The sequence below is a fragment of the Mus caroli genome, unplaced genomic scaffold (assembly GCF_978045245.1).
Source record: "Mus caroli unplaced genomic scaffold, Mus_caroli_1 scaffold_19, whole genome shotgun sequence".
Taxonomy (NCBI): domain Eukaryota; kingdom Metazoa; phylum Chordata; class Mammalia; order Rodentia; family Muridae; genus Mus; species Mus caroli.
In genome coordinates, this window is record NW_028227274.1 from 32458913 (window position 1) to 32747270 (window position 288358).

Here is a 288358-nt window from a genome sequence, read left to right on the forward strand (position 1 = left end):
CAGGCTGGCCTCGAACTCAAAAATCCGCCTGCTCTGCCTTCCAAGTGCTGGGATTAAAGGCGTGCGCCACCACGCCCAGCTCTATTGCGTCTTTTTGATGGTAGGTTTGAAGCATAAGTCAAACAGAAGGCCCACAGAAGTCTATCTTTGGGAGAGACCAAGGATAAGCCAGGCTACATTGACTCCAAAGCCAGTCAGTCAGTCAGTCAGTCAGTCAGTCAGTCAGTGAGAAGTGTGAGGTGAGTCATGACATGCCCAGCACTCAGGAGGCATAACAAAGGGGATCAGAAGTTTGGAACTGTCCTCAGTCACATAGTGAGTTCTTGCTTGAGCTGTATGAGACTATTCAATAAATGAAAGACAAAAGTGATCATTCCTAAGTGTGACTGAGCATGGAGAAGTATTGATATTTCGGGGAGACATACACTGCAGTTTGGGGAGCAGGCTGCCTTGCTCATTAATGTCTAAGCAGGACCTAGAAAACCCAGGGAGACCAAGGACAACCTGTGCTACAGAATGAGACCATATAGCTTACACAATGCTGGTACTTGAAGAGGCTGAGGCAGGAGTTTGAGGTTAGCCTGGACTACAGAATGAGAACCTGTCTCAAAAACAAACAAACAAACAAACAAACAAACAAACAAAAAACCAAAAAGCCATAAGAGGCACTCAATGGATTTGTCCATTCCCTGCAGCTCTTTTCCTAGTCTGACCCTTTTTATATAGAGACAAAACTTTTTCCATCTTTTTTTTTTTTTGGTTTTTCGAGACAGGGTTTCTCTGTATAGCCGTGGCTGTCCTGGAACTCACTTTGTAGACCAGGCTGGCCTCGAACTCAGAAATCCGCCTGCCTCTGCCTCCCGAGTGCTGGGATTAAAGGCGTGCGCCACCACGCCCGGCGTAACTTTTTCCATCTTAAATGGCCATTTAAACCCCTTTCCTACTGGATTCTAAGCACTAGATAGCCATCTGCCTGTTGGGAAGCCTCAGGCTTAGAGAAGAGGTGGCAGAGTATAGAAACAAAGGCTCATATTTGGTCTAGAAGTAGGTTGAAACTCACAGGTAGTTCCTTGATAAATACTGCCCCCCAAGACCTGAGTGCCCCCAGGGACGAGAGAATCCACACGTAGACCCAAGTGATGCTATGTAACCTTGTCCCCCAACTCATCCCTGATTGGTGAATAAAGATGTCTACAGCCTATAGCTAGGCAGAAGAGATAAGGGTGGGGGTCCCAGGCTTGGTTGGTGGTCCAGGCAGGAGATCAGGAGGAAGGAGAGAGGGGGAGAGAGAGAGAGAGAGAGAGAGAGAGAGAGAGAGAGAGAGAGAGAAAGACGAAACATGGGGCAGGACTCATGAAAACATGGCTATGAGAGCTGGCCAATTGGAGTAAGAGCTGCCCAGATGGCAGGTTATAACTTGGGGTTATGGATGGGAAGCAAAATCTAATAGCTTAGAGGGTAAATATCTGCCTAACTCTAGTGCTATAAAAGCTTATTATAGGGGCTGGAGAGATGGCTCAGTGGTTAAGAGCACTGACTGCTCTTCCAAAGGTTCTGAGTTCAAATCCCAGCAACCACATGGTGACTCACAACCATCTGTAATGAGATCTAACACCCTCTTCTGGTGTGTCTGAAGACACCTACAGTGAACTTACATATAAAATAAATAAATCTTTTTTAAAAAAGCTTACTATAAATATAAAGGTTGTGTGTCTTTTATCTGGGAACTGAATGATCAAAGACGGGGTAGAAACCCTGATCTGAGATTTAAAAATTTAGTACAACACTACCATCCCACTTTAGCTCCAGAAGTTAGCTGGTCTCTGTCTGTCTCTCCTCCCCTCCCCATTCACCCACCCCTGCCACTGTGGGGGAGAGGTTGAGGGGGTGCAGAATCCAACTCAGTGCCTCATATACTCTACCACTATGCTGTACCCAGCCCCTAAAGCCTCCCTTACTGCCTAAGTACTAGGACTTTGGTGATGGCCATCTAGCATATAATTAGATCTGTTCTGTTTTATTAAAGTAGGGTCTCAGGTAGCCCAGACTGACCTGAAACTTACTTTGTCACTGCAGATGACTTAGAACTCCTAGTCCTTCTGCCTTGTTATTGACTGCTGGAATTATATGAGCCGTTGTGTCCAGCTTGTTTGTTTGTTTGAGACAGTGCGTTGGTTTGAATGAGTATGGTTCCCATAGGCTTATATATTTAAATTCTTGGCCCTCCGTTGGTATAACTGTTTGGGGAGGCTCAGTGTGTTATAGTTCAGGTGGAAAGGTACCCTGGCAGGCAGGAACCAAGGAACACCACAAAGTCACACCTCACAGCAAACCTCACACTAGAGGTTTATCGGGAGGGAAGAACCCAGGAGGTTGGCTGCCTCTGCTCAAGTGAGAAGCTGCAGGAAATTGAGCAGAAGACAGGTTTTGTATATGGTTTCTTGGGGAGGGGGCGGGGCTTTCCAGGATTGGGATTGGTAGGATTTCAAATCCAGAGCTTGGGCTTTTACTCTGTAGAGCGGGTGCTGGGTCTGTCTCTTAGGGTAGTTAGAGTGTTCTGTGGGGAGAACCTTGCAGTTGAATGTCCTTGGGAGAGGAACCTGGCCACCCTGGTGCCTTGAGGGGCTTATAGTAGGAGGTCTGGCTTTGTTGAAGGAGGTGTGTCACTGGGGGACGGGGGGTGGGGGGTGGGGGGGTGAGCTTTGAGGTTTCAAAAGTCCAAGCCATTCCCAGTTAGCTCTCTCTGCCTTGTGTGTCTGGGTCAAATCTCAGCTACTGCCCCAGTGCCATGCCTTCCTGCTGCCATAATTCCCACCAGGATAGGCACAACCTCTGACCGCCTGAAACTGTAAGCCCTAAATAAACTTTCTTCTCTGAGATGCCTTGGTCATGGTGTCTCTTCATGGCAATAGAATACCAAGGATCTTACCAAGTAACTGACACTAGCCTCAGGCTCACAGTGGTCCTTTCTCCCCCATCACCAACAAACCCAGCAGGGACTGAAGGGATGCAGGGCTGGCTCCTCCTCACCGAGGCTAAGGTTAGAAACATGATTTCTCATGGAATCTACAAGCCACAACTGAATCAGTTCTAACCATGATTCTAATTTTACAGATGAGCGTACGATGCTAATTAATAATCAAAATGGGAGCCCACTGGTGGCTCGGGGTAAAGAAACTTGCCATCACACCTGAAAACCCGAGTTTAATCCTTGGGATCCACAATGACAGAGAAAACCAACTCCTGACCGACATATTAGCTGTGGGGTACACACACACATTTTATTTTTTTAATTTATTTTTTCATTTTACGTGCATTGGTGTTTTGCCTGCATGTATGTCTGTTTAAGGATGGCAGATCTGGAAGTTACAGTCAGTTGTGAGCTGCCATGTAGGTGCTGGGGTTTGAACCTGGATCCTCTGGAAGAGCAGTCAGTGCTCTTAACCATTGAGCCATCTCTCCAGTCCCACACACAAAATTTTTAAACATGGAAATAAAGATAAAAATTTTGCAGGTTAAAGAAAAACTTACCCATTGATGGGCCTTCTTGCAAACATTTATATGAGATTAGTAAACCCTGGGCTTCATCTTATTGTCCCTATTTCTATCTAAGAAAACAGAGTCTGAGAAAATAACTGAGCCAAGAGACAAACTGCATCCACCACATAGACAAGCCATGATCCCTTAGCAGTATGGACTCCCACGGGGGAGCTGTGGGGAGCAGGTGGTGATGAGAGTCCCTCTGGACTTTGAAAGCAGAAGTACTCTTGGCCCATGGCAGGCCAGGAACTGAGTGTCGGCTGTGGGGGAGCCCTTCCTCCCTTTTCTCCAAACCACCCCCAGGGACGAAAGCTTTGCCGTTGTCTTCTCACCCCCATGGGACGGGCCTGTGAAGGAGGCGTGCATCCTGAGCACAGAGCCTGAGACAACTGGAGCAGGGAGAGGGGGCTGCTGCTCAATCCGCCTGAAGCCTGTCTCCTTATTTACCCCCAGACACACACCCCAACCCTGGCATCCTGTCTGGGGCTGCTGTCATTCTCTGCTCTCTCCCAGAATCACTGTGAATCTTGCAGGGCTGCGGTTGCCTTGGTAACTTGATGGGAGGCTCTTGAGGTTTTGTGGAACCAGAGAGGGATGTGCGGGGTAGGGGAGGGGGAGGAGGAACCAGGCTCTGCTAGGCTGCTGGTCATAAAAGGGAAGGAACAGCTCTAGCTAGCTCTCACTGCCCCTGTCAGCCAGCCAGTCTTTCCCTGGGTTTGGCCTTGGTGCCCCTTGTTGCATCTGCAGTAGTTGGGGGGTGAGGGTGGGGGCTCTTTGTAGTCAAACCTGTGAGGAAAGAACCATGAGGCAACTGCCATGTCCTTGGAGGTGACTCCCATTGTCACCCAGAGCTGACAGACTCCTGCCTGCTCTTGTGCCCTGGCCCTGAAGTCTTAATTGGTTTTATGAAGTTCAATGCCTGTATTTTATAAGATAGATAATGATGGTGAGGGGAGGTCAGGCCCTCCTCTGCTAGACTTGGCAGGGCCTCCAGAATTGCTGACTTTCCAATCAGCACCAAACAGACTGATGGGGCCAGGGTGGGCAGGGGCAGCCAGGCCTGTGATTCTCACTGTGGGCCCAGGACCTGTCTCTATGTTCTAGTCCTTGTGATACAGTCAGGAGGGAGGTCGTCCTGCATTCCTCTTTGGTTTCTATTTTGTGCTCTCTCAAACCATCACACTGTGACCAGGCACCTGTGAGAATGTAAGGAAAGCAGGCGACAGGGGCAGGGAGTAATTATGTGGATGTCTTTTCAGGGCCTGGGCCGCTTTCTTGGCCTTCTGGGGGAATCCTGTAAGATGCACCCCCCCCCCTTCCCCAGGATGGAGCTGGCTAGCTGCCGGCTGGAGTGCCCAGCCGAGGGCCGCTCAGAAGCAAGGTTTGAGGCAGGTGGAGATAGATGGTGAAAGGAGAAAGGGCATTTGCTGGCTCAGGGATGTTCCCCCACCAAAACTCACAGGCAGGAAGAGAAAGAGGTGAGGACAGAGGGTTCCATGTTCTTTACGTCATCAGCTGCAATACAGGATTATGATTCACAGAGACAATGAAGGGTTAGCCCTGGTCCCTGGGAAGGAATTTTGATAATTCCACTGACTGTAGTTATTGTCATCCTGTCCACCTGGCTGTCCATGCAGCTGTCTGTCCCCACCTTCACCCTCCACCCCTAGTCCCTAGTCTTTTCCACAAAAGAGGATAGAAGTGTTTTCAGACTGGGCCCAGTTGCTGAGTATAGCTGGCTACAGGACAGGTGACCCTAGAAAGCCTTTTCCTCTTTAGCATATTGCCAAGCTCCTCCCTCCCCCTGCTTTCTGACCAAGAGTCTCTTACTCTTTAGAGAAAGTCCAATCTTCAAGAAAAGGAGGAAGGAGAGAGAGCTACCTAGATCAAAAATGTGGAATTTCCTAGTGCACCCACCGATCTTTCCCCTCTCTCCTGCTTCCTCTCTTCCTCCTCCTTTTAATTAGCCAATGTCTATAAGGGGCCAGGTGGTGTAAAAGCCCTCTACAAACGTTGAACACGATTTCATTTCCAAGACTAGCAAAGAGTGTGTTTGCAGACTTGACTGAAAGGTCACGGCCTGCCTGGGACAGAGGAAGACCCCCTCTCTGCAAGGTTCAGAAGAAAAGCATTTCTGGGGTTTGAGGTAGGGAAAGGAGGAGAAACCCTGGGGGCACGGTGCCAGTCACATCATGATGCCTGCCTCCTGGCCCTCGAGCTGGACACCAGGCTGGCTTCCTACCTCTGTTACTTTTCTAATCGCTGTGTGATGAAAGCAACTTGAGAAGAAAGGGATTTATGCTGGTTCATAATTTGAGAGACATACATGGTCCATTAGGAGAGGGCAGGCATGACAGCTGTCACATGGACAGCTCTGGGCACACGACATCCACAATCAGGACGCAGAGGAAGATGAGCGCTGGTTCTTGACTCACTTTCTCCTTTTCCTCGGTCCAGGACCCCAGCATGTGGAAATAATGATGCGCATGCTCGGTGTGGATCTTCCCTTAGGTGAATGCTTTGGGAAATCACTCGTAGACATGCCTGGAGTTGTGTTTCCTAGCTGATTCCAAGTCCAGTCACATTGACAATGCGACCCACATTCACATCCCGACCCTAACACACACCTGCCTCCCAGAGCTTCAGAAGATGAGGCCTCTCTGTAGGCCGTCCTCAGAGGTTCTTCACCAGGGAATAGGCTGATATTCCCAACTAATGCTAAACACTCACTGGCTATCAGCCTGTGCTAAGGGCTAGAGCTCTCCAGCTTAGGGACTGGAGGCTGTCTCTGCGGTGGGGAGTAGAAGGTGCACAAAGGACCTTGAAACCCTGGGCTGAGGTTATCACTAATCATCTCTGACCAGTGACAAGAGTCCTGTTTTATGCCGTCCTGAAAACTTCCAGTATGGATGTTGCTTAAGCTTCCCTTTTCCTGAGATGACTGGCCTAACTCCATTAGGAAAGAACACTGCTGTCCAATTCGGGGTGAGTTCCTCAGCAGAACAGCTGTCCAGCAGATGAGAGGTGCCAGGGCTGAGGAGATGCCCAGTTACTACAGTGAGTGCTGTGTGACCATGAAAACCTGAATCCAGACCCCAGCACCCACATAAAAGTACAGCCATGCACTGGGGGTACAAGCAGAGATACCTAGAGTTAGCTGGCCAGCTAGTCTGGTCAAACAGGTAGCTCCAAGTTCAGTGTGAAACCTTGTCTCTAAAACAAACACGACAGATAGACACAGAGACAGACAGATAATAAGGTATGATGGAGGATGCCTTTAGTCCAGGCACATTGTGAGTTCCAGATCAGCCAGGGCTACATAGTAAGATTTCTTTTTCAGCTGGGCAGTGGTGGCGCATGCCTTTAATCTGAGTTCGAGGCCATCCAGGTCTACAGAGTGAGTTCCAGGACAGCCAGGGCTATACAGAGAAATCTTGTCTCAAAAAAACCAAAAAAAAAAAAAAAATTAAAAAAAGATTTCTTTTTCAAACAAAACAAAGCTAAAATGGCAGAGAATGGAGAAGCAATAGAGAAATACTAATATCCCCTCTGGCCTGAACACATGGATACATGAGTGAATACATCTATACATATAGTGCATTTGCATAAACTCCCCAAGGGGAGAGAGAGAGAGAGATTGAGAGAGAGCGAGCCCTGGCTTTTATCTCCTTCACTAAGGAAGGAAGAAAGGAGGTAGGGAGAGAGAAAGGAAAAAAAAACATATTGAGATCAATTAGCCTTGGCAAGTTCCATGTCCAAGGGGCAGCTTTCCAGTTTCTGGTGCCCTGAGGCCTGCACCAGTCACCTGTGTGTCTCTGCCTCCTGAGAATTCTATTAGCCGATACTTAGGAATGCCTTCCTTTCATCTCTGGGCAGGAGCCAGCTTGGGTTCAGCTCCAAGGTAAAGGAGACAGGGAGAGCCGGGCAGTGGTGGCACACGCCTTTAATTCCAGCACTTGGGAGGCAGAAGCAGGCAGTTTATGAGTTCGAGGCCAGCCTGGTCTACAGAGTGAGTTTCAGGACACCCGGGGCTACACAGAGAAACCCTGTCTTGAAAAACCAAAAATAAATAAATAAATATTAAAAAAAAAAGGGAGACAGGGAGAGTACAATAGGAGTAGGAGTCAACCTTTACAGCTCTTAATACTGAGAGTGGGGTGGGGTATGTGTGTAGTGTGGTGTGTGTGTGTGTGTGTGTGTATGTGTCCAAAGAGCAACAAAGAATACAAACAGGAAATAAATGTAGGTTCAGGAAGAAGCAGGAAGATGGATAATGTGTTTGCACATCCCCTGGGCCTTCTTCATCTCCATCTCCTTAGCCCTCTAAAGCTGAACAGAGTTGGAAAGATTTCTGGGAGCTCCAAGCCCCTCCAACACCTACTCTGTTTCTAATCCCTTTTCTGTAGCTCATCTCCAGGATCCAGGTAGCTCACTCTGTCATTGGTTCATTATCATTCTGAGCTATCTGTCCTTGAAAAACCTAAGGTCACCACCACCACCATCACCACCACTTGAGAGGAGTAGAGATAGACAGAGATATGGGATGGTTACAGGATACCCAAATAGTACAATGATACTTGTTCCAGGGTGTGTCTAGATGAACAAAACCCACTAGCACACAGACACACACCTTTACACTGGATCACTGGGACACTTTCATGTCACACACAAAGAGCTGTGCCTTTGCAGGCATACAGCTGCCACAGTCCGCATAGACCTAATTCCTAGACAATGTTGTCCTCAAGATACCTGCTAGGTATGAATCAAATCCTTGACTTGAGGCTGGAGAGATGGCTCAGTGGTTAAGAGCACCTAAGACCACAGCTTCAATAGCCTCAGCCTCCCTCACAGGCAGAGGCCAGGCTGCCTGGGCTGCTCAGGCTCTGAGGGTGGCAGGTGAGGGGTGGGGGTACGGGACAGGAGTGGAATATGGAGGCTAAGGTTAGTGATCTCCCAGTTCCACTAACCAGATGGAGTGTGTCCTGAATCAAAAGCATGGGGGCACTGCTGAGTTGGTTGCTGACAAATGTGTCCTCACTTCCCACCCCCTCTCCCCCACCAGGAAGCTTCTAGCTGTCAGCAAAGCCACTTAGGGATTAGAGCAGCTCCTCCATTCGAGCTGCTTATTCACAAAGTGCTTTCCGTTCAGGTGTCTTTTCTTCATGGATAGTGTGATGCATGGAGGAGTTTCCTCCTTAACACCCAACTAGAATGCCTGGTCCACACAGAAGAGCAATTTGGGCTGGCCTTGGCTTTCTGGCAACTCAGGGTGGTCAACACTAGCCAGTGACTGTCATTCTCCAAGAGGGCAGCTCCAGGCACAGCCAAGAAAGGCCATACATGAAGTTTTCCCAAAGGACAGGAAACGGTTCCAAATTTGTGGAGGCCCTCAGTTTCCACCAGGAGGGCACAGGCTTGATGTCTGGAGGAAGGATACATCTGTAAGGAGAGATGTCAGAGGGTGTTGGGGAGCGGTTTCAGCTTCTGAGACTCTTGGCAGGTACCCACATGCATTGAGTTGAATCATGGTATTTAATAAAACACCCAGCATGCATGGGGCTAAGCATTAAGAATACAATATTGAGTAAGATAACATTCTAATCCCTGCAGTATGGAGAGGCCAGTCTAGGGATGAAACCTAAAGAAAACAAAAGAGGAAATCAGATAATAACTCAAAATTAGAACAAGAACAATAAAGAGAACAGACAGGATACTAAGATAGAAAGCAAGAAATAGGTCAGGGTTGAGGGCTCTTCTTCAGATGGGTAATCAGGGGCATTTAATGTTGTATATGTAGGCCTCAGAGCACAGGAGCCAGGGTGAGATCATTTCAGGCAAAAGCTCCATGGCAGGGTTTGTGGAAACAGACATCAAGGTGGCCAGTAAGACAGGAGCTCAGCAAGGCAAAGCTGGGCAGGGCATCCTAACCTAGGAGAGGAAGAAAGCTTACAACGCTTAGTGGGGAGAGAGAAAGGCTTGGCTGGACTCCCCCTCAGCAGAAGGACTTTGTAGAGGCTCCAGGGGTACAAGGAGATCCTTGAGGAGGCTGATGCAGTCATCCTCTCGAGCAGGAGACAGGGAAGAGGAGAAGGAAACATCTAATTCCTAGACAACATTGTCCTCAAGATACCTGCTAGGTATGAATCAAATCCTTGTCTTGAGGCTGGAGAGATGGCTCAGTGGTTAAGAGCACTGGCTGCTCTTTCAGAGAACCCTGGTTCAATTACCAGCACCCACATAATGGCTCATAATGTGTGTAAGTCCAGTCCCAGGGGATCCGGGCTCACACGTGGTGCACAGAAATACATGTGGATAAAACACTCAAACACATAAAATAAATATAATAGATAAAAATGATAAAAATAAAAGAATCCTTGCTTTGCCAGGTGTGGTGGTGCATGCCTTTAATTCTAGCACTCAGGAGGCAGAGGCAGATGGATTCCTTTGAGTTCAAAGCCAGTCAAGTCTACATAGAATCCTTGTCTTAGGGTGGGGAATATAGCTCAGTGGGTAGAGCGCTTGCCTAGCTTGACAAAGCTCTAGATTTAATCCCCAGAACCAAATATATTGGGCAGTTACAAATGTCTGTATTCCTAGTAGTCAGGAAGTAGAGTCTGAGGCCAGCCTGGGCTACATGAGACCATATTTAAAAATAAATAAATAAAATAAAAACAACAGAGGGTTGGAGAGATAGCTTAGTGATTAAGAACTCTGGTTTCTCTTCCAGAGGACACAGGTTTGACTCCCAGCACCCACACGGTGACTCACAATCGTCTATAACTATAGTTCTAGGGGATATGATGCTGCTTCTGATTTTTTTTTTTTTTTTGGTTTTCTTTTTTCGAGACAGGGTTTCTCTGTATAGTCCTGGCTGTCCTGGAACTCACTTTGTAGACCAGGCTGGCCTCGAACTCAGAAATCCGCCTGCCTCTGCCTCCCAAGTGCTGGGATTAAAGGCGTGCGCCACCACCGCCCGGCTCTGCTTCTGATTTTTGAGGACACCAGGAACACATGTAATGCAAATACACACACGCGCGCGCACACACACACACACATACACACGCACACACACATGGGTGAAACATTCATATACATAAAATAAAATAAATAAACCCAATTAAAAAGCAAAACAAAACACAAAGAATGTCTGTCTTAATTTGCGTTGTCGACTCCAAGGTCCACAATGTACTTTTCCATTCCAGAGCAAGGGCGGTCCATGGCCGCTCCTTCTTCATTCCCAGATAAACACACAGAAAGGACACTGACTTTTGGAGATTGTCCAGGAAGTTGTCACCCTTCTGGCAGGGCTGAGAAGAGGTTACCATTTTTGGGCAGGGTCATTTTCAGTGCCCTTCTGCCCTACTGATCTGGAGTATGGCCGCAGTGCCACAGATTGGGTAGATTGTGGCTGGCAGAGCCAAGCAGACCCAGAGGCACCCACACCCTCTGCCCAAAGTATGGTCGCAGAGGCTCTCTGGAGCCAAGTCCAGCTTCCCCATGCCTGTCCCGCGCTGCACCAGAGGATGAGAACAAGTCAGGGTAAGGATTAGGAAGGGCTTCTCTGAGCCTGAACTACCCTCCTGGGACACAGAAGCAGGAGCTGGGGAACTTGAGCTTGAACATTTACAGGTAGAGCTCGGGATTGAAAACTGATTTATATAGCGTGCGAGCAGGTGGGAAGGAGGGGGAAGGTGGGGTCTATGTACAGTGCAGCCCTGTGGGGCGGTGGTAATTATACATCACATTGAACTGTCCTTGCAGCACACTGAAGGGCAGCGGGAATGAAACACTAAATCACACTTCCCCATGCTCACCATCGCTCATTCCTGTGATGTGGCCCCAGAGCCCAGAGCTGACACTTCTAGGCCCGCGAGCGCTCGGACACACACACACACACACACACACACACACACACACACACACACACGCACAGCCCATTGGGAGCTAGCTTCACTGAAGACCTAAAGAGGCTGAGAGGAAGTGGGGATGTTATTAATTCTGGCAGCTTCCAAGAGCTACATATCCAACAAGCCTCACTGTTTATCCCCCCCCCCCATCTCAGCCTCACTGTTTATCCTGCCCCCAGTCTCAGCATTTGTCTCTCACTACTTCCCTTCCCTTCTTCCGCTGAGCTCCGAATGACTTGAGCATCTTTTGCTGGAGACATCTCTGTCTCCATTGCTTGCCCTTGCAGCGTCTCTTTGCTTTAAAGCCAGTTGCAGTGATAATATCTCTAAACTCACCTTTAAGGGTTTTGTTGTTGTTGTTTTTGTTTGTTTGTTTGTTTGGGTTTTTTTTTTTTTTGAGACCTTTCTATAGCATTAGCTGGCCTGGACCCTCTATGTAGACCAGGCTAGCCTCAAAGTAACCAAGATATACTTGCTTTTGCTGGGATTAAAGGCCTACTGCCATCACACTTCACAATCTGACTCCAATTCTAATTTAAATTGCCTGGAAAATCCCAAGGACTGAATGTAGCCCAGGCTGGCCTCAAATACACAATGTAGCTGAGGACAATTTTGAACTTCTTCTCTTGTCCCTTCTTTCCAGATGCAAAGATTACAGACATGTGCCATCTCCTTTAGTATCAAATTGGTTCAAGAGGGCATGGAAGGCAAAGGAAATCCCATTTTCGCTCACTGTCTTCCCAAGCTCTTTGCAGGTTGGTGATAGCTTACTTCCTGCCCTCAAACAGCAGCCCAAGAAGCACATTTTCCCTTAAAGGGTCCTTTCTGTGACAAGACCATGGTTCTTAGAACTGGTCATACATACTTTCCACAGTCTCCCTGACCCTCCCTCCTGGCCCCTGCATTTCCTGGTTCAGAGATGAGGCAGGATATAGAGGCCATACAGATCTGGATTTGAATTCTGGCCCATGACCACTCAAGTTATTAGTAGCATATAGATTGACAGTCAGCAGCTGGATTTTGGACTCTGCTTTGCTGCTCTCTGGTATCACTGGGACAAATAGCTGACCCTGTTTGGTTTCCCCATTTCTAAAATGTGGGCAATCCTAGAGCCTCCTAGACTGCTCACAGAGTGAATGTAGACTCTAGTAATACAACAGTCTGTGTCGTCTTAAGCTGTTATCACTGTAATTTCATCTCCCTGAGGCTCTATTTCCTTGTCTGGAACGAATCCCTGTACTTGGTTTCCTAATATTGTCCTTGGGTTGTTGTAAATATTAAATGTTGTGAATATTTCCAACGTCACTGTTGGAAACTTTCAAAGAGGCTGCTTTGATTTTACTTTTATAGGGCTGTGCTGAACCCAGGGCTTTGTGCCTTCTAGTCCAGCACTGCAGTGTCTGTCCCAAGGCTTTGTAGTAGGGATCCACACATCAGCCTATTATTTCTTTTAAAATATTTTAATTATATTAGTTGATTGATTGAGCCTGTGTGCAGGTATATGTGTGTGGGTACACTTGGGAGTCAGCTCCCTCCTTCCACTCTGTGGATCCTCGTGATTGAACTTAGGTCATCAGGCTCAGCCTGAGCGATCTGGCTGACTCCCCTTATTATTCATCTGTTGCCGCAGACCCTCTGGGCCCCTTTGTATGCGTGGAACAGGTCTCTAGTCACGGGTGGACAAAGCATAGGATGAAATTGACAAACAGTGAGTAAATGTTCTGATTATTATGTGTCGGGAGGAATTTATTTTCTGGTCCAGTCTATTTGGAGTTCTGTAGGCTTCTTGTATGATCATGGGCATGTCTTTCTTTAGGTTTGAGAAGTTTTCTTCTATTATTTCGTTGAAAGAGAGGCCCAATTGGACAAGCAAACTTTATATGCCCCAGTACAGGGGAATGCCAGGGCCAAAAAATGGGAATGGGTGGGTAGGGAAGTGGGGGGGAGGGTATGGGGGACTTTTGGGATAGCATTGGAAATGTAATTGAGGAAAATACGTAATAAAAAAAAAGAAAGAAAGAAAGAAAAGAAATTGACAGACAGACGCACACAGGAGAGGTCGCGTGGAATCTGAATGTATTTTTACAACTCGAGCATCAGACTTTTTATACAGAAGACAATAAGGAAGTTGGGTGACATATTCGCAAGGTACAAATGAGGTAACCGGAATCTTATATAAAACAGAGGAATGCAAACACAAAGACTGGCAGGAACTGGGCAATAAAATAACTGAGACAAAGTCAGCCCTATATAAGGTCAGCTATAGTCTTAGAAGCCAGGTGTGAGAACTTTTCACTCCTAGGCAAGGGCTTTCACACCCAAGTCATGGTTCTAACTAGGGAGTTCCGTTCTAGCTAACCATCTCATGAATAATGCAATACTCTAAAACCACAGCCTGCTCTACTTCCTAAACCATTGTAAATTCCTGTATATGGGTTCGACTTGGCTTTTATTCTAAGTGATAGTGTAATACCAGAGGCTATTCTGAAAGTCAACATTCTTACTGAATTTCAAGCCCATGGTCTTGCTCAAGGATGTTCTACGACTGTTGGAACACTGGCAGAAGGCTTTAGCTATGTCAGAATTCAATCTTAAAAGGCACTTATAATAGGATGATACTGAAAGAGAGCATGTGGATCCATACACTAGACTAACTCGGGAATGGAGAATTAAAAGAGTGCCAGACTCCAGGAGGAAAGCTTCCTTGAAACTCTTTTTTTGCCTCATGAACAGCTTTTAGGCATCCCTGCCTGACAAACTGACTCAACCGGAGTGCAGTGGCAATCTCTGTTTATTTCCCTGGTGTGCTCAGAGTTTGGGCGAGAGGGTCATTTCCTTGGCTAATGTAACAGCTTCCTTCTTCCTCTTACATCATCCTGAAGGCAGATAAATTTGAGTCCTGGAGGTCTGGGGGTTCTCGACCATTCTAGAGCAAAGAGCATGTGGGCAAACACATCTCTACTAGATGATTTCAAAGGAGGAACACACATTTGAAAGTGGATGCTGCACACCCACAATGTTGTCAATACAAGCAAGGGGATTACTGTGTGAGTTAAAGGCCAGTCCGGGTTAAAAAACAGGGCTTTAAAACAACAAAACAGGACTGGAGAGGTGGCTCAGCAGTTAAGAGCAATGACTGCTCTTCCAGAGGTCCTGAGTTCAATTCCCAGCAACCACATGATGGCTTACAACCATCTGTAATGGAATCAGACGCCCTCTTATGATGTGTCTGAAGACACTGAAAGTGTGCTCATATACATAAAATAAATAAATAAATCTAAAAAAAAAAAGGGGGATCACAGTAGTATGCTAGGTTGTGTGGCTGAAGGCTCACATAACTTAAGAAACACCTTTTTAAAAAAACACAACGGGCTGGTGAGATAGCTCGGCTGTTGCACTTGGTGTAGGCTATGGGGGTGGCAGTGGCAGCATCAGTAGAGGTAGCAGCGGTGGTGGTGGTGGTGGCGGTGGCAGCTGCTGCAGCGGCAGTGGCTGCAGCACACACCCTTAATCCCAGCACTCTGGATGCAGACCCTGGTGGATCTCTGGGTTTGAGGCCAGCCTGGTCTACACAGTGAGTTCCTGGACAGCCAGAAATATACAGAGAAACCTTGTCTCAAGAAACAAAACCAAACAAAAGTGTACTTGCTACTGTTTCAGAGTGTAAGGGAGGGCAGGGTGAAACCAAACTAGACCATTCTGTAGGTAGAAGGAATGTTTATTGGAAATATGAGGCTGCCATAGCTATCTCCGGGGGAGGGGGGGTGGGGGGTGGGAGTGGGTTCCGGGAGCAGGAGAAAGAATAGAAAGACAGGAAAAGTCTTGCCCAATTTTCTTTTCTTTTCTTTTCTTTTCTTTTCTTTTCTTTTCTTTTCTTTTCTTTTCTTTTCTTTTCTTTTCTTTTCTTTTCTCTTCTCTTCTCTTCTCTTCTCTCCTCTCCTCTCCTCTCCTCTCCTCTCCTCTCCTCTCCTCTCCTCTCCTCCCCTCTCCTCCCCTCCCCTCCCCTCCCCTCCCCTCCCCTCCCCTCCCCTCCCCTCCCCTCCCCTCCCCTCCCCTCCCCTCCCCTCCCCTCCCCTCCCCTCTTCTTTTCTTTTTTTTTTTTTTTTTTGGTTTTTCGAGACAGGGTTTCTCTGTATAGCTCTGGCTGTCCTGGAACTCACTTTGTAGACCAGGCTGGCCTCGAACTCAGAAATCCGCCTGCCTCTGCCTCCCGAGTGCTGGGATTAAAGGCGTGCGCCACCACGCCCGGCTCCCACTTCTTTTCTTTTCTTCCTTTTTTTATGACAGGGTTTCTCTGTGTAGCCCTGAACTTACTTTGTAGACCAGGCTTGGCCTTGAACTCAGAAATCCACCTGCCTCTACCTCCCGAGTGCTAGGATTAAAGGCATGAGCTACAACACCTGGCCCATGTATAGGTGTTCGTCAGCATGTGCATCTGCACATTGGATCAGCCCAGAGGTCAGAAGACATGGAAGACACTTTGACATGTGTTAAAGGTATGTATGTACTAATAGGGGACTAAAAGACCCATTTCTCCCAGATAGGGGGAAATAAGGGACAGACTGAAACCAACTTTACTGGTTTCTCAGGCATTTTGAGAGTTACTCACCAGCAATCCAGTCAAGAGTCTAGCCTGGCCGGGCGTGGTGGCGCACGCCTTTAATCCCAGCACTCGGGAGGCAGAGGCAGGCGGATTTCTGAGTTCGAGGCCAGCCTGGTCTACAGAGTGAGTGCCAGGACAGCCAGGGCTACACAGAGAAACCCTGTCTCGAAAAACCAAAAAAAAAAAAAGAGTCTAGCCTGAGCTGAAGCCAGACTCATTGTGGGGACTGATTCCCACTATCCACACAGTGGCTCACAGCCACCTACAGATCCAGTTCCAGTAGTTCACCCTTTATTATGGCCTCTGCACATGGTGTACAGATATGTGTGCAGCCAAGACAGTCATACAAATGAAATCATCTCAATATCAATAAATAAATGATAACAATAACGCCACAGAAGTCAGTGCAGGCTTCAGAAAGAGTCTGCACGAATGAGTAGTGCCATGAAGCTGCGCCTCATCGGCTTCCCACAACCCCCGGGTGGACATCGGATGGGTTTTTCAGCTAGTTGCTCTTTTCCACCAGCCTGAGTAGGCCAGGGTTTCCAGAGGGAGCTGTATCTGAGGCCCAGCCTCCAGAAGTCACCCCGATACCATGCTTGGATCCTCCAATGGCTTCATCTTATGCTAATTGTTCATATTTAAGACTCATCAGCTATTTATTTTTGTGTTTGATAAATTTGCATGTGATTTGCATAACATTAATATTCACACGCATGTTTGGGAACCCTTGTTTTGTTCCAACTTAAGCTGGATTCCTGGAATTTAGTTAAGGAATGAGGGAGGAGAAAAAAACAGAACAAAACAGAACAAGACCTTTCCCTCTTCTCTAAATGTAGAGCGAAAGGAAAGACACATTCCAGAGGATGATTGACATCTGTCTTAAAACAAGTTCTTAAAGTCTCCGGCTCTGCTCAGATATCCTTCTCCTTATATTCCTGCATCTTCACCATGATATCCCAGCTTCCCTCTAATTATGAAAATGAAAACACATACTTAAGGATATACATGCCCACCCTGACATTGGGCTCTCTTGTGTTCAAAGGAGTGGCTGTTAAGTCGGGAGGCACATGTCACCAAGATGCCAGCAGACAGGAACATATGGGGTCCTTACCCAGATTGCCCCTCACCTCCAGCACAGCCCCCTTGGTTTAGAAGCCTCATTTATATGTTTTCCCCAACTCTCAGAAGCAGATGGCAGGTGGGAGTATGTGTGACTTCGTGTGTGTGTGTGCTGGCTTATACATGAGCTGCGCACACATATAAGAAGTGTGCACACATGTGAGACTGTGAATGCCCACGTGCATATTAATGCACCACCAGAGGAGGTAGGAAAGGAGACCTCCCTTTAAGAAAACTGTAGGGATAATGCCACCAAAGGTGAGCCTTGCCTCCCTAATCCTACCCTGTAATGAGAGATACAGCAGAGTTAGAATGGCAAGAAGAAGTCTCAGGGAAGCGGGGTGCCAGTGTCAGCCTCATCAGTGCCATCACTCCCAGACCCCTCCCCGGGGCAGGGAGTCACAACCCAATCAATAATGTATTCCACCTGTCTGTGTCTGCCTTATGCTGCTCTCCCTGACCAGGCCTCTGCCCCCATGTGCTTCTGAGGTTCCTGGGATACCCCAACCCTGTAGGCCTCCATTAGGGAAGGCAGGGCCCCTGCAGGAAGTAGGTGAAGCAGAGACACAGTGAGAAAGTAAACAAACAACTTTCTTGAGTATGAAAGGAACATGAGAAGAGAAGCTGAAGATGTAACCGGCCAGATCTGGGAGGAGACCGAAAAGGGGGAATGGAGAGAGAGTGTGAGAAAAGAACAGAGACGCAGAGCTGGCCTGGAAGTATACATGACTCAGTAGCTAAGTGCTTGCTAGGCTAGAATGAGGACCTGAACTCAGATACCCAGAACCACGGAAAAACCACCAGTAGAAGCACAGGTCTGCAATCCCTGTGCTCTGGTGATGAAATGGGAGGCAGAGACCGGAGAATCCTTGGGGGTATAGGTGGCTAGGCTGACTTACTCAGCAGCAAGCAACAGAGATCTGTCTCCAGGTGGAAGACAGGGAGTGACAGGATTTGCCCTCTGACCTCCACACTGTGCACCTACACATGTGCACCCATGTGCTCACGCGCGCGCGCGCGCGCGCACACACACACACACACACACACACACACACACACACACTACAAGAAAAACAACAGCAAACCAGAATGGTGGCAGGGAGTAGGAGGCAGCTCAGACGACAGTCATGGACCCTTCTCAGGGTCTCAGCCTCGCTCTCCTGTTTTCCTGCCCCCCATCTTATTTAGGGGCTCCAGAGCTAGTGCCATAGAGGGAGGCCCAACTCCACAAACCAGTTGCCTCACGGGGATGCTCTGTCTATGCGATCACCTCATGTCTTACTTGGGCCCAGCTTCTTCAGAAGCAAGGTCTAGAGGGAGATGAGAAGTAAGAGAGAGTGAGGTGAGAGAGGTGAGTACCCACCAGGCAACTGTGCTCTCTTTGTGGGGACCTAGTCCCCCACCCCACCCCCAAGACCTTGGCACTTTCCCAGTCAGTGTGCCTTCTGGCCAGGCCCTTGTGCTCAGTGGCAGCCTGAACTTCATTTCTGGGAATCTGAACAGGGGCCCCTTTATGTGACATTGAGGACTCTGCCCTTTCTCTGAGACCCTTAACTTCCCACAATGCCATTTTCTCCCAGCATAAAGTAGAAGGCACAAAGGAAATCAGAGCCTTTAGTTCTCTGTCTGAGTGAACAAATTGCACCAGAGTAGAAATCCTGGGCTGGGCTCCTATGAGACAGCACTGATGGCTAGTGGAGAGCTTCTACCTCCTTGAACTGAATGTTCCTAGAAACAGGAAAGTCCGGTCTTCAGTCCTCATTCATGCCTCTTCATAGTCAGCATCATCAACAACAGTGACTCTGCTAATAACAGCCAACGTTTACCAAATGCCTAATATATGCTAGGGACCACCATGTCATTGTGTGCATTATTTTACTTAATTCTGCAGCGTCCTTATGGTACAGTCACCACTGTGGAGATTGGAGGAGGAGACCAAGGATTCCCGAGGTTGCCCAGGACTTCACAGCTCGAAACACGGCTGAGGTGTGAACCTTGATCTGTTTCTTGCTTTGCTGGTTTTCTTTTCCTCTGTCTTACCAATAATTCATCTTCCTAATCTTTGACTTTCAGTCCAAAGCCTTCACCTCTAGGAAATATGTATTCACCTCTCCCATCTCTTCTCTCTCTCTGGCCTGTGCAGCCTCTAGAAAGCCCCAGGTTTTGTGGACTGTCCATCCGATAGCTCGGGTTAGATTCGAAGTTACACTGTACCTCTTGGGGTTGAGGTGATGACCAAAAGAACAGCCCAGATCTTAGCTCCCATTCTCCGGGAGGAGGAGGAGGAGGAGGAGGAAGTGCTGGTCAGTCGCTTCGGGGCAGGAGCAGCAGGAGTTTGTTGGGATGGTTTAGGGTCACATGGTGCCTTAGGCTTTGGTTTCCATAGGCAGACACTGGCAAGACACTGGAGACACAAGAATGTGGGAAGCTACAGGTCATCAAGGGAGCTGGGGACAGGAACAAAAGTGGAGCAAGGAGTCCCTTTCCACAGATGCTGTCCTTAGTGTTTGGTGTTGTTTGTCCTCCAGGCCATCACAGCTTCTCATTTGTGTGGTGGGTGCATCCTTCATTTCTGACTCTTGGAAGTCCTATAGGCACCTTTTGGCAGGCATGCTAGCTGGGCGTGGTGGTGCACTTAAGGAGCAGAGGCAGGAGGATTGTGAATTCAAGATCAGCTAGGGGTACACAGTGAAAGTGAAAGCCTGTATTAAAGACAGACGGATGGGGTCGAGGAGGAGAGAAAAATTGTTGAAAGGCATATTGCTATGTATTTTATTTTGTTTTTATTTTTATTTTTTTGGTTTTTTTCGAGACAGGGTTTTTCTATGTAGCCCTGGCTGTCCTGGAACTCACTCTGTAGACCAGGCTGGCCTCGAACTCAGAAATCCACCTGCCTCTGCCTCCCAAGTGCTGGGATTAAAGGCATGTGCCACCACCGCCCGGCTGCTATGTATTTTTAACTGTGTGTGGGGGTGGGGTGGGGTGGGGTGTGTGTGGGTGTATGTGTGCTGTCTTTCATGGATGTACCTCTGTTTGTCTTTGTGTCTGCATCTGCATGAGCACAGACCACAGTGCTTATGTGGAGGTCAGAGGACAATTTTGGCTGTTGGTCCTCGTATTCTACCTTGTTTGGGACAGGGCCTCTGGTTCACTACTGTATATGCCAGGCTCGCTGGCCTCTGAGCCCCTGGGGCTTCTCTGGTCTCTACCTCATCTCTCAGTAGGGCATTGGGATTAGATGCACTACTTCATCCAGCATTTCTGCTGTGGTCCTAAGGTCCTCCCAAAGCCACCTCCCAGCAGACTGCTACCTCAGTCCCCTCTGAGAGGATGTCCTGGAGCCCGGCTGGGACCAGATGTTCCTCTGAGAGCTATGAGCAAATCAGGGAGAGATGTGCATAGAGGAGAGAAGGGCAGGGCGAGGACAGCTGCATGGGCACACACAGGAAGAACAGTGGCCATCTGAGGGCAGAGAGCCGGAGACCTGGAGATGAACCAGGCAACAGAGCCCGCTCTCTGCTGGAGACTGCGTATAGTTTGGGAAGGCTCTCCTTTTAAATGAGGGATCTGAGGGTCCCAGAGGTGTGCTATTTGAGATCATTCTGATGAGAGTGGGTCTCTGCTCAGGGCCCAGGAACAATGCAGTGAGGTCCTGCCTGGGCTACCTTGCTTGAAGCAAGAGATGCTGAAGGGACTCATGGCTTTGACCACCCATACACTCTTCCCTCCCCTCAGCACCTTCTAGCTCTCGTCAGTGAAATGCACTGAGCCCCAAGCGGGTGGACGTCGGCTTTGCTTCTGCGCAGGGCTATTGGGAGGATCGGTATTGCGTGGGGAAGAGTTTACAAGCAGAGTGTTGTTAAGTCTGTGATTAGGCCAGGTCAATGAGAGCTACTGCAGTAACAGGAGGATTAATGCCCACGACACGGGAAAGAGGGACGCTAATGTCTGCCATGTCCTCTTCTCTCGGTCACCTGCCCTGAAAGAAAGCACTCAGTATTTCCAAATTGACTTAAATAAGAAATGTGTAGTGGCGACGCTATCCCTCAGTTAGCCGTCACTTGCCCAAGGCAGAGAGAGTTTAATTTTCAAGGCGTAATGAGAAAGAGAAACTCAGAATTAAATAATATTCCAGTGGAGCAGTCAAAATAGCTGCCCAGCCTGTGAGTCAAGGGGAGAAACATAAATTGAAACCCACCCCCGCCCCACTGCCAAGCCATCTCAAAGAAGCAGGGCTGTGCAGCTGCAGAAGGACCCTGGAACAGTGGCCCTGAGGTCAGGTGGCTCAAAGGACCCCACTCCCACCTCAGGCTGCTCGCAGAAGAATTAGAACAGAGATTCATTCAATGTCCTTGCAGGAGAGGGTTACCTCCTCCAGCCCAGCCTGGCTTCCTCCCCACCCGACAACCCTCTTGAGTGAGGTCAGGTAGGCCATATAAAGGTTGATTTGAGGTCAAAGGCAGGTGGGGGAGGGGTGGGCCCTGTCCTCTCCAAAGTCTCCCTAGGCACAGAGAAACTACTGCCTTTTGTTTAAGCCTGTCTGTTCAGGAAGGAGCTCCTTTTCAACTGTGCTTGCCCTTCGGGGTGATGGGAATGGCCTGGAACCTTTTAGAAAGTCACAGGGACGGCTGACCATATTCATCTCTACCTGCTTCTGATATCACATCCCAGGATCCCAAAGAAATCTGTTGCCCTAGCCTAGCCCCTAGTATTTGCTACTGACTGTCTCCTTTCTTTATCTGCCTACCTACATTGACCAGAGCCTCTGTGCTAGAATCAGTGTGTAGGTTAGGGCCTACCGAAATAACCAAGCCGAGCTCCTGTTGCCAGGGATAAGAGAGAGACAGGTGGTCGGAAGATTACCATACAGCGCAGACCATGCTCGGCAGTCAAGTATGGCTTAAAACCCCAGAGTCAGGATGATCTATTTGGGTGAAACCCTGCCTCCATCCCCATTTCTTCCTTTGTGTCAGGGCAAGTTGCCTAACCTGATCAGGCATCAGTTTATTCATCTATGTAATGGGGATGATAACATTTACTTTGCTGGGTTTATGCAAAGATTAAGTGAAATTAGACTCACCCAAGGTATCCTAAGGTTAACTCATTAGCCTGGATTGGGTGCTTACTCTGAGCCAACCAGGGTTTGCCAGAATTCAACTGTAGCCCTTGTCCTGAGGAATCCACAGTCTGTTAGAGGTGACAGTCAGCAAACTGTCCCCTGAAAAAATGAGTGATCACCACCTTCTCTTCCAAGAAGGAGCTGTCCTTATTGGAACACTGACCACGTGCTGGATGCATGAGATGGGTTTTGTGTTGTTTGAAAACAGGGTCTCACTGTACGTCCTTGGCTGGCCTGGAACTCACTATGGAGACCACACTGACCTCCAACTCACAGAGATCTGCCTGCTTTTATCTCTCTAGTGCTGAGATTAGAGGTGCGTGCCGCTACGCCAGCTACATGAGATTTTAGAGGCTGGCTGTCTAATTCCTCAACAACCTTTCAGGGACTATATCACCTTCCTTTTAGAGAGGTAACTTTTGAGGTGATGGTGTTTACAGAGTGAAGTGCTGAGTCACTACTGAAAGACTGATCAACCAGCCTGAAAAGGAACCAGGGACAGTTTCAGTGTTGGGGTCATCTATGCTCAGGAGCAGAGCCTGAAGAGGAAGGACGTTGTGTGGTACCCCTGCGGGTCTGCAGGAGACCTAAAACTGCTGGCATCTCCCACAGAGATCCTCCGAGTCTGGAGACCCTTAAGTACCCATGGTTCCCTGTGCCCACTCAATAGTTAGTCCCGCATGCATGTCTCTCAGCATGATGCCAGAGCTTACATGGAGGGCGATCCTTTGAGAGAGATTAGAACCTAGATGACGGATAATTATTTTGGGGAGAATTAGTTAGCAGTCTGTAATTCCAGAGGCTTTCAGCTGAATCACAGATCCCCTAGTGTCTGCTGCCTAGGCTAGGGCACAAATTGCAAGAAGTCAGGAATGGAGGCAGAGATCCCGGGACTCTAGGAGGCACTGGTTAGTCTGGGGACAGAAACTCTCACAATTGGGAAATTCCAACCAGATCTGGATTAGATGAAAAATGAAAAATGCATTATGGCTGAAAGGTAGTGGTGCACGCCTTTAGTCCCAGCACTGGGCAGGCAGAGGCAAGGTGGATCTTGGAGTTCAAGGCCACCCTGGTCTATGTAGTGAGTTCTAGGACAGTCAGGTCTACACAGAGAAACCCTGTTTCAAACAAATGAACAAATGAGTGAATAAATTTAAAAAAGAAAGAAAAGAAACCTCTCTGTTGGTTCCCATTCTTCCTTCCTTTAAGCCACCCAGAGGCAGCCATCTTGGTGCAACCATAGGTCTGGTGGGCAGAACCAGGATGTGGATTAGGATCCATCTGACTGGTTCCAAGGCTGGGAAAATGTGGACTCATCGTCATTAGCATTCCTCTGCTTCTCTACCAGGAACAAGGAGGGGCAAGCACACTGCACTGTGGGCAGTAGCAAGCCGGAGGCTCCTAGGATGAAGTAGCCCAGAGCTCAGGACCGACTGTCCTCTGCCAGGGCAGGGAAACACTGCCAAGCACACTGTGTGGTTTGAGGAGGCTTTGGGGAAAACTTTATGACCACAAGGTGGAGACGCTTTGGCGCTTGTGACAAACAGATTGCAGCGGCTCTCCATATACCTGCCTGAGTAATGTGATTTCAGAGGAAAAGCGAATGAATGATGGACAGGTACCTGAGGTCTGCCTGCCGCTCTGTCCTTGAAGCAGCCCCACCAGCCTCCCAAGTCTAATTCACTCCTCACATGAAGCAAGCAAGCTCTGGGAGGGACCAGCCCCCACAGAAGCAGGAAGCACGTGCACATTCCAATAAAGCACTCAAAGAGGCAATTATTTCTGGGCTGCCTATCCCAGAGCAGAGCACAGGCAGCCAGATTTCCAGCACGGCTGTCATTGCCTCTGGCTGTTGGCAAAATTAAACTTCTCTGAGAAATCAGAACGAGCTGGTGCCAAGGGGGTTGGGTGGGATTACTTATCTGTCCAGGGCATTTGATATGGACTGGGTGAGGGAACAGAGCATGGTTGGGGACCGCGGACATCTTATAGTCTATAACACGGCCTTATAGGACACAAGGTAACTAACACACGCCTGTTATGTGTACATGGTGAAACACATGTGGAGTATAAATACCAAGTCTTCCTGTCACCCACTGGGTTGTGGGCTTGTCCCAGGCAAAATCACATTCCTTCTTACTGCTATGCTGTGGGACAGTGCCTGGCTCCAATGTAATAATGCTCATCATAGACATGGATTGCTAAGTCCGTGTGCACACTGTGGCCTTGCAGCCTCCTGGCAGATGCTGAGCATCTCTGGGGCAATTCCTCCTCCCACAGGTCATATAGATCCCGTGTGAAATGCCGGAGCTCTGCACCTCCGTCTCCTGAATGATGGATGCTGTAGGATATTAGGTAAATCTCCCCAAATGTGAGAAAAAGTCTCCCTGAGACACGATAGGGTAGGCAGCGTTCTAGTTGACCACCCACAAATAAAGGAGGCGCCTTCTCAGACCTCACATTCTCTCCTGCACCAATTTGGAAACATTCTCCCGCCCTCCTTCCCACCTTCCTATCTCCAGCCTCTTGCTGCGTCCCGCTCACATTTTTAGATATCTCTTCTGCAGTACTTCACATCCTGCCCACCAGCTGTGATAGTCAGCTCAGCGCTGGCTTCCCTGTGGCCTGACAGCAGCGAGTCCTCTCAGGATCAGGCCCTTCTTGAGCTCCATTGCCGAGGAACTACTTGCAACTACTAGGACCAGGTTGTTAATACCTTGGGGCAATTCTTGACAGTGAGGGTAGGTACCTCTTTAGACAAATAATTCCCTTTTGAGTCCCTAATGAGCGGCTCATAACGATTTTCTGGGTGCTTGAACCTGCCACATTCTCCTGCGCTAGTCCTCCGCCCCTCATTGAGGATACGGGGGTGTCTCTGTGACCTCCACAGCCAGCAGAGTAACAATTCTCGGGAGGCAGTTTGTTTCAACACAATTAAGTAGCTGGTGTTGGTTCAAACTTCAGGAGTCTGACCCTCAGTGGTTTATTTTAGGCACATTTAAGCACAGCACAATTTGGCGAAAAACTCTCCTGGTAATAATTAACTCAATCCCGTGTGCATAATAAAGCTCCCCAAAATCTCCTGGAGGGATGAAGTAAGCTAAATAAAGATTGGACACAACTATATTACAACTCTGTGTAAAGTTCATGTGATACTCTTTAGAAAGATGCGCTCTATATTGACTGAGAGAAACAAGCTTATGATAAGGGTCTGGGAGCACCTGGAGTGAGGACACACAGAGCATAGCTATCAGTCTCCTGCTGGAGAACAGGCTAGCTCTTTCTTTTTTGAGGGAACAACCTGTGTGTTCAGCATTCCCTGTTTCCCTCCTGCTTATCTGTGCGCACAAAGACCTCTCTCCATGTCTCCTACTTTACCCCCCTGCTCTCTGATCCCAGCCTTTTTCTAAGGCCCAGGTATCAGGGCAACTCAGGCTCTCTGGAGCCATTAGCTTTCCCGTCAGAGAAAATCCTGCACATTTCCTTACCTCAGAAGGTTTCCAGAAGACTTTTCTACTGCCTGGAACACTTTTGTCTCCGCTAAGGAAGTTCTGCCAAGACTTGAAAGAGCAGAAACAGCAGCCAAGGGGTCTGGGAGGAGAGTGCTCCAGGTCTGGGAGGAGAGTGCTCCAGGTCTGGGAGGAGAGTGCTCCAGGTCTAGGAGGAGAGTACTCCAGGTCTGGGAGGAGAGTGCTCCAGGTCTAGGAGGAGAGTGCTCCAGGTCTGGGAGGAGAGTGCTCCAGGTCTGGGAGGAGAGTGCTCCAGGTCTGGGAGGAGAGTGCTCCAGGTCTGGGTAGAGAGTGCTCCAGGCCCGAGCCCCAAGGCAGAAATGACCTAATCAGAGTCTGGGTAGACCAAAAATGCAAAGAGAGAAGAGCTTAAGGTCCAAGGGGACAGGGACCAAGACCACCCTTGGCTCTGCAGGCACAACGCATCAGGAAGTAAGCCACACAAGAGCAAGACCCCTGTTCTTCTTTTTTGCTCACCCTCTGTAAGGAGTGAATAAGTAGCACCTTTGAGTGTGTCCTTGTCTCAGCCACCCCTCCCCCACACAAAGGAACAAAACAGTTCCTCCTTCTAAGATTATAGCCTTGAAGGTGTCTAGTCTGGAGCTCAGTATGTAACCAGACTGCACTTACATTTGTGGCCATCTTCCTGCCTCTGCCTTCTGAGTGTTGGTATTTACAGGGGTGTGCCACCGTGCCTGGCTTTGTTTTGTTTCTTTGAGGTAGGGTCCAGGCTGGCTTCAACTTTCTATCCTCCTGTCTCAGCCTTCCGAATGCTGAGGCAGAGTCATAGGCCACCATACTTTGGTTTGTTTTTTTTTTTTTTTTTTTTTTTGCTACGAGACTCCAGAGAGCACTGGCAAGCTCTGCACACCGACTCCTCTTCATCCACAGTCAGTTTTGATCTGACTTACTCATCTGCTCTGCTGGACGCTGTTCCCAATACATTAGTCATCCCACTTGGTTCTCAGCTTCCTTAATGAGCCACTGTGTTTTCAGACCGATAGGTCTGCCCTGGTCTGTTGCTTCCAGGGGAAACCAAGGTCGAGCTGGAGTACAGAGCACAGAGAAGATTCCAGGCTTCTCCCAGCGCCCTTCATGCTCTGAGAGTGGTGGGGACGGAGGGGGACAAGTCTCTCTGAACAAAGGAAGAAGTGGAAGACAGCTAAAATTTAGGGTAGTTATAAAGAGTCCACGGAGAACAGAACTGACTGTTTTTCACTGAGTGACAGAGAACAGGCTGAGAAGGCAGCAATAGGAACAGAGGCTGGGTTGAGGGGAGCGAATTCATCATGGTAGGCAACCGAGGACACAGGCTGAAGACCTTTCCCAGGCTGCCCAGGCCTGCTTGTCATTGTCCCCCATGTGTGGTCAGGATAGAATGACCTCTAAGGACCACAGGGAACACAGCGCACTGAACCGAGATTCCTTGATTGCTGTTGGTTGCTCTGAGGCAGCCCTGGGCAAGGATGTCCAATTAGGGGCCTGAGGTGACAGGGGGTTTCTGGGTTGCTGTGCAACAGTAAGAGGCTACAGGGGCCTGCAGAGAGGAAATGACACTCAGGGTGAGCCGAAAAGGCTGCTGATGAGCTGCTCACATAGGCAGGTTATAGGAAAACAGGAAGGTGCACGGAAGAAACCAGAGCCTAGTGCAGTAGACAGCCCATGTATGTACATATATGTACACACACTCTATACAGTACATATACTATATTATATGTATGCATGCATGCCTGAGTGTATGTATGTGTATCATATGCATGCAAGAGCCTGTGGTTGTCAGAAGCGGCCTTGACTCTCTGTAACTGGAGCCCTTAGATGACTGCTAGCTGTCTTATGGTGAGTACTGAAAGTGGAACCCCCCTTGAAGAGCTAAGTGCTAACCCCTAAGCCATCTCTTCAACCCTCCCTCATCTTTTAAAAAAGACTCTTGGGTCTGTAAAGGTGACTCAGCAGTTAAGAGAGCTTGCTGTCCTTGTGAAGGACCTGAGTTGAGTTCCCAGCACCCACATCAGGTGACTAGCCATTGCCTGTAAGCCCAGTTCCAGGGTTACTGAAGCCTGCTTTGACCTCGCTGGCACCCACTTGCCGTCCCCCCCCCCAACAAATAAAAATATGTGTGCAGGGGTGTGTGTGTGTGTTGTGTAGTGTGCACCAATTTGGAGGTCAAAAGACAACCTTGGCTGTGGCTCCTCATGTTTTTCGCCTTACTATTTGAGTTTTTGTTTTCTTATAATTAAAAAAATTATTTTAGCTGGGCGGTAGTGGCACATGCCTTTAATCCCAGCACTTGGGAGGCAGAGGCAGGTAGATTTCTGAGTTCGAGGCCAGCCTTGTCTACAGAGTGAGTTCCAGGACAGCCAGGGCTACACAGAAAAACCAAAAATAAATAAGTAAGTAAGTAAATAAATAAATATTTTATCTATGTTTTAAGGGGTTGTTTTGTTTTGTTTTGTTTTTTTCGAAACAGGGTTTTTCTGTGTAGCCCTGGCTGTCCTGGAACTCACTCTGTAGACCAAGCTGGCCTCAAACTCAAAGATCGGCCTGCCTCTGCCTCCCAAGTACTGGTATTAAAGGCATGCACCATCACTGCCCGGCCTATCTATGTTTTCAAGGCAGAGTTTCTCTAGCCTTGGCTATCCTGGAAATCTGTAGACCAAGCTGTCCTGGAACTTACACAGATTCCCCTGCCTCTGCCTCCCTAGAGCTGGGACTAAAGGTGTTTGCCACGACTGCCCGACTATCTTATTGTGTATGTATGGGTGTATCCATGCATGCCACAACCCATGGAGGCCAGAGGACAACTTGCAGAAATTGCTTCTCTCCTTTTACCCTGTAGGTCCTAGGGATCACATTCAGGTTGACAGCTGACACGTGCCCTTACTTGCTGTGGTAGAATGAGAATGCCCCCCGCCCCCCATAGGCTAATGTATTTACTCATATATGCTGGCTTGCCCCAGTTGAACTGTTTGGAAAGACTGGAAAGTGTGGCCTTGGAGAAGGTGTGTCCCTGGGAGCGGGACCTGAGGTTTCAAAAGCCTATGTCAGGCCTGATGTCTTTCTCTCTGTGTCTGTTGCCTGTGCTACTTTCCTAGCACCATGCCTGCCTACCTGCTGCCCTGTCCCTGCCATGGTGATACTGGGCTAACCCTCTGGACTTTATTAAGTCCCCAATTAAATACTTTCTTTTATAAGTGTTACCTTAGTTATAGTGTCTCTTCTAGGCAATAGAACAGAGACTAAGATACCTACTGAGCCATCTTGGCAGCCTAATATCTTGGTTTTTGATGGGATCTGTCACTGAGACCAGGAGCTTGCTGCTTAGATAGGCTGGTTGGCCAGCAAACCTCAAGGTCCTTCTGTCTTCACATTCCAGAACATTCCAGTACTAGGATCACAAATGTTTGCCACTAATCTCAGCCTGTGTGTGTGTGTGTGTGTGTGTGTGTGTGTGTGTGTGTGACAGGGATTCTTTATTCTGGCTGTCCTAGAACCAGCTCTATAGATCAGACTGGCCTTGAACACACAAAGATCTGCCTGCCTCTACCTTACTAGTGTTGGGTCTGTGTCACCACCAAGTTACTGTTTTTGCTTTTTTGAGACAGAGTATCACTGGGCTGTCCTAGAATTCACTATGTAGACCAGGCTAGCCTCAGACTTGAAGCCATCTGACTGCCTCTATCTCCTGAATGCTAAGATTAAAGATATGCAGCTACCAGCTCATTTTTTACATTAGACTTCCAGACTTCCTGACCTGAGCTACCCTGATCCTAAAGAAATCACCTCTGAGCTCTAAGTTCCAGGGGATCCAGTCATAAAAGCCTGCTGGTTTACTCGGGTGGCTGCTCCATCCTTCTCCCCCGACTCCCACCTCCAAGGCTGGGCATTAGGTTTTCCCAGAGAACACATGCTCCAATAAAGAACTGCTATTTTAACTTGCTTAGTATCCCCACTTTTTGGCACAACCTTTGTAGGTTTTGGTTGAGGACATTGTTTTAGCATACCCTACCCCCACCCTCCCATACACACACTTTCTCTTACCAGGCATTGACCATGCAGTCTTACATGCTAAGTATGGGCTGAACCATTAAGTTATAATCCCTGCCCACATGTGACTTTATATCTGAGGTTCATATCTGATCCCCTGGCTTGGAGCTTGGATTCCAAACTCATGTGGAGGGTTGTGGGGATGGGGACAGGTCAGTGGCAGAGCATTTGCCTAGCACATAGAAGCCCTGTTTTTTTTTTCTCCCTGGCACAATAAACAATACCTTATCAGGTCTTGGAGTGAGAGGAGAGAAGAGTGCCTGTTGCTGGTGGGTTCATGCCACACTTCACTTCCTGTGTTCGTTGGACTTCCAGGCTACTTGAGTCATAGCTTAAAATAGTGAAACTTACCTCCCATGACTCCTATCCCAAGGTCCCCAGCAAACCAGGTACAAATAGCAAACTCAACAGCCTCAGACACCTGATAAGCTTGTGCTGGCCACCACCCAGAGCCTCTGAGCCTCAGACCTGCAGACCCGAGGTTACCCCTGCTTCCCTCCTTAGGGCCTCCTGTTCCTCAATCAAGCCCGCCGCAGTGTGTGAGCCAACAGTTTACTGGGCACCAGTGATGTGGGCCAGAGGCAGTGACAGGGGTTGGGGTTTGAGATGAGGCCTGAAGTGTGAGTTTACAAGCTCTCTCTAAAGCAGACCACAGCAGAAGACGAGAAGGTAGCATAGCATGTGCCTATGTTTATATCTCCATTTCTCATACAGGCGTCATTCACTTACTCATCACTCATCAAGCACCTATGAGGTGGTGGTGTGTCCTGTGGTCTGGGGGAACACAACAAATCACCAGTCTAGTAGTGAAGGCTTACTTAGAATTAAATGTAGGCTGGGCATAGTGTGCCTGCTTTAATCTTAACACTTGGGAGGCAGAGGCAGAGGCAGGTGGATCTCTGAGTTTAAGGCCAGCCTGTTCTACAGAACAAGTTCCAGGACAGCCAGGCCTACATAGTAAGACCTAATCTCAAAAATTGAGAAAAACCAAACAAACAAAGCTTTTAGTAGAATGGCGTTTGAGAAACAGCAGTGTCTGTGTTTTCTGAGCTGCAGGCTCGCTTCAGAGAGACATTCCCATCCTTCCTGGGGAGAGGTGGGGGGAGCCAGACTTTGTGCTCTTGGGCTTTGGACTTTCTTTTTTTTTTTTTTTTTTTAAAGATTTATTTATTTATTATATGTAAGTACACTGTAGCTGTCTTCAGACACACCAGAAGAAGGAGTCAGATCTTGTTACAGATGGTTGTGAGCCACCATGTGGTTGCTGGGATTTGAACTAAGGACCTTTGGAAGAGCAGTCGGGTGCTCTTACCCACTGAGCCATCTCACCAGCCCGCTTTGGACTTTCTTGACCCCATAAGGCTCTGTATCTTTCAGCTTAGAAAGAAGAAACCATAAACAGCGGGCTGAGTGCAAGAAAACTTCCAAATCGGTTTTAAAACAAAGCTTAGGGTTGGAGGCCAAGTGACTCCAGGCTGAAGAGGGATGACCTCTAACTCAAAGTTCGCTAAAACTCAAGACTATAAAGGGAATGGAAACCCTGACTCCATCAGTGGCAGAGGTCTGTGCTCTAGAAGGAAGGAAGCAATGTGAGAAACAGATACATAGTACACCATCCCTGTGCACTAGGCAGCTTGCTAAGCACTTTTTCTGTGTCTAAGTATTTCTCATAAGAACTCTAGGAAGGGGCTGGAGAGATGGCTCAGGGGTTAAGAACACTAAACAGTTAGTTAAGAACACTAACTGTTCTTCCAGAGGTCCTGAGTTCGATTCCAAGCAACCCCATGGTAGCTCACAACCATCTGTAATGGGATTTGATAACCTCTTCTGGTGTGTCTGAAGACAGCTACAATGTGCATATATACATTTAAAAAATCTTTAAAAAAGGTTATCTGAGCCGGGCGTGGTGGCGCACGCCTTTAATCCCAGCACTCGGGAGGCAGAGGCAGGCGGATTTCTGAGTTCGAGGCCAGCCTGGTCTACAAAGTGAGTTCCAGGACAGCCAGGGCTACACAGAGAAACCCTGTCTCGAAAAACCAAAAAAAAAAAAAAAAAAAAAAAGGTTATCTGATAAAAAATATTAAAAAAAAAAAAGAACTCTAGAAAGTTGATACTGTTGTGGTTTTTTTTCATTTCATTTTCATTTTTCATCAAAGCAAGATGATGTGACTTGCTCAAAGATTATGGTTCTGAGACTCAAACTGGGAGCCAGTTATGGTAGAAGGACCAGAAATCAATCTAGTGTCCCACAGAACTTAGACTGGATTTAGTTGTGATTTAGAGAGAGAATAAAATGCCTGTTATAGAGAGAGATGTTATCTTCAGGGACCACAAAGTTTAATATGAGATTATTTACATTTTCAGATTTTATTTGAGTAAAATTCTTAAAGTGCTTTTAAACAAGAACATGCTTTGGGCGTTCTGGAATACTATGATTGCACCCTTATAGTTTTAGAGCCCCAGTAATAGCTGGAGGCCAGCATTTATCTTTCTGATGCAGTTTTCTCAATTTGGAGTCTGTTGTCTCTGGGGGTCTATGCATTTTCTGCAAAAGTAATGATGACAGTGATTTGCTGCAGACAAGATATAGAAGAGGCCCAGAGGTGTGCTTTGATGGCATTTGGAAGATGGTGGGACAGTCCCAGGGATGATCTCCCAGTTCCCCTCGGAGTGGACTCAATCAAACTCCTCTTGTCTAGGGCTTCTGGCCAATGCCCTTTCCTTTGCCTTCACCTGTCTGATGCTATGCTATGCATAGCACTGGAAGGAGGCTGGGGAGTGTAATGGCTAAGCTGTGGGCTTTGGTGCCTGGACAATTAGGACTCAAATCTTGGCTTTGACAGTTATTAGACTAAGCCCCCTGGCAGCCTGAACTCTCATAGTGTATGGTTCTCACCAGGAAGGGAATCCCAGTGCCATCATGGACATGGGAGGGAGCGTGTTTGTTTGCCCGGTTGATTTTGTTTGGGGTTCTAGAGTGCTGGCCATGAGCTTACTATGTAGCTGATGGTGTTAACCTTCTGGTACATTGGCTTGCACCTCTGGAATGCTGGGGTTACAGGTGTGCACCACCATGCCTGTTTCATGGGGTGCTGGGGATAAATCCCAGGGCTGTGTGCATAATACACAAGCACTATATTGAGTTTAATTCCCAGCCCTTACATTCCCCTTTACATTTACTCATGCAGCATGTGAGGACACTCATACTATGGTGCACACGTGGCAGTCAGAGGACAGGCTGTCAGTTCCCTCTTCCCACCTTATGGAAGTTCAGATTGTCAGGCTGAGTGCAAGGCAAGCATCCTCACCCACTGAGCGGTCCTGCTAGACCTTGCCAATGACAACAACAGGCAAGGTCTTGCCATGCAGCTAGCTCTGGCTATCTTTTTTTTTTTCTTCCTGAGACAGAATTTCTCTGTGTATCCCTGGCTGTCCTGGAACTCACTCTGTAGACCAGGCTGGGGCTGGCCTCAAACTCAGAAATCTGCCTGCCTCTGCCTCCCCAGTGCTGGGATTAAAGGCGTGTGCCACCATGGCCCAGCTCAGGCTATCTTGAAACTCTGGCACTCAAGAAATTTTCTTGCTCAGTCCCTTTGTGGCTGGCACTGCAGGCCTATGTCCAGCTTAGCTAAGGATTTTGGAAACCAGACTCAGGTTCTCCATAAAAAGTGTATTTATTCTCTAACCACACCTGGAGTTACCGGAAAGTTTTGATTTCTGATTCAAGTTCTTTAGTGCTTATAAGATTATCCACATCTGCCTTAGTTGGGGTCTCCATTGCTGTGAAGAGACACCATGACCAAGGCAATTCTTATAAGAGACATTTCAGTCCATCATCATCAAGGTGGGAAGCATGGAGCTATCCAGGCAGGCATGGTGCAGGAGGAGCTGAGAGTTCTACATCTTGTTCCAAAGGCAAACAGGAGAAGACTGTCTCTCACATGGGTAGGAGGAGGGTCTCAAAGCCCACCCCCACAGTGACAAACATCCTCCAACAAGGCCATACCTTATACCACTCCCTAGGCCAAGCATATTCAAACCATCACAATATCCAACCTGAATCATTTTTCTGTCAGTGACATATTTTAAGCAATTTTCTGTTTCACAACTATCTTCTGTTTTATTGTCATAAAATATTCATAATATCCTTTTATTATTGAGCCACAAACATCTGTATATACCAATAGTCTTTTTTTCCCTTTTCTTTTAAAGACTTATTTATTTTGTGTATATGAGGACACTGTAGCTGTCTTCAGATGTACCAGAAGAGGGCATCAGATCCCATTACAGATGGTTGTAAGCCACCATGTGGTTGCTGGGAATTGAACTCAGGACCTCTGGAGGAGCAGTCAGTGCTCTTAACCTCTGAACCATCTCTCCAGCCCCTTCTTTTCATTTCTAATTTAAAGTACTTTTACTTTTTTTAGGGGGGGGGGCGACAGGCATGGTGTCCTGCTCCCCCCACCCCATGTGTGCGTGTGTGTGTGTGTGTGTGTGTGTGTGTGTGTGTGTGTTTATCTGTCCTGTTTTTCTCACTTTATAGGCCCAGATTTCTATTTAGCCCATGTGGGCCTTGAGCTTGCTGTGATCCTCCTGTCTCAGTGTTCCAGGCATGTGCTACCACACACCCAGTTTATTTGTTCAATTCCTGTTCTTTACTTTACTTTCTGTTTACCCTGAGTTTATCTTGCTGTGAGTTCCCCATCCGAATTTATTAAGATAGATTTTTGGCTTATTAATTTTTAATCTGTTTGTGTTTCTAAAATGAGCATATAAGCTTATACATCTCCTCTTGGAACCTGAAGAGATTTTAAAAAACAAAAAAACAAAACAAAACCAAACAGTGCCTGGTTCAGGAGAGGCACTCAGTAATAACATCACAGTCTTTGTTGTCTGTATGCAGTGTCGGGTGTGAGGGGACTCCCCAGCAGTTCCCAGCAATCGTGGCCTCAGCTGTGACATCTGAGGACTTATTTATGGGTCTCAGTTCTCTTCCTCTTGGAGGCTCTTGAGGAACCTCTGTCTAGGTTAAGAAAAGGCATAAAGAAGGCTGTGCTTGCTCCCATAATCTACTTAAACCTTTTGGGATGGCTGACAAAGCCATAGGCCATTTGGGAAGTGTGCATTCTAACCTGCGGGCCACTATTTGTCATATTTTCCAAAGATGGCCACAATAATATCTCTCATCTTACTTGCTCTGGGACTTTGTTCTTCAGCCATTAAGGAACAGGCCATAATTCCATCTTCCCAAGATCTGCCAGGTTTATGACTCATACCACATTACACAGAGGTGAAGCTGAGGTCTTCTTCCCATGAAAGCCATGCAGTTGGGGCTGGAGAGAAGGCTGCAGGTGGGCTGGGCTGCTCTTCCAGAGAACCTGGGTTCTATTTCCAGCACCACAAGGCAGCTCACAACTGTCTGTAACTCCAGTTCCAGGGACTCTGACACCCTCATACCAATGCACATAAAATAAGGTTAAAATAAATTATTTTAAAAAGAAAGAAAGATTGGGAGGCAGAGGCAAGCGGATTTCTGAGTTCGAGGCCAGCCTGGTCTACAAAGTGAGTTCCAGGACAGCCAGGGCTATACAGCGAAACCCTGTCTTGAAAACCCAAAAAAAAAAAAAAAAAAAAAGAAAGAAAGAAAGAAAGAAACAAACAAAGAAACAAAGAAACAAAGAAAGGCCATGTAACTGTCAACCGGGTGGCTAAAAACTCACATTTAGAGCTACTTGGGAGTCTTGGGCACCTGGTGGCTGCCATGTTGCAAGGAAGACAAGCCATCCTGAGAAGCTGCACAGGGGTGTCTTTCTAAAGTCCCAATCTTTCAGCCCAGCCCAGGCAGCCAGCACGCTAATGATAGGGCTTTCAGTCATTCAGCTCCCTGTTGCTCTGATCTTCCAGATCCTTCTAATCTTATTAATGGAGACCAAAAACGTGGGAAATCTTAGAGTCTTATTGCTGTGAAGAGACACCATGAGCAAGGTAACTCTTACTAAGGCAGTCATCTCACCGGGGCTGGCTTACAGCCTCACAGGTTAGTCCATGGCAGCCTGTAGGCAGACAGTGCTGGAGAGGGAGCTGAGAGTTCTACATATTTTCTTTTTAAGATTTATTTATTTTATGTATATGAGTGTCTATCTGAGTGTACCCCTGTGTGCCAGAAGCAGGCATCAGATTCCCTTGTGAGCCACCAAGTGTTTGCTGAGAATTGAACTCAGGACCTCTGGAAGAGCAGCTAGTGCTCTTGACTGCTGAGCCATCTCTCCAGCCCTGAGAGTTCGACGTCTTGATCTGCAAGTAGCCATGAGGTGACTGTGTGCCACACTGAGCATAGCTTGAGTATATAAGACCTCAAAGCCAGCCCCCAGTGACACACTTCATCCAACAAGGCCACATCTCCTAAGAGTGCCACTCTCTATAGCCATGCGTTCAAGCACATGAGTCTATAGAGTCCATTCCCATTCAGAAAAATCCAACTCCCAAGTTTTTAATTCAATTATTACTATTGTTATTCATATTGGTGGTACTGGGGGTTGGGCCTGAGGCATCAAACATACTAGCCAGGTACTCTGCCACTGAGCTATGTCCCTTGCTCACCAGATGTTTCCCCCCAGTGCTGGAGTATTGAATCCAAGATCTCATTCATATGGAACATGCACTCTACCTCTGAGTTGCACCCCAAGTCTGCAAGTCTTTCTTTCCTTTTTTCTTTTTAAATATTTATTTATTATATGTAAGCACACTGTAGGTGTCTTCAGATACCCCAGAAGAGGGCATCAGATCTCATTATGGATGGTTGTGAGCCACCATGTGGTTGCTGGGATTTGAACTCAGGATCTTTGAAAGAGCAGTCAGTGCTCTTAACCGCTAAGCCATCTTTCCAGCCTTCTTTCATTCTCTCTCTCTCATTCTCTTTCTCTCTCTATTTTTCTTTTTTTCTTTTTAGATAGACAAGGCTAGCCTCAAACTATAGCTCCTCCTGCCCCATCTTCCCATGATTCATCTTGACTCCCTGTAGGTTCTGTTTAGGATAATGTGTCCTCTATCTGGTATTTTTTAGACAGAATCTTGTATAGCCTATGCTGGCTGTGAATTAGGTATGTGTGACCTTGAACTTCTGTTCTTCTTGCCCTGACCTCTGAGGTGCTGGGGTCACATATCACCCAGCACTACGCCCGGCTATCCCTGTCTAAATTCTTAGCCCAGACAGTTGTTGGTGTAAATAATACTCTCTTAAACTCTGAGTCTGAGCCGGGCGTGGTGGCACATGCCTTCAATCCCAGCACTCAGGAGACAGAGGCAGGCAGATTTCTGAGTTCGAGGCCAGTCTGGTCTACAGAGTGAGTTCCAGGACAGCCAGGGCTATACAGAGAAACCCTGTCTCAAAACAATCAAACAAACAAACAAACAAAACAAAACAAAAAAACAAAAAAACCCAACAACAACAAAAAAAACTCTGAGTCTGAACTGTGTTGCTGCCTAGCAACAGATAACTGAAAGAGTGCTACCATCTTGTTTGCGATCCTTTCTCCCAACAGACTCCTTAAATTCCCAGCTCATTACACACACTCTGTATTTCCCACATCATCCCAAACAGAACCCGCAAAACCTAAGCATGGCAAAGCCTTTTCAAGTAGTCTCTGTGGCAGTCAAACTGCACATGGATAATCTCTCATGAGTTTTATCTGCTCAGCTGGGTTCCCTAGGGTACCTGTTTATCAAGCTCTGTGAGCATTAAAGCATCCTTTGTCAATGGGTGTGGTGATACACACTTTAATCCCAGCACTTGGGAGGCAGAGGCAGATGGATCTCTGAATTCAAAGCCAGCCTGATCTACAGACCAAGTTCCAGGACAGCCAAGATGGGTTACACAGAGTAACCCTGTCTCGAAAAAACCAAAAAATGAAAAAAGCCTTCCTTTGTTTCATCAAAAAGGCTCTGTGTATACCCACCTGGTGTCAAACTTTTGAGTATAGCTTCATTGAGAGCCAACATACACTAAGAACTCTTCCTTCCTTCCTTCCTTCCTTCCTTCCTTCCTTCCTTCCTTCCTTCCTTCCTTCCTTCCTTCCCCCTCTCTCTGTCTCTGTCTCTGTCTCTGTCTCTCTCTCTCTCTCTCTCTCTCTCATTCGTTCTTTTGTTTTTGTTTTGTTTTGGTTTGGTTTTTTCGAGACAGGGTTTCTCTGTATAGCCCTGGCTGTCCTGGAACTCACTCTGTAGACCAGGCTGGCCTCAAACTCAGAAATCTGCCTGCCTCTGCCTCCTAAGTGCAGGGATTAAAGGCATGCGCCACCACCTCCCGGTCTTTCTGATTTTTTTTTTTTCAAGACAGGATTATTTCTCTGTCTAACCCCTGCTGTCCTAGACTCACGCTGCAGACCAGGCTGGCTTCAAACTCAGATCCACCTGCCTTTACCAAGAGGGAGGGATTAAAAGTGTGGGATTAAATGTGTGAGTCATTGTGCCTGGTTTATGAAGAACTTTAACAAGGGCTGGGTTGTTCTTTCTAGGAAAGCCTGTACCATGTCTTGATTGTGTACTATCTCTCCCCTAAGCCTCCCCACACCTAACTCCCTTCTAACATCCATGCCTAAATGGATCATGCCTTTTTCAAATAAATTCCAACTCTCTGAGCTGCAGAAATAACTCCGTTAGCAAAATGCTTGTTATACAAACAGGAGGACTTGAATTCAGTCCCCACAGGACACTAAAAAGGCTGGTCTCGGTGGTATGCATGCCTGTAATCCCAGCACTTGGGAGGTAGAGACTGGAGGATCCCTGGGAGTTCGCTGGCCAGAGCCTAGTCACAAGCCATGACCTCAGGCCAGTGAAAGACTCTGTCTCAAAAAACAAGGTAGATCTCTAGATAGCTCCTGAAGAATGACACCCAAGGCTGACCTCTATGATCCACATATACAAAAATGTAACTGATCTCTGTCTCTGTCTACATACATGCTTGTGCTTGTGACCTGCTGTGGTGGTGCACACCTTTAATCCCAGCACTCTGGAGGCAGAAGCAGGCACATCTCTGTGAGTTCAAAGCCAGCCTGAACAGAGTGAGTTTCAGGCCATCCAAGACTACACAGAGAAACCCTGAAAAGAAAAAATCATTAAAAATTTAAAAAGAAAACCCCCAATGTGTTTTTTGTCATAGTATTTATCACAGGAAGAAAGCTAGTGTAAGGGCCTCTAGCATGCAGGCAGGCTGCTTTGTGGCCGGCCGCTCAAGAGTTGTTCTCCTCCACTTTCACCTCTAGTCCTGACATCCTGCAGGCCACAGAGTCCACGGCCCCTTAATGTCATGTGCTTCCTCTTCTGCTTTGTGTTGTAGACCCACTGGCTATTCTGAAAGGCAGGCACAAAGCAAACCCATTCTCTTCTCTGCATTTTGATGACATCTCTAGCAATGACCACGCCATCATCATCGTGGCTGTTGTCATCATCGGCCATTTCCTGCAGTATTGGGGACGACCTGGGGCTTCCTGCTGATCTTTACCCTCCATCCCTATTATGAAATGATCTCACTAAATTGCCTAGGTTAGCCGTGGACTCACTTCTTTCTGGCCTTTCTTTTTTCTTTTCTTTATTATTGATTTATCGGTATTGGGTTTTTATTTTTATTTTTGTTTTTGTTTTTGTTTTTTCAAGACAGGGATTCGTTGCGTAGCCCTGTCTATCCTGGAACTCACTCTGTAGACAAGGCTGGCCTCCTGCATGTTGGGATTCAAGACAGTAGCCTTGATCTCCAGATCTTCCTTCCTCCACCTCCAGGTAGGTAAAGGATTGCAGGCATTAGAAGCATGCATTACCTACCACACCTGGTAGCCAGGTAGGTCTTGAACTTTTGATCCTCCTGCCTCAACCTCCTGGGTAACTGGACTTTCAGGGTCTTGCCTCAGGCCTGGCTTGCATTACTTATTTTTATGTTATCTCCCATGCAGTTCAGTTCCTACACAGCAACTGTTACTACAATTTCCCATTTGCTTTTCTGGTACTGGGCCAATATTGACTTTCTGGATTGCTAATTTTGTGGTAACTTCATCTCCTTTTCTTCCTCCAGTCCTTCCAACATGTCTGTTCCCAATCTCTCGAATTACATCTGCTATACTATAGTGATACCCAGGGCAACTTCTGAGTTTTCTTGGTTCTAGCTTACTGGGCTGTAGCGGACTTCTCATGGTCTGACCTTTATTGACCTCCAACCTCCATCTCCCATCCTTCTCCGTCTTGCTCACGTTACTGCATCCACACTTGTCTCCTTTCTATTCCACAGATGACAATACACACCTTTCCTGCCCTGGAGGTCTGCGCACCTGCCGCTCCCAGTGCTTAGGATGCTTCTCTGTGATGCTTGGTAAAGTCTGCTCCTTCCCATGTCTTAGGTCTCAGCACAAATGTGAGCTGTGCTAAGCATCTTTCCCTTATGTCCAGCAGAGGCTTTCCACACTCAGGTTCTCGGCTCACCCTATGTCATTGTCCTCTGCTTCTTGTCCCCTCAGATGCAGCGCCTGGTGCAGAGCTAGTAGGTACTATATATGTTTGAGAGAATAAATGATAGAAAGAACGGCATGCAGGTGTCCCTCAGTCCTCAGATGGACCTGACATCTACTGAGATGTTTGATATTGAAGACCACCAAGGGAGTGACGTTTCTGCCTCTCTGAAGGCAGGACTGCCAATACTGGGTTCTGAGCTCCACGTGTGCCTTCAGACAGGCCCCTCCTGGGCAGTGGGTGACCTCCCTGTGGCTCTGCTCTGTCTCCTGGCACTTCCTAGTTAGCCTCATCCTGGCTATGGTTGCAGCAGGCTGCAGGCCATTAGTGATTAAAAGTGCAACCCTGCCCAGGGCCAGTATCAATTAGGCTACACGCCCACCATGTGGGCAGCTCATTAATTCTAACGAGCCCACACTTAGCTCACAAAAGCCAGGCTTTCTCCACATGCGTGCTGGATCTGATAACTACAAAGAAAACCAATGAGACTATTATAAAGTTAATTTTTACTGATCATCACATCCTTATCACATAAAAACAGAAAATTCCTGTTATATAAATACTGAGCTCAAATTATTGCTGTAATAATAAGCTTAACCCAAAAAGACAGTGAAATGTATAGTGTAATGGATATGACTGTAAAGAGATATATTCCTCTTTCATGACATTGTGAACATAATAAAGGATGGGGCCTCATTTGAAACAAAGCAAAACAACAATGTGTTTTATTTCTGCAGAATTGATAGGCAGGCAGGGTGAAGACGGAGGGGCGAAAGATATAGCATCAGGAGACACTGGGTTCAGTCTCCTACAGACACACAGACACACACACACACAGACACACAGATACAAACAGACACATACACACACAGAGAGAGAAAGACATACAGAGAGAGAGAGAGAGAGAGAGAGAGAGAGAGGAATAGAATTCCCAGCAACACTTTTGAGAGCTGGCCAACCTCAGCTCACAGGAGAAAGAAATGCAGCCCAAAGCAGCCCACTGTGGATCGGTTGCTGACTCACTGTGGCCATTATGTAGGATCTGAGCCTCTTGTAAATAATGTGAATCAGGCCTAGTAATACACAGGCCTGACATTCCAGCCTCTCAGCAGACTGAGGTGGGAGGGTTAGCAGGTAGAGCTGGACTCTGCCTCTCCTCAGACACCTCAGACAGGAGTCATGTTTCCATTGCTGTCTCCCAGGTCCTCTACTTTGGGCTGGCTAAGCCTCAGCCACTTCTGCCTAAGCATCACGCTAGCCCTCTGCTAAGTGCCTTGCCTTTCCTATACCTGTCAGAACCCTCTACCATGGTTAAAGCCGGCTGTGGGAGTGCACTTGGGAGATGAAGCAGGGAGATATGAGTTCAAGGTCAGTCTTGGCTTCCTTGTAAGTCTGAGGCCAGTCAGAGGCCCTGTCTTAAAAGCATTACTAACTTGGTCCAAAATCAATTCCAAAAGACCTCTCCAGGGTCTTTTCTAGATGTCCCAAACTGGAAAATACTGCATTTCTTGCTATTCTGATACCTGGATCATATCTGTCTGTCCGTTTCTCTCTCTCTCTCTCTCTCTCTCTCTCTCTCTCTCTCTCTCTCTGTTTCTGGTTTTTTTGAGATCAGGTTTCAATGTGTAGCCCTGGCTGTCCTGGACTATCCTGAACTTACCTTGTAGAACTGGCTGGCCTTGACTCAGAGATCTATCTGCCTCTGTGTCCTAAATGAATTAAATTCATGAGCCTTTACACCTGACTTTGAATCATGATTTTCTAACATATAATATAATATAATATAATATAATATAATATAATATAATCTTGTGTGTATTTTGTGAAGATATCTTCCTAATTATTCACTTTATTCTAAGAGTGTTAGTAATTAAAATGAAAATATATTGCCACATGACTTTCAGGAACGCTCTGTAGAAGAGGCTTTACCACCCCTTGGAGACAGTTTGGTTATCTGACCTGTTTGGTCAGTGATGAGAGCAGATGCTATAGGCACCGTTGTCATGAGGAGCCCACCAGAGTTGACTACTCAGACAGTTTATAACCAACTGAAAGTTTGTATTCCAGACAGCTGGGACTACACTCAGGTAACTGGTTTTGGGTTTTTGGGGTTTTGGTTTTTTTTTTTTTTTTTTTTTGGTTTTTCAAGACAGGGTTTCTCTGTGTAGCCCTTGCTGTCCTGGAACTCACTTTGTAGACCAGGCTGGCCTCGAACTCAGAAATCCGCCTGCCTCTGCCTCCCAAGTGCTGGGGTTAAAGGCATGCGCCACCACACCCGGCTAGGTATTTGGAACCTAAGTGTTTAGGGTAAGGTTTTTTTGTTCATATTATTTGGTTTGGTTTTTTTGTTTTTCAAGATAGGGGTTCTTTGTGTAGCTCTGGTTGTCCTAGAACTCACTCTGTAAACAAGGCTGGCCTACAAATCAGAGATCTGCCTGCCTCTGCCTCCTGAGTACTGGGATTGAAGGTGTGCACTACCATTACCTGGCAAGGTTAATGAGTTTTTAAAGGCAAAACCCACGACCCTACTTGGGAAGGGGCAGGAGGAGATTTTATGCAAGCAAGCAGTTGAACAGAAGCTAAGGCCAACAGTCATCTAGTTGGTCTGTACAAGCAGGAAGTTTAACAGAAGCTCAGACAAGTTAGCTGGGTCATCTTGAACTCAGGCACCATGTACATTCCTGGCACCCAGAGAGGTTTGAAGAAGGGGATAGATCCCTTGGAAAAAGAATTACAAATGGTTTTGAGCCACCATGTGTGTTCTGGGAACCAAACCCAGGCCCTCTGCAAGAGCAGCAAATGCTCTTAAATGCTGAGTCATCTCTCCAGCCCCTCATTTAACATGTTGATTTTCCCACTCTTCAAAACTAATATTTTAACCAGTCTGGCCTAGGGGTACAGTAATGCAATCCTAGCTATACAGGAAGCTGAGACAGAAGGGTCATAAGTTGATCTGGGAAAAAGAGTGAGTTCACTGTAAGCCTTGGTAACTCATTGAAACTGTCTCAAAATAAAAAGTGCACCTAGCCTGTGTGAGACTCTGGTTCAACCCTTACCAATACACATATACAAACACATAACAACGAACTCCCATCCTAATCCCATCATATCTTCAGTCCCTTTAAACACCTGTCTTTCTCAGTACCCCTACCCTCTCAGCTGACAGCTTTTTCTCATGCTTCATACTGAAAGCAGAATCTGTCCTTCTCACAGATGTGTGGTCATCTTTCTTGTGTCTCTTCTACTCACCTGTCTATATGTGTGTTCACATGACCTCTTCCTGTCTCTGCTCTTATCCATATACATCTGCTACATGAAACATGCTCAAGGGGCTGGTGAGATGGCTCAGCGGGTAAGAGCACCGACTGCTCTTCTGATGGTCCTGAGTTCAAATCTCAGAAACCACATGGTGGCTCACAACCACCCATAATGAGTTCTGACGCCCTCTTCTGGTGTGTCTGAAGTCAGCTACAGTGTACTTATGTATAATAATAAATGAAGCTTTGGGCTGGAGCGAGCGGGGACTGAGCAAGCGGGGACTGAGCAAGCGGGGTCTACTGGAGCAAGCAGGGTTGACTTGAGAGAGCAGAGGTTCTAAAAAAAAAATCAATTCCCAACAACCAGATGAAGGCTCACAACTATCTATACAGCTGCAGTATGTACTCATATATGTAAAATAAATAAATAAATCTTAAAAAAGAAAGAAACATGAGAGTAGCCAGGCATGTTGGTGTACACCTGTGTCCCAGCATTCAGGAGGCAGAGCAGGAGGATCTGGAGTTCCAAGCCACCCTTGGCAAAACAGTGACTTCCAGGCCAGCCTGAGCTACATTAGACCTCATCTCAAAAAAACAAAAAACAAAACAAAACCCAAAACAGAGCATACACGTTGTCTTTAAAACACAAATGCCTTCAATCCTACCACCGGGGAGGCAAAGGCAGATGGATCTCCATGAGTTCAAGGCCAGCCTGGTCTGCATAGTAAGCTCTAAGATAGCCAGAGCTACCTAGTAAGAGCTTGTCTCAACAGAAAAAAACTCACAAGTTACCCTCCCATCATCCAATGCCCCCTGCTATGGCCAACTCTTATTTTCTGTTGCCTTTCATGTCAAACTTCTTGAGAGAGCTTTACAGTTGTTCCCTTCATTCCTCCCTCATGTCCTTTCTATAGCCTCTTCATTTGGGCTCCCATTCCTTCCACCCCACTTAATGGATCATGGAAACATCACCATTGGCCACTGTGCTGCCAGGTTCAGAAGCCACATCCCAGCCCGCTTGACTGTTGCTTCCTCTTTGATATGAATTGCTGTGGCTTCTAGACACCGTAGTCTGCTGGTTTTCTGCCTTGTATATCAGTCACTTCCCTATGCTGGTTCCTCTCCCGATAAACCACATTGGAAGGCAGCTGTGCTGACCACTCTACCATCACTGCTACACCTCAGACCACAAAGGCCCTGCTTAGTCCCTTCCCCTCTTCTACCGATTCCCAGTTCCACATTATTCTTTGTTTTCATTACAGTACTGAAGAGCTAGCTACATATGTGGTAGGCAAGTGCTCTGAGACTCCTTACATCTTCAGTCTTTTCTTTTTTTAAAAAAAAATTCTATAGCTCTTTGTATAGCTCATGCTGGCAGGAGGATTTTGTTCAAGACCAGCTTTGTTTATATAATAAATTTAAGATCTGCCTAGCTTGCATAAGATCGAGTCTCTTTAAAAGGACAGAGTGGTATAAAACTTGATATAGAATTTTGTAAGTTTCATCCTGGTCTGAGCTACATAGTGAGCTAGTTCCCCTACCCACATCTCAAAGAGAAAAAGGATAATACGGCCGTCAAGATTGCTCAGTGGATAGAGGTACTTGCAGCCAAGCCTTATAACCAGGCTTCAATCCCTGAGGGCTACACGGTGAAGGGAGCGTACGCCCAACAGCTGTCCTCCTTTGCTGCTTCAGCAAAGCACTTGAGGCCTGGTAAGATGGCCCAGTGTGTACAGATGCATGCTGCCAAGCCTGACAGCCTGTGTCCAATCCCTGGAAGCTACACAGAGAAAGGAACAAGCTGACTCCCATAAATTGTCCTCTGATCTCAACTGGTACACACGTCCACACAAATACATATCAACACGCAGTAAACATAAACACACGCTGGGTGTGGTGGTGCACGCCTTTAATCCCAGCACTCGGGAGGCAGAGACAGGCGGATTTCTGAGTTTGATGCCAGCCTGGTCTACAAAGTGAGTTCCAGGACAGCCAGGGTTGTACAGAGAAACCCTGTCTCAAAAAAAAAAAAAAAAAAAAAAAAAACCCAAAAAAACAAAAAAAAAAAAACAAAAAAAAAACCCCCATAAACACACAAATAAAGAAACACCTTCGGGTTTTATTGCTGTGAAGAGACATCATGACCAAGGCAACTCTTGCAAAGGAAAACATTTGATTGGGGCTGGCTCACAGGTTCAGAAGTTCAGTTCATTATCATCATGGCAAGAAGCATAGCTGCCTGCAGGCAGATATGGTGCTGGAGAAAGAGCTGAGAGTTCTACATCTTGATCTCCTAGCAGCTGAAGGGGACTGTGTACATATATGAGTACATACTGCAGCTGTATAGATAGTTGTGAGCCTTCATCTGGTTGTTGGGAATTGATTTTTTTTTAGAACCTCTGCTCTCTCAAGTCAACCCTGCTTGCTCCAGGGCATAGCTTGAGCATGGGAGACCTCAAAGCCAGTCTCCACAGTGACATACTTCCTCCACACCTACAAGATCAAATCTACTCCAATCAGACTACACCTCTTAAAAGAGCCACTCCCTATGGCCAAGCATTCATACATCTGAATGTCTGGAGGCCATTTCTATTCAAACTATTATAATAAACAGGCAAACAAATAAATAAATATAACAAAATCATTTAATAAAATCCTCACAAAATATCTAACAAAAAAAAAAAAAAAAAGAAAAAAGAGGAAGAGGAGAAGAAGGAGGAAGGGAAGGGTTGGGGCTGGGATGAAGTGTTAGTGTATAAGAGAACTTGCTTTCCAAATATAAAGATCTGAGTTTGAATCTCCAGAGCTCACATAAAAAACCTAGCATAGCTGCATATGCCTGTATTCCCAGCATTGGGGTGATGAAAACAGGCAGATCCTACTGACCACTTAGACTAGCTGAAATGCAATCTTTCAGGTTCAGTGAGAGACCCTGCCTCGAGGAGACAGTGACGAGAGCAATACAGGATGTCCTCAGTCCTGCTCTGGCTTCCTTATCAGCTCGCACAAATGCAGGAACGCACACACAGGAGGATTTTATTTTGACTCATAGTTCCAGGGTACAGACCATCATAAAGATGGAAGTCATGGCAGCAGTAGCTTGAGTCAGCCAGCCACATTGCATCTGTAGTTAGGAAGCACAGAGCAAATGAATGCTCATCTCCTCTTTATTCAGCCCGGGACCTCAGCTCTTGGAATGGTGATCCATGGAAAATCCAGGGTGGGTTTCCCCACCTCAGTTAGCTTCATCTAAAAAACCCCTCACAGAAACAATAAGTAGATCCTCTTAAATTGATAATCAATTTTAACTGGAATAAACCTATCACTTAAATTATTTTGTTGTTGAGATAAGGTCTCATTCTGGGAATCCAGTTGGCCTGGAACTCACCATGTAGACCCTGGTAGCCTTTAAAAGTAACTTTTATTTTGTCAGATGAAATTGCCATCTCTGAGACTTACTGCTGAACACACACTTTTCAGCTCTTTCTGATCTCTGGCTGACTGATTCAACTCAGCTGTTCTGGTTCAAACTCCTCTCCAAGCTGACTGATTCAATCTGGATTCTCTCCATTTTGCCAGAATTGTTCTGCTTGGCCTCAAACTAACTCTGACAATCTGTTCTAATCCTATGGCTCCTGGTTCTGACGGCCTCCTTGACCTGCAGTGACCTGCATGAACTCAAAAACTCCACTGCACTGCACTGCACTCAGCGCACTGCCTCCCAAGTGACTGACCCTCCCCGCGCTGCTCTTTCCTGTGCTGTTCTCCTGAGAGTTGGGTGTAGCCGTTCTCTGACTCATTCTGTCAGGTCTTTCTTTGATTGGTCACTTTGTCTGCCTCTCAATGAAAAGTCACTTTCAAACACAGCTGCTCCCTTCTACAAAGTAACTTTATCTCAAAGGCGTGTCTGCATTCCAGCTAGATCGCATGGACTTAGATCTTTGGATGTGATCCATTGCCGAAGCAGCCTTGTTGCTGGATTAAAATTCCTCTACACACGCCTTAAATTCATAGAGATCTGTCTGCCCCTGCCTCTTACATGCTGGAATTAAATTTGTGTGCCACCAAGCCTGGCTTGTTTTGTTAGTGTTAATCCTTTTTGTTTGTTTGTTTTGGTTTGTTTTTTTTTTTTTTTTTTTTTTGAGACAGGGTTTCTCTGTGTAGTCCTGGCTGTCCTGGAACTCACTCTGTAGACCAGGCTGACCTCGAACTCAGAAATCCGTCTGCCTCTTTCTCCCAAGTGCTGGGATTAAAGCCTGGCTGTTAATGTTAATTTTTAATTTTAATTTAAATTTCTCTTTATGTGTGTGCTTTGCTTATATGTATGTCTGGGCACTAAGGAGCTTAAAAGAGGGCATCAGGTCTCCTGGAACTGGAGTTACAAACAGTTGTGAACCACCATGGGGTGCTAGGAATTGATCTTGGATCCCCTGGAAGAGTAGCTAGTGCTCTTAACCACTGAGCCATCTCTCTAGCACATCTTTTGGGGACTTTTTATTTTTTCCTTTTTGCTTGTTTGTTTGTTTTGAGACAGCATTTCACTATGTAGACCAGGCTGGCCTACAGCTCACAGAAATCTACCTCCCTCTGTCTCTTGGGTGCTGGGATTAAAGTCCTATACCAGTCGAGTGTGGTGGCACATGCCACTAGTCCCAGCACTTTGGAGGCAGAGTCAGAGAAACCTCTGAGTTTGAAGCCAGCCTGGTCTACATAGTGAGTTACAGGATAGCCAAGGCTATACAGAGAAGCCCTGTCTCAAAATACAAGAGAGAGAGAGAGAGAGAGAGATCCTACACCACTAAGCGTTGCAAAAGAAAATTTTTATTCCATTATTTTATTGTATAAGGGGACACACAAACCACTGTTAGTGGACAACTTGCAAGGGTAAGTTCTTTCACCACACTGCCTCGGGTGGAGCTCAGGTGGTCAGGCAAGCACCAAGCACCATTACTCACTAGGCCATTTCCTTGGCCTGAAGATATAATTTTTTAAGCCATCCCCTTCTCCTCTTTGTTCTTATAGGCTTATATCCATCTGATAATGCAAAATACACTCAGTCCAACTTCAAGAAGCCCCTCCCTCCATGGTTCCATCATCATTTAAAAATATAAGTGTAACCTGGTGTGGTTGTTCATGTCTTTAATCCCAGCACTCAGGAGGCAGAGGCAAGAGGATTTCTGTGAGAGGCCGAATGAATAAACGACATGGTTTTGATATTTAATGGCACAGAACAAACATTCCTTTCCCCAAAAAGGAGGAATGGACAGCACAGCAGATAAAGACAGGATCAAAGAGAGACTGACACCCAGAGGGTAGACATGTCTCCCCAGACCTGCTGCCTGCAGCACACAGACTTCGTCTTGAGCTAGCTCTAAACTATGCTCTCATTGGCAAGGTTCTCATGGTCCCGACATCTCCACCATCATAAGATTCCCTTTGCAACGTAAGCTCTGTCTTCAAAGTTTCATGCAGTGGCCTCTCAGGGCCACGTGGAAGGAACTCCGACCCTGCTGCACACACTGCCTGGCCTCCACAGCTATGAGCTAAAACTCCAAGATCTCCTCAATCAGGTATCCTTCATGCCAGCAAAACTGGTACCACGTGGATGACATTGCCGAGTTCCGTAACCACCTAGAGCCACAAGGTCTTGTCCTTTAGAGGGAGATACTGAAGTTTGAGTAATTCCCTGGGCTCTCCCTATATACATTTGGAATAAAATGCTGCTGTGGTATGGCAGAAAGCTTAGGTCGCCAGTTCCTGCCAAACACTGCCTGACTTTGCTCTCTCCCCATTTGCGTGCTGTAGTGCACACATATGAACAGGCCCAGAAGACAGGCGCTGTTGGGGTGGGGCAAGGAGTATAGGGAGAAGGCCTCTAAGGACCAGAGCTTGGAGAGCGGCTTAGTAACTTCTAAGTTTAGCTTGGGACTGGATAAGGGCAACCTGTGATTCTACTAGTAAGGCCCAAAAGCCCTATAACTTGGTCTTTTGCCAGAGACAAGCCAAGGGAGTGACAGTATGCATAGTCAAGAGCACAGGTAAATATTTGCAAGGCCAAGAGTCAGGGTACGAGGCTAGACATCGACACAGATGCAAGGGTCTTGAGAGACTCATGCAGGACACATTGACAATAGAAACCTGTAGGGCCTTGTATTCCAGCCTCCTACATAGGTAGAGAAACCAGGGTACAGGTAGGGAAGTGACCTTCTCAAGGTCTCACAGAAGTGAGTGCTACAGCTGCCACATGAGTAGGGGGGGGGAGAGTTAGTTGTGCTGTGCTGTGCTGTGCTTGACTGCTTGTGAGAGGTGGGCGTGGGAGCTGAGTATCCCTGGAAAATGAAGGTGGCACCCTCAGTGGCCTGGTTAGGTTTGTGTTCATTCCAGTCACACACAGCCCACCTTCAAACGCATAAGGGTGTTCCTCAAACCCTCTGGGCACAGCATCATCGCCTGCGATTTTCCTCTGATGATATCTTGTTTTGCCAACTAAATTAAGACTATGACAGAGAACAGAGACTACCTCTAGCAGTTTAGTTCAATTAAGATTTCACATCAACAAATTAAAATGCATCCTCACCGGCTGCGGAGTAAATCTGCCTGCGTTTAGGAGGCTCTGACATTTGCTGTTCAGGCACCTAGAGGATACTAGCTGAGTGTCAAAGAGGATTCACCCTTGTGGGGGCCCGTTTGAGGATTCAAAGTCAGGATTTGCATCCATAAGGTTACACAGCCTTGGGGCCATGGCTTCTCAAGCATGAATGTGAGCCTTTGGCAATCTTCTGGTCCTTGGTAAAATAACAATAACATTACGTTCTCCATGAGAAAATGGTTAATTCAAAGTAAAGAAGCATAGAAAATACTTTTGAGTGTTTAATTTGTCAATCATTCTTCACGAGGCTAAGGATGCAGCAGTGAACAAAACTGACACACTCCCCACTCTCCCACAGCTTTACTTTATGGGGGAGAGACAGGCGATAAACAAGACAAACGAGTAAAATATGCAGTAAGTTAGAGGCAATGAGAGCACTGGAGGATAGCAAAGCAGGGACCGAGGGTGGGAGTGTGCGGGGCGGGGGAGTCTGTGCCTTTAAATAGGGTATCTGGGGAAGACCTTGATGAGAAGGTGACAACCCAGTCAGGGCCTGGAGAGGGGAACTGGGGAGCCATGGGAGGGGGTGCTCTGAGCAGAGGAATGCTGGGAGGGAAGGTGAGCTTGGCCCTGTGGAAGGAGGAGGCCAATTGGCTGGAGCTGAGTGAACTCAAGGGAGAGGTGAGGTGGGGAGAGGAAAGGGGCAAGAGGATGAAGACTGTTCATTCTGAGTGAGCAGGGAGCTCGCTCATGCAGGCTTTGATGCACTGAAGAAACACTCTTAGCAGGGTGGCTGTAGCTGGTGGCTGAGAAGACACAGGAGGGACAGTAGTTTTTCTTGCTGCTGTGACCAGATTCATGAGAACAACAACCTAGAGAAAGGAAGGTTTATTTTGTGTGGTAATCTCAGGGAATTCCATCCATCATGGCGGGGCCGGCTTGACGGCAGGAGCACGCGGCCGGCAAGTTCCTCCCAGTCTGCACTCAGGAAGCAGACTGCTGAACACTGATGACTTCCTTCTCTGTTTACTGAGGCTGGGATTAATTTCATCATGGCTTTGCAAACTTTGAGGGTCTGCCTCCCCTCCTCACTAATGTCATTCTGGAATCACCCAGAGGCATGTAAAATAAAGGAGTGAATAAAGAGGTATACAAAATAAATGGATAAATAAACGTTCAAAATTAATAATATCATAGAAAGTCCACCGTGTAAGACGATCAGTACCCCTTTGGGATCCTTGGCTCCCCAGCCCCATGGACCTGACAATGGCTCCAAAAAGCAGAATTTCCCTCTGTAAATTGGTGGGTGATCTATTCTTTCAAAGATGAAAGGTAAAGGATGTTTCTCTCCACCCAGCCTAATAGGGCGTCTTGAGGACAGGTGCTGTGTCCATAGCCTGCACGCATGGATCAGCACACAGGCAATACTCCAAAAATAGTTGTTTAAAAAATGTTCTCTCTCTCTCTCTCTCTCTCTCTCTCTCTCTCTCTCTCTTCTCTCCCTCCCTCCCTCCCTCCCTCCCTCCTCCCCCTCCCTTTTTCTTCTCCTCAAGACAAGGTTTCTCTATGGAGCCCTGGCTGCTGTCCTGGGGCTTTTTGTTGCTGTTGTGCTGTTTTGTTTTTCCTGAGATGAGGTCTCATGTATCCCAGTCTGACCTCAAAGTTGCTGTGTCAAGGATGGAGGCTGACCTTGAACTCTGAGCCTCTGTCCTCAAACCTCCCAAGTGTTGGATCATGTGGGGTGTGGGATGTTATGGGTTCTGGAGATCAGACCCAGGGCTTTATGAGGGCCAGGTAAGTGCTCTACCAACCCAGCCCCTGATAATGTTCTGGACATGGAAGCACTGGAGTGACTCAGAGAGATTGAGTTTCATTCTCTTGTCAGTTCTGTCTTCCCTGTTGGTGCTTTTCTTCTTCTGTAAGGCTGGCCATGAGTGGTGTCTGTGCCTCCTGCTCCTACCATTTGAACTGGAAGTCTGGATGCTTTTTATTTCTGTCTCAGAAAAACCCAGCAGCAAAATAAAATTATTTTTTTACTTTCGTAATGCTCATTGATTTTTCTCTCATGGACTGTCAGTTTTCCTACTGTCTGAGCCCAGGCAGTTAATGCCAGTTCCCAGCAAGGATTAAAACACCGCACCCAAAGAGGCCCTGGACCTCCCACTACTTCAAACTTGTATTTAACCTGCCTGGTAATTTGCATAGATCTACATACGTTATGCAATCAGCCTGCTCCCTTTTCACATTTAAGCCTAAAATAAATTCGCTTTATGATGTTTCCCTTATCTGCTGCCTTCTCCATTTCTTTCTGGTCCTGAGAGTTAGATTTTACTCTACTTTTTTTGTAAAAGGAATCAATGAAAGGTCCACAAGGAAGAGGGAGACTGGGGAACATAATGGTGCTGATGTCATAGGTAATCTCCTATATTCATCCACAAGCTACTTATTGGGCACCTACTGTGTACTGGGCCCCAAACCAAGAGCTGGGAGCCAAGAGTGAGCAAACTAAACAGAGCTCTCACATACAGCTCTCACTGTAGTGAGGAAAACATAGAACAAATACAGGAAAAGATGAGCTCTGATGCCAAATAAATGTTGTAAGGGAAACAGTTACTTGAAGAACATTTGTTTTGTTTTGTTTTGTTTTGTTTTTCTCTCGAAACAGAGCCCTACTCTGCAGCCCAGGATGAACTTGAATCCATGGCAATCCTTCTGCCTCAGCCTCCCAGGTGCTGAGATTAGAGGTACAAGCCACCATGCCTGGATGGAGACTAATTTGGATTGAGGGTCTGTACAGTGTCTCTGAGAAATGACATTTGGGCTGACACCTTGGTGACAGGGAGACCATCGTGTGACACGAGGTGGAAGAAAACTCTTCCAGACGGTGAGAGTGACAAAGGTGTCTTGAATGAGACCAGGCTCAGAGGGTTGGGGACCAGAAAGCCAGTGTGCCACCGAGGATGCTTGCAGTGGAAAGAAAGGGAAGTCTAAATTTAAAGTGGTACGATGAGAAAGAGTTCTCTTACTTCACATAAAGAAGTCCAGGGAAGGAGCTGGAGAGAAGGCTCTGGTGGCAAATGCATATGGCACAAACACGAGGATCTGAGTTTGGAGGCTTAGCACCCGAAAGGAATGGGTCCAATGCTCGGGTTAGGGAGACGGACACAGGAGGGGCTTCGGTACTCACTCACTAACTAGTGTAGCTAAATCAGTGTGCTCCAGGCTCAGTGAGAGGTCTTGTCTCAAAAAAGAAGAGAGAGAGAGATCTAGGGAGACACCTGGATCTCTGGATTTCCCATGTGACTGTGTGCTTGTGCATACACAAACACATTCCCATCTGCAACCCAACCTGCACACAAAGGGAGCCTAGGGATATAGAGACAGGGTTCTAAGGTTGTTAAATTTTGCAAATCAACAACATCAAAGATGCACAGTAATAACAAGTGAGAAAGAAACAAGACAGTGCTCAGCACACCCACTCCCAAGCTGGACCTGGAGGAAGGAACGCTGACCAATCCTGTGTCTGAGCTGGGCAACAGAAAAGCTGAGCATCACTGAAGAGCCACTGCTCCCTCCTTCTGATTTAAAAAAAAAAAAAAGTCAAAGTCAGGCTTCTGAGAGCAAACACCAGGCTTCACAACTGAAGTGGGGAATGACTGGCCCAAGTTCAGGTCTAAACTGGTTCTGGAGGTCACCGTGGCTACACCATCAGCAGGAGGTCACAGAGATGTAGCTGAGAGATTACAGGATTAATTTTTAGGTTCTTTGAAATGTGCTCTTTCAAAACTGCCTAACTTTCCAGAGACTTCACCTGATTTGCACCAGAAACTCGCTCTAACACTCCCATGAAGAACTCATCCCACGCCTGGGTATGGAGTTACGGGAAACTGCTCAGCCAGCATTAGACACCAAACATCAGCTGAGAACACTGGCTAGATTGATTCTCCTTTAAGTCTCAGCTTCAATGTCTATAACATGATCCAAGTGACTGATGGTGGCACACACAAGTGATCCCAGCACTGGGGAGGTGGAGGCAGGAGGATTATGAGTTCCTCCTGTTATCCTCGGCTACACAGTGAGTTGGAGGCCAGTCTGGACTATGTAAGACCCTCTCTTTGTTTTGTTTTGTTGTTTTGTTTTGTTTTTTAAGAGAGAGACACACACATACAATAACATTGTTTTCCTTGCTAGCCACTCAGGGGTATTGAAAGCATCAAAGGAGAGGACATCTGAATGTCTCTGGAAAACTATGACACAGGCCAGAGTTGTTATTGTTGCCATTGTGGTTCTTCATGAGAAGCAGAGGGATTCTCAGATATAGACACAATGCATTCTCACACATTCTCAGACATAAACATATACACATATCCAGACCCAGACACACATACAGTCACACACACACCAGTCGTAGGCTCACTCACACACATATTCAGATATAGACACTCAGACATACACACAGAGAAATAGATATACACTCACAGACACACACATACATACTCATATATGTGCACACATATATTTGCTTTGTTAGTTTTGTTGAGATAGGGTCTCATGTAGCCCAGCCTACCCTTGAACTGTTTGTTGGCTGGTGTGAAGTCAACTTAACACAATCTAGAGTCATCTGAGAGAAGGAAACCCCAATTGGAAATTGCCTCTGTATGATCCAGCTGTATGGTACTTCCTTACTTAGTGATTGATGAGGGAGAGCCAGCCTATTGTGGGTGGTGCCATCTCTGGGCTGGTGGTCTTGGATGCTATAAGAAGGCAGGCTGAGCAAGCCATGATGAACAAGCCAGTAAGCAGCATCCCTCCATGGACTTTGTATCAGCTCCTGCCCTGTTTGAGTTCCTGCCCTCACAGCTTTTGATGATGGACTGTTATATGGAACTGAGTGAAATAAACCCTTTCCTACCCAAGTTGCTTTTGGTCATGGTGTTTCATCACAGCAATAGTAACCTAACTAAGACAAACTGTATCACCAAGGATGGCCTCGAACTCCTGAGATTATAGGCATGTGCCACCATGCCTTTCCTGGTGCTATCTCTGTCTATAATGTTTTGTTTTGTTTTGTTTAGATTTATTTATTATTATATCTAAGTACACTGTAGCTGTCCTCAGACACACCAGAAGAGGGCATCAGTTCTCATTTTGGATGGTTGTGAGCCACCATGTGGTTGCTGGGATTTAAACTCAGGACCTTTGGAAGAGCAGTCAGTGCTCTTAACCACTGAGCCATCTCTCCAGCCCCTATAATTGCTTGTATATGCTTGGCTCAGGGAGTGACACTATTTGGAGGTGTGGCCTTTTTGAAGTACTTGTTGCCTTGTTGGAGTAGTTGTGTCACTGTGGGCGTGGGCTTTAATACCCTCACCATAGCTGCCTGGAAGTCAGTCTTCTAGCAGACTTTAGATGAAGATGTAGAACTCTCAGCTCCTCCTGCACCATGCCTGCCTGGATGCTGCCATGCTCCTGCTTTGATGATAATGGACTGAGCCTCTGAACCTGTAAACCAGTCCTAATTAAATATTGTCCTTATAAGAGTTATCTATAAGGTTGTGGTGTCTGTTCACAGCAGTAAAACCCTAATTAAGACAGAAGTTGGTACTGGGAGTGGGGTATTGATGTGATAGGCCTAACCATGCTTTTGTTTAGAAGAATGTGGATTTTGGGATTTTGGATTTGGAAAACAGTAGAATGCTTTAAGTGGGGCTTAATGGGTCATTCTAGTAGGAATATGGAAGACTTTGTTGCTATGGATAATTTGAACTGTGGAAGCCTGGCTCTAGAGGTTTCAGAGAAGAAGAATTTTAATATGTGGCCAAGAGACTGTTCTTGTGATATTTTGGTGAAAAAAATATGTGGCTCCTTTTGCTATTGTCTGAAGAGTCTAAGGTAAAGAGATTTGTATTAATTGTATTAACAAAGGAAGTCTCAAAAAGGCCCAGCAGAAACTTTATTCTCTAGTTAAGCCTGAGGAAGAACATTTTGAACAACTATAGCAAGCTTAGAAAGGAAAAATATAAAATATATGGTTTGAGTAATTAAAGGGGCACCAGGAAGTGAAATGGAACTGAATCCTGTGTTCAAGGATATTAAGTTGAATTAAGAGAGTGGTGACCTTGAGGCAAGATCTCACCCAGCTAAGTTTAGGTTTAGGCATGGTAGTACAAGTCTTTAATACCAGGAGGTAAAGGCAAGCAGATCTCAGAGTTCAAGGCCAGCCTGAGACAGAGCAGGTTCTGGTGAAGAAAAAGTCCAGGCATGGTGGTAAAAATCTTTAATCCAACATTCAAAAAATAGAGCCATGCAGATCCCTGAGTTCAAGGTTCTACAGAGCAAGTTCCAGGACAGCCAAGCTTAGACAGTGAGGGAGTTGGAAAACAGAAAGCTGGTAATAGAATAAGAGGGGCATGTTCCAGTCCTGGCAAGCAGCAGAACTCTGCAGCTTTGCCATGTGGCTCTGGCTTTAGAGTCAAGATTAGAAGAGACTGCAATTGATGCTGGTTAGCTGGAGCTAAAGAATTAGTGATGATTAAGAAGAGACTAACATCACTGAGGTGAAATCTTCTGGGAATTGTTTTCTGAGAGTACAAAGAAGCTGTGTTCCAAAGATAACCAATGTTGTGCCTTGGGCTGTAGCTAGACTTGGTAATGTATAGAAATTACCCAAGTGGTGCTGGTTTTGAAGGTATGAAGGAGTCATGAAGAACAGCTGAGAGAGGCCATGGAAGGCCATTGGTGAAGGTACAGCCTCAGTTGCAGTTGATGGCCAGGACTGAAGGAGTCCTACACAGGAGTTGAGGCTTGGCACCATGAAGAGAGCCTATGAGAGGCTATTAGTGATGCCTAGTTACAGTGGAAGACCCAGTGTACTGGAGATGCCAGTATCATGGGATGACCACCAAGAGCAGCAGTAACAGTGGAGTAGAGTCAATCAAAGCCTAGAGTGCTACAGAAGGCAGAGCTGGAGAAGTGAGCCAAGCCCTTTGGAGGAACCCAGAATATCATGTGTGGATCCCAGACATTGAAACAAGAAGCTGTAACATTGAAGTTGCCTTGGAGACCTGAAGATGTTCGAGATGCCAGAGCCATGGGATATCTGCTGAAGAAAGCTGCTAACAGGGAGTGGAACCAGCCCAGGAGAAAGAAGTTTGTTGTAGTCAACAAAAATAAAAAAGGAATGGAGATTTGAAAACTGCTTTGATATCAGACATAGAGATGCAGCGTCCGGAGTTTGCCCAGCTGGTTTGCTGTCTTGCCTGGGGATTATAGTTAAGTGATTGGATGATTCTCAGAGAACTTTGGACTTTTAACATTGTTGAGACTGCTATAGACTATGGGGATTTTGGAAGTTGGACTAAATGTACTTTTTTATTACGCTATGACTAGGTATGCCCCCCCCCATATACTTATGTGTTTGAACAAGCCTATGGGGGCCAGGGAGTGAAATGTGATGGTTTGTACATGCTTGGCTCAGGGAGAGGCACTATTAGAAGGTATGGCCTTCTTGGAGTAGGTATGTCACTGTGAGTATGGGCTTTAAGACCCTCATCCTAGCTGACTGAAAGCCAGTCTTCTCCTAGCAGCCTTCTGATCAAGATGTAGAACTCTCAGCTCCTCCTGCACCATGCCCGCCTTGCTTCCGCCTTGATGATAATTGGCTGAACCTCTGTACCTGTAAGCCAGCTCAATTAAATGTTATCCTCATAAAAGTTGCCTTGTGGGGCTGGAGAGATGGCTTAGTGGTTAAGAGCACCTACTGCTCTTCCAAAGATCCTGAGTTCAAATCCCAGCAACCACATGGTGGCTCACAACCATCCTAACAAGATCTGACACCCTCTTCTGGAGTATCTGAAGACAGCTACAGTGTACTTACATGTAATAAATAAATAAATCTTAAAAAAAAAGAAAAGTTGCCTTGGTCATGGTATCTGTTCATAGCAGTAAAAGCCTAAGACACCGTCTTTTAATTACGTTATTGGTTTGAACCTAGGGCGTGGCTCAAGCTAAGCATCTTCTCTCTCACTTAACTACACTCTCAGTGCAGAAGTTCAAACACAATCTCTGCTCCTTGGGAGGGATGCCTGACATTTTAAAATGCCTGAGGGGTGGGGAGGGCAGTCTTACTGCTCTTTGGCCCTTGGTTCCCCAGACCTTTCCTCAGCAGCCCCAGCAGCCCCTAGCCTCCCAGCAAGCTTCTATGTGTCACATCAGATGTCCTTGGAAACAGGCAAGGCTGATAGTCAATAAAATGTAAGCTGGAGCTGGCTGAGTTATTATCCCTTTTTCCTGATAAAAAGGAGGGGATGTATTTTCATTACTGGCAGAGCTTTTAGTTGGTGTGGACAATTAAGTTCTGGAAATGCAGCAATCCATTTCATACTCAGAGGAGAACTGAGGATGAATCTCACCAAAACCAGGTACTGGAAGAGCCAGAAGTCTGGCCATGGTACCCGACCCTGGATGTCATGGCATTTTTTTGTGATAATAAAGAAAAGCAGCCCCAGCTGCTTCCAGCCGCTGTCCTGGTGGCATGAGACCTCTGTCCTGGTGGCATGAGACCTTTGCTTCTGGGTGCTTTTTCATTGGTCCCCAGGACCTTCTTGGCCATCTTCTGGCTTCCCGCCATCTTCTGGGCAGGCAGGCAGTGGGGGACATAACAGCAGAACAAGGTTCCATCTGCCTTCTTCACCATTAAGATTCAGACGCCCTTCCTGGTCTTCATGTCCTGATTATTTCCCTCACCTCTCTAACCAGGCTTTATGTCCAAAGAAGTAGAATTCTGAAGTGAGGGAGTCACTCATTCCCAAAGCTACTGACTGGATCAGGTGAAAGGCTTGCCTATGAGAAGAACAGCTCTCCTGCCTCTGTTCTTCTTGCCTTTAATCCCAGCATTTGGGAAGCAGGTGAATCTCCACGAGTTCAAGGCCAGCCTGGTCTACAGAGGATTTTTAATCCAGCACCATGGCTACCCTGGCTGGAATACAGACACAACTTTAATCCCAGGAGGTGGAGGCAAGCAGATATCTGAATTCAAGGCCAGCCTGGTACAGAGCAAGTTCCAAGTACACAAAAGCTTAGGTCCAGACATGGGGGTACACACACCTTAATCCCAGCACTAAGGAGACAGAAGCAGGCAGATCTCTGAGTTTGAGGCCAGCCTGGTCTACAGGGTGAAGAGTTCCAGGACAGCCAGGGCTACATAGAAAAACTCTCTGTCTTGAAAAATGAACAAACCAAGAAAATATTATTATTGAGACAGAGAGATGGTTTAGCTGTTAAGAATATTGTGGCTCTCTCAGAGGACCAGAATTCCCAGAGCCCATGCTAGACAGCTCAAAGTTGTCTGTAACTCCAGCCCCGGGGAAATCAAAGCTCTTTCTGACCTCCTTAGCTACCTTCTGGACTGTGAGCATGTACATACACAGACACAAATAAAAATGAATCTTATTTTGGGGGAGGGTGTTCAAGACAGGGTTTCTCTGTATAGTCCTGGCTGTCCTGGAACTCACTTTGTAGACCAGGCTGGCTTCGAACTCAGAGATCTGCCTCCATAATGCTAGGATTAAAGGCCTGTGCCACCACAACTGGCAAAAAACAAATCTTTAAATGTGTGTGTGTGTGTGTGTGTATGAGTGCCACCGTGTTCTTCTAGAGCAGTGGTTCTCAACCTTCTTAAAGCTGTGATCCTTCAATACAGTTCGATGCTAATTCATAACTGTAATTTTGTTACTGTTATACATCATAAATATCTGATATGCAGGATATCTGATGTGCAACTCCAAGGAGATCTCAACCCACAGGTGAATATGAATGTGTGTGTGTGTGTGTGTGTCTGTGTGTCATCTAGAGAACAACCCTTGGTGTTATTCTTCAGTGTTCCCCTTGGTTTTTTTGTTTTGTCTTGTTTTATTTTGTTTTGTCTAATTTTTGAGACAGGATCTCTTACTGGTCCAGTAGGTTAGGCTAGCTGCCACCACCCTTCAAGGATCCACCTGTCCTTGCTTCGAATGGCTAGGATTACAGAGGCCACTCTGTCTGGTCTTTTAGGGTGTTTGAGTTAGGGTTGTCAAACTCAAGAGTCATGCTTACATGGTGGGTTCTTAACCAATTGAGCCATCTTCCCAATCTGTCCCCGCCAACCCCAACACACACGCATGCCCACACAGAGAGAGAGAGAGAGCGAGAGAGAGAGAGAGAGAGAGAGAGAGAGAGAAAGAGATTTTCTCTGTATATTTTCTCTGTATATCCCCTGGATGTCCTGGAACTAGCTCTCCAGTGTGCCCCACCATATATATATATATATATATATATATATATATATATATATTTATATTTATATTTATATTTATATAATTAATATTATATATATTAATAATATATATTAATAATATATATATTTTTAAATGATGGATTACAACTCCTATTTCCAGCTCCTAGGGTCTGAAACTAGATGACCATCTCTCACCCTCCCTGCCCCACTTCAACCCAAGCTGGGGAAGTTGTAATTGGAAGATCATTGGAAGCAACAGGTTTACATATGAGCGAGAAGGGTCTACATCTCCCACGGCCAACCCAGTGCCAGGCACAGCCGACTGCCAATGCTTGATGAACGGAAGTGTGAATGAAGACATGTCTAGGTTGGTCTGTTGCTGTTCTGTTAAACAACTACGGCTCTTATCATAGCCCAAAAAGTGGAAATGACTTAAGAGATGCCGGCACTGAGTGAGGGTCAGGAGAGGATTGCAGTCAATACATTATTACATTTTTTCCTCTTTAAGCCACTTAAGCTCTAGTTCCCTGCCTGTTTACTGTTAAAAGTGATTCCAAATCAGCTGTGGACCTTCTCCCGCCTTGAGGGAGTAAGAAGAGAGCTGGGGTGGCTGTCTGAGTTTATTATCTTTGCCATTACTCAGGCATGTTCCCCTGAGTGTTCGCATGATTTTATTTTAATGCAGTTATTTGTATTAGGCGAGTCTCCAACTCAGCCAGGCCAAAGTGGGAGGGTGGGGGAGGCAGGGGAGAGCCGATGGAAAAATAAAATACTCGAAGGTTCATGAAGATATGACCATGGCTTTAATATGAATCAAATTTGCTCTAACCTGGTCTCACAGTCAGCATTTCTGCTAGAAATAATTTGTAATTATCAGACTCCAGTTAGGCCAAAAGGCTCCTTGCATATGACTCTGATATGATTAGCAAAAGTTTGGGGATATAATTTACATAGCTCTCGTCCTCTCTGCCAGTGACATTCCTGGAGAAGACACCTTGTCTTTCCTGGCAAAAGGAAACACAGTGGATACAGGATCTGGGAGCAGACTTCCAAGTCAATGGGGGCTGCTGCTCTAGGCTGGCCCAGGAGAAGGTGCTTTCCTGGAATCACGAGGCTGACTGATTCCCCAGCCCAGCATTTAAGACCTGGGAGTCAGTGAGTGGTCAGAGAGGGGCGAAGCCAAGCAGGGTGACCTGCAGCAGCCCACGCAGCACTGCAGCAGAACTGCTCTCTCATGACAGCCAGCACCAGGGTCATCAGAGACCAGCAGGACTGACGGCAGTGGTCTGTGAATCTCAAAACAACTTAGTCAAAGTCCTAGTTTAAGAAAAAGGTTAGGCCCGGGAGTGGTGTCGCATGCCCAGAATGTGCTTGGGGGGCTGAGACAGGAGGATACTGAGTTGGGAGGTCAGCCCAGAATGCATAACAAAACTGTCTCAACAATCAATCAATCAATTAATCAATCAAACAAAAAACTCCATAAACAGAAACATGCACACACACAAAAGGAAAAACATTTGGCCAAACTAAAAATCTACAACTTTCCTCTGCACCACTGGAGAACTATGGTCATAGGATAAACTGCCCCACCCCAACCCTCACCCCCAGAAGTGGGACTGGAAAGGTAGGTGATTACAAATGTGAGACAAAAGCTATTGTACTGGTGGGTTTTGTGTCAACTTTGACACAAGCTAGAGTCATTACAAGAAGGAGGAGCCTCACTTGAGGAATGCCTCCATAAGATCCAACTGTAAGGCATTTTCTTTCTTTCTTTTTTTGTTTAAGATTAATTTATTGTTATATGTAAGTACACTGTAGCTGTCTTCAGACACACCAGAAGAGGGAGTCAGATCTTATTACGGATGGTTGTGAGCCACCATGTGGTTGCTGGGATTTGAACTCAGGGCCTTTGGAAGAGCAGTCAGTGCTCTTAACTACTGAGCCATCTCACCAGCCCCTTAAGGCATTTTCTTAATTAGTAATCAACAGGGGAGGGCCCAGCCCTCTGTGGGTTGGTGGACTTGAGTTCTATAAGAAAGCAGGCTGAGTAAGCTAGGGGAAGCAAGCCAGGAAGCAGCACTCCTCAGTGGCCTCTGTGTCAGCTCCTGCCTCCAGGTTCTAGCCCTGCTTGAGTTCCTGTCCTGACTTCCTCCAGTGATGGATTGTGAGCTGGAAGTGCAAGCTGAATAAACCCAACATGCTTTTTGTCATGGTGTTTCATCAAAGCAATAGGAACCCTGACCTGAGGAAAGGGTTTATTCAGCTTACACTTCCACATTGCTGTTCATCACCAAAGGAAGTCAGGACAGGAACTCAAGCAGGGCCAGAACCTGGAGGCAGAAGCTGATACAGAGGCCATGGAGGGGTGCTGCTTACTGGCTTGTTTCCCTGGCTTGCTTAGCTTGCTTTCTTATAGAACCCAGGACTACCAGCCCAGGGATGGCACCACCCACAATAGGCTGGGCCCTTCCCCCTTGATCACTAACTGAGAAAATGTCTTACAGCTGGATCTCATGGAGGCATTTCCTCAATTGAGGCTTCTTTCTGTGTGATAACTCCAGCTTGTGTCAAATTGACACACAAAACCAGCCAGTACACTAAAACAGAACAGTAGGAATGATGTCTTGATCCATGCTACAAATGGATGAACTAAATGAATGAAGCCAGACACAAAAGACAGAATAGAATAAGATGTCATAGATAGGAAATATCCTATCTAGAGACAGAATGACCTTGGTGATTTTCAGCTGGGGATGGTAGGACAAGAGGGTGACTGCTAACAGCAGCAGGACTTCTTCCTGGGACTCTGCAATGATGGCTGGCACAGTCTACATTGAACTTGGTTTTGTTTGTTTTTTATTTTTTGTTTTTTGTTTTTTGCTTTTTCGAGACAGGGTTTCTCTGTATAGCCCTGGCTGTCCTGGAACTCACTCTGTAGACCAGGCTGGCCTAGAATTCAGATTCGCCTGCCTCTACTTCCTGAGTGTTGGAACGAAAGGTGTGCACCACCACTGCCCTGCCTACATTGTGCAATTAAGGGTGGTGATCATTTTGCCTTGCAAATTCTGTCTCAACTGAAAATCAAAGATAATTTGGGTTGAGAAGTCCTAATTTACCTTCAGACTCTGAGGATCAGATCATGTTCTGGAACCAGAGCCTCTCACACTGACTGGCCAAGCTGGACTGTGACTACCCTGCTCCACAAGGGGCTGTTCTGTGTTCTGACGATTTTATAACAGGGCCTGGGAAAAGGAAGAACCGTGGGAAGGAGGCAGGGAGGCAGAGAAGGAGAGAGAGAAGGAGGGAGAGAAGGAGGGAGGGAAGGATGGAAGGAGGACCTGAAGAAAGAGGGCTAGGACTGAGAAAAGCTTAACTTTCTTTCTAGAGCATAAGGCCCTCTATGCTTTAGGTATAAACATACCTCCCCACCACCGTGAAGTCTCCCTGGATTTTCCTTCTTGTAAAGCATTTCATCTGCCATACATGATTCTGAACCAAAGGACCTCACGTTGAATCTGTTACTGCCAGGCAGGTCTGGGTGTTACAGAGAGAGCAGTTCCGTTTGTTCTAGATAGTGTGCAGTAGAATTGACATCACCTCTTTCAAGGTAGGACCCTTTGACTCACAGACTCTCTTCCGACAGACAGTATATTAGACATTACCTACTTCTCACTTGCTAACTTAAAATGTAGCCCTAGACCAGGCCTGGTGTGAGTCAGGCCTGTAATTGCAACACTTGGCGGGGCTGATACCTGAGGATTAAGGATCCTAGGCAGTAGTTCCAGGCCAGCCAGGCAACAGACAAGACTGTCTCAGGGAAACCAAAACAAAAAGAAAGAGAGAGAGAAAGAATGAATGAATGAATGAATGAATGAATTTTAGGTAATCTGGATTACACAGCAAGACCCTGGCTCAAAAATCAAACAAATTGGGCGTGGTGGTGCATGCATTTAATCTCAGCACTTATGAGGCAGAGGCAGGCCAATTTCTGGGAGTTTGAGGCCAGCCTAGTCTCCATATGGATTTCCAGAACAACCATAGAGGTACATAGAGAAACAGGGTCAAAATAAGCTAAAAACAAAACAAGGACAATGACAAAACCAACCAAACAAACTCAAAGTAAACAGAGCCGGGGTTGGAGATACAGTTTAGCGGTAGAGTCAGTGCTGACCATCTGGGAGGACCTGGGCTTGATTAAAAACAAACAACAATCAATCTGTGAGTCTCCCAGCCTCCACAGGGTCATCATTCTTGATTAGAAGGCCTAGGCTTATCTCATCAGTGTAGACGACATGAGACCCAAGTCCTGAACCCTGACTGTTAGCTTACAGGCCATTCCATTAGGCTCCTCCCAGGGACCTCTGCAGCCAGCTGCTTCAGGTGTGGGCTTCCTATAAAGAACTGCTCCACTATTCCAGCTCTCCCTGTTCCCTCCTGTTCCCTCTGGTCTCTCTCCCCGATCTGTCCTTCTTTGTCTGCCTCTTCTCTGCCCTCACAGCTCTGCTCCTGTCTGACTGACTACCATCTACGTATCCACTTGTCTGTCTCTACTCTTCTCCAGGTCCTTACTATCCTCCTATCCTCACCCCCACCCCCACCCCCATCCCCATATACCAGATCTGTTGCATGGTGTCATTCCCCAGGGGAACACCTTGGCACAGGCCTGCCAGGTACCCCCTTGCGGTATTATATTTCATAACATGTCTCTTTGGGAGTCTCAAGGTGCAGTAGTATGAGACGTTTAAAAGTGTTGCGTTGCTGGGCGTGGTGGCGCACGCCTTTAATCCCAGCACTCGGGAGGCAGAGGCAGTCGGATTTCTGAGTTCGAGGTCAGCCTGGTCTACAAAGTGAGTTCCAGGACAGCCAGGGCTATACAGAGAAACCCTGTCTCAAAAAAACCAAAATAAATAAATAAATAAATAAATAAAAGTGTTGCGTTGGAATTGTAGGTCTCTTCCCACTTCTGCTACTTATTGATGCTGCAATGCAGAAAGTACACACCTTCAAAGAGCCTCGGCGTTCCTATATATAGAATGAGGCGATGATGGCTTCCTCACTCCTAGCAGTAGCGTGGTGACTGGATTAGTAGCAGTATTATATGTAGTTCTTTCTCTGTGTGTATTGTGTCTGTGTGTGCACACACGTGCCGTGGCATTTGTGGGGAGGTGAGAGGACAACCTGGGGTGTGGGGGAGACAGTTCTCTCCTTTGACCATGTAGGTTCCCAGAATGGATTCAGATCATCAGGTTTGGCAGCAAATGTCTTTACCTGCAGGGCCATGACACAGGCCTGAATTATCAGTCATACCACAGGAAGCACTTAGAGCTGTGTCTGGGGCATGGTCGCGCCCTTGGGTCCCCTGGTCACTGCTGCCTCTGGGTATCATGTTCCTTCTCAATGCTGGGGATGCTTTGTTAGAGATACAGATTGGCTTTCTGTCTCCTCACATCTCACTTTCCCAGCCCCACATTCTAAGAACTGTTTTTCTCCAATCCTCCATTACATAGTGGTCCATCCAAGTTCTCCATGAACAGATAAAGATTTATCTTTCACATACAAAGAGGTAGTTTCCTAACAAATCGTTTCTCTCACTGTCAGGACCCAAAGACACTCGAGAGAGACCCTGGATGCGGGAAAGGTGCCCGGTACAGTACCTAAGAGAGAGGTCCTGAGTGCAGAGTATTGTGCCCTCAGGAACTCTCTCTAGGCAAACACTCGCCAGAGAGCCACAGAGATGAAGCTCCTCTCCTTCTGTTGCTTGCTCTGCACAATTTGTCACAATAAACCGGCAAGATGGGGAGTTATTGTTTTCTGGGGTTATTATTATGTAGCCTGTTCAGGATGCAGCTTCCCAAGGCCTGACTTTCCTCAGGCATTACATAGGATTTGTTTTCTAGCTGCCAGAGAAGGCAGCTAAAGGTAATTTATGTTAATTTTTCTCCTTTCTGGCCCATTAACTTTTGTGATGTTAATATAATATGTGGAGCCTCCTGTTAGCACAAGCCCTTACATCCATAGCATGCTGCTGGGGGTGGGGGTGGGAGAGCTGTTCCTACAGTACCAGGACCCTGGGACCCTGGGTTTGCTCCAACTGCATACAGGGATGCTCTACTATTGCAGACAGGAGAGGGTGTGGGAGGATGTAGCTTTGACTACTTCAACTGAAAGTGGGTTTGTGTGTGTGTGTGTGTGTGTTCACACCACATTACAGAGGAGTGTTCATCTCAACAGTAGGTCCTGAAACTTCCCTGTGAGCAAAGAATCCCTAAACAGGTTCTATCTAGGGTACTTCCTTGTGTTTGGTAGAATGTACTGAAGGTGTGGATGGAGATTCTGAAGCCTGGGGAGTAGCAAACACGTGCAAACACTTTGTGAGCATCTATAACATATTAAATTTCCATCCTAAGGGGCCATGGTATGGAATTCATGAACAAATAAAACATAATTTTTGTCTTAAAGATCCTATTGTGGATTGTTGTGGATGATAGAGAGCCCCAATTATAGTCAGTTCTGTTTTGAGGTGACCTGTGTGAGCCTAAAAATCACCCAGGTATGCAAAACTCCTCAGGACATGAGAAAAATGGAGTCAGGGGCACAATTCTGGGGAAAAAAATGTCAATGATACCAAAGATCTTACAAAGTCTAAAAGCCCAGAATGCACGTAGACTAGCTTTACAGAAGTCAGATCTTCAAGCCAGTATGATGGTTCCTGCCTGGAACCCCAGCCTAAACTGTAAACTCCTCTTTGAAGTGATTGGTTGGGATTGCAGGCAAGCACCTTGCCCACAGCAGGACTACCTACATTTCCCGGGTACTCCTCGTGAGGGAAGTGGTGCAGAACAGAAGCCATGACATTTGCTTATTTGCTCAAATCGTTTTCTAAGGTATCAGTTCCCTTCCAGCAAACATAGCTTCAAAGCCAGCTTTATAAACCAGGCATGCACACGTGGTGGGTCATGCTTGAGATCCTAGCACATGGAAGGGAGGAGAGGGAGGTTGCTTCAAGCTTCTGTCTAGCCTGGTCTAAATAGCCAGTTAGTTCCAAGCAGCCAGGGCAGAAAAATAAATAAATACTGTAGACCATTGCTATCCCATAGGGCTCTGTCGAATATGTGGTCATTGGTCACATGTGGCTAGTGAGCATTCAAAATGCGTAAGACCAAGGAATGAACTTTAATTACCACTTATATTTAAGCTAAATATGGTAGGTAGTTCATGCCTGTAATCCCAACATTTTAGGAAGCTGAGGCGAGAAGATACCACACATTCAAAGCCAGCCTGAAATATACAACAGGATTCCATCTAAAAAAAAAAAAAAAAAAGTGGGATACCATTCAGTGGTGGCTCACGCCTTTAATCCTAGCACTTGGGAAGTAGAGGCAGGCTGGTCTCTGAGTTCGAGGCTAACATGGTTTACAGAGTGAGTTCCAGGACAGTCAAGTCTACAAAGAAAAAGCCTGTCCAAAAAAAAAAAAAAAAAAAGCCGAGCATGGTGGCGAGGCAGAGGCAGGCAGATTTCTGAGTTCGAGGCCAGCCTGGTCTACAAAGTGAGTTCCAGGACAGCCAGGGCTACACCAAGAAACCTTGTCTCAAAAAACCAACAAAACAAAACAAAACAAAACAAAACAAAAAAAGGAGGAAGTGCGGAGGCTGGGGGATGGTTTATTGTGTTAGAGCACTTACTGCACATGTATGAGGACCTGTGCTCAAGATTTCAGCACTCATACAAAAGCATGGGTGTGGCCACATCTTTGTAACCCCAGGCGCTTTCTGGCTGCTGGTCTGTTTAGTTCTCCTGTCAGCAGAACATCTGACATCTTCCTCTGGCTTCTGGCTACGTGGGGCCTTGCCTCAAATTAAAAAAAAAAAAAAAAAAGGTGTGGGGAGGCAGAAGCAAATGAATCTCTGACTTGAAGACCAGTCTGGTCTATAGAGCAAGCTACACAGAGAAATCCTATGTGTGGGGGTGGGGGTCGGGGAGACAGATAAAGGGGGGAGAGTTGTGGAGTTCATGTAGTTGTTACTTAGTAAGAGCTCAGAAAATGCTCATTTCCCTTTCTTCTGAATTAGCCAAGGCCATCCTGGGACTCACCTGTGTGGTACATGGCTGGACGTCTCCTCAGGCTTGACCTGGATTCCGGCTCGCTCAGGCCCCTTCACAGTTTTCCTTCCCTGCATTAATTCTAAGCACCTGCTCATTATTAAAGCAAATCTCTCTTTCCCCAGTACCTCCTGGTCTGAACAAGCCGCTGTAAATAGCAAGTGTGCTCCCTGTGACGCAGCACTATTGGCATTTAGCTCTTGAAAGGTTAATGGCCAGGGCTGTGCCTTCCGAAACCTTGGCTGGCAGGGCTCGGTAGACATAATTGCAACAGCAGGGAGATGGGGCTGAAATACAGGGTGGGGGTTGAGGGGAATCAAAGGCCTGCAGAATACAGTGGTATCTTTCTGTAAAGAGAATAGCAATAATCTGTGTGTGTGTGTGTGTGTGTGTGTGTGTGTGTGTGTGTGTGTGTGTGTGAGAGAGAGAGAGAGAGAGAGAGAGAGAGAGAGAGAGAGAGAGAGAGAGAGAGAGAGAGAGACTGGACTTTGGAGGCCCCAGCCAGAGAGGTAACAGGGCTGTGGCTGTGGCTTCAGTCTGCCTCATTCACAGACCAGTTTCTTATTGTGGATCTTTCTGGACAGCAAGCGCTCCCCGAGAGGACTTGCTGAGATAATTTGGTGCCTGATCATGCTTCAGTTGCAATTTATTTAAAGTCGACAACAGGGTTCCTGTCTCTTGCAAGCAGATTCCCAGCACTTGAGTCTCCTCGGGCTGGGTTGGGTTTTTTTTTTTTTTTCTTTCTTTCTTCCTTTTTTTCTCTTGATGAAAAAGAAGTTAAATTTCACACTTATTATAGCACCTGGTGTCTGACAGCCCCCAGAGGCTGTATAAAGGCTAATGAAATGGAACCCGCAGCACTACTGTCAACAGGGAAGAGGAGAGACCAGACCCCTGGTCCCTTTTCCACAGGGTGGCAACCACCTCACCTCTGAACCACAACTGGCTTCAAAAAGTTGTGACTGGTCCTCAGCGAGCTCTTGGTTCAGAGTGTCTCTCGGAGGGTAGGATCTGCCTGAGAAATGGGTCGGTGAGGCCTGAGCTGCTGCAAATGAGGTGCCAGACCCAAGAGTGCTTCAGGTTTCCACACTCAGACAACACTCTGTCAGGGATGCTTGGCTCATCTTTGCAAATGCCCCCAGGGAATAAAGTGTGTCTGTAGGTTGGTCCTGGGATGGGAAGTGGGTTCAGGATTTGGGGTGTGGCTTGACTGAGAAGTGTTCACAGTATGGTACCCTGACCCTGTCAGCCAATCCCTCCATCTCTTATCTGAGTGGGAAAATCACAGACCTTATGTTTGTTTGTTTGTTTGTTTGATTCAGGGTCTCTCTGTACAGCCTTCACTGTTTGGCCCAGAACTCATAGAGATCCCCCTGCCTCTGCCTCCCAAGGGATGGGATTAAAGACATTTAGTCCATTTTTTGCCCTGAGGTTTTACACTCACTATTCCGCTGGACTGGCTGAATAGAGAACCCCAGGACTGCCTGATTCTACCTCCCTAGCTTTGTGTCTACAGCTACACATTGCTGCAGTTGCTTTTCATGTAGGTGTTGGGGACCTGACTCAGGTCCTCAAGCTTGCCTGGTGAGCATGTTACTAGCTGAGTCATCTCCTCAGTTCAATCTCTCTCTCTCTCTCTCTCTCTCTCTCTCTCTCTCTCTCTCTCTCTCTCTCTTCCTCTCTCCCTCCTCCCCACCCCCTCTGAGAGAGGGTTTTCATATGTAGCCTAGGTTAAACTTAGAATCATCCGGCCTCAGCCTCCCAGGGGCTGGAATTATGGTGTTTCCATGAAAGTCTCCTTCTATCTTGTCTCCTTCTCTGCACTACACTGAAATATGAAACAATGGTAGGTGCTTAATGCCAAATCTTAGGTCATACCTTGGGGTAGGGAGGAGGCTCAATAACTCTGTGTTTTTGAGCTCCTTGGGATAGAAAGTTGCAACAAAAAGGGAACTCCAGAGCTGGGATGGTGGCATGTCTCTGTAGTTCCATTGCTAGGAGACAGAAGCAGGACTGTGAGTTAGAGACTCTGCCTCAAAAATATAAGACAATTGAAAATGCAAGGTTGAGGATTTGGTACAGAGTCTAGTCCAGTGATTCAGTTCTAAGCATTTGCAATTCTGTGCTCCAGCATTGAGATAAATCAGTATTTGAGTGCACGCTTCCTCTAGGACCGCCAAGAAAACCTCCCTGGGAAGTGTTTGCATAGCTGTGATGGAAAAAGCAATCTAGTGAGGCAGGGAGATTGAATTAGAGGAGGCCAAGGAAGCTGCCAAGTTTGGAGCCCACTCAGAGAGCAGGAATTCCAAATTTAAAACCCAACTCTAACCTTTGCATGCCTAAGTTCCATTTATTCTTGGCAAGCTACCGTCTTTTGTTCATGGAGAGAGTAGAAGCTTTAAGGGACTTAGGAAAACCTCTGTAGCAGATCACTCTCACAGAGCCCCAGGGAACGGGCGATTGCAAACGAATAAGGGAATTATGGCTTCTTTCTTCCTCTGCATTGTATAAGGGAACATAAACTGGGTGGGGGATGCCAAGGGAAAGAGTGGTACACAGCATCTCAGCCCACAGCGAGTGTGGAAAGCAGCTTCAGAGCCATACTGTAGCACTGTCTGTTGGGCCCAACTGGAGATGCTGGAAAGGAGGACTCTGGTACCCCTGAAACCAGCAGAACACCCGGGCCACTGAGGAAGGGGTAACAGGTGGAGGCTTACTTATTACCATGTGACAAATTATAACATGGTGGTTTAACAGACAGACATTGTCATTAGATACACACTCACTGATAAGCAGATATTAGCCCAGAAACTCAGAATACCCAAGATACAACTTGCAAAACACAAGAAAATCAAGAAGAGGGAAGACCAATGCGTGGATACCTCATTCCTCCTTAGGATGGGGAACAGAATACCCATGAAAGGAGTTACAGAGACAGAGTTTGGAGCTAAGACAAAAGGATGGACTATTCAGAGACTGCCCCACCTGGGGATCCATCCCATAATCAGCCATCAAACCCAGACACTATTGCATATGCCAGCAAGATTTTGCTGAAGGGACCCTGATATAGCTGTCTCACGTGAGGCTATGCCAGTGCCTGGCAAATACAGAAGTGGATGCTCATAGTCATCTATAGAATGGAACACAGGGCCCCCAATGGAGAAGCTAGAGAATGCACCCAAGGAGCTGAAGGGGTCTGCAACTCTATAGGTGGAACAACAATATGAACTAACCAGTACCTCCCAGAGCTCCTGTCTCTAGCTGCATATGTAGCAGAAGATGGCCTAGTCAGCCATCACTGGGAAGAGAGGCCCCTTGGTATTACAAACTTTATATGCCCCAATACAAAGGAATGCCAGGGCCAAGAAGTAGGAGTGGGTGGGTAGGGGAGCAGGGCGGGGGGGAAGGGTATAGGGAACTTTTGGGATAGCATTTGAAATGTAAATAAAGAAAATATCTAATAAAAAAAAGAATCAAAAAAAGAATAAAAAAAAAAGAGAGAGACAGACAGACAGACATTGTCAATCATGCCTGTAATCCTCAGGCCTCAGGAGGTACAAGCAGGAGTATTACCATGAATTTCAGGTCAGAAACTAGAGAGCAGAGTAGTTCTGAGGTGGCACTGTCTGGGGCTGCAGCTATCAGAGGCTTGAGTGGGTGGAGGATTCACTCCCGAGTCACTGACATCATTTGTTAGAAGTCTCAGTTTCGTCATAGAGGTATCTATTAGGGTTTTTATTGCTGTGATAAACACCTGACCAAAAGCAGCTTGGGGAGGAAAGGGTTTGTGTCATTGTACCTTCCTAGGTAACTGTCTTAGTCACTGTTCTATTGCTGTGAAGAGACACCATGACCACAGCAACCCTTATAAAGGCAATCACTTAGCTGGCACTGGCTTACAGTTTCAGTTTAGTCCATTATCATCATGGCAGGACCATAGAGCCAGTCAGGCAGACATGGTGCTGGAGTAGTAACTGAAAATTCTACATCCACATTTGAAGGCAGCAAGAAGAGAGGGCCACTGGGTCTGGCTTAGGTTTTTGAACTCAACAAGGCCCAGCCCTAGTGACACACTTCCTCTAACAAGGCCACACCTGCCTAACTAATGCCACTCCCTGGTAACCAAGTATTCAAATATATAAGCCTAGCGGGATACTGCTATTCAAACCACCACAGTAACAGTCCATCACTGGGAGGCAGGAACTTAAGACAGGAACCTGGAGGCAGGAAGTGAAACCGAGACCATGGAGGAGTGCTGCTTAATGGATTGTTCTCCATCGGTTGCTCGGCCTGCTTCCTTATAACACCTGGGACCACCAGCCCAGGGGTGGCACAATCCAGTGAGCTGGACCTTCCCAGATCAATTATCAATCAAGAAAATGTACCACAGGGTTGCCCGCTGACCTGTCTGGTGGGGGTATTTTCTCAGGTTGAAGTTGCCTCTTCTGAAATGACTCTAGCTTGTATCAAGTTGGCATAAGAATCAGTCAGTCAGCACAAGGTGCTCCTGGTACAGCAATTGAATTGCAGAACAAATGATGGCGACAACGGAGAAAGAGAGCTGTCATTTGTTCATTTTCTAAGATTTGTGTATGTGTGTGCCTGGGTGCACCAAGTGTATGCAGGTGCCAGTGGAGGCCAGACTAGGGCATCCAAGCCCCTGCAACGGGAACAGAAGGTTGTGAGCTTTCTGATGTGTCAGAAGCGGAACTCAGGTCCTCTGCGAGAGCAGCAAGTGTGCAGCCACCGGGCCAGATCATTAGCCCCTACTTTTTATTATTTTTAATTATGTGTGTCTGTGTGTAGAAATGTACATGTGTGAGTGCAAATATCTGTGGGACCCAGGATGAGCACTGGATTCCCCTGGAGCTGGAGTTACAACCTTCCTAGTCCTCTGCAAAAGTAGTGCTCAACCTTAGATCCCATGGGCTGCTAATCTCACTGCTGCTCTTGCAGAGGACCCAGGTTTGATTGCCAGCACCCACAAGGACGGCTTACAACCCTCTGTAGCCCCATCTCCAGGGTATCTGACACCTTCTTCTGGCCTCCGTGGGCACCAGACACACAGGTGGTACGTACACATATATGCACGCAAACGCTCAAACATATAAAGTGAAAAATAAATAATCCTCATAAGCTAATTTTAGAAGAGACACAGCATGATTTCTGCTTTATGCTCTTGGTCACAAAGATGAACTCTGGCAGTGTGTGGAAGGAGCTGTCTCTGAAGACTGCCCTTTTCTAAACCAGACAGCAAACAGGACCCCAGAACCACCGACTGTACTGACTTCAATGCGCTTCCCATCATGGCACCCAGTTTCCATCCATCTCTACCCGCTCCCATCACCACAGTCTGTAAATTCTGAGAATTGTAGAATTGCGTCTTATTTTTTCCTGGTCCTCTGGTGCCTGTCCTATACCTGGTGTATAGTAAATAAGCCCCTCCATAAATGTTGGCTGAGTAGGGAGATGTGTAAGAAAAAATGCAGAAATAAAGAAGCCAAACCGGTAAACTGGGTTAGGGTCCTGAGTTCGAGATCCAGGTCTGGTTGCTCCTGTCAGTTCTAGCATTGTGTAGGCAGAGGGAGGAGGGTGGGAAATTTAATACCAGGCTGGGCCACACAGAAGGTTCCAGGCGACACTGCAGTATGAGATTCTCTCAAGCAAGCAGCATCAGCAACAAGAAGGTTCTGAGTTTAGATTCTGGACTTTGTTTCATGAAAGGTCACCCCTACAGGTGAGTAGAGGCACACATAGTCCCCAGTGCTGGCTCCTGCTGCTTCCTCCTTAACAACTGATAATGGTCTCAGAGAAAGCAAGCTCACCTGTTGGAAAGACAACAGTATCCAGTGCACAACCAAAGACAAAGGAAGGAACGCATGGACGTGTGGAGACATTCTCAGGTGGCAAACAGGGACGTTTAAGGCAACTGAGGCAGAGCTTTGTTCTGCTTTGACTCTTCTGGGAGTGATGTCAGACCGGAGATATTCACTTTGAAGAATACAAACTCTCCACCCGGTTCCAAGTAAAGGGAACTGACCAGAAGGCTTTGGAGATGTGGCAGGCATACTTCAGCTGGAATCCCTCCAGATCCCCAGCGCTGCTGCCCGCCAGATGCTGTTGCTCACTGCAGAGCTGGGAGCTCCGCTGAGGTTTTGCTCTGGCCACAGGAAGGTATTTGGTTTGTGTACTGAGAAAGAAGGAAGCATTTGCATTAGGGGCTGTGCTCAGGAAGTAGCTCTTGTCAGTGGTAGAAACAGGACTTGGGAGCTAAATACCCAGATTCCTTCCTCCTCAGCCGGGCTAACTCTGAGATATGTTCTGCGGGGCCTTCCAGAGTTCCCCGGCAGATCTAGGCTCTGGTAACTTTTTGTTGTGTTTCTAAGTTTCTTGGAGACAGACAGTATTGCTATGTTTGAACTCAGGCTGCTTTTGAACCTGGAACTCTCTTATCTCAGGACTTGAATGTGTTGTCATTACAGGCATGTGTCACCACGGTTTTCCTTCCTCCCTGTCCCTATGGCTGTGGTAAAACATCCTGGTCAAAAACAACTTGGGGAGGAAAGGGCTTATTTAATCTTATAGTTTGTGGTCCATTATCCAGGGAAATCAGGGCAGGGACTGATGCAGAGGACATGAGAGACTGCTGCTTACTGGCTTGCTGCCCCTGACTTCCTTGGCCAGAGTCTTACACAACCCAGGACCACCAGCCCAGGAGCAGCACAGCTCACACTGGGGAGCAGTTCAGTGATATGGAGAACTGGTCTCTTCGTTTTCTACTTTCACTTTTGGTGCCCTGGCCGCTGACAGGGTGTGTTCCTCTAGGGCTGTCCTGGGTGTGTGGCACTGAAGAACTCAGAACTCTCCCTTTCTGTTAGTCAACCTGTGGAACTCCAGACACACCTTATCTGGTTTGAGTTCTTCATATTCTAGAGGCTGAAATGTGGGACTTGGCGGTAGCCTAGGCTTAAATGTCAGCAAAGGGCAATCTAGCCCTCTGGGCCTTTTGGAGAGATAAGGCCAGGCCTCCACAAGTGATTAACCAAAGAATGTGGGTTGGCTGAGGACAAAGCTCTATGCCCTTCCCCCCAGGGCAGCCTCTGGGTTTCATGACTCCCTGAACCCACTAGAAAAAGGCTGGGTTTGCAGCTTCCCTAGGTGGGAGGCAAAGTCATCAGGACACAGAGGAACGAGTCCTGAAAGAGAGACGAATAAGCCCAAACCACAGACGGATGGATGGTTTCTGGGTGGGCAGATTGTGGTGTTCATACGCTCACACAGACACCCTTCCACACTCCTTTTTAGGTACCCACAGGACACCAGACCCCATCCTGAGGCTGTCCTGATAAGCAAAGCTCCTGCCAGTCTGTCAGCCTGCTGCTGGCTCAGGAAGTCACCAGTTCCCCAGGAATGATGCAGTCAGGATTGTTTTTCTGTTCTGAGGGACTAGTAAGGACCACTCAGGCAGCAGAGGTACTGTCACATTTGTCAGGCTGCAACCTTTGCCAGGGATGAGTTTATAGGGCAGGGGGTGCCTACGGAATGGCTATGGCTCCTTCACACCCCCTTTCAGGATCCTGACCAAAAGGGAGGGGGTTCGGTTTACACACCTGGGCAGTCCTTGTTACTTCGGCAGTTTCTTCACATGGTGAAGGGACAGGTTTTCCTAGATTTCTGGTGCTGGTGGTAGAGACCAGGTTGGCCTGAAGTTCACTATATAGCCATGGCTGGCCTGGTGCCATGCTGGCCTTGAACTCAGAGACTTCTTCCTCTTAGGATTACAAGTTAGTGTCACCATACCTGGTAGCTGTTGTTTTAAAAATGTGTGTGTGTGTTACCTATAGGGCACGGCACCCATGGGGAAATGGGACAACCTTGGTGTTGAGTCCTCAGGTGCCATCTTCCTTTTGTTTAGGGTCTTTCATTGCCCTGGAACTCTTCCACATAATCTAGGATGGCTGCCCTGTGAGCTTCCAGGGATTGTCAAAGGATTGGTAGTGGCTTAGGGGGACAGGCAGGACCAAGTTCTCTGCACAAAGATTTATTTGCTCCAGAAAGACAAAGGGCAGGGACTAGGACACAGAGACAGGAGACAGTGGATGAGGGAGGAGGGGAAGGGAGCAATTGAGAGGGGGCAGGGATATTTGTCCTGGAGGTGGGGACAATGAAAGGACTGCTTCTGGATAGAGAGGAAGCCGATATGGCCCATAGGCAAATGACAGTTTATGAAGGTACAAGGGGAACCCCGTGTTAGATTGAGTTGTTTGATTTTAATTGGGCAGAGCTAAAGGGGGCTTTTGATCAGTGGACTTCAATACTTTGATAGCTATGCCTGGTATTCAGTCTCAGGAGAAGGAATTGGCCAAATAAGGGAAGACACCTTGGTACGTGTCTTCAGGGAATGAGGGAAAGCCATGCCTGCCACGCTGGCCAGAGTCTCTGCCTCCCATCTCACAATCCCTGGGATCATAGGCAAATGCTACATTTTCCTCCTCCTGTCTTTTTTTGAAATGGGGTTTCTCTATGTAGACCAGGATGGCCTTAAATTCAGAGATCCCCGTGCCTCTGCCTCAAGTGCTGGCATTAAAGGTGTGCCCTACCATACCTGGTCCTACCTGGATTTTTACCTGGGTTCTGGGGCTCTAGACTCAGACCGTCATACCTTCAAGGTAGGAACTTTATAAACTAAGTTGTCTCCCTAGCCTCTCTTCATTTTTGAAACTCATCGTGCAACCCAGGCTGGCCTTCAATTCAGGGCAATCCTCCTGTGTCAGCCTCCTGAGTGCTGGGATTATAGGCATGTCCCAGGATGTCTGGCTCTCAGTGCTTACTGATGTCTACTAAGAGCCTCCTGGTCCAAGAGGTGCCTCCTGGCAGCTGCTGAGGAGAAACAGAGCTGTCTAAGTACAAACTATGTGTTCATCCTTCCTGAGACTAACTGCTCTGTAGTCACACGGGGACCAGGACAAAGATGTTCGTTCTTTCTCTTCCCTAGTTTCTCTGAGGACACAGATGATGGCCTCAGGCTCTCTCATGAGTGACGGTGCAGTTACAGCCCTCTCTTTCAACACAGAGAGGACAGATGATGGGGAGGTACCTTGAGTTGCATTCACTTGTGACATGACCACTCTATTAACTCTGTGACCATGTAGGGCCTCTGGGATCAGGTGATCTGGCTAGGACATTTCACAAGCCCCCTTAGGAGACTAGAGTCATCTAGCCTTCTGTGTCAAAGGTTCTGCCTCCTATTTTCTTTCTTTCTTCCTTTCTTCCTTTCTTTCTTTCTTTCTTTCTTTCTTTCTTTCTTTCTTTCTTTCTTTCTTTCTTTCTTTCTTTCTTCCTCCCTTCCTTTCTTCCTTCCTTCCTTCCTTCCTTCCTTCCTTTTTTCTTTTCTTTTTTTTTGGTTTGTTTTTGCCTCAGGCACATTTTCTCTTTAATTTTTGAAACCCAGATATAAGGGACATCTTATTTGTTCCATTCTGACTCACTTACAATTAAATACACTTGTTCCCATCTGTGTCTGTATACATCTGCATACATTTAGCTATAGCATCGATCTTAATTTTGGAAAATGATGTCGCTGGTGTTATATTTTTATCTGGACTACCAAACTGGTTGTGAAGACCAGTGGGTGTTCACCCCCCAGTGATGACCCACTCAGGCCTATCTCTTAGGGAAGTACTTTTCTTCCACAGAAGGATCTACAGACCTTCAGGAAGTACTGGTATTTGTGGCTGCCTGGCAGAGGACTCCAGCTGCCAGTCCTAGGGTGCTCTGCCCATCTTGGTGCCAGGCCTCATTGGTCAGTCTTAGGGTGCTCTGCCCATCTTGGCGCCAGGCCTCATTGGTCAGAGAAGTTCCTCCTTGACTCCTTGGTGTCAGCTGCTAGGATGGATTTAGAGGTGAGAGTTGGGGCTTGAAGATTCTCAAGAAGGGTGACATGGAGAGAGTGACGCCAGCTCTCTGTGGCCCCATTCCTGCCTAGCCAGGAAGAGAGAACGGCAGATTGTATTATTCAAAGGGATACGGTGGTATCTACCTCACCTCTGCCTAAAAACACCACACTGTGACTGTCTTAAAAAGTAAAAGTCACATTGTAAAGATAATTGTCACGAGACAGTGATGCTCTTCAGCACACAAACCTTTTTATTATTATTTCATTGAATAATTTAGTTATATAAATATGCTAACATAGAACTTCTCCAGTGGGAGTTAGAGGATTCAGGAAATAAAATATCAATTGCTTCTAATTAAAAATACAAATAAGGAGCCTGTTGGTGGTGGCCCACGCCTTTAATACCAGTGCTTGGGGGGGCAGAAGCAGGCAGTTCTCTGAGTTCGAGGTCAGCCTGGTCTACAGAGTGAGTTTCAGGACAGCCAGGGCTACACAGAAAAACCCTGTCTCAAACAAATAAACAACCCAAAAGGAAGGAAGAAAAGAAGGAAGGAAGAAAAGAAGGAAGGAAGGAAGGAAGGAAGGAAGGAAGGAAGGAAGGAAGGAAGGAGAAAGGAAGGAAGAGGGCTGCAGAGAATGCTTAGCTGTCAAGACCATTTGCTGTACTTCCAAAGGACCTAATTTCAATTCCCAGCATCCATTATTAGATGGTCTGGATTCAGGGGATCTGATACTCTCTTCTGTACTCTGAAAGCACCCACACTTATCTTTCCATAGGCACACCCACTCTCACACAAAAACACATGTGCACATAAAAATAAAAGAACAAACTGTTTAATTAAAACTACTTTTCAAGCCGGGCGAGGTGGCACACGCCTTTAATCCCAGCACTTGGGAGGCAGAGGCAGGCAGATTTCTGAGTTTGAGACCAGTCTGGTTTACAAAGTGAGTTCCACGACAGCCAGGGCTATACAGAAAAAACCCTGCCTCGAAAAACAAAACAAACAAACAAACAAATATATATTTCAAACAATTTATTTTGATCATTTTCTTTACCTTCCTCCATCTCCTCCCAGATCTTCCCCACACAAATTTCATGTTCTCTCTCTCTCTCTCTCTCTCTCTCTCTCTCTCTGAAGAAAAACCAAAAACCAAAAACAAAAATGAAAATCAAAGCAAACAAAAGACCAATGAGACAAAAACAAGACAAAAGAAAATGAAGCAAAAAGCACATAAAACCCTGGAGTCCAAGCTGTGCTGGCCAGCCACTCCTAGGCATGGACCAGCCCTGTGGTGTGGTGACACACCTAGGGACACAGTGAGAGGATTGTTCCTTTTCCAGCAGGTACCATTTGCCAATAGCTGCTTGGTTTGGAGAGGGAGTCTTCTGTCTACTTCCCCATCTCACTGCTGGGATCTGTCTACTTCCCCATCTCACTGCTGGGGTCTGTCTACTTCCCCATCATCTCACTGCTGGGATCTGTCTACTTCCCCATCTATCTCACTGCTGGGATCTGTCTACTTCCCCATCTCACTGCTGGGATCTGTCTACTTCCCCATCTCACTGCTGGGATCTGTCTACTTCCCCATCTCACTGCTGGGATCTGTCTACTTCCCCATCTCACTGCTGGGATCTGTCTACTTCCCCATCTATCTCACTGCTGGGATCTGTCTACTTCCCCATCTCACTGCTGGGATCTGTCTACTTCCCCATCATCTCACTGCTGGGATCTGTCTACTTCCCCATCACCTCACTGCTGGGATCTGTCTGGCTTGAACCTGTGTGCATCATCAGCACCTGGCAGGAAGTGCTGTGGTGCAGTTAGCTCTGCTTCCTACAATTGTCTCCACGGGACATCTGAGCAGTGCATTCCATGGCTGCCACAGTTATACTGGCCCCTAAGACTGCCGAGGTTATTTCCCGATGGACTAAATCATTCTGTCTGTTTCTCTTTGGCTTTCATTCTCATTCTCTTGTAGAGAACAGTCTCATTCCAATGAGTGCCTGGAACTCACTATGTAGCTCAGGTTGGCCTCTAACCCATGGTGATCCTTAGCCTTAGCCTGTCAAGTGTTGGGATTATAGGTATGAGCCAATATGCCCAGTTTCCTTGTGTTTCTTTATCTATAAAACAGGGGTGCTACACCATACCTGAATCACAAGCTAATACAAGTTGTTAGCACATGGCTTGCTATCAAGTAGGCAGTATGCTTAGTATTATACAGCTACCATGATGATGCTGTAGAGAGGTTAGTTCAGAGGAGTCTCCCAACAACCTTTTGCTTCAAGGAATGATTTCTCCATTTAGAGCTGGGCCAACTGACACATGTCAAGGTCCCACAAACAGAGCTCTGTTGTCACAGGCAGCACAGGGGAGGTGGTGGTGATGCTGGCTCTGGCTCCATTCACCACAAGAAGTTTTGTTTGGTTGCTTGGTTGGTTTTGTTTTGTTGAGACAGGGTTTCTCTGTGTAACAGAGTACTGGCTGTCCTGGATTCACTTTGTAGACCAGGCTGGCCTTGTACTCAAAGAGATCTGCCTGCTTCGGGCTCTCAGGGGCTGGGATTAAAGACGTGCCACCAAAAGCAAAAAAAAAAAAAAAAAAAAAAAAAAGCCCATGACTGGGTCTTAGTCTTTAGCAATAGCCCCTTCCTCCTCATTATCAAAACTGCCACCATCTTCACCATCATCAGTATCTTACAAAATGGCTTTATTAAAAGCAACTAATTATCCATTCTGCTGTTTTACATTTTAGACAACAATAATTACAGACTTCTAGAAGCTTAGCAACTCAAGCTTGATGAGCCAGTTAAGGGCTCCAAGGTAGTATAATAAAGGCACAGCTGTAGAGCAAGTCTCCCCTGTTGGTTGCTGGACTAAGGCTCACGGATAGAATGAGACTCCACCCTGCAACCCAATCGCTATGAGATAAGGGTTGGGAGTGGGCTTGGTGGAGAGAGAAGTCTTTGGACTTCTGATAGATCCTACCAGTATGGTTAGAGACCTGCTACTGAACTAATACCTTCTTCCCCTTGGGTGTATGGAGGTGGTGAGCTCAGGTCACATCCCCTCTTTCTGCTGAGTGAGCAGAATTTAATATGCTATTTTTTTTGGTGTGGTCCATAGGAAGGGGCAACAGATCCACTGTAGTATTAGGTTGACCAACCCTTCCTCCCACTGCCATAAAAATGACCACAGTTTCCTAATTTATATTTCTTTAAACCACATCAATCAAGAAACAGTGAGGCAGCTGTTGCATGTTGGCTACCTGTGGTGTGCTGGGGCCAAGGAGATAAATGGATGCTTTTTCTTATGAGCTCAGACAAGTGAAACAGGTGCTTTGAGATACAGCGAGGGGAGTCTTGACGGAGGCATGTGCCAGGGCTGAGTGGGAGGACTCAGAATGTATAAGATCAGTGAGAATACATGTGGTGACAAGGATGACTGCATGACCAGGAGAGGAAGGGAGATGGCCCAGGATGAAAAGACAAGGGGCCTCGATCATCGAGGCAGATCTAAAAGCGATGGACTTCCATCCTTGCAAGGCCCGAGAAGTGAGTACAGGAATGGGCTGGGCTGGGCTGGGAATGAATATATGACGGCCATATAGTCGCTTTTCCCTCGCATCTAATAAGCGCCAAGCAATTTTCTAGGAACTGAGCTAAATGGTGAGCAAAAAGGACAGACAAGGTCGATGCTTTCAGGCCACATCCTAGAGGGATTTCAAATGGTGATGTGTGTTATGAAGAAAACATAATACAGAGGTGGGATAGGAGTGGCTAGGCAGGTCAGTGCAGCTAACAGGTAGACACAGGAAGAAAGAGCCACACACTAGGGACAGATGGTGGAAAAAAGCAGAACAGAGCTTCTCTAGGCCAGGCTGTGAGTCATTGGACCTTATGGCTGAGAGACATTGGAGGCAGGAGGACACCTCAGATTATTTCAGTTTAGAATCTCACAGTGGTCTCAGCCTCTGAGGACACAGAAGCTATCTTTTTCTCTCCATCCTTAAATCTAGAGCTTCTTGGGTGGTCAGAAGAAACTTCATTATCAAATAAGAGCCTACCCAGAGGGCATAGCAGGCTGGCCCTGCCCTTTGCAGGCTGTGACATAGGGTGAGCTAGCTGGGCAGGGCTACAGAGCTTGCCCTGGGGAGTGGGTGAAGGAGAGCTGGCAGGCTGACCCACTCAGCTACCACCCAGGCCCATATCTAGGGCTTTGGGTTGGCTCACTCCAACATCTACCTCACCTATGAACTGCTGGAGCATGTGAAGGGGCCAGGCCTGAAGATCTAAAGCCACAGGATCCCATGACACAGCAACACCACAATATCTGAGAGGAGTCCTGGTGAGGATCCAATATTGATGGTGTCACAGAAGCCAGAGGCCTCGAACCAGACCAATGACTCATTGCAATGAACATTTGCAAGTAAAGATGTATGGACAGAGGGGTATATTGTGGGATACAGTACAGCTTCCAGGACAACATGTTTCTTTTGTTTGTTTTATTTTTTTATTTTCTTTTTGGGGGGAGGTTGCAAGGGCAGAGGGCAGATAGGAAGGGACAGGAGATGAGTCAGACTGGAGTGCATGATGTGAAATTCACAAAGAATCAAATACCTAGGTATTTGAAAAGAGAAGGCGGGGCTGGTGAGATGGCTCAGCAGGTAAGATCACTGACTGCTTCACTGACTGCTCTTCCAAAGGTCATGAGTTCAAATCCCAGCAACCTTATGGTGGCTCACAACCATCCATAACGAGATCTGACACCCTTTTCTGGAGTGTCTGAAGTCAGCTACAGTGTACTTACATATAATAAATCAGAAAAAGAAAAAAAAAAAAAAGAAAAAAGGTGAGAAAGCTAAAGCAGACAGCAGTCAGGTGTGTGTGTGTGTGTGTGTGTATAAAGAGTACAGAAGTTCCTTAAGCAAATTAATGGGGAGAGACAATCCATTCCTATCTAAAAGGACTGTGTAGTACTGTGCATTGTGAAGGCTTATGGAATTGGGAGTGTCGGGGGGCAGGGGCAATTGTAGAGGCTGGTTGACACTGAAGGTAAATGACTGAATGACTCCTGCTGCTCCAGTGCACAGAAACTGGAATGAGGAGACCACTGTCACTTGCTAACCTGGTTTTTGCTTAGCTCAGAAAATAACAGAAAAAAAAAAAAAAAAAAAAAAAAAAAGAAAGAAAGAAAATAACAACAGGGATTCACTGAGGGCTTAATACGCTTAGCAGACTCCATTGTTAGATGAAGTGTGGTACCATGGGGTATAGTGCCCAGCCTCCTGTCTATGGCCAGAGCAGTTTCTAACACTCATCTGTCCAGGTCACTGTCCTGTTTAAAATGTACCTCAGATGCTACACAGAGCCATGTGTATGCTAACCCCAGCACCACATACAATCAGGCTCAGACAGTACTGTTGGTTTGTAATCCTAGCACTTGGAGAGTGGAGGCAGCAGGTCAGGAGTAAGTTAAGGTTATCTTCAGCTACATGGCAAGTTGGAGGCCAGCCTGGTCTATATGAGACTCTATTTTTTTTTTTTTTTTTTTTTTTTTTTGGTTTTTCGAGACAGGGTTTCTCTGTGTAGCCCTGGCTGTCCTGGCACTCACTTTGTAGACCAGGCTGGCCTCGAACTCAGAAATCCGCCTGCCTCTGCCTCCCGAGTGCTGGGATTAAAGGCGTGCGCCACCACGCCCGGCTGAGACTCTATTTTTAAAAATGAAAAAAACTAAAATAAAACTCATACAAAACTGTCTAGCAGCTCTGGGGATGATGTTCAAAAGCTGCTCTTAGCGAGGCTTGCCGTCACTGTTTCCGTTCTCTTGGACCCCTCTGTGTTCCCATACTGCAGCCAGCCATACTGCACCACTTGCTGTCCCCTCAGCACACCGTGTCTACTTCCCATGCCTCTGATGCTGTTCTGGAATGCCACTTTTCCTGCACAATTCCCCCACATTGCAGTAACCGCTGTTCCTCTTTGGGGATTTGGCTCAGAAGCCAGAACCTTTCCCAACTCACAGCATGCTTCCCCTAACTTCTTTTCCATCATCGGGGCAGGTGTTAGCTCAAACAGTTTCTCCTGAATCCTCTTTCATTATTCCAGGCTTGCTACATATTCCATCTCCCTTACCACTCTGGAAACACCATGCGGGACGTGCCTTATCTGTTTATTCTACCACTATGTTACAGGAGTTTATAACGGAATATTTACTAAATAAAAGAATTGCTCTGGACTCTTGTAACACATGCAGGTTATTTACCCAACTACAGCACTGTATTACCAGGACCCCACTTCTCTATGTTCCTAGCTATCTTGTAAGTCCCATGTCTTAACATTGCTTTCTATTGCTGTTATAAAACACTATGACTAAAAGCAACTTGGAGAGCAAAGGGTTTATTTCATCTCACAGCTCTCAGGTCCCACTCCGTCACTGAGAGAAGTTACGGAAGGAACCTGGAGGCAGGATTGAAGCAGAAACCTTGAAGATGCTGTTTACTGGCTTGCTCCCCCAGGCTTGTTCAGTCTGTTCACTTATATAACTCAGGAATGGCACCGCCCACAGTGGGCTGAGTCCTCCCACACTAATCATTAATCAAGAATACACCCTACAGGCTTGCCTACAGGCAATCTGATGGTAGTATTTTCTCAGTTAAGGTTTGTTTTCCAAAATGACTCCAGCATGTGTCACTTTGACAAAAACTAACAAGGACACCCCTTGTTGGGGGGGAAGACTGTTAGCTCACCGTAATTTCCCAGTGCCCCGCCTATTGTCTGGCTACTAAACACTCAGAAAAGCAAAAGCAAAAGCGAAACAATAACAAAATCCCCTCTTGGATTCCTGCTCAGTAGCTGAACAAGTGTCTACTATATGCTTAGATTCCAGATTTGGGGATGGAGTGGAGGGGATAATTGAGGGCATAGTGCACTTGGGAGGGGGAGGCAGGAGGATTAGGGGTTCAAAACCAGCCTAGGCTACTTGAGACACTATTTCAAAAGACAAAATAAAACTACAAACTGGCCTTGCCCAGTTCATCCTAGAGTGTTTTTCCGCCCCCTTATCACAGCACACACCACCAGAGCCTTACTCCTTACCATCTCCCGCAGGAGCCTGTTTGGTTTGCCTCCTGGCTGCTTTTCTGTTCTTACCACTGTTGTGCTTGCCCCATTCACCGCTGCTCAGCACCCTAGCCTTCCCTTTGCTTGTTTTTGTGTTTGTTTGTTTGTTTGTTTGTTTGAGACAGGTCTGGCTACATGGCCTTGCCTGTCCTGAAACTCACTATGTAGATTAGACTGGCCTTGAACTCATAGAGATCGCCTGCCTCTGCCTCCTGAGAGCTGGGATAAATGTGTGCTCTACCATGTCCCATCCCTCCTATTTCTACCCCCGGGTTTCTGTACTCGTTTTTTTGTTCTTCTGGACATTCTCTCCATCGCAGGGTCTCCATCTAGTCAAATGCTGTCTTTCAGTGAGCCCTGTATGTGAGCACTCCTCTCCACAGTCGCTCAGCCTCATCCTGTCTGAGATCACACTGCTCGTCCTCTACCTACTCACTACCCTGCTGTCTCTCTGGAATCTCAGTTCAGGGCACCTGTGGGCAGTGTGTCGGGTTTGTTGGTTTGTTTGGTTTTTTTGGTTGTTTGTTTTTGGCAGGGTCTAACTTTATATTTATATTGGGTTTGAATTTTCAGCAATCTTCCTGACTCAGCCTCCCAAATACTATGATTAGAGGTTTGAGTCACCAATCTTAGCTTTAAAATATTTGACTGAACAAATTAAAGGTATGAATGAATGACTATAATAGCCTCTTGTGGCAGAGGGCAAGTCCTGTCAACACTTATAATCAGACAGAAGAGTGATAGATTGTGATTAAAGAAATAAAGAACCTGGCCTGCTAAGAGCTGACAGAGGGAGCCAGGATGAACCGTGTTTTTGCCAGATCCCATCGTCAACACCCAGAGTCTCAGGAACAGCTCAGCTTGACTGACTCCAGCCAACCTATGACCAGTTTCACACAGATGAACCAAAACCAGGGGCTGCCCTGGCTTCTCCTTTATGTGCATCTATATTCAGAATGCCCACAGTGGGCCCTATGGGGCAGGCAAAGATTCCTGACCAACGTTTGCCTCTGCTCTATTAGAGCAGGCTTTCTTTTTCCTCAAGTTTCTTGGAAGAAAAAAACATCTGTTGGTGAGCAATAGAAACAATGAATGAAGACAGATGACTCATTTGCCAATGCAGCTGAGAGCTAAAATGTATTAATTTAATTTGGTTTATAGTACAATGTAACAATTCTTATTTTGATAGCCCTTTTCATACTCTGATGAAAATCTGAAAATGCCATACATAAAAGAAATTTTAGAATGGTTGAATACACAGAGCCAGGTTTCCACAATAAAGCCCACCGATACTATAAAGACAAAAAAAGTGCAGCCTCCCTTCCTCCATCTCTCCTTTATAATGACGTCTTTTAGGTGTAATCTTGCTGTTGTCAGTTTTTAACTTTCTCCCACACAGGTTCCCTACCTAGGCCTGTTATCAACAAAAATATGAACATGAAAGAAGTGGGAGGCATTTGTTTTTCTGTGCACATCTTTGATCATACCAGAGATGAAGGAATGAATAGCCACTCCTGCAGCTTTTGAGAACTCTTGATTCCAGTTTTGCAAGAAAGATGAATAGCATGAATAGAGGCGCTTACCCATCTCCCCTCAGAGTTAAGGGCCCAAGTTTAACTCACCATTAAAACCAATGGTATCCTGTTAGAACCGGCCTGGAACGTGTGGCGCCCTGTACTGGGTCTTCTATTCCACCCCCAAAGTCTTCCTTGTCATACTCCTTGAAGGTGTACACAAAGATAAAGTGTATAATATACAGCAATACACATTTCTCTGATGGGGTGTACTCTTGGCATGAAAACTATTCGGAATTATTGTATATTAAAAAGCAACACTGAGCTGGCGAGAGAGCTCTGTGGGTAAAGTAAAGGTGCTTGCCACCAAATCTGATGAACTGAGTTCAATCCCCAACAGACTCTGTACTTAAAAGAATACAACACTGGCAGTTCAGAGACTAAGAGACTATTTGGTCAAAAGAGCAGTTTGGTTCTGGGGCTGGAGAGACGGCTCAGCAAGAAAGAGCTCACACTGCTCCTGCAGATGACAGTTCAGTTGCCAGCGCTCATTCCAGTGGCTCACAACCCCGGCAACTCCAGCCCCAGGAGGAGCCAATGTCTTCCACCTCTTCAAGCATCTGCAAGGATGTGCCCCCTGATTAAAAATAAGAAGAAAAAAATTAAAATGGTGGTGGTGCATGCCTTTACTCCCATCACTCAGGATGCAGACTATGAGTTCAAGGCCAGGACAGCCAGGGCTGCACAGAGTCACCCTCTCTGGAAAAGCTGAGGGGGAGGGTAGAAGGAGGTTGGGTTTTTGAGGCTGGGCAGATGGTTCCACAGTTAAGAATACTTGCTGCTCTCCAGAGAGCACTTGCAGAGGACTGGGGTTCAGTTCTCAGCACCCACACAGTGTCTCACAAATATTGGTGACTCCAGTTCTAGGAGCTGCGGTGCCATCTTCTAGCCTCATCAGGTGTGGGCATGCATGTGGAACACACACACACACACAATTTGGTTCTGGATTCTGGCTGTTGGGGGTCTCAGTGCTGCCACATTCTCACACCTAAGCCTCGTTCTCGTACAGAATGAGGACTATAATAATAACTGTCCGAGGACAGGGAGGAGGCTGGAACGAACTACGAAGCTCTGAGCACCCAGACTGGCATACAACAAGTCTAGGAAAGATGAAGCAAAGAAAGGGACACACTCCATCTCACCAGGCTGAATCAGCTTTATTGAAGCACTGAGGAGCTTCACCCTTTCCGAGGGATGACGGCTGAGCTCATGTGGAGGGGCCGAGGGGCAGGTGTGTGTATACGTGCACTCGCACATGACTGACCACCAAGAACTTACAGCCACTTTCTTGTGGTTTGACTGGGACCAGAGTGGGTCTTGGGACCTGGACATACAGTTTGTGCAGGTGGAGGGGACAGGCCAGGCCGGGGTCAAGCCATGCTTTATGGCTCTATGGCTAGGGGCTACTGGCCAGTGTATTCTGACTCAGTTGTTCATGACCTGAGGTCATTATCCAACAACAAGGACATAGGAGAGAGAGTGGTGAGTTTTCATCACTCAGGATATTAAAACAATTTCGATTGTAAGAAGAATGCATTAGTAAACACATCTTAAGCTTTTATGACTCATTCTTCTCCTCTCTGGCTTCGACAATGCAATGAATTAGTGATTCTCAGCTCTGGCTTAAACACCACAGCTTTCCTGAGAGACTTAAAACTGCTAAATGCCTCTTGAAGATTTGAATTTGAGCTGCTAGGGGTGGTACCTAGGTATATTTTTAAAAAGCTTGGTGACTTAGTTGAGAATGACTGAACTCTACAGACCTGAGGAAAATACCTTGTTGCTACCTAAGCTAACAGAGGGTAGGCCTTCCTTCCTCCATCTGAAATGAAATGAGAGGCAGTTAGAACTAGGCACCCACTAGGCACCCACAACAACCTTTTGTTGTTGCTGAATTCTCTGTAAGTTCTCCTTAGGCTCAGCCCCTTTCATCTTTCCTTTTGGGATTTAATGGGGGCTGGAGAGTGATCATCATTTTGCGACCATTATTTTTTATTTATTTATTTTTTTGGTTGTTTTTTTTTTTTTTTTTTGAGATAGGCTGTCTCTGAACTCACAATCCTCTTGCCTCCACCTTCAAGTGCCGGGATTACAGGCGTGAGTCAACATACCCACCTCAAGAGTTTGTAACTTTTATTACAGCCTGCAGAACCGGTTCTTTTTCTTTATCACTCTTGAATTTTACTTATTACTGTGCCTTCCTTTAGGGTTGCTGGTGTCACGAAGGCACTGACATCCAGGAAAAGGCTCTGTAAACTGTGAAGCTGTTTCCCAGCACGATGTAGGTAAATACTAATGAAGTGCCCATGATGCAAAGATTCTGTAAAACGAGCTCTGCTAGTTCATCTTTATTGACATTTTGATATTACTCTTTCCTTTTTTAAACCACAGGAACAGTTTTATTAAGAGTTTAAGAAAAAAACAGCACAGCTTAGGTCAAAATCCTGGCAGCTGCCAGGAGGAGAGACAGAGAAAAATTTCACGTGGTTTCAGTCAGGCATGGGGGAGAAGTTGTTTATTGAAAGAGGAAGACTCACTCCTAAGAATGGAGTGGCTAGTGAGCAGAGAGCCCCCAAAGCCAGTATCACTGTCTCATCATATTCTGTTTTGTGATTATTTCAGTTTTTCTCAGTGCAGCTCAAACTGTGTGTGCGATCTATCTTCAGCAAGGTAAGGTATGATGAAGATGCTGTCAACTGACATCAGCCACCGAATCTGGGCTTAAGATGCTTGGTTTCCCTCTGAGGTCCATGCCACTCATTCATTCTACAAATTTATCTTTTTTTTTTTCAGTCCTGAGCAGCTGAACCTATGCTAGGCTTGTATTCACCATTAAGCTACATCCCTAGTCTCCGCCTGTTCTCCATAGGTCAGTTGGCATGGATTCATAATCCTCCTGTTAATTAGCTTCCTGAGAGCTGGGATTACAGTACTATCATAGCCATTTCGTTTTTTATCCCCCACTTCTTTTGAGACAGTATCTTATTATATATGAAGGGCCATGGACCTAGGAGGGACACCAAGCATTTTAAGCCCAAGACTTGGTTGCTGATGTCAGTTGATGGTATATCTAGGTTGAAACTTATGCTGGAGCTCTCTAGGTCAGTGGTTCTCAACCTGTGGTTGCAACCCCCCAAAAGATACCCAGGACACAAACATTTACATAACAATTCACAATACTAGCAAAATCATAGTTATGAAGTAGCAATGAAAATCATTTTATGGTTGGGGGTCACCACAACAGGAAGGACTGTATTAAAGGGCTGCAGCATCTGGAAGGTTGAGAGCCACTGCTCTGAGTAGGCCAGGGTGATGTTTAACTCACAGCAATTCTCCTTCCTCTTTGTCCTGAGTGCTGGGATTAAAGGTGGACAACGCTACACAGCAAAAAACTACTTTTGAGACAGGGTCTTGCTATATAGCGATGAAGTTATAGTTATGCTACTGCCCTTTTCCCCTGACCTATGCAAATAGTGTTAATTTTTTTCATTTTCATTATTTTATTATGTATCTTATTTATTACTATTATTATTACTATTATGCCTGTGGGTGTTTTCACTGCACATATGCATGCCTGGTGCCTATGGAAGCTAGAAAAGGAAGGGTATCAGATCTCCTGAAACTAGAGTTATAGACAGTTCTAAGTTACTAGGTGGGTGCTGGAATTGAACCTGGGTCCCTTGGAAGAGCAGCCACTGTTTTTTTTTTTTTTTTCTTTTTGGTTTCTCAAGACAGGGTTTTTCTGTGTAGCCCTGGCTGTTCTGGAACTCTCTCTGTAGACCAGGCTGGCTTCAAACTCTGAGACCTGCCTCTCTCTGCCTCCTGAGTGCTGGGATCAAAGGTGTGGACTTCCCCTACTTGGCAAGCAACCACTGTCTTAATCACTGAGTTCTCTCTCTGGGCCCCTGCAAATTGTTTTCATGTATATTTTATGCTTCAGGTACTGTGCTAAATTATGGGAGAAACCTGAAAAACAAACAAACCACCAACCAACCAGATAAGGACAGTGTCCTTACGAAATACCCCAAAATGGAGGAGAAAGAGAATAAACTACAGATGGGGAGACAGAACTTGCTGCATAAGCATGCGTTTATTTACCCTGCACTGGCATAAACGTCAGGTAAGGTGGCACCTGTAAACCCAACCCCAGGGCTGGGGATGTGTGGATGCAGGTAGATCCTGGGAGCTCACGGTCTAGCTAACCCAGTTAAAATAGCAAACTCCAGGTTAAGTCTGAGACTCTGCCTCAAAAAACAAGTGGAAGGGCTAGTGAGACATCTCAGCAGGTAAAGGCTTCATACCAATCTCAAGGACCTGGGTTTGCTCTCTAAGACTCACAACATCCAAGGATGGCCTAAAGTTGCCTCTGACTTCTACATATGTATCATAGTACATCCCCATTTAAAAATAAGCAAAATACAATTAAAAAATATAATATCAAGAGTGAGAAAAGATACTCAATAATATTGATTCCTGGCCTAGACACACACACACACACACACACACACACACACACACACACAATGGGGTGGGGAGGAGAAAATTTGGCTTGGTGACCTGGCTCAGCAGGTAAGGATACTTGCCACCAAACCCAAGGGCCTGAGTTTGGCCTCCCGGATTTACATGGTAGAAGGAAAAATCTGACTTTTCCAAGTAGCCTTATGCTTTCTACACTCAGACACAAAATGTTACACCCCACTAAATAAACATCTTAAAAATAAATAAATAAAAGGAAAATTAACTGGTAGACAATTCCAGAGAAGTATTAAAACTACAAAGGCTAGAAATACAGTGTCAGGTATAACTTTAATTTTTAAAAATTTATTTTTAATGATGGTCCTTAAATGTTTTTTTTTTAAAAGATTTATTTATTATTTATATGAGTACACAGCAGCTGTCTTCAGACACATACTAGAAAAGTGCACTGGGGGCTGGTGAGATGGCTAACAGGTTAAGAGCACTGACTGCTCTTCTGAAGGTCCTGAGTTTAAATCCCAGCAACCATATGGTGGCTCACAACCATCCGTAGTGAGGTCTGATGCCCTCTTCTGGTGTGTCTGAAGACAGCTACAGTGTACTTATGTATAATAATAAATAAATCTTAAAAAAAAGAAAAGTGCATTGAATCCCATTACAGATGATTGTGAGCCACCATGTGGTTACTGGGAATTGAACTCAGGACCTCTGGAAGAGCAGTCGGTGCTCTTAACCACTAAGTCATCTCTCCAGACTCCAGTTTTTAAATGTTTTTTTTTTTTTGTTTTTTTTGTTTTTTTTGGTTTTTTGAGACAGGGTTTCTCTGTATAGCTCTGGCTGTCCTGGAATTCACTTTGTAGACCAGGCTGGCCTCGAACTCAGAAATTCGCCTGCCTCTGCCTCCCGAGTGCTGGGATTAAAGGGGTGCACCACCACGCCCGGCGTTTTTAAATGTTTTAACCTCTTTTTTAGCCCATCATCTTTTAGAGGTAGTGGAAAAGAAAGGATATGGGGGAAGTGGACCTGTTTAGAAAGGGTTCTTTGGAGTAAATCTTATCTGTGTTGTCTGGAAATTGGCAGTTTAGTTCATAGGTTAGCAGTGGCAGCTCCATCTACTAGTGAACACTTTATGGATGCACCAGCAGTCTAGTTTGGTAGAGTTGGGATAGCAAACATGAATCAGCATCAGTGACGCTATCTAACAGAGGCAGCCAGGCCTCAGCCTAGGCATGAGTCAGCAGGAGGGACCAGCAGGAATGTCCAAAGACGTTCTCAGTTGTGTCTCTCTCAGCGAAGATCAATGAAGACGGGAGACCAACAAGTGTTGTATAGCTAGCTCTATATCTAGAAGTAAGCCAAGTTTAGTCTTTGTCACTGTCCCTTTTATATTCCCTTTAAACATCACATGTCTTTCATGGGTCTTGTCTCATGTGTGCCTGTCTCAGTTGACATCACTTTGTCAATCAGTCCGAGTCTACAGAAGTGGCAAAAAAGCAGCAACATCTTACCAGATGTTTTTCTGGTGTATTTTTCTCTATGGAGTCCAGACAAATGTAGCTCAATTATGCAATGTAAGATAGACCAATACATATGTGTTGTTAACAAAGCATCCTTCATCACATGTCCTTTCACATGCTTGCTTTAGCAGAACATTCTTTCTCCTGTGTCTGCTTCAGAGAAACATTCCTTCACGAGTCTGCCTTAGCCTTTCACCTCTATCAACTTTAAGAAAAGACTCCTTCATGTGTTTGACCCAATGAAACACCATCTAACACAACTGACCTTTTAAAGAACCCTTAAGTTTTCACTTCAGGGTGTAAGCCTGTAACTCCACCAACTCAGAGGACCGAGGCAGGATGCTTATGGTCTGCCTGGTTACAGAGAAAATTCAAGGCAGAGCTTAAATAGCTTAGTGAGACACAGTCTAGAAAAAAAAAAAGTACAAAGTCAAAAGAGGACAAGGAACACTGCTCACTGGCAGAGCTATTATGAACATTCCTTTCCAGGGGACAACCATCTATCCTCCTCTTTAGAAAGCTCCAAAGATAGCCAGATGGTGGTGAAGCACCCCTTTAATCCCAGCATTTGGGAGGCAGAGGTAGGTGATTGGAGGCCAGCCTGGTCTACAGAGCGAGTTCCAGGACAGCCAGGACTACACAGAGAAACCCTGTTTCAGAAAATAGAACAAAACCAACACAAACAAAAGGAAAGAAAGAAAGAGAAAAAGAAAGACCCTGTGTATTGGCTAGTTTTGTGTGTCAACATGATAAAAGCTGGAGTTATCACAGAGAAAGGAGCCTCCTTTGAGGAAATGCCTCCATGAGATCCAGCTGTTAGGAATTTTCTCAAATAGTGATCTGGGGTGAGGGCCCAGCCCATTGTGGGTGGTGCCATCCCTAGGCTGGTAGTCCTGGGTTCTATCAGAAAGCAAGATGAGCAAGCTACAAGAAGCAAGTCAGTAATCAGCACACTCCATGGTCTCTGCATCAGCTCCTGTCTCCGGGTTCCTGTCCTGTCTTCCTTTGACAATGAACAGCACTGTGGAAGTGTAAGCTGAATAAACCCTTTCCTCCCCAACTTGCTTCCTGGTCATGATGTTTTGTGCAGGAATAGAAACCCCGACTAAGACAGCCTGTCTTAAATTAAGAGAGAAGGTCAGGTTAGATGGCTCAGTACATAAGGGCATAATCCTGGCCACCTAGAAGCAAATTCAGAAAAAGCAAAGAACTTGACACGGAAGGGAGTAGGCACGTGTTAGGGAAGAGGAACTTAGTTTTCTCGTTTGGATACTTTTCCTTCTGTGTCAGTCACTTAATTTTCTTGCTGCACTCAACTCATATCTCTATCTAGCTTCTTTGAGCCTTTCCAAGCTTACATTTAGACATTCCTCTCTATATAGGGTTATTTTCTCTCTCTCTCTCTCTTTTTTGAGTCATGTTTGCATGACTCAAAATAACTATGTGCATTACTCTACCCCAATGTCACATCTTTACATCCAAAACTCTTCGTGTGGGTAAATGGCACTGGTGTTTCTTTAGTTGATCAAGCTTAAACCTGGGACTCATCTGTGACTTCTTTCCTAGAATCTCACATCTAGTCCTCTGTTCTCCTGCATAATGCTCAAATATACCTACTTCTTTTCATTCACACATTAAAATACTTCCCACACTTTAAGCCACAACAGTCCTTTCTGCTCTCCTCCTTGCATGTAAACACTGTGATAGCTCGCTGTTATCTTTCAGACTTGAAACTATTCCTTCATTCTGTTGGGTACGTGGTACTTGTGAGGAACTATTCTAGGTTCTGGAGTTACAACAAACTAGAGTTAGAACCCAAACTATAAATAAATAATGTGATGAGTGCAATACAGTGCAGTAGCATAATAAGTCTGGGCAAAGGAAGCAGGGCATGGTGGTGCCCATTACTCTCAGCGCTCAAGAGGCAGCAAACGGCCAGGCATGGTGGCGCACTCCTTTAATCCCAGCACTTGGGAGGCAGAGGCAGGCAGATTTCTGAGTTCGAGGCCAGCCTGGTCTACAAAGTGAGTTCCAGGACAGCCAAGGCTACACAGAGAAACCCTGTCTCGAAAAACCAAACCAAACCAAAAAAAAAAAAAAAAAAAAAGGCAGCAAAGGACAGGTGTGTTTCTGTGTGTCCCAGTATGACCCCATCAGGGGAAAGGGAAAAGGATGATGCTATTGTTGTTTTACAGTGAGTAGTCTGGGAGTAAGTTATGGAGTGAACAAAGGTGCTACCAGAGAAAAGACCATTCCAAACGGAAGGAACTAGGAACACAGAGGCTGTGGGGCAAGACAATGCCTGATAATTTATAGGGATATCTGGACCTTGATGTGGGTTCAAGTGGAAAGAAAAAGTCAACGAGAGGTCTATAGCCAGGGCAAGACTGTGTAGATTTTATTCAAAGGGAGACTGAAGTGGGTATTTCTGGTTTCTTTGGAGACTCAGTTGTGTTATGTGATGTTTTTCTGGAAGCTGTCTGTCATTGTCAGGGTTTTACTACTGTGAACAGACACCAGGACCAAGGCAAGTCTTATACAGGACATCATTTAATTGGAGCTGGCTTACCGGTTCAGAGGTTCAGTCCATAATCACCAAGGTGGGAACATGGCAGCATCCAGGCAGGCATGGTGCAGGCAGAGCTGAGAGTTCTACATCTTCATCGGAAGGCTGCTAGTGGAAGACTGACTTCCAGGCAGCTAGAAGTCGAGTTCTCTGGAAGAGCAGCTAGTCCTCTTCATCTCTGAACCATCTCTCCAACCCCTGTGTTTTATATTTTGGGGTAGGTTTTTTACTCTGTAGCTGAGACTGTCCTTGAATGTTTGCCTTAGTCTCCCAAGTGCTGGGCTACTGTTTTAAGTTGTATTTTGCTTCCTATTCCTAGGCACATTCCCTTGGAATAGAATAAAATTCATCCCATTCCCATCTTCTGTACATTTCACTCAGGAAGTATTTATTGAGAGCCCTGCTACGTTCCAAGTACTAATCTAGGCACCAACGGTATAACATTGAACATATTAAATAAAAATTCTAGTCCTCATGTGGCTTAAAATTTAGTGAAAGGAAGTCAGAAAAAAGCAGGGAATCATATATATCATCATATATATGGCGTTAGAGATAACATATGCAATTACAAATACATATTCAAAATTATAACTTTATATGATGCAAGATGATAGATTTTAGGCACAGTAGTCAAGAGGTCTCACTTGAGATACTTGAGCACCTGGCAGAGGAGTGAGTCAGGCGGAGGAGAGCATTCCAGGCAGAAAGAAAGGCCCTCAGGCAAGAGCCTATCCTGGAATAGTAAGGAGGCCACTGTGTCAGAGAAGTGTGTGGGGGCAAGAGAGCTCTGGAAGCCCTTATAAGGACCTTGGCTTCTGCTCTGACAGGTGAGAGCTACTGAAGGTTTTGGGCAGAGCTGGTGACAGTGTCTGACTAGGATCACTCAGGCTGCTGAACTAAGGCTACAGTGAGGAAGGCGAGGGCGGAAGAGAGAGAGGTTTGGAGTCTTCTGTGAAACTTAGGCAGAGGTGGTGACAGCTGACTGGACGCAGCAGAGAAGTATATTTATGAGTTCTGAGTATATTTGAAAGTAATCAAATGAAAAATGTGAGAAAGAATAATCAAAGACCAAGAATTAAAAAAAAAAACATTTCATATGCACGGATGTTATGCTTGCATATATGTATATATGTATCTGTCTGTACCACATATGTGTCTGATGCCTTTTGAGGTAAGAAGAATGTATCCCTTAGAACTGGAGTTATGGGTGGTTGTGAGCCATTATTGTGGGTGCTGGGCCCCCAAAGTAGGTCTCTGTAAGAACAACAAATGCTCTTAATGGATGAACCACCTCTCCAGCCCCAACTCCAAGGTTTCTGGATTAGAGTTTCTAACTAAGCTGATGGCCCCTGCTGTGGGGTCAGCAAGTCTGCAGAGGTATCAGGAAAGCAGCTTTTGATATGTGGTCCTGGAAGTCTGATAGACCTAGCAGAAGCCAAACAGAAAGAGATAGCAGAGATCTGAATATATTGTCTCAAATTCAGGGACAAGGTCTAAGGTGGTAATGTACTTCTGGATTGTCAGCATGTTCATTGTCAAGTCTAGATAAGATCATCACCAATGGCTTGACAACACATAGAAAATGCCAGCCATTGTTCTTAGAGCTTTCTGAATTCAAGATCCCTTCACAATGTTTTTTCTTGTTTATTGATTTACTTAATCTAAAGCGGTCTTACCATGTATCCTTTACTATGTGACCCAGGCTGGCCATAAACTTGCAGCACTTCTCCTTCCTCAATCTCTTGGGTGCTGTGATTACAGGCACATACCACCAGTTCTTTCAATTCCTTTAAAATTTACTTATGTGTGTGTGCTCCCTCGCCTGCCTGCATGCATACATGCCATGGTGCTTACATAGAGGTCAGAAGACAACCTTTGGGAGTTAGTTCTGTCCTTCCTCCATGTGGGTCCTCAGGATTGAACTCAGGTCAAATGGCTTGGGCAAGAGCTTGTATCCACTGAGTCATCCCCTAGCCTAGACAGGGTTTCTCTGTGTAGCCTTGGTTATCCTGGAACTCACTCTGTAGTGGACTAGGCTGTCCTCAAACTCGGAAAGTCCTCTGACTCTCCAGGGCAGGTTCTCTCTCTCTCTCTCTCTCTCTCTCTCTCTCTCTCTGTTTTCTCTCTCTTCTCTCTCTTTCTCAAAGTGTTTCGAGCCAATAGACTTTTATTACTACTTCAAGCAAACAAATAAAGAACACCACCTCCCCACCCAACATCCCCTTCTGAGAAAGGTTTTTTTCTAGTGATAATCCTTGAGACTTGCCTAAGCCTCCCAAGTACTGGAATCATAGCTAGACCAAAGGAATATTTATTATGTGATTGTTATGTCCTGACATAGCCAAGTGAAGTAAGGATAAAGCAGACACTCTAGTCAGAGAGGACTATGGGAGACAAAACCCCAAAGCTAGAAACAGAAAAGAGTGGCTGGACAAGAATGACTTTGTGAAGGTATGTCTTTTTTTTTTTCCTTTTTGTAGTGCTGAAGATTAAATCAGGGCATACTAGGCTAGCACTCAATCACTGAGACATCTCCAACTCTCTTAAAATTAAAATTTATTTATTATTATTATTATTGTGTGATATGAATGTGGGTGGATATGCCTATTATTATTATTGTTGCTATGTGTGTGTTGACACGTAGGTGGGTGGATTTGCCATCTGCACCAGTGTGGAAGTCAGGGGACATCTCTGTGGCCTTCATTTTGTCTTTCCACAACTCAGGTTGTCAGGCTAGCATTGTTGATACAGTGGCAAACAACTTCACCCACGGGGCCATCGCTCTCATTTGCTCCCTCTTTTTAAGAGGTCCTAAAAGACCGGGTATAATGGTGCAGACCTATAAATCGCAGCAGTTGCGGGGGTGTGCTGGAGGATTAGGAGTTTAAGGTAAGTTGGCACTTGAGTAAATTCAATGCCCACACATCCTGATTTCCACATAAGTTCAGAAACTCTCCGAGATGAGTTTGCCTCTGCCTTCCGGACACTGCAATTAAAAGAATGGTTGTAATAATAAAAAAGTTTTTAGGTCATTCTTGCTTACACAGCCAGTTCGAGACCAGCCTAAACTGTGAGACCCTACCTCAAAAATAAAATAACAACAACAAAAAAATAACAAATACCACAAAACAAAAGCAAAAAAAAAAAAAAAAACCCTCAAAAAAACCCAACACCCCAGGTCCTGAGGATCCCGTTCCACTCTGCCAGGAGAAGTAGAACTTGCACTTGCTGTGTTTCTCCTTCGGTAAAGCAAAGCAGAAGGCTGCCCCTTTTCTGGGCGCCTTGGACTAGGGTACAGGGTGCCTGGCCGCAGCAGTGCGCCCAGCAGGACCCGGCGTGGCCGCGCGGGTCCCCGGGAGCCGGACGGGGCGGGGCCTTCCGGGGCCGCGCCCCGAGACTCACCTGAGCCGGGAGCGGTGACTCACCTGCCCTCCGCCCGCCTGTCCCCGCCGCGGGCTGTTCCCTGAGTCTCCGCCCCTCCTTCCCGTCGTGGGTCCGGGTCTGCGTGCCCGGAGGCCAAACCAAAAGGACTTCTGGGGGTCCCGGCCTGGAGTTGCCAGGCTACCTTCCGGGCGGGAGGCTCTCCCTAGAAAGCGCCGGCTGCGCCAGGCCGGGACCGGCGGTGTGGAGGCCGCGGGAGGCGCCGGGAAGAGCGCGCGGAGGGAGGTGCCGGGAAGGGCGGGCGCGGCGCGGGGCGGGCCGGGGGCGGGGGCGCAGGGCGGCCCATTTCCTCCTGGGAGCCGGACGGGCGGGAGACAAAGCGGCGGCTGTCGGCTTGGCGCCTCAGGAGTCGTCCCGCGCTCGCCCCGTTCGCCGCAGGTAACTCTTCGTACGTCCCCTCGGGGCGCGCGGGGCCCCCTGGTGGGGCGCGGGGCTCCTCAGGCTGGGGTCCCGGGTGTCCGGCTCGGGCTCTCGGCTGCTGCCGCCCTAGAGCGTCGGGCTAGGGCGGCATCCCGGAGCAGCCTGGGCCTGGGCGGGCGGAGCCCGACGCTCGGGAAGCGGGCCGACCGCCGGGGCGCCTTCTTGGAAAACTTTCTCCCTCTTTCTAAACTTTGTTCCCGGAGCAGGGAGCGCGCGCGGGACCAGCGTCGCGCCTCAGGCCGCCTCCTTCACCGAGGGACAACCGCGGCGTGTCCCTGGCGGTCGGGCAGTGGGGTGTTGTAGGGACGCGATTGTTCCCTGGATTTGTTCCGGCCACTCCCCTCCCCCTTCCCGCTGCTGAAACTTGGGCGTTTGCGGGACCAGAGGTCGGAGGAGCCGACATTCCAGTCCGGCCCACGGAGAATGGGAGTCGTAGCTTCCTGTTCTCAAGCGCTCTTGTCCTTAAGGTGCGCCACACCCGTGTGGTGTGGACTTGTGGCAAGGACTTTAATTTTTACCTTAAAATTACGCAGTCTCTTTTGCTGTGAAACCTCACTGACATTACGCTCAGTTTTCAGGAGTGGCTTTAGAGTGACTAACTTTGGGTTACCGAGAGCGGGTAGCCAAGATTGGCCTGGGACGCTGGGTCTCCCAGCCCCAGCTTCCCGAGGACGGGCATCGCTGGCATGCGATGTCAATGACCTGCCTTTCGACTTTAAAAGGAACTTGTTAATGTGCGTGTAGAACTTGGGGGCGGGGATGTTGTTGACTGGATTCGTAACCTTGGTTTTCAAGCAGTGGCCACCCCAATAATCCGGTGAGTGGTTGGCTCAAGTCAAGGATTGATATCCTCTCATGTTCCGTGCCTTCATAACACTTGGTTTGATTTTAGATGTGAGTGTATATGGAATTTACAATAATTTATGATGTAAATCTATGCTTTATCATTGTATCTTTCAGGGGTTTTAATGAGGATATTTTGTGTTTAGCGTTGAGTTTTAAAGACTACAGGTGGATGTTACCTTAAGAAATGGAATTTGTTTTGCTTTACTAAAGGATTGAACGGGGAAATAATTTCATAGCCTCTGTTTAATTGTTCATCCTTTCTGACTTATTAAGTGAAAAAAAAAAACAACAAACAGGTTATAAAAATTCTTTCTTTGAGGCCTGAAAGCTTCTCTAGTGTCACTAGTGTCCTATCATTTTTTTTTTTTTAAATTCCATTCTGGATCTCACTATGAAGCCCCAAACTAGCTCAAGCTTCCTGAGTATTGGGGTTCAGATGTGTGCCATCACACCTGTTTGGGTCATATTGTGTATAATGCAAACAACAGAAGCGAGTGGGAGCATGGATGGGGTGTTAGTAAGTTTATAAGTCTGGTGGCTCTGAGGTGATGGCTTTTGAACTGGATGAAGCATGAGTTGAAGGGGCATTTAAGTGGAATCATGATATTATTCTGTTCTTTTCCCCTATACTTTTCAACTCCTCCTTTTCTTGCATATGATTCTAACCGAATATATTGGTTTTCAGCACCAGTTATGTGGTACCATCCATTTCCATTCCCATCAGAGACATTTTATAGTGATCAGAGGTGAGGGGTGTCTGTTTTCTTCTCACTCACTGCCTTGTGCCTTTTCTCATCAAACCCCACCTCCACCACTGTGGTATTGGAGAGCAAACCTTATACTTGCTCGGCAAGTGCTCTGTATTTGAGCTGCGCACCCCCTACCTCTGTCTTAAGCCTTAGCTGCAAACATCCAGTTCTGTATTTTGAGTGTAGTTTCTCTCCTGACCCACATGGGTCTCCTTCTATCTTGTAATTTTAAGGAAAGTCACGTTAGTGATAGTACAGATATCCCTGCTTGTTGAAGGCAGCAGTGGTCTGAGTACTGGCTGAGACTTAGACAGGATGAAGGAATAGGATGAATAGGATCCTTAACAGGAGTAAGTGGCCTGAGCGTTGGCTAAGCATTTGGAGGCCTAGAGGTTTAAAGAAGATCTATTTATTGAGTACTGAAGTAGGGAGAAGGTCTCACCTAAGGTTGTCAGGGAAGTCAAAGGCCAGGTCACAGATGTCTATGTTTAGATTTTATTCTAAAGCTGTATGATGCCATTGTAGAGGTTTTCATGATCTGAGCAGCATTTTATTCATTGCTGATGCTTAGAGAAAACTTGAATTGGTGTGTGTGTAAAGCAAGGAGTTGAGTGGGGAAGGTCATGTGGGTAAAGGCGATCTGGATCAGTGGAAGGGATCCAACTAAAGATTGGGTTAGGGTGGCACCCAGGCATCTGGGTAAGGCTTCGGAAGTGTTGGACTCTTGGTCATATCTCAAGATCCAGCATTTTCATTTCTGGTAGCAAATTTTGTGTCAGTTTTCTTAGTAACTTATGTTTGTGTTGTATTGATATCCCTGTTTGCTGTGTCTTTAAGGCAGGGCTCGTGCATGCCCTACCTAACCTTTGGTTTGGTAATTGGTAAGGGGGGCAAATTAGATGCTCTATTGAATGAAGGAAGGAGGCAGGAAGTCTTTCTGGATTCTAAGCGTCCGACAGTAAGTACAATGACAGGTGAGGCAATTGATTACAATCAAATTTCTGTTTTGGGCAACTTGAGCTTTCTTCAACTTTGTCCCCTTTCTTTCGTTCTACCCAGATCTAGTCAGTAACAGAATCCGCTCTATAGTGTTTTGTTTACATGACTTTCTTTGCTTCCACTCCACTTTTAGACTTGACTTTTCTTTTCTTTTTGGTGCTGTGGACTACTCACTAGTATTTGAGTAAGCTGTTTAGTTGTTTGTTTGGTTTATTATTTATTTAGCAAAGGGTCTGGAGTGAATTTAGTGATCTTCCTGCCTTAGTCTCCCAAATGCTGGGATTAATTGTGTACCACCTCACTTTATATTTTATTCCCCCTGTGTTTTTCCTTCTGGACCATGTTGCTTTCTCTTAATCACCTGGCAAACTTATATTTTGAAGCCTCTGGGTTTTCTCTTGGTGTTCAGTGCTTTGGTATCGTATACAGTTTTTATATTACCTCTTTTATACTTTTGGTAAATATTTTTTGCTGGGAAGTGTATGTGTAGGGGTAAAAAGGTTTTTCCGACAGGGTCTGTCTATGCAGTCCTGGCTGTCTTACAATTCTAAGTAGACCAGGCTGGCCTCAAGACTTACAGAGATCCACCTGCCTCTGCTTCCCAGTGCCAGGATCAAACACCTGTGCCATCACTCCTGGTTTAAGGCTTAATCTTTTTTTCTTTTTTTTTCAATTAATTTATGTATGTGAGTACACTGTACAGATGGTTGTGAGCCTTCATGTGGTTGTTGGGAATTGAATTTTTAGGACCTCTGGTCGACTCTGCTCGAACTCTGCTCGCTCAGTCCCTGCTTGCTTCAGCCCAGAGCTTCATTTATTGTTATACATAAGCACACTGTAGACACCAGAAGAGGGCATCAGATCTCATTACAGGTGGTTGTGAGCCATCATGTGGTTGCTGGGATTTGAACTCAGGACCTTCAGAAGAGTAGTCAGTGTTCTTACCCACTGACCCATCTCACCAGCCCCTAAGGCTTAATCTTTAATAGGAACCTAATCAAAATTGAAGTATAACTAGAGAAAAGTGCTCAAATTAGGATCACTTGTCCAGTGAATTGATATAAACTAAACACTATGTATCTCCACTAAGAAACAGCACACTGTTAGCACCCCAGGAATTCCCAGTAGCAGTTGACTTTATTTGCCCTTCTGCCTCTGTATTTTGAAACCGGGCGCTATTCAGGGTGATTGAGCTCTTAAAGTTTCTAAAAGAAAAGAGAAAACCCCTTTGAGAAGTTCCTGTTATTTTGTGTGTTTGTGTGTGTAAGTGTGGTCAGAAGACAACTTGGAAACGTTGCTTCTCTTCTTTGAATAAACATGTGGGTCCCAGTGACCCAGCTGAGGTTGTTAGGTAGGCTGGTGGCAGGTATCTTTATCTGCTGAGCCACCTTGGCAGCCCAGAGTTCCCACACTTATGTTTGAAACCTAATGCTGCTGTGTAATTGTGCTGGTTAGTCTTATGGTTGGGTTTAAGATCTTCTAAATTCTAGCTTTTACTTAAAATTTCAGACCAATTTACTTTCATTAATTTTTTGAGGGAGTGGGGGGAGGTGGGGCAGGGGCTGGTGCAATGGCTCATACTGCAGAGGCAGAATTGAGTTCAAAGCCAGCCTGGTATATATAGGGAGTTCCAGGCCAGCTAAGGCTATATAGTAAGAGTCTATTTCAGAACAAAATATTTTTCATAAGAATATTTACATACATGTACTCCACACTCACACAAGTGAAGATACAGGACAGCTTTTGTGAATTGTTTTTTTTCCTTCCACCATGTGATTCCTGGGGATCTAACTCAAATTTCAGTCTTATTAATAAGTGCCTTTACCCAATCAGCCATTTAGCAGCCTGTAATTCTTATTTTTGAGACCGTGTCTCATGTAGCCCAGAATGGTCTCTGCTTGTTATGTAGCCCCAGATGACCTTGGACTTTTGAAACTCTTGTTTCCACAACCTGAGTGTTGGAATTACAAGGTTCACCATCAGGTGTATGTGGTACTGGGGATTAACCTAGGACCTCTTTTGCTATACCCACTCCAGTAGTGACTCTTGTGACAGCACTTACTAACTGAGCTACATACCAGGCTGATTTTCTGCTGTAAATTATTTCCTATCTTTTGTATCCTACTATGGGTTGTTGGCCATTTGTTGGAATGCTTTGTAATAATTGCTTTGATAACCCTCCAAAAACTGAATGACCCCCCCCCCCTTGGAGAAAGGATCCAAAAATCTTAAAACTTGGAAAGATGAATGGTAGTGTAATTTACTATCCTTCATTTCTTTTTAGGAATTTTATTTTATTTCATTTCATGTGTGTGCACCTGAATGTATGTCTGTGCATCATGTGTGTGTAGTATCCATAGAGAGGTCAGAACAGGTATCTGGTCCCTGGAATGAGAGCTATAGACAGTTGTGTGCTACCAGGTGGATGGTGAACTGATTATGGTTTTTTGTGGTAAGATGTGCACAACAAAAGTTAGCATTTAAACTTTTTGTGAGTGTGTGTGCACGCTCACTGACTTTAAGCAAATGAACATTATTATGCAATCTCTGCCAATTCCAGGGAAACCTGTGAGGGTCTTTGTGCCACCAGGGCTGACAAAGTGACAATCCACATGGGGCCAGAAGGAAATCCAGTTCAACCCAACTCAGTGGTTGGCATCGGTTCAGACTTAAGTCTGACACTGGACAGTTTATTGCAGGCACATTTAAGTATAGTACAACATGGGAAAATGTTTCCTGATTCTCTAGAGCTATTTTTATCTGTCTAAAGTAAATTCTGTACTCCTTAAACAGTAGTTTCTCATTCACCTCTCTCCTGGCAGCTAACCAGTCTTTTTTTCTCTTTGAGTTTAACCATTTTTATGATTTTCCCCCCCACCAAAGTAAGTTTTTAAGTTTTATGTGTACTGGGTTTGCCTGCATGGATGTCTGTGCACCACGTGTGCTTGGTGCCCTGGGGCCAGAAGAAGGTGTTGGATTTCTGTTGTCAGCACAGAGATTCTTGTGCTCACAGATGGCACTAGGGAAACCAAGAATGTTAAATATTCAGGGTTGTTGTTTACAAGGAAAAGATGTATGACTTGCTTTCTGTCCGGAAGACTGGGAATGGTGGCTAATAACTTGGGTGATTCTTGTGCTATCTGTAGGGGCAGGCCATACCAAGCTCCCCCAAGCAGGACCAGGGGAGGCTAATAATCTAGGCAGCTGTTATATTATCTATATGGCTAGGGGCTCCCCCAACCCCCTGCAGTCAGGACCAGAAATGTTTTTTGTTTTTTTTTTTAAGACTTATTTATTTATTTCACGTATGTGAGTATACTGTCTTCAGAAGAGGGCATTGGATCCCTGTTACAGATGGTTGTGAGCCACCATGTGGTTGCTGGGATTTGAACTCAACCTCTGGAAGAGCAGCCAGTGCTCTTAACCGCTGAGCGGTCTCTCCAGCTTCCAGAAATGCTTAATAGTCAGTTGTCCTTTGTGTTGTCTGTATGGCAAGCTTCCATAACCAGGACCGGAGGTGACTGACAGCCCAAATGACCTTTGTACTATGTGTCTGACACGGGCCACACCAGATCCCCTAAGCCCTTAAGATAATACATGTAGCCTATTTCTAGACCCCATCTTCACAAAAGAAGTGACATGTATTTTGAGAAGAGTTTTGATGTAGTTATGCCTCCTGTGCAAAGAGAATTGTGTTATACCAGGGAACTTTTAAATTTAACCAAACTTTAATTTATCTAAAATAAACTGCCCAGTGTTAGACTCCAGAAGTTTGAACCAGTGTAACGATTTATTTTGAACTGGATTTCATTCTTGCTCCATGCAGACTGTTACTCTGTAGGCCCCGGTGGTTGCATAGATTTCCTTGGAACTGGCAGAGTTAAAGACCATTGTGAGCTACCATTTGGGTATTGGGAATTGAATCCACAGGATCTTATGTGTTCTAGGCCAGAGCAATACCACTGATCAGATCCCTAGCCTGGGCTTTAAAAAATTTTTTTTTTGGTGGTGTACTTGAGCTGTAGCTTTTATATATTTTGGTCCTTTTTTTTGAGACAGGATCTCTCTTTATGTAGCCCTGGCTATCCTGGAACCCCTTAGGTAGGCTGGTTCTATCAGATACCTGCCTGCCTCTGCTTCTCCAGTGCTAAAGATTAAAAATATTCTATATGGTAATCCCTTATCAGAGAAGTGATTTGTAAATGCTCTCTCTGGTTCCATTGGATGTCTTTTTACTCCCTGTTGATTGTATTCCTTTGTTAGACAAAAGTCCTATTGCAACCTCCCCAACCCCCAATGTGGCAGTAGACAAGGGCGGCCTTGAACTCAGAAAATCTGCCTTCCTCTGTCCCCTGAGAGCTGGAGTCAAAGGTGTGCACCACCATTGCCCCAGCTTAAAAGTTTGTGTGTGTGTATATGTGTGGTTTTTTTTTTTTTTAATTTTTTTTGTTCTTAAAGATTTATTTATTTTATGTGAGTACACCATAACTGCCTTCAGACACACCAGAAGAGGGCACTAGATCCTATTACAGATGGCTGTGAGCCACCATGTGGTTGCTGGAAATTGAACTCAGGACCCCTGGAAGAGCAGTCAGTGTTTTTAATCACCAAGCCATCTCTCCAGCCCAGTTTGCTATTTTGTTTTTTTGTTTTTGTCTGTAGACCAGGATTAGCTAGTCTGCCTCTGCTTCAGTGCTGTGCTGGGGTTAAAGGCATGTGCCACCACTGCTCAGCTCAAAATGTTTCTATTTTTGATGAAGTATAATTTGTACTTTAGTTTTCTCTGCTTTTGGTGTCATGAAATCCAAAGACGTGGAACTTTTCCCCAGTGGGTTTTTTATTTTCTACCCCTTTCAGGTAAATTGGACACTATAAGAGCAGGAATTAAGTTATTCTAACCACTTCACCTCTGTTCATTGGGCATTGAAGTTTAAAATTGAGACTGCATTCCTTATTGTTTTACTTTGAAGCTTTCTCTAACTCAGGCTGGCCTCAAACTCAATGGCTCTCTTGCTGTCTCAGTTTTCCAAGTGCTGACATAACAGGCATGAACCACCATGTCTAACTCCATAATAGAATTTTTAAAATATATTTTTTTTACTTATGTGACTATGTGTATCTGGGTGTATGCTGAAATGTGTGCATACTTGTGTGTGTGTGTAGGTGCTCACAGAGGCCAGAGAGGGCGTTTATTCCCTTGGAGCTGGAATTGCAGGCATTTGTGAACTGGCCAATGTCTGTGCTGGGATCTGAACTCTGGTCCTCAGTGATTGGGTAGCAAGTGCTCTTTACTATTGAGCCAGTTTTGCAGCCCTTAATATATAATTCTCGTGTAAATCTTACTTATTTTAGATTTATTTATTTATTTTATGTATGTGAGTACACTGGCACTCTTCAGACACACCAGAAGAGGGCATCAGATCTCATTACAGATGGTTGTGAGCCACCATGTGGTTGCTGGAAATTGAACTCAGGACCTCTGGAAGAGCAGTCAGGGCTCTTGACTGTTGAGCCATCTCTCCAGCCCTCAATATATGATTCTTAAAAGGCTAAACTAAACAGTAGAATTAGAATTATGTGATGAGGTATTTCTTGTTTCTAATTTTTCACTGATTATATGTCTGTTATCTGAATTATGTTAGCATGACCTTTGGAATTTTTACTCTTACGAGACTCAGCCTTAGTTTGAACTTTTTCATCTGTCCAATAAGATGATGGTGATGATGATGTTGTCGATGTATAAAGGATGTTTATTTTCACTTCTGTTGTGATAAAATGCTAATAGTCTTTCTGTTATAAAGTGCTGGACAAGCTATATTTTTATTTATATTACATGGGATTTCTTAGGGGTAAACCGATGAATCAAGTTTAAAATTTCAATATTCCCATGTTGTTAACTTCCTTACCTTAAAATTCTGATAGTAGGGCTGGAGAGCTGGCTCAGCAGTTAAAGGACTGGCTGCTCTTCCATAGTCCCGAGTTCAATTCCCAGCACCCACATGGTGGCTCACACCATCTGTCATGGGACCTGACGCCCTCTACGGTGTGTCTCAAGAAGGCTAGTGTACTCAAAAATAAGTCTTTAAAAAAATTCTGAGAGTAAAGATTATTTTGCTAGGTGTTCTGCTAGATGATGAAATCCTTCAAGTGAAGATGTTCATTTTTATCATTCTGCATCTGTGGTGCCAGACTTGTCTCTTTGTCCATAGTAGTCAGTAATGCTAAGTTACTGGGAGTGTTGCTGCACAAGCATGTGGGTCTGAGCTCCTATTCTCAACACTCATGGACATAAAAAAGTGGGCATACTAGCTCAGTCCTGCCCACAGGAAGGCATGCAGTACTATGCCTGGCTGGTTGTATATCTATACCATGTTTTTTATAAGTAAGAATTATATATTGAACACACACATGCACACATACACACACAAGTGCACGTGTGCCTTTAGGACAGCACCCCTGTACCTTAATGATCTTTCACTAGACCCTCCCTCTCCTTTTGAAGACAAAATCTTTAAAGGCTTGCCTTGAACTCAAGATCCTCTTGCCTCAGCCTACCCAGTACTAATACTAGCTACGGATTATAGCCATGTTACCATGCTCAGTCCTGCCAACTGGGGATTAACATCCTCAATCCATATGTAAAAAACACCGGGGACCAAGAAGCACCATGATAACATCTTTCCCCTATATGGTTGCTTTGACATTTCTTAAACCCCCATCTCCCAGAAGAGAATTAAGAGAAAAATTAAGTAGGAGGGAAGAAAGGTGTTGGTTCATTACATTTGGGGAGGAATTATATTTAGCTGGAGGAGAACTAGCATTAGCAGAAGTGTAATAGTGGATGCTCTTCTGTTTCTCTATCTCCCTGATTAGAACCAGTAATTAGCAATAAGAGTACAATTTCTCATTATCTGGAGGGCAGGACCCTTATTTGCCCACCTGGTAGGCTGTTGGGTAAAATAAATGTGCCTGGCTGGGGGGATAGAGTAGCTGCTAAGCGAAGCTAAAATGGAGTAGAATTTGCCCAGTCTGCATTGATCCAATCCTTTCCCTGGAAGTTTCAAGAATTTTTTTTTTTTTTTCATTCTTTTCCAAGACAGGGTTTGCCTGTATATCCCTGCTGTCCTGGAACTCTGTAGACCAAGCTGTCTCAAACTCAAATCTATCTGCCTCTGCCTCCTGAGCTCTGGGATTTAAGGCATGCGCCACAAACACTGGCTGTAGGACCTCAAGTGTTCCAAAGTAGTTAAATCAGATAGACTCTGCCAGTATAGTTGTTTAGGTGTGTAGGATTATTGGTGTTCCCTGTAATGCTGTCTTTCTTCCAGAATTTGTCTTTTAAAGTTGAATATCATTACATTGTACACATGTACAATATTTTGTATTTGTATGTTTGTGTAGTATAATATGTGTACAGTGTGCATGTATAATATGTATACAAGGGTGTGTGTGTGTGTGTGTGTGTGTGTGTAGACAAGAGGACCACTTTTGGGTGTTTGTTCTTGTCTTGCACCCTGTTTTGAGGGAGATGCTCTCTTTTTAAACTTTTTTTTTGTATGTGTGTGGATACATGCATACCATTTGAATGTGGAGATCAGAGAACAAATTATGGGAATCTGTTTTTTCTTTACAGAGTGAGAGTTTTGAGAATTGAACTTAGATGATCAGGCTTGGTTGCAGTTGGCTTTTCCCAATGAACCATCTAGCTGACTATCTAGTTGTTCTTGCCATTGTGCTCTTGGATGGCTGCTTTGGAGCTGTGGGTAGGTGATTCCACTTCCATCACTCTGTATGATTGCTGGGATTACAGACAGATCATCAGTTTAGCTTGAAATAATTTCTTTTATTACAGTCATTAATTTTATTTGTATGTGAGTGTTCCTGAGTATGGGCACTGTATGCTGGTAGCCAGAGAGAGCTCTAGACCTGCATTTGCAGGTTGTTGTCAGCTGCCTGCTCTCAGTGCCCCCTCTGTAAGAGTAGTAGGTGCCTTCCTTAGCTGCTTACTACTAGTTATCTCTTCAGCCCCTCCATTAATTTAGTTTGTATATATGTGGGCCATGGCCCAAGTATGGAGATAGAAGGGTCACCTGTAGGAATTGGTTCTCTCCTCCTACCATGCAGGGCCGAAGGATTTGAACTTAGGTTGCCAGGCTTGGTGATAAGCACCTTAACTGCCGTGCCATCTGGCTGCCCCCTGCATCTGGCGTTTTCATCTTGGTCCATGAACTCAGATGGCAAGGCTTGTGAGGCAAGTGCTTTTACCTATTGAACCATCTCTCAGGAGTCTATATACCATGACGTTTTGATTATTTGTTTATTTGTTTAGGGACATTTGGGTTACTTAGAAGTTAAGCTTTTTCTTATAGCTTTAAAATTTTTAGGTCAGCTGGGCGTGGTGGTGCACGCCTTTAATCCCAGCACTCGGGAGGCAGAGGCAGGCAGATTTCTGAGTTCGAGGCCAGCCTGGTCTACAAAGTGAGTTCCGGGACAGCCAAGGTTATATAGAGAGACCCAGTCTAAAACCGAAAACCAAAACCAAAACCCACCCCAAAAAAGAAAAGGTTTTTTTTTGCCAGTTTCTTCTCCATAAATTTACTTTATCTGTGATATGTCATATTATTTTACACTTTAGAATTCAGGCTCTGTTGATGTTCTGTTTTTTAATAGACTAGTTGTTGAGTGAAGCTAGAAGACTTGGATGACAGATGACGTTCCTTGGATGCGAATGCCGGTGTCTGTCCTTTCTGCTGTGTAGTGAAGACTGTGAGAGTTCCACGTTGGTGCTGGTGTCATTTAGAGTATAACTCAATTGTCTGTGTCCAGCAGTGCTCTGTGTCTCAGATGGCTTCAGACTCACCTTCTTCTCATCTGTAATCTTCCTTCCGCCTCTCTAGAGTTTGTGTTGCTGTAGCTCTGAAAGCAGATTATATATTATGTATTTTCAGTATTAATTGGAACTTAACATCAGATGGCTTAGTTGTATGCTTGTACAGTTCTTGGTTTACCTTGCTTTGGGTGACTACACAACTTTTTTTGGGATGGTATTTCAAAGAACTGTGTTTCATAGGTCATTCTTGAATCCTGGACTAAGTAGTCCTTGTGTATCAGCCTTCTGATAACTCATGGTTATCCTTTGACCTCTGTGTGCTGAGTATGCTCAGGTCCACATTTTCTAGCAATCTCTTTCTCCACTAATAACACACATGTATAGAAATATATGCAGACAAAATAGAGAAAAATTGAAAAAAAAATAAACAATTCAGTGGAGGAGAACACATTTTACATTCTGTATGGGGATAAAGTGGTAGTAACATGAACTAAAACATTAGGAATTTGACCTCTTTAGCACCTTCTGTTTCCTTTTGGGATATAGGGAGTTGAGTATTGGGCATGCGGGAGAGGCCTGCAGAGCAGCGGTGCCAGTGCTTGCTGAAGATGATGCGTCTACTCTGCCCTCATGTTGGGGATCAGGACCTAACAGTGTAATGATCAGGGACAATCTGGCTTGAATTGCTTAGTTTAATTTTTCTGTAAGTGGTGAGGGCACAGTACTGAATTAACCATTATTTAAAGTTCTCAAAGTATGTAAAACTTAACCATGTTTCACAATAAAATGTCTTTTTTGTGTTTTGTTTTGGTTAGAAATTTTTTCTTTAAAAAAAAAGATTTATTTATTTATATTTATGTGAGTCCACTGTAGCTGTCTTCAGACACACCAGATGAGGGCACTGGATCCCATTACAGGTAGTTGTGAGCCACCGTGTGGTTGCTGAGAATTGAACTCAATTCAGTGTGCTTCTACTCTATTTCTAATGGTGCGCGAAATGAGCATATATTTCTATTTCCTTGACGGAATCAAACTCAGTTTCTCTTTATTTATTTAACAGCCTTATCACAGCTCCCCTCTCTCTTCTCCCATTTCCACTCATACTCACACCCCTACCCCCTAGACTTACTTTTGGACTGTGATTTAACTTATACTCCCTGTAGGTTTGGAGTCATGCACATGGTGTAATGGAGTTCCAGAGGCAACTTTGGATTCTCTATAAACATTTGTAACTAAGATTTGAAACAAGTAGTGTGGGTGTATGATTTGATTTTTAAAATGTTAGCCTTTCCTTAGTCTTGATTTATTAAAAGAAGACATGGAATTGTGGAATTTATGTAACTTTCATTTTTAGCATTAAAATTTATTTTTTTGATTTATTTATGTCATGTGTATGCATGTTTTGCTTGCATGTATGTATGTATGTGTGTGTACCATGTGTGTTCCTGGTACCATCAGAGGTCAGAAAAGAGGACATTGGATCCCCTAAACTGGAGTCGTAGACAGTTAGTTGTAAGTTGCTCTGTGGTGCTGGGAAATGAATCCAATCCTCTCTCTAAGAGCTACAAGTGGTCTAGCCACTGCGGGCCTCCATCTTAAAAAAAAAAGACTGAAAAGACATTCCAAAATATTTAGTCTTGAAATTTTATAATGATTAATCCAATTTAATCTTAGTGCTATAATTTATCTAATTTTTGAATTGCTAATTTAAAGACTATTTCCTGAATTATTTAATTTTGGTTTCCTGTCATTATATAAAGCTGTGTTTTTTCTTTGTCTTTTTCTGAGCTTTTATTGTTAAAATTGGCAAAATAAGTGGACTATCGAAGGTTGTCGTGAAAATGTTCTATTGTAGCCGGGCGTGGTGGCGCACGCCTTCAATCCCAGCACTCGGGAGGCAGAGGCAGGTGGATTTCTGAGTTCGAGGCCAGCCTGGTCTACAAAGTGAGTTCCAGGACGGCCAGGGCTATACAGAGAAGAAACCCTGTCTCGGGGGAAAAAAAAAAAAGAAAAAAAAAAAAAAAAGAAAATGTTTTATTGTTTTAGTTTATATTATTTTATTAGTATTTGACTCCAGAATTGAAGATTTGAGATGGAAACCTGAATAAGATTAGGTTATATAGCCATGCGCTGCTTTATTAGTCAGGCTAAGCTGCAGAGTGTTCTTGAAGCTGGGAGTATCGTCCTAACTCGGGAAACACATCCAGTGTGCTCCATTTCTATCTGGTACCTGAAGGAGAGGGGCCTTTGCTAATGAGTTCACTTGCCTTGCACGGTGGCTCCAATACATGCTTTCTTTCCAAGATAAGATGCAGAATTACCATTTACTTATACTGCACTGGATATTTTATTATATCATATACTTCATTATTAATTTGGGCTCTTAATCATTTGTAAAATATAGGGGAGTGAATAAGACAGATGCTGAAAAGGAGAGGTAGGTTACATCACCAAGGACCAAAGTCACTTTACAGTGACTTTGAAGTGTATCTTTAAAGACCTGTCATTTTAGAGAGAAATGGTCAAATGAAATGTGAGCTTGATCCCTTGGGAGGGGGTGAAATTCAAGGAAATGAAAGAAGCTAACCTTTGGGGAAAAATTTAAACTTATTTAAGACTAGTGAAAGATAAAGGCTGTTTTCTAGGTAGTGTTATTGAGTCTAAGGAAGTGTTATGCAGCATGTCAATAACATTAGGAAATATTTACTTAAATATAGACTGTGCAAGATGCTTCCTAGCTAATGACCTTAGCCCTGGTAGTACAGTGATAGGTGAAGTTGCAATCTGTATTGATTTTTGCTAATCTTTTCCCTTATTTCTTTCTATATGCCAGTGTTGCTAGATGAAAACTGAAGTAGCTTTGAGTCATGTAAGTTGAACATACAAGATTATAAGCATGTACCCTTGCACCTAGGTAGAGTGTTATTTTAGTTGAATCAGAAAAGTGAAGCTGGGCCAGAGAGACTCAACTGTCCATGCACCTGCCTTCATGCAGGATGATTAGAATTCCTGGAAACCACAGAATAGGAGAGAATTAACAAAGTTGTCCCCTGTCCTTAACTCCTGTAAATAATTGTTAAACAGGATTAGGAACAGGGTTTCCCTGTGTGGCCCTGGCTGTCCTGGAACTCATTCTGTAGACCAGGCTGGCCTCAGAACTCAGAAATCCGCCTGCCTCTGCCTCCTGAGTGCTGGGCTTAAAGGCATGCATCACCACCGTCTGGCAAGTGTTGTTTTGTTTGTTTGTTTCTAAGTACTGGCTTATGGTTTTGGTGGCACATACCCGAGGCACAAGACCGAGGCAGGGCTTAATGGCATGTAAGGGCTTAATGGCAGTATCTTGTCTTAGAACAGACAGCCGTGATCCATGTGTGTTCACAGTGACTCGGTTTTATAGTTTCCTGTGGCAAATTCTGGAGGAATCTAGAGAAGCAGGAACAACCCTTTCCATGAGGTAGAGGACAGGATGTGTCTGAGTCTTGAAAGAAGATGAGTGGCTTTCCAGTTGGAAACTTCTGAGGGCTCTCTTGGCAGAGGGAAAGTGAATGCCCACACCTGGAGGCCTTCCTGTTCTACTGGGGTGAGGCTGGGAAGGCTAGTGGGCCAGTGCAGGTGAAGTTGGCTGAGTAAGGTTTTGACTTTATCCTTGTTCAACCCCCAATGACAGTGATAACAAGAGCTGCTTGTAGAAGGGCAGGGAATGTAGATTCATGGGTAACAACCCTTCCACCCACACTCTATAAGCAGTTCTGGGAATGGAGCCCAGGGCTCAGCAGCTACTAAGAAAGTGCTGTGTCACTGAGTTTGACACTGCTGGCTTATACATATCCTCCAGACCAGAGATAAGACCTAGGCTAGAGCTTTCAGAACAGGGTATATTTTATCAGTAAGTAGGAGGGTTGTGAGGTCAGTGTTGACTGAGGTAAGAACTAGGAAGGGGAGAGAAGGGAAGGGAAAAGAACCTGGAGTCTCCTTAGAGGGACATGGTTGGTTCCTAACCATAAAATTATTTTTGTTGCTACTTTACAACTGTAATTTTGCTACTGTTAGGAATTTTAATGTAAATGCTTTTGGAGATAAGAGGTTTGCCAAATGGGTCTCGACCCACAGGATGAGAGCCACTGCTTTAGGGGATGGGGCCTAATGAGAAGTCCCTGGAGGCATGTCTTCCAAGGGCTTTATGGGACATTGGGGTCTTCCCCATTGGCCTGCAGAATTTATTTCACCATGTTTTTCTTGGTGTGCTGCCATAGGTTCAAAGTTGTGGAGCCAACCAGTTACACACTAAAATACCTAAAATCATGAGCCAAATACAATCTTTTTTGTTTTTTTGGAACAGGGACTCTCTCTGTAGCTCTGGCTGTCTTGGAACTCTCTATAGACCAGGGTGGCCTCGGAACTCAGAGAGCCATCTGCCTTTGCCTCCTGAGTGCTGGGTTTAATGGCATGCATCTCTATGCCTGACCCAAACCAATGTTTTAAAAGTTAGTTGATTATCCCCAGCTGGGGGATAAAAATGAAACAAAAGAAAATGTTGATTATCTCATGTATTTGTTACAATCATAGCAAACTGACTCTGTATAGACTCTCTTCACCTTTGAAGAGGATTTATTTCTAGCATTTCATAAAATAGTTGTTGTAAACAATAAGAATACAATAGTTCTAGAATATTAGGATGGATATTAGGAGGAACAAAATGTTAGGAAGAACAAAGTTCAGAGATCTGTAATGCCTTATAATTTCTTAGGTTTGTGTTTTTGATTTGGTTGCTGTTTTACCACCCACTCTGTTTTTCAGTTATGCTGTGGTTGCTGGAAGGTGTCTGTCTGTGTTACTCACAACCTGAGACAGCCACTTGCCTCTGAAGTGGTATCAGACAGATCTTAATTAGGCCTCTCTGACAGCTAGGGGCACCTCCTTTAAGCTTTCAGAGCTTCTTGTGAAGAATGGAGACCTGTACAACCTTAGCTTTACATTTGTTTTGTAATTCTCTATACCTGGAATATTTTTCTTCCCCTCTCTTCTTCTTCCTTCTCCCCCTTTGAGACAAAGGTTTGTATAGCTGTAGCAGACCAAGAACTCTTTGTAGACCAAGAACTGGTTTTAAACTGCCTCTGCCTCTCCGTGGTGAGGTTAAAAGCAGGTGTCACTATGCTCTGCTCTCCCACAACTTTGAGGGGAATTTTCAAACCTAGGAGAGAAGTTGCAATAGTGAAGTGTTAGTTGCTTTGCTTATCGTTGTGACAGAATACCTGACAGACGATGTCATTGAGGAAGGGCTTATTTGACGTACAGTTTGGGAGAACAGTCAGTCATCAGATTTGCTATGTAGCACAGTTGAAGTTCTGATCTTCCTACCTCTATCTCCCAAGTGCAGGGATTTTAGACTGGTACGGGTTCAGTTTGCCTGGTTCTTGGCCCTCTAAGCACCCCACCTGCTTTCATTTTTCTCCTGGTGCTGATATCCTCTCACGTTTCTGCTGTCACTGCAGTGTTTGTTTTAATATCCAGGCTTGTTCTTTGGTCTCAGCCCCTCGTGCTAGATTGCAGGTGAGAGCCTCCATACCTAGTTCTTTTTAGTGGTATCCACTGTTGACTGGAATAGTGTTCTTGGAGTGGCACACAAATACTGGCTGAATGCATGATGCTCAATGGTTGAATACCATTGGATTTAGATTTTGTCTTTTGCTTAGTGCTTTTTGTATGTTTCCTGATGGTTATGGCTTGGTATGGTTGTTTTAATTTTGCTATTTCCTTTGGTATGTATCCTAGAAAAAATAAAAAATAAAAAAAAATAAAAGGAAAAATATGAGCGATTGGAGTGGTTTCTTTTTCTTTTTTTATATCTATCTATCTGTCTGTCTGTCTGTCTGTCTGTCTGTCTGTCTATCTATCTATCTATTGAGACAGGGTTTCTTTTTTTGAGACAGCCTTGGCTGTCCTGGGCTTTGTAGACCAGGCAGTCCTTGAACTCGTAAAGATTGCTTGCCTCTGCTCTCCCATGGGCTGGATTAAAGGCATGTGTCACTACCACCTGGCAGAGTGTTTTGCTTTATTTACAATGATGATGATGATGATTAGTTAAGATTAAGCCAAGTTGTCATTGTTGTCCTGTCATTCCTCCTTTACAGTTCTGTATAATTGCAAGTGGAGTGACGTCTACTTTTTGTGCCAGAGGATACCTGATGTAAAATAGATGCTCTGGGTTGATCATGTAACACATGATAGATGACTCAGTTCAATTCAGTTACCCTTGTAGCAGATGGGGAACTTAAAAAACTTTATTTGTTTTCTTTTTTTTTTTTTTAATATTTATTTATTTATTATATGTAAGTATACTGTAGCTGTCTTCAGACCCTCCAGAAGAGGGCGCCAGATCTCATTACAGATGGTTGTGAGCCACCATGTGGTTGCTGGGATTTGAACTCTGGACCTTCGGAAGAGCAGTCGGGTGCTCTTACCCACTGAGCCATCTCACCAGCCCAAAAACTTTGTTTTCTATGTGTAAATGTTTTTTTCTCAGTATGTATGTGTGTACCACCTGTGTTCCTGGTACCTGCAGATGTCAGAAGGCCCCAGATCTCCTGGAACTCCAGTTTTGGATGATTGTGAGCCACCACCTGAATGCTGGGCCTGGGGGTCTGAATCTAGGTCCTCTGGAAGAGCAGTCAGTATTCCATCCAGTAAACCATCTCCAGCTCCAGGGAAACTTGAAAAGTTTTTTTAATATATATATTACTTTTGCTTATGTGTAAATGCATATGGGGTACGTGCTTGCGTTAGTGCAGGTACCTACACAGGCCAGACAGGGCCAGGAGTAGGTTAGAACTCAAATTATAGTACTCACCATGGGTGTTAGGGTCTGAACTCTTGGTCCTCTTCAAGAGCAGGATACTCTTTCCAGCTGTGTGGGAAACTTTTTGCTCTGGCTTTATATAGATAAATAGATAGATAGATAGATACATACATACATACATACATACATAGTTAGTTTGGCTGTCAGACCTGACCGAGATGCTGCTGCTGAAATTGTAATTAGAAATATTGGCAATAATTACAAGAAAATAATTTTCTTTTTATGAGGACTATCTCCATTTAAAACTTAATATTTCCTTATTGCTCCCTTAATCTCAACTAGTTTATAGTGCAAAATTGAAGATGATAGACTGGGATTTAGAGATTTAGTCAAATACAATTTGGTTTTCAGGGTGAGTTAATTATAAGGGTTGTCCTTGTTTTTTGGGCAGTTACCAAGAAATTTGGGAGCTGAGGTTCCTACAGCTGTGTTAAGTCTGCTTAATGCAGGTACAACCTGGCACACCTATAACTGTATAGAGTAATTCACAATCCTGGATCCTGTGCACTGTGACAAGTTAATGTTGCTGTGAGTACTTTTAATTTCTAAATCTCCTCTGATTTGCATTTAAATGAACCATCCTAACATTTCATTAACATAACCTTGCTGTTTAAAAAATTGGCTTCGACTTGCATCCCAAGGTTGGAAAAGACACACTTTAGGAATGATGTGGCCATTGTGTTGTAAATGAACTTGTAATGTCTTGTGAGGAGGTGTATAGCTCTTCTCACAAAGAGGCAGCTTGCCAACAGTCCGCTCCCTTGGGTTCTAATGGAGCTGTGCTGTACTTCCTTTCTTGCTTTTCCTTTCATGCAGGCCGCCAGACAAGCAATTGAAGCTCTTTCTGGGTTTGTAGTGATATTTTGCATTATAGACAAGATCACTATTTTTAGATAATGAAGACCAAATAACTACGTTTTAGCTTTTCATTTCATTCCACTAAGTATAATTCTTCCTGGAAAAACTTAAGTTTGCTGTTTTTTATTAATGTTGGCCAGCTCTAGCAGATTTTATAATAGATTTTGGAAAGGAGTACTCTGTAAGTTAATTGGAAAACTAGAAGCTGCCAAGAGCTTTAAAAGTTATTTGTTTAGCGATTCTAAACAATACCATTAATTGTAAATAACCAGGAGAATATGATTAAGAAGAAGGCAGGAACTTTTTCTTGGTAGGTTTGTGAATATTTTCAAATGGGTTGCATAAATTCAGTTCAGCTTGTACTGCTGTGTCCTGTACAAAGTACTTGGTTAGCATCTTATAGAATATAAAAATGTATAACAATTGTTGCCTTTAAATTTAATCACTGAGCCATTTCCCCAGCCCCCTATCTTTAATCCTAAAACATGGAACATATATTAAGGTTGAGAAAATTAAGTTTAATAAAACAGTTCAAAGGCTGTTAAGTCAGTGGGTCCTAAGCTATGGGTCTTGTCCCCTTGGGGTCCCATATCCTTCATATCAGATATTTATACTATGATTTATAACAGTAGCAAAATTATAGTTATGAAATAGCAATAAAAATTTTATTATTATATTATAATACAGTTCTGCAACATGAGGTACTGCATTTAAGGGTTGCAGCATTAGGAAGATTGAGAACCACTGACATTAGTGAAAGACCCTGTTGCTGCAGATACCAGCCACATACCTTGCTTGCAGGATGCAGTTTGAACTGGAAGCTTACTCCTTGTTGGTTACTTTTTATAGTGGTGAGAGGTGCTACCTGTGTAGGCTGGTAGAGGAGAAAAAGGCATGAGTGGTTTTAATTAGATATGAACCTTACTGCAATAACAACTGGCCAAGAAAGATCTGCTCTCTTGTGTAATAGTGGTGTGACTGTTACGGGGGTAACCAATCATCTTCTGATAGGATATAGTCCTACTCCACAGAAGGAAACCCATGTACAATACTGTAAACTTGGTCAAAAATATGGGTTGGGAACTCATAGGCACTAATGAGGAACTTAATACAGTTTAGTTAGATTGATGTAGTGCCAATTAAGTATCTTTTAAATGTCTTTGTTTGGGGGCTGGAGAGATGACTTAGTGATTAAGAATGCATATTATTCTTGCAGAGAACCCACATTTGGTTCCCACACCCAAAGCAGGCAGTTGACATGTAACTGCAGGTCTAGAGAATTCAAAGCCCCTGACTTCCAAAGGCACCATACAGAAAGGGATTTGTAGGAAGGAGGAGTTGTCAGGGATGGGAATGCATTTTATACACATGTGAACATTTTAAAGGACAAATTTAATAATAAAAAGAACACTTTGATTACAGAACTCAAAGGATGTAGAATATGAAATTTAACATCTTTAAAATAAAAAATGTATTTTTATTTTATAATTTTATGTTCATGAGTGTTTTAAAGGCTTAGATTTTTCAAAGCCTATTTTGTTTAGGGTTCTCAAATGCTTCGACCTCTGTTCTAGCCCACCGACCAAAGGTGGGGAGAAAGATTGTTAATAAGACCAAGGGAGTTGTGGACCTGTTTAGAAGTAGTTGTTTGGGGGCGATTCCAAGCTTTGTTGTCAGGATATCAGCAGTCCAGTCCAATAGCAAACAACAAACATGAATAAGTAGCAGCAGCTTAATCCAGTGGAGACCTCACTGCTCTGGCAAATTATCATGAGTCTGTGGAAGCAGCAAGAATCAGCCAGTACAGTGTTGCAAGGCATTAGCAATGCAAGAGTGTCCTCTCACTGTCTGTGGGGTTATATTTATATTCTTTCTAAACATCACACGCCCTTTCAAGCGTCTGCTCCAGCAAAACATCATGCCCTCTCATGTGTCTGCTTCAGCAAAACACCCTCTCACAGGAAACTTCCAGAAAAACATCACATGACACAACTGAGTTTCCAAAGAAACCAGAGATTTCCACTTCAGTGTTTGCTATATATGCACCACATACACAGAGTACCTGGGTGTAGGCTTAGATTTTTCAAAGCCTTCTTTAACAAGGGTTCTTAATCTAGCTCACTGTTCAAAGGTAGGGGGAGAAAAGATGGAAAATAGGACAAGGGGATGTGGACCTGTTTAGAAGTAGTTCTCTAGGTGAATCCAATCTCAGTTTGTCAGGATACCAGCAGTCCAGTTCTGTAGTGTCAGGTTACCAACAGTTTAAAAGACTCGCCAAACACAGATCAGCAGTGGCAGCACAGCCAGACCTCTGTTGAATTGACTTGAGTCAGTGGGAGTGACTAGGACCCACTGAATATACAGTAAGTCAAACAAAACAACCTGAAACTCTTATCAATATACAATAATTCAAACAAAACAACCTTAAATTTTAATAGTATATAATAAAAACAAGACAACCTTAAATTCCTATCAGTATATAATGATTCAAACAAAGCAACCTTAAGTTCCTATCAATATACAATAAAAACAAAACAACCTTAAATTTCTATCAATGTATAATAAAAACAAAACCTTAAATTCCTATCAATGTACAACAATTTAAACCTACCATCCTAGATGATAACAACCGTAGCATATCAAACACACAAACTGTCCATTCCAATTTAAGGGGTTTGGGGTGATGGTCTTCTTATAATTGCTTCATGCTGAATTGGGGTGAGGAATTCCTGTTTGGAGCCCAAGGGGCAAAATTATTAATCCCTAGCACGTATGTAGCAGATATAGATCTCAAACAACTAAAGTGGGGGCTATCCCAAACGCTGCTGCCTGTACATGGGATATGTTCTTCTAGTTGGGCTGGCTGCCTTGTCTGTCCTGAGTGGGAGAGGATGCTCCTAGCCCTCACAGAGACTTGAAGTGCCAAGGTGGGGGAATACTCAGGGGTACCCCCATATGCACAGAGGAGAAGGGGATGGGGGAAAGGGTTGTGGGAGGGGTGACCAGGAGAGGAGCAATGCAGGATGTAAAGTGAATAAGTAAAATAAATAAATAAAAGAATAGTTAATAAGAGGAAAACAAAATAAAGTCTAGCTGTAGCATCTGTTGCCCAGTCTCTGTTTTTATCCAGTCTATGTGTTGTCTGTCAAGTCTATGTGTTGTCCAGTCTCTGTGTGATTGATCATTGTGGCTAGCCCTTTGAAGTTGATATGCATGCATATTTTTGAGAAATCAGTAACTGAGACAGTCTGTGAAAGTGCATCACCTGGGCCATTTGCTTTGTGAAGATATTGATGTCTCAGCTGGTTTTTCCTGGTCAGATCTAATCTTTATAAGTTTTGTTGGTAACTATATTTTCTCATCCCCTGTAGATACATAAGCGTAACCATGTCCCCGTCTTAAAAGTATTGCAGGTTTCCATTCCAGTGTTAAAACGTTTTTATAGTACATTGGTTGGCTTACTTCCTCAAGTTTTTTTTTTTTCTCGTTAACCTAGTGTCTCTCAGATGCCATTGTTCCTCTTCACTAACATTAAGAAAATGTAGAGTTAATAGGGCATTATTTAGTCTGTTTCTGAGGGTTTAATTCTCCCTTTTTGTTTAATAAGCATCTCTTCTAAGGTATGATTGGCTCTTTCTATAGTGGGATTGTGTGGTATACCAGTAACATGCTTTATATTGTAATATATAGAGAATTATTTTATTTTATTGGATACATATGAGGGACCATTATCAGTCTTAATTTGTGTAGGTATCCCCATAATTGCCATTATTTCCAATAAGTGTGTAATAACACAGTCAGGCATTTCAGAACTTACACCCTGAGTATGTATCAGTGGTATGGTGTATACATCTTAGTTTTCCAAATTCTGCAAATACCCATCTGCCAAATGTCATTTCTCTTGGTCCCCTAGGGTCACTACCAGCAGGTAACAGAATTTAATTGTATAACAAAGAACAAAGCAGGACTTCTTTTTTTAAATTAAGTTTTTTTTTTTTTTTGGTTTTTCGAGACAGGGTTTCTCTGTGTAGTCGTGGCTGTCCTGGAACTCACTCTGTAGACCAGGTTGGCCTTGAACTCAGAAATCCTCCTGCCTCTGCCTCCCAAGTGCTGGGATTAAAGGCGTGTGCCACCACCGCCCGGCTTTTTTTTTTTTAATTGCCAAGTGATGGGAATTCTTTAAACCTCTCCCATTAATATGATATTTTTCATGAAATTTTGAGGCTTATAACACGTTTCTATTAGTAATGGTCAATTTCATTATTTCCTTGAGCTAATGGACCTGGCAAACCTATAGAAGACCAAATATGAGTAACATATAATGGATAGTTTCACTTCTGATGGCCTGTTGTAATTGTATACATAATGAAGTTATTTCTGAGTTATCAGGTACAAATTCAGCAGTCTCTATATCCATGCAAGTTTCTTTCTGCATATAAAGAATCAGTGATTATGTTAAGAGATTCAGGATAATCTAGTAATATAAGGATTTCATATAATTCTGACTTTTGAACTGAGGCACATGGACTTTTTGAGTACCTTGCTCATTTTGTCTGATTTATAACCTGCCATCCCCATCTTGTTGATGTCTCTGCATTTGGTGTTCCCTTTATGATATGTGGAAGACTCCAGTTTTTTTTTATGAACTATATATGTTTGCTTTTTGGATATTTGTTATTAATTTTGCCCAAATAATTACTACAAGCTCTATGCCAGTCTTTATTGATCCCCATAATGACATAATCTCAGCATTTGTAAGAGATACTATAGTTTTGGCTGGACTTATTCCTGACAATTGGCATAATCTTATTTTACCATTTATAATTAACTCAGAAATCTTTGTATATATGTCTTCAATTTTTTAAATTTGTTTATGAGCTAAGAAAATCCATTCCATAATACTATGTTCTCTTTGCATAATAAGCCAGCCCACTAGGAGAATGAATCGAAGGCAAAATGACCAAAATACAAGCAAATTTAGAATCAATTTGATTACATTTGCATGTTGCAGTCTTTGTTTTACAAGAATTAATTAACTACAAGAATTCTTTTTCTGCTTCAGCTGTTTAAATTTGAATCTTCTTGCAATGTTTGAAACAAATTACTTAACTCATAGGTACTTAATCCAATTGTAGGCCACAGCCAGTTAATAACACCAGTTAATAACATTTGAAAATCATTGTGTTTCAGTTGGTCCCTATGGATCTGTACCTTTTGTGTTGGAATTTTTTGATTGATTGATTTTATAACCCAAATAACTAAATGAACCTCCTCTTTGTATTTTTTTCTGGAGCAATCTGTAACCCCCAGTATGGCAGAATTCTTTGTGTTACCTTAAACATATTCTCTAAAACATCTTTATCAGAATCAGCCAACAGAATAACATCCATATAATGATAAATGATAGATTAAGGGACTTGCTTACCACATAAAGTTGGATTATTTAACATTCCCTGTGCAAGTACCTCCCAGTGGTGTCTCTTTAGTGGATGACGATTATTCGAAGTAGGTACAGAGAAAGCAGACCTTTCCTCATTCCGCTCAAAAGCAGTCTTTCAAGTCAGCTATTTTTATAGGCCATGGTCTTGGCTGTAAAGGATCCATTGATTGAATTACCTTGTTAATTGCTTTTGAATCTGTTATCCTCCTCCATTTTCCTAATCTATTTTTTACATCAACCACAGGGGAATTCCATGGGCAGGTAGACTCTTTTATATGTTGATCCTCCAGCTGTTCTTTACTAGTTGTTCAAGTGTCCGCGATTTTTCTTTTGTTATGGTCTACTGCTCTTGCTATACAGGTCTGTTTGATAACCATTTCAGGGGCAAGGCTGTTGGTTTGTCAACAGTGGCCCCTTTTATACATTTGGAAATTTGATTCCTGTGATACCTTGGTTTTGGATCATGAGCACAGTTTGTGATTTTTCTCGATCCCTGTATCAATACCTTCCCCAGGAGCATCTACCATATAACACTCAATTTCCTCATTTGCTGTCCCTGGAATTAATTGTAAGAATATTAATTTGTGTGCCCCGTTTCTATAAAGGATCCAAAGATCCCTTCCCCATAAATTTATGGGTATATCAGCTACATAAGTTTCAGTTTCCCTGTTTGCCTTTCTGTTCCTACACAGTTCCCATCAGACACTTCGACTTACTCCTTATAATTTATCAATTCTATAAACTGTGGCCTTCTGAAGTAGCCAATCTGGATTCTAAGACTTTTTGGGAAAGTATACTAACAAGCTCCTGTATCTACCAAGCCTTCTATGTCAGTGCCATTCATTTACATCATTAACTTGGGTTTCTGGTCATTAACCAATCTGATCATTAATGTTTGCCAGAACACACATTTTTCTGTATTCCCAAAAGCTTATGTCCTTTCTACTGGAGCAGCCTTGCCTTTTATGTAAGAAAGTGAGGGGGCAGGTGAGATGGCTCATCGGGTAAGAGCACTGACTGCTCTTCCGAAGGTCCTGAGTTCAAATCCCAGCCACCACATGGTGGCTCACAACCACCCGAAATGGAATCTGACGCTTTCTTCTGGTGTGTCTGAAGACAGCTACAGTGTACTTATTTTTAATAATAAATAAATAAAAGTCTTTTTTAAAAAATGTAAGAAAACGACAGTTGAGCAGTCCTATTCCCTGTATCAATTTGCATCTCTCTTCTTACATATGCCACGATTCTAATTTCTTCTTTACCTGGATGCATAATAAGTCCTTGAGAAGTTAACCTACTGCTCCCAAAATTATTCCCACTGTTTCTGAGGGTACCAGTGGTAGCTAATAACATTCAACTTTTGGGGATAGGGAAAGAGGCGTAACTGTGGCCAGATCCAAACCTGCACTCCTTTCTGTAGCATGTATAAGATCAGAAATAATTAGTTTTGGTTTTCTTTCCTGCTTGGTACTTTCTGGTTGACCAAAGGAAGACAACTTGTATTGTTTACTGCCGGACCTGGAGCTGACAGGCCTCCTGCTCATTTCCTGAGAGCAGGAGGTTACCTCATGTGTCCCTCTTGGACTGGCAATCCTTTGACCAATATTTGCCCTTACCACAGTAGCTACAATACCCAGGAAACCTTTGTGGTCAGAACCTGCTTGTTCTCTTCTATGAATACTTTGTTCCCTAGAGTCAGTGTACCTGCTATTTTGAGCTCTGAATCTTCTAGCCTTAAATCTCTTTGGAAATGGCCAAACTCACCATAATTAAAGCATCAGGTATTGATTTCTAAGACTTGTAGCTATTCATTGCTTAAGATATTAGCATGATGCTCCCCGAGACCAGTATCAGTTGTCTCTCTTACCCATTTGTATATTGGGGCGCCTCATGCTTTCAGTCTGATTGTTTTCTGATGAATACATTCAGTATTCATGTTTTCAAAGGCCAGTATTTCTGTCAATGACTGGTTCAGGATCTGATAAGGCTATTAAAGCTGGACCCAATCTCTGTAAGAATTCGGTGAATGCTTCCACAGGTCCATGTATTACCTTCATAAAGTAGATTTTCCCCCTCCTGGCTTCTCAGTTATATCCCAGGCTCTTAAAGCCGAAATACAGCATTGTTCAATTATGCCATCAACAGATTGGATTTGTTATTGTAAATCAGCATAACGCCCTTCACTATGCAGTTTGTCTTTAGTAATTTGCATCTCTAGATGCAAATTAGTGGCTTGTACCTCCACCACAACAGCTTATAGAACAGCTAGCACCAATCTCTTCCAATCTTGGGGGATAACCCTATTCTGCATAGCCCAAGTATTTAGCATTTATTTAAGTAATGGAGAGTGCAAGCTATATAATACCATAGCCTCTTTAAAAATACTTCAATTCTAGCATTTCTGTTGGATGCCAGGTCAGCTCATTATAGGCAGAACCAGCATCATTAGTAGGCTTGTGCTGCACAAAGACTGGGAAGGCTGAGGTGCCTGTGAAGGCCTGAGCACTGGACTGAATACTATCCCATGGTACCTGTACTGAGCCCCTAGTCAGGGAGGTGCTCTGGGTACCTCCAGTGAAAGTGCATGCAGCAGGGTAAGGCAGCAGTTTACTTTCTAGCCTATTTAGTTTCCCTTTTTCTTTTTCTTTTTCTTTTTCTTTTTCTTTTTTTAAAGGTTTATTATTTATGAGAACACTGTAGCTGTTTTTAGACACACTGGAAGAGGGCATTGGATCCCATTACATATGGTTGTGAACCTCCATGTGGTTGCTGGGAGTGGAACTTAGGACCCCTGGAAGAGCAGTCAGTGCCATCTCTCCAGCCTCCTAGCCCTTCCCCATTTCTTTTCTTTTTTTTTTTTTTGGTTTTTCGAGACAGGGTTTCTCTTTATAGCTCTGGCTGTCCTGGAGCTCACTTTGTAGACCAGGCTGGCCTCGAACTCAGAAATCCGCCTGCCTCTGCCTCCCGAGTGCTGGGATTAAAGGCGTGCGCCACCACGCCCGGCCCTTCCCCTTTTCATTGTGTGGTACATTCCTGGTCTCAGACATCAAGTTTGAACACTGTTGTTCCTCTCCCACTGGCTTAGCACTTCTATCTCTATTTGCAAACTCTCTAAGTGCTTAGCTAACTCTGCAATCTTATCTAACATAAGAGTATTGTCAGGGGCTGGAGAGATGGCTCAATGGTTAAGAGTACTGACTGCTCTTTCCCAAGGTCCTGAGTTCAAATCCCAGCAACCACATGGTGGCTGACAATCATCTGTAACAACATCTGACACCCTCTTCTGGAGTGTCTGAAGACAGCTACAGTATTTACATATAAAATAAATCTTTAAAAAGAGTATTGTCAGTTTTCCCCCCAATCTTTTTAATAAGGTTTTAAAATTTTTTATTTTTATTTTTATTTTTTTAAACCAGGAAACAAAATAAAAAACCTCCCTCCAGGAACAAGGTAGGAGATCACTTCCTGGTTTTAGCTGCTATTTTGCCAACCTTAAGGAACACTGCTAACCACTCATAACCTGACCTTTCCTCTAGCACATTAGAAGAATTACCCATTATGTCTAAGCCATGGTGGGCGTCATCTGTAGGCTTAGATTTCTCAAAACCTACTGTAATAAGGGCTTTCAAACACCCCTCCCCTTGTTCTAGCCTACCATCCAAAGGTAGGGAAGAAAGAAGATAAATAGAACAAGAGGATGTGTACCTTTTAGAAGTAATTTTTCAGGATACTAGCAGTCCAGTTATATACTGTCAGGATACCAACAGTCCAGTTCAGAAGAGTTACCTACCAACAGTTAAGTTTGGGGATTTCAAATTGGTTTCTCTTAAATTCAGGTCATTTGAAGTAACTTTGTGATAATTGCTTGGAGTTGATCTGTTGGACACAAGCTTTTGAGTTGGTCTTTTCTGGTCTCTCTGTCCATCTCTGACCTGGGGAGGCCGGGTGTCATTTGACTTATTGTTGCATTTATAGTTTGTCAGTTGTTGTATTTTTGAAAGTAGCAGAGCCTTAAACCGCCGACCCCCCTCTGTTTTTTGAGGCAGGGTTTCTCTGTGTAGCCCTGGCTGTCCTGGAAGTCACTTTGTAGACCAGGCTGGCCTCGAACTCAGAAATCTGCCTGCCTCTGCCTCCCAAGTGCTGGGATGAAAGGTGTGCGCCACCACTGCCCGGCCTTAACTTTCTCACTGGAGCTCCCTTTAACACATGGGAAGTCCTGGGGCTCTGAATCCTTGGATTCAGGAAAGTAAAAGATTCCAAAGGCTTTTTGTTGTTTTGGGATCAGGTTTCACTCTGTAGCTAAAGCTGGATTCAACTGAGTGTCTAGGATGGCCTTGAGATGATCCTCCTGCCTCAGCCAAGTGTTGCTATTATAGACATAGACCACCATTTCCATTAATTTGGGGGCTGGAGCACTTGCTGCTTTTCCAGAGGATTTTGGTTTGGTTCTGGTGCACACATGGCAACTCATTCAGTTTTAGGAAATCTGATGGTCTCTTCTGGCTTTATAGGCACTCTGTATGTGTGTGGTACACATACATACATGAAAGCAAAATGAGACATAAAAATAAACCTTAAATTAATTTCACTGTGGGTGTAGGTCTAATTCCAGCACTGCAGAGGCAGAGACAGGTAGATCTGTGTGAGTTCCAGGCCAGCCAAGGCTATGTAGTGAGACTCTGTCTCAAATAAAATAAATCCCGAAACACTGAAGCTTCTTTGCGTTTTGTTTTTCCTGTGTCTAGAGAGTTTTTATATCAGAAAAATATTAGAAGAGTTTCTTTGGGAAAATGAGGCAGTGTCAATGGTAGAGCTTTTCCAGAGCTTTGCGTATTGCATGTCGGGCAGGCTCTGGGTTCAGTTCCAGGTACAAGCGCCCGACCCCTCAAAGTGAATTGTGTTTTGCGTCTCAGCAACTAGGAGTTGCTCTAAATGCCCACCTGGGTTTGCTTTCCTTAATCACAGGGTCTAGTCCTCTAATCCTGAAAGGTTCTCGTATTTGTACTGGTGCAGTCTCTTTGAAATGCCAGGAAGCTAGGATCCACAGGGCAAATACTTTGTTCTGAACGTCTTATCTATGACATTCGATGACATTTGCTTGAAGTGTTAGTGGTCTTTAACAGCCGAGACCATCCCATCTCTTAAGGATTACTGACTTGTGTTTATCGGTTTAGTGGACAAATAACCTTTAAAGACCCAAAATATGTAGGCCCAGCATAATGTAAGTATAGGGAACAAATTGTCTGGAAACTGCATTTTGTGATTCAGTGTTTTATTGATGCGTGGATAATTTAAAGTGAAATAATGAAAATTTGGAAATTTAACATGAATTAATACTATGCTTATTAAAAATAAAGAATCCATTTAAAATTTTTATGTATTTGGTTTTCTTGACCTTTTCTTAATTTTGTGGAATATGCCTTACTATCACCCTGGTATTTACCAACATTAGACTGAAGTTAAGTAGTTTTGTGATGTACTACAAAAATGATTTTTTAAATTAAATTTTAAATTATGAGTATGTATGTGTGTTTTTTGTGCATGTGAGTGTAGGTACCTACCGAGGCCAGAGGTGTCAGGTGCAGTGGAGTTAGAGATAGAGGTGTGAGCTGACCAATGTGGGTGCTGGTGATTGAACCTGGGTCTTCTAGAAGAGCATCTCTACTCTTAACTGCTGAGCTGTCCCTAGAGCCCCAGAGTGGGTTAAAGGGGCATGGGGGCAGGTGGATTTCTGATTTTGAGGTCAGCCTGATTTACATAGCAAGTTCCAGGCCAGCCAGGCCTACACAGTGAGACCTTGTCTCACCCTGCCATGCCCCCCCACAACTGTGTGTGTGTGTGTGTGTGTGTGTGTGTGTGTGTGTACATCTGCGGTCTATGGTTGTGTGCATGGGGGTGCAGAGGCATTGGTTCCGTCTGGGCTGGGGTTCTTTGTAGGAATAGTAAATGCTCTTAACTATGGAGCTGTCTTTCGGCCCCATGCTTTAGTCTCCTTGATTTTACATGAATCAAGGAATCATTTATTACTTTGGGTGTTCCTAAAAGGTGCTTTCCCTTTTTCTTAACTTTAAACTTGTTTTCAATTTTGTGACAGGATTTTTATTCCTCAGCCCAGATTGGCCTTTAATTTGTGATCTTTCTTCCTAAGTCTTTTGAGTGCTGGGACTAACAGAGTAAGCTATATTCTTGGCCTAAATGGTGTCTTATTTAAATACATTATCCTATATTTATTAGATCTTTTGTTTGAAGAGCCTTTTCCTTAATTCATATTAAGATAGACTGTACTATCCAGAGGGTCATAATCTATTTTATCTAATTAAATCTGTAGAAAAGCTTTTTGAAAAAGGTGCTGGTTGGTGGTCTTCGTGTATAAACGAGACAAGTTCAAAGTAGCTAAAATGATGTGTGCCCTTGGATGCTGTTGTCCTCATTATATTATGTAAAGAGTTTAATTTTGTTAGTTATGAAAATAGCTTTTCCCCCTGAATAGTAGTTATATAGTTCTATAATATTAGAAAACACAGTTAATAAAAAGAAAAATGTTAATACTACTTTTAATAGGTTGTTTCCAACTTTTAGACTTGACCTTGTTAAATATTTTGGTAGATGCATTTCAGCTCCCCCCTACTCTACACTTATTTATTTATTTATTTTTCGAGACAGGGTTTCTCTTTGTAGCCCTGGCTGTCCTGGAACTCACTCTGTAGACCAGGCTGCCCTTGAACTCTGAAATCCGCCTGCCTCTGCCTCCCAAGTGCTGGGATTAGAGGTGTGCGCCACCACTGCCTGGCCCCCTTTACATTTATACTTCAGATTGTTTTCTGTTGTCAGTAGTATACATTTTGAACATTTTTCATATACTTCTGTAAAGTGTTACTAATGTTTAATTTGAGCCCCCCCCCCCCAATCTTTAATTTTGGTGTACACCCCCTACTCCCCCGAGACAGGATTTCATTCTCTTTAAGATTAGACTGGCCTGAACTCACTATGCAGACTTGGAGTTACAAAATTCCTGCTTCAATCTATTGAGTGTTTGGGATTATAGCCATGAACCACTGTGCCCAGCTCCATAGTTCCCTCTGGCCTATGGACCTCACTCCATAGCTCAGACTGGCCTTGAATTTACATCATATTTTTCTGACTCATTCTTCTGAGAGTTTGGGATTACAGGCATGCTAAACCACACCTAGCTTTGTTTACCCCATTTAAAACTTTTTTATTTAAGCTTATTTATTATTGTTTATATGATAGCTATGTGTATGTTCACGTTAGGTTTGTGGAGGTCAGAGGACAGCTTTGGAGCAGGTACTCTCCTATCCTACCCTTCCTTGGGTCCCAGGGTTATCTGCTGAGCAGCCATCTCTTAGACGACCCTTGCACGTTTCTTTTTTCTTTTTTGATACATAGTCTCAAGTGTAACTAAGGTTGGCCATAAATTTATAGCAGTCTTTTGGCTCCAGCTTCCCAGATGCTGGGATTATATGTGTGAACTACCATATGCTCAAATTAATCTGAATTCGTGGGTTCAAATGACTTTCATGCCTCAGTTTACTGTGGATTTGAAAATACAGACAGATACCACTATACCCAATGAGAAAAAGAAATTTAAAAACAGGGTCTTGTATGTAGACATTTGTAACTAACTAGGAAATATACTGTTTAGTCCAGGCTGGCCTTGAACTCATGAACTCCCCTGCCTCAACCTTTCTCTAGTGTGAAGATTACAGTCACGGACCACAGTGCTCTGCTTAGAGCTATATCTAATCTGTTTTCTCATAGACATGATTACTGTACTTCTGTGTTTCCTTTATCTATTAACTCAAAATTTAGTTTTGAATAGGATTTCTTTATATTTTTTGAAAGATTGGTTTTTAATTATATATATTGTATATGTACCATATGCGTGCCTGGTGACCATTGAGGCCAGAAAAGGGCATCAGGTTGGCTAGAGCTGGAGCTATGGTGGTGTTTAGCTGCCATATGGGTTCTGGGAATAAATCCTGGGTCATTCAGAAGGGAGGCCAGTGTTTTTAACTGCTGAGAGATTTAATTAATGGGCTGAGATTCCCTCCTTCCCTCCCTCCTTTCTTTCCTTTCTTCCTTCCTACAGTATATAGCCCTGGCTGTGCTAGAACTCACTGTGTAGACCAGGCTGGCTTTGAATTCACAGAAATTTACTGGCTTCTGCCTCCTGAGTGCTGGGATTAAAGGTGTGTGCCACCATACCTGTATGGATTGAAATTTCTTTTTTTTTTAATTTATTTTTTACTTTGTGTGTATTGGTGTTTTGCTTGTATGTATGCCTGTGTTAGGGTGTTGGATCACCTGGAACTGGAGTTATAGACAGTTGTGAACTGAAAACTTCAGTCCTGGAAACTGAACCTGGGGTCCTCTGGAAGAGCAGCCAGTGCTCTTAACTACCGAGTCATCTCTCTAGCCAGGATTGAGATCTTAATCTATAGTGAATTTGTATTGGAAAAATGTTGTCAAGATTGTCTCTTCATGTAAACACAGAGTTCCTATGTGTAAGAGCTCATTCCTCTTGTACATGCGGCTATACTGATAGGAAAGTCTCTGTGAGAGCTTGATAATGTATTTCATGTTTCTGTTTGATGATTGCCTGACTTTGGGTTTTTGTTTATCTCTTAGACATGACTGCCGTCCACACAGGCAACATAAACTTCAAATGGGACCCCAAAAGTCTGGAGATTAGGACTCTGGCTGTTGAAAGACTGTTGGAGCCTCTTGTTACACAGGTAACAATCTGAAAACACAAATAGTTGTTGTAACATTCTTTAGCAATAGGCCTGGCCACCAAACCCTAACTAAGGTTCTTTAGCTCAGAGTCTTGAGTTGAGTTGGTTGAGTTTTAGTTAGTTTGACAGTACTTACTGAATACTGGTACATTTCTTTATTTAATTCTTTCTACTGTTGTAATTGAGACAAGGTTTTCTATCACCACACTGACCTCAGCCTCCTTAGGAATATGAGGGTAGACTTCAACTCTCCTGGTCCCTGTTTCCACCTCTTGAATGCCACTTGTATTAAAGTCATGTGCCACTATGCCTGGCTTTATTTAATTCTTTAGACTACAGCTTCCCTTTTCTGAAATCTTACTGCTGATAGTAAAGGTTATTGGTATTATATAGTACAGATTTCTAAATATTTGTGCTTTGCAGATAACTTCACCCTCCATCAGACAGGAAATTCAATGAAGGTGGGACTTGACGGTTAAGGTTCTTCACTTATCTTAATGCACCCTTCATTGTGTAGGATTAGCTAGCAGGTAACTTAGTTTGAGGGTGTAGGCTTGGTATATTCTGTTACAAATACATGCGTCATAGTGTGATGACATTGATTAACTTAGCAGCTGTATATTTTTACTCTTTTGGCATAGTTAATGTATGTGTATATTTATATATGAGAGGAGAGAGAAAACAAGAATGACATTTGCTGTCTTTAAAAAACTTGCCTTCTAAATCATAAACTAAGATTTCATATGTCTATATGTAGATGTGTGGGGGTTAGTGGGATACTTGCTGTCTTGAACCCAGTATACTGTACTTTTCAGGTCTTATGTTTGGCAGATTTACACTATAACAAAACTTTAATCATCTTCAACCTACAGATCATCTGGCATATTAAACTTATTAATGATGTCTAATGTTCTGGAACTTTTAAGCATCGTCACAGGAGGCTTTTATGGGCAATGTTTCATTTCTTTATTAAGGACCTTTACTAATTAATGCAGAGATTTGCATTAATAAACTTGAGCAGACTTCAGAAGTAAGTTGTCTGAGAACATTTTGCAGACTAGTAACAATGACAAAAATGTAGTCTTCTGGCAAAGCTAAACTTATTGTCCAGCCGTTTCTGGAATACCTTGACTTAAAAAATGACGTTTCACTCATCCTCAGTCATAGTTTTAGTCTGGTCTCTTTAAAAACTTAATGATTACTTAAGAACTTAAGATATGCATTATTTCTCTCTCTCTCTTTTTTAAGATTGATTTATTTATTGTATGTGAATACACTGTAGCTGTCTTCAGATGCACCAGAAGAGGGCATCAGATCCCATCACAGATGGTTGTGAGCCACCATGTGGTTGCTGGGAATTGAACTCAGGATCTCTGGAAGAGCAATCAGTGCTCTTAACCACTGAGCCATCTCTCCAGCCCGCATTATATTTCTTATCGTATACATTAAGAAACAAATTATTTTGGAAACTAAATATAGCATAATTTTTAGAATTGTGTTATTTCATGTTTAGTACGATCTCTAAGTGTGTCACCTAACTTACTTATGAACTTAGAATTGCTATCTTTAAAGATACTAGTCTACTATTTTTCATTCTAAATGATTTTTTTTTTTTAAATTAAACTTCTAGGTTACAACCCTGGTAAACACCAATAGTAAAGGGCCCTCTAATAAAAAGAGAGGCCGTTCTAAGAAGGCCCATGTTTTGGCTGCATCTGTTGAACAAGCAACTGAGAATTTCTTGGAAAAGGGGGATAAAATTGCAAAAGAGAGCCAGTTTCTCAAGGAGGAGCTTGTGGTTGCTGTAGAAGATGTTCGAAAACAAGGTAGGTCAATATATGAAGAGAGACAGGTTTTCCTAGAAATTCATTAAAATTTTAAATTTACATTTATTTATACATGTGTCTATGATTCTATATATGGGTGCCACAGCATGGCATATGGAAGTCAGAAGACAACTGTGGGAGTCTCTCTTCCTTCCTTCCTTCCTTCCTTCCTTCCTTCCTTCCTTCCTTCCACCCATCCATCCATCCATCCATCCATCCATCCATCCATCCATCCATCATGTGAGTCTGGGGATTGAACTCCTGTTATCTGGTTATCAAGTGTGGCAGCAGCTCTCACTGAGCCATCTCACTGGTCCTAACTGGGCTTCTTTCTCATGGGTTATTCACCAGGGGAGAGTTGGCTGCTGTGCCATGGGAACACTTAGGAAGTTATGTAGCAAGGGGGTAACGTCTGCTGCTAATGGCCAGCAGCATACTTTTGCCAAACATATGAATGGACTACTTTGGACAGATACCCATTTACATTCAAGATTCAGAAGACAGCACTCCCAACTAACCCCAAAGGATTATAAATGCTCCTTTTAAGCTATCATTCAGTTTTGAATGATTAGTCAGCAGAAGAAAATATGATTTCCTTTCTCTGTAAGGTTTTCAGTGGTCTGAAACCTAACCTAACTTGTCTTAGGTTAGCAATTAAATAATTGCTTATCTAAGGAATGCTTAGTTGGTATCTATGGAAACACTTGGTTCCTTAAGGGACTGTAAGATGTGTTTGTTCTGGATCAATGTTGACTACTTTTGATTAGATAGGGGTTTCTAGGTTTTTTTTTTTGGTAGAGGGCCAGCTAGTATTTTAGTTTTACTGGCCATAGACTCTCTGTCGAAGCTACTTAGTCATGCTGCAAGCATGCTGTGGAGAATATATACACAAATGTGCACAGTATGATCTGATAAAACTTATAAAAGCAGAGGTATGCTGTTTTGATATACAAAATCTAGTTTGCTAATTTCTAATCTAAGATTTTCCTACACTGTTAAAAATAGAAGCTTGCTGGGTTCAAAGAAGAAGTACTTGTTTATGTGAGTTTCAAGTCAGATTTCTGTGTTTGGGGTTTGTGTGTGCCCTGTGCTTTCTATGCAACCATAATTTTTCTTTTAAGATTTATTTATTTATGTATGAATGCTCTATCTGCATATACACCTGCATGCGAGAAGAGGGCATCAGATCCCATTACAGATGGTTGTGAGCCACCATGTGGTTGCTGGGAATTGAACTCAGGACCTCTGGAAGAGCAGCAAGTGCTCATAACTGCTTAGCCATCTCTCCTGCCCCTATGCAACCATAACAATGAATGCATACAGTTTTGTATAATTTTTTTATATGAATAACGTACGAAAATTTGGGTGTCTTAAAATACCACCATAAATGCTATAAGTGTATCAGAAACTCAAGTCCATCTTCTTTCAAGGTAATGAAATGAGCCTCCCAAGAACCTACCATGGAGCCAGTTATCAATTTCACAGCATCTAAACTCATGTGGTCTAGGGTCACATCATAATGACAATATGCTTAAACTAGGTGCTGAGCCTTATACGTTGCTGCTTTTTGTATGTGCCCTTTCTTGTTTAGGGGGTACACATCCATATGTCCACTCTTTGATTAGGTCAATGAAGTGTTTTCTAATTTTTATAGTAATAATTAATTAGATTGCCCTCCTCTTCCCAGTCTCTAGTAGGGCAGTTTACTTTCTAGTTTGGTGGTCTTTTCTGTGCTACCTAACATGGTATCTGGTCTGTGGTAGATAGGTATTGTGTTTTAGGATAATTAGCTATTTCCTAAAGAGTATGGTGTGAGAAAGAAAAGTTCCTTTCTCACATTTTAGGTGTATTTACAAATATGAATGCTTTCATGTAGGTGAAGAATCATAAAAAGCTGATACAGTGCACACTGTATCAGTGGTTCAGAGTTTGTAGTATATTCTTAGGGTCGTGTAGCTGTGGTTGCTGTCTTAAGTCCAGAGCATTTCTGTCACCCGCAAAGACACCTTGTACTCATCATAAGTCACCGAAGTCTTTGGCACACAGTAGGGTCTTGCTATCTACCTCAGGCTTGCCCAGGACGCTGGATCATTTTGCCTGATTCCCAAATGTTTGAATTATAATCTTGTGCCATCATGATACGTATTTCAAAGTTCACAAAGAGGAGGGCTGCCTCTGGTTATTTTAAGTTTATTTTATGAGTCCTTGAATAATAAGAGTTCTGACTAAAAAAGAAAGCATTTAGCTGGCTTAAGGGATGCCAGACAGATAAGATGAGGCAAATGATTAGAAAATGAGAAGTTTAGAAAACAGAGCCAGTGCTGGTAAGTTGGAAGTAAGGGCTGAGGGATAGTTTCTGTGTTAGTTGCTTTGTCTCATTGCTCTAAGAACGTTCCTGACAGATGCAACATGAGGAGGTTATTTTGGCTGGAAGTTGAAGGGGTTACATGCATGCTGTCCAGCAGGGTGAGGGAGATCTGAGGCGGGGAGAGGAGGCATCTGCTCACATTGCACCCCCCCCCCCCCCACACTCTAGAAGCAGAGTCAGGAATACTTGCGCCTAGCTTGTTTTCTCCTTTTTATCAGTCCAGTACCCCACCCATTAAATAGTATGGTCCACATTTAGGGTAGGTCTTTCTCAGTTAACATAATCTAGATAATTCCACATAGACATGCTCAGAAAATGGTTTCCATAACTCTAAATCTGAAAAATTTGTCAATCAAGATAACTTTTAGACACACATTGGAATAGGATTTTACTTGATGGTTGTTGTGGGGCTTTCCTGTAATCTTACCTCTTAGAAAGCATGAGCAGGAAGATTGAAAGTCATACCTGGACTATATAGTCAACCCTTATCTTAAAAAAAAAACACTGGGCTGCAGTCAGTAGTTGGCTTTTAAAAGCTTATAGTAGGTACTTGCTCTAATATGAGTAACTTCTTCCCTGCTACTCATGTGCACGTCTGAGTGAAGACTCAAAGAAGCAGACGCACATCTTTGTATAATCCTACATTGCATTCAACATTTGGTTCAGTAAAAAGGCTAAGAAGCTAGCCTGAGCTACTGAATGAGACACTGTCTGGAGTGTGTGTGTGTGTATGTGTGTGTGTGTACCTACAAAAAACAGAAAGAAAATAGAAGAGGCTTCAATTAAGCATATGATTAGGTAAAAGTGAATTTTCTAGGAAGGATAGATGTTGGGGAAAAAACCAAATGGGGTAAGTTGGCTGGTTACATGTGTTCCTCTTGTATAGTCTTTAGTTACTTTCCTATTGCTGTACAGACACCATGACCAAGACCACTTGCACAAGGAATTGTTTATTGGTGCATACAGTTTCAGAGGGTTGGTTAGAGCCCATGATGATTATGGTGGGGAGCTTGGGAACAGACAGGGCTGGTGCTAGGGTAGTAGCTGACACCTTACATTTTTGTCACAAGCATGAAGCAGAGAGAGAGACACTGGGGATGGTGTGAGTTTTTGAAACCTCAAAGCCCATCCCCAGGGACACACCTCATCTTTATCTTTTCCTTCTAATCCTTTTTTTTTTTTTTGGTTTTTCAAGACAGGGTTTCTCTGTATAGCCCGGGCTGTCCTGGAACTCACTTTGTAGACCAGGCTGTCCCGGAACTCAGAAATCCGCCTGCCTCTGCCTCCCGAGTGCTGGGATTAAAGGCGTGTGCCACCACGCCCGGCTTCCTTCTAATCCTTAACAAACAGTTTCATCAACCCGGGGCAAACATGAAAATATATGAGCCTATGGAGGCGATTCTCATTCAAACGACTGCAAGTAGTATGAGTTTTTGGTTGTGTTTTGTTTTCGGAACCAGGCTGTCCTTTAGCTTGCCTTCCAGCCTCTCAGCTAAAGGTAAGGGTGTGCTCTTGGCTTAGGGTGCCACTTGAGAGTGGTTTGGAATGGCAGGTGTGGAATGAAGGGCTTCTAGGGAATGGTGTAGAACCACAGGATTCTGTTGTTGGGACAGGTTTACAGCTTAGTATATCAAGTGATACAGGGCTCAGCCCCCCCTCCCCCCCCCCCCAGCAGCTCTTTCCAGTATTGGTTTGTGTGCATTTATAAAGCTTTTTCTTAATTTAATCCAAAATGTTTCTTTAATTTTTTTATGTTGAAGTTCTACCATCTGGACAACATAAAACATAGGGACAGGTGATCTCATGGGAGATTAAGTTTCTGGAACTCAGTAAAGGGAGGTTCAGGAGGTTGACAGATAGGAGGTAGTCTAGAGGCAGGACTCTGAGTCTAGACACCATTATCACTGCTGTATGGTAACAGGGGGATGGAGGGAAAAATGCAAAGGAATAAGTTGTCATGTGGGCTAACTCTTGTTCAAATAACTGTTCCTTTTAGTGGATAAAGTTAAGGGATGTGGTACATGAAATACCGTGTGATTTATTTTCTTGTAACCTGAATCAATTTAGGAACATGTTGAAGCCATGGGAGCTAAAAACTTAGGCATATTATTGAAAGTTAAAAGTATTTGTTCTCGGTGCTTTGGATGTAGCTAAGGTGGTAGAGTACTTGCTTAGTGTGCTTGAAACCCAGGTTTTGATCTCAGCATTGCATACAACCAGGCAGAAGTGGCATCCTCCTGTAGTCTCAATACTCAGTAGGTAGATGCAGGAAGTTCTAGGCCATCCTTAGATACATAGTGAATTCACAGCCAGCCTAAGATACATCCTGGGTTATATGAGACTCTGGGGTTGTGGGGGTGAGGGTGGGGGTGGGGAACCTTAGGATAGAGCCAGTTGAATTCAGTTGAACTACTTCTTAGTCAAGTTAACATTGCTTGACAATATTTAGTCCAGTAGTTTAGTTGATTAACAACAGTAGTTAATAAGTTGCTTTATTTTAACTTTTTTTTGAAATAATTACAAATCACTGGAAATTGTAAAAATAGGGAAGTGCAGTGTATCCTTCAACTAGCTTCTCACTTGTTTACATCTTTTAGAACTATATATAATAGTGCAATTTCTAAATCAGGACACTAACACTGGTTCAATGTGTACATACAACTCTTGTCCTTTTTAGTATATCTGTAGATTTTATAGAACTACTGTTTCAAGATTCAGGGAATTAGGTCATTTTCTTAAAGATCTAGTTTACTTCCTGGTACTCATTCATTTACCTCTTCTCCTCTTTTCTGAATCACTTTGTAATTCTATCGTTTTAAGGATGTTATGTTCACGTGATTGTTTAAACTTTTCATTGCTACTTCATGGCATGGTTGTAACTTAGTCACGGGAAAGTAAAGATGCCTCTTGTAAATATTCTCAACATTTTTTGTGTGTTGTTTATAAAGGTTTTATATTTAACTGTGTATATATGTGTTTGTATATGTCTGTATTTCTGCATGGGAGTGTGTGTGGGGGATGTGTGTGTGTGGGGCGTAGTGGTGTCTAGGTGCACTTCAAAGACAGAAGAGGATGTTGGATAATCTGGAACTGGAATTACTACAGTTTTGAGCTGCCCAGTATGAGAGTTGCTAACCAAAATTGGGTCATCTGCTAGAGCAATCTGCAGTCTTAACTATTGAACCATTTCTTCAGCCTCTTAACAACTCCCACCCCAGTAAAAACTTTATCATTTTATTTATCTCTTTGTGTAGGTAGCACTGGCTCTCCTAGAACTCACTATGTAGACCAGGCTGGCTTTCAACTCAGATTGCCCCTGCTGGGATTAAAAGCATGTGCCACTATGCCCACTTACTTTTGTATTTTTAAATTATGTGTTTAAATCTGAATTGTTTTGGGTTGTGATGTATTTATTTATTTATTTATTTATCAATTGTGTTTAGGTCACCTCCTTCGGCTTCTTTTGCCTATGGAGAACTCAGTTGCCTCAGCATTTTTGGAAATGTTGTGTTTTTTCAGTTGAATTAATTTTGCACATTTGTTAACAATCTATATATAGGTTGATTGTGTAAAGTTAGATTTGGGTTCTGTGTTTCCTTCCATTAATTTATGAGTCTTCATTTTCTTTCTACCAATTCTACACAGATTTGGTTATATAACACACTGTTTGTTTGTTTGTTTATTTGTTTTAAACTTTCTATAGCAGAACAAGGAGCAGCTTGCATGTATGTGTATGTATCTTATAAGTGTGTGGGTGTCTGTAGAGGTTAGAGTTGTTGGGTCTCCTGGAGCTGCAGTTGTATGCTTTGTGAACTGCCTAATGAGGGACTGGGTTACGAATTTGGGTCTTCTGAAAGAACTGCAAGTGTTTTTAACTGCTGAGCCATTTTCCTAGCTGCAAGAGAAATACATGTAATTTTTTAAATGTCTTGATTTTGTGTTTGTGTAAGAGAGGTACCCCTGCAATGGTGTACATGTAGAGTTGTCTCACTTCATTAGAAATTGAATTTAGATCCTTAGGCTTGATGGAAAGTTCCTGTATCTCAGCCATTTCTCTGGCCTAGTATTTTTATATATTTTTTATTATCTTATTAAAAATGTTTTCTGTGTATGGGTCTTTTGCCTGCATGTGTCTGTTGAATACCACACATGTCTAGTGCCTCTGAAGGCTAGAGAAGGAAGGGTGTTAGATCCACTGGGCAAGTTAAAGATGTGTGACTTGCTGTGTGGGTGCTGGAAATTGAACCTAGGTCCTCTGGAAGAGCAGCCAGTGCTTTAAGCCACTGAGTTGTCTTCAACCTGGGGCAGATTTAAAAAAAAAAAAAAAAAATATATATATATATATATATATATATATATATAATACATACAACAAAATACATATACTCAGCATACAGCTTGGTGAACTACATTTAGAACGTTTCCCAAGGGTATAGTTTCTAGGAACTTAAAAGATCGTGTTTGTAAATCATTTTCTAGAAGAGTTTTATCTTCAGTTTGGTGATGTTCATATAACCTCAGCTACTATGTGCCATAGAAATCCAGCTCAGACCTGTTTGACCTGGGAGAGATTTTGAACCTTTGCAATCGGGATTCCTAGAAGTATCTCTTGAGTATAGGTATTGGTCAAAGATCCAGGGACTTGACCCCTGAGAACCTTTCACCTCCCAGTTTTGGTAATTTGGTTTGCCTCTGTTTTCATGTACTCTGTGTACATGTCCTAGACAGATGCCAACATAAGATAGTCATCTCAGTTAGGTCGTCAGCAGAACATCTTTTCTTCCTCAGTGTCTATAACTAGCCCAGTTTGACTCATGCTCGGTCTGGAATAGGTTTTCTGTTGGCAGAGGACAGTGAAACAAATCTGGATACATCTTTACCCCACACACAAGACACTGGGGGAGAGCTCTCTATAGGCTCATGTATACTCCATAAAGTGATGTTGTGTAGGAAAAAAATGGTAGTCTTGACAGATACTAGGATAGTCTCATATGATTTTTGTTTTGTAAGTGTAAAATGTTTCCTTTAAAAAAATTGTTCTGGAGCCAGAGGGGTGGCTTAGGGGTCAAGAACATTTGCTTTACTTCTCAAGAACCAACATTTGTTTTATAGCACTCGCACTGAGCAGCCCGCACTTGAGTGTAACTCCAGCTCCAAGCGATCCAGCACCCTGTTCTTTCCTGCTGGGAATGTATACACGTGACATATATACACATAAATAAAATGACAAAAATAAGTTTTTAAAAAATGAGTCTTTTGAAGCTGGGCTGTAGCTTAGTGGTTAAATGTTTTCTTAGCATGCATAGGATCCTGAATTTGATCCCCTACAGCAAGGGGAAAATTATACTGTTTGTTGGTGGTAGATACTGAATTTTTTATTGCTATATTTGAAATGCCCTAGTGCAGTACTGGTTATCTATAAGCCTTAGTTTTCTTTTGTTGATTTGTTGAAGCCTTTGTTTTTCTTATTAATTGAAACTACCAGTTTTTTTTTTTAAGTTTTTGTGGTGTGTGTGTGTGTGTGTGTGTGTGTGTGTGAGAGAGAGAGAGAGAGCTCGAGAGAGAGAGCACAAGAACATTTGCATGTGCTTGTAGAAAATAGAGAACAGAGAACTTTCAGGAGCCAGTTCTGTCTTTCCTAGCAGAGTTGGAGGATTGAACTCAAAATAATCAGGACTGTTCTGCAAGCACTTAGTTTTGAGTCAGGAACTAGGCTGGCCTTGAATCTACTGTGTGTACAGAGTTGATCTCGAGTTCCTGATCATCTTCCCACTCCTGAGCCTTGGCTTTAAACTCGTGCACCACCATGCTCGGCTGAAATAACTGTGACTGTTTTATCAACCACAGTAAATTACTTCTCGATATGTACTGTAGTTCTCCTGGTGAACTTCAGGAGCTTGGCAACCTAATTCAGCCTTTTCTTCAGTATCAAAGAAACTGTAGTGTGAACCTTAAACATCTGCTCCAAATGGCTAGAAGGTGAAGAGGGGGGTCGTTTAGTAAATAGAAAGAGAATGCTTTGAGATTTTGGCTTGCATTTCCCTCCCTTCATGTCTGTTTGCACTTAAGTAGTAAGTGTTTTAAGATTTGGGGGGAAACTTCTTAAGTTCTGGCCCTTGGGACAGTATTCCATTGTAGATAATTCGGTAATGATGCATTGCAGAGATAAAATTTCAAGTTATTGAAAGCAACCAAAATTGCTCTAAGTATCAGTCTTTACATAAGTTCCTCCCTCCCTCCCTCTACCTCTCTCCCTTCCTGAGAACAGGCTCTTACTAGCTCAGGCTAGGTTTGAACATACTATGTAGTCTGAATTCTTGATTATCTTCCATCTCCTGAATTGTGAAATAGGCACGTACCATGTTCTAGACTATTAAGCCCTTTTATGTGAAACATAACTGATTCATTTCAGAGCAAGAAACTTTTTCTGCAAAAGCTCAGGACTTTGTAAGCACAGTTGCTTTGTAAACTTCTCTAATGGCTTAGTTATCTCCAGCTATTTTTACATAAGCTCAGGGACATACAGTTTTATAATCATGTAAAACTGGTGGTCTTTTACAACACTCCACAGGGGATGAATAATGAAAGCTTTTGTTACTTTTTTAGTACAGTTCAAATGATTTGTAGTGAGTGTGTGTGAGCTTTATTTTATTTTAGGTGTGTGTGTGTGTGTGTTTGTAATGGTTGTCAAGATTGATATTGGATGTCTTGACTGCTTTCCAACTGAGACAAGGTCTCTTCCTGAATGCAGAGCTTGCCAGTCCAGCTAGTGCAACAAGCCAGTCTGTTCTGAGGATTCCCCCTCTCTGCCAAGACTTGTAGGTTCTGGCTATCAGTGAAGAATGCTTCTCTTTTTGTTTGTTTATTTGTTTGTTTGTTTTGTTTGTTTTCTTCTTCAATTGTTAATCTCGGCAAGGGAATTTTAAATGATGTATTTAATTCCTGACCAAAGGGATTTTGAGCACAAGTTTTGAGGTGTGTGTGTGTGTGTGTGTGTGTGTGTTGCGCGCGCGCGCGCATAATTTTTAAAATTTATTTATTTATTTATTTTCCTGCCAGCTGATGAAAGTCACATTTAAGGAAGTGAAAATTGGACCTGTGTCCAGTGTCGACATTGACAGCTGTTATTCAATCTGTGTAAACTGCCTGGAAAATAGATAGGACAGAGTAAGTGTCAGTGACCGCTTTGAACAGGTTTGAGAGGTTAACAAGAGGCAGAATGAAGTCTGGGTTTGCTGAATTTATGACGTAGAGACAAGCAGCTATGAGGAGATTTGTGTGGATGTGTGGGTCTTTCTAGTCAGGTGGAGGTTGTGAGCTTGATATTACACAGTGGCCCTTTCATGGGAAACAATCAACAAGTGTTTCTACTTTGGAATGCTGAGTATGAGTTTCAAGACATAATGATGCTCATGGAGGAGTGTGAAAACATCTAAGTTCTTAGATTGCTGTAATAACTTTCTTCATTAGGTCCAATAACTCAGCTGATTTTTCTCATAGTCTTCCTTTCAGCCCTGGCTTGCTTTTCAACTTTTTTCTCTTTGCTGCATGGATAAAATTGTCTGATCTTTCCAACCCCCGCTCCCTTTATGTCTCTCTGCATTTGATCTTTTCTATCTGGATCTGTTAGAAGTACACCCATTTTCTAACCTCCATATGTTCTGAAGCCTATGGTTAGGTAAAAACATTGTTTATTATTTACCCTCAGACCCCTGGTCTTATCACTTAATTCTTCTCTTGCTTTTCATTTTATTTGAGCATGGGAAGCAAAATATAAAATTTGGAAAATCATTAGCAAGTTGTCACCTGAGAGCTTTATGTCTTAAGTTGTCTGTCTCAAATTGTAAGTCTCTAGGGTTGAGGCTGCACTTGGTTTGACTTGGGATGTGTCAAGGATGCTGTCTGCTTCTGGATCAGTGCCCGTGTGTGAGCATATGCTGCTCTGCAGAGATTCTAGTGCTAATGCAGCCAGCTTGTAAGTGAGGAAAGGAGTGAAATCATTAAATTCTAATGTTTCTTACCATTTTGAAATTGTTCCTCTTTTAAAGATCTGTCTTGTTAAATTCACAAAAATAACACCTACAGAGATAATGCTCTTGAGTTATAGCAGGTAATATTGCTGCCTTAATATATTTGTACAGTGTAGCAGAGGTTATGTCAGTATTGTTCTGTTTTTGTTTTTTAAAAATTCTTTTCTCTTTTAATGTTTATGTATGCATATATGTACATCTGTGTGCTATGCCATTGGAAATTAGAGAAAATCAGTTTTCTCACCTTCCTGTGTTGGGTCTGGGAGAGAACTTGGGTTGTCCAGCTTGGTGGTAAGGACCTCTGTTACCTGCTGAGCCAGCTTGTTGGCCCTTTTAAAATTTTGAGATGGAGTTTCCTGCCACCAACTGACCATGTGGCAGAGGATGACCTCAGATTCTTGGACCTCCTGCCTCTGTCTCCCTAGTGCTAAGAGTATAGGAATGCACTCCACTGACTTGGTTTTGTGTTTTGGAGACTGAATCTCATTCTGTAGCCCAGGCTGGCCTCAAACTTGCATCAATCCTCCTACCTAAGCATACTAAGTGGTGATATTACAGGTCTGCACCACCATACCCAGCTTAATTTAGGTGTTGACTTCATGTGTGATATTGCAGTAACTTGGTTACTGCTAGTTAATTTCTTAAAGAAAGCGATTCCAGGTTGAAATGCATGTTATGCATTTATTTGAATGTGTAATCAGGAAGCAAGTGTCTCTCTTTGGAGTGTTTCTGAATAGCAGCAGGGCACACTTGAATTAGAAAGGAAAATGAGAACATGAATATGTGTGGTACTCTATTTTAATTTAAAGAAATATTCTGTCAACTATAAAAGTGGAAAATGCAAAGCTTCTTTCTGTGCCACCAGGGGGTAGGAGGGAGGAGGGTAAATAGAAAGGTTTTCTAGGCTCTGTGAGTTCAGATTTAAATAACTTGATATTAACTTGATGCAGTTGGGCTGACTCTAAAAAGATAAAGTGTGAAAATCACGTGTCAGAGATTTTTCTGGATTCTTGTCTTATGTTTCTGTAGCTGTGTTGTATCTGGGGCACAGGGCTTTGACAGATCTCCTTCAGTGAATACAGGGTGAGAGAGGACGCTGCCTCTGGTTTAGAGGAGTAGGTGATGCCCTCTCTTCCTTTCCTCTTTATTCTCTCTCTTCTGAAATTCTGTATCTTTAGGGGTTAAGATCTGAGACTTATGTATAAAGATGTTAAACTCAGGTACAGGATACTTGGTAGTAGAGCTTTCTGTAATGCCCATTTCTTGCTACTCTGGGTAGAATGGAAAACAAACAAACAAACATGGATCTTCCTAGGGAGTTGAGATGAAACAACAGTCTTACCTTGTAGCTCAAGGTGGCATTGAATTTGTGATTTTTCTGCTCAGCTTTCTGAATATAGACATTATAGTCCTGTACCATTATGCCCCCCTGTGTATGTGTGTAGCTAGGAATAAAGAGTATTATGTAACCCGGGCTAGCCTCCAACTTGATATATGGATGACCTTGAACTTGCTGACTCCTGAAAGGGGAGATTATAGATGTGTGGCACCAACTCTGGCCAAAACAATTTTAATCGAAATCTTACATTTCAAAAACAAAGCAACATTAACAAAAAAAGGAGGAGGAGGAGAAGTAGTAGTAATAATAATAATAATAATAATAATAATAATAATAATAATAATAATAATTTGTAGTGAATGTATTTTGATTCTAGTCAAAAAAGAAAAGTAAAAGTTACCTATAATTTTGTAACTGAGATACAAAAAACATATGTTTGTGATTGGGGAGATAGTTTAGCAGTTAAGAGCATTGACTGCTCTTCCAAAGGACCCTGATTCAGTTTCTAGTACCCAAATATTCGCTCATAGCTTTCTGTAACTTGAGTTTCAGAGGACCCAGTGCCATCTTCTGATTTCTGAGGGCTCCTTCATATTCATAATACACACATATATATATTCAGGCATGCACACAGACATGTAAACTAAATAACTTTACAGGCTGTTTTCCCTGACTGTGCTAACATGAGTAGGACCGTGTGCTTGGTTGCTTCATTTGTTTATTTATTTATTTATTTATTTATTTAAAATTTATTTATTATTATACATAAGTACACTGTAGCTGTCTTCAGGCACACCAGAAGAGGGTGTCAGATCTCATTATGGATGGTTGTGAGCCACCATGTGGTTGCTGGGAATTGAACTCAGGACCTCTAGAAGAGCAGTCAGTGCTCTTACCCGCTGAGCCATCTCACCAGCGTTCCCCCCCATTTGTTTATTTTTTTACTTTATGATACTGAAAGATGTTTAGGTTCTAGTTTTTTTCCTACAATATAATTTTTATGCCTGGTAGCTCATTTCATGCCTGTAATCCCAGTTCTATGGAGGTGGAAGAGACAGGGGATTGGAGGTTCAGGACCATTTGCAAGTATATAAGAGATGGAGCCATTCTGGGATATATAGTACATGCTTTTAGTTTTTGAAAGTTTAGATGTGTAAATGTTTTTGTGTGCATGCATATCTGTGTACCACTTGATTTCCTTGAAGGAGTTACAGATAGTTGTGATCTGACATATGGGTTCTGGGAATTTAAGTTCCATGTTTTTAAAGTTCAGGGCTCAGATTAAAAAAGAAAAACCTACATTTTTTTTTTTTTTTTTGCTCAAAAAAGAAAAGAATAGAAAAGAAAAGAAAAACCTCCTCTCCTTATAGTCATCCCCCCCTATTTTTTTGCCCATATTTCTTTTCCTATAACTTTATAAAGTTTGATTGCGTTGAGGGAGTATAGTTAAGGTAATTGATTCTTAAGAAAGGTCTTGATCTTAATCTTATTATAATAAAGAACTAGGGGTTTATTCCCCTCTTTTGTCTTTGTTTTGAGTGAATAGAAGTTCTTAACTGCTACTGTCTGTGAAGGAGAAGAAAACACCAGGGTTGACAGATCTGGATTCATGACAGATGGTGTAATAGTAGAAGGTTCTCTTTCTTGGTTTTTTGTTTTGTTTTGTTTTGTTTTGTTTTGAGACAGGGTTTCTCTGTGTAGCCCTGGCTGTCCAGAACTCACTTTGTAGACCAGGCTGGCTTCAAACTCAGAAATCCACCTGCCTCTGCCTCCTGAGTGCTGGGATTAAATGCATGCGCCACCACACCTGGCTTCTTTCTTGTTTTTAAAGTTACTTATTTTTTTGTTTTTTAAAGACAGGGTTTCTCTGTATATCCTTGGCTGTCCTGGTTCTTGGTCTGTAGACCAGCCTGGCCTCGAATTTAGAGCTCTACCTACCTCTACCTGAGTTCTGGGATTAAATGCATGCGCCACCTGGCAAACACCCCACCCCACCTTTAATTTTATGTGTATGGGTGTTTTGACTACATGTGTATATGTGTGCCAACGCCTGGTGCCCTCAAAGGCCAGAAGAGGGTGTCAGATCCCCGGGAACTGGAGTTACAGAGGGTTGTAAGCTGAGCCAACTCTCCAGCCCTACGGCTTGTGATGCAGGAAGTGAGTAGTCCTTATTTTACAAGCACTTTCACTTCCTGAGCTATGTCCCCAGGTACAAGGCTCTCTTGAGTTTAGTCTCCTTTGTATCTTAGTACTACATGTGGTAGAATTGTCTAGGAGGTACTGGGAAACAGGGTTAGATTCTCAGTTCTTAGTGGTGACTATATGATCTGGGGTACCATTTTTGTTCGCTTCAGTTCCCTTGCACCTCTTTATATAGGAAGAACGCTTTGATCTCTTAGGAATGTATTTTAAAGGCTTACTGACAATTAGTTTTTATTTATTTTTTTTGAGACAGGGTCTCACTACATAACCCTTGATACCTTAGAGCTCATTATGTGGATCAGTCTGGCCTTGGACTCACAGAAATCTGCTTGTCTGTTTTTCTAGTGTTGAGAATATAGATGTGCACCGTCACTTGCTGGCTTGCTAATTTTCTTTTTAGACACAGGTTTCATGTAGCCAGGCTGGGTTGGAACTTTTTTTATGTATTCAAATCTGACTTTTTAATTCTGTTGCCTTCCCAAATGGTGGGACGATAGGCATGAACCATTTTTCCTCACTTAAGAATCAATCAATAAGTCAATCAATTAATCAACCCTTTCCTTCCTTCCTTCCTTCCTTCCTTCCTTCCTTCCTTCCTTCCTTCCTTCCTTCCTTCCTTCCTTCGACAGGGTTTCACTGGATAGCCTGGGATAATCTGGAATGCTCACGTGTTTGTTCTCTCTCTCTCTCTCTCTCTCTCTCTCTCTCTCATTTTTTAAAATTATTTGTACTTATTTTATATGTTATAGGAGGAAGTATGCACACATGTGGCGTTCATAGTTCAACTTGTGAGTGTTGGTTCTCTTCTTCCATTATGTAGCTTTCAGGAATCAAATTCAGATGGCCAGGCATGGTGACAAGTACGTTGATCTGCTGAGTCATCTTGCTGATCTTGTTCAAGTTTTGCTGATTGCTGCTGCTGATCATGATGATTTCCTTTTATTTTTGCAGACAAAAAGCTTATTGCAATTTTACTGGGCTGGGGAGAAGGTTAAAATGCTTGTATTGTAAGTGTGAGTCTTGGAATTTGTATCTTCAGAACCTGCGTAAATGTTGGATGGGTGTAGTATACCCATGTAATTCCAGCATTGGGAAGGCAAGGATAGAAGAAAGATGTCCAGAGTGGACTCAGTGGAGGCCATGCCTCGGTGAGGAAGGCTGGAGGTGGTTGAGGAAGATGCCCAGTCACAGGGAGGGCCTTTAAGCAGGCTCTTGAACTTAGGTCTTTTAGAACCTGCTTCTCTATCTCTTCTCTCTGTGAGTGTGAATTCAGAAATTGTTTTCATTGTTCATTTTGTTTATTGGATTTTTGTAGGTGAGTAATGGGACACTGGATATGACTTTGTTGTCTGCCAGCCTTAAACCAGAAAGCCTTCTTTCTTCTACAGTAGAGGCCACAGGCCTCTACACTTACATGTTCAGTGTGATTTGCGCATATTTTTTATTTTATTTTATTTATTTTATTACTCTTAAACACCTGTTAAATAGGAGATGAAGAAGTTGTTATGTCTGAAATCTAGCTAGACTACATTATAATTGATGTAAATGTTTATCACCGAGTTAAGGGAAGAGGTATTTTAAGCCCTTTTGTTATATAGTACCCAGATCTCTGTTATATGAAGATACTTAAGTAATAGTACAAACCGAAGAGAGAAAAACAGAAACAAAGACTCTTTAAAATACTTGTATATATGAAATAATGGAGTGTGGGCTATCTTACCCTTTAAATAAAATGTTAGTTTTTAATGAATAAATTATTTGAGTTAATTTCTACTGGTTTTGTGTTTTCATTCTGTAAAATAGGAGATTTGATGAAGAGCGCTGCTGGGGAGTTTGCAGATGATCCATGCTCTTCTGTGAAGCGAGGCAACATGGTCCGGGCAGCTCGAGCTTTGCTCTCTGCCGTCACCCGGCTGCTGATTCTGGCTGACATGGCAGATGTCTACAAATTACTTGTTCAGCTGAAAGTTGTAAGTTTGTGTCTATATTTATAATTTGTTTTTTGTGTCCTAGTGAAGCTAGTGTTGGCCATATTTTGTTTAGTATTAAGAATTATTTTGGGGCTGGAGAGATGACTCAGAGGTGAAGAGCACTCACTGCTCTTCCAGAGGTGCTGAGTTCAATTCCCAGCAACCGCAAGATGGCTCACAACCATCTGTAAAGGAATCTGATGCCCTCTTCTGGTGTGTCTGAAGACAGCTGCAGTGTACTCACATACATAAAATAAATAAATAATTCTTTAAGAATGTTTTTGGTTTTGAATCAGTGATTGCTTTGTTCAATTTCTTCTCTAGTTCAAGTATTTATGATACAGGCTCTTCTATAGGCCACTGTTGTCTCAGTTTTGCTGAAGAAATTGTAACAAAGGTATTTTTGACTGCCTTTTATTTAATTTTTATAGTACTCATTCCATGTTTCTTTGTACTAATGGTGTTCCAGAATTAGAAAGCCAAAGTATAAACTAATTAGGTGCTCTCTCCTTAATGCCTCCAAATCACACAGACAATGCCAGGCCATATCAGCTATGCATACTTATTTGGGTTGCTTTCGGGATAGCTGTTAAAGAAGGTAGCATCTTAGACTTTATTAATTTTCACCTATAGATTTGTCTGTTTTAGAGTTGTTGCTTTTGTGGTTTGTTTTTTAGGTGGAAGATGGTATATTGAAACTGAGGAATGCTGGCAATGAACAAGACTTAGGGATACAGTACAAAGCTCTGAAACCAGAAGTAGATAAGCTGAACATCATGGCAGCAAAAAGACAGCAGGTACAGACATGACTTGCAGACATTCTATGTTACTTCCGTCCTTATTTCTTTGTTGTTGAGACAGGATCTTACTGTGAAGTCCTAGCTGATTTGGAGCTCACTATGTGGACCAGGTTGGAGTGTATTTTAATATCCAGTGGGGATAACCTGATTTGCCTAAGTTTTCTAATGTTACCATTACTTTCACCCCGTTCTTGTGGTTCTAATAAGTGCTTAAGTTAAGAGATATCCTTTCAACCCGATGGTGGTGGCATTTAGAAGGCAGAGGTAGGATCCACTCTGAGTTCGAGGCTAACCTGGATTGTAGAGTAAGTTCCAGGACAGACAGGGCTACACACAGAGAGAGAGAGCAAGCTTTTCAGTATTATAAATAAGTTTCACTCATCTTTCCATATTGTGTCTCTAAGTAGTTCAAGGCTTGCCTTAAACTTGTGATCTTCCTCCCTTCTGTTTCCTCCAGCATCTGAGTGCTAGAGTTAAAGGCACGTCCCAGGATGCGTGGCTAGATGGTATTCTTGAGGTAAAACATAGCAGCAGTTCAAAATTTATGTCTAAGTAGAGAAACTTATTAGAAAGTAATTCTGTCTGAATTTTCATTCTCTGTGTCCCCAAGTCCAGTAGGAATTCCTTACATATCAGCAGTTTTCAACCTGTGCATTGTGATCCCGAAATATTTATATTAGGATTCCTAGTAGTAGCAAAATTAGAGTTATGAAGTAGCAACAGAAATAATTTTATAGTTGGGGGGGTGACCACAGCACGAGGAACTGTATTAAAGGGTCACAGCGTTAGGAAGGTTGTTATACGTGATCCTCAGTGGATTAAAGAGAAGTATCAATAAATGTTGAATGCTTTTGAAATAAGATACCAAAAAAGTCTTGTTCTCTCTGTGTCCCTTTTCTACCCTTGTTTGCCCTGTTCCTGCCTCTGAGGCATAACCTGTTTGGAATGTACCCGTGAGCTCCTTTCTCTTAGGTTCCTGTTGAGGTTTGGCTAGTGGAAACATGACCAGAAAATCTGAAGAGAAAAGAGTGAAGCTGTGTGCTGTCTATAGGCCCCCTTGCCTGCTGTTCATCTTACGTGGCGAGAAGTCACACTGTATACCTTGCTTCTCTGCTCAGAACACGTGTTCAGTGCCTCTGTTCACCCTTTACTTTCCATCTATCTGCCTTTGTAACACTCATCCTTTTAATTACTCAGTATATTGCCTTTTTTTTATGTTGAGATTTTGATGCACGCTTCCATTGTCTTGGGTTGTCACGTGTCAGAGGTCATGCTTAATAGTCCCTATCATTTTCTGTGCTGAGATTGAATGTAGGGTCTTGGCAAGAGTTCTGCACTGGGCTACATCCCTAAATGTAATTTACATAGTTGTTTAATTCTTTTATCTTAGATTTTACACTGTTCGTAGCATTAAGAGGGAAGTGAGAAGAAGCTTACACTTGGATTTCCAGGTTTCTTTTAGAGTTGGGTGACTTAGAGGTTAACTAAGTCACCGTGCATGGGATGGGTAAATCAGATTTGTGGAAATTAGTTTTTCTTCTATATGTGTATATGTTTTCTGTTTGTCCTTAGTCAGCTTGAACTGTAATCAGATTGGTAAAGTCAATCTAAAACACAGAATTATCTTTTAAGTAATTTGTTATGTTGCTTTGTAGCCCGCTTTTCACCAAAATTTAGATTATTAGTTAGCACTATAAAGCGTGAAAGGAATACTTTTCCATTAATTTCTTCATATTACATTACCAGTACTCATAGTAGTGTCCACTTGCTTATTTGTACAATGCAAACATGGCTCTAAAGAGGGAAGGCAGAACCCTCAGCACCTCGGATAAGCAAGCCTTAGTTGTTACCCTCAGCATAGATGCTTAGCAGATGAGGGCTTATTAAAAATGCTCACGTAGAAAATATTTTCCAGTTATTTAAACCTCTTGACTCAGCCACATTGCCTGTTGTACTTCATTTTTGAAATGATCACCAACTCTCTAAAGCCACAGGGTAGATAGTTATGAATATTTAGCCTAGTGCAGTCTTTAAATAAGTTTATTGTACTAGACTATGGACTACCCAGTGGCTTAGGAAAATCTGAAGTTTGGCTATTCATTGGGTACCTGTTAACTTTAGGTGATCATAAATACCTGCAACAGCCTTTGATGGAGACTGTGCTGATGGGTCTTTTAAGTGCTTAGCAACACTAAGGCTTATTGTAGAGCATTTTATAAAACTAAGCGTAGTATTTATACTAAAGGCAGATATGGCCTTAGGAGACTTAAGGGGCCTTGACATTGCGGTAAGGGCAAAATAATTAGAAAATGCCCGCAGAGTATGTGTGCCACACGTTTAAGCTTAATGTTAGCCACAGCCCCTTATCATAACTTGAGTACTGAAATGGCTCACACTCTAAATCTACAGGGTCCTGTTTCTGAATATTTAGCCTAATATAGTATGCTACAGGGCATTTGGAGTGTTGTAAGCTATTACTCAAAAATTCAGGTTCTAAATGAGAAAAAAATTCTTGGTGGGAAAGTAGCTGTCACTGTACAAGATTTGAATAAAGATGTAAACATCCCCAGTAATGTACTGAGATGAAGTTTCAGAAGAAAGAAATGGGTTGGTGTCTCAGTTGTTTTATAAAGAAGTCATTTTGGGGGCCTGGAGAACACTGACTGCTTTTCCAGAGGTCTTGAGTTCAATTCCCAGCAACCACATGGTGACTCATGACTATCTGTAATGGGATCTGGTGCCCTCTTCTGGTGTGTCTGAAGACAGCAACAGTGTACTCACATACATAAAAATAAATAAAATCCTAAAATAAAAAAATTAATCTGGGGGCTAGAGAAATGACTCAATGGTTAAAAACACTGGCTGCTCTTCCACATGACCTGGGTTCAATTCCCTGCATTCAGATGGCAACTGAAAATTGTCTGTTAACTCTAGTTCCAGGGGATCTGACACCCTCACACTAATGTACATAAGATAAAAATTAAATTATATATGTATATTTGTGCATACATATGTATGTATATATGTCAGCTATAAAAATGAATCATTAACTAACTCAGACTTTTTGAATAATTGGCTTTTCTACATTATTTAAAATTTCTTATAGTTTATAATGCAATACTAATCTTATTTAAATCTGTATTCTAACATTCCGTTAGTGATATTAATACTGGAATTTTATGTTCACATGTAAGTACGGTTGGAGCAGACTTTGAATTTAGGGTAATTCTTCCTCTCCAGTAGTGATCCCCATGTATCAAAGACTCCTGTGTCCTTAAGTTTCAGTAATGACTAGATGCCAGCAGTGTTTCCTTTTGTCTTTTGTGTACTTAGTACTTAACACATCCATCCCTCTTTGTGTTCTAGATGTCACCAGTTAGAATGACGTCAGCAGCCTCATATTCTTGTAATTATGGGGTAGAAGAAATGATAAAAGATATTTTTGCTTGAGACCACATTTCAGAATTTTATAATCATGAACTGCAGACAAGTAGCATGTGTTCCTTCACTTTGTGACTTAATGGCCAGTAAAATGAGTAATCTCACTTTGTGAGAAGAGTAGTGTTATAATCTGGAATGGTCTTTGGGGTCCAAAAATGGGGAGGAAGTGGTGTAAAGCTGATCGTATACTTACCTAGTTGGTTTTCAAGGTTCATATACACGTGGAACTGTGTTCCCAAGTTCATAAAATTCTTGTAATAAACTAGGATAACTTAAATTCTCATGTTTTTCCATTTAAATATGTCTATATGGACTTTCTATTTGGTATACACACACACACACACACACACACACGCACACACACACACACACACACACACACACACACACACACACACACACACACACACACATTCTATTTCTATGGACCTGATGAAGGTGTTAAGCAGTTTTATATAGTAACATTTATTTTATGCCTTATTTAGTGCTAGGTGCTGTGTATGTATTATCCCATTTTATTCCTCAAAATGTTAAAAGTTTTATAATATTGTTCCTGTTTTGCAAAAGGAGAAACTGGACATTAAGTTTACAGTTAGGATACAACAAATGGCCAGGAAAAAGTAGGCTAGGAGTTTCAAGTCAAGGCTGTGACTGCATAGCTCCGTCCTTCCTTATTTTGCCATGTAACCTCCTTTGTGATCACTTTTTAGGCTACGTTAATGCAGTTGTGTCTTGATATGAATAGAGCCCTTCAATATTTTATTTTATTTCATTTTTAGGAACTAAAAGATGTGGGCAATCGTGATCAGATGGCTGCAGCTAGAGGAATCCTGCAGAAAAATGTTCCAATCCTCTATACTGCATCCCAGGCATGCCTACAACACCCTGATGTTGCAGCCTATAAGGCCAACCGGGACTTGATATACAAGCAGCTGCAGCAGGCCGTCACAGGAATTTCTAATGCAGCCCAGGCTACTGCATCAGATGATGCTGCCCAGCACCAGGGTGGCAGTGGCGGAGAGCTGGCATACGCTCTCAACAACTTTGATGTAAGTTATATTTGGGAGGAAAGTTTGGGCTCTTCACCAACTGCCAAAAGATAACTGGTTCTTGGGGAAATAGGATCAAGGCTTGTGATGAAAGCCCATTTTCCAATTAAATCTGTTATCTAAGTGGAAAGAAATTGTTATGACTCATAAGTTTACTTTATTGTAACTTGGCTTAAAGCGTTTTTTCCCTCTCTTCTTGTGTGGTTAAACTTCAGGATTCTTTTATGTAATTTGTGTTTCCTTGCGTGGTTCTTTTTCTTTTTTAATATGGTTCTTATTGAGACTATGAGTCTGGTTCATTCCAACTAGGAATTTGACCATCTGGCAAATGTGGACCTGTGATAGGTACAGAAGCAAAGTGTGTGTAGGCTTTGTCTCTGGGGAGCTCATGGTCTAGTGAGCGATGGAGATAAATCATGCTGCTGTCATCTTAATCTTACCTGACTGCCTAGACAGATTTCTGCTTTTTGTGATTTCCTTTGAGCCATGAACATAGGAGTTTTTAAACACATTGAAACAGATTTGAAATTAATTTGAATTTTTTTTATCATAATGCTTTTATAGATGGTGCCTAGATCTCTCCATTGTATATGATGCGTATTTATTATCCTCTGTCCTCACATTAATTAATGTGTTGGACTTTGTTCTAAATTTTAACCCAAAGTGAGTTGTGGCCACCAGTAGATGGCAGCAGTTTAAGTTGGTTTTTATTTGAAATTGGGTCTGACTATGTAGCTTAGGCTACCCTCCAGCCCATTATCTTGCTCTAGGCTCTTCATCTCTCCATGTGTCATCATGACTGTCTTTGGTTGTGTGTGTGAGTGAGTGTGAGTGTGTGTGTGTGAGAGGTGGGAGAGAGTCGGGGGAGGTTGATTGAGATTTTCTTTGTGTAGCTTTGGCTGGCCATCTGTGTTGGCCTCTCCAGTGTTGGGATTAAAGGCATATGCCAGCAAGCCTTACAATTCTTTGTTTTAGGTGTGTTAGAGAGAATTTATAGGTAGCTATTGTCTTTCATAGTTGAAATTAGTGAAATATGGCATCAATGTGATGGAATGTATTTTGTTTTCAGCAGGGGTCTTCGTTTTTGTTTTTTTGATACTTGTATCTTGAGCTTGGGTAGTTGGTTCTTGCTGATAGTCACTGATTTAGGCTTTTCATAAAACATGGGAAAAGAAGCTAGTGTTTTGCTTAAAGACCTTAGTGTTGAAATTTAGTGTTTTCCCAGGAGTTCTACTTTTGAATTGCAGAAAATTGAACTTAAGGACTCATCCATGCTAGGCAAATTACCACTGAACTTGTCCTCTAGTTCTTCTCCTATAGAATTAAGCATAAGATAGCCTTTATGGTTGTTAGGACATGTCTTGTAATGTATCGATACCATTGTTTTCTTCTGCTTCAAGTTTGGTACCATTAGTAAGGAGCGCTTTTGCCCTGAATTGAATTGTAGACTAGGGTCACAGTTTTGTTATTTGTAAGATGAGGAGTCTGCACTAACTGACTTCTAACAGTTCTCATCTGTTGTCCAGAAGGTATTTTGTTGTCTCCTCCTCCGTGACTGGGTAGTGTTGGAGAGTGACTGCAGGGCCTACACATGCTTAGGCCGATGCGCTACTGATCAGCTACATCTCCAGCCCTGTATTCAACCTTGATCAGTGAAATCCTTTAATAACCAAATCTAGCAAGAAAAATGGTCAGCTAAAATGTAGTCTAATAATTAACTGAAGGTGGTGCATGATCACTTTCAAAATGAAGTTTCCTTGGAAAGAAAGGGCGAAATGTTTACTCACTGAAAAATACCAAGCTTTTGGCAGAAAAAAATTGGCATTTAAGTTGAAATTATTAAGGAAGAAAATTAAAAGTTAATGCCCAAATATTTGCATAGACATTTATTGGTATGAAAGTCAGTTGTATTTAATGAACATGTGTCTAATCGATTATAAGTTCATTATAAATACATTTCTTAAAGAGGAAAAGTTAGTACTTTAGTTGTTTAAATTGTCTATGGTCAAACAGTTCTGTTTTGTAGCAGCTATATACCTCACATAGAGTTCTTATTTTTCTTACGATTAACATGTGATAATTTTAATAACCAATATTCTACAGGCTGACCTTCAGATGTATAGGAGAAGTAGTGTGAACATGGTAGCACTGTTTGCATTTGTGATATCATACTTAATTCCGGCTTTGCGAAGTAATCACTGATCTGGGATGACAGCTTACATGGGATGGCCTTTGCTGTTAGGATTACATCTTGATATTCCTGATCAATACTTTCTTTGCAGTTTGAATAACTGAGGGGACAGAAATGAGGATTAACTTTAGCAACCCTTTCTCTGTAGAAACAAATCATTGTGGACCCTCTGAGCTTCAGCGAGGAGCGCTTTAGGCCGTCCCTGGAGGAGCGCCTGGAAAGCATTATTAGTGGGGCTGCCCTGATGGCTGACTCATCCTGCACACGTGATGACCGTCGGGAGCGCATTGTGGCAGAGTGTAATGCTGTCCGCCAGGCTCTACAGGACCTGCTCTCAGAATACATGGGCAACGTAAGTGCCAGAACCTCTCTTGGAACTAAGATGGCTGAAGAATTTGTTTTTATGACTGATGGTACCCCCTCATATATCATTCATTCATTCATTCATTCATTCGTGTGGGTGCTTCATCTGCATTGGGTACTGGGGAGAAGTTTTAGTTGGTAAAGTCTTGCCATATAAGCATGATGACTTGGATTCAGGTCTTTAGCTTTTTTAAAAAGCTAAGCAATATGGTGCTTGCCTATATAATCCCAGAGCAGGTGGATAGGTACCTGGGTCTTGGCCAGTGAGTCTAGTCAAATCTTTGAGTTCCTGGCTCAGTAAGAGACTTTAAAGATAATATGGAGAACAACTGAGGAAGACACTAGAGGCTTCCTCACACACAATGTGCACATGTGTACACATGAAGATAAGAAAAAATATCAGAACAAAAAAAAAAAAGAAAGAAAAATATCAGAAAGAAAGCAGTATTATAAAATTTGCTGTCTGGCTCCTTTTAACCATAGAAAACACCGTGTCTGTTTGTTTCTCTCTTTATGTGCCTTGTTCTCCTTCCTTTATACTCTGCCACTCACTGATTTAGTTCTAGCTTAAGTTTACTGTAATTTAGACTGGGTACCCAGTATTTTGCTGTTCTAAGGAAGGAATGAATAAACAGAAGTATCTTACAGGATTCTGTTCCTCACACTGCTGGCTGCCCCGTGCTGACACTGCTGTGTGTAAATAACAGTAGATGTGAATCTTGGCTGTGCTGTGCTGAGTATGAATGACTTCATCCTTCAGCACTTTGTATAGTGAAGATATTGTTACTGTGTACAATAGAGAACTGTTTCAGTAACTATTAATACATTTTAATATTTTTAAAAATAAAAATATCTTAAAGGGTGAAACAATGAAACAAATGAGTTTTTCCTAATAGTTTTATTTCACTTTTTTGTTTTGCTTATACAATTAAGACTTTTCCGCATAAAGATACTGATTTTTTGGTTTTTGGGTTTTATTTATTTTTTCTCATATGTTCATTGCTACACATCTTGTTTTGTTCACTTACATGTCTTTATAAGTGAAAGGGTAATGGTGAGCTATGATGGTGTTTCTACGGTGGAAAATGAATGCCTTTCTGTTTTTACTTAATTCAACCATATTGTGATGTTAGCGAATCATGTAATTTTAAGTCATTGGCATGTTTTGATTATAGGTGATCTACCTAAGAAAAATGAGATTAGAATTAAGTAGAAAGTGGTTGATAAGTCACAGTGGAAATATGAGATATATTAAAAATGCTTATCTATGCTTAAACATTAAAAAATATGAAAGTGTATAGGTTAAGGAGTATTTGATAGTGTGGAAATCATGAACCAGAGTGTATATATAGATCATTTGCTGTAATGTGTAGCACTGAAAGCCATATAGAAGTATGTAGTGTGGTTGTCATTAGGAAGCCACTTTGAGTATATTCCAGTGCAATTATGACAATCATAGAGCTTTCTAAACAGTCTAGAAAATAGCTCTTGAATTATGGAATTGCTTGGACTCTCTACCTAGTCACCCTGGTCACGAGTAATCTGGTTTCTTCCTTGGTTGACATGTTAAGTAGTATTACTTTTTCTTCATGTTATGAATGTAGGAAACTGTATGAATATTTATACTGAATGTATATGCTAAGTCTATAATGTAATATCTACTCTTATGTGGATACTAGGATAATACTTGATATATAGACCAAAATTTTAAGTATTGTAAGGTCATGAAAGAACTTTTCTTGAGATTCAAATTGGGAAATGATCCTTGGGTATGTTTCTTTTGAAGGTAAAACTTTTTATGTATTTCTTTTCATCAATTCACATAACAAGGAAGGGATCAATCTTGTCCAGAATTAGTAGAAATCCAGGCGTGGCAGCTCACATGCTCTACAGGCAGTTGAATCTCCATAAGTTCCACACTAGCCAGGGATACATAGGGAGACCCTGTCTCAAAATTAATGGCAGTAGGGTTGGAGAGAAGGTCCAGTGTTTAAGAGTATCTCCTACTCTTCCAGAAGACCCAAGTTCAGTTTCCAGTACTTAAGTTGGGTAGCTCACGACCACATGTAACTCCAGTCTGATGCCCTCTTCTTACATCTGAGGGCATTGCACAAACCCACATACAGATATTTTAAGATCGCTCTATCTGTCCATCCATCCATCCATCCATCCACCTACCTATCTATCATCTATCTTAATCTTAAATGGTGGAGATGAGTTGGTGGCATGTACCTTTAATCCTGGCATTGGGATGAGGAGACAAGTGGATCTCATATGTAGCCCAGGAGAGCCAGGGCTACATAGTAAGACCTTCAAACAAACAAATAAGTAAAATATTTAAAAATCGGAAATTAATAGAGTCAGGCTAAAAGGGAAGGCATTGGAACACATCAGAAGAATGGGAAAAAAAATCCAAAGAATCATAAGTGACCAGACAAAGGCTTCTGCTTATAAAACATCTGGAAACATTTCAGACCACCAATAATAATCAATTTAACTGGCCAGTTTTGTATTAACATATGTCATGCAAAGCAATGTCTTGAGCGTCATATAAGGGGAGATATGAGACTCTGATTTCTCCTTTTTGGAACAGAATGGTTGTCTACAAGGAGTTGATATGAATGTTGTTAGAGGTACATTAAAAATTTTGTAGGAATAGGGGTCTGGAGAAATGACTCATTGGTTAAAATGGAATGGGCTGCTCTTACTGAGGACCCAGATTTCATTCCCATCACACACATGGTAGCTAATAACCATCTACAACTCCAGTTCCAGAAGATCTGACACCTTCTGGCCTCTGGGACACCTGGCATACATGGTGCACAGACAAATGTGCAAGAAGAACTCATACACATAGACGCACATGCACATAAAAATAGTAAAAGGATGAATTAACCTCAGCACTCTCATAAGAAAACTTCATAGGAATTGCATGAGGTTGAGACGTCCTGCCTCTCAAGCACTGTGCAGTTCAGAGCTCTCACAGGAGTTGTCCATCGTTTCCCCCTATTTCTTCACTAATTTTAAGCTTGCTTGATTTTTCTCCATTTCTTTCTTTAGCTTGCTACATTAGACTAAGCCAAGCCTGTGTCTTTAGTCGCACATCGCTCATTTTGTTCCTGAAGTTTCCAGCTTCCCCCGGGTCTCTTGCTGAAGGCCATTTAACATTGTACCATCAGTTATTATCTCCTCAGTGTTTGCAGTTTTGCACCTAATTGTATACTTCCTTGAATTGTTCCTTGTGTTTCTTTTATTCATACAGGTTTTAAACTTTTGGAAGACTAGCTAGGCTGCAGACTAGCCAGCATGGAGACTCATGCCTTTATCCCAGCACTCAGGAGGCAGAGGCAGGTGGATCTCTGAGACTAGCCTGGTCTACAAAGCTAGTTCCAGGACAGTGAGGGCTGTTAGACAGAGAACCTGTCTCAAAACACTAAAACTAAACCAAACCAACCAACCAAACAAACAAAAAAACCAAACAAACAAACAAAAAAACTCAAACAAACAACAACAAAAAACTTTGGAAGACTAAACTATGAAAAAAAAAACCTTTTATGGTCTGTATAATGCTAGAAGTACTTAGTATGCTTAAGGAATTCATGATGACATGGGAGAATGATTAAAGCCAACAATTTTGGATATTCGTGATACTAAGAATAGTTAGTAAGGGGAAAACCCCCTCAATCGCGCCCTTACAGATTTTGTGTTCAATGTGTGTGTCTGTGTGTATCTACTTTCTGAATGTCAGTATTCTGAAGTAGGTAATTAGTAAGAGTGGTATCTTGCAGTAGAACGAGCTTAAATTTAATTACTTAGGTGAAAACCAAATTTCCCAATTAAAGGCTCTAAGGGCAAGGAGGCCAGCAGCCTTAATGCCCCTGTTTACTTCATAGTTTGAAGGAATGGAAGGTTAGGTGGTCTTGCCTTTTTTAGTTCAATCACTCTACAGGCCAACAGTGATACTGATGACGTAAAAGTAATACCGCTGACTCTACTGAACAGTGAAATGCTACAGATGCACGACAGCAGACGGGTCTAGGATGCATCCTTGTGGCTTTACAAATGTCTGCTTAGTTATATTGAAATGAAATCTGGTGATTGTGGTTCGGTTTATTTTGCCTCTCGTCTATCAGTCTAAAGTGGCACTGGGTATGGAGGTTCTAGAGAAAGAAAAACAGCTTTGGATGAGTGTCATAATCTTTGAGGGTTTCAAAGTAAGTGGATTGAAAGTAATTAAGGCTGGTATGGCTGTGCATGCTTGTAATCAATCTTAGCAGTCAGGAGGCGATAGGAAGACTGAGTTTGAGTCCCATCTAGGCTATATTGTAAAACCCTGTATCAAAGGAACAAAACAAATTTTTATACCGTAATTCTTGGTTCTGTATATAAGCACAAAATGCATGTTTAAGTAGGAGTTACAGTTTGTTGTGAGGTTAGCTTAACATAATGAATGTTTGGAATATAAAGGATGCTCAGTTTTTGGAAGGACATCCATTTGGTTTTGTCTTGAGCAGTCTTATGACTGGTCATATGACTGCAGTGAGGGCTTGTAAAATTGGTGAGAACAAAGCTTTATGCTGTCAGCTTACATAGCTCTAGGTTTGTGGTTTTTCTTCTCTTAGCCATTCATAATATTTCCACAGAGTACTTAAAAATATGACAGGTGATATTTTAGATAGCTATAATGTATATATAAACTGAATACTACATTTCAAATATAGTTTGCAAAAAAGAATGTAAAGTAGCTCATTGATAAGCATCAAAATAAAATCTCTTAAGTTTTATTTTCACAAAACTACAGGTGAAATGTAATGTGTGAGAGTAGAATAAAAACAAGTTTTATTTTTACTTGTTCCTTATTGAACTTGAGAGAAAGTTTAAAAGCCTATGCATAGTATATGTTTCTGACTTGCATATTGTTTCTGTTGCATAATTCTAATTAAATAACCAATCAGCTAAGGTGGGTGAATGGCCAGAATGATACAGTAATCATACATATAGCCATTGTACTTTGTATTTACTTCTTTGTGCTTAGAACTGTAGTTTTAGGTTACAGGGCTGTGTTAGGCTAAAGATAGTAAGGGTATATTTATTTGCATTTGTGTCTGCCTGTCTTTCTTCTTCCTTCTCCTTTGTGTTTAGTTTCACAGTATGTTGTCCACAACTTCAGCATCTTGGAGCAGTATTGGAATTGTAGATGTGAGCTACCACTGTGCCCAGCTAAGATGTTTCTTAAGGATTTGAACGTGTGTGTGTGTGACAAATTTTTGTTTTCATGTATGTCTATACCATGTATGTACCTTGTACCTTCAGGTTAGAGGGGGGCTTAAGACCCCCCCTTGAACTGGAGTTAAGAATGGTTGTAAGCCATGATGTAGGTGCTGGGAAATGAACCTCTGTAAGAACAAGTACTTTTGGTTCTGAGCCATCTTTCTAGCTACCTTAAGGATACATATTATCTTTGTGTGTGTGTGTGTGTGTGTGTGTGTGTGTGTGTGTGTGTGTGTGAAATATGTATTATTTTATATGTCTGAGCGTTGTTCCTGCATGTATTTCTTTGTACTACATGTGTCTCTGGTACTGTGGAGGTCAGCAAGAAGGCACCGGATCTTGTGGAACTAGAGTTATAAGCCACAATGTGAGTGATGGGAATTAATTCCAAATCCTCTACAAGAGAAACAAGTGTTTTAAACTGGTGAGCTCCAAACTCTCCAGTCTTTATTTGCTTATTTTCTAAAACATTGAACATGGTTAGTTGTAAGATCTCAAAACAAGAACACAGTAACTGGCCATGTTTTTTAATTGAACTGTATATGTATTGAAGTGCCTTCATTATGCGTATCAGGCAGAACATTATTCAATTTGTTGTTAGTTTGGTTTGGAATGCATGAATATAATGCAGTTAATATTTATATTGTAGTAAGGGGAAACACTCAGTTTGGATATCAGTCCCTTTGAAATTTTGCAAATATTTTTCTGGAATCACTTTCGATTTCTCCCCTTCAGGGGTGTGTGTGTGTGTGTGTGTGTGTGTGTGTGCGTGTGTGTGCGTGCGCGTGCGCGAGTTGACCATTTGGCATAACCACCTGGTGTGCTCTTTCCTAGGTAAGCCTTTCCCCAGCTCTCAGAGTTCCTTAGTTCCCTGTAATTCTTTGTGTGGGTTGAAGCCTTCACCCTATCTGGTTTAGCTCGTCTATTGTAATTGTCATGTTTAGCTCATGTTGGTGATGCTTTATGGGTGTAGCTTCTAACATTCCTAGGAGACACAAGCCCACAGCAAACTTCCTATTTCTCTGTCTCTTCCAAGATTTCTGATCGCCCTGACCCGCAGTGATCCTTAGGTGTTGGATTTGTGTTATAGATGTATCCTTTTTTGGCTGGGCTCATGTTCTTTCTCATTCTTTTTGGTTCAAGGTAGCTTTAGCCTTTGCCCAGAGCTGTCATATATTGCTAATGATTTATTTAAAATAATGTGATTGTTTGAATATCACAAATTTGTGGTTTTTGGAGGCTACCAATTAATTTTATCCATGATGCCCATATATGACAAATATCTAAAACCTGATATTTATTAACCCTTGATGGTTACTGCAATTCACATTTTTTATCCTAGCACCCTAGAGATGGAGACAGAGGGGTCACAAATTTGAGACCCACTTGGGCAACCTAGTAAGTTCTGGGCCAGCCTGACTACATAGTGAGTCCCAATAACAACACACAAATATGCATTGTATATACATTTGCACATATAAGTGGTAACTATACTAGTATTATAATACTAGTTATATATAACTAATATAGTTAACTATATTAGTTTAGCTATACTAATTTTTTTTTTGGTTTCTTCATTTAAAACTTGTTTTGAATAGTGACGTATCTTAGAGGCTTAAGGATCTTAAGGTAGAAAATATACGTTAAGATTATGGGTTTTGTTTTGTTTTGTTTTTTTCTTTTCTTAAATAGAGTTTGATGTAGGAAAGGATGACCTTGAACCTTGAACTTCTGATCCTCCTGCCTCTACTTTCAAAGTGGTGTTAAAGGATGATGGGGCTGGGATGGATGGTTTTTGCCTCCAATCGTATGTATTTGTTCCTTTTGCTTTAGGGCGGCATGTCTTCCCCCATTCCGAAAATAAATTTATTTAGAGATGCCTGTTTAGAAGCGTTGAGACAGGCAGTTCCAGTTCTCCTGTGAGCACTGTTTCAAATTCCCCAGGACTGACAGAGTCTTGCGTGTCTGGATGTTTCCGACTCTGACTTTAGTCTTATTCTCTTGAAAATGGACTCGGTTGGCACATTTTTATCGTGTTGCAAAATTAGAGGAGCAAAAGTTTGCAGAGTATAATATTTTCCCTTTCTGAGGGCACATCCTCATTTTCATTGGTTTTGGGATGTCTGTGGTCATCTCTGATGGTTGCTAGTGAGCACTGCTTGCCAATCACTAGATAGCTGGTTTCTTTAAAAGTGCAACATTTGCTATATTAAACCACAGAGTGATTATTTTTCTTTGATCATTCTCGAAAAATGGATGTAAGGCCTTTTTATAATGGGGTGATTTGAAGCTTATAAGGAAAAGGTTCTTTTGAAGTTTGCTTTATGCTAAAGTGTCTTCTGACCAGTAAGTTGTCTTGCAAGTTTTATTTTCAGATATGTTAGAACAATTATCTTCTGCTGTGGCTTTATAGTTACACATATTCTAATTTCTGGTTTTGTTATTGCAGTTTATATTAGTCAGTGCAGTATAATCCAGTGTGTCATCACATGCCATGACTTCCTTGCTAATTACTCATTAAATTTAACTCTGAATTCATGGTTGGAGTACTTTTTCCTGTTTTGAATTACATTTTATCTCAAGAGTTTGGGAGGCAGAGGCAAGTGGTTCACTGAGATTGAGGCTAGCCTGGTTTATATAGTGAGTACCTGGAGCAAGTATGAAACTGTTTGACTAAGATCTGTACAGAAGAAAGGGTGGCTACTGGGAAGAGAGTGACAGGAGTAATTGGGGTGATTAGTTAACAAGTCACAGCAGCTATGTGGGTTAGTATTTTACAAGCAACTGGCTAAGACTTTGTTTTTTCTTCTTCTCATGCTACTAAGTAAACTTACCAACAAATATCAAGAGACTTTAGTAAATCTCTGAGGTGGTTTTTCTCTTTTTTAATTTGCCTCTCTGAGGAAGGTACTTTTGTAAAAGCTAGGACTAACTCAGACTCTAGTGAAAAGAGGGTCATCGAGAGGTATTTTGATCATCATTGTTATTATATTATCTTTAATACATTTTCTGAGGTCCAAGAAAATGAGCTGCAGAAGTAGAAATGAAGGAAACAATTTCATTTATCCTCTAAACAGTGACACATTAAGCACTAATGACTGCCAAAAGGAAATGTCAAACACTAAACTAGTCTACTTTTTTTGGCAGCCAAGAATCCGGTGAATCAACAGTTTTAGGGTGTGTGTATTTAATGTGGGCGAAGGAAGAGAATGTCTGACATTCCTTACGGCCCTGTTAAGATCACTACAGTTGGACTTGGAGCTAGCTTCTACTTTTTAAACCCAAGCAAGGCAAATGCAACAAAAATAAAGTTGGTTATGGGGTGTGAGAGATGGCTCTGCGTCTAAGAGCACGTTGCTGTGCAAGCAAGAGGACCTGAGTTTAGGTCTCTGACATCACTGTGAGTGTCAAGCATGGGCATGCTTTGCCTGTAGTCAGTCCCAGCATTGGAATGTGGAGACAAGTGGATCCTGAAAACTTGCTGGCCAGCCAGGTTAGCTGAAATGATCAACTTTAGATTCAGTGAGAGACCCTGCCTCAAAAAATAAGGTGGAGAGTGATGGAGGAAAACACTCGGCATTCTCCTCTTGTTTCCATATGCACACAGTGGCACCAACATCCCCTTCCCATGCACACATGCACACACACACACACACACACACACATAAGAAAAAAATATAAAAATAGATATTTGGATGAGGTAGGTGGCACACGCCGTTAATCCAATCACTTGGGGGACAAAGGCAGGCAGAGTTTGATACCAGCCTGGTTATACGTTGAGTTTCAGGTCAGGTAAAGCTACTTGATGACACTCTTCTCACAGAAAACAAAACAAAGCACAAACAAAGCCAAAAAAGGGTGAGCACTTGTTGTTATGTTGGGATAGGAGACATGCTAAACTTATTTATGGTCTTTAATGTATTTTTATTTAGTTGCTGGTAGACCTGAAGAAATGTTTATTTATATATATATGTGAAAACCCAAGTTTCATATCAAATGAAAAATATATCAAAGCTTGAAGTACTTGAGAGGCAGAGGCAGGCAAAGCTCAGTAGGTTTGATTGAATCCTGTCTTGTGTGATGACTAAAAGATATTTTCTACAGGAATTCAGGCAATTTGTCTATCCTGTAAGAAGTAGAGAATTTTTTTTTCCATTTTGAACATTATCCATGCTGTTACTACAGAGAGAATTATATGGGTAGTGTTTAAAGCCTATATTGTGTGCAAAATTGGTTTAACTTAAGTACAATAATAATAGCCTATAGATTTTGGTAGCTATTTTACTTATACAAATGTTGAATTAGAAGTTGCTCAATCAGAAACTGTTCATATCAGGGCAAAAATAGTTCAAGATGGCTCAGCAGGTAAAGGTAGCTACTTCTAAGCCCAAAGACCTGATTTTGGTCTCCAGAACCTGTAGTGGGTTGGCCTGATGCTGCTTGTATTCTAATACTAATATTGGGCCTCCATGACTTGGAGTCTGCATGCAGACTCAAGTGATCCTACCCTCAAGTTATTTCTGGTTAGTAAATAAAGTCTCCAATAGCCACAGAAACACAGGTGGGGTTACGTTTCCTGGGCTTGGGGTTGGGGGAAACCATGAGGAGAAGGTGTAGGAGGAAGAAGAAGCTACTATAGGTTAGGTGAGCCATAAAACCATGGCTCTAAAGGGCCGGCCCGGTGAAGTTAAGAGCAGCCCAGATGAAACATAGTAAGGAATAACCTGGGGTTACCGATAGGAAAGTAGAATCTAATGGTATAGAAAGTAAATGTCTGCACAGCTCTTATGCTGTTTAAGGCTCATGGTAATATATAGGTTGCATGTGTCTTTTCTCCGGAAACTAAATGGTCATGGCAGGGTAGAAACTCTGGGTAGGAATTAAAAGTTTTTACAGGAACCCACATAGTGAAAGAAGAGAACAGACTTTTCCCACAAGTTGTTCTCTGACCTTTACACCACATTGTGGCATGAGCATACCCTACACTGATACATATATACACACACACTAATACATAAGTAAATACAATAGTTCATAAATTGAGAAATAGAAGTCAGGCTGACTAATTTTTATATATACTTTGTCTCTTTTGTGAAACAGGTGTAATTTAAAATGCAAATTGTTTGCCTTTAGAATATTTTATTAACACTAGGACTTTGTATATAGGTATGTGTGTGTGCACACATGTACGTGCTCGTGTGTATATCTGCATGCATATAGAGGTTAGAGGTCAACTTTGTAGCATTGATTCTCTTTTTTGTAGGTTCTAGGGATTGAATTCAGGTTTCTAGGCTTTATACCACCTACCTACCTTTACCTGTTGAGACAATTACCATATTTTTAAATGTTAGGTTCTTAATAGAAAATTGTGTATATAATTCACCTAGAGGTTGAGTATAACATTCTAAGTGTTGTGGAAGCGCTTACTTAACTTTATGTTAGCTTCCTATCTGGATTTGAGAGGGCACAAAGAGAATGAGTCTAGAGATTTAGACTGAAATACTGGTGCTTCCTGGAACCTGGAGGACTTGTAAACAGTGGATAGTGATAAGTGTGATGTCTCTTCATTGTTGCTGTATTGGAGTTCTTTCTTTTTCTGAAAGAAACTTGATGGTATTTCTACTGCTGTGGTAGAAAGTAAGATCAGTTTTGGTAGAGATTTGTGAGAGGCATCTCAATTGACAGCCAGAGAGAAATAGTATGTATCATCGCTGCCCTAAGTAAGTCCCAGTGAGCTATAGAGCAGGAGCCAGGTGGCTTCAGGGCGTCATTGCTGCTTCCTAGGGCTGCACGCCACTTGCATTTCCTCATGTAGGACCAGGGAGCCAGGGATAGGACATGAAGATGGCAAAGCCTGTGCAGGCTAGGACGTGTGTCTCCAGTTGACTGTAAAGCTATCGGGAATGCTTACTGTTACCAGTGCTACTTTAGATCATCCTGGTGGCCTCACATGGCTCAGCCAGGAAAAAGTCTTGCCACCAAACTGACAATGTGAATTAGGTCCTTGGAACCCAGAGTAAAAGGATAAAAACCAACTCTTGACATCTGCAAACCAGACCATGGCATGCACTAAATAAATAAAAGCATAGAAATTTCTAAGAAATTATATGAAAAAATTGTACTTTGCCTTGGTGAGATTGGCTGGTTTTGTAGTGGGATAAACATGCTATTATTTTGAAGCTTTATTTTCAGGAATGTTTGAATGGCTTGCTTACTAATACATGTGTATTATGTAACTGTAGGAATTGTCTGTGGAGAGACTTTGTTCTGATACTTAACATCTACATTGAGTATGAAAAGTTACCTAAACTTGCCCAAGTTTCTGTGGCTACCTCTGGGCACAGGGTGATGATGGTGCCCATGCAGATAGCATGGTTGTGAGGCTGGAGAGCTGCATCAAAGGCAGGCCGCTCCTTTAGAACATCGCTGGGGTTACTGAAACTGATCATTTGCTTTATCACCAATGGATCAAACATCAAATCCTCCTTTGTTTTTAAACTTAGGTTTCCAGGGGTTTTGTCAGGTGATTGCATTTAACATTCTCTTGGTAAAGAGCTTATTCTTTTTGATCCATTTCCTTCTCTCTGCTTTCCGCTATGGTCATTATGTGGACCCTGGTAATAATGGCCAAAGACTAGATTAATTTTTTAGCAAGCATGTCCCCACTGACTGTTGCAGAGCTTATTTTATTGTGTCCTGTTATCTTGAGTGAAGTTGGTGGCCTCGTTCCCAGATTCATATTATGTTCTCCTTACTATTAAAATGTACATTTTGCTGGAGTCTGGCATACTCCATAGTTAATTCTGAGTTACTTGGCATAGGGAAGCGAGACTGATCATCAATGTTCATTCTCTGAATTGAGTTTTGAATAGGCTTCTCTGTATAAAAATCTCTTCATTATTCATTCCTACTCCTTTTCGATTTATTTGATGATTGAATTTGAAAAATTTGACTTGCTATTTGAATATTATATATGTTTCTTTTCTTATTCATTTGTATAGGCTGTATTTGTATTTTTCTCTAGTTTATTTAAGAAAAATACAATGCTAGTGGGAAAGCTAGTATAAAGCTGCTTTTCCCCCCTGATTAAAACATCCCTCTAACTCATTGTTTCAGGGACTCAATAGCTGCTTGGGTAATTAGCCAAGTGAGTTTAAATGTTGTCTATATGTTCCTAAAAATGACTGTGGGACAGGTAGTGTGAAGTCTAGAAGGTCTTTTTCCCTTTCATGTTATAATCGGTTTTCCTATTGAAGGGTTTTCAAAAGACCGAGAGGAAGATTCTTATTAAGAGAAAGTCTTTATAGTTAAGGTGGGCTGACTTTGAAGTGAGGCTCATGGGATGTCTGGTACCGTCACTCTGCTTTTGAAATGTGAACAGTTGCCATCAGATGTTATCGGTGGAACTATTCATCGGTTACTTGCTTTAGTGATATTATCCAAAACTAACAATAGTGGGGTGTATTTAATATTTTGACAAGGATCTCAGTGTTTAACTGAGATTTTTATTATTTTATCTTCTACCTCCCTCCATTTCTCTCTGAGACAAGGTCTCTCTCTGTAGCCCTGGCTGGTCTGCAACTCACAGAGATATTCTCTGCTTCTAGGATTAAAGAAATACACACACCCCATTTTATTTTTTTTATACTTGCTAAAAGCATTTTTAAAAAGAAAACAACCTTAAAATTATCTTTGTATTTATGTGATCCAAATGTAAAGAGTATAAAAGACTTTGTAAAAAGAAATCCTTTCACACCACTCTTATAACCATATATATGTTTTCTATTTAATTTCTTGTATCTTTCAAAACGATTTCATGTAGATATAGTAAACCACATGCGTATACACACAAGTTAACCTAAAGATATTTTTAAGAGGAAAGTATTATTTCCTTAAAAGGTTAAGGTTTTTCTGTTTATGTATTTATAGAGATGGGATTCACCATGTGGTCATGCTTGCCTTGAGCTTGCAGCTGTCCTCCATGTACTCTGGATGCCTGAATTGCATTCATGCAGCCCACACCCAGTTCCTAAAGATCCTTTTTAAAAAATACTTTCTAGCCTTATAATGAGTCACTGATTGTGAAACAGGTGCTATTATAATTTGAAGCAATGTTTTATGGTTCACTTTGTTTCTAGGCCACTAAATTTTGTTCTTCATACTTCTTCTTGTCTTTCCTTTTCTGTGTCTCCCAAGGAAGCTAATTCCCATCTCTGCGTGTCTGCTCCTGTAGTAGGTGTTTAGTTCCCATGCTTCCCTTCCTTTCTCTGTCTGTTGTAGCATTAGTTTGTAGTGCCATAACACAGTGACCTGTGGAGGTCATGTGTGGAGTATTACCATTTTGTCTTGTTTCTCATGTCATATTGAGTGGCCTTAACTAGGTGATTTTTATATATTGTTCCATATAGTATTGCTATTCTTTTTAAACAATAATTAATAACAATCCATCTTAGTGTTATCTTTATTGCTGTTAGGCATTTAGTATATTCATTCAGCTGCTTTTGTTGAAGTGTCAGGACTCTTTGCACTTTATTAACTTCGTATCCTTTTGTCATCATAGGTTGTTGAAAGTCTTTAACAACTGGAGAACTTTTATTTTACTTTATTTTCTGTTGTTTACTTGCTTATCTGCTATAGTCTTTAATTCCTAACCCTGGTTCTTGTACAGAAATGCATGAGCTTACTCTTTATTAATTTTTGGTTGCTATTATTACATCTTCATTATAACTCAAACAAGTTCCCATTCCTATCTTATAATGTGAGAGGTCGCAGTGTCTGCATTCTAATATTGGAACTTCCCCTCTAACAATGCAAAAGAGCTTTATATTTGGTTTAAGGGATTCTGAAAAAAAAAATCATCATAGAAATTGGGTGCTATGCTCTAAGGAGAAAGAAGTTTATATCAACAGAAGGTACTTTATGCCATTTGCCAGCTGCTATCAGTATAAAAACATGCAGTATAAATCTCACTGGTGATGTCTGGGAAGTCAAGATTTAGGAGAATTTCACAAAACATGTTTTGTTATGAACATGGCATAGGCAACTGGGAGAAAGGAGAGACTACATTAGCCCTCTTGCCTTTCTTTTTCTTTTTGTGTTGCTAGATTCCAAACCTAGTGCTTTGTGCGAGTTAGCCAGAACTGCTTGACTACTGAGCTGCATTCTAGCCTGCCATCTTCAGTCTTCATTTGGGAATCTTGTTCTTCCCTGCTGTATATTACTGCCATGTCTGGTTCCCACCATGAGTCTTCTGGAATCCTTCCATTCTCTTCCTTTAACCTACATCTCTCCTACATTCTTTCCCCGCTCAGACACCGCTGTTAGCAATCTGGCACGAGTACTTTCCATACTTTTCTCCATTTACATGATAAGTCCTTAGTTTTCCCAAAATGTAAAACTATAATCATTTCCCCCGTTTGACATAAATGTTCTCTTAATTAAGATGAATGATATCATGGCTTACAATCCTGCATGTTACTATTTAAAAGCACTTCATAGAAAAGGTAGGTTTTGTTTGTTTTTAAAGATTTGCCTATTTTACTTTATATGTATGAGTGTGTTTCCTATATTTTGTATATGCATCATGGTGTGCCTGGTGCCCATGGAGGTTAGAAGAGGCAGTCGGAGCCCTGATTGCTGTCAGTTATGAATGGTTGTAAACCACCGTGTGGGTGCTGGGAACCAAATTTGGGTCCTCAGCAAAAATGACAAGTGCCCTTGACCTCCAAGCCAGCTCTCCGGTCTTGAGAAGACTTTAAAGACTCATTCTTATTGCTGAGTTTGGGTTTACTTATAATTGATTAAAAGTGTATTATTTTAATCCAGAGTGTGGGTTTGCCATACATTATTTAACCATCACCTTTTTAAATAAAACATTTGCTTTTTAAATTGTTTTGAAGCATTATGTGTGCTGTAGCAGTGATTAACCTTGAAAGATACACCCTTGTATTTTGTTCCTTTACTTTTACAGGTAAGATTCTCAATTTTACTTTTATGGAGATGTTTGAGTTGGGGAGGGAGGGGAAGAAAGGATATTTTCCACAAAGTGCTAAGCTTAGTAGCTATTGTACCACCAACATAAGAAAATAACCTTCATAGTCTCCCTAACAGGAGGTGTTGTTTCAATTCTGTTTGTGTGCCATGTGATCTTTCTGTTCTGTCAAGTACTTACTTGTAGTTAGCTCCCATTTTTCTAATAGTATAAGAACTTTTTTTATTAGAAGCTGTTGAATATTACAGCTGTTACTCTAATAGCTGCCATTTATTTTATATTTTTTCACTGTTTTTGTTGGTAGATTTTAAACCAACACATTGAACGTTTGTTCTTATTATCATGCACTTTTGTATATTTTTTTGCCTTATGGATAATGGAATTCCTGCTTGCGATGAAAGCATCTCTCTCATCTTAGATTACTTGTATGTACACATTTGAGTCTGTCCTCATTAAATCACAAGAGGCAGAGCTACTGAGAGAGACAGAGACACAGACACACAGAGAGAAGCAGATTGATTGTAGAGATTTAACATTATATAATCATGGAAGTAGTTAAATTCTGAAGTAGATTAAAAGTGTATGTGAGGCTGTTGCTTTCATACATCTTTTATAAAAGAAAAAGGACTTTAAGCTTGGTGTTTCTAGGAAAGAATTGTCACATTAAATGGGTTTCATATAAATTGACATATTCCAAATATAGATTCCTTTGAAAAATGTCATGGTTGAATACAAGGTAGTAATTAATTGCCTCACTTTGAGTACTTAGATTTTTAAAATTTTTTTAAGTTCTTTCACATAGACCATTTTAATTGGATCAAAATTATTTGACCTGAATGGCTGGAAGAAGCAGCCCAGTTATAGATGTTTTAATGATGCTTTTAGACTTTATTTCTGTGTGATAAATCTTCCTTTTGTAATTCTCATTGGTACCACATTTGCAGGATTCTGTATATGTAAATAGTGTTTTCTTGTGTGTGTGTGTGTGTGTGTGTATACACAAGAACCCCGAGACATCTCATTGTCTTGGCCTGTAAATAGTTTTATTATTTAATTTTTTTCTGTTTGTATTGGCAGAATTTGTCTGCTCATTATTTATGGTTATACAAGTACTAGTTGGAAATATTGAGTGTGACTACACACATACATTCAACTTAGTGGTTCTCTGTCTGTCTCATCAAATATAAGCAGCCAGTACTAGAATAAAATGGAGATAATGAAATGGGTTAAAAAAAGGAAAAAATGGTTGGAAGCGAGCTAAGTAGTGGCTTTCTCTTTGATATGACCTGGGTTTCATCTTGATCATTTTGTGCCCCTATTCTCTACCACCTTAGATTTATACATTTGGGTATGTGCACTTGTGTTCTCTCCCCCTCCTCCAAGTATAAGTAGAAAGTGTAAATTCTTGCGTTTTCAAGGAAAGACTGAATGAAATGCGGAGTGAGTAGACTGCCAGGCATCACCAAAGAAAAACTGCTGTAGGGGAGGAGAGGAGAGGACAATTTGGTAACTTCTCAGACTGCAATTAACTAAAATACAGAACTTATTTATGTGGGCATCTGGAAGTAGGATATAGAGAGGGTTGTTAGAGCACAACTGATTTGGCCCATTAGGGCTTTCTAATAGAAGAAAAATGCCATTAAGTCTCCTATCATTTTTCAGTTTCCTTCTCTTTAGCGAGGGGTTTCCTTATTCTCTGTCACTACTGTTCAGTAAAAAGGCTACTAAGGGCTTACCTAATAATGCCATTCTGCATAAGAGTAAGAAATACTCTATGAGGCATACTCTTGGATGACTTTCCCTCAGTACTGCTAATGTATATTGATCTCCTTATAGTTTTCAGAATCAATTATGATCATTTACAAGTATTGATCATTTCAGAGAAAAACGAAGCAGACAAATGCAAAAGAAATATTGGGGCTTAGAAGGTGAAGACCAAGACTGGTCCACACAAAGACCAATCCCATGGCTTGCCTTTTAACCTAGATGCATGCGCTTGACAGGGCAGGGACCCAGCTCCTCTGTTTCCTAAATACAGGTACCATTGTGGCTGTAGGGAACTGCAATTAACCATTAAAATCCCTTGAATAGTAAATGAAAGAAAATCCAGTTCATACTGGACTAAACTAGGAGGATCCCCCTCTCCCCTAAAACTTGCTCCTCGGTGAGCCATCTACCTGAGATGAAGAGCAATGCTTAGGTCAAATGACCATTTCATAGGGGTTGCCTAAGACCATTGGAAAAACACATATTTACATTATGATTCATAACAGTAGGAAAATCACAATTAAAAAGTCGCAGTGAAAATAATTTTATGGTTGAGGGTCGCTACAATATGAGGCACTATGTTAAAGGGTCGCAACATTAGGAGGTTGCGAAGCACTGCCTTAGAGTTCTGTTACCTGTTCTAAGTTGCTTGTTCCAGGTTGCCTGGGGGTATTGGGACCTTTTGTCCCTCAGTGACTATAAGTGAGGCAAGTTCTCAACAACCTGTTACTTCCAGGTAGCGCACAAAGCATCTTTTACCTAGTTCTGAAAGGGGACAAAAGCAGTAAGAATCGGTTTCTGTTACGTGTTCCTCATTTGGATTTATTAAACTTAAATTAGAATAGAATTTTACTGTCTGCCCATCTAAGAATCTTTACTTTGCCTAAATAGAGAAATAGAGTTGTGAGCTAGTACTGACTTAAGAAAAATGAGAAAACTATTCTCTGAGTTGTTAAAGAGGCACTACCATGACAATGACTTCTAAATACATATTTTGTAAAGAAAAAGAAGGCATTTGATAATGACAGTAACTAGAGCCACCAGAGTTAAATTTCAGTAAGGAATAAAGTGATTTTAAATTCTGAAACTTGTAGCTATTATGAAGTGTAGCATGTAGATGCAATTGTTTAGTCTCAATCTCTGTTTAGTTGGGAGGTAAAGACTTTTATTAAAATTTATACTGGCAGCCACACACATGATTGTATTTTATATGTGTGAGAGTTTTGACTGTATGTATGTCTTCACCACATAGATACAGTAGTCATGGAGGTCACAAGAGAACGTTTGATTCTCCTAGAACTGGAGTTACAGATGAGATGTTATGTAGGTTACAGGTGAGCTGTTATGTAGGTGCTACAAATTGAACTCCAGTTCGTTGGAAGAACAGCCAACAAAACCAGTAGTTTCACTGGGTGGTGGCAGCGGCACAGGCCTTTAATCCCTGCACGCGGGAGGCAGAGGCAGGCGGGTTTCTGAGTTCGAGGCAAGCCTGGTCTACAAAGTGAGTTCCAGGACAGCCAGGGCTATACAGAGAAACCCTGTCTCGAAAAACAAACAAGGGGGCTGGTGAGATGGCTCAGCAGGGTAAGATCACTGACTGCTCTTCTAAAGGTTCTGAGTTCAAATCCCAGCAACCACATGGTGGCTTACAACCACCCGTAATGAGATCTGATGCCCTCTTCTGGTGTGTCTGAAGACAGCTACAGTGTTATTATTTATAATAATAAATAAATCTTTTTTAAAAAAAAGAAAAACAAACAAACAAACAAAACAATAGTAGTTTCACTGTATTTTATATCAGTGATGTCATTAATATCTCTTATATATTAGAATAACACTTTAAGCCTTACTTACAGCAAAAGTTTTAGTTGTAGAAGGAGCAAAATTAGTAGGTTATCTTTACTTTGTAATGTTGTGTTCATACTGAATATTTATATCACACTGGGGAACCAGAAAGGTATTGTTCTAAGAATTTGAAACTTTATTTGGAAATAGTATAAAAACACATGGGTAAGAAATAGAAATCAATGGATTTTACTAGACGAAAAGAATGGAAGGTAGGGCTTTACCTTTGTCCCAGCACATATTTTACAAAGTAGACATTTATTCTGCTTTTCCATGTGGGGATATCCTTATGAGAGCTGTAAAAGAAAGCTGGAAATATGGAAATATCTTAGAGCTTATGTGTCTTTTCTGGAAGCAGTTTTAAACTGGATAATCAACATGCAGTTAATTTAGGGGTGGATGTGGTGGCTCATCCCCGTAATCTCAGTGTTTAGGAAGCGGAGGCAGAAGCACCAGAAGTGAAGACCACCCTTGAGCTACATGCCAAATTCTCTTTAAAAATTAGCAAACAGGGACAGGAAAGATGGCTTAACAATTAAGCTGTTCTTCAGAGGACCTAGGTTTGAATCCCAGTGTTCACGTACAACTGTCTGTAGTAACTCTAATTTCAGGGGGTCCATTACCCTCTTCTGGCCTCATTGGGCACTGTATGCATGTGGTATAAAGACCTACATGCAGAGCCATACATACAAAATTTAAGAAAAAAATAAATACTAAACAATAAAGATTGGGAAGAGGTTGAAGTTAAGAGCACTTGCTGCTCTTGTAGAGGACCTTTTAGTTCCCAGCACCTACACGGTAGCTCACTCCAGTGTCAGGGGGTCTGATGCCCTGCTGGTCTCCATGCGTATCAGGCAGGTACCCATGTGCTGTACATACATGTGAGCTAAACATTCATACATAAAATAATTAGAATGTCCTAGATACATCTTGATAAATGAATGTTTTCTTAAATATTTTACCCCAGTACCTCAACATCCTGTTCGTTTCTCTTGTATAAAAATGTTCTTCCTTCCTTTCGTTGTTTATCACATTAATTCCTTCTGTCTGTCTTCTCACAGTATGTTGTTAACATGGGTGTGTATGTCTGTATGGATACAGCTTTGTCTGTGAACGCATTTATGCGGAGACCAGAGAGTTCTATCTGGTATCTTTGCTCAGTTGCTCTCCAGATTTATTTATTTAAGATTTAATTTTTTTTACATGAGTGTATATGTGTGTACTACCTGTTTATCTGGTCCCTAAAGGTGTCAGAGCTCCTGGAACTGCAAGGAGACAGTTGGGAGGCTGCCACATGGATAATGGGAACCAAACCTGGGTCCTCTGAGAGTACCGGGTGCTCTTAACTGCTGAGCCATCTCTCCAGCCCCTTCCAGCTTTACTTTTTGATACAGTCTCTAGTTTTATCTAAACTTAATCACTTTGGTTTGTCTGGCTGGCCAGAGAGTTTCAGTGATGAGGGATTCACCACCTCCCATATTTTCCAGGTTTATTCTCTTATATTATTTGTTAAGTGTTACTAGTTTTATTTTTGAGTAGCTATAAATTCTGGAGGGGAGGTGACCTAGACCTGTGAATTTTATATACTAATCGTAGAGTAGAAATTGAAGAAGCACTCGTTGAATTAGTTGTAAATATTTAATAACATTAGCATAAACATAATGAAGGAACCTTCTGTACCCACTGTGTGCATAAACATAATGAAGGAACCTTCTGTACCCACTGTGTGCCAGGAATAAGTAGCTATGTGCTGTGTGATCTTAATTTTGAAAGTATGAACTTGGTACTGTTAAAGCATGTCAGTCCAGGAAGATCCCACAGCTAGAAACTGGAAGTGCTCCATTTTGAACCAAATGATTCTAGAATTTCTGTCCTTAACTATCATGCAACATTGTATGGCTTGTTGAAAGAAATGTTCTATTAGGTTGCTAATATTATGAATTACAACAGTGTCATTTTCTGCCCTCAATAGTTTATTATAAAAGCACCAACATTTAGAGAGAAGCTGAAAGAATATAATGAATAACCTTGTATATATCCATTTTCTTGAGTCTGTTAAGGTTTGGTTCATTTACCTAATCACTTACTTGAGTACCTTCATCCACCTTTTGCTACATTTCAGTCATTTGACAACGTACAACTTTATTCTTAACACTATAGCTTAGGTCATTATTGAAATTGTGTTTCCTTTTTCTCTTTTCTATAAAACTGGCTTGGTTTCCAGCTGGTGGTGCTTTGTGAAGTATTAGATCATGATGGATCTAATATGGATCCATCCATTTGATGGATTCGTGATTGGCTGACATTTTTGGTAGGTGGTAGAAACTAGGAGATGGGATAGCTGTAGTAAGTAGGTCAGTAGGAGTACTCTGGAATAATAATTGTTCTCTGTCCCTGTCTCTGGAGTCCAGCCGCCCTCTCTGCTTCATGCTCTTGTGATGTTCTGCTCATCTCACCACAGGCCCATAGCAGTGAAGCCAGTGCAGCACGCTGTGAAGTCCTTTAAACCGTGAGGCAAAATAAATAGTTTCCCCTCTTAAGTTATTTTCTCCAGTATTTTAAACTAGGTTTGTAGCTTAGCGTTAGAATGCTTGCCTAGCATGCTTGAGGCCCTATGTTTGATATTAGTACCGAAAGGGGTAGGAATCGGAAAGAGTTCTTGCCTACAGCAACATAACATATGTCGGAAGACAGAATAAGCCTTAAAGTTTGAAGTTAAAGTCTCTGGCTGGTCAGCGGGTAGTAGTTTTATAGTTTTAAACTTGTTCTTTCTGGGAAAATGAGTCAAGATTTTACAGATTCTTTGTCAAGGAGAATACTTAGACTGTAATTGGCACAACTAGGTATGATGCACAGAACAAGCTTCTCTTTGGGTTTTGGTAAGTGTTCAGTCACAGACCCAGAGTTTTGTATACGCTAGGCAAACATCCAACCACTGAGCTATGGGACATGTTTTTACTTTAAAGTCATATGGCACGTGCCTCTACTCTCAGTACTTGGGAGGCAGAAGCAGGTAGATTGATCTCTGTGAGTTGGAGGCTAGCCTATTTGACATAGAGTTACATAATATGTAACTGCTTCTAAATAAATAAATAGCTAAATGAAAACAATCTAGAAGTGTACATTTATTTAACCATTTACTGGGTATCCTGTATATGTGTGGGGAACACATAATTTGAGATGTACTAAGGAAGAAAGAAAGAAGTATTTCCGTATTCTTGTAGACTTTCTGGGCTCCGGCGTTGGCTAGTCACAAAGCATGGAGCATGAACTAGTAGGCTGCTTATCAAGAACTGACCTGAGGCACAGGGCTGTTGATTTCTTAAAACCTCCTGGAACATTTTTCCTTATTGTTTCTACATCTGATTCCATTTATCCAGACTTTTACATGTAAGTCTTTCCTCTATATAAACCAGTATTTCTTTTCTTTTTTTGATTGCTTGCTCTGAGTTAAGATCTTGTCATGCTGCCCAGAGCGGCCTCTCATTTGTAATCCTTTTACTTGGGCATTCAAACTGCTGGTTTACCCTCCACCTGGCTGCACCTCTCTCTATCAGACGAAAGCTTGGTTTGTTTTTGTTGCTTTAGTCACTGGGAAGATCAAGGCCAAGTACTGTTTCATTGTTCTGACAGTGCTGCCTAATCCTTAATTATGGATTATTAAAAACACTCTAGGACTTGGTGGAATCCTTGTAACCAGACATACTATTGTATTAATTTCTAAAGGTTCTTGAAGACTATGAAATGTTTTCTGGTCCTTTTGGATTAAGAATCTTTGCTTTTTAATTATTGTACAGCTAATTTAGCTATTCTGCACATAGAAATTTATTCTACCTTTTTGATCCTATAGAATTAGTCTCTCTGTAAATTATGTCCCCCCCCCCCTTTTTAAGTACTGGGCACCAACCAGTTGGTCTTCATTTATTTGACAGCTAAGACTTTGGGGACGGAGAGGCAGCCCCCTCACATGCTAGACAAGTGCTGTATCACTTAACTGTATCGTGATGGGAATTACTTGGTGGTGGTGGTGGTGGTGGTGGTGGTGGTGGTGGTGGTGGTTTGTTTTTCTGAGACAGAGTCTCCCTGTGTAACAGTTCTATTGTCCTGGAACTCACTGTGTAGACCAGCCTAGTCTCAAACTTGCAGACATCCGCCTATCCCTGCTTCCTGAGTACTGAGATTTAAGGCGTATGCCACCACCACCTGACAGTAATCCCCACCCCCCAAGAGTGTTTTGGCCCTCAAAATAATAAAACAGATTGGCTAATATAGATGGCTATTAATTCTTATTTGATCATTTTTAGAAGATCAACTTGGAGCTTTGGTAACCTTACTTTATCTATAAATACCACAGTCAAAGAATGGAATTATGCTCCAAGCACAGTTGTAATGACTGTGCAGTGTAGTTTATCCTTAACCGTGATTCGTTTTGTACATTCTTCTTGTTCTTCTAGGTAAAGGTTCTTGAAATTTGTAAAAAGGCATTGAGAATTGTTTCTGCAGTTCTAAAATATGGTTCCTATGAGAACGATGAGTCACTAGGCTTTGCCAGTTAAAGTTGTTCACAGGTGCTCCTAAATGCTGATTTCTTGCAGATTCCTCTGAGGCCTTAGGCTTTGTTGGCAGACTGGGTCGGGGCCATAGAGGGTATAATTCATGGGCTTCCCAGGTTAAGATTCTTCATACTTGCCTTCGAGATGTCTTGCTGTCTTAGATAGTGAAGGGAGGTTAAAGATTTGCATACAAGTTTTTCTAAAACAGCTGGGGAAGAGGAAGGCCACACTTGAATGGGGAAAGCTGTTTAGAATAGTTACACTCTGCGTCCTTTTCTCCTCTACCTCTGTAAAGATGATCTGTGGTCCAAGGGGAGACTGCCACCCGGTTGGTCAGACACACTTTTATAAAAGGGGGGTGGGAGCCACTTTAAATAACCTTGATAGAAATACCTTCTGTGTATTGCAATGGGAACTTGGAAATTCTGTACTTATCCGGGCAGTCTTAAAACAACTGATAGAGAAGTCAGGTATAACTACATGGGGATTTTAAGATTATAAGAGAATTATATTTATAAACTGTATTTTTTAGCTCCATAAAGTATGGAGATTTGCTCCTTTTGTAAAATGTAAAATCACCATTACTGATGGTAGCTAGTGTCAGCGCAGTTATTCTTCACAGTTATTCTTGATATAAAAGTGTGCGTGCGTTGTGTTTCCTTCCTCTACCCTCAGTAATTACTGAGTTTTTGCCATGAGAACTCATAGCCTCTGATGTACACATATGTGGAGGGGTCCATACTTCAGTAGTGGTATACAAGGTGATGCTGAGGCATGCACACACGTGCGCACATGCACACACACACACACACACACACCAGAAGAGGCTGTGGGTTGTCCTTTTCTGTCACTCTGCCTTTGACTTCTTTGGGGGACGTGGGGTGGTTATTCCTGAACCTAATGGTTTGTGGCTAGGATAACAGCCAGCAAGCCCCAGTGATCCTATCTCTTCCCACTTCTAGGTTGGGGTTACAGGTGTTTAAGATGCTTATAGCATTCATGTAACATGCTTGGCTTGTTTTGTGGATGCTGGGATCCAAACTCCTCAAGTCCTAGTGGATGTCATCTCTGTCAGCCTTAGGGCTGGAGAAGCAGGAGGTTCACACAAGAACTGTGATCATTCATGGCAGTTGGTACCTAGAAGGCAAGGTTGTTTCTGCCTTACAGAGCCTAGGCATAGCATTCTGTCTGAGTAGGTATTCAAGCCAAACAAAGTACACCAGTAAAACAACCTTTCCGTTCCTCATCTGTACCTACTGAGCCAGTAGCTGGGGTACAGTGAGTCTTACAGTCCTAACATGGTTAGTACCTACAGACTTCAGGAGTGATAATGCAAGATGATCCTGGCATCTGTCCACTGAAGTAGAGGCCAAGTACCCGTTTATTAAGTCCAGGTTCCAGCATGGCTTTTCATCTGTTTCAGGTTGGGGTAATGTATTGTACGTGAAGAATTGAGAGGAGCAACCAATCCCAGGGCTTATGAGCCCTACTTTCTACCCAGTTGTTAAGGCTGGCTGTTGGCTTTAGTGTGGTTTGTTATGTGTGTTGTGCGTGCCCCCTTCCCCTTCATAGACAGGAATGATTAGCTGCCCTTTTTTCAGCAAATACATTTGACACTGAACAGCAACATGGTCAGGACAGCTGTTCATTTGACTTCTGTCACAAATGCCTATTCGGGTTTCTCCTGTCAGCACTTGCAAGTTTCAGGAGAAAATTAGTAACAAAGGAGACATTCAATTTTTTTTTTTTACAGTATACACAATTTTAATAACAAAACTTTTCTGTACACTGTACTATAGTCCCACCAACCCAATTCCTTGTATAATAGTATTTTCTTCCTATCCCCCAACAGCCTTCCCCCCATGGCTCTTAAAGGTAATTGAACAAATGTGTTTGGACCGTTCTTTGAGTTTGTAGTCTCAGTGTTCACAGGTTCACCAAACATTCCATGTATCATACTGATTTTAAAACTGAAGGAAGAAAAGATTAGTTGAAGAAGTTGGAGATGTTTCCAAATGTCTGCAATGGCAGAATGAAAGGGTGAATGGTCGTTTTCCTGTTTTGGCCTTATTCGGGCACTATGAGTTTGCCCCAGGTTAGCCAAAGAAATGCTTATCTGTAGATGGCCCATATTATCATTTTAAAAACATCTTTTCTGATTCAAGCATTTTAACTGAGAATATATGAAAATTATGTCCCAAACAGACTTGAGATAGTGCTGTTACTGGATTGCTGTATTAGGAAAATTATCATGTAATTTACCTGTTAAAATAGTCCTAAAAATTATCTATTTATTTATATATATATATATATGATAGAGAGAGGGGAAATTTTTAGCTCCACCCCTTACATAGCTATGTGTAGAAAGTATGACTTAAGAAAATAATAAAACTTTGATATCTCAGAATTCAGACTAGTACTACATAGAGCTTACTTTTACTGGAAAGATGGAGTTTAGCTTTTGGTGACTAGCATTATAATAAGCAGATGGGTTTTAATAATTAGTGTGGAATTAGGAAGTTTAGTCAATTCCACTCATTGAATTAGTACAGAAATTAACTTTGACTCATTAAGAAATTACATGTGGTAATACAATTTTTTTGGCTTAAAAATAGTGTCTGTTTTTTGATGCCGGTAATATGAGTTTTGTGTGATTTTTTTTTTTTTTTTAAAGATTTACCAGCCCACTCTTTTTAGAAAGGTAAGCTTCTCTGTAGGCTATAAAAATAAGTAAAGTAGTTGCAAACTAATTTTTAATTCCTAGCTACATTTCATTTTTCTGAGAAATTATTTTCTGATTTTTCACTAAATTTTAAAATGGGGGAGAGGGAAAGTTGAGTGGTAATGCTTAAGAGATAAAACCCCACCCAAAGCCCTCACTTTTATGACTAGGAACCATATATGGTTTTGCTACTCTGGCCAGTTGGTAGCACAGATACTGCAATACAAATACATATCAACTAAATGCAACCTTGTTTTCTGTAGGCAGTTAGAAATGGCAATTTGTGCTTTAACTGAGAAAGGAAAATACCTGGTTGGCACTACCATTACCAAAAATGTGGAAGGAAAAAATATGCCCCTCCCCCTCCCTAATAGTTTGCCTTGATGGCTCTTGGCACTGTTCTCCCTCGGATGCTAGGTGGCTTGCTCTGCTACCTACAGTCCACTTTACTAATTCTTTAGGATTAATTGGAGCTCCTAGTTACTATTTCTTACTTTTTAACTCACAGTTTAAATTAATTTTGCTTGTGATTTGAAATGATGAAAACCACTCATCGTTTAGGGCCAATGGAATCTTGCATGCTCAAAACTGAATTGTGAACAAGCTGTCCATCACCTGGCAAACGGCAGTGGTCACCATGATAAATGAGTTGTTAAATCCTAGACCACGGAGCTCATTTGTAATAGGGCTTCTGATGCAGCTCCCCAGTGGGGAAGCAGTGTGCTGTGCTCTGTGCTGGAAAGCCAGCATCTGTCTCAGCTCAGACGAACCGAGCTTCTGCTGTATCAGGAGAGGGAATGCTTGCCACTCAAGATCAACCGAACTGAGCTGCTCTGAGGCTTTGCCAGACTGATCACCCAGCATAAGAAATACAAAGAGCATATTTCACTGAAGCCTGACTATTATCTGCTTTTTGTTAAGAGATTTGAAATGTGGGTATATTTTTCAGTGCTAAAGGAAAAAATTATGATTGAATCTAGGTCTATAGTAACATTTTCAATCCAATCATGGGGAGAGAATAAGCCTTGAATGAAGGATACACTGTTAAAGTAGTGACTTTCGTTATGGACTTACATATTTTTCCACATAAAAATGCTTGTTTTCTTTTCCTTTCTGAAATCAAAGTAATGATTTTCTGTTTTCTCCTATATGTGGAGCCATCTTTGTAGAAAAAAAATTCTATGTGAATTGGAAACTTGAGTCTAATTCCCCAGTCTGCCATCATTTGCCTTAAAGAAGTCAGAATTGAACACTTGTGGTTCTTCATGAAAAAATGTGGCATCATTGTCAATTGTTACTGTGATTAGAGTGTTCGTATTTACACTGTAAAGTCTCCTTCCACACCATACAGATCCCTGAGCATCACTTATCTGGTGCAAATTGTACATGATCACGTTTGCTGCCTAGTTACTTCCACTAACCTGAGAGCTACACTCAAAATCTTTCCCTGTGCTAAACCCCTCACACTCATTCTGCCTTCACTTGCTGCTGTGTGACGGCAGGGGCAATGTCAGGAGTTCTGCCTTAAGGTTTGCTTCGGAAATAGGTCCTGTCTCAGAAGGAGCTACTCATATAAATGTGTATCTTTATTAAAGGGCAAGCTTTACCATCATATTTTGAAAGTAATTTTTTGTGTTTTTTATAATATAACAAGAATCAGGGTTAGGCACCTTTAGTAGCCAATTATTTTTAATTTGGATCTTTGAAGTTTAAAGATCAGAAAAAGGCAGAAGGAAGAGGCTTAAACAGTTTGTCAAGGCATCTTTAATCATGAGAGAGGATGTATTTTCAAACTGGATGGAGTATATCAGGATTGTTAAGTTGACTCAGTTTTTCTCTTTCCCAAATGCAAATTTTTACATAATAGAGGATTTAGTAAGTTAATTAGTAAATGGAATTTAATACTAGTTTAAAATAATAGGCTAAATGCCACAAAAATCAGCATGTCCATTATAAGTCAAACTAGAGTTGTATAAGAAGTCAGCATAGTTATTTAGTATTGATTTATTATAATGAGATCTTTTTATAATTTCTTGGATTTATTGTTGAAATATATTAAAGAGTCACCCAGTTTTATTAGAGTTATATAAAAGGTGCTGGTTTCATGATGTAACTTAGATAATGTTTATTAAGCCAAGCCAAACTGAAAGAATAACGTTTAATATTTACCAGTCTTAAGCACACATGTAAGTCTACTTCTTATACTGGCAGTAAATTATATTTTGAGTAAATACCACATTATCTTACAAGAGAACTTTGCTGTCTCCTTCTTAAGTAGGAAGCCAGTTGTGGTCCATAGGATGGAGAATAATAATCAAACAGGTTTTTGTCCCTACCTATATTTGTTTAGTAGCATCTTTTGGAACTGTTTTCAGTACAAAACAAAACAAAACAAAACCACATATGGAGACCTTAGCGCAAATGTTTACATACAGTTGTATATAATTACATACATGAAATGTTTTATATTGAAGTAAGCATTTAGACTTTCCAACAAGAGTGCAAATTAATGTGAGCATTGCTTCACTTAACACTTAAAATATGTTTTCATTAAAAAAATTAAAAATACTTTAACACTTCAAAAACTCAAGTCTCCACTTGGTTTGGAAAATTAGGCTTAATGTCACCATTGGTAAAAATTAGATATGTATTTAGCCCCTACTATGTAAAATAGGTTACTTATCTGATGTGATTTTTGATGATGAGTAGATATTATACTTCACATTCTTTGTATGGCAGCTGCTGACACTTGCACTGTCCATAACCATTAATGATGATGAAAGGTCCTTCATGGGTGGGTTCATACTCATTATACGGTCCTTGGTCTGACATGTTTGACATATGGAGTCGTGTTTGGGATCGGAGCTGCCTGTGGTTCTGAATCATTGAGCACTGCCTAATTCTTCTCAAAGTGGGAGGGCAGCACTTCCTGGAAATGAACACTATAAAAATAATAAAAAAGAAAGAAAACAATAAAGCCATTGTTCCTGTAATTACTCTCTGAGTAAAGATGGCATTGTCAGGTTCAGGAAAGTGTTCCTCTGTAGTGACTGCTATGCCTGCAGTAGTTGGAATTTCTTTGTCTCCTACATGGTAACTCGACGAGCTTATTTTTGTATATTCAGTGGTTGGATCTCTATAAGTTGTAGCCATGGCAGTGACGGTGGTTGATAAATTCCAGCAGAGCTGAAACCCGTGGACTGCATCTAGAATATCCTCTCCTTGGGTGTGGTCAGGGCTGTGGCATAGGATGGAGTGCTCCCACCGACCTTGGAAACTGCCCAGCCAGGAGGCAAGAGCACACACTCTGGGGCTGCATTCCCACAGATTGCCAGAGAGGCCAACGGTCGTGAGGGATTTCAGGGAGTTTAAGATTTTGGAATCAAGACTGTTTAACTTGTTGTTATCCATGAGAAGTATTTTAAGATTAGGCATGGTCTCGAACACTGTCAAGTCGATGGCTTTGATTTCATTTCCAGTTAGGTCTAGCTTTTCTAAAGTGCTCCAGGTCCAGTCCATCCCACACGTCAAGTTGCTGATTTTGTTCCATTGTAAGAAGAGTGTGTGCAGACTGCTTAGCCGGAGGAAATGAGCAAAATTAATCTTCGTCAGCTGATTGTGCTCTAGATGAAGCTCTCTCAGTTTGATTAATCCTGCAAATCCATTTCGAGCCAAACTTCGCAAACGATTTGTGCTCAGATCCAGAAACTCTAGACTACGACAGTCCCAGAACAGACGTACTGGGATAGTCCGCAGGGAGTTGGAACGTAAATGCAAGGTCTGCAGCTTCCGAAGGCCATAGAAGAGCTCAGGATGCAGAGATGACAGCTGATTAAAAGACAGGTCCAAATTTTGCAGATTAATCAGTTGGGTAAAAGTTGTGTTTGGCAAGTAAAATATTTTGTTGGAACTTAAGATTAACTCCTTTAGTTTGTATAGTCCTTGGAAAGCATCTTCCTTTACTGTTGAAATTTGATTGTGATCTAAGTGGAGCCAGGTGAGTTGACTGAAGCTGGCAAATTGATCTCTTTCAAGCGCTGTGATGTGATTGTGCCTCAGGGACAGACCCAAAGAACCCTTGTCTGTGGCGTTTGGCACTGAGTGGAAGCCCTGAGAGTCGCAGTAGAATAGCAGCTTCTCACAGCGGCATTTAGGTGGACACGCCATACCCAGGGCAGGCAGCATTTTTAATACCACACTCATTGCATATATTGCTGCCAGCATAGGGGCCCCTAATGGCCACTTGAAATGTAAGCCTGCAGAATATAATTTAAGGAAAACAAGAAGATAGGATATGTTTCAGCAGGACACAGGGGCTATATTAAAAACAACAACAAAATGTAACATCATAATGAAAGATTTCACTGCATATAACATTTTTCATTTACTGCAGAAAATTAACCTTGTTTGTAGACTGGAACACAACTTAAACCATGTATGAGAGAGATTAAAACATGCCCCTTTTTAAAATGTTATATGCATTTACATAAATCTTAAAATCCCGAACCAAGTGATTTGCATCATAAAATGGGAATTCACTGGCTCATTTTTATAAAAGCGTGATTCCTCTTTGATTGAACAAGCCATAGAAATGCATGGACTTACCCATTCTTCTGAGCACATTGGAGGCTGCATTCAGTCGGGGTTGTCAGACTCAACGCAGTGAGTCTGTAAAAGGCTCTAACATGCAGGAGCCTTTGACCAGTTTCCTGTTTTCTGTGCCCCAGGCTTTTCAAGTAAAATTCAAGTCTATCGGGGTGAATTGGTTTTTCCCTTAGGATATTCCTCTGGAAAGCACTGGTGTCATTTTCTCTGTGCTCTGATCCCCTAAACCGGCTTTGATTATAAGTTAATAATTTCCTCCTCCTGGTTACTGCCGATCGTCAGAGCTCCCGGCTTTCCTTCCCGCAGCTGTTAGTTCTCTCAGCCCTAACTTGTTGATGGCAGATGGGCGGCTTGTTGCAGAGAAGAGCTTCTGGAGCAGCATGAGTGCATTTACTGAAAAGCTTTTCCGAGAAACGGCACAAGAATGGATTTGCTTATGTGCTGCGACCACACAGCACTGTATATAGGCTGACGTCACCGGGTGACGTGTCTTTTGTTTGGGTTTTCCAGAAGCTTTACTGTTAAAAGCACTGTGCTTTGTAACAGTGTCAGGGGCGTTACAAGACCCCCTGTTTACAAGAAATGAGAAAGAAGAACTCCTGATTTGAGAATTTGGTATTCCTTCAGTGTAGGAAGCAACAATGAGGTTGTAATAAATGCTGCATTCAAGAAGACCCATCTGAACAGTGAGTTGGACTAGCAGGGTGATGATTTCTAATGCGTGTGAGAGCTAGTGTTAGACTGCCGATTCTGCATAGAGATCATCTAAATGGGCACGATTGATTTATGAAGTGCTGATTTAATGCCAGCCTATACAAGGTACGCCTCTGCTCTGGTAGTTTGGAAAGCTACTCAATTGCCTTGTTGTCATGCTTGGTAAAAAGCAAAGTGTGACTGACTGTGTTGGTAAACTCAGTGGGCTTAGTTACTTTGTCATTAAGAACTTAACATTATAAAACACAACAAAGATGAATAGCTTCCAAAAGAAACAATTTTGGCTTTTCCCCCCCCTCCATTGAGAATTTCAAGGGACCTCGAATCCTTTTCTGCTTATTATATAACAATGCTTTATTACCACACTGATGGAAAACGGGGCTGAGTAGATCTTTGGATGTCCTCAGAGGAGAGGAGAGGAGCAGACTGACAGGCACCGTGATGTTTATACACGTGACCCAGATGGTAACAGTGGGACAGAGACAAGTCTGGACAAGTATTGCAGTGTGCCTGGATTTTGATAGTCTTCAGGATTTCTACTTCAGCATCTCACCTCCTCCTTGGCTAAAAGCCACAGTTACTGTTGAGATTGGGATGTTGTAACATCAAAATAGCATTTGCACACTATCTCTTACTGGTACATTTATGAACTGACTGACTCTCATGTCAGCTCTTGTTGAATTCTTCTCATGAATATGAAAGGACATTAATACTGGAGTAGGATTTTGTTTTGGTTGTTTTTGCTTGACAACTCTTGCTTCTCCCTGTTAGATAACTTTTCAGACATGAATGTTTATGGTTAGTGTTATATAAATGCATAAGATGTGTCTAGCATGAATCAGGGCTGTATTTTCAGGCCAGACTAAGGAATTGCCTTTTATAAACATATTTGTCTCGTGAACTGGCTGCATGAACTTATTTCCCCCGCACTATTACCGCTTACTCTTAGTGAGCCTGGTTTCAAGTCTGAGAGCAGAAATCTCAAAGCTATTGATGAGATCTGTGAGACAAGCACAGCACTGGCCTGTGATCTTCTGAGGAGTCCATCCCACGGGTGAATTCTAAGAAGTCATTATACAAAGAGATACAATTTCTGCATTGGAATATGGCTACTCTGATAATGACTAGAAGTCTCTGAGGTCCTTTAGAGTCAAGTGCAAAGATTTTCTGGAAAATCTAGTAATGTAAATATGCATTTCTTTAGTTCTTCTAAAGTGACCCCAAGATGTGTTCAAAGTGTAAGAGGTTTGTTGAAGGCAATGAATGCCTAGACAGGATGATAGAGAAGCCAGCAGCAATACTTTGATGGGTCAGTACAGTCTTCGGATCACACTGCACATGTGATACCTTTGAAGGGTGGAGAGAGGGAAGGCTGTACAGACTTTGTCAGACTACAGTGTGCTTCCATTCGCTAGCCAAGTTAAAGTTACGCATACTCTCAGGAATGAGCTTGGCTATTATGTGTGTCACCATGACGCTGACTCTGAGGTGTGCTACTCCTATACTGACCTTGATGCTTCCTATCGTACCTTTCAGTACTAGTGCTTCTTAACCTAGGACTTTTGTAGATGGCGTTGTTGCTGTTGGTCTCCCCACCCCCACCCTCAAGTGGATAAAATTTAATCAGCTCCTACTGAGTCTGTGAGCCTAGGTTTCGTAGACAGAGAGAGTTTACTATTAGCTTGGTCCTAAAAGTTGGAAGGCAGGGACACTAATTGTTTGTCACTGCTGTTATTAATTGAAAGAAAACCTTTAGAATGTTGTCGGTGTCTTATTGAAGTCAGCCACATTCTGATGAAAATAACCTTAGGAAAAGCGTGTGAGTCAGTTGGATTTGATGAAACATGGTTAGGAATGAGAAGGAAAGCTGTTTCCTTACTCTTAAACTCTGAGAACTCTTAAGTTCCTTCCTGATTTCTAATCTGCTTGACTTACTGTTGTGTACTAGTGAATTGAACCTATTCAAACTATATTACTACCTATTGATGTACCTGGTCAACTGAAACTATTCAAATTATAGCTTCTCTGCTGTTCCATCAGCCTTTAAGGGAGAGAAGTTGCTCAGACATGCAGTAGAAAGTCATGCCTTTGTTTGTTTGTTTAACTTAGAGATAGATCCTTTTGCCTCAAGCTTCCTAATGACTGGCATTACAAGAGCCTGCCACCACACTCTGAAGGGGTAAGCTGTCCTACTCTTGCTGTATCAGAATGACAGAAAAACAGCTTTTTCCAACTCAGCAGTCATTTTTCTCACCTGCCTACTTTTTGGGTTTTGAAGGATGAGGCTGTGGACCAAAAACAGGAGTATTTACCTTAAAACTAATGTGTATGCGCATATGCATGTATATACACATGAATATATAAACACAGGTCTCAATGATATATTCATTCATATGTCTCCCCTCCCTCTAACTGGATACCATTGTTCTTTCTTTAATTTTTTTTTTGTTTATGTGTATGTTCTTTTTACATGTATATATATGAACCACAAGCACGTTTGGTTCTTGAAAAGGTCAGAAGAGGGTGTCAGATCCCCTGAAACTGGAGTTACAGGTGGTTAATCTATTGCCATGTGAGTACTTGGAACCAAACTTGGGTCCTCTGCAAAGAGCAGCAAGTGAACTACCGAGCCATCTCTCCTTTTTGAACTAGACTTTTTCTTCTTGACATTTCAAAGTACTTTATTCTGCATATAGATGCTTTTGACTTAGAAGTGGTAGCACCACCTCTGGAAGATGGTGTTCATGGGACACCACTTCTGACTTCTTTGGATGTTAGCATCAGGGCAAAGGAGGTGGAATTAACCCAACACTCCCCTATAAAACAGTCTTAAGGAAATTCAATGAGCAGCGGTTATAGTTATTTACATTCTTGTGAGTTTTTAAAAATATGTGTGTTTTGTTTGTTTGTTTGTTGTTGTTGTTTCGAGACAGGGTTTCTCTGTGTAGTCTGGCTGTCCCAGAACTCACTCTGTAGATGAGGCTGGCCTCAAACTCAGAAATCCACCTGCCTCTGCCTCCCAAGTGCTGGGATTAAAGGTGTGTGCCACCACTGCTTGGCATGTGTATGTTTTTAATATATGGCTGGTTAAAGTTATTTGAAGTGACATAGATATGTAAATAAAACTTTTATTCTTTTATGGTAGACAGTAAGTTTTATATCTTATTTCAAAAGATATTTCTTTAATTGTGCCCAACTCTAAAGAATAAAGCCATCAGATGGGTGCACAGAGGTATCCTGAACATCATGTTGAGATAAACCATGCTGGAAATCTTGGTCACTCTTTGGAAATTCTCTTTGTGTGAAGATGCTATATTGCCTGGGTCTCAGTATTTCTCCTATTTTGATTTATTAATTCTTAGGTAGCAACTTCATACTATTTTGTATGGCGTAGAGGGAGTATGATTGTGGTGTGTGGGGGGTTGAAGGAAACTTGATTCTTAAAACTACCATGTGCATCCTATTATGTACCTGCTTTACATTGCACAACCTAGTTATTTCCCTGGTGGTGGTGGTGGTGGTGGTGGTGGTGGTGGTGGTGGTGGTGGTGTTGCTGCTGCTGCTTGGGGTGAGTATCCCCTCTCAAATCTGTGACCTCTTCCCTGCTCTCAATTGATCTTAAGTTTTAGAAAAATCTTTTGTTTTTCTTACTAGCAAACATGATTGATAAAACAGAAAGAAATACTGGTTACACTAAGTAGTGTCAGCATTCTGTTATTTTATAACTTCTAGTCTTCTAGTTCGGGGACATGTATACTTTGGAATTTGTTCTTGGGTGGCAGGATCATGTGACACCCTACTTTTCTTAATGCTAGAGTTATTTTCTGCCCTGAGCCATAATTTAGCGATAAATTTTGGCTTGATGCACCTGAATCTTCCATAGATTTTTGGGCAGAAGGATACTTAAACTTAGCACAAGGGGCTTTTCTTTCTGTACTATAAAGGTCAAAGCAAAAATAGTGAAAACTGTCCTTAAGTCTCATTGACACACAGACTGAAAGTTATGTGGCCTACATTTTTCATTTTTTTCCCTCTGCTGATGGCTGTTCCCTAGTACCACCCCCTATACACCCCTTCCTTTTCTGTAAAGGAGACCTGTTTCTTTTGACACAACCATCTTTGGGGTTGCCCTTACTGGTTTCTCCCTTTCTATTTTGAATAACATTTTATTTAAACACATTTTTCTTTTATGTGGGCTATACAGAGCCATTTTATGCAGACTAGAATTAGGGATAGATACAGCTTCATACTCACTAATCTCATAGTTAGCATCTTTTTTAGTTTTAGTGGAGTCTGACCCAGATGGCTAAATTTAAAGGGGCTAGCATGTATATTGGTTTCAGAAGCTTAGAAACATCATTCTCTGGAATTTTTTTTAAGTTAAATTAAGTAATTTACTTAACTTTTGTAGTACCAAGGATCAAAACAGAGCAAATGAGTGTACCTAGTGCCCACTGCGGTTAGAAGAGGGTGTCTGATCCTCTAACATTGTACAGATGGTTATTATCCACTATGTGGATGCTGAGAACTAAGCCTGGGTTCTCTTCTGGAACAGCAAGTACTATCCCATCACAGATGGCTGTGAGCCACCAAGTGGTTGCTGGGAACCAAGCTCAGGACCTCTGGAAGAGCAGTCCATGCTCTTAACTGCTGAGCCGCCTCTCCAGCCCCAGCAAGTGCTCTTTAACTCCTCAATCTCTAACTTTCATCCAGCTCAGTGTTCAGATAGTAAGTGGTGGAGGTGAATGTGTGTTACATTCTCATTACATTTTACATGATGACTGGAACCCTAAACTTGCTTGTTATACCAAAAATGAACAAACAAAAACAACAAAGAAACACTGACTTAAGCACTCTGTCTAGAACATTCTAGAAGAGTCAGATAGGGTTTTTGTTTGTTTGTTTGGTTGGTTGGTTGGTTTGGTTTTGGTTTTGTTGTTGTAGTTCTGGCTGCCCAGGAACTCTCTCTGTAGACCAGGCTGGCTTCTATCTCACAGAGGTCTTTCTGCCTCTGCCTCCTGAGTGCTGAGTGGCAATGCCACCTCCGCCTGCCCTGGCCTGGCCTGACCAACCCTCCTTGACTGAGGCATACATAGACTTTGTTCCTACAGGAACAAGACAAATTGGTTTTGCGGATAGATTAGCAAAGAGAGAATTGACAAAGTGTGTGGTGTATCTTAAAATGGGTGTTCCTGTGTCAGTGTAATCTCAGAAAGTCACATCATGGATGTAATTTTTACACAACATTTCAGTAAATCTTTCTACCCAATTTGAGAAAATTCTTGGGTGCTGAGGTTTGATTAAACTGTCATGAGGTCGATGAGCCCAACCTTTGAGTTTCAGCTTGGGGAAAAAATTCTGAAAGAAATGTATATGAACACCTCCCAGTTGTGGCTAAAAACAATGATGGATTTTTAGGTCATTTACTTTAAAGAGACTTTTTTTTTTTTTAAAGAGTCAGTACTTGAATATCTGAGGAGTATTCTGAGACTGAAATTATTAGATCAGTTTGATTTGGATGTAATTTTTGGACATCTGTCTTAGTTACTGTTTCTGTTGCTGTGATGAAACATCACGACCAAAAAGCAAGTTGAGGAGGAAAGGGTTTAGTTACTGACTTAAATTTCTATATCACTGTTCATCATTGAAGGAAGTCAGGACAGAAACTCTTTAAAAACAGGGCAGGGATATGAAGGCAAGAGCTAATGCAGAGGCCATGGAGGAGTGCTGCCTACGGTTGGCTACTTAACAGCTTGCTCAGTCTGCTTCCTTAAAGAACCCAGGACTGCCAGGCTAAGGATGGCCCCACTTACAGTCACTAATTAAGAAAGTTTCTTATGGGCCTGTCTATGATCTGATCATAGACAGGAGGCATTTTTAAACTTAGGTTCCCTCCTCTCAGATGGCTTTAGCTTGTGTTGAGTCAAAGTAAAACCATCTAGCACAGCACCTTTGTCTTAGATCCTGAGGTTTTCTCTTAAGGTTATCAGTGAGGAATTAGGCTTAAGCTGAGGTCTTTTCTGATTGATAGCTCTGAGCAAACCTACACAATAATTCTCATATCTGCATCCATGTTGTTAATGGTTCCCCCACTCTGGCGTTAATGTTAGTAGACTGCTTAATGTTATTAGAGGTACAGGAGGACTTGGGGATTGGGAAAGAATGAGACCCCGGGCCTTCAGGGTGGTTCATCTGCTTGAAAGTCCTTGCTGTGTGAGCCCAGCAGCCCAGGTTTAATCACTGGATCTCAAGATGAAAGGAGAGAACCAAGTTGTAAAAGTTGGCCTCTGACCTCTACATATGATATGGCTTATGAGTGCTTGCATTCATAAGTAATGTACATAATAAAATAAATAATAAGAAATGTCACTCAACTAAATTTGATGCCATATCATTATATCACTCATTCAACTCGTATACTTCTGGGTCCCTCTTACCTTCTTTTTGTCCTGTTACACGATCACGTGTAATTCTTAGCACTCTTTTTTTTAAAACCCTAATAACAACCCATAGACATAAGATGAATACAGAAAGGTGACAGCATTCTCATTTAACAGGTGATAGGAGCAGAATATGAAATTACATAAATGGGATGTCGTATACACACAGCTAGATGTTCGTCTGCCTGCTGGCTTGTGTGCTGACGTCACACCCATACCTGAGTGTTTTCAGAGCACTCAGAAAGATAATGTTGGGCTAAAGTCCTTCTTCATTTGTTTCTCTCCAGCTATTAGTAGCATGTTACAGAAAGAGGCACATTTGTCTTGTGAAAAAACTTTTAATATATTTCCTATTAATAGTTTAATACACAGATGTCTTCTCGTATTTCCAGTGATACAGCTGGCTATGCTTAGGGCCTTTATTCCTTTGCTTTCGACTGATTTCTTTGTTTCTGGTTAGTTCTTACTACTTGGTCAAATTCCAACCCCTGATCTGAAGAGATGCTGATGCAGTCATTTCTAAGTGTCAAAAGTGTGTGTGTGTGGTTTTTTTTTTTTTTTTTCTTTTTTCTTTCCTATTCAGTACAATTATATTAAGCTTAGCATAGAAGGTCTAAAAAACATTTTACAAACCATTCTCATTTGAGCCATATAATATTATTAACAATACATCTTACTTTAAAACTTGAAGTTTTTTATTTTCTGTGGATGGGTGTTTTGCCTACATATACCTCTGTACTACTTGTATACTCGGTATCCTTGTAGACCAGAAAATGGTGTGGAACTAGAATTACACAAAGCCACGAAGTGGGTTCTAGGATTTGAACTAGGGTCCTCTGGAAGAGCAGCTAGTGCTCTTATTTATCTATTGAGCCATCTCTCCAAACCCACATCTCACTTTTAAAATGTATTGTTTTAGAGCTTGGGAAATGGCACAAGGATTTGCATCTCAGGCTGATTCCCAGAATGCATGAATAAACCCAGAAGTGATGGTACACTTTCATTGTCTTAGAGCTGAGGAGATGGAGACAGGAGAATCCCTGAGGCTGGCTTTTCTAAATCTAGCCAGCCTAGCTAATCAGTGATGACTCGGTGGTGAAGAGCACTTGCCGCTCAGGTTGGTTCCTAGCACCCACATTACAGTTGACAACCATCATTAGCTTAAGTTCTAGATAATCTGATGCCTCCTTCTGGCCTTTGTGGGTACCAGACACTCGTGTTGCATACAGCATGCATTCAGACAAAACACTCATATACATAAAGTAAAAATAAGTAAAATCTTCAAAAAGAATCTTAAAAGCAAACAAACCAAGGTGGCTGGCTTGTGAAGATTGGCCCCCTTGTCCCATGTCTATGTGTTCCTCGCCTCCCTCCTCTGCCTCCCCTCATCCTTTTTTTTTTTTTTTTGCTTTGAGTGTGTTTCACTGTGTAGCTATAAGTGGACCACTCACAGAGATCTGCCTGCTTCTGTCCTGAGAGTAAAGGCATATGCTCTCATAACTTGTTCTAATTTTTTTTAATTCAAGAAATAAAACCTGTTTACCATTTAGTATCAAGAGCCATCTTTTGCTTCTTCTTTTTTTTTTTTTTAACTTTTTTTTTTTTTTTTTGGTTTTCTTTTTGAGACAGGGTTTCTCTGTATAGCCCTGGCTGTCCTAGAGCTCACTCTGTAGACCAGGCTGGCCTCGAACTCAGAAATCCGCCTGCCTCTGCCTCCCAAGTGCTGGGATTAAAGGCGTGCGCCACCACCACCCGGCATCTTTTTCTTCTTTACATTTGACTTTTTACTTAAATTTTGAATGTGTAGCATACGTGTGTCTGTTTGTACATGTACATATAACAGCAAGAGGTCAGCCTCAGGAGTCACCCACCATGTTTTGGGGGACAAAATTTCTCATGGGAACCTACCTGCGCTTACCGGTTAGGCTAGACTGACTGGTCTTAAAGACCCAGATCTACCTCTCTGTACCTCTTCAGTGCTGGGCTTACTAGGGTGCTACTGCTATGCTAGATGATTTGTTTCTGAAGATTGTATGGCAAGCACTGTGTATACTTAGCTATTTCTTCAGCTTCTTTGTTCTGCAAGCTCATCAACATCAGATGTAACTTATTCTTGTTTGTGCACTAGAAGAACTGGTACTGGTTGTATGCTGAACTTTGAATTGAGATGTTTGTTGGAGATGGGATCTCACTATGAATTCCAAACTTCCAAACCCTTCCGCGCTCCCCAGTTACCTTTGGTCTCTTTTAGAAAAACTTGTAGATTCAGTGATGAGCCAGATGAATGAGTCTAAGTGGTACAAGATCACATTTTAGATGAAGTCACATATAAACACTCCCATTGTATGTTTTTCAACTTTGAATTAAAAATTGTTTTGTTTGTGTTTGCCAAGGGAGTCTGGAGAGATGGCTGAGTGGTGAGGAGCAGTGGCTGCTCTACAGGACCTGGCTTTAGTTCCTAACACCCACATGGAGGCTCAACTCTCTCTTCTGATGTCCATGGGCAGCAGCACATACAGCATGCACAGTCATATTCAGAAACCCTATACATAGAAATCAAATAGTACAAAAACTTAACGCCCATTTCACTTGTTTTTTTCTTTTATTCAGCATTGTTTTAACACTAAATATAGACTGTCACTAGGTTCCTTGTGAGGTACTCACATGAGCATCTATTTCTTCAGGCTGGACGTAAAGAAAGAAGTGATGCACTCAACTCTGCAATAGATAAAATGACCAAGAAGACCAGGGACTTGCGTAGACAGGTAAGCTGAAAAATAGGGGGCGGGGGTTAATTGTATTTCCTAAGTTCTCAGCTTTAGTTTTGATTAAAAATCTAATAAACATGGGCTTATATTTTTAATTAAGGGAGAGGGTAAATCTTCACAGAAAAGTGACTCTTTCTGTTCTATTGCTAATAAGCTTATTAATGTCTAAAAAAAAAATCTCAGAGGGTTGTAGACTATTACATTCCCTCGGGGTGGACTGAATGAATTAGCTCCAGTGAGAAAAGGATGTATAGGCAGGAAAATCAATTTAAGATGACTTGGGGATCTGTGGAAGTAACCTCAAAGGATCTTGTCTTGACTTCCATACACTAGATTCCAGCTCCTTATGGGTCTGCCCATTCTGTTACGTGTTGTCAGTTTGTTTCCACTGGTAGAAGTGTCTTTTTATCTAAGTGCAGTAATGATGGAGATACTGAATTTTTCATGTTACTAAATTTAAAAATCTGTTCCTTTAATGATATATAATCTCATCAACATTTTAAAATTATATTTTGTTAAAGGGTTTTTTTTTTTGTTTTTTTTTTGAGGGGGCGGGGGTTTGAGACAGGGTTTCTCTGTGTAGCCCTGGCTGTCCTGGATCTCACTCTGTAGACCAGGCTGGCCTTGAACTCAGAAATCCACCTGCTCTGCCTCCCAAGTGCCGGGATTAAAGGCATGCGCCACCACTGTCCAGCTTGTTAAAGTTTTTTTTTAAAGGAATATAGAGTTGACTAAATATGTACTTTAATACATAACATATTAAGATTTAAGTTATGGTGAGAATTTAGACAGTTTTCAAGAATTAGTAGAAATGTTTATTGCTTATAGCTAATATAAATCTATGGTAGATCAAATGTCAACAGTGATTGGAAAGATAAAATTTAAACATTTATAGTGTGGTAACTTTTATAGATAAACCAGAAACTGCTCCCTTTTTTCATTGAATTCTAACTAATTAGGCCAATTACATGTATTCCAAAGCTATGTGCCAACTCAATCGAGAATAGTATTATAATCCTGTTTAATTTTGTAAGATCCAAGGAAAGAAAAAGGTAATGTCTTGAGAACTGGACTTGTGCTGCTGAAGTGCTGACTGGTGTGAAGCATGGTCTTGCAGCCCTGTGTTGAAGCTGTCTCACTGGAGTGCTCACACGGGGCGCTTGGCTGTCTACGTTCTGCTTGTCTTTCACAGGTTTCCACTAGATATAGTATATCACCTTAACTTCTTAGTAGAAATAAAATCAAATTATGCAATTTCATTATTAGCTTCGCAAAGCTGTCATGGACCACGTATCAGACTCTTTCCTGGAGACCAATGTCCCTCTGTTAGTACTGATTGAAGCTGCAAAGAATGGAAATGAGAAAGAAGTTAAGGAATATGCCCAAGTTTTTCGTGAACATGCCAACAAACTGATTGAGGTAAGTGTATTAGTGGTCTAATTAACAGAGGTAACTTGGTGAGTCGTCAGTTTTAGTCACGTGATTGAATAGGCTATAGGTCTTCAAGGGCTCATCAGTGCACAGCATTTATAAATAGTCATTCTCACGGGGGCTCTAGCATAACTGCTGTTCTGTCAGTTTATGTTGACTACATGGATAGCTTTTGTCTTAGAAACTCAATACCATCATTTACTGGTAGTGTAGCTAAAGCTAGACCATGATGTTAGAACAGGATTGGTACAGTGTACCACGTGGAAGCATCTACAAACCAGTCGTCTTCTGATAAGTACTGCCTGGAAGCGCAGCTCAGCAAGTTACCCAATTCTTGCCAGTTCTTATGTCCTACCTGTAAAATGAGGTCACTAATGAGAGCCATGCTCTGAGGACCAAAGGAGTGACAAATATGGTAGGTGTTTCACCTGATGGTTAGGCAGACTCGGCCTAGGACTGTTTTAAGAGTGAACAAACCCAACATCCACTAAATTATACATGAGCTTACACGAGAAATCTGAGTGGAAATGGTTGGCTTGTCAAATAATAATTAGAAAGGATGAATTAACATTTAATTTCCAGATAAGTTAGGTTTCTTCTTCATTTGTTAAATGAATTTACATTGTTTAGAAATGAGACACATACACACAAAACATAACCTTAGTACAGAAACATAATAATTGATAAATAGTTCATAAACCCATTAGTAATTTGTCAGTATGTAAAAGCAGAAACTGACCCGAAATGTAAAATGCGATTTATAATAACACAGACCAGGTTAATACTAAAAGTATCTCAAGGCAAATGCCGGTAATCACAGTAAACACCTTACTAATTTTATACCTCATTTTGTTTGAATATTGATTGAAGTGTTTTTCTGATCAGAATTAAGCACAGAATGCATAGGTCAGCCTGTTATTCAAGTTAATGATTCTGAAGTTTGGAACTAAAATTGGGGTGTTTCATTTGTATCTCCATTAAGCATAATCTGGTTCACAACAGTCACATGACAGTGTGAGATGTCATTTCTAAGTGGACAGAAATTGTGTTCAGGAAATCAGTCCCTTATAAGTGGCCTACTTACTAAAAAGTTCCTTTGAGTGATAGGCATCAAGGCCTGATGTATCAACAGCTAAAGAGAGGTCAGTTTTTATCTGCACCCTCATGGGACAGCCGGTTGGGTCATCCTCAGCCTCTCTAACCAGCACCTACAGTATACAGCACTGTGTACTCTGATCCTTCTTTTTTTTTTTCTCCCCGAGACAGGGTTTCTCTGTGTAGCCCTGGCTGTCCTGGAACCCACTCTGTAGACCAGGCTGGCCTCAAACTCAGAAATCCACCTGCCTCTGCCTCCCAATTGCTGGGATTAAAGGCGTGCACCACCACTGACCGGCACTCTAATCCTTCTTAAGTGAACTCAGGCTTGAAGAGCTTCTCCCAGCTTACGTACCTCTACTGCAAACCTCCAGTAGTGAGGCTCACTGAGCTCATTGGTTCAGTGGACTGACACTACTGAGAAACAGTGACTGGGCATAGTGGTGCGTGCCTTTAATCCCTGCTCTTAGGAGGCAGAGGAAGTGGATCTCTCTGAGTTCAAGGCCAGTCTATTCTCCATAATGAGTTATAGGACACCCAGCAGTACCTAGTAAGACCCTGTCTTGAAAGAAAACCAGACAGACAGACAGACAGTAGATAGAATTTAAGTCAATCACTGACTAACGACTTGAGTCATTGAAAACTTTGTTCCAGACTTACACATCTAATTTCATTCTGAACATAGAGTCCTTGGAGATGAGAGTATGATGTTCCCCATCTTAGCTCAGTTCTAACCCTTCTCTCACCTTTCCCCTCTGCGTACCCTCTACACCTATTACCTTCTCCTACGTCTTACCTGTATATTAAAGTATATGGGATTCTCATCTCTTGAGGCATAACCCCAAGCTATGCAGTGCCATTCTCCAAAGTTATGATTATATTTATGATAACTGAGACAGTAAGATATATAATTACTATGTCCATGAAAAGGAAATTAATTTCTAAGTGTTTCAGAAGCCTTAGAGATTCCTGACTCAAGGTAGAACTTTTCCTGTCATGACAAGACTTCTCCTCTCCGTACAGCCTTTGTATTATAGTGGCACACCTTGGACTAATCAGAGATTTGGTTTTAGCAAAGATAAAATGCCTCACCATGTTTTGTGAATCCTCAGACTGTCTACAGGCCAGCTTTAATATGAGGGCCTATTTTCCCTTGGTGGGTCAGCAGAATTAAGAACAGTACATAAAATAGATGCATGACTGGTAGGACATGAGTATAAATGGAAAGGAGAGAGTCAGATTCTACAACCACTAAGAATATTTGCAGGTATGTTCGGAAGGAGTGGTCTTTCTGAAACTCTGCTGCAGAGTTCTGATGCTATATGTCAGGAATTAGCATAGACCTAAGATAAGGTTGTAAGCCCAACAAGATCCACATTTCAAATGCCACCTTAGCGCTGTGATCAGTCAAAAATAAAACCAGCTGATTATGTAGTACACAGTACTTTATATTGCAGTGTACTGTGACGGTATACGATCTGTATGAATTTTAGAAGTGTCTTAAGTATACAATCTGCCTAGGTTGCTACAGATACCGACTATACAAGAAGTGAAGGCAAGTGCTCCATTTTATGATCCTCCCTTGATCACTTATTACTTTTCTTCCCTGGTGAGACTGGCTTTGAGATTTGCTTTTCCTTGGAGTTCCTACTGTTTTGTTGTTGCTCTGTTGTTTTTTGTTTTTTGATTTTTCAAGGTAGGGGTTCTCTATGTAGCCTTGGATGTACCAGAATTTTCTCTATAGACCTTGAACTCACAGAGATCCACCTGCCTCTTCCTCTCAAAGGTGTGTGCCTACTACTAACTGGCTAAGTTCCTGCCTTTTAACAGTCAGATTTACTCTTCCCTGTAGGAATCAACAGAGTATTCAGTTATTTCTTTTTCTTTCTTTTTTTTTTTTTGTTTTTTTTTTTTTTGTTTTTTTCGAGACAGGGTTTCTCTGTGTAGCCCTGGCTGTCCTGGCACTCACTTTGTAGACCAGGCTGGCCTCGAACTCAGAAATCCGCCTGCCTCTGCCTCCCGAGTGCTGGGATCAAAGGCGTGCGCCACCACGCCCGGCTAGTTATTTCTTTTAAAGTCATAGGTTTTTACTTAATGGTGTGAATCCCTTTCTGTGTAGCTTTTTTGAAGCATCATGCATTCCTAGCTTTGTGGCACATGCCTTTAATTCTAGCACTTGGGAGGCAAGGTCTAGGAATCCTAGGTCAGCCAGGCCTATGTAGTGCATTCCAGGGTAGCTTGGGATTACATAGTGAGAACCTAATCATGTAGGGTTTCTGGGACTCCTCCAGTCTTGCAGTCATGGAAAACTCAGTCTTCAAAGACAGTGTATGCCACGTTGCTGTTAGGAGAAAGAAGCCATCATCTACTCTGAAACCTCTGTCCATATTCTTGTTGCTACGTACTTGTGAGTTGGGAGTGCTTCCAGTATAAACTATGTCCTTTCAATATATAGTATGGAAAAAATAAAAAATTAGTTTTTCATTTATTAAATGTTCAAATGGTAACAGTTTTAAATGAAATGTTTTACCTTTTTAGTTTTTAAATGTCACAAAAATCTTGTGTAGTTCATGTTATATCTGCTGGGCAGTGCTAGATGGTTTCTAGGCTTTGAGAAGCTTTCTTTATTGTAGCTCTTCTCTGTGTGTCCTCCATTTAAGTGCAGATCTCAGTGAGCACCAGCTCCAGGGGCAGCAGGCAGAGAAGTGCAACAGCCAAGGCCTTCATCTTCAGGGAATGACTCATCATTATTTCTCAGGAGGATTTTGGTCTGGGCAACAGTAAGATTCTGAGATTTCCATTGATCTCACAGTCAGTCAGAGCTCAGGTTTTCCCTACAGAGAACCTGCTTCTTAGTGACATCAGGTCCATTTCTGTCAGTGGGTGCAGGTAGGTATTTTGTTCTATGTGTGGTTTAGATATGCTGTCAATGTAAACTTAGATCTGGTCTAATCTGTTGTCAGAATTGCTGCTGTCATTATTCTTTATCAACTTTTCTTTCCAAAGTTGTCATTTCTTCCTGTACTTTGTTTTTGTTTTTGTCTTTTTTAATATATCTTCTCCCCCTCCATATAGTCTGATGTTTTTACAATGCTAAGATAAAACATAAAATAGAACCTTTTAGTTTGCCTCTGGAAATGTCCTGTGGAATGGATGTCATGTGTAACTGGTCTTACAGCCAGTCAAAGATCCATTTATTTTTATCTTGCTAAGACATTTACATAGGACAGGTCTACACTAGTCCCCTCGTCTCCCTTTCAGTATCAAGCATGAGATAATTATTTAGAAAGAAAGAAAGAAAGAAAGCATAGTATGTTCTGGCAGTTTTTCTTCCTAGAGTAGGTTCCCCTACAGTCCTGTCCAGTTTTCGTGTCATTAGAAATCAGTCTAGAAAATAAGAAGGAGATTTATAATAATGGTGGAGAGCAACTGCTCTGAAACGCTAGCCTGTGATTGGAACATTATCCCTCAGTGTTGCCTCAGAGGCGAAGATTCCGGTTCTCTTTCATGTTTAGCATCTTTGGTATGCTGCACAAATGTCCTGACCTATGTTTAAAGTTTAAGCTCTTTGCTTTGCTTTCCCATGAATACTTGGGTGCTGCTGTTATATACATGCAGTCAACTGTTCCTGGAGTCAGATGATAACACCTCATACCTAATTCCTGAGGGGTATAGCCTGATTTCTTAGGTTTTTAAAAAAATGTGCCCCAGACCTGACTCAGTGTCTCCATAGGTGTGTTAGGGTTTCTATGGCTGTGGTAAAACACCATGACCAAATAGCAACTTGAAGAGGAAAGAGTTTATTTCAGCTTATAGTTCCCTCTCATAGCCCACCACTGAGGGAGGTCAGGACAGGAACCTGAAGGCAGGAACTGATGAATGCCATGAAGGAATCCTGCTTACTGGCACTAGCCCAGGTGTCACCTTCCACAATGAGCTGGGTCTTCTCACATCAATCAAAAAAATGCACCATAGGTCAATCTGATCGGTCCAGCTGAAGATTTTCTTCCCAAGAAAGACTCTATAAACTTTGGTCACGTTGACATGAGACTAGTCAGCACATCTGGAGTTCACTTTCCAGGTACTGAGAGGAGAGAACCAACTCCTGAAAGTTGTCCTCTGATCTCTGAGTGGACAAATGTCTTACTACTGCACAGCTGCTTTGTGATTACTGAGCTGTGGGGCCCAGGTCACCAGCCAGGCACCTACACTTGGCTGTGGCAGTCAGCGTTCTCAGACATATCTTCCCCGCCCCACAATGTTTTGTGTTTGAAAAAGTACAAGTCTCTGTCTGAAAGCTTGTTGATAAAGCCTTGGGATTGAAAGTGCCACTTTAGATAAGGTGCAGTTGTAGGGCACTAATGTTCTAAAATACAGTTTTTATAAGTTTGTTTTTAGGAACTGGGGATGAGGTTTTGAAGCAATGTATTAGGGAGATTCAAACCTGATTATCTCCAGTATTTTCTTTTTGTTGTTAAGTATACAAAATTGATACCAAAGTTAGTTGTTTGCTAAGGCAGATGAAACTATGCTGTGCTGAAATGTAGCTTGGTTACCTCATTTCTGTTCTAGCTGTTGCACATGTTCGGGTGCACATAGCGTACCAGTTTTTAACAATTAGTAATGAGATGTCTGTATAACCAGACCCTGCCATGACACTTTATGTACTGCTGTTTGGTTTGTTTGCTGCTCTCACCCACTCGGCTTCTCAAACCCGTCCTCCTCCTTCCCCAAGATCGGACCAGTAAACTCCCATCATTTCTTTGTATTTATTTCTGTGATGGAGGCCATAGGATAGCCATTATCATACTGGTTTTCTGCAGCAGCTCCTAATGGCTGTCTGGCTTGCACTTTGAATCCTGTCTAGCTTCTTCCCTTCCAAGGAAGTCAGTGTGATCTCCTAAGTCAGCTCATGTCATTCCTTTGCTTCAGAATTTTTCTCACCTACCCTTGCCGTGGTTTCAAGGGACAGATGTGATACAGTCTGAAACTGTAGTTGACCATATTATGAAGTATCCTGTTTGCATTTCCAGCTGTCTTTAGTCCCGTGTCTCCGTGCTGACTGGCCCCTGTCATCCTTCTCTCTCCTTTTCCAGGCCCAAATGTTAACTTCCACAGAAAGGCCTCCCTTGACCCCCTCAGCTCTCGTACAACCCTCTAGTGGTTATATTTGTTTATCCCTCCTCTCTGAAATTAGTAGATTTGCTTAATAATCTTATTTATCTAGCCCTACTCACTGAAATAAAATGTTCTTTTGAATATAGGCATAGAATGATTCCTCGTGCATACTAGGTTCTCAGCAGCTATTAGACTAGTGATTGTCCTCATTCTCAGTGCTAAATAAATGTCATGCAGATGCTCATTCTTCAGATTCAGCCAGCATGCAAACCCTGATTCAGTTGTGTATAGACGGTTGACAAACACAGAGCTTTGCATTATGTATTATTTTGAAGTAATCTTTATATAGAAGGTACCATGCACATTTGTATGTATGTATATTTGTGTTGTGCACACACAGAATTTATAGGCATTCCAGGATGGATGGCTTATCCGTAGCCCCTGAGTCTGGTTCTTATGATTATGCAACAAGCGCTGATCATCTCTTCAGCCTGATCAGATCTTTTGGGATGTGAAGTTGAGAAAAATGCAGAGTTTTTTGGGGGGGAAATGTTTAGATGACAGATTTGAGCAGGATTTCATTCTACTTAGCTAGAATTAATCTTTCAAAAACCTAAGCAATTTTTTTTATAGATTGGAAGAGAAAAAAGATATAGAAAGATTATATCAGCAAACATTTGTGGACTTCCTAAACTAGGAGTGGTGGCTCACACCTTTAATCCCAGTACTTGGGGTACAGAGGCAGAGTTCAACACTACCCTGGTCTACAGAGTGAGTTTCAGGACAGCCAGAGCTACATAGTCAGACCCTGTCTCAGACAAAACAAAACAAACGAAAACTAGAGATGAAGTGATAAACAGTAAATCCTCATTTGTGTGGATATTATCTTCTGTTAGAGAGTGGGGGAAAGATGAAAGTAAATACAGATTTTATGAGAGGTGTGTATAAGGTTCATATAATGAAATGGACTGAAGGGATATTTGAAATTTTTTTATCCGTTTCATTAGTGTTTGAAATGAATACAGAACTATTATTTCAGTACTTTTAATGCATGACCAACATAAATTTGGGACATAGCAGATGTACCAAATTGGTTTTTAGGAAGTGTGTGTGTGTTGCTTTAATAGAAATAATTTCTCTTTATAGCATATAAAGGATATAAAATAGAGTACAAAATTCTTTAGTGTGAGAGCGCCCTGTAAAGTTGTCCAAGTAATATCAGTCCTGATATGGCTGCATTCACTCAAAGGTGGGAAGGTCCTACAGTGCCTACAGAGGATGAATTACATATGAACATAAAAGACCAAGTATGTATGCAGTGTTGGTGACTGTGAGTGCCTGATGGATCACATTCAAGCTCTGTTGTGACTTAAAGTAGTAGTAAACAGTTTTTCTGTGAGGTCTCTCCACTGTTATTTCTGAGGGTCTGCTTAGGCTCTAGGACTGACTCTTAGATTATGGTTGTCATTAATAGGACTTGTTGACTCCCCACAGAACAGTCTCTGTCTCTGTCTCTGTCTCTCTCTCTCTCTCTCTCTCTCTCTCAAATAAAATGTGCATAGATGTTAGATATCCTCACGGTCATTGATAGGAGGGAGGAGGAGCAGAGGGCTGGAACTGCTGTACTGAGTGCTGGGTGTCTTCATCTGCTTATAAATAGTGAGGGAGGCTTCTAGGCAAAGGTACCTTGTGCACCTTACTTTCTCCTCTCAGGCCAACTTCATGATGTCTTTATGTTAGTCTTCGATTAAAGTGTGTCAAGGTGGAAATTTGTTTGCTGTCGGAAACCTTTTTGTCACTAATGTAACATCTGTGTGTCCTTTTGGATGATTTCCTTACCTTTGTTCCTGCTTTGCTGTGTGCATCGTAAGAGCCAAGGAGCAATCAGTGTTCTTTTTAGTTATCCAGGTCTCTTCAGACTTACAGCTCATAAGAGTAAGACAAGGAAGATAGCACATATCACTTAATATCCTCTTCCCTTCAGCCTTGGGTAGTGCATTAACATAGCCTTAAGATGGGAATTTGCTGCACTCAGGTTGCATCTTATTCGCTGCCTTGTGAATTAACAATTACAAAGCCGAAGAAACCCTTTAACTGCTGGGCTCTCTCTCCCAGTTTTCTCATTATCTGGAACTTCATGGGGTATGACTTTATTAGTTTGAAATGTGTATTTTGACGGCAAATTGAATGCTCTGCATTGTATATTTTATTTTTGTCATGAATTTGTATGTAATAACATGTAGCAAAGTGGCCTTGAAGGCTCCATGAAGAACATTTGAATCAAACACCGATCTTATTACTGGCTGTGTATTTTCAGTGGGTCCATGTGATTTGGCAGGCTGAAGCTCTAGCAAATAACAATCAGTGTACATGAGACTAAGGAGTCCTCTTTGTTCCCAGACTAGTCTTTCTCCTCTGCCAACTTATCCCTTTGTCAAATTGACAAAGCAAACCCTCCCTTCCTTCCACCACATGGGCCCCTTAGCTCAAACTCCCTTGGGTTCGGAGGCAGCAAGTGCCTCCACCCACAGAGCCATCTTACTGCTCCGGAAACACTTTTCTTAAGGGGCCTCAGCAGCATCTTTTCTCTTGGATCCTGGTAGGAAGAATTGAGGAACCCTCTACCCAGCCTTGGCTGTGTTAGATTATAGGCCTGCCAGGCATGGTTATACAGGCCTTTAATCCCAGTTCTTGGAGACAGAGGCAGGCAAATCTCTGTTTAATATGACTCAAAGAACTGTAGGAGAGGGGCTGGAGAGATGACTCAGTGGTTAAGAGCATTGGCTGCTCTTCCAGAGGTCCTGAGTTCAATTCCCAGCAACCACGGGGTGGCTCACAAACATCTGTAATGAGATCTGATGCCCTCTTCTGATGTGTCTGAAGACAGCTACAGTGTACTCATATACATAAAGTAAATAAATAATTCCTTTAAAAAAAAAAAAAACTGTAGGAGCTTCCATTTTCTCACCAGGAAATGGGACTGGGAACTGATGATATCTCATGTTTAGTGAGGCATGATTTCTAGATTTACTTGTAAGATTAGGCAACTAGGTAGATTTAGAAATAGGGAACTTCTTTAATCCCAGCACTCGGGAGGCAGAGGCAGGTGGATTTTGGAGTTCGAGGCCAGCCTGGTCTACAGAGTGAGTTCCAGGACAGCCAGGGCTACACAGAGAAACCCTGTCTTGGAAAAAAAAAAAAATCATTTAAATAAATTAACTATTATAAATCCTGTTTTGTATTTGTTACTAGTAATGCTTATTTATACCTTGCTTTTTCCTAAAATTAGATTATTATGACTTATTTTGAACAAAAATATACATGATAATGTTATATGTGAATAGCTAGGACCAAGTGAAGAATAGCAGGCAGTGTGAGTTTGTTATATGGAGTTTGTATTACTGAAGTATTGGGAAGGAAGTGCTAAACAGACATGTAGGCTGAGGAGGAATTCATGACGATTTTTTTCCCACCTAGGGAATAAGCCCCTCCTAAGAATAATTTCAGAAAGAATTCTTCCCTGAGATTTACATATGAGGCATTTGAGTGATTTTTCAACACTTTAAAAATAAAAAGAAACGTAGGACAATTATTATTCTTTAATGGCAAGGTCATTGCTACCGCCTGTGATGTGAGGATCTATCCAGTACATGCCTTTATGTGAAAGAAGTGAAAGACTCATCACTCGGTTCCCCTCTGCTCTGTTTGTCAGCCCCTCACCCCATCCCCTGTTCTTGGCTGTGTCATTAACTGTGTCGGCTGAGCTCTCTAGTTCCCTCTTGTTTGGCTGTCACATACTTGCTGTTTTAGTAGAGTCTGCCAGAGGTTTTCTGTGGGGGCAGGGGTGGTGCTGATAAATGCTTCTGTCCTTCTTGTTTGTTTTTATTCAAACTTCAGATTCTCTTGCAACTCCCCAGATACACACACCTCAGCTACTCTACTAGGTGTTAGTGCTCCCACAGAGCTGCTGCCCTCCTCCACACACACACTTTGTCTCACTTTGTAAAGGGCTAAAAACCAGGGTCTTACTAGTTGGCCAAACTAATTTTGAGCTTACCTTCCTGCCGAGATGGGACTGAAAGCTGCATTTTCAGGCACAGTGACTTGAGTCCAGGTTTTATTGTATAGCCTAGGCTGGCCTAGAAATCACTGTCTTCCTACTTTAGCTTCCCTTGTTGCTGGAGTACTACTGTGCCTGTCAAGCTAAATACTTCACACTGATTTTATTATTTAATCGCATGTCAGGTGTGTGCCCACTGCCCGTGGAAGCCAGAGGAGGATGTCACATCCTCTAGAACTGAAGATACAGACCATTGTAAGCTCCCATGTAGGTGCTGGGAATCAAATTGAGACCTTGAAGAACAGCCTGATGAGTTGAACGATTTCCCCCACAGACTAATTTTTTTTTTTAAGTCGTATTGACTGCTGTTCCAAATCTAAAGGTGCAGGTTTTCCTCAGTAAGAGGTGGGAAGGTTTTCCTTCCCTGTCTTCCCTTTCAAGGTAGCCAGGTCTGGCACTAGTATATGAGGCTGGCCTCTCGGAGAGCTATAGTCTAGATCTTGCATTTGCACATTTGTCATTGTGAGAAGTGAGTAGTCGTCCCTGGAGGGTGTGTTGGAGCTTATTCATCCAGAAGAGACTGTTGGTGACAAGCGTCACTTCCTGCTCCTTCCAGGCCTCAGACAAGCAGCATCCTCTGCTAGAGTTGGACGGCTCTAACAGGATATCAGAAACATTAGAGTAATGTTTTAAAACAAAGACTAAGTCTTCTGTAGCCTTTTTCATAAGATTTGTATCAAGGAAACAAAGGACTTAAAGAATTTAGCCATTTTACCATACCCACAGCACCGTGTATCTGAACGATAGTCGAGAATATATTCTTTACGTCTTGATTTTGAAAATATTTGTAAGGTTTAAGATTCACAGAATTGAGATAGTATAAATAGAAATAAATTGAAATAAAATTGTTGGATGGTAGAAAGCAAAATCCCAGTGTCCGATTGTCTTTCCTGGTCACTGTCTGAAAGCAGCTATAGAGGCAGTGGGTGGGGCTTGTGTTGCTGTTTCGCCTCACCAGGAGCTTTGTGATGTTGTCTAGTTTTTTGTTTTCCAGAATGCCCTTCCCTTTTTTTGAGGTAGCGTTTTTATGGTATAGCTAAACCTAGAGAGCAACATTTTTAGGACAGCCGGAACACTAGCAAGCTAAAACTATGGTATAACCTGTAAAAATCATTTCTTCTTATGTCAGCTGTGGCGTGGTCACCTGGGAGGGAAGGTAAAGGTTGACATTGAAATAGACTCTGCCAGACAAGGAAGTCCAACCAGCGCTGCCATTCTGAGAACCCCTGTGGGAGGTTCTCAATTGCTTCCATTGTCGTCACTTCCCTTCATTGTTGAGGAGGGTGGCATTGGTTCTCTCTGTTGTGTTTTGTTTAAGACACAATCTCACTCTGTAGCCCTGGCAGTCCTGGAGCTCTCTGTAGACCAGGCAGGCTTTACATTCACAGACTTCACTTGCCTCTGCTTCCCAAGTACTGGGATTAAAAGCACATGCCACTACACCTGGCTCATTTGGTCCACTTCAGTGTTACCTTTATCATGTTTTAAAAATCTTAATTTACCTGTGTTCAAATAAACTTGAATTTATACATATGACAAGGAGAGCAACAGTTTGGAGTTTTGATTTCCTCCCCTCAAGAACAACTGCAAATTTTACTCTTTGTGGTACTGACAGTTCCTCCTTGGTGTTCCTTGGGTTTTCTTATAATTGCCTTATTGTGACTGTTCAGGCAGATTAGAGCTCCTTCCAAGCCTGTGAGCCACCTCTTCTGATACCAGCCTACAATGTAACATTGTGAAGTCCTTGCAGGCTGAGAAGTGAAGCTCCTTCCTGCGTTTGTATCTTCTGTTTTCTGGGAAGGCCAGAGTGAGGCACAGTTACTGCCCTGTTTTCCAGGCAAAAGAGGAAAATGCTCATAGGCGTTGTTACGTTCCTCCCTCGTGCAGGTTGCCAACCTGGCCTGTTCAATCTCCAACAATGAAGAAGGCGTGAAGCTTGTCCGAATGTCTGCAAGCCAGTTAGAAGCACTGTGTCCTCAGGTAAAGTATACAGTGTCTCCAACATGAATTTAGTAGGGTAGATATGAATTTATTTTGCTTTCCCTTCCTTCTTTCCTCCCTCCTCTCCCTCCCTCCCTCCCTCCCTTTCTTCCTTTTAAAAAGGGGGGTTTTAAATAGAAGTCCTGATACAAATAAACCATAGATTGGGAAATTTTAAGTATCTTTTTTTTTTAAATCATATGCTACTGCCTCCTTGCCTTTAATTTAAAATGCATAGGAGAGAGTCATCAGATGGCTCGGTTCTGCCAAGACTGATGGCCTTGGTCCACCCCCAGGACCTACCTGGTGGTTAGGAGAGAGCTTACTTCAACAAGTTCCTCTGTTCTCCATGCATGCATTGTTGTGTGCATGTGTTATGTGTGTGGTACACAGGTGTCTGACCAGCCTATGCAGTTGTGACGCTCTTGTCACAAAGTAGCTAGTCTTATACAAATAATAGTAACCTGATTGAACCAGCCACTGAAGTGAAGGCTGACAGTTTCTGCTTAATAGTGAGTGACACTTGGAAAGATGGAGAATTGGGCTGGGCTAAGTGTATGGGATGCTAGAAAGACTAGACTGTAAGTGTATAAAACAACTAATGTTTGCTTTCTTTTCTTTCTTTCTTTCTTTCTTTCTTTCTTTCTTTCTTTCTTTCTTTCTTTTCCTTTTTTCCTTCCTTTCTCTTTCTTTCTTTCTTTCTTTCTTTCTTTCTTTCTTTCTTTCTTTCTTTCTTTCTTTTCCTTTTTTCCTTCCTTTCTCTTTCTTTCTTTCTTTCTTTCTTTCTTTCTTTCTTTCTTTCTTTCTTTCTTTCTTTCTTTCTTTCTTTCTTCCTTCCTTCCTTCCTTCCTTCCTTCCTTCCTTCCTTCCTTCCTTCCTTCCTTCCTTTCTTTCTTTCTTTCTTTCTTTCTTTCTTTCTTTCTTTCTTTCTTTCTTCTACTTTATTGGTTTGTGCTTACACATGTTGCATGTTCTCATGGTGTGAGGATAGAGGACAGCTTGTGAGAGAGAATTGTGTCTGTTCTACCCCTAAATGGGTCGCAGGGACTGAATTCAGATTATCAGGCTTATCAGCAAGCAACCATTATCTGCTGAGCCATCTCACTGGCCCCGGCTAGTGCTTTTGAATATTCAGTGTATTTGTCTCCTGTGTGATATTCTCTCTGTCACTCAGATCTCTAAGCAGTCTTAAGTCATGTTTTCTACTTTCCCTGATAGAGAATGCTAACAGCACAGTCTGAGAGTTAGGTAAACCTCTCTCTGCGTGCCCTGCCAACCAGACTGTAGACATAGACCAGAGGGAGCAAGCAGAGGAACTGTGGGGATGGACTCAGGATGGGGTTTCTATGTAAAGTCTGAACCTTAAATGCCCCGCCCGTGACAACTGTCCCTTGGCTCTTTGATGTAAAAGCACTCAAGCCTTCTATGATGGACCAATCACAAGGCCCTGCCATGTGATAAACATCTTGCCAGCTTTATACCATCATAAGATTTTCCAGTGACTGATTGCTATGAGATAATACAGTGAATTGGATGACCAAATTGTATGAAATAAATTTAGAGTTGATATCTAAAGATTGGACTTTCTTCCCCTCAAGTTTGCCATTTTATCCTTCCAGCACTTTAATATCTTTGGTTCTCCGTTTCATTTTAAAATGCTTGAAAAGCGACAATGCTTCCACATATCTGCAGAAACAGATGGTAACATACGCTGATCACACCTACCAAGAGTATTTATATAAATGATCTTAAAGCCTAGGGAAAGGAATCACAGGGAGAATCTAGTCAATGCTAATGAAAATGCTGGAGCTGATGAACCTCCTGAGTTGGCCATGTCGTAGCATGGAGCCCACCACACAAAGCCTCAGTTCTCTGCTTCACAGTTTCACATAAGATGGACCTCAGGACTGAGTTTTAGACACAGGACCCAGGCCATACTTGGCACTGGGGTTGTGCCCTGAGTAAAAGATCTTTTCTTTTCTGGGAGTGAGTCTTCTTTATAAGTGCAGAGCTGGGCATCTTCAGGATTGGAAATGCAGACTGGACCATGTGGGCTGTTCATCTTTGTTTTCCTAAGTTAGTTCTGTTACCAGATAAGAGAGAAGAGGCCCCATTGCCATGTCCACATGCGGCTAAGGGTGGTAAGGTTTTTTTTCATGTACTTACTCTCCATGTCTGAGCATCTTTTGGAGAAAGAACTCTTCAGGTCCTTTTACATCCTCACTGATTACAGTGAACAATGAATAGTATGAAAACGAACGTGGAGACAGACAGCAGAAACAATGACGAGAGGTGGTTAAAATGCTTTATAAAGGGGATGGGGTGGGGCTAGGAAGATGGCTCAGCAGTTAAGAGCATGGACTATACTCAGAAGGGGACTGGGTTTGTTTCACAGCACCCATGTTAACAAACTATTGGCAATTATAGAAGAGAAGCGCCTCTTGTCTCCCTAGGCCATGTTTAGAAAAACTCACTCAGTGTGGGCTCTCTGTGCAGAGTGAAAGTGGGTAGTGTGTACGCCATGGCTCACGGCTAGACTAGTGCTTTCCCTGGAGACAGGAGAAGGGCAGTGCTCTGCACCCTTGCCACATGTTATTTTTGGAGTAGGGGGAATAGCTTAGTGGTTACTAGAAGATGGGATAAGTAGAGAAGAGGAAGATGGGGAGTGCTGACTCCTCATTACTAATACATTTGGAGCTTCTTTTTGGAGTTTACAAAAATGATTGAATTGAATGCATTCTCATTGTGACTGTAGTAATTCTTATTGAATTTATACATGATTTATAAATTGTATCTCAATAAAACGTTGGGGGGTGTGTATGCTGTGCTGCAGCTGGAATTTTGAGCCCTGCACATACTGGTCAAGCTTTTTACCAGGAGCTGTGTCCCCAGTCCTAGGTTCTTACTTATATGTAGCAGACTAGATACTTTTCTGTGGAATTTTATATGTCAGAGATACTTCTGTTAAAATGACAAAGGGAAACGAGTCCTTGGAATTGAAATACAGTACCTTTATCATGAATGAATTCCGATAAGTTTGGCATTTGGTACTAGGCATTATGCATTATTGCTACTTCTGTAATGATGTATAACTGAGATGAGTCTAAATATCCCCACAGTAGGAGAGTAATGTAAGATACCTGTAAAATGGAAATAATAATGTTTTAATATATACTTAATGAGGTTGAATATTTAAAAGAAGGAAGCAGCATGATTATATGTAGCATATAATTTTATTATGTAATTTTTGATGGTACATTTCTATGAATGTTTAAAAAACCTGGAATTTAATGTCAAAATTATAGAATTGGGGGCTGGAGAGATGATCCAGTGGTTAATTAAGAGCACTGGCTGCTCTTCCAGAGGTCCTAAGTTCAATACCCAGCAACTACATGGTGGCTCACAACCATCTGTAATGGAATCCAATGCCCTCTTCTGGTGTGTCAGCCACAGAGTACTCATATACATAAAATAAATAACTCTAAGAAGAAAAAAATTATAGAATTACCTTTACAAATTGGCTGAATTAGAGAGAGCCTTCTCTTATTTTATAATTGTCTGTTGTTTTCAAATAATATTTACTGCTTTGGTGTTAAAGTCTAAGGCCTGCTCTTAAGTATTTCCTCTGTACGACCTGTGGTGGAGCACATGATGTCATGCTTGACCAAAGCACCCCCTGTGATTGGTTTGCATGGCTGTGATAGGATGAGTTATGTGCATTACTTTACTGTCTTCTGCAGGTTATCAATGCTGCATTGGCTTTAGCAGCAAAGCCACAGAGTAAACTGGCCCAAGAGAACATGGATCTTTTTAAAGAGCAATGGGAAAAGCAAGTCCGTGTTCTCACAGATGCTGTTGATGACATTACTTCCATCGATGACTTCTTGGCTGTCTCAGGTAATGATCTGGTTCCCTAAAGTGGCACGTAGAATTGTTGTCCAGGTCATAGTTACAGGCAAAACACTCTCACATCTGGGCAAGGAAACTCTTATCAGTAACATGCTGGTTCCCACACTTGTGTCCTGAGCAGGGGGAGTGGGCCTGGAACTCTTTCACTCCTGGTGGGGCTCGTGTCCACCCTGCATCATTAGTTACTGGGCTAGCAGAACTTTTCCCTGCTGGTGTGATCTGTGTGTCATATAACAGTCCACCAGTCTTGATACTTGAGTTTAGACCTATGTCCTGGTGTCACTGGTCACGTGTAACAAGCCTGTGAAGCTCAGGGGAGGAGCCTCTCAGCTCTCTCCGCTAGTTTATTGTAGAGAATTCCCTTTCCCTTCTTGGAATGCTTCTGTCTCAGGAGTGATCATAGTTTAACTGACTACTTTCTTAAACACGATGTCAGCATGATGCACAGATAGAAAACAGAGAGGAAATATTTAAGTGCCATTTAATTATGAACTTGCAAAAAATAAATCTGGGTAATTCACCTCACAAAAACAGTTGATTTCATTATATAAATATAAACTGGTAATGGCATAGTAAATTGCATTCATATAGAACATGTCTGTCAAATGCAATTCAGTGTTTAGCTCACAGAAATAAATTTTAATCCTATCTCCTTAGAGTTGAGTAACACTAAATGCATTTTCCATTTAACATGGACTTTGGTGCCGCTGGCTGTGTTGTCTTCTTGGAAATGCCAGGCTTCCTGAGGCTAGTGGCTGTGGGCAGATTTAGTGACTGGGTTCTTGTAGAGCTGAAACTACCTGTCACCCCAGGGAACCACAGGCTGGAATGTGGAAGATGTGAGTGGCAATGGGGCTTGAAAGAGAAGCAGACTTAAGTACATGCACAGCATAGTCCTCCAGCAGTGACCTATATAAAGGGGACACTGTGCTCTGCATACCAATGTCTCTAGCATTGCATGTCCTCCCCGAGATGGTAGCTTTGGCTTAACTTGAGAAAGCCTGGTGCAGGCTGTTTAGCTGCAGGAAGAGGTGGTAAACGGTGTGGTTGCAGGACTGCCAAATTGCAGATGCTGCTACTTTAAAACAAGAAAATTCATTTGCAAGCACATTGTTGCAAGTGCCAAAAATGCAGCAATGGGCCTTTTTGGGAATCTTGGCCTTCTGTTGTTTTTCCCAATGAAGTATGGAATTATTCTTTTTCATAGGCCTAGGGAAAAACATTCTACCTTCATAGCACATTTTTAAGCAAACAACAAATTTGGAAATCTAAATGCAAAGTCCCCTCTGGATAAATACTACATTCTTACAGTTTTGTGTTTTTTCAAATTAAAGTGGGTATGTTTATTGCGCTTAGACTCAAGGGATTTTCATTTTTTTCTTACAGTAAAGTAAAATATAAAGTAAAAGTGTTCCTCATATAATATTTTTTCAAATCAGACAACAAAAGGGATTAAGTAACAGCATTTAGTGGGATACAGGCAGGATTTTTTTTTAAGGTTATTTAATATAAAATGGAAGACCAGTAAAGAAAAATTAAATTCTTTAGCAGATCCACTTTTATTTAGTGAATGGGTCCAACATTGTTGTAAGTAAATGAGTTTAAGAGAGGGCTGACTTAGTGCAAACAGTCGAGCCAGTTTCTATTCAGTGAACTCAAGCATAGACGTGTTCTCCTGAAGAGAGCACCTGAACTGTGCTATGTCTGCCTCTTCTGAGTGTTTGACTGTTCTGTCTTAAGATTGCTGAGGAATACAAGAGATTAGTAATGCAGGTGAGGATGGTGAAGGGCCAAGCAGGTGCCTGGGTATGTCCTGGTAGACTAAGCAGTTAATTTGTAGTGCTCAGATATACAGGACTTCCCTTCCTCTTATCAGTAGCTGATAGTGAGCCTGTGAGCCCCTCCCCACCATGATTGACTCGTGATAGGCCCAGTGCAGGCAGTTGCTACCATTGAGTTCCTGTTGAGATGACTGTCATAACCAGAAGATTTCACAGGCCCTTTTCTTTATCTTCTGGCTAGTGCATTCTTTGAGCCCCTTCTTCAATCCCCAAGCCTTAGAGGGGTTGTATGAATGTCCCGTTTAGGGCTGAGCACAGAACCATCTCTTACTCTCACCATCTTGAAAAGGCCTCTGAGGTTGAGTACTGTTCTTCTGGGAGTATAAACAAGTGTCATAGGCCACAGTGGTACCTACCAGTTTAACTAAACCTTAGTGAGTTCCTCTAAGGCCCAGACCTCCCCAGCAGTGGCTCTGACTGGGTTAGCATTGCCATTTCCCCTTCTGATTCCGTCTAAGACCCAGCCTGTGTGTTGGTGCTGCCCAGTTAGGATGGGTCTTCCCACCTCAGTTAACCTAAACTAAGTAGTTTCTCATAGGTGTGCCCATAGGCTAGTCTGCCTAGATCCCTTGGTGAGTCTAGATCCCTTCAAGTTGGCAGTCAGTATTCACCCTCATTAAAATGTTTATTCCCTGCCCTGTCTGGTTTTCATACAAAGGGATTTTTGTGCCTTTTTAAAAAAAAGTATAATAAAATTAGCAAAACTGTAGATGAGAATTTCCTTTAAAGGAAACTAAATTTAAAGGAAGGAAACAGGACTTAAGAGCTGCTTGGTGACTAGAGAGAATAGTGGTGGTTTGGTTTTTGTTGTTGTTTTTCTGTTTTGTATTGTATTGTTTTCTTGCTGATGTAAGAAGTAACTTAGGAGTGAAAGGGTTCACAGTTGAATAGTGCAGTCTGTTATGTCAGAAAAGTCGTGGCACTATATGTGTAATCAGGAAACAGGGAGAGTAATTGTGCTTGACCTCCACCTACCCACAACAGGTTTTTGTGTTTTCATATAATCCTGAGTGTTCTGGAACTCATATTGTAGACCAGATCCCTCTGCCTCCTGAAGGCTGGGGTAAAAGGCGTGTGCCTCCACTGCCTGGCTCCTTTCTCCAACCCAGGGAGTGGTGCTGCCCACAGTGAGTAGAACTTACCACCTCACGGGCATGCCCAGAGGCTCATCTCATGTCAGACTTCTTGAGAGTAAGTCACAGTCAGCTTCTTCAAGTGGACGTCCTCTGTGGCTTCATGCTTTCTTTGGATGTGACCACAGATGGGGAAAGAGTATGTATGAATTTAATAAAATTGGAGTTTGTTTCTGAAAACAGGTATCTAGATGCTGTTTTTTATAGAGTACATCATTGAGTCTGATGTATTAACCCCCTCCAAAGTGTTAACCACCCTAAAACAGGGATGAGATCTAAATAATATAAAAAATAGGGTTGTAGGGTTTTGTTTTGTTTTTAAATCAGAATCTTTTCCTCCCTTTTGACTTTCCCACCTTTGTAATATGAGATTTAAAAAAAGTAGTTTCAACATTAAGACCTTGAATGATGGCAGGCTTAGTATACAGTTGTTTGGTTAGCATGTAGGAATTTGGATTTAAAAGATGCTTATGATGATGTTGAAGTCTTCCCTCTCTCCTTCCTTTCTCCTCTCCTTCCTTCTTTCTTTTGTATATTCCTGGCCACCATTCCTGGAACTCCGTGTAGACAAGGCTGGCCTTGAACTTCCAGAGACCTGCCTGCCTCTGCCTCCTGAATGCTGGGATTAAAGGTGTGCTTCTTAAAACAGATTGCATTTGCTCTGTTTGTTCTAGCTCTTCTATAAGAACTAGACCTCTCTGCACTTGCTATGCCACATTCTGTTGTTGGCAGAAGTTATGTCTTTAACTGACATAACTTCTGAGAGCTGTCATGCCTTCCAGAAAAGGAGAAGTTGATGTTGCCATCTACTGCAGCCCTTCATGTGCGCTGTCTCTCTGCCTCTCGCCCCCTGCTGGGTCTGCCCCTACTGCCATGGTGCCTGTGTGCAGCTGGCAGCTTGCTCCTCTTAGCACGGTTTCCTTGGCCCTTTGGCTCGTTTCCCTTTCACTATTACAGATGAGATTGGGAGAACTTGCTCTGGGGTTTCTGAAAACAGTGTCAGGCTTTGAAAGGAAATGGTTTGGAGTTTTCAAATCCAGCTGTGTGCCTAGTAGGAGTTTTTGGTCAATTTAGCTGGATTCACTGACAGTCAATGAAGGAGGAGTTCTTGAAGGTAACGTGTGTGTTTGTGGAGTTTTTGGTCAATTTAGCTGGATTCACTGACAGTCAATGAAGGAGGAGTTCTTGAAGGTAACGTGTGTGTTTGTGTTACATTATGTATTTGGCATTATGGACTGCTCATGCCATGAGGTATGTCTGGAGGACAGAGGATACTCGTGTAAGAGTTGGTTCATACTCTAGATTCAGGCCCCACCCTTCTGAGTGCTAGCATACAAATGTGTGTCACTGTGCCTAGCTCCTTCATGTAAAACTTGGAACATGCTGTGTTACCATGCCACCTTCCAGTAGAAGACCTGATTCTTCATTCATCTTTTTGTCCTCAGAGAACCACATTTTAGAAGATGTGAACAAGTGTGTTATTGCTCTCCAAGAGAAAGATGTGGATGGGCTGGATCGCACTGCCGGTGCCATCCGAGGCCGGGCAGCCCGAGTCATTCATGTAGTCACCTCAGAGATGGACAACTACGAGCCAGGAGTTTACACAGAGAAGGTTCTGGAAGCCACCAAGCTCCTCTCCAACACAGGTCTGAGGACTATTTCCCACTCACCCACCCCCATGGCCCCCTAGGGTTGCTCTGGTCCCCACCATGGCTGGCTCTGACAGGCTGTCCTGTCATTCCAAATACTGGGGATTGCACACACACAACTTTTGCACACATGGAATGGCTCAGTGTGCTAGGAGGAAGTTGGCTATTGGGCAGCCCACGAGCACATTCCTTTTATGTATCTGAGATAAGCTTGTGCGTTGTCTCCTGCTAGTGGGGTCAAACCCCTCCTCCTGCACTGTTAGGGATTGAACCTAGAGCCTCGTACATGGTGGGTAAGCACTTCACCAGTAAACTACTACCCCAGCCTGCTGTCGTTCCCATTCCTAAGGCCTCAAAGTCATCAGCATCATTCCAAGTTCTCAGCCCCACAGTCCTAGTTCACAGAGTCTGCCGAGAAGGTGCTTGGGTCCTTGAGAAGCAGAGGCTCTTTGTCATGACCGTGACTGTCCGTTCAGGATTCAGGGAAGGTTGGTGGAGTGCATCTGTGCAGTGCGACCTGTCCTCCTTGTCTCTGCAGTCATGCCGCGCTTCACTGAGCAGGTGGAAGCAGCTGTGGAAGCCCTCAGCTCGGACCCGGCCCAGCCCATGGATGAGAATGAGTTCATCGACGCCTCCCGTCTGGTGTACGACGGCATCCGGGACATCCGGAAAGCAGTGCTGATGATAAGGGTGAAGAGCCATGTTCTGCATATTTTATGTTTTATGTACATGAGTCCACTGTTGCTGTCTTCAGACACACCAGAAGAGGGCATCAGATCCCATTACAGATGCTTGTGAGCTACCATGTGGTTGCTGGGAATTGAACTCAGGACTCTGGAAGAGCAGTCAGTGTTCTTGACTGCTGAGCCATCTCCTCGGCCCTTCCAGACATTTTAACAGCTTCTTTTTTATCATTTGCTAACTTGAGCATTGTGTTATACTGGAACTCAGTATATACAGTGGCAATATATTAAATCCATGAATCTAAGAGCTTTTAGAATGAGATAGAACCCAAACATGGACCAAAGAAAGGACTCTAACATGAGTTGGGCTTGATGAATTAATTTAGGGAATTTAGTTGGATAATCATAGAATAGTTAGAGTTACAGAGAACTTTTTCTTAAGGTAGGTAAAGTTACAGTACTTCTGCCAAAAGGAACGCTCCCCTCCTAGAAGGGAAACCCAGGCAGGTTAGAATCTCTGCTCAGGATAAAGGGTCCGGCAATTGGCAGCCCTCAGGATGTTCCACGGCTCATGGCCAAGTGGAAGTTCTACCACTAGGGCTTATGTGACCCACCCCAGAGAAAGCAGCACAAAGTCCTTGACCTCCATGTGAACAAGGGGGTTCTGAGTCTGCAGGTTCCTCCATCAAACAGGTTCTGAGCCTGAGTCTCACAAACTGCCATTTTAGCCCTATCTATCTAGCCAGCAGAAGCTAACCACGGCGTCAGTTGGGAACATGCTGATCTCTTGTATGTTGCTCCACAGATATAAGACATGGCCTACCTGAGTCCTACACCACCCCTTCCCCCATTCACTGCAGGCCCCGCAGAACAGGCATTTGGAATACGATTCCCACCTCCTACATTGCTTGAGTTTTGCCCGCTGTTGTGTGGTTTGGTCAGTCAATTGAGTTTTATTTATACCTTCTTTGTCTTCTAGTCAAACCTCCAAGGTGGTAGGCAGGGACCCCATCCCATTTTTTTTAACCCTGTCTACCTAGCCAGCAAAAGCTAACCACAGTGTTAGTTAGAAACGTGCTGAAGGCCTATTGCTTCCACTTTGTATGAGGCTTTGGAAACTCAGGAAAGACCACCATTCTCTGGGTGAGGCAGGAGAACTGCCCATGTACCTAAGCACACTGGGAAGAGGGATAGTTATGGGTGTGGTTGGAGGATAGCAAAGCCTTCCAGGCTTTCCAGGGCTGTGCTAATGAAGAACACTAGTGGCCAAAGATGCTTTAGTGGGTAAAGGTGTCTGCTATCCAACTTTGTGGCCTGAATTTGATCCCCAGGACCCACATGGCTAGAGAAGACTAAGTCCTGCAAGTTGTCCTCAGAGTCCCAAGCTACAGCAGAAGTACTTTATCTCCAATGAAGTCTGGTCAGCAGTATCAATGGCAGCTAGTGGCTATAATATGGTATTAATGGGTGCCAAGGCTACATATACTCCAGTGATGCACATAGTTCTACTTCTCTGGCTGGGTGCCATTGGGAGCAGAGCTGTATAGTGTTTTCTAGGAGGTGCCCAGGCTAAGAGCACCATTCTGAAGAAGCAGTCTGGGCACTATCTCTCTGATGTGTGCCCCCCACCCCCACCCAATGGCGTTCCTGGGGAGCTGGAGTGGAGGCTCAGTGACTAAAAACACTGGCTGTTTTTTGAGCGGTTGAGCACTCACTTGGTGCCTCAGAACCGTCTGTAACTCAGTCCCAGGGCATCCCAAGGCTCTTCTAGCCTTCAGGGATACCAACCATGCAGGAAGGCAGAACTCCCATACACAGAAAGTAAATGTTTAAAACATTAATGGCTTCATTGGATGAAATAAATAAACAGGCAGTGTTTCCAGCACAGGCCTGACACATAAATGGCTGCTTCTTACTATATTTAGTTCTGTGCTGGAATGAAGAATGACACAGGCCTTTCCTCTCCTCCTGGGCTTCCAGGACTCTCAGGGAAGGCAGCTTTCAGTGCTCAAGTGGGCTTAGCAGGGAACCAGCAGAAGTGAAGCTTTGAAGATGGTGGTGCTGTAGTTTAGCACGTGCACACGGCTCACTGACGACGATGATAGTGGTGGTTAGCATTAGGCTAGCATTAGCGTGTGCGCACCCCATCACTGACCCCATCACTGCCCCATCACCGTCATCTCGGTTTTCTTGGGAAATGAGTCTCAGTGATAAAGCCAAGTATTCATTAACCTGAGCCAGGATTCCATCCTCAGCATATACATGCACATGTGTGCACACGGCACATGTACATATGTGTACATGGCACATGCATACAGGGTTCTTCTCACTAGTCCTCTAGGCTGCCATGTCTTTGATTGGCCCCACATGCCACTTTTCACTCAGCCCCTCAGGTCTTGGTTTTCTTTTTAAAGTACATTATTTTCATGTGCACATGTATGGAGACCAGAAGACAACTTGTGGAAGTCAGTCCTCTCCTTCTACTATGTGGGCCCCAGGGATTGAACTCAGGTTCTCGGGCTTGGCAACACATGCCTTGGCCTACTCAGGCATCCGGCCCTGGTGTAAGGCCTGCCATACCATCCCTCTGCCTGAAGTCTCTTAGCCCAGGGCATCTACGCTAGCCCCAGCTTCAGTCATTGAACAGCTCTTCCACACTCTCTTAGCTCAGCCAGCGAGCTAAGTTGTTCTTTTACCTCAGTTTACCCACACTCTCTACCTGCATGTTCCCACTGCCTCACAAAACCGTTGCCTGTTTCCAGTCACTATGATGGCTGTTTATTGTGCTGACCACTTTGTAGTAAGCCATATAGTTTACTCGTTCTTTGCCCATTAATCCTGTTTGCTGTTAGAATAGGTGAGTGAGTGAGTGATGAAAAGAGAAGAGCTCCCTTTCTTGGCAAGAACAACTCTTAGGACCCAGCTAGGCTCTGGGAAGGGAAGGAAGCTCCTTGGACCTAGCACACAGCACTACAGCAGTCTGTGGCCGAGCTCAGAGTCACACACTGACAGGATCTCTGTGACTCTGTGACCTGTGACCTTCCCCAGTACCGGGCTCGCTTCTCTTGGGTAGACCCAACCTTCACCCGTCAGACCCCAAGCTCATGCCATTTCCTCAGTGCTTCTCACAAGATCCCAGAGATGAGGCCTCACTGCCCCGTGTCACAGGCCAGCCATCTGGGCCAGCGCCAACCCCAGCTGTTCTGCGTGCCTGCCGGTTCTTCCTGATAACTGTTTCAAGTCAGAGGCTAAGCAGGAGGCTGGTCACCTGTGCCAAATAGGATTCTTACCTAATAACTGCTGCAGGGGACTACAGCTGCCAGCCCCTTTTGGTCTTTGATATGTACTGAAGTCTCCTCTGCTATATTCTCTTGTCCTTTGATAAAAATAAAATTAGACTTTAGGAATAACACATTGTTTTTTTATTCCTCAAAATAGCCTTTGGCACCCAAAGAGAAAGCCCAGCATTAATTTATGTCATGTTCTTGTTGTCATAAAGTAAGCATTTATGGAACTGCTTGATGTTGGGTAAAAACATCTCTTCTTTAAAAACTTTTGTCCAAGGATGGTTTTTACCTTCATGCACATGTGTAGACTCTTTGGGGAATTGTATTAAAACTGAAATCTTCGTTATGATTCAGAGGTCAGCCTGAACCCTAAGTCCTATGTGAAGAGCTTTCTTTACAGAGAGAGGGTGAGGAGGCTGACACACTGCTCTGGTGACCAGAGGCTGCACCCTGGCCTCCGTACTGCAGGCTGAGGACTCTCCTTCAGCCGGAAGCGTGGGCTGACTGATTCATGGTCTTTGTTTGGCTGCAGACCCCCGAGGAGTTGGACGACTCTGACTTCGAGACTGAAGACTTTGATGTCAGAAGCAGGACCAGTGTCCAGACAGAAGATGACCAGCTGATAGCTGGCCAGAGCGCCCGGGTAAGGACATGGCCCTTGGTCCTCTGACTTGTTCAGGAAAGGCTGTGTGGCTCTTAGGCCTGGCTCTTTTTTCTAGGGTGTTCAGAATGCCATTTTCTGATCCTTTTTTTCCTGTGGAGTACAGCTAAAATCCTCAGTCATGGCAGCTGCTAGTCACTGTGGCTTCCTACAAAACAGCCCTCAGCTAGGCCTAGGTGAGAGCCCAGGTCCACAGCTATACGCTGGGCTGCGGTTTATGGTACCCCCTGAGTCAGGAAAGAGTGAGGGTCTAGTCAGGGTTACGTTTGCTAAAAATGATTGTGCAATGCTTCTGCTTGTTGCCCTGATAACCGTAGGAATGCGCTCTTAAATTCATGGGCCTTTAAACCTACAACAACAACAGAGAACCACAAGTGCATCCAAGAACACCAGTAACCACTGTCACATTGTGTCCTTACGTCTTCAATTTATCAATTCAATCCGTGCTGGAAGGATGCCGAGATGTCTCTAGGGAGTCTATTTTCTCACTCCATGGAGATCTATCTCAGAGCGTGTTCCTGCTGTAGACCTTCCTGGGTCCTGAGCACTGGGAGAGTTGAGGATAGAGCCTATGGGCTTGAATTACCGCTGTCTCCAGTGTGCTGCTTGGTAGTTAGAGGAGGTGATGTCCTCGGCAGATGCTCTGACCACCTTTGCTGGACACTCCAAACTTGGAAATGTCTGTTGAGGGCCCCAACAGGAATTCCACCCATTCATCCTCTCCTTTGTCACAGACAGCAGCAAACTTGAAACTTTTAAAGGAGTGGGTCAGACCCACACAGCTGTGGCAATGAAGCTGCAAGTTAGCCTCCATACTGTTCCCGCCACATTCAGACATGATTTTGAAAATGGGTCTGGAATTCAGGCTGCAGTAAAACTCCTACAAAATGAGAAAATAGCCCTTTGGGCAAAATGAAACCATTAAAGTATTATCCACCTGGGTTGTAGATCGCTGCTAGAAGGCTTCCTGGCTAATGCACTGTGAGAACCTCATAGTGGTGTGGCTTGTGATTGCAGGCGATCATGGCTCAGCTTCCTCAGGAGCAAAAAGCAAAGATTGCAGAACAGGTGGCCAGTTTCCAGGAAGAGAAGAGCAAGCTGGATGCTGAAGTGTCCAAGTGGGATGACAGTGGCAATGACATCATTGTGCTGGCCAAGCAGATGTGCATGATCATGATGGAGATGACCGACTTCACCCGGTGAGCAGAGCCCACCCTGCAGCCTGCAGAGAGAGGCTGAGGACTGCCCAGGGCCCTGATGCTTTGTAGTCCTCTTTTCTCCACTTACCTCCAACCAGGGACCCTGTTTTCTTTTCAGAGGCAAAGGGCCACTCAAAAACACCTCTGATGTGATCAGTGCTGCCAAGAAAATTGCGGAGGCGGGATCCAGGATGGACAAGCTCGGCCGGACCATCGCAGACCACGTGAGTGACTCTGTGTGGCCTGTGGCTGAGGAAGCTGTTCATGGGCATTCTCACGGGCTGTAGCTCACCTTTGAAAACTGCTCTAACCAACTTGATTAATCCCAGCATGACGTTCCTAAAGATTTCTCAGTCCTATTTGACAAGTCTCTGGAGTTGGGTCTGTCTGTCTGTTCTAAACTTTCCATCATTTCATCCTAAAAACCAACCTCTTCTGGCTTTGGTTGTAGTTTTGGGCAGGAGCAGACTCTGCTGTCCCTGCTCCACGAGAAGGGACGTATCGGAGCCTCTTGCTGGGCTTCTGTGGGGTTGGGAGCTCTGGGCGGGGTTACATGCAAATGCTTCTAGCTGGGGACAGCTTCTCTCTTCCTACCTCCAGGAAGCCTCACAGCCCTTCCCTGTGGCTTTCTTCTGGAGTTGTGTGTTTTGCGAGTTATTCAAGCTTACTGTGTCATCTAGGCTGCAGGATGGGTGACATCTGTCCCTCATTACTCAGACCAACATTTGGCAGTCATTCTTGACCACCCAGTAAAAAGCCATGTGGACAGTGTATTTTGGCAACACCTGTTCTTCCTGTCTGAAATTAGTAGCTCCATTGATCTCTTACCTTCTTGGACCTCTGCGGCCTATTCTTTCCTCTATTCTGCACACAGCCATCAATACTGTTATCATCAAATGCAAATCAGACTGGAATCTGTCCTGCTTCAGTGCCAGCTTAGAAAAAATGCAAAGCCTTCAGCACAGAGTATCTAGGTCCTATTTTATACCAGGGTGCTTCTCCCTCCCTTCCACCTCATTGGAAGCAAGTGTCTGTTGTAAACACTGGAGAGTAGAAGCCTAAAACCCGGCCACAGAGCAGTCCGGGCAGAGGCTGCACTTGTTACTTTCTTGGTAATCACATGTGCCCAAAGCGAGCATCTGTTATCCAGGTTTATCCTGTGCATGCATCCTGGCTGAGCAGACAGCGCCTTAGGCGGTGAATTACTGGCTTAGTTTACATAGCTCAGAGCATTGTCTTTCTGTATGACCAGGCCCTTGCTCGCTGATGCTTTCTCTTACACTATGGGGCCACAAGCTTCTCCCCTGGGGTGGAAACCTAGGCCTTAGTACAGTAGTTGCTGAGTGGCCCTCAGTTACTGAGTGGAAGGCTCAGAAATTGTTCACTGCATACGCCATGCAGTGCTGCAGGAGGGGGCTCTATGAGGCCTGGGGTATAGTAACCTAGAAAACGGACATCTCCCCCTCTCTGCCTGCTGCTCCTTGGGGGGATGGGGGGATGCTCTACCCAGAGGGAGCCTTTGAGAAACAACCCTGGGAGCAGGGATTGTCTCTGGGGCTGGGAGTACTCAGTGCTGAGCTTCCTGTCCTATCAGTGCCCAGACTCGGCATGCAAGCAGGACCTGCTGGCCTACCTTCAGCGCATCGCTCTCTACTGCCACCAGCTCAACATCTGCAGCAAAGTCAAGGCTGAAGTACAGAACCTTGGTGGAGAGCTTGTCGTCTCTGGGGTAGGTGTCAGTAATGAGGCACACTGGCCAGTCGGGGTGTGCTGAGCCATGTCTGTAGCACAAGTAGACTTTTGTCCCTACACATTGTCCACTTTCTCCAGACGTGGGAAGTGTAGAAAGCAGAAGCTACAAGGTCCGTCTTGGTTCCTGGAGCCTACCAGTCACACACCATCTCTGCTAAACTATGCCTCTTTAGCTAGCATGGCATGGTTGATGTGGTCTGGTGACAGCTGGAACTATTACCAAGCCTAATCTCTTTCTTTTGCTAGCTGTTCTTTGGAAAAGGGTGTTTTTATACCACCCATACCCCCCAAAGAGTAATTAACTCTATTCAGAAATTACCAGCTAGAGCTCTGCCCGCTGCTTTCTCGGTTTCTACCCACAGAGCTGGGTTGGAGCAGATCATGAGGTCGTAGTTCCGAGGAGGAGACATTTCTTTAGGTCTGTGGAGAGTGTGTCTCCAGACTTCCTCAAACCTGAAGTCCACAGAGTTGGGAGTTCTTTCTATATTGCCAGGAAGTGGCCTGATGTCAAGTCTTCCCTGCGACTATCCACAGTGCCAGTGCTACCCAGCCTTAGCTGCTTGGCCCCATCAAGAAATCTCCCACTCTGAGGACATGGGGGTGGTGAGGGGATTTTGTGTGTTGTCACCATTTCTTTTCAAAAGCAAGTATTTTCAGCTACATGGATAAGAGTCGCCCTTGTCTGAGCAGTAAGGGGCTCCACCCAGTGCTATGGCAACCCCGTACTCTTAAGGAGGTGGGGCCAGGCCTGCATGCATGCAGGGTTCTAACCCAGCTTGTCACCACTCATCTGTTTCTTGTAGGTGGACAGCGCCATGTCCCTGATCCAGGCAGCCAAGAACTTGATGAATGCTGTTGTGCAGACAGTGAAGGCGTCCTACGTGGCTTCCACCAAATACCAGAAGTCACAGGGGATGGCGTCTCTGAACCTTCCTGCTGTGTCATGGAAGATGAAGGCCCCTGAGAAGAAGCCGTTGGTGAAGAGAGAGAAGCAGGATGAGACGCAGACCAAGATTAAGCGAGCTTCTCAGAAGAAACACGTGAACCCTGTGCAGGCCCTGAGCGAGTTCAAAGCCATGGACAGCATCTGAGCCTGCACAGCCCATGGGATTCTGAAAACAGTCACATGCTTCACTCAAATGTATTCGCTAAGTAGAGAACACTGTCTTATTCCACAGGGAGGTAGCAGATTTCAAACTCAACCAGGTGGTGAATTTTGCAAGGACATGTTTGTGTTAAAGCTGGTTAGGGAAAAAAAAAGCTTTTAGAATTCAAAAATATATTTCTAGCTATATTTTTATAAGCTTAATGAAAATGACAGTTCTGTAACCAAAGAGTACCACATTAACTTCTTGGTCACATTTCTGAGTAGGCTAAAGTGCCTGCTTTCTAGGTAGGGGTGAGCGCCTGAGGGGAGAGGTTGCTTTTTAGCCCTACTGTTGGGCAGTATGGAATTAAATGACCAAGGGTGGCCCAGTGTAAACCACAGGGCACCTTAGACAGTCTGGAGAAGGAAGGCACCAGAAACCTCTTCTGAGGAATAAACTATAGGAGACAATAAAATATAACACAGTACCCAGGAAGTTGATTGCTTTCTTTATGAAGCAGAAGGGGAATTGTGACGCGTGGCTACAGTTACTAATGGACTCTGCTGCAGGACATTAATGGAGTTGCTTTATTCAGGCTAGTGTGTTGTGACGCTGTAATCAGAACATGCTCCCCGTTATTCCAGCTTGAGATGCAAATTCATCATCGGGCTCACTTCTAATAATCGCAGTGTCTCCTGCTTTGGCCAGCAAAGAAGCCTGCTGACTGCATACGGTTTGCTTAGGCAGTACTTTAGACTCACCTTATTTGTGATTACTATAGCAATTACCATAGCTACAAGATGAGATTTTACTGTCTTATTTAAATTTTATGAATCTGTCTGTTTTTTACACTAATTTTCCCAATAAAGTCCATTAAGAACCAAGTCTAAGAAGCAGAAGTCGTTCTTTGCCTTCAAGAAGGAGCAGACTTGCGCTATGTGCCCTTCTGCCAGGACGGTTGCCTAGGGAAGGAGGGAGGGACAGTGACTGTGTTTCTAAGGAAGACCTTTCAGGCTCTTGCAACCCAGGAAGGGTCAGGTCCTGTTCAGTACCCCAGTCCCAGCAGCATCAACCATGGTGTGAGCATGGCGGATCCCATTCTGTAGCCTCATCTCCTGTCCCTTCCTACTAGAAATTCCCTCTTGGAACTCCCTAGAAAGATAGCTGTGGCCCTCGTCACCTTCCTGGATTCTGTTCTGCCATTTCAGTCAGCTCTTATCTTGCCCCTTGTCAAGGTGACTGCCTTCCACAGGCTTTCACTGACTGATGCCGGTTTGTTATTGGTGCTCTGCTATTAAGTTTGATGCTCTGAGATGATCCCTCTGGCCAGAGCTCTCCTGCTGTCTCTGCTCTCCGTGCCTAAAGCCCCCCTCCATTCTCCACCTTGCTGGTATTACCAGTCACATTATTTTCTAGCTAAATAACAAAATAAGGCTACTTTAAAATGCATGCAAGGTCTCCAACTTGTGACCACCTCTGCACATTTCCCCATGGCCCAAATGGGGACATTACTTCTTAGCAAATGTCCCCCCAGCTTGGCAGCTGCCTGCAGGCCGTGCTGTTACAGCTGAAGGGGCTGAGGCTTGTTGGGCTGCTCTGCTGCCAGAGCCTGGGGTGCCATGGCCAGGCCTAGTTTCTTGTGACATGGGTGCTTCCATAGAGAAACTCAGCGTGACAGCTACCTTCCCCGGAGTGGTCTAGTGCTCTCAAAAGCCATTCCCCACTATCCCTGCTGTACTGTGTTAGTGACTTGTACCTATGTGTATGCACAGCAGCCAGCCAGCCTGCCCAAGTGAGCACAAATCTGCAAGTGATTTCACATCACAAAAGCCGAAGTCCTGGCCTCCCCATCCTCCAACAATCTGCACGTGTCCCTAGCAAGTGCTAGGGGTTGGCCTGCCAAGTGCTTCCTGATTGGGCCAGTGTGCTGGCCGTCCTGGGTAGAGTTCACATCCCCAAGGCCTTGGTGCTTTCTTTCACACTTCTTCATACACCTCTTGTTTGAATGACCAAGACCAGGTCACTTGTTGCATGTGTACCTAGGGAGATAGCCCGTCACTGGCACCACCAGACTTCCGTTTGTTGTTTTTGGTTTTGTTTTGGTTTGGTTTGGTTTTGGGGCTTTTGTTTTGTTTTGTTTTTTTCGAGACAGGGTTTCTCTGTGCAGTCCTGGCTGTCCTGGAACTCACTTTGTAGACCAGGCTGGCCTCGAACTCAGAAATCTACCTGCCTCTGCCTCCCGAGTGCTGGGATTAAAGGTGTGCACCACCACGCCGGGCATCAGACTTCAGGATCTTGCCTCAAGTTTATTTGTAAAGACAGCACAGGCCCAACCATCTGCAGTTATGTGGAGAGTCACACCAACACTAATTCGTCAATCTTCACCTTGGCAGTGAAGTGTGCATGGTGCCTTCACGCCTGTGCTGGAGCCTCAGCCTTGGATTGGGCCCTGCGCTTAGGTTGGCAGCACCTGTGACCTTTGGCCTTGTACCAACAGAATTGCTTCCCAGGCTTATTCAAGTTCACTGGGGCTTCTGAGGTCTTTGCATCACGGTGCCTGCTCCTTCTTCAGGCCCTGTGCATTTCAGCAAAACATAAGAAATTTGCCTTTGTGGACTGGGGTTTTTGGTCCCTTTTCTGCACCCTTCTCAGCACTGTCACAGGGACTGGAAGAGGAAGAACCCTTGTTTCCAACCATACTGCCACCAGCCCATAATTTCCCTGGTTCAGGCTCCACACGTCTGCCCTCACGCATTTCATCTGCTCCCTCCTGCCCACACCCCAGTAGGTCAGTCCCCAGTCTCCACATGTTCAGTCTGCTTCCCAGCTCTGCCACTGCCACTGCAGAGGCTCAGGCCTCACTGCCTGCATCCCTGCCAGAGCCACCACATTTATCAAGCCCTTTGTCAGCCTGTGCATTCACAGCCTTGTGTCTGAGACTGGGCCATCCCATCTGCATCCACATACTGCTGTCTGGGAGCCCATCTTTCCCATGCCTGTCACTTCCTGTGCTAGGAATTGTCTTGGCTGTGTTCTCTATGAAAATATTGGAGGTTTTAGTAGAAAGCTAGCAACTAAAGAAGCCCAGACCAAAAGTCTTGAAACACTTTGTCCTACAGATCTTGTGATTCCACACAGAGCATGCAAGACGAGACTCACTGTGTGTGGGGACTTTGCTAAGATCCCAAGGAGGGATCCCTGGCCCTTCACATCCCTCAGGATACTGCACTGCGCCCCCTCCTGCTTCGTCTTATTCCTGAGCTGGGTCAGAAAGACTGCTCCTCTCAACCAGGTGACAGAAGTTTCCATAGTATGTGTCACCTCGCTAGCCTGTCAGGCTACTCTTCTGTTATGGCCTGCTCCCTCGACTACCCCACACAGTGATTGCAGAACACCCAGGTCCTCTTACTGACAGGGTCTGCATTCCATAGGCTGGCTCTGGCCTTCCTAATTACCTCCTATGTTTTGTGCCCTGGTCCCCACCTCAGCCTCTGTAACACCCACTGCTCAGAGCTTCCAGGCCTAAAATGAACCTTCCACATGGGCCAGGGCCACCTCTCCAGGAAGGAGGTGCTATGATGACCACACCCTTAGCATGTCACCCCATACCTCTGCAGTTATCTTTTATCCCTGAGTCCTCAGGCTGAGGAAGAATATGCAGAGAGAGGGAGGCAAGGCCCGTCATCCAACTCTCCTGGCACCAAGCAACTCCAACACCACTGTCAAGGTCGAGTTACTCCAGCATCCCCAGGTCCCAGTCATCCCATGAGCTTTAGGTGGACAGGACACCTTCGCTAGACTTTTCCGGTCTCATGTCCTTCAGATGCCTGATTTTATTTTATTTTTTTTTTCTTCTCAACTTATTCTTGATACCTGTGGTGTTGCCATGGCACGGGGCTCAGCTCTGGATTCTGCTCTTCCTATCTGTCCCGACATGGCAGCCTCCAGGCCTGTGGCACCCAAACAGTGCTTGCTGCTGAAATGTTCAGCAACAGGCTTTCCAGGCTGGGACAAGGAGGCCACACCTCTCCACTCCTCACCGTTTACAAGCAGTAAGGCCTGGCCTGTCACTGCCACTGAGGTGACTCTCACAGGAGCCTGCACCAGCTTCTGCTGCACTCTTGCCCCACAGCCGCCAGATGATGACATGAATGTTTCTGACACTTCTGCTCACCTGAGGGATAATGTTAGCGCCCCGCCTGTTTGCTGCGGCTTGGACCATGTCAGATACTATAGAACGGCTCCGCCAGTTCCTGTGCGACTGTCACCACGGCGCTCACACATACTGTTAATGGCATTAACATTGCCTGGCCTACTTTATGACATTTTGAGATGCTCTCACTCTGTGGCCCAAGATGGCCTGGCACTCACTATGTAAACCAGGCTGACCTTAAACTTTAACCAAGCCACTGAGCCATGGTGTCTGACATCTTCACTTACCTACAAGTCTAGCTTCCATCTATGGGGTGTCTGGTTCCTCTGGTCTAGATTCTGCCACCACGTCAGATGACTGTCCCACGCTGACTGCAGTCCTGAACCAGAGCTGGGGAGAAGGACAGCCTCTGGAGCACAGCATGGGGAACCCAGCAGTGGACTGAAGCGCTTCCTTCTTAAAAATGTAAGTTGGAGCCGGGCGTGGTGGCGCACGCCTTTGATCCCAGCACTCGGGAGGCAGAGGCAGGCGGATTTCTGAGTTCGAGGCCAACCTGGTCTACAAAGTGAGTGCCAGGACAGCCAGGGCTACACAGAGAAACCCTGTCTCAAAAAACCAAAAAAAAAAAAAAAAAAAAAAAAAAAAATGTAAGTTGGGGCGGGGCCGGAGAAGTGGCTCAGTGGTTATGAGCACTTGGAGTGCAATTCCCAGTTCCCACATGGTGGCTCACAGACATATGTAACTCTAGATTCAGGAATCCAACACACATTTTTTTAACCTCAGCAGGTACTAGACATACACATTAATCACTGACATGCATGCAGGCGAAACATCCACATACATAAAATAAAATTTAAAAATTATAAAATATAAATTAGGTTGGAATTTGCATGTAATTAAAACATACTCCTTCTGATGACCCAGGAAAGTTATACACTCTCTGTGGTATCCCAAGATAGTTCCAACACACATTTCCCCTCTAGTGCTGCCTCTAGAAATGGAACCCCACCTGAGATATTTGCACAGTGCATCTCAAGGAACGCTGGGCCTTTGGGACGCGTGCACCCTCATGGCCGTCCTTGCCGTTTTCAGTAGTGAGTAGTATTCCGTGAGAGGTGCACAGCCCCTCACTTTTATGCACAACACTGGAACTGTTTCTAATTTTGTTTTTAAAACACACATTTTTATAGAAGCATCTGAACACCAACTTCTGTATAAACAGACTTTTTTGCTTATCTCAAGTAAACACCTAGGAAGAAGGCTGTGTTCTGTAATACGTAATGAACCCCTGTAAAAGATTTGCAGACTGTTCCTGACCAGCCTTGCATTTGCCAGTGGCAGTGAGCACCCAGCTGATTTGTCTCTGGCACCTGGCATCCCCGGGCTGTGTGGGGTGTAAGTGTTTGGTTAGAGGTGTGTGGGTGTAGGTGTGTGGGTTATAGGTGGGTGGTGGTATCTTATTGTGGGTTTATATGCATTTCTCTAACAACCAGGATGCTGAGCAAGCCCGCATGCTCCTTAGCCATCTGTGTGTCTTTGGTGACATGTCGTTCCAAATCTTGTCTTTTATTGGGTTGACTCTACAGATGGGCTTTGAAAATTCCTTAAATATTATGAATTCAAACCCTTTGTTAAATATGAGATTTGCAAAGAATTTTTGTTTGTAGCTTTTTATTTTCTTAATTTCTTAGCAGAAGTTTTTCAGTCCAATTTGTGAGGTTTTACATTTCTGGATGGTAAATCCAGTGTTAAATCTAAGAACACTGCCTGACTCTAGATCACAAAGATTTGCCTCCTATTTTCTTATAAAAGATTCAGATTTAAGTCTGGGATTGATCTAAAGCTGAATTGTGTATTAGTCATGAGGTACAGGGGTCCACAGAGGTCCAACTGCTACAACACCATTTATTGGCAAGACAGTCTTTCCTCCACGTTTGCACCTTTGTCAAAAATCAGCTGGGTACGGTGGCACACGCCTTTACTATCTATCAGCACTGGGGAGGTAGAGGCAGGCAGACCTCTGACTTCAAGGACATCCAGGGTATTGTAAGAGAGAACCTGTCTCAACAAAATCACCTGAGTAAGCCCTCCTTGGTTAGTTTTGCTCCTTCTCTGCTTTAGTTACCCTTGGTCAACCGTGATCCAAAATTAAATGGAAAATTATAGAGATTAACATTTCATAAGCTTCAAGTTGTATGCCTGTCTAGGGCGATAGAACCTCCGGTTCAGCTCTCTTCTGCTGCAGTGAGCATCGGCCCCTTCATCCAGTGATCCACACTGTGTCTGCCACCTGCCCATGACTGACTTACTAGTCATCTTGGCTATCAGAGGGACCCAGCCAAGGTAGTGCAGCACTAATATTCAAGTAACACTTATTTTTACTTAATAACAGCTCCAAGGTGCAAGAGTAGATGGTGGAGAAGCTCTGCCAAGCTCTCTCACAAAAGGCCATTCTCAGGGAAGGAAAAGCCACTTGCCAAATGTGCTATGATCTGCCGTAGGAACAAATCCTCTTCCCAAGAAATATGGAGGAAAATAAAAGTTCTTCTCATTCTGTTATTATGTCTCAACGTTGTAAGTTACAGGTACAGAGCACACGTGCACCTGAGACAGAAACAGGCACATCTGTGAGTTCAAGGCCAGCCTGGTCTACTTAGGAAAGCACCAGCTAGAAATGGAAAATCAGACAGTTTAGAGAGTTAGGCAGGATCTGTGTTTCAGGCCTAGGCCTACTCTGGGGTCTGGAAAGTCAGCCCTGACCATAGGGGGAGTGATTTGTGTGGGTCTGATTCATTGATCTATATCTATGTCTGTCTGTCTATCTATCTATCAATCAATCAATCATCTATCTATCTACCTACCTATCTATCTATCTATCTATCTATCTATCTATCATCTACCTACCTACCTACCTATCTTATTTATCTGCAGACAACATCTTTCCACATAAGCTGTCCTGGAACTCACTATGTAGACTAGGCTAGCCTCAAACTCAAGAGATCTGCCTGCCTCAGCTTCCCAAGTGTTGGGATCAAAGGTCTCCAGTCCCATACATCACTAGGTGTCTCTTTGATCAAGCCACAAGCCCTGATTCCTATGGGCTTGAAGTCACACTCCAGAGGCTAGTGTGAGCCTTTTCTCTCCAAAATTATTTCAGCTATTCTAATGCCTTTGTGTTTCCACTTAAGATTTCAAACAAGACTCATCACATCTACACGTGTGTAAGATTAACTGTGCTGAAGTGGACATAGCGCAGCACTGAGCTCAGAATGTCTCCCATTTATTGAGATCTTCTTTGGCATTTTACAGTTGTAAATACAGTTCCCTGTACCTTTGCCAGCATAAGCTACGCATCATTTTCTATTCCTGCTGTGAAGTACTATTTTCAGATTCTAATATCTAATTATTTATGCCAAATATATAGAAACATATTTATTCGGCGCACAGAGTTTTGTACCCTGTCCTTTACAAACGTAACAGCTCCAAAAGACCTTCTGTCTGTCTGTGGGTTTTACACACTGACCCTGTCTGTCACCTATCTGCTTTTACTGCCTGTTGCTGCTAAGGCCCGCCCAGGACTTGCGGAGCTGTGAAGATGGCCCTTGGTCTTAGGTGTTGGTCTTACAGGGGTGATTTCTGTCTTTCACCATATGTTTGAGGATGGCAGGTTTTGGGTTCTGCAGTGGAATGGAATGAACGAGTGCGATGATGTATGTGAACATACTGGTGCACGTGTGGAGAGAGAGGGAGAGGGAGAGGGAGAGGGAGAGGGAGAGAGAGAGAGAGAGAGAGAGAGAAATTTATTAAACCAGCTCACTTCCAAATACCCACAGAGCCGCACAACACTCCAGAGGCTGGGAACCTGGTCGGTGCTGGGGACCTGTATAGTCTTAATCTGGTGTCAAAACCCTAGAGAGGTGCTCATCCTCACTCAGTCAATGACAGAAGCACAGAATGTTGGTTCTGGCTATCATCGAAGAAATCACCACCACGGGGGAGGAATAACTCGATGGAGGGCGGAAAGGTCGAGTGAGCAGAAGGCACACAGTGGTCCACCACGTCTCTTTTTATTGGGCTGCTACCAGAAGGTTCCACCCACATTTGGGGTGGGAGCGTCTTGCTCCTCCAGTGAGACTCCCTACTTAGTGATTCTAATTTGTGGCAAACTTGACATTAAAACCAACCGGTGCTCCACATCCAAGAGATGGCCTCGTGCCCCTTCCGTTGTGTGAATATGATCACTTGAGCTGAACCAACCTTGCTCTCCTAGGCCCTGAGTTTGGTACCCAGCACACGAGCAAACACCCACAAAGTGGCAGATGGGGACAGCAGCTTTCAGAGTGGTGCCACGTGAAAGCCTGCCTCGATTTCTGTGGCTCCAGAGTGGTGCCACGTGAAAGCCTGCCTCGATTTCTGTGGCTCCAGAGGTGAGTGTGCCAAGGGGTTTCCTCCAAAGTCGGGAAAGGCCTGGGCACAGGCCCTGCCACATCCCAGGACACCTTGACTTTTGCTCCGAGAGAACTGTGTCAAGCTCATACTCTACGGATTAGCCAAGCAGTAAATGTGACATTTCCAGCCCTGAGCTGGAGGAGATCTGTTACAGAGCAACAGAACCAACACAGGAAAGGCCATACTTCGGAACCGGCCCCCTCCGAGCTGTAGACGGACTTTACAGTGTACTGAGCCTTGATCGTGGTTTGTCCACTTATCTTTTAGTGCTGTGGATCCGTGGTGATGGCCCCTTCGTCTCCGATGCTGGTTATTTGTGTCTCTCACAGAGCCATCGTCAGTCTCATGTCTCTATGCTTTCTAGAAATATTTATTTTATGTATATTTATGTATGTGAGTCCACTGTAGCTGTCTTCAGACACACCAGAAGAGGGCGTCAAATCTCATTACAGATGGTTGTGAGCCACCATGTGGCTGCTGGGAATTGAACTCAGGACCTCTGGAAGAGCAGTCAGTGCTCTTACCCACTGAGGCCTTTCTCCAGCCCCCACACTTTTTTTGTTTTGTTTTGTTTTTAGTTTTATTCTTTTTGTTTTCTTTTAGGTGTTTTGTTTGTTTTTTTGACTCCCATGGGTCCCACATGGATCCGGCCCTCCAACTTCTGACTGCTCTGCCCCCTCTGCTCCGAGCCCGCTGCTCACCTGTCTCCTCTACCTTGCTCAACCTAGGCCTGGCTCACAGCAGTGTGCGTGTGCGTGTGCGTGTGCGTGTGCATGTGTGTGTGTGTGTGTGTGTAAGAAATGAACAAAGGAGGGAGGGGTTTCAGCTAGGCTGCTCCTCACTGTGTCTCAAGGTTGACCTGGATGGCTGCACCTTAGGCCACCGGCCTCTCCCACTGCTTCCTCCATGACTCTAAGTGTGGGCTTCTCAAGTAGGCACTCCCCACCCCCGGCTCAGACCCTTCAACTTTACCTAGGCTATTCTTCAAGTCTCAGATTGGACATCGTCCACCTCTGAGGGACTTTCCCTGACCCGCTCAGCTCTGTCATCATCCAAGTCACCACCACCTGCCCTAGAGCAGGAGTCTGTGACTGATTCGTCTCAGAGCAGTCAGTACAGTTTGAGGGGAAAACTGAGTGAGAAAGTGAATGAGGACCAAGCTTGCTGAGGACAGGATGGGTTTGGGCCACCACCCTACTCTGCAGCCCTCGTCTTCACACAGAAGCTTCAGCCTCAGGACACTCGCTCTAGGAGCTCCCACCATGTGCCCCAGGTGGGTGGTTTTACCTCCTTGTCCTGCTCATACTCCCTGCCTATGACTCCAAGGTCAGCACTGAAAGGCACGGCAGAGAAGGGCTTTTCTGTAAACCTGAAGATCCGGCCAGTGCTGAGCAGGGAAACCTGAAGACCTGGCCAGTGATGAGCAGGGTCACAAGCCCAGAGCCTCCGTCCAGGGAGCCTGAGCTAGAACCCTGGCTCCCCAGCTCCAATCCTGGAGATAAACCTAGATGATGCCACACAGGTTACAAATTAACTTCACTTTCGGTGATGCTCTAAGGGGGATGACTGGGTGGGGTGTAAACAAGTCCCCTCCCAGGCCTGTGGCTCAGCAGCCTAGCACTGGTCCAGCCCCCTTACTGCAGCCCCAGAAGCCATTTCCCTGCTCCCAGGGATCACGACCTGAACCTACTTTGGGACTATAGATGTGTTAATCCGTGCATCATAGGTGAGGACAGAGGGACAGTGGGGCCCTAATCAAGCCTCTAGTGGCGGCACTCCTTTCATGGCAACCCTTTCCCTGTCCCAGTCCGTGTCGACTGACCGGGCTTGCAGGATCCTCCCGGGCTTAGTGTACGCGCTACCTCAGAAGCCTGGGCTGCCTCTTCTGCAGTTCTCCATTCCGGCCAGCCCTGGTCCAGCCCTTGGCCTGCTCCTTTCTAAAATCCACCCAGGCACTGCTGACCACATCTCTAAAGTGGCCGGTGACTTGGCCGTGGCCAGGCTCCAGCATAGCCCTTCCGGACCACGCCCACGCCCTGCTCGTGACAAGGGAACGCCCATTTCCGTGACCACGTGTATGCTTCCACAGTACGGTCGCAGGTCACAGGTCGCAGTGTCCGCTCAGGCAGCACATAGGCTGAGTAATCCAGTCCTCGTTCCTCTGAAAACCGCACCACCTCAGCTGTGGGGCTTTAAGGCCAAAAGGCAGTGGCGCCCAATGGTTGGCAGCCTGAATTCTGATCCCCATAACGGAAACAGCCTTCCCAAAGCTTCCCCATGACCACAGCTCATTGCTTCTTTATGGCTAATGTGGGCAGAGGGCTACAGAGAGGACGACCCAAGAAATGATTTGCAAGCAATGCGACCACCCACTTACCCTTTGTTTCTCTGGGTCTGTGAAGCTGAGATTTCTAAGACCCAGGCTGTTCCACAATGACCTTCCCAACTTGCCTTCCTGGGGCTGGGAGGCTGGGAGGCTGGGAGGCTGGGAGGCGGCAGCAGGAGTCAGCCTTTGGTGCACTGGGAAAGACTGAAAAACAAACTCACCAGAATCCAAATCAGGAAAGCCCAGAGCTGGGGTTGCCATGGCAACTTGCAGCAGGCTCCCAGCCTGGCACTCAGTGTCGCTGGGGTGGGGGGCCAGACCCAGACTTGCCAGGCTGGGTCTACCCTTCCTTAGGCTAACCCTGGACACTGGAGGGGGCAGGGCACAAGATGGGGGCACCTCTGCCCTGTTTAGTATCCAAGCAGGTCTGGCTGGTCTGGGCATCCTCTGTTAGCTGAAACAAGATTATTTCTCTCCCAAATCAATACCCTGTGGTATGGACTACCCTGTCTTCCCCCCACGTGGGCTCCAGCAGCATGGGCCCACTTGCTGCGTGGTGGATCCAGCAGTTCCATGTGGAGACGCTTGCAGGCCTCGCCAGTGCCAGTGGCCTTTGGCCCAGGTAGCCATTTCATTGAATGATGACCCTCATGGCCTGAGGTGAGCAGGGGATTAAGGGTGGGCGCTGGTGCACAGTGCTTTTCCTGTGTCCCATGTCTTTACTAATAGTATTCTTTTTATCTGAGAGGTTAATTGGCTTTCCAAATGAAATAGCCAGAGGTTGCCAACTCTTAGACCAGGCCTTTCCTGCCCAGCATGTCTCTAGAGGCCCATCACAGCGGCTCACTGAACTACCCTCGGGCTCCCAGGCATGGTGCCCAGTCACAGGGCTCAGCCCTCCCTGACAGACACAAGAGACAGACCATTGTCATCATGTCTCTGTTTAATGACCTAGCAAGCTCTGCCCAGGTGACACTCATGCCCCAGCAGGAAAGTCCTCCTCCTAGTTGATGTCCCCTGAAGAGCCTACCAAAGCTCTCACTAGCAGCATCTGTCCAGTCCTGGTCTCGGCATGGCAGCCTCATCTTAGTTCCTTCATCAAGCTGTCGATGGAGGCCAGCAGTTCCCGGAAGTAGCCATCATCTTCACCTTCTTGGAGCTCCAGGGAGGCCAGGGCTTGGTACTCTGCTTGGAGACGCCCTAGTGTCCTGCTCAGCTGGAGGTCCTGACGGTAGCGATCCCGGCAGGTGGTCAGGAGGGCACCCAGCGTCTGCAGCACCTTCTCCCGAGCATCATGCTCTGGAAGGGCCAGGAGCTGGGCGGTGATCTCACACCAACCCTGCTCCTGCAGGCCTGGCAGGAGCTGCACCTGGCGATACTGCTGCAGCTTCTCTGGGGATGAATCCTGGGTCAACTCTGCCTCCTCCTCAGCAAACATCTTCACAGCCAGGGTGGGGTGGAGAGAAGACAGACAGCAGTCAGCTTGCACTGGGCTAGCTCCTCCCATTAGGAGAAGCACAGCTACTTTCTAGATGACTTTGGGACACAAGGGACCTCCTGGGAGGCAACCAGCTAGGTTTCTGGCTTTTTACATTCTCCCTCATCCATCTGTGTCTATCTGCCTGCCCATTCAAAACACCAGTCATCAAAACACCAGCACACAGTGCTAGGTGCTGCAGAAACCAAAAATGGGGACCTAGTCCCTGCTCCCAGGACCTAGTAAGTGAGTAAGAATTCCTCCCTATGGCTGATGAGATGGCTTAGTGGGTAAAGACACTAGCTCCATATGCCTGGCAACTTGAGTTTGGTCCCAAGAACCATGCATGTGATGTCTGTCAGCCCCTACACATACATATTATGTAACACACATACATATATGCCACTACACACACTATTTTAGATAGCATGACAGTTTGTACAGCATGGGGCCAGACAGCCTGGGTTCAGATCCCAGCTTCAGGCTTGGCATGTGGCTCATGGGTGTGGTCCTAGCACTTGGGAGCTGGAAGATCTAGACGTTACTGATGCAGGATATTCCATCACACTGTGAACTCCGAGATTGTGTCATTTACTGATAAGACCTATTTCTAGTAATGGTGTGGTGCCTTAGCACAGACTTTAATTCCTCTGCATGAAATGCAGACACACCCTTAGCACACATCTTTAATACAAAACAATACAAGTAAAGTTAGGTTGGAGAAGGAAGCAGCTATGTTGGCCATGTTTGAAAATGATGTCTAATTGAGGGGCAGACAAAGTCAGAGAAAGAACTGACAGAATAGGATATGCCCAACTCTCATGAGGAGAAAGAGGAGGAGGAAGAGGAGGAGGAGGAGGGAGACAGAGAGAGAGAGAGACAGAGACACACACACAGAAATAGAAAGACACAGAGAGACACAACACATACAGAGGCAGAGAGAGACAGAGAGAGATAAAGACAACACACACAGAGACAGAAAGACAGAGACAGACAGAGAGAGACAGACAGACAAAGAGAGAGAGATACAACACACACACATACACAGACAGGGGTGTGTGTTACTGGGACAGTGATAGAGAGGTTGCAGAGAGAGAACAAGCTAGGTAAAGACAGAACAGACCAGAGAACGAAAAGAAGCCAGAAGATTAGAACAGATTGCCAAAGTTAGTATGAGGCCAGACAGAGCAATTCAGTCAGAGGCCAAGAGAAAAGCCAGATCGAATCAGTCAGCTGGGAGAGGAGTGTGAGCCAGAACAGCGGAGTTGAAGTAACCAGTCGGAGTTTAGAAAGAACAAGAAAAGGTGAGCTTATTCAGCAGTAAGTCTCCGAAACTGAAAACATTCTAGGCCTAGATGATGGTGACTGTACAGAGGCCACAAGCTTCCAGAACGAGGCCCGTGATGCCAAATGCAGCTAAGCCTTGTTACCTGGCTCTAAGCAAAACAACTAAGAAACGAAATGGACAAAGACACACACACACAGTGTGAGAGGAATAGAGCAGAGGACAGAGAGGCAGAGACAGAGAGAGACCCACTTTTCAGAGGGAAGATGGGGCAGGGAGGGAGGGGTAGTGCAGCTTCTAATGGTACTCTGCAAGCTCAGGACTAGCCAGCCCTGTCCCACCAGCCAACAATCCACAGAGAGCTAAGGATAGGTCTCTACAGAGGCTAAGAAGCCAGACCTGCTTCCTTCTCTCATCTCAAGATGCTTTTTGGACTTGCAAAGACCAAGTCTTCCCAGCTAACAAACCACTGGGGTCCATCCCAAGCCCCTGCTCAGAGTCAAAGTTCCCAAAGGAAGTGTGCCCAGGTTTCTAGAATCCAGTCCAGCTCTGTGGTCCCCTGGCTGCTGCTCTGTCCCTCCCACGCCTTCCTCACTGTACCCAACTGCCTGCACATTTGGCATTACCCAGCCATCGCTAGCACCTCCTCCCTTTCTCGGCAGCTCTCAGGTTCCAACCAAGGCGGCATGCCTTATAGGACAGTCTCTTTGTACATGTCTCTTGTATCTGTCCATTCATCTGTCCATCCACTCAGCGGGACACAGGCGTCTGAGGGCATCAAATGGCGGAAACAAACACAAAGCAAGACAAAGAGAACGCAGAGCAGGTGTGGCGCTTGCTTGCTCACTCACCTTCTCGGTGACCAGGTCATAGAGCAGGGTGACCACACGCACGGCCAGTACCTTCGCACTCTTCTCTTGTACCAGGCTCCTGAGCACCTGCAGGCCCCCGAGCTTCAGGAACTGCTGCTGGGCATAGGGGAAGTGGCGCAGCAGGGAACACAGTGCAAACAGGACCTGAGGGCGCACGGCAACCACGGTAAGTGAGGGACACACACGTGCAGCACACAGAACAAGCAGCTGAGGCCCTAGTGACCCCAGTGACCCAGCCCAGCCTGCAGTCTTCCCGGTTCCTTTATTCCCTTGGGTCCATGTGTACTCCAGGATGATGAAAGCCAGGGGACTCCAGATAATTTCAACAAAACTAAGCAGGCAAATGGGCAACAAACAGCACGGCTCAGGAGACTCGGGGATGCCGGGTCAATGAGCTACAGCGGTACTTGGGCCTCTGGATGACACTGCCATCTGTGTTAGCTGGTGTGAGCTCTCCGCCATGGCAGTGGACTGTGCTCAGCACCCTGGGTACAGCATGGGTAGGTAGGGCCTTTCCCCTTCAAGCCCTGCAGGTGTGCCGGGTACGAGGCAGGGCAGGGAGCAGGCTTGCCTTCTTCTTGGCGGGGAGAGGCTGGTCTGTGGCCAGGGTGACCAGCAGCTTCTGCAGGGCTCCCCCTTCGATGGCTTCCACCTGGACCTTCGGATTGCTGCGGGGAGACGCAGAAGAAATGGTGACACTTCTACTGCAGGGCCCAGGATGCAGGGAGCTAGGGCTAATAGCACACCAACCAGCACAGGGGTGGTTCTTGCTCAGCTGGGGAAAAAGATAAATGTGTGCAGACCCACCTGGGTACAAAGGCCTATGGCACAGACGAGCGAGCCAACGGCCGCATGCCAGCCTGCTGCTCCCCAGAAGTCGATAGACTGACGAGCTCCAGGAGAGACCTCAGTTCTACCACCCACCGTAGGCCATTCTAAGATTGAAACCACGCCCAGAGGCACTACTGCCACCCCCATCATGGAAAGCCACTGTTGTGAGCTCCATCTCCCATGATCCTAGGCAGCCGTCCCCCAGGGAGGCCACTGTGCTTTGTGCTCTCTAGATACAGAGCTGGGCCAGGAGCCCATCGCTCCCCAGTCAGCATGTCGCACACATATACACACATAGGCATTAGGACATATTACACAATACACATGTGTACATATTCCCACATAATATGCACACATACATAAATAACACATGCACATAAAAAATAAATCCTTAAAAAATATTCCAGTCCCTCCTGGACATAAGGAGGATGCCAGGCAGGAGACATGTGGGGGAAGCCCAGATAAAGCTCCTTTCACAATCTTCCTTCCTTTCAAGACAGGGTCTCTCCACATAGCCCTGGCTGTGCTGGAACTCACGCTGTAGTCCAGGCTGGCCTTGAACTCACACAGATCCACCTGGCTCTGCCTCCCAAGCACTAGGATCAAAGGTATGCACCTCCACACCTGGCACGTTCCTCATTCCTCCCTCTCTCTTTGTTTATGTTTTTGTTTGGGGTAGTGTCTTGCTATGAAGCCCAAGCCAACCTCAACTTCAGTGCACTCCCCCTGTCTCAGGCTGTTGAATGCTGGGATTGCACACATGCACCGTGGTGGCCCAGCAGAGAGACCTGTGTGGTTATGTTCTTAGGCACGCTCAAGGTGCTCCCACTCAAAGGCCCACAACACGAATTCCGAGATAACAGGAGAGTGAGGCCAGAAGACAAACAGTCACACACACCTGGGCAGCCAATAATGGGCACCAAATCTCTATGGGTCTCCAGCTGGCTCCCTGGAGCTTCCGAAGCATCTGCCCTCCCAAACTCCAATCTCCTAGCCAGGAAGCTGCACAGTGTCCCCAGCAGAGTCCCCAGCAGTGTGGTCCTGGTCTGAACCCAGGAGGAGGAGGAAAGACAAGGAACAGGAAAGATGGCACACCACACTGCTGCCCTCAGAAGAGGTCCAGCACACAGCCAGTTGACAAATGCAACGTTGAGGGTCCAAGTCATCCCCACAAATGGCCTGCCCCTTCCCCTCCTGCCAGAGCCAGCTTCAGGGCTGCGAGAAGACCCAGCAGACCAGCTTCCTTCATTCCTCTGACCTGGCATCCTCCCGTCAGAAAAGATGTACAGCGGGTGCTGGCCAGCCCCATGGCAGCTCCACCCTTGAGCGCAGGGAGCTGGGGGGTGGGGGGTGGGGGGTGGGAGGGGCTGTCCCAGGCTGACAGCTCCTTTCCTGAGATGCAGGCAGTCTGCAGGGGGCTGGGCAGAGCTGCTTCTCTGCCTCCATTCCCTCTACTTGAGACAGGCAGCTGCTTCATCAATGTGTGAGTTAATTAAGGCCGTTTCTGTCATCGTGTGGCTAAGGAACATTCAACCACAACAGACAGGGTCTATGAAGGGAAGACTGCCATGCTGGGGAATTCACTGACACCAAATGCTTCCTCCCAAAGAAGGGGGGCTGCGAGGCCCGACACTCTCAGCCCTATGAAGTTCCTCTGAGGCACCCACCCCATCCCCATAGACCCTCTGAAGACTGCAGGGCCTTAGTAGATCAAGCAGGGCTAAGTGTCAGAGCCTTCCATGTCACACTGGAAACAGAACAAAGGGCTCTCTCTTCTCAGGCAGGCTGCCAGAAACCAGGCACTACCTACAGACGCGCTACTACCACCGCCTACCCTTCCCAGGGAGCACAGCCATTCAGAGGAGTAGAGAATGGGTTCCCAACACAGAGATGGAAATCCGAGAGGAAAGAAGACAACTGGAGGGCTTCTCAACAATTTCTGAAACAACTTTCCCAGGTAATAAATCTGCTTTCTCATCTCAGCCCAGGGCACACGGGCCTGTGGCAAGGCATGGGAATTGGCAGCCTGGGCCTGTATGCTGCCTAGCCTTTCCATGTGTCCAAATTAAATAAGGTGACAACACTAACTCTGAGCCCTAGCTCTGGGATCTCAGGACTTCAGGGTTCCACAAAACACCCTCTAGATGGGCTGCCAGTGCTTCCCAGGCAAAGGGTTAATCAAGGACACAAGAGGGAAGGTCAGGCTGGAAATTTCAGGTGCCTCAGACTATGCAGGCAGGGACACACAACAGGAGGGAGGCTTTCTCCAGTCAGCCCTGAGCAGGCATCATGATGCCCTCAGAGAGAGAGAGAGCTTCTCTCCAGGCTGCCCAGCTATACGTCCTCAATGTTCACAGCACTGTGTGCTCAGGGTGTGCGTGTGGGTGTGCCCAAATAGCAAGACTGAGCTCTAAGGATGTGCAAAGGCCAAGTCAGGAGGACAGTCAGAGAGAATCTGTCCACAGTGGCAGATGACCTGGGTAAGTCCTGGATCAGAGCTCAGGCCACTTCCTGCTAGAGACAGAATGTCTAATGACCAGCAAAATGCTAAACAATGTGTTCCACCAAGACTATAATCGCAGTGGACATGCTTACCAAGGAGGTCTAACCTATTCTTTAACAGCACTACCATGCTAGCCTGTGGCTCTGGACCAGAGTTCTGCCTGATCCTAGAGAGGGCCAGTCCTGGTAGCTAGAAGATGGCCTTTCTACAAAGGGATCAGAAGCCCACCCTGCCCTGCCCTGCCCTGCCCTGTACATGCCAGCAACACCAGTGTACCAAAGTCAAGGATATGAGGATGGAGCTTGTCTGCAGGGCGATAAATGAGAATAAATGCTGTTCATCAGGGCTAAGCCGGCTGCACTGAATAAATACCATTAGCACTTGGATTGTGGGGATGTTCACAATCAGCAGGCAAGTCAGCTGTCTGTGTGCAGAGGGCCAGTAGCAGCTGCTGCTCTGTAAATCGTAAGTGGGACAGGCGGGGAGAAGGGTGGATCTCAGAATTGGAAGTGATTGCATTTGCTGAAATCAAACAGTTTGGGTGAGGTGACAGAAATATGTCAATCTGCCAAGGGCCATTGGTCATATTTTAGCTAAGCTGAGCAGGTATCTGGCTATAGTAGAAGACCTAACTTCAAGAGCAGCCAGACAGGGCCAGAGAGCACATGAGAATGTGTTGGATGCCTGAACTGTCCAGCCTTGACCTTCAGGGCTAGCTGCATAATTTTCAGGCCCAAGTATAATGTGAAAAGGTGAGCTCTTTCAACAGTTAGCAATTTTAAGATTGTTTGGGGAGAGCACTGCATGAGCTGTGGGTCCTCTGACTGTGGATTTTATGCCATGGCACTGTCTCTAGGCCACGGAGAGTGCACAGGGTAGGATATGCAGGAACTCTGGGATAATCTGATTTAAAGTAGAGTGTGAATCTATGAAAAGGAAGGAAAGACAGACAGAGGAGGCAGGAAGTCTGGGAGGAGGAATGGAGGAGGCTGGCAAGTGGATGGGACCAGAAAATGCTCACTCAGGTCAAAGCCTGGAGCCCAGCCTGTATCTACCACATTCCCAGATGTGCACGGGCTCTGGGAGACACCTTAACTGTGTGTGCTTTCTTGTGGGGTCTCAAAGCACTTTGAAGTTAAGGCAAACATTTCTTCTTTTCATTGTGTTCTAGGAGGTCTGGAGAAGATGCCATGTCACAGGACACAGGCACATCTCTGGGTGGCTGGCCCAGCCCAGACTGTGCATGGTTCTGCCCAAGAGAGCTGGGCATTTGTTTCCTCACAGACAGTAAGATTCTGTCTCCATTGTCCTCACCTGGCCTAAGGTCAGAACGTGGCCTGAGCGTCTACAAAGCAGCAGTTTGCAGTATGTGCAGTCCTGAAGTGTGGGGTGCAGGTGTGTAACAATCACATGCACACACTCCCGGGAACATTACTATTTGTAAGCATTTCAAAGGCTATGCAAATTACAGAAGGAAAAGCTACACACACTGGCATGTACCTGGGATCCCAGTACCCAGGGATTAAGGCAGAAGGATAATTTGAATTCATAGGCTCAAGATGCCATTTCAAAACAACAGCAACAGTAACAACAAACAGAAAAGTAATTTACAGAGAAACCTCCCATCAAGATTCTCCAGTGTTAATGCTACCACATTAGTGTAACCAAATGTTTTCTTTCCTTCCCTCCTCCCATCTTTCTTAATTGTCTTCAGTGCTGGAGATCAAACCCAGGGCCTTGCACACAGTCAACTGATCCTTTACCACCAAGCTGTAGTCTAACCCCTCTCTACATAAACATGTGCTCAGAACTTTTGGGAAACATTCAGAATAGGTTGAGGACATGATACCCGTCTACCCCTAAACGCATGAGAACATATTTCCTAAGAACGCAGACAGCATGGGTACCAGGTCAGGAACCGACACCGGCACAGTGGTTTACAAGATGCTCAGGTCTTGCTAGCCATCCCAATAATATCTTCTTCGTCTTTTTTTTTTTTTTGAAAAATATTTTCCGTCTCAGGTCCAGTTCAAGCCCCCAGCAGTAGCACATTCTGTTGTGTCCTGTGCTCCAAGGCCTGTCTTGCATGACACTGACATTTAAGAGTGTGGGCCGTCTGTGCGCTGTCCCTCAGTTCAGATTTATCTGGTGATTAGATTGAGGTTATTCATGTTGGCAGGAATATCACAAAAACATGTTGTTTATTTCTCAGTACATCATACCAGGGGACACAAGATGTCAATCAGCTCCACGTGTAGTCACATTCACTTTGAATATTTGATTATGGGGTGCTTGTCAGATTTCTCCACTATGATATTGTTTATCCCGTACAAATTAATAACTATTGTATGGACACTGTGAGATAGACAGCCTGTTCCTTATCAGTCTTTCGCCCACTGGCTCTGGCATTCACTGGCAATTCTTGCCTAATTATCCCTGTATTGTCAACTGGTGACATCTATACTCCACATTCCTTCCATCTCTGTATGTTGGCACTGTACCTGAAACAGCAGCTCTGTCTTCCTTTCTTTATTCATCTACATATCAGTATGGATTCACAGATTCTCATTATCCTATGGGACATAATTCACCTTTGTTAATATTTTGATGTTCAAAGTATCCTTGAATCAATCACTAGTACCCTTTACACCATGGCGAATGTCTTTCTGACATGTTTGTTTGTTTTTACAACAAAGTTTCTCTGTGTAGCCCTGGCTGTCCTAGAACTCACTCTGAAGACCAGGCTGGCCCTGAGCTCAAAGGTCTGCCTGCCTCTGCCCTGAGTGCTGGGACTGAGGTTGCTCCGCCCCACTCTTCTGTGCTTCTCCCGGTCTTTGTGAGTGTCTCACTTTCTGGGACGAGACACTTTTATTTGAAATACTATGCTGCTTCTGCAACAGATAAGAACACTTTTGGTGAGCGAGGCATGCCTCAAAAATACAAAATGTAAGCCCTACCTGCATATACTACATTATAATTTAGTAGGTATTGGCTCCAAACTTGACTTTTCTCTGAATGTTGCACATATCTGTATCCTGAGACCCAACATTAGTGATAACTAGCCCTAATGTCTCACCTCTGGTCTGTCCTTCATCTCTGATAACCTGCTGGAAAACAGCCTTCTGATATTGTCCTGCAGGCTACCTGCATGAAGCTTCTGCCCTCTCTAAGTGGAAGGTGCCTGATTCTGCACAATAGATCTCAGCCCTTCTGAAGGCGGCCATCCCTGGTCAGGCCCCGGCACCCTGTTCTTGTTGTTGCTGTGACCCCTGCATCCCTGACTTCCCACAGTGCTCCATGGGATGCTCCTCCATCCATTTCAGAGGCGCCAGCTTGGTCAAATAGACCAGTGGGCCCACCCATTTCTGTCACAGGGCCATTCTGTCCCTATGTTTGAGGCTACCTCTGTGCTTATGACAGTACTTTATAGGACTGACTTTGCTTAGGTCAAATCCCTGGAGGCTGGTCACATGATCTTCCAATGAACCTGGAGTTTCCCAACATGACTCAGAAACTAAATATAGTGTTTTTACTTTAGTCTTATTAAAGAATAAATGTTAAATGTATTAAGGCAAAAATGAAGTTTCAACTATTTTGAAGTTTCAAGATATTATGCCATGCATTCACTTCCAGAGGTCAATTTCTTTCTAAACAATGAATATAGTCAACTATGTATTAAACTGCTTTTAATCATTTTAGTGGTAAAATTAAGTTTAGAGATAAGGTTTCACTACGTATCCCTAGTTCAGAGATCTGCCTGCCTGTGCCTCCCAAGTATTGGAATTACAGTATGTATCACCACACATGGCCTCTACATTAAATGACTTTTAAAGTTTATAACAATGACTGCATGGCATTATAATCCTAAAGGTACAGTAATGGCACACATCCCTTGGCAGTCACCAGCAGCTTTTTAACTGTACTTAAGACCTACTAGACAAAACTGGGTGGTGGTGGAGCACACTTTTAACACCAGCACTTGGAACGCAAAGGCAGGTGAATCTCTGAGTTCTAGATAAGCCTGGTCTACAAAGTGAGTTCCAGGACAACCAGGGCTACACAGAGAAACCCTGCCTGAAAACAAAACAAACACCCACTCAACAAGTGAGAAGACTTGTCTGGGACTGGAGACCCAGTCACCTACGTCCCAGAACTTGGAGGAGAACTGACAACTGCTATGTATTAAACCGGAATAATCCCTAACTACAATCTAAAAATGTGTCCTAATACTCTAGTGTTGGCTTCACCTCTCATCAAGAAAACTTCTCCTTACAACACATGGAGAGGAGAGACTACAGGGAACCACAATCAATCAAAATACAGAGTCCAGTTCTGATGGATACATCCAAACACAGCCAAGCCTAAGTCCTGGGGAACACTGTGGAAGAAAGGGCAGGAAGACTGTGAGAGTCAGGGGAGCAGAATTTGCTGTGAGACTGTCTCCTAGGAATTATCAGAAGCGAACCCGTAAAGTCTCACAGGCATGGCCACCTGAACCTGAGCTCAAGGTGGTCAACATTAGTGGACATGCTAACACTCTAACATGCTAACACACTAACATGGATGGAGCTCAGGAAGCCTCAACTCTACTGAAAACAAAACAAACAAAACCACAGGCAATAAAGGAGCACTGAGAGGCTAGGAGGCTTCCCTAGGGAAGAGCACACTAACTGACAATCCAATACCAATTGGTCAGCCCTGAGAACATGAAAATAAGTAACATTGTAATTATACAGATTGAACAGGCTATACAGATGTGTTCAGGAACACACACACACACACACACACACACCTGCAATTAACGAAAAAAGAGGCCATAAATTTGAGAAAAGAGCAAGGAGGGACAAATGGGAGGAGAAAAGAAAAGGGTAAGATGATGTAATTATATTATAATCTCAAAAAATAAAAGAAATAATTTTAAAATACCTAAAAATATTCGTTTTAAATTTTAGGTATGCGTGTTTTGTCTGTGTACCATGTGCATGCAGTACCTCCAAATGCCAGAAGGGTGCGTTAGAACCCCTGGAACAAAAGTGCTGGTGGTTGTGAGCTGCTCAGACCTGAACCGCTGGGTCCTCTGTAAGAGCTACAACTGCTCTCACTCCCTAGCCAGCTCTCCAGCTTCCAAAAATTACATTTTTAATAGAAAAATAAGAGCATCACGTGGCCATTTGTGCCTTTCATCCTAGCATGTCACTTTCCTTTTTTTTTGGTCTTCATTCTGTCATGGACCCAACATGCTAATTACTCGCTCCTTTTTGTGTCATCTGCTGCCATGGCTTAATAAAAGTACCAAGATGTGAGAGAAAGAAAAAAGAAGGAGGGAGGAAGGAGAGAGGGAGGGAGGGAAGAAGGGAGGGAGAAAAAAGATTCAAAACATGGACTGGACGGGGTGACGTGAGTTTTTGGGAACACTCCCACAGTGGAGACCCTTGCTACAACTCCACACCTTTACTGTGTCCCCTGTGTGCATTAGATCACACTGTGACTCCAGCACAAGTTTTCAAGAAATGCAGACTTCCTCTGAGCATCTATCATTGGGCCAATCTTGTAGCTGGCCATTTTTCTGAAAAAGGAAATTAAAAGCAGGAGGGCACTTGCGGGCTCGCAAGCGCCCTCCTCCCGGACGCTCATAATGGCCAGTTTTAGACTCGCATTAGCGTCACGGTCTGCAATCCTGTGCTCTGTTGACTGAGATTATTGACACTGATATTTGTTCTCTCATAAAAGAAAGAGGAGGGAAGCAGGGAAGGACGCCAACATTAAATTATTCTGCAAGGTTTGCCTCCCTGTCCCTTTCCATCCCCAACGCACCACAAAGATTCAGGTCACCCAGGGCACATGACGATGTTCCTAAGTTTTCCTTTGACACCTGACTTTTCAGACCTAACTTGGAGACGCTCTTGAACTCAGAACCATACCCTTGACCTCACGCTCCTCTTATCTGCTCTTGTTGATTCTTTCCAGTGGGAAGGCCACTGCCCTTGAAAGAGAAGGCAGAGGCCAAACAGAAGAATCATGGCTGCCCAGCACACAGAGTCACTGGCAGCAAACAGGCGATCTATGCGTCTAGATCATCCTCTCGACACCAGTGCTCAGGTAGGTTTGCTATTCTTATCTCTCCTGGCATCCCCACCCCGACAGTTCTGAGGCTTGCTCCTTCCCTATTCTTCTGATCCTTTTTGGTTTTTTAACTTTTTATATAAACTCTAGTTGGTCCCCACGAAGCCCGTGGGCTCTTTAGATAGGTCCCTCCACGCCTGCAGCAATCACGCGGACTTTAATCGGCACATTTCAGCTTTCAGACTGAGCCATCCTTCTTCTCAAAGAGCTGGTTCAGACATCATATCTACTTTTTTTTTTTCTGAGACCTTCTAAAATCTGCTTTCCCATAAAACCTAGAGTCAGAGACTTTCTTCATTCCCCTTGGCCTCTCCAAACATAGTCAGTTTCTGAAAAGGTTCTCCAATCTCTCACAGCACCAAATGAATTCTTCTTATTGATCACAGTACAATTTCAGTGGGGGATTTTTTCTTTGTTGTTTTCTTAATCTTCTGAGAGATGAAACTGTCAGAGAAGTGAGTTAAAACTGTGAGCAGGTTAGGGGGAGACAGAGCTGGGGTGATAGAGAACTTGCCTAGCATACACACGAACCCACCTCGGGGGCAGAGGCGGAGGCAGAGGGTCAGAAGCTCAAGGTCATCCTTGGCTTTAGAACGAATGTGACGCCAGCCTGAGCACAAAACAAAAACCAGGCAAGCCAATGACTGATCAGAACTTGCTTTCTAACTGTGCAGAGCCTCATCAAGTCGCTTCTGTGGTGAGCCATAAGGGGACAACGACCCCGGCTGTGGGCTGATGAACTGGTAGGTCCTTTGACAGCTAAAAGCCAATGATCTAGACTTTTTTCAACCCAGATCCCAACTTCAGAGAGGGAAGTGACTGAAGGAGTGTCCTGATGTAGACTTAGAGAAACTTGGGTTCAAGTCCTGCATCTAGTGTTTCCAGGCTGTATGCCTCAGACAGGTGAAGACATCTCTCTTATGTCACTTATAAAGTGGGGTGTGCAATGATGTGTCACAGAATTATAGGAGTTGAAAGGATTTAATAAAGCTCTAAGGTGTCCCAGAATAAGTCACTCCGTCCCTGTGCACTGCTTTTATGTTTGGGTCTTCGGCGTCTCAGAAGTGGGAGGGTCCATGTGTGGCAGGGAATAAGGAAGAGGAACCGGCTTCCAAGCGTGGCCTGAGATTTCCAGCCTCAGCTCCTGCAGCAGATACACAAAGGCGGTACTAAGAGAATCCAGGAGGGGAAATGTAATTAACAAGCTAGAGGAGAGACTGGGAGGAAGGATCAAAGAAGCTAATTAGAACAGGCTAGAGGGAGACCACAGGGTGGGGAGCATGGAAGAGAGGGAGCTAAAGAGAATTATCTGTGGCCTCTAATTATTCCAAGAAGTCTCTTCAATTGTCTTTGGCAGGGTGGGAGGTGAGCCAGGGATAACACAGCTAAGCAGAAGGAAAGTTAGGCTAAAGCACTGGGGAGGTTTGTTTTTTCCACTCTGAGATTTATTAAGTTTACTAGAGAGTGCAAAGATAGGTATGTGTCTAGGTTATTTATTCCTGCTAGTGGTCTGCCACCCCACAGGTGCTAGCGCTGGAGGGAAGGAGGGCGGGCCGCAGCTCGCACAGCAAGGGAGTTGTCCAAGGAAACTATGCAGTCAACCCCTGCTCTAAGCACAGAGAAAACAGCATAAGCAGATCCTGTGTGGCTCAGCCAGACCCCCCTCTGAGTTCTGAGATGTGTCTGGGAAACCAAACACCCTTTCCCTTCATCCCCACCCTATCTCTGTGCTCTAATAAACTTGATAAACATAGCATATCTCACAGAAGGAAACTCATCTCCATCGGAGTTGCTTTTGCTACACAACTGTAGAAATGTTTATGAATGAGCAATCTCTTAATAGCAAGAGAAAGGCAGCAGTCGTGGGATGGTCTACAGCTGAGGATGACAACACCGGAGAGCTTCATTTGCAAGATTTGGAAGTCGAATAGTCTACAAATGTCTCTGCTGTGCAACATACATAACAAGCCTCAAAATATCCTTTGTTTGCTGAGGATTTGCTCAGATATTTAAGGTTTCTGACAGTTTAAATATGGTGAACAGTATGGTGAACCATGCAAATATTTTACATCATTGGTATTTGGAAGGATCTTTATAAACACTTAGTCCAGGTTCTAAAAGGCACATGCAGCCCCGGGTTCCTGGTTGTCTGTGGGGGTGGATGAACATGGCCTCGCTGCCTAGCCTGAAGCTGCGAGGCTGCTCGCACAGGTCCCACTAGCCTGAGTTTCCCATGCAGCTTTGTTCATGGAACAGAGGAAGGCACTGGGTTGCATGGCCCCTAGTCTGCCTCAGGGATCGAGGGGGTCTTATTCTGGCTTACAAAGGATTAAAGGGGGCTGGAGAGGTGGCTCAGAAGCTAAGAGCACTGGCTGGGTGTGTTTCCAAGGTGAGTCCATGAGACTCACCTGTAACTCCAGCTTTAGGGGACCTGGTGCCCTCTTCTGGCCTCCTTGGGCACTGCACACACAGTGCATATACAGACAAGCAGCCACACATATATACACCGAAATAAAATTTTACAAAGGAAGAATTTTACAAAGGAAGGCTTCCTTCTTGTTTTTGTTAGTGATGAGGACTGAACTAAAGCCCTGGGCGGCTAGATAAACACTCCAGTTAAGTTATACTCCCAGCCCATAGCTTTCTTAGATGCAGGAGGGAGGCCTGATTTGCCAGAGGATGAACCTGATTCATCAGATTCGAGAATGGGGGCCTAGAAGGAAAGGGAAGGCTTCTCACTCTGTAGAAATTCCTAAGAGCTGAGGGAGAATCCTAGTTACTTACAGCTTCTAGAGACAAAGTAATGAATGGTTTGGTTTGTGAGCATGCTATTTGTCTGGGATTCCTGGGCCAGTAAGTTGTTCTACAAAGAGTGACTGTGCTTAGCATTCAGTTAAGCAGTATAGGTCCAGAGCAAAGAATGGGAATAGTGCCTGCCTCTAGTAGGCAAAATTAACAGCCAACAGAGATGTGTGGAGGAAGATGGCTACCTGTCTAGGAAGGATGGCCTTGGCAAAAACCAAAGTCCTTAAGAGCAGAGAAGCCTAAAGCTCTGTTAACACTGTCCACCTGAAGTCAGATAAATATCCAGTTTTTGCTGGGTATGGTCCTGCTTTTAATCCCAACATTCAAGAGGCAAATAGGCAGAGAGGCAGGGGTATCGCTGTGAGTTCGAGGCCAGCCTAGTTTACATATCAAGTTCAAGAACAGCCAGGGCTACACAGAGAAACCCTGTTTCAAAACAAATAAATAAATAAATAAAAATAAAAGGAGGAGGACAAAGGAAGAAGAGCAGGAGGAGGCTATTTTTCCTTTTAAGAAAATGTTAAAAAGTGCTTTCCATAAACCCTTTAACTCTGGCTCTGATAAATCATTAAAAGGCCTTCTGCAGGATCATTCTAACGTCAAAGAAAAAGTTACACTCATAAAATAGTTAATGTCATAATGTGAATGGTTTATTTAAGATTCAGCAATTGTCACTGAATCAAACACAAAGTCTCTATGGCCCAAATAGCAAGAGGGAACAAAGGTTTGATGCTTTAGCATTCCTTCTGGACTGAATTTTAGATCACAACTTGAAAAGAGAAAACATTGAACTAGCTCAAATGTAGACTGGCATGTGCAGGCAATTCTGAGCGCCTGCACATAGGCACATGGGACCAGGACAGCCTGCCTGGATGTGAGTGGAGCATGAACCACAGCGGGGCTGGATGTGAACAGTGTGAACCATGGCTGGGCCTGGGCCCTGATTCTAGCACAGCTCCCATCCAGGTACAGGGGCAGGGCCTGAGATAAGCAAAAACCTCAACTGGAAGACCCTGGGAACTGGGGTCAGGGTCCCACCAGGAGTAGAAGGTGGTAGTGTGGGTAAGGCCAAGCCTGGAGTTTATAGAGCTGAGAGGGAGAAACCCCAGGCAGAGCTTTGCCCTTTCCTTGTGTGTCAGGTGCTTGCATGAAGCACGGAAGCCCCATGAAATCTAAGTACAGATACACTGACCCATGATAGCCTTCAATTCCGATCTCCCGTGACAGGATTATGGGACAATGCTCTTGCCCACTAGGTCATAAAAGTGCTTCAAATTTTACCATCTCGGATTTATTTCTTTGAGTCTTAAAGACAGTTGAGTTTTTCAGGGTACCCTATTAAAGTGCCATTATCCCCAGATTGGAAGGAACAGTCACACTTAAGTAGGGTGATCATATAATTTATTGACTCAAGCAGGACACGAAGAGTGAAGGATGGTTCTGTTAATTACTGCACTGGAACAAGAGGCACGAAGTGAACATGTCCAACCGCTGTCTATATAAGGCTTTGTGTTAGGCTCTATGGAAGACATCCAGTACTTTTCATAGAACCTGGATGCTGAGTTGAGGGGCAAAGGTTCTTGGGAACAGGTTAAAGCCAGACTACACAAGGGGATAGATAACCCTGCAGAAGGACATGCCACCCAGACCTGAATTTGAATCCAGATTCCTTTTATGCATGACCTTGAGAGAAGTTGATTAGCTTATCTTTGCCAAGGCTTCTACATCTGTAAAATGAAGCTTATTTCATAGAGTCCTCATGATAAGAAATTAATGATGAGACATCTGACACTACTTTTCAACACGCCAATGTTATTGGCATTATCAACACTGGCCTTCTACCTGAGACTCAACTACTTCTGCCATGCCAGAGCCGGTCGTTGGCACAAAGGCAGGGAGAACAAACAGCAGGGCAGATCCAGCTCATCCCCACTCGGAGTGATCCTTGGGCCCCACTCCTCCTGCCCATCCACCGCCGCTTAGCCTTCAGCTCCTGCACCATTTCTTCAGGTGGACAACAGAGAAGTTCCAGGCAAGCAAACGTCATTTCTAGGGCTCTGTGTCCTGGCTGGTGGGCAGTGGTCACACACCCTCTATACCCTCTTCAGATTTTCTTGGCCTTCTGATGACAAAGCAAGAGTGAAGGCAGTGCTTGGGTCCTGAGGAGAATAGCTTCTGGGGTGCCTCCATCCAACAGCTCTCAAGTCCTAGCTCATGTTCTCTGTGACAACCCAGTGAAGCAGGGGCACAAACTGAGTCACAGAAAGCGAAGTAATTTCTCCAATGTCACATTCGGAGGAGAGTCCCAGAGGCCCCAGTGTGGGGTTCGAAGGATTCTAGTAGGCATTCATAGTGAGCTGCGAGCTGGAAGACCAAGACGCTATCTTTCTTACCTGCATTTTCTGTCAAGATGCCAAGACCCAAAGGAGGACTGTGGATGTCACACAAGACAGTGGTCTCACAGCACATCACGACGACACTGCCAACATTCCCCCATCGCTTAATTTCAGAGCTTGATGCAGAATGGAGAAGAGAAACCATATGCATGCCCTGCTAATCTACCTCTCCTGTGCTAGATGCCAGGCTTGAGTCAAACAGCTCTGTAGCACAGTTCTTAAAGTCTGCTCTTTGGCCAGCAGCACCAGCAGAATCTGGGAACTAGGCAGAAACACAAATTCCCAGGCCTCAAGCCAGCTCTGCTAGATCAGTGACTGTGGAGAAGGTGAGTGGCCATCTGCATTTAACAACCCTTCCAGGAGCTTCTGCTGTCTGCCATGGGCTGAGAGGCACTGGGCAGAGCCTCCCAGGACTTACAGCAAGCTGGTCTCTCTCATGCCGTGGTCTGGGCAGGCAGCAGAGCCCAGCTTTTGCAGAGACCAGGCTGTGAGGGCCACTGCCAAGAAGATGAAAAGCTCCCAATAAAACCCAGACCCAAACGGCCACACTGATCAAAATACAATAAAGAAGAAAGCGAAAAATCTGACAAAAGGAAAATGCAGCTTCAGGGGGGACAAAATACAACAACCTTCTGTGGAGACGGGAGCATAAAAGGACGTCAGATGTTCAAAGAGCAAATGTTGAGATGACAAAAAACAAAACAACCCCCCCCCCCGCAAAAAAAAAAAAAAACAGAATAAAGCTGGTGTGTGGACATTGGTGCTACTGGGCTGCAGTCTAAGGATGGCAGTAGCCGAGAACAGCACTACTCGCCCTCCCAGAGGCTGCATCCCCTCCCCCACCCCTCCACACGACAGCCTTTATAAATAGAGTCTTGAGGGAAAAAATACCAGCAATTAGTCACTGAATCTTGCTTGTTGGAATGAGGGGAATTTAGAGAAAATCACCAGAGGCTCTGATGATAGGAAAAGCTTGTCTGAGGCGGCCATGTGGCTGGGGTGGCTGGGACTGGGAAAGGTGAAGGCCTGTGAGCTGATTCGGCAGTCTTTGATGTCTGCCAAGTTTTAACCAAAAAGGGAGAGATGGAGGGCCTAGCCACTGGGCTGTAATGAGCTCCACCCTGGTGAAGTTCTGGTTGGAAATGGAGCGTGTGTATGGGGGAAAGCCAGTGATGCCACCTGAGCAGAGGGCTCGCAGGTGAGACTGCAGAATGGAGCCTAAGCAGAGTGGCTTCACAAGAAAGCCATTCAGGGAGTCTGCTGAAAACAACCTGTCAGTGAAGGTGGGCTGCCTCCTCCCAGAGTCATTCTCAAGTTAAATATGCAGTGCTCCCTACAGCAGCCCCCTCCCCAGGAGCCCTCACCCACCCCCTTCCCTGATTCTATCTTCAGCTGTCTAGTCCCTAGTCCTTCAAGTCTCACCTCACACACCACTTCCACGGAGACACATCCCAGGACCACGTGCCCTTCCCTGCAGCCCTGCTCTGCTTTCCTGATGCCTCCACTCTCCTCTTCAGTACCTACCAGGCTGGTAGGCAGCTTCACTGCCACACTATGAATTCCCCTGAATGGTACGCAGCAGTGGCTACGGAGGGAGATGATGTCAGCCTGCATCTGTGACCCCTAGCGCTGCTGAGACAGTGGAACCTGCAGTGTCTAGCCTTGTTAACCAGGTAGGAGATGGGTGTGCCCTATGATCTCCCTCCCTTACTGCATGCTCACCACGCTATGAGCTCACTGAAGGCCAACCCAACCGATGTCCTGAATTTTACCTTCTCTTTCCCCTCGCCTTCCTCTTCTGTTTGATTCCTTTGGCCAGGTCCCTCATGTGCCCCCACCATCTTTGACCCCCTGCTACTTGAGAAAAGGGAGACAGTAGACCTGTCCAACCACTCCCAGAGCCCTTTTGGGAATGCTACAATTGCCTATACTAACAAATTAATTTCTAGTCATATTAATATAATTTTAGACAGGAGAGAGAGGAACAAAGACTGGGAGCCTAGTAACCTCCACATGGCCCCTGAAATCATTTCTAATAAATTAAATGTCTGCCTCTGCCATCTATCATGCCAGCTGTGAACTCAATCCTATGGCTCTGCAGTGCACACATATGCCCACAGGTGGCCACTCTCACCTCCCTTCAGCTGGACTACCCTCTGGGGAGGGACTGGAGCCGTGGCAAGAACTTCTGCTTTCTTCTGGCACGACATCAAATGCTCCAGCCTCTCTCAGGTCAGCGTAACCTCAGGGGTGGCTCCTTGACCTCGCCTTCTCCCTCCAGCCCTCTGCCAACCTCAGTTCTAAGAGCAACTTGAAGTCAGCTTTGTCTGGGTCCTAACAGACTGACTGGTGCAAGGGGCCTACTGAAGAGTTGGCACAGAGCCACACAGAGGGCCACGAGCTTTGGACGCGGGCAAGGTCAAGTTGACAAACATCACACAATGAGAGAAAGTTGCATGAACTGCAGTACCATAGTGTAGCATAACAGATGGATAATTAGATTTATTCCGAGAGCTGTAAAAGTGAGTAATTAAATAAAAATATGGAACAATGAATCTGCCACACAGAGACACCTAACAGCCTCATGAGGGCCTTGCAGCTGGCACAAGCAGCCGGGAGAGAGGCAGTGGGGCAAGAACCTCTCACATTTTCCTGATGTTTAGGCACACTAAACCAAGCACCAGCTCAAGATGGGCCCAGGGGATGGCCTGGTTTCAGAGAGAGAGAATCAGTCCCCTGGCTACAAGCAGTGCCATACCAGGGGAAAATGGTCTCTTGTCTACATCTGGAAGACCAGAGCCTAAAGGAAACCAATGAAGTCCCCACCAGTGTGGTTGGCCCTGTGAGTGAGACTGACTAAAGCAGAGAGAAGAAGGGAGACACAGAACAAATGATGGAGTCAGGATGCTCACCGTCCTCTCAGAAGCTGGCAGCAGAAGAAGCTCTGTAAATACCCCAGGAGCATGAGGCCAGCACCCACTGTGTGCAAGGTGCAGATTAGGGATGCTACTGCACCAAGAAAACAGATCCCTTGAATAAGATATCTGGGAGCAAACAGATCATCTGGAATCTGTTTTATACAAGGCCTTAGGGTTTATTTGTTTTGTCTTTGATTTTGGTTTTGTTGTTTTGGTTTTTTTGAGACAGGGTTTCTCTGTGTAGCCCTGGCTGTCCTGGAACTCTCTCTGTAGACCAGGCTGACCTCAAACTCAGAGAGATGACTGTCTCTGCCTCCCAAGTGCCAGGGTTAAAGATGTATGCCACCATAAGTGGTGACGAAACGAAATTTAAACGCATCTAAGGAGAATGAGGTTTATTGGATTCTATCAAAAGGCAGGATGACAGAAGCAGACACAGCCTATGGGAAATGAGAGGACCCTCTCTCTGGCTGCCTCTCTAGGTATGGCTTCCCTCTCCCAAGAGGGATCCCAGGTCGCAGGTTCCTTGCAGGATTTCAGTGCTCACTGAATCTTCTCACAGAGCACCGACTATGGAATAAGTTCTTCCCAACCTGTGAACATCAGCAGCTTTGACAGAAAGCCAACAGTGAGGGTGAATTACCCCTGTTCACATCAATGGATCCATGCAGTCTCTGCCTCTTTGGAAGGGAAACCCCTAGCACATTCCCGGTCCACACAAGTTGTCCCTGTCTTTAAAGTTTCTTTAAAACTTTAATCACAATCTTCTGGCATTAGCCCCTGGAGTGCTATGATAATAGTATGTGTCATCACACACAACTTAACACACAACTTAAAAAGTACCATTTTGTTCCAAGGGCTCACAGTGGGGCTCTCCTACCATATAGCTTCAAGGGAGAAATGACGTAGGTCTTCCTACCTCAGTTTAACACATCACACACACTCTGACTCCCCATCAGATTCAAGCCAACAGCCTGTCAGCTGTCTTTTAACAGAGACCTTCCCTTTTAAAGGTCTTCAGGGACTTAGGCCTAACTTCACACACCACAGAAGACACCCTTCTTTCAGCAGCTCAGAACAAAATTATAGGCTCTCTAGATGTCAAGAGGTCATCGAGAGCAAGGGCAGCATGAGGCAGGTCCCAGCAGGACATCACCAGGCCCCAGCTTCCAGTTCTGCATATTCCTAAGTGATTTTTTTCCAGTATCATTATGAATCTAGTGTCTTCCCTGAGTGCAATCAGGTTCTTCCTACTGCCATTAATTATCCCCAGAGGCTTTCCCTAGGAATGTAAGAATATGATGCTAAGTGCTAGATGGAACAATTAACTGGTCTGGCTATGCCTGGTACTTGGAGCCACACCAGAGGGTCTGATTCAGAGCAGTCATCCCAAGCCCAGATGTAAAGCCAGAGCTGGGCTGAAGGGCAGCCTGTACAGGGACGGCCTCTGGCTGGAAGCTCTAGGCTGGCTCTGCTCCTGCTCCATTGACAGCGCTTTACTGCAGGTTAAGCTCTCCCCAGAGACAAGCAGGTTCACACCTCCCACTCTGCCCTTGTCCTCAGTACAGAATGAATCACGAGCTACTGTCTGGAGTGAATCTTAGCTGCTGTGAACCCCAGACTGAGTTCAAGTTCTTCTTGAGCTAAGCTTTTTTTTTTTTTCCTTTTTTTCTTGTCAGACCTGGAGAAACAGTTTAAACGGTAGCTAACCTTTTTCTTCAAAACCGCCGAGCTTAAACAAAAACGTGAAAACACACTGAATTAAAACTTTACTAATCCTTTCCTAATAGCTGGGGAGTGGATTCTACAGCTAACCCCAGGGCAAGCTAGATCCAGCAGATCATGACGAAGGGTTCCTGGGTCCTCAGCCCAGGAAGGAAGGTGAGGGGCCAGACTTAAAGAAGGAAGAACAGCAATGTGGGAGCAGCCCGCCATGAGGGAGGAGAACCACTTGCTCAGCCCTAGTAAGGAGGACATACATAGCTCTGAAGTATTCCTGGCCATCCTGCCTCTGAGCAGTACCCACTGTCACCAGGCTGAGGGATCTAGGCAACTGCAGAGTGTACCCCCAAACTCACGGCTGTGAAGGCTGAAGTGGCACAGAGACCATGAGAATTGGTATGTGAATTCAAAGGACTCACGCCAGAAAATCCAACAGCATCTTCTATATCTTAATTTTACATTTTCTATCTTTTAATTAGAAAACAAGATAGGTTCATGCCATATAAGGGAATAAAATAGAAAGGAAAAAAATCTCCACTCTCAATTAAAAATAAATACAATATAAGATTATACCAAGCCGGGCATGGTGGCGCACGCCTTTAATCCCAGCAGAGGCAGGCGGATTTCTGAGTTCAAGGCCAGCCTGGTCTACAAAGTGAGTTCCAGGACAGCCAAGGCTACACAGAGAAACCCTGTCTCGAAAAAACAAAAAACAAAAAACACAAAAAACAAGATTATACCAAAACCTTTGCCCATTTCCCTTTGCAATGGGTCAATACTGTTCATGTGACTGTCAACATGAAGACTCCACTTCCGAGGAGGAGAGGCTCCTCAGATTCCCAGAACAGCTCCTAAATGCCAAATGCAGTAAACTGACTCCTGGAGATCTGATATTCTAGAATCAAAACCAAAATGTTCCCCTAACAGTGTGAACTCAGAGTCAATGGGACCCCTTCTGCTGGCCTAGACGGGACTGAAGGAGTCTTTGCAAACAGTCCTTTCCTGTATCTCTCACTCTTCACTGCGTAGTTGTCACCCTGCTGTCCTCCCCTCTCTGAGCTCTGCACTATAACCTCCAAGTGCCTCTGAGAAGCATCACTGAAAGGACTGAGCAAACCAGGAACAACAGGAGATGACCTCAGAGCCTTCCTGTTCCAGTGCCAGTTCCCAATTGCTTGTACTGCTGAATAACTGAAAGAGAATAATCCACTCAGATAATCTGGGAGGCTAGCCAGTCACACAGATTATCTCAGAGTGATTTATTCACACAAGGGATAACTGGGAATTACCCAAACTTCTGTTAGAGGCTCGGGCACCGCATGGAAGGCCACTGAAGATGGCAGTATGAATGGGACTATAGAGGAGACCCCACTCCTGGGCTCAGGTTTCCTTACAGTCATGTTAAGTTGCTGCCCTCTCCCAGCTAATGGCCTGATGGTGACATTGGTATGGGGACAGCTCTTTCTGTACCTCCAACCATGTGCTGTGCGCTGGCCTCTGAGCATTATGCGCGCTCTCTATACTACAGCTCACTTGATCCCATGAGGAGTGTATGATGCACACTGTCCACTGTCCTCCTCTCTCTATACTACAGCTCACTTGATCCCATGAGGAGTGTATGATGCACACTGTCCACTGTCCTCCTCTCTCTATACTACAGCTCACTTGATCCCATGAGGAGTGTATGATGCACACTGTCCACTGTCCTCCTCTCTCTATACTACAGCTCACTTGATCCCATGAGGAGTGTATGATGCACACTGTCCACTGTCCTCCTCTCTCTATACTACAGCTCACTTGATCCCATGAGGAGTGTATGATGCACACTGTCCACTGTCCTCTCCAGTTCTTACCTATGGAGGCTGAGACCCAGGCAGCTTAGATAGCTCCTCTGGGGACACAGCATATTTTCCAGAGCCCAGGCCTTACCCAAGGTGCTCTTATCCTACCCAACTCACCATTTCCACTTTGTAAGGAGGTCTTTCCAAAACACCCAGACTTTGAGAAATTGAAATCTGTCTTCTTTAGGCAATGCTGTCCAGCACCGGCAAGGGTGGCAGTTAGTTCTATTAGAGGCATGAACAGAAACTGAGGCTCTTGCCAGCAGTCCACACCAGCATGGTAGGCCTGAAAACTGAGAGCAGAGCTTCCCACCTCAATCTCCACACTATGAAAAAAACTGCCATTTTAACACTAACTCTGGGAACAATTTGTTACAGGGTAACAAACAGTAAATAAGGTGGACAGGAGAGAAAGAAATGTTTCCAACGAATGATACAGCAATGGCAGAGATAGGTCTGGCTTCAGGGCCAGAGGCCTCTTGAAGCCCTGACTAAGCCTCAAGCTCCATATATGAGAGAACAATGACCTTCATGGCCCAGCTATTCCTGCAGCCCAGACAAGAGAAAGCTCATAGAACACATAATGCACACACTCCTCTGTGTCTAGCAAGGGTGATGATAACAATAACAGAAGCTACTGAGCAGTCACTGGCTGCCCAACACATGCTTGGCATCTCTGTCATCTCCCTTCTCCTTCACGGTAACTCTCCAAGGAGGCTCACAGTAAACACTAAATGAATACTTGTTACATGAATAAAGAGTGAATACCAAGCAGTTCTTCTCTGCAATTGATCCACATCCCTCTGCTGCAACTCCAATCCCTACATTCCAGTCATCTGGGTACTGTGCATCAACTCACTAGCTCCCAAACACCAACCTCAGGCAAAGCCACCACCCTCATCTTACAGAGGTGGAACTGCCTGCAAGATTGACAGTTTCCCAGGGTTACAGGGCTTTCGGTGGTAAGTTCAGATCCAAACTCTGGCCGTACAGCCCTTGTTTTATACTTTACATATCCTATCACATGGGCCTCTAGGAGCTACCTACCAGGAGCCACTGAGAAGCAGACAGCATCACTGCCCTCGGGTTGTGCATGCCCAGCCTTGAGATGTACTACCAACAGCAGAAACGAACCCTGTTAGTTTCTCTGGCTCACAATTCCTGCCACAACGGGTCCCTGGCTGCTCCGTTGGCTGCCTCAGTTAGTTCTTCCTCAGACCTCTCTTCTGGCTGTCCCTTCTGCATGGAAAAGTTTTAGTATTATCATGTGCACTGCAAAATGGCATCTCTTCAGAAAAGTCTCCATCACTAATCCATGCAGGGAACCCCTGTATGCTCTACTTTTTTTTGTAAATATTACTACTGGATTTTGAAAAACAGCTTTATGGAGAAAAAATTCATACATAAAACTTACCCACTTGTTATCATCTGCCTGTTTGATAACAGAGTCATGCTACCAAGTAGAGAATATTATATTATCTCAAACTTGGCTTGAAAAGTTGTTTATTCAGATCCTCTGCTTTTAAAAAAGGGTTGTCTTTTCATTATTGCCCCATAAAGCCATTTGTTGTTGATTTGCAAGCACTCTATATATTTTAGCTAGAAATCCCTTATCAGACACATGGTTTCTCACAAACATACATACATACATACATACATACATACACACATGGAAGCATTTGGTTTTGATGACACCAGACTTTTAAGAACTAACCTTCTGGTGTAAGGATAAGCCATAAAGGAGGAAAGGCCCTCTTTATCCACTCACCGTTCTGTCTCTGGTCAACAAAAGGTACCCAAGCACATGGAAGATGTTCAGGGCATATTTTCTCTTCTAAAGATTTTTTAAAATTATGCATGTAGGTATCTGCATGTGGGTCTGTGAACACATGCATGCTCTCAGGAAGTTAACAGGACGTTACCAAAGGTGGATATGAGAAGCCGTGAGTGAATGCCAGGGACCGAGTTTAGTACTGCTCCCCACCCTCCCGAGACATGGTTTCTTTATGTAACCTTGGAACTCGCAGAGATCCCCTGCCTGTCCTCTTGAGTGTCAGGACTAAAGGCTTGCACCACCACCCTAATCATTCGACCACTCAACCTCTCCAGCCCCTCAGCACATGGTTCTTGAATTAACAGAATTTTAGGGCAAACGAGGTAAGTGCTGGTATGGGCAGGGGTGGGTCTGATGGTATGTGGGGTTGTTCCTGGTCCAGAGAGTCTAGGAGGAAGGAGAGAGTATGGTACCCCACAGGAGCATGAGAAGGAGCACAGAGGTGAGGAGGCACACATCATGCCACAGCAAACTCATTTCAGTGCTCAGGTGCCACCCTTGCTTTGCAGCTGCTCTCCAGGGTGAACAAAAACAAAACAATAACCCAGGTTGGATGACCCAGCCACAAGGGGAGGGTTCTCTGCACAACTCTTAGCTCAGTACAACACTCCTGAGGCGGGCTATAGACACACATTCTTCAAAACTGTCAGGGCTTGTGTTATGCAGCTGACACCGGTTGTTTTTTCTGAGGGCAAAGGAGAAGGCAAAAGCTGGCCTCACCTAAACTTTACCAAGAACAACAGCAAAAACTATCCAAAAAGCCGAACATTCAAGCTCGGGCCCCTTAGCAAAGCATCTCGGGAATCCTGGATTCGGCTGCTCAGGGGCATTTCATTAGCCAGGCGGAGATGGGAGGTATGGAGTGAACTCAGGTGAACTGAATCCTGAACTTGGCAGACAGTTTAGACAACTAATTTGCTCCAAGCCCTCAAGCAAGGAGAGGGTAACAGGCAGAAGATGGGTCTAGGACAGAGGTATGGAAGCTTGTCCATGACAAATCAAAGAGACTCCAAGACAGGGCATCTGCCCGCCCATCCTTCCCTGGCTCCCGCTGACTTCCATGTGTTACCTCTTGCACCCAGTGCTGGGGAGCATGCCCGAAGCCTCCGCTATGCTAAGACCTGCTTCACCACTGAGCCCCTCAAAATGACACCGCCTTTTATGATAACAAAAGGACAGCAGAGTGAATTTCTGAGGCATAAGCACACACACACGCGCACACACACAAACACACTGAAGTTGCCTCTGGGAAAACAAATACTCATGAATAGTTCCGTGTTTCAACAAGGGCAGAGGGTGAAAAACAATGCCAGTTAAAGAGGTGGATCTGTTTTTAAAGTGCTTGGTGGCAATGGGCAGACTCCTCCTGAAACCACAGCGGCCTCGTGCTTGCTTTAGGGGTTCACCCTGTTACCCGTCTTCTGTGAGAAGCATCAGGGACTCCGAGTTTGAAGCTGAGCTGGGCACTCATGCGTCAGAGCACAGGTTATCAATCCCAGAGGAAGCTTCCCTGAGGGAGCCGCAGAGAAAATGGGGGCCTCCGAAACTTCACAGAACCAGTGAATAAAAAAGTACAGGAGAATCCCCAACAACCACCCCCAAGGAACAATCAACCCAGCTCACAACAGGGCCGGGTACCTGACAGGAGTCTTGGGCTCAGTGAGCCACTGATATCAAGTTTTTTATCTGACTCACGGCCTGGAATTTTCCTTCTGAGAGGGATGTGAAATATGCAATACAGCAATATGGTAGGGGATATGCAGTTTATGACTCTCATGAAGAGAAAACAATAGGAACACAAGTTACAGTGGCTAGCAGTAAGCATGGGGCACTGTGGTTGTATCCCAAATACACAGCACTACCGTGGAAGACCAGGATGTACGCGGTGCCTCTTAATACTCAGCACCATGTTGCATGACACAGTGGTAAGAGCTTGGGTTTTAAGTCACACTGCCTGCTTCATCTCAGCTGAAGCACAGGCCATCTATGTGCCCTAACCAAGACCTCCCTAAGCCTCCGTCTCCTAATGCATAAAGTGAAAATGATGACTGTATTCATTTCACAAGAGTATTTCCTTGCTCAGAGAGAATGTATGGCAGATGTGTTAGTTTGGCGCCTGCCATATAGGTGCTTCTATTTCTAAGCATTCTTCATTTCTTCCCCTGACGAAACGTTTTGAAACAGTAGCTGTGCTAAATGCATCTTTCTATCTCCTGGGAGCATAACAGGGATTTGATTCAGTAAACATTTGTCAGATGAGCTGGCTTCCTGTGTGCCATGATCTGCAAGCACAGTGGCCAAATGCACTTCTCCTGTCCACAGCCCATGGTTGCTCACTCCCTCAAGCAAGGCATTCCACACTGAAGGCAGCCTGTCTCTGCAGGCCTGAGGAAAGGTGAGAGTCAACAGGAAAACAAATGCGTGGGTGGTACACCAGCTCCCAGAGTGCTGCCCTATTGATTTCCAAGTGTCATTATTAAAACAGCAGCTGGCAGAGACAGACTGCTCTTCTTTCAAGACAATCGCAGCATCTCATCTATCTCTCCGTCCCCTCAGCAGTTGTAGGAAGAATTTCCCTGTTGGCAAATAAGAGTGCGAGAGAGCCAGGGGCTTGGCCAAGGTTACTGTACTAGTCAGTAAGACCCTGGTATTTTTAGCCCTTGGGTCCCTCTGCATCTTTGGATATGCACTATCTGCTGCCCTGGCTTCCCCAGCATAGTTCTTTAGGGAACCAAACTGTTAACAAAACGCCCGTGGTAGTAAACGGCACCAGGCACAATTCTCCAAAGCACTTTCCTCAGCGAGAAGCTCTCAGTCCTGACTGCAGCTTGGCTTAGTCCTCCCTTCCTGAAAGAGTCACAGTCACCAAGCTGTCCAGCGCCCACAGTGCCATGCAGAAAGGGAGGAAGGCTAGGACGAGACTCTTTCCCTCTGCGAGACATATAGGAGATGCCTGCTGGAGCAGATGCCTGTCCTGCGACCTCGTACTACTGTGAGGAGCATCCCGTGCACCAACCCGGGACATGTGCAGCCGCTCATCCACCTGGCTACAGCAGATTCTAGAGGTCCAGGTGAACAAGAGGGCAGGGAGGTCTGGCAGGAACTCTGAATGCCAAGCAAAGGGAGCCTCTCACACACAAGCCTCCCTCCTGCCCGGGACCCCAGACAGGCCCTAACTACCCATCCCTATGTGAACGACCTCTGTTGGAAAGAGCGCAGCTGTCCTGTACATTCCTTGCCCATAGACAGATGGAACAGGATGGTTATGAGCTGTGTCACCCTGGACATTAAAATAAAAGGCGTCTAACCACACAGAGCTCTACTGGAGGATTGAGAAGGGGGCTATAATGCTTTCCTGGTTAGGTTCCAATGAAGGTCTAAGAAGTCAAAGGCTAAGAAAACACTCAAAAAATTCCTGCTTTACATAACCAACAGAATAAGGATGCTAAGTGGTCCTCTGGTCAACAAGCAGAGGAGAAACATTACTAGAACCCCAGGAGAAACGGTACCCAAGGCAGACAGGAGGTACAGATCAGGTTCCAGTACGCGAGGACGCTCCCTAGACCCTGGACAGCAAGGGCTGCATCTATCTTTCTTTCTTTCTTTCTTTCTTTCTTTCTTTCTTTCTTTCTTTCTTTCTTTCTTTCTTTGTTGTCTCTTTCTTTCTCTCTCTCTCTCTCTCTCTCTCTCTCTCTCTCTCTCTCTCTTTCTTTCTTTCTTTCTTTCTTTTTTTTTTTGGTTTTTCGAGACAGGGTTTCTCTGTGTAGCCCTGGCTGTCCTGGAACTCACTCTGTAGATCAGGCTGACATCGAACTCAGAAATCCACCTGCCTTTGCCTCCCAAGTGCTGGGATCAAAGGCGTGCGCCACCAATGTTTCTAAGGCAAGGCTGACACTGTACCACCACACTTCCCTCTCCCCTATGTTCTTGAGGCCTCTGAGTTTCAGGCGATGAGGAATAGTATTGCCATGCTCAGACCCAGACAAAAGCAGAGAGGAAACCCAAGGGTTTCTTATTCTCGGGGCCTAAGTGGGGATGTGAGACAGCTTGTGGAGGAGGATACATCTCTCATCAGACTGCAGGCTGTCTGAGGCTCAGAGGTTCCATCATTCTCAGAGCTATTGTTCACAAAACGGACCTCAGCAGTACAGGCAAATTAAAGTCCATGGACACTGCAGTCAGAGTAGCCAGTGAGATCAAGCTAATGCACAGCATGGCCGTAGGGAAGTGGAGCTTCCTGTGTAACAGACCCCCTGCACCACAGGCACAGCTAGCTCATAATGGAGCCCTGCACGCAGTCAGCACCACTAGCCAAAGAGAGACCAATGACTCGCTCCATCGAAGTCCACAGAGCTGAGAAAGTCTCCACATGTACTAACCATGCTTCCTGGCTTCTGTAGTTTCACTTCTGGCCAACCGTTCTTGGTAACTGAGGTGTGTTAACCCAGGATGAAGATTTTGTGCTTAAAAGCTCACCATGAAAAAGACACAGGACTTGCACACAGGTCCCAAACACACAGGCCAGCTAGTACTTTCTATTGGCTTGAACCCGTGTCTAAGTGGTCTTCCCTGGTAGACACCTCATAACACAAGGGTTAGACCTGGGTCTTGATTTTAACATTGCTAATGTTATTCCCTTGGGAATACTGCCTTTTCAGTGTGTTCAGTCTGAGAAATGTCAGCACGGAGGCATCCCCCTCCTTCCTTTCTCCCTTCTTCTTGCCCTCCAGTTTTGCTGTGCTGGTTTCCATCTAGGGATAAGTGAGAGCCCTTGATTCCCGCTGACCTGCCTGGTTAGCAATTCAACAGGAAAACACCTCCCACCACCAAATGAAAGCAGACTTCCACTGCTTTCCTCCTGGCTGACTCGTATGTAAATGAGCTGCTGCAGCCTGACTCACAGGAGCTCAAAATGGAAAAAGCACAGAAAGGAAAACAGTAGAGTTCAAAGGTAAAGGTGAGTCTGGCCTCTGCTGTGAGGCTTCCTTCTTACACCTAGCTTTCCGCCAGGGACTTGTCACCGGTACCAACACTTGAAAGACTCACCGGCTCATTTCTCAGGCCAGCAAGAGTCTTAGCTGTCTGTTCCTCTTGTTTTAACACAAAGGAAATTAAAATTCTAGAGAAATAAACTGATAATTTATCATCAGCTTTCCTATGTCAGTCTTCTGAGCTCCCATCAGAGTCCTGCTGGGTCTGGGTGTGATGTCTCACCACACTGTGGCTGGAGGTGAGATGGTGTGTTGGGAGGGAATGTGGCTTCCTCCTTCCCTCAACGCTGCCTGGCTATGAAGAAAATCCCAGGCTGTCCAGCTCACCAAACAATGTTTGGCACTAACAAGGCCGCCTATTGTGACTCCATAGGGCCTTGGTCTTAATAGACTGGTGATCCCATAGCCATCTTCTTCCTTTCCCCCTGCTTTGCAAGGCCCCCATAGGCAGCAGCTACCCTAGGTGTCTATTTGCTCCAAACACTAAAAAAGAGCACACCCATCTATTCACTATAGAGAAGAGGCAGTTATTTTCAATCTATACATTATGCATCCCTGCTGGAAAGAAAGAAAGAAAGAAAGAAAGAAAGAAAGAAAGAAAGAAAGAAAGAAAGAAAGAAAAAGAGAAGAGAAGAGAAGAGAAGAGAAGAGAAGAGAAGAGAAGAGAAGAGAAGAGAAGAGAAGAGAAGAGAAGAGAAGAGAAGAGAAGAGAAGAGAAGAGAAGAGAGAAAAAAAAGAGAGCAAAATTACACACAATCCTCTCTGGCAGACTCCTGCCCCCAAAGACAGAAAAGCAGTCTGGAATTACACCAAGTTCCCAACCCTAAGCTGCTCTTAGTTCTCCTCCCTCCTCTGCTCCTAACTGGACAGCTCCAGATGAGTCTGCGTGTCAGTGAACCCTCAGAACAAATCCTAGACTCTGATGGATTTAAGAGGCAACTTGCACCAGGACCTGTGATCTGGTTCTAAGATTGTTTCTATTCCAATTATCCTGCATCAATGGTTTAAAACTGGGAACTGTCTGTTGCACATACCCAGTCCGTTTTAGTAGAAAATAAATCTAGGCCATGTGTCCTTTTCTCTCCTAGGCTCAGGACAGCACCTGACATCTCAGGCTCTGGTTGGGCCAGATCAGCTCTAACTCTATTCAACTCTTTAAGGATTCAATTAATCATAAAGCCAATTCCATTCTGGGCTCCATCTGTCTTGCCTCCTTCAGGGACTAATAATCACTTACTGTGTGTTTTTACACACTAGTTGAACTGAAATTAAGGCTGATTTCATCACAGTATACTAAAAAAAAAAAAAAAAAACTGTATTTCTTGAAAAAAAACTTCAGAGGTATTTTGTTTTGTTTGCATAAAGATACTTTTAAGTAAAATAACCTTTTTTTTTTAGAAATTTCAGAATTTTTGACATCATAATTCTAGCCCCCACCCCCAATAAAACCATAAGAAGGAGGCAGTCCCTTGGAGCATCAGCCACTCCTAGAGTTGAATGAGACAACCAAGAGAGTCAAGGTATCCTTGGACAAAGCATGGATATCCTAAAAATTGTGGAAAGAAATGGAGCTGATTTGATATTTTATATATTATTTTAAGAAATATAATTAGTCAGCATTTTGGGACTAGTGGACTTAATTTACTTAAAGTTTAGAGGTATCTTATTCTAAGTAATCTATCCAGGGGGGGAAGGAGGAGACCACACTGTTTTAGCATTCAGGACTCTGAAAGTCTCCAGCTAGCCCTAAGGAGTCTAAGCACCCCCCACTTCTCTCCAAGACAAGAAATTCGGTTTTTATCTTACATATAAGCAGCTTGCTTCTCCCAAAAGCACTATTAGCTCTCCTGGCAAATATCCACGGTCTGATCAATCACTTCCTGTACCCTGAAGATGGTCTCTTTACCAGGAGCATGAGCAGAGAGGGGACCAGGGTTCAGCCAGCTGACCTCCTGGTCTAGAAGGCAGGCTAGACTCACCAGTGGTTTCAACAGGGAAATATGTACTGCAGGCTTCTTGCTCTTACTTTTTGCAGCTACAAAGTCACAGCCTATGGCCTGTTCTGAGTCTACAGCTCAGCTCTTAGTAGCTGGGGTCTACCTAGTGTGGGCTCTGCACTGGTTTTCTTAAAATGGACCCATAAGGGATGTACTGCAGCCAAGAAGGAAATATATGTGGCTGCTTTATGCCTTAACAGCTTTCAAAATAAGATCTTGAATTACACAAACTCCCAATCAGGACTAATGACAGTCGTTCCAAACTTAACATCAAACATGCTTTGTGAGTCATACTGGCTTTAAAAAGCCACCAGTAATCATTTCATAGACACAACAATCAAATACCTCCTCCATCTGAACAATAAATTTTGCCTAGTAATAAGTCTAATTAATTAGTGCACTGTCATTTTGAAATGTGTCAATGTAAGCATTTTCTCAAAAACTTCCAGCTAAGCCATTTTATAATTACAAGAAAAATTACCTCCTAAGAACATCGTCATGGATGGGGAAGGTGTGTTACAGAATCATGTCTACAAGTGAGCAAAGTACAGGATCACATATATAAAAATATTAAGACAAAACACATATTTTTTGCATACCAATTAAAAAAGTTAATTAGATAAAAGGACTTTAGTAACTAGGAGGAATCATGTATTTGCCTTTTATGTAAAAATGACTCAAACATGAGTAAGTGTCTCTGGCAGAAACCCCAACAGTGGCAGCCTGGAGGGGAAGGTACCTGGCACAGGAGGCTTGCGAGTCACCATGCCCCTCTGTGCCCTTTGCATGTTGAGCCATGTGACTATATTACCAATCAGAGTTAAAGATACAACATTTAAGTAAAATAACTCAGACACTAATCAATGGATTCCATGGGAAAGCAAGTCTCTCACGTCTCTAAGCAGCATGGCTTTCGTGAGGCGTCCTGTGCAGACTTCGTGAGCACAGAATCAAGAACAGCTAGAGCAAGAGAGAGGCACCCTGGGTAGCTATCAGACCTATCTGTGGACAGGCTGCAGCAGCAAAGAGGAGAACTATGGACACAAAAGGAAGAGAGGGGAGAATGAAAAGGCTGAGAATAAAGGCTGGACTTCCTATAGCACGCCCAGTTGACCCAGTAGGCACTCTCTTGCTTGATCAGCATCCAATAATTTCTCACCTTTACAAAGTAACAATTCCTAGTGAGTCATAGGCCTGGGAAGGGGGCTCTGTGTGATCCTTGCAGGAACACATCCCCTCAGATCCCCGGAGTTCTGTAACTGGGAAGAAATGCCACACAAGAGCCGCATCCTAGCCTGGAAGCTGAGCCTCTGACTCATCTTCTCATTCTGCCGCCAGCTGGCTCGGTGGTTTTGAACAAATCTCTTTTGCAGAGGCACCGAGTGGGAAGTGAGGCCTTCATGCAGCCACTAATCAGCTGCTCTCAGTTCCTTGGCTAAGCCTGCAAGCAGCAAGGACTCCATATTAAGTGACACACGCATGCTTCGAAGCTTATCTACTCTTGCCTTGGCTGAGGATGTCCCACAGTTACCATCTTCTCCTCAGCCTCTGCTTTCTTCCAATCTCAGCTCTAAGTTGGGTGCATGCTTACCCAAAAGAGTTTTCCATCAACATAAGGAAGGTTGTAAAATGACGCTTGCACAGAGAATGGGTGCAGTGGAACCACTATGGTGACTTTCCTCTAGGACCCCCTCTATGCCCCACTTCAGCAGGCTCTGGTCTCAACTCCCTGTGGTGAGAACCTGGACAACCAGCTCACAGAGGTAACAAGGGAGGCTCCCAGGGACTTGGCAGACGCTTTCACTTCATTTTTGACATGTTTGTCAGCTGTTTCCCCTCCCCCTTTATCTTGCTTAATTTTGTTCTTTTAAGCCTACTATCTTCTGTATTCTCATTGTGTGGGTTTGGTACAGAGCTGACTATGGGTCAGAAGTCTCTATCGTTATCTCTATCGTTATCTTGTAGTTTCCAGTCAGAGTAGGAAGGCTCAAGACAATGTGCTTTTTGGTATGGGGGCTCTAGATGGAGGCTAAGGCCCTAGGGTATGATCCTCTTCCAGCAACCTGGCTGTGTGGCAGTGGGACCACAGGTAAAGGTGGGGAGAAAATGGGATAGAGATAAATTAGCCTTAAGCCTCAAGATTTCATGTGCAAGCAAAGTGCAGTGAGGGGAACAGCCTGGGAAGTCACTCTTGTAGAGTTCCCAGAAACAAAGGGACTATGGATTGTCCAACACAAGGAAATCCTTCTGCTCTACAGACGCGTAGCAGTGTCTTTCCTCAGTGCTGCTCACTAAAACTCTGTGTGCTTCTGACATGATGAGATCCAGCCAGCTTCCTGAAACTGAAACTTCCCCTAACCATCAGTGCAGGGCTGAGAAGAATTCACAGGGCACAGGGTCAACATTTCCTGCCATCTCCCAATTACTGCCCTCTCCCTAGCCTTTACAATTCTCCTCTTTAAGCAGAAGTGGAGTTGGGAAAGAAACTTTTAGCTGACCAAAATTCAACATATAAAATGTTTTTTAAAAGTGCTTGGCAGGAGGCTTATAAATTCAATGTAGGAAGAATCCCAACCAAGACCTGTGACTTAAATATCAGAGAAAAACCTCTCAGAAGGGATATTTTATTTATTTATTTATTTATTTAGATTTTTGTTTTGTTTTGTTTTCTTCAAGACAGAGCTTTTCTGTGAGACAGCCCTGGTGGTCCTTGAACTCAGAGACCCACTTGCCTCTGCCTCCCTAGTGCTGGGAATGCTGCATGTGCTACCGCTTCCTTGCTGATAGATGGTTTTCTATTAAAACATGTTTGTTCTAGTCAAATCACTGTTAGTCCTTTTTTCCCACATGGTGTGTGTGTGTGTGTGTGCCCGAGTGCAAGTATGCACCTGCCTATGCACACATCCATAGACAGACAATTTTTCTCAACCACTCCCCCCACTCTCTGGGTTTACACACACACACACACACACACCATATTTGGCTCTTCTGCATGGGTGCCGAGGATCTGAACTCAGGCCCTCTTTCCTGTGCATGTTACAACTGGCGCAGGAGGCTTCCTCCCTTTCCCACTTACCAGGCTGGTCAGAGCTAGTTTTAGGCTACACTCCCAATGGGGAGAGCCTGCAATTATCAAGCTGCTAATGAGGTTTAATCTTAGAATGTCTCACAGCCATCTCCTGTACTGGCTAGTTTTATGTCAACTTGACACACACTAGGGTCATCAGAGAGGAGGGCGCCTCAATTGAGAAAATGCCTCCATAGGATCCAGGTGTAAGGCATGTTCTTAATTAGTGATTGACAGGGAGAAAGGGTCCAGTCCATTGTAGGTGAGGCCATGCTAGGGCTGGTGGTGCTGGGTTGGATAAGAGAGCAGGTTGCGCAAACCATGAGGAGCAAGCCAATAAGCAGTACCCCTTCATGGTTTCAGGTCCTGCCTTCAGGTTCCCAGACTGCCTGAGTTCCTGTCCTGACTTCCTCTGATGACATCTGTGATGTGGAAACATAAGCTGAATAAACCCTTTCCTCCCCAAGTTTCTTTGGTCACGGTGTTCATCACAGCAATAGAACATGGACTAAGACACCTCCTGGTGCACATCTGATGCACACACAAAAGAAGATTTAGCTGCATCTTGACCACTATTCTGGACATGGAAACCAGCCTGAATAAGGAGCCTCCCACAAACCCAACCCTCCTCTCTCCATATCATTCTCCATAATCCTCCAATATCAGATTCGAATGCTGTATAGTCTATAGGCACACATGAGACCTCATTCAAAACATTCAGGAGTGTGCCTCTCTGTGAGGCTCTGTCAGAGCTTCACACTACAGAAGAGTTTATAGTTCAATTCCTCCATAAATGATCTATGGCCCTCTGGAATATATCCTCTGTAAAGCCAGTACACAGGTTGTTACAGTGATTAAAAGTTATATTATATAGCAAGTCCTTAGCCCTCCCAAGCTTCTTGTTCTTGTATCCTGTCACACCTGGTCTAGGTTAGTTCAGTCCTCCTTGTCTTCAAACCTTGCTCATTCCACTGACATCAAAGTATCGCATGGGCCCCTTGGCCACACGTAGTTCAGTAGTAGAGTGTTTGCCTGACATAAGCAGCTAAGATAAGAAAATAAATACATCACAAGAATTAAAAATCACATAATAACAAATTTGCCTTGGGTTTAACTTCCAGAACAGGTAAAACACACACACAAACACACACTCACTCTCTCTCACTCTCTCTCTCTCTCTCTCTCTCTCTCTCTGAGTAAAAAACTTGCATAATTTTCTCTCTTTCTTCCTTCCTTCCTCCCTCCCTCTATCCCTTCCTTCCTCCCTCCCACCTTCTCTCTTTTTCTTTCTTTTCTTCTTCTTTCTCTCTCTCTCTCTCTCTCTCTCTCTCTCTCTCTCTCTCTCTCTCTCTCTCTCTCTCTCTTTCTTTAAGACAGGGTTTCTTCTGGACGGCCTGAAACAGACCCTGTAGACCAGGCTGGCCTCAAACTCCACTGCCTCTGCCTCTGAGTCTTAAATGCTGGGACTATAGCCATGTGACACCATGTCCTGCTGATTTTTTTTTTAATACAGAGTTTTGCTATGTGTAGCCCATATTGGCCTTAACTCATTATGTAGCCCAAGCTGGCTTCAAATCCATAGCAATCATCCAGCCTCAATTTCCCAAGTCCAGGGCTTATAATCAGATTTACATGTGCACCACCATCACAGTGGGAGGCTGGCTGCACTGTGTCTGCAGTCACCAAGCAGAGAGCAGGGAATACAGATGCTGCTCAGCTTGCCTTCTTCCAAGCAGTGGATGTGCTCACCCAAAGTCTGCTGAGTCGTCCCTCAGGTAACCCTGTCTGCAAACACCCTCTCACATACCCCCAGAACGGTGTCTTTTGGGAGATTCCAAATCCAGTGATGGTTGACAAAGAAGACGAACCTTTAAACAGTGGAATATGCACTTGACTGGAGAAAGTCCTGGACTTTGTTAATCTCCATCACTACAAAACTAAAAATATTCTGGCATCAAATAGAAAAAGGAAAAGGAAAATAAAAGGAAAAGGAAGAGGAAAAGGAAAAGGAAAAAGGAGCAGCAGCAGCAGCGGCTGATTCACTGATAATGCCTTGAATTATCTTTTCAAATTTCAAAATCCAGGAAACTTTATGAAATATTTTTTTCAAAGCACAGAGCAAATCAAGCTTATCTGACTTGAAGCCACGTGTGGTAGAGGCTCTCAGTGGTGCCCATGGTCTGTTTTGCATTGGTTAACCAGCGTTCTCCACAGGCATACCTGTACACTGCACACACATACATGCACCATCACACAAACACTCATATACACACACATACATAAACACAAGACATATGTTATGCTGAGAAATATTTTCCTTAGTGGTTTTTTAAAAAGATGTATTCATTTTATGTATGTGAGTACACTGTTGCTCTCTTCAGACATGCCAGATGGGGGCATTGGATCCCATTACAGATGGTTGTGAGCCACCATGTGGTTGCTGGGAATTGAACTCAGGACCTCTGGAAGAGCAGTCAGGGCTCTTAACTGCTGAGCCATCTCCCCCTAGTGTTTGTTTGTTTGTTTTTAAATGTCATCTAATTTAAAAATTTAAGTGTGTGTATAAGTAGGTAACTAAGCAGTTGCATGTACCAAGCAAAGAATAGCTTTTGGGAGTTGGCTCTTTCCTTCCACCATGGGCTCTTGAGATCAAACCCAGGCCATCAGGCTTCCCCAGCAAATACATTCACTCCCTGTCGGAGAGACACACCACCATGCTCTGAGCAGCTTCCTGAGGTAGTCATGTAACAAGGTGCTGAAGGCCCTTCTGTCTGACAATCATGAAGAACTAAATTCTGCTCACAATCCCACGAGCTCAGAGGAAGATGCTCCCAGGACCACGTGAGACTCAAGTCCCAAGTGACACACTGCACTAGAGAAACTCAGAGGACACGTACAGACATATATGTTAAATCATATGTGGACTCCTAACCTGGCCATTGTTCACAATCACTCGGTTTATAGTAACTTGTTAAGTAGTGACATATAACTCAATGACCAAGAATACTCATTATGAAAATATAGGGATGATGCTCTATTAAGTGATATATAAGTAAATTCACCAAAATGTTAGCACAGAAGTATATTCCTTGACCATCTGTATAGGAAAAGAAATAAAATTCACCATAAATTCCTAACACAGCCCTTGATGAAATTGATACACACACACACACACACTTTATCGTATCTACCTAAGCAAATATAAATACATATACATAAATAAAGCACATACAATACAATTAAATACAATTAAATGCCAGCATCATGCCTCATCATTAAATCCACAGATATAAATGAAAGTATGTGGTGTTAGGACCATTATAGTAGGAAGAGGAAAGACCTGACCTTGTTTGTATGCATTTAAGACTTCAGAAAGGGTTTGATTTTTGCTTATCTTTATCTGTTTCTATCAATAGTCAGCAGCTATTTCCAATAACATTCAGACACACCTACCTTTTGAAAACAAACATGGTATATATCTTTTAATATTCTTAACAAAATGGGTGGGTAGCATGGAAAGGTTTGGAGAGAGAAGAGAGAAGAGAGGTAAGATGCAAAAAAAAATTATATTTTTGAAGTTAAGACTTTAAGTTATTATAGCTATATAATTTTGAAGTTTTCAAAAAAATTAAATATTTGCTTTTTATGCATTCCAAATAAGGTCTTGTTATATAGCTCCCTCAAAAAAAAATCTTTTCAACAGCATAAAAAGGCAACAAAATTTCTCATTATATAGGGTGCTAACACAGAACTGACTGAAACATCTGAGGCTAGCTACATAAACAAGGTCCTGTCTCAAAAATGGAAAGCAGGAACCTTTAGAGCAAAAGCTGAGAAAGAATGAAACCGGGGAGGCCGGCAGTGAAGCCACTCAGGCCCGGGAGTCAGAGTCACTGAAACTGACGTGGGTTTGTTCACCTGTGTAGAGAAAAGCGACTCTGCCAAGGTCAAAAGCTGCTTCCCAACATGGGAAGTTTAATGCCGTGGGTCCCACTCAACAGCGAACCGCGAGAACAAGAAATGCACAGGAGTGGCACAAGGAACGGGTGAAGAGCAGAGAACAAGACAGGAGTTCAAGCTTCAGTCTAGCTACCATGTTGCTTTACATCCCTGAGTACCTGGAAGTGTTGAGCTGTGAGCTTTGTGTGAGATGGATTATTAATTAACTCTGGGCACTGGCCAGAAGACAATATCAATCCTTTCTAAAAGGAGGAAACTTCCTCGTGGACTCAAATGATCTTTTTTTAAAAAAAAAAAAAAAAAAAAAAACAATGAGTAGATCATGTGTGGTGGCACAAGCCTATAATTCCAACACTAAGAAATGGCTGCATATTTGAGGCCTCCTTGGGCTACACAGTGAGTTCAAGGGTTCAAGGACAGCCTGAACTATAGATCCAGATGGTCTCAAAACACCAAAAGGACAAAAGCAGGCAAACAAACAAAATGTGAGTAGAAAGAAAGAAAGAAAGAAACACAAGAGGGAAGACACCACGGTGCAAATGGTAGCTGTACATGAAGCCAGCCGGACTGCAGGCACAGAACTGTCCCCTATGCAGACAGCCTTGCATGTGTGCACAGTGCACATGAATCTGTCACACACACACACACACACACACACACACACACACACACACACACCACACCACACACAACTTCTAAAATTAGAATTATAAGCCCATGGCTAAATATTTAATGGACAGATTCCATAGTAGATTTGACACAGCAAAGGGAATGTAAGTAAACAAAAAAATGAGCTACAAAAAAATCATCTAGACTTTAGCAGGGATGCAACATAGAAAGAAACTAGGCAACAGATTAGAACCCAGGACAACTGAGTAAAAAGGCCCAATGTCAGAGCCCCAGAAATAAGAGAGACAGACAGCAGAGACAGTATTTGAGAAATTGCTAAGAATAGTATAGAAAGATGAAAGAAAAATTCAAACTGAATAAGTTTAACAACTTTCCAGAAGAAAATATCTCTTAGTCACAACTACACATATAATCATGTAAAATAATAGAAACTTCTGGAGAAACGCTTAAAATTAGATGGAGGGGGAGTTGTGACATTTTTAGACAAACAAAAATGAAGTTTGACACCTCACATAACATGAGCATCTATACACACTGTATGTACATAATAAATGTGTGAACACATATCCACATGGATACATATATGCATAATTCATAATAGGTATTGACTTGTGATGGGCTTACATTTCAACAATCCTCTTCTAACTTAAAAGTGTGTTTATTACCCCTACTCTACTGAACAAACAGCTAGGTCAGAATGTGAGCAACTGCCGATTAACCATGCCTGCCCTGTGACTGGGAAGTGGGCTTGCTGCTGTGCCAATTCTGTTAGCTAGGGTACGAAAGATCAGACTTCACAATATGAACCATGGTTGGCATAAATGCATACTGTTTCTGCACTATCACCAGGTCCTAACAGAGTAGAAGGAAGGGGGTTACATGAGACAGAGATACTGTGTTCCTGGAGAACTGAATGCACAGTCTTTTTTTTTTGGTTTTTCCAGACAGGGTTTCTGTGTAGCCCTGGCTGTCCTGGAACTCACTCTGTAGACCAGGCTGGCCTCAAACTCAGAAATCTGTCTGCCTCTGCCTCCCGAGTGCTGAGATCAAAAGTGTGCGCCACCACGCCCGGATGCACATTCTTTTTAGGCACATATATTCAGAACATTTACAAAAGAAGAATATTTACTGTATTAGTCAGCTTCACATTACTACAATGAAATACTTGAGGGAGTCAATTTATAAAGAGAAAAAAAATATTTTGATTCATAATTCTAGAGGTCCCAGCCCACAATCAGCCTATTGCTCTTGGTCCATGGTGAGCACAACTCACATGTACTGGAGCAAACCACTAAATTCATGAGCTAGGATGCAGGCAGAGACTGCCTGTGTCCCACAGTCTACTTCCAGGGATTATCTCAATGTTATTGCCTTTTAAAAAATTTTTTTTAATATTTTTTATTACGTATTTTCCTCAATTACATTTCCAATGCTATTCCAAAAGTCCCCCATACCCTCCCCCCATTTCCCTACCCACCCATTCCCTTTTTTTGGCCCTGGAATTCCCCTGTACTGGGGCATATGAAGTTTGCGTGTCCAATGGGCCTCTCTTTCCAGTGATGGCCGACTAGGTCATCTTTTGATACATATGCAGCTAGAGTCAAGAACTCAAATGATATGTACTCACTGATAAGTGGATATTAGCCCAGAAACTTAGTATACCCGAGATATAAGATACAATTTGCAAAACACATGAAACTGAAAAAGAACGAAGACCAAAGTGTGGACACTTTGCCCCTTCTTAGAATTGGAAACAATCACCCATGGAAGGAGTTACCGAGACAAAGTTTGGAGCTGGGACAAAAGGATGGACCACCTAGAGACTGCCATATCCAGGGATCCATCCCATAATTAGCCTCCAAATGATGTTATTGCCTTTTAGTGCCCCTTTGGGACTATCTCCAAAGAGTGCTCCCCTGCAGCCCAAGCCTTTCTAATACACAGACCTTTAGGGGACATCAATCCAAACCACAATAGAAAACTAACCATATAGAAAATCTCCACTTCTTTCATATGTCTAATAACTAAGGGCATTTATCTGGCGATAGCCTCAATGTTCATAACAAACACAATGACTACAAACTTTTCACTAGTTTTGGAAATTGAGAAATATAATTTCATATGAACCAAAGAAACCACAATTAAAATTTAAATCATTTCAATTGAACAATAATCAAAATACTACACATTGAAAATTTCAATTCAATTAAAGCAATAGTTAGCAGGGAACTCCTAGAAGTGAAAAATATAGTCATCTAAAACTAAAAACTTCATGTATGTGATAAACACATTAAACACACTTAAGAAAAAGCCCTGTTAAGTGAATGGAATTATGCAGGAAGACAGAGAGAAAGACACTTAAGAAGAGACCCTCTTGTGTTCTCTAAGTGTAATGAGTGGGTTTTCAGCTACTGTGTGAGATGCGTCGCCTCAAATTTTGTCATGATGTCAGCACATTATCCATCTGACATGGGAAAAAGAGAAAAAAAAGAACACTTGAGAGATGTTAGAAACAGATGGCCTAATATCATCTGCAAATAGAGAATATGGGGGAGAGCCAATGAACCACATAGTACTGGTAATAAACCAGAAAATTTCCATAGCTGAAGTCTGTAGTTTAAAATAGCACACCGAGAGCCAAAGAGGACAAATTAAAACAAATCATACTTGGACATATAATGATGAAATTTGCTGATAATTAGATATGAATAAAAACATTCTTAAAAAAATTGTAAAACTAACTGCCCCTAGAAGGCAAAACTACCAAACTGGCAATATGCTCCTTACGGTCTGTGTCTGTAAGCCAGCACTCGGAGGCCGTCCTCACCTGCAGAGGGAGTTTAAGCTAGCCTGGCCTATATGAGACACTGCCTCAATAAGATGGAGGGCTGGAAGATGGCTCAGCAGTGAAGAGCACTTGTCAGGATCAGTTCCCAGCATCACAACTGTGTCATTTCAGTTCTAGGGGATCCAAAGTCCTCTCCTGATGGCCACGAGCACCAGGCATGCATGAGACACACATATATGTGCAGGCAAAACATGTATGCAGACAAAATAAACTGATTTTATAATAAAAATAAGTTAGAGACCCCCTGAGGAAGAGACAATGATCAAACTCCAGTCTCCACAGGCATGAGAATGAGCACTCACTTGTACACCAGCACATATACGCCATGTGGTCGCTGGAATGAGAATGGCCCTTAGGTCTATATATCGGAATCCTTGCTCCTCACACCTGTTCTGTTTTCAGAAGATTATGAGGTGTGGCCTTCTTGGAGGAGGCGCGTCACTAGAATGAACTTGAAGGTTTCAAAAGCCCAAGACAGGCCCAATCACTCTGTTTCTTCACTCCGCCCACCCGCCCGCCCGTCTGCCTGCCTGCCTGCTGTGATGGTCATGGACCATCTAAAACTGTAAGCAAGTCCCCAGTTGAATGCCTTCTTTTATAAGTTGACTTGGTTACGGTGTCTCTTCACAGCAATAGAAAAGTAACTAAGACACGCCACATACACAGATCTACACATACAAAGTATAACTATATGCCGCATAATAAAAGATATAAAGAAAATGTATGCTAACAAAGATTGAAAGAAAAGAGAGAGAAAAGATATACCCAAGAAAATACAAGGTTAGTAGATGTATTAATATCGAACAAACTTTAAGACAAAAGTAACTTCCATAGGAGCAAAGATGCTTCTAAGGACACAAGGCACAGAACTTCAGGTTCTGTACCAAATGAGTATTTAACAATCATAGCTCAAAATACAGCCAAAAGATGTGTAATTACAGCAAGAAATAGAAATAACCATAGTGTAGTGGTTTGGGTTTTTCAGAATATAAAAAAAAGGCATGTGGTTTTCAACACAATTGAACAACTCCTTTTGACTAGAAGACTTCGTTTTTCTATTCTCTCATTCAGAAGTCTTAAGTTTTCCTTCTGTAACTTCTGGCTGAGCTGGAAGCTCACAGCCACTCAGGGATGGCAGTGCCCCTCAGGCAGCTGTCTGCTCCAGTTCTGTGCCTATTAGGATTTAGATTTTATTTGAATTTAGAATTTCTGTACTTTCTTTCAGAGCTATCACATAAAGGTTTGATGTTACTCGTTTCCCCTGAAGTTATGCAAAGATACTGTCCTACCATTTCCTGACTGCTGAATTGAGTGTGTACAGAAACGTTTAAGTATTTAATCTAGCATGTCCAGGTATTTTGGTTCTTGAAACATTTATTAGATATAGAAATCTCCCAGTTCACTCTGCTTTGTTTTGTTACTGTTTTAAATTTTAATTACAAAAATAATACATACTCAGTAGAAGAAAAATAAAGTGGAAGGAAATATAGAAAGTGGCAAGTTCCTGCTCTTGGTGACCCCATTCTCCTCTGATTTTTAGTAGTTTTAGTTTTTATGTTAGACCATTTATGCTTGAAGCAGTCATATAGACTCATGTTCTGTAAAGTGCTGTGGACTTGGGTAGCCATTCTCACTCCCAAAACATTCAAGTTTGTTGGGGAAGAAATTAAGGAATCGGTGAGTTACAAAGATGTCAATGTATTAAAGAGTCAGTTTAGGTGTCCAGGCAATAAATGCTAATAAAACTGAAGAAAAAGAAAAGAATGTTGAGGGCTGGGGCTAAGCAAGGAAAAAAAATAAAAGGAACATTCGGTAGTGAAAAGTCTGGGGAGGCAGGGGCACATCACAGAGGACAAGTCCATTAGCAAATAGTGCCTCCCTCCCCAGGACTCAAGCAGCGGGTGAGGCTTGCAGCTCATTTTCCATTTGTCATTAACTGTCATCTGAAAACACTAATCAGCTTTTGAATGCAGCTGAAGAGCTATGGCTATCCAATTGCCTGGGCCAGTTTGGTTATTACACTAATCAATTTATTAGAAACATGATTTGAGCAACTCCCTTGTCACTGGAGGAGTATAGAGAGTTAAGAACTTGAGGCGAGATGTCACATTGGTCCTATGGGTCACATTTAAACTTTTATTTAAATGTTGGCAACTCCCATGTCTGACCTCATCCCAATCTCTAGCCTTCTATTTTCTGGGCTTTCAGCCAGTGGGGTAACATACTCCTTTCCACAGCTTTATGTTTTAAAGGGTCAAGGTGTGGTGTCTGAATCATCCACTATTACATCATTAATACTAAAACCAGCACTCTCCACTCAGCCCCAGTGGTCATCTTCTGAGAGGAGTGAATGGCTCACTTCCTAGGAGCCACTGCCATTCACTTGTTTCTTCATTTACTCTTCCTGACCATAATTACTTCCAGGTCATTCATTTAATTCTGGGCCCTGTATATATAATGAATAGCAAAGTTAAAATGTAAGGAATCCTAGCCTCTCAAGTACTGTCCAGTAGGGATATAAATAAGTAATCAAATAACTACATAATTGCAAACTGAGACAAGTACTCTGAAGAAGCAAGAGGAATATAACACACTTTAAAAGATCTGAGAGGCCTGGGTGGTGGTGGCACATGCCTTTAATCCCAGGAGCCAGAGGCAAGCAGAAGCAAGTGGATCTCTGTGAGTCTGAGGCCGGCCTATTCTACAAAGAGTTCCAGGACAGCCAGTGCTACAGAGAAACTGTGTCTTGGAAAAACAAATAAACACACATCACCAACAGAACCAACCAACCAAAAAAAGATCTGAGAGAGATTTTGAAAATTTCTCAATATGAATGTAAGTTCAGTTACAAGGATCAGTATGATAATTAACTGTGATTTTAAAACACCATTTAATTACTTTCTGTAAGAAAGGCTGAAAATGAATGTCTCCAAACAGCACTACAGTGTCTTTATTACATCAGAAAGGACACAGGCTCTGTCAGTTCATTGACTCCTCATCCTTTCCCTTCTAGCCTCACTGGTACAAGGCAGCTGCTGTGGTTCTAAAACAGAGGCACCCAGGGCAATAAGCAGAAGGGGAGAGCTCCTGAGCTCTCTACTCGCAAGACCCCTACAGAATGCTTTCTACCAATACCTCTCCACGTTGCATTAGTCAGAACTGGATCACATGCCCATCTCTAAATCAATCCATATCCATAGAGAATGAGATTACCATGCTTGGTTTA

General features: G+C 43.8%; 3 protein-coding genes, 1 long non-coding RNA gene and 1 other non-coding gene across 6 annotated transcripts in view; 2 read left to right on the plus strand and 3 right to left on the minus strand.

The window, feature by feature from the left end:
* Positions 1-68105: 68105 nt before the first annotated feature.
* Positions 68106-68788, minus strand: LOC147000240 (uncharacterized). Its single transcript, XR_015046073.1, has 2 exons — positions 68550-68788; positions 68106-68307 (listed from the first exon to the last, which is right to left on the minus strand). It is a non-coding gene; the product is annotated as an uncharacterized LOC147000240 (long non-coding RNA).
* Positions 68789-99347: 30559 nt separating this feature from the next.
* Ctnna1 (catenin alpha 1) lies at positions 99348-230988 on the plus strand. The gene is made up of 18 exons (XM_021150781.2): positions 99348-99527; positions 132797-132903; positions 134534-134729; positions 150472-150638; positions 151316-151435; positions 155659-155928; positions 158268-158471; positions 199075-199155; positions 200425-200577; positions 212810-212902; positions 216643-216799; positions 221231-221431; positions 221973-222124; positions 225937-226047; positions 227083-227264; positions 227383-227488; positions 228859-228993; positions 229820-230988. Exons 2-18 carry the CDS (start codon positions 132799-132801, stop codon positions 230105-230107), a joined length of 2721 nt encoding a protein of 906 aa, XP_021006440.1. The 5' UTR covers positions 99348-99527; positions 132797-132798; the 3' UTR covers positions 230108-230988.
* Lrrtm2 (leucine rich repeat transmembrane neuronal 2) lies at positions 183699-189744 on the minus strand. The gene is made up of 2 exons (XM_021150783.3): positions 189237-189744; positions 183699-188887 (listed from the first exon to the last, which is right to left on the minus strand). The coding sequence occupies exons 1-2, from the start codon at positions 189238-189240 to the stop codon at positions 187344-187346; spliced, it is 1548 nt and encodes a 515-aa protein (XP_021006442.1). The 5' UTR covers positions 189241-189744; the 3' UTR covers positions 183699-187343.
* Positions 230989-241957: 10969 nt separating the features above from the next.
* The window catches only part of Sil1 (SIL1 nucleotide exchange factor), a 236064-nt gene continuing 189663 nt past the window's right edge, over positions 241958-288358 (minus strand). For both annotated transcript variants that reach the window (XM_021150502.2, XM_021150503.3), the window contains 3 exons: positions 245238-245334; positions 244646-244810; positions 241958-242470 (listed from right to left, as the gene is read on the minus strand). In XM_021150502.2, coding sequence (XP_021006161.1) covers positions 242114-242470; positions 244646-244810; positions 245238-245334 — 619 coding nt within the window. In that variant the 3' untranslated portion in view covers positions 241958-242113. The remainder of the gene's footprint in view (positions 242471-244645; positions 244811-245237; positions 245335-288358) is intronic.
* LOC115029929 (small nucleolar RNA U13) lies at positions 284653-284754 on the plus strand. Its single transcript, XR_003835494.1, has one exon. It is a non-coding gene; the product is annotated as a small nucleolar RNA U13 (small nucleolar RNA).

Excerpts from the sequence above, each read along its gene's own strand:
- Ctnna1 (XM_021150781.2), top strand. The coding sequence starts at position 132,799 with ATGACTGCCGTCCACACAGGCAACATAAACTTCAAATGGGACCCCAAA. Across the intron at positions 134,730-150,471 it reads AGAAGATGTTCGAAAACAAG|GAGATTTGATGAAGAGCGCT; the intron begins GTAGGTCAATAT and ends TCTGTAAAATAG. Across the intron at positions 212,903-216,642 it reads TAGAAGCACTGTGTCCTCAG|GTTATCAATGCTGCATTGGC; the intron begins GTAAAGTATACA and ends TGTCTTCTGCAG.